Below are 288,358 nucleotides of genomic sequence, written 5' to 3'. Positions count from 1 at the left end.
CCACACCTGGCTGTTGCTGCTGTCGGGGGAGGGGAAAAGGGTAGACTGGAATTTTCCGCCCTGCGCCTGCGCAGGGAGAAGGAAGAAGAAGGGTGCCGCCCCACAAGGCATCTGGTGGCGCCATCTGGGAGGAGGGGCGGCCATGGAAGCATGGCTGCCGAGAAGGGGAGACCCGAGGGCACTCTGCACCCATGCCGCGCTTCCTTCAGGGGTGGCGGTGGGCCCGACCAACCACCCTATTATGGGGGCAGCGGAAGTAGGCCTACCGCGGCTGCTCCCCCACCAGGCCAGCAAACCACACTTCAGCCCGAGGGGTGACCGCAAGGTGATATTGGCTTCATAGGATAAGTTTGATTCCTGTTCAATTTTTGGAAGAATGTGAGTAAAACTGATTTTAAATCTTCATTGAATGTTTGGTAGAACTCATCTGTGAAACCATCTGGTCCTGGGCTTTTCATTTTGAGGAGTTGTTTGATGACTGTTTCAAACACCTTAGTTGTAATTGGTTTATTGAGGTCTTTTATTTCTTCTAGGGTCAGAGTAGGTTGTTTGTACATTCCTAGGAATTTTTCCATTTTGTCTATATTGTCTGCTTTGTTGATGTACAGCTGTTTATAGTATCCTCTTATGACCGCTTTTATTTTTGTGGTGTCAGAAGTAATGTCCCCATTTTTATTTATGATTTAATTTATTTGCATTTTCTCTTTTTTCTTTGTCAGTCTAGGTAAGTGTTTTTCAATTTTGTTAATCTTCTCAAAGAACCAACTGTTGGTTTCATTAATTCTGTTGCTGTTTTGTTCTCAATTTCAATGATATCTGCCCTGATCTTTGTTATTTCATTCCTTCTGCATGCTTTGGGAGTAGTTTGCTGTTCTTTTTCTAGTTCCTTTAGCTGTGTAGTTGGGTCATTGATTTTAGCTATTTCTTCTTTTTTTAATGTAAGCATCAAGAGTTATAAATTTCCCTCTCACCACTGCCTTTGCTGCCTCCCACAGATTCTGATATGTTGCATTCTTGCTTTCATTTGACTTGAGATATATACTGATTTCTCTCACAGTTTCTTCTTTGTCCCACTGAATATTTAAGAGTATGTTGTTTAATCTCCATATACTTGTGAATTTTCCCTTTTTCAACCTGTTATTGACTTCCATCTTTATTTCATTATGATCAGAGAAAGTGTTTTGTATAATTTCAATCCTGTTGAATTTATTGAGCTCTGCTTTGTGACCCAACATAGTCTGTCCTTGAGAAAGATTCATGAACAGAGAAGAATGCATATCCTGCTGTTTTGGGGTACAATGTCCTGTATGTTTATTAGGTTTAGCCAATTTATCACATTATTCAAACTCTCTGTTTCTTAATGAATCCTCTGCCTAGATATTCTGTCCAATGCTGATAGAGGTGTATTGAAGTCCCCAACTATTAATGTAGATATATCTATTTCTCCTTTCAGTTTTGCCAGTGCTTTGTCATGTAATTTGGTGCACCCTGGTTAGATGCACATACATTATGATTGTTATTTCTTCTTGGGGAATTGTCCCTTCTATTAATATATGATATTCTTCCTTGTTTCTAATAACAGTTTTGTTGTTACAGTATATTTTCTCTGATATAAGCATAGCTACTCCAGCTTTTTGTTGTTGTGGTTGCTGCATGTGTGTGTATCTTTTTTCAGACTTTCACTTTCAAAACTATTGGTATCCTTGGGTCTAAGCTGAGTCTCTTGTAGACAGCATATAGATGGCTCATATTTTCTTATCCATTCTGCAAGTCTTTGTCTTTTGATTGGGGAGCTTAATCCATTAACATTGAGTGTTATTACTGTGAAAACATTTCTTATTCCACCCATTTTGACCTTTGGGTTTTATCTGTCATATTTTATTTTCATCACTCTTTTGACACTTTATTTACTTTTACTGATATAAGCTTCATTTCTAGACTCTTCAAAGCCTCTCTTTCCTATATTTTCTTTTCAGGCTGTAGCACTCCCTTTAATATTTCCTGCAAAGTTGGTCTCTTGATTACAAGCTCTCTCCAGTTCTGTTTATCTGTGGATATTCTAAAGCCACCCTCATTTTTTGAAAGACAACCTTGTTGGATATAAGATTCTTAACTGGTCGTTTTTCTCATGCATTATCTTTAATATATCATACCACTGTCATCTTGCCTCCTTGGTTTCTGATGAGAAATCAGCACTTATTCTTATTGGGTATTGCTTCTTTGCCATGCATCACTTTTCCCTTGCTGCTCTCAGAATTCTCTTTTTGTCTTTGGTATTTGACATTCTAATGAATATGTGTCTCAGAGTTGGTCTATTTGGATTTATTTGAATGGGAGTACATTGTGCTTCTTGGTATGAATATCTAAATCTTTGTCTATGTCTTTCAATAGGGTTGGAAATTTGTACTATTGTTTTCTGAAATAGACCTTGTAGCAGTTTGATATGTTATGAATTCCAAAAATTGATATTGGATTATGTTTGTAATCTGATCTATACCTGGGCATGATTATGATTAGGGCACTCTTGGTGGGTGGGAACTCACAGATAAAAGTCATGGCAAAGAACAGAGTTGAGGGTTTCTGATGTTGGAGTATTGAGGTTGGCGTTTGATGCTGAAGACTTAAGCTGGAGCTTGGGGAAGTAAGCTCAAAGAGGAAAGAGAAGTCAGCCCCAGGAAGAAAGGAACCTTGAACCTAGAAAGAAGCAAGACCCTGGAAGGGAGGAATCCAGGAAGCCTGAACCCTCACAGCTGTCAGCAGCCATCTTGCTCCAATAAATGGAAGTAGACTTTGGTGAGGGAAGTAACTTATGCTTTATGGCCAGGTATCTGTAGGCTCCTTCCTCAAATAAATATCCTTTATAAAAACCAACCAAATTCTGGTATTTTGCATCAGCACCCCTTTGGCTGATTAATACAATCCTTCTGCCCCTTTCCCTTCATCTTCTCTTCCTGGGGCATCCATAACATGTATGTTTGCATGTCTCATGCCATCATTTATTTTCCTGAGACCCTGTTCAATTTTTTCCATTCTTTTCTTTATCCATTCTTTCATATGTTTGCTTTCAGAGGCCAGGTCCTTAAGCTTACTGATTCTTCCTTCTGCCCTCTCAATCTGCTCTTACATGCCTCCAGTGTATTTTTCATTTCATTTATTGTGCCTCTCATTCCCATAAGATCTGCATTTTTTATGTATGCATTCAAATTCTTCTTTGTGCTCACCCTGTGTCTTCTTAATATCTTTAACCTTATTAGCCATCTCACTGGATTTATTAAGATTTGTTTGAACATTTATGATTAGGTTTTTCAATTCCTTTATGTCATCTGGAGGCCTGTCTTGTTCCTTTGACTGGGCCATATCTTCCTGTTTCTTGGTATGGATTATAATTTTTTGTTTGTGTCTTGGCATCTGACTTACAACATGGATTTATTCTTGGCACAGTTTATCTCTTTAATTTGGGGATTTCTTGCCCTTTCTCCCTTGCTGGTTGTGTAGTAGGAGCTGAAGATATAGTTGGTGCTATAAGCTGTGGAGGCTAAAGCTGCTCAAGTTGTCCCAGGAACCTATGAAGCTTCTCCCACCTTTGTCCTCTGTCAGGAGTAGGGACAGACCTGCAACCATGTGTAATAATCCAAGTTGTGCAGGTCAAGACCATCTATAGTTGTCTGGAGAGACTGATGAATCATTATGCTCCTTCCTCCTCTGCCTATAGTGGGGATGGTTGCAGGTGTGGGCAGCAATCTATGTCATGAAGGACCAAAATGGCCACAGTTGCACAGGTAGACTGACATAGCAACAGCCCCTTCCTCTCTTGTCTTGGGTGGAAATGGATCCTCTGGAGTGCCCAACAATCTAATCCATGTGGGTCAAATGTGCTTGCAGTTGCCCTGAGAGGCTGAGGGAGTACTGTCCTCTCTGCCCTTTAGGGAGTGGGGGTGGATCCACAGGCACCCAACAGTCCAGTTCATGCAGACCAAAAGTGTCTGCTGTTGCCTGGAATAGCTGAGGAAACACCAGTACCCTCTTATCCTACTTGGGGTGCAGGCATGGAACCCCATGTCCAACTATCTAGTCTGTGTGGGCTGAAAGTGCCTGCAGTTGCCCAGAAAGACTAGTGCAGGTCCCCACCCCACCCCTGCCCTCCAGTTTCTTTCCTACTGGAGGTGGGCCTGGGGCCTAGGCAAGGTTTGCAATCAAATCTTGATGGAAAGAAGCCAGGCCTCTACCAGCACTGTGACTTTCAGTCAGTCCCACTTCCCCTCATGCTGGGGGCAGAGTTAAAAGGGAGGCTATCAGCCCCTTTCTAACTTGGACAGGTTCAAACTTTAGCTGTTCTCAGGATTATACTTTAGTCAGTTGAAATTACTAATCAGTAGCTGAAGTCAGTGGCCAACCATCTCTTCCTTCCCCATTTTTGGAATGAAGTTTCCAACTCCAGCCATGGAATAGCTCTTGAGGTGGCTTGTGCTGCCAGTAGAGGATGGGCACTGGCCTCCATGGCATGGAGTGTTCTACTCATGAATCTTCCCTGTAGATTAGCAACCTCCTCCTTCCATTCTTTCAAGGGTGTTGCAAGATGCTCTTCTGACCTCCTGGGCCTACCAAACAAGTGCTTTAGATAGCCCTGGGTGATTCTTAAGTGCCCTATAGGAAGAGCTGACTCATGGAATGCCTTACTCAGTCTCCATCTTGCCCCCCTTCCTTATTTATTTTTAAATATTGTTCAATATATTTGTAGAAATTTCTGAAATAAGATGATTTTAATTTAATATATAAGTAAAATAATTTCAATTCCATATTTTTCTTAAATTTGAAAAATAAATTAATATGAGTCATGCATATAAAGTAGTCATCAATATTCTATTTTTTAGATTTCACCACCAAACATAAAAACAAAATAATAGGCATTTAGTTTCTTAGAAACAGACCAATAATTTGCAACCAGAGACATTAGCCACCCCACAGAATATTGTTCATGCTTAATGTAAAACATGTGATTTTGCCTCAATTGCCTTAAAACTTTGGGGATTTTCCACTTCTAAGCAGACAGACTCTGTAGATGGGAAAGTGGTAAGGAATGTTTGCAAAGAAACCAAGTAGAGAAGATATAAGGCACTGGTTGGACAAAGGATCCTAACTCAACTGATTACAAATGCAGGGGCCCACAGCATGGCTGGCTTAGCAGGGGAGTCCAGGAATAATCTCACCCTTAGGCACCATTTGCCCTGGGCTCAAGTCCTGTTTTCAGAGCTTGTCACAACACCATCTTCTCCCATGTTCTGACTTTGCCCTCTAGCTGACCTCCCCCATGGCTATGAAATGATGGCAGTAGTTCCATGAAATGCTTTCCTGTCAAGACCAGCAGGGACAGCACATTTTCTACCCACTTAGTAAAGCACTGGGCTTTAGGACCATGGATCTAAGGTGCCCATCTAGGAACAGACCTCTGTGGCCAAGGCCACAAGCCATCAGGTTGCTGCAGGCCCTGAGAACCTGCAATGGTGCACAGGCCAGCCCCATCAGACATCCCAGCTACTCCCCAGGGCCTCCAATCCCCAGTGGGTTTCAAGGACCCAGAGCAAACAGAAATGACACCCTGTATTTCAAGAACTTGTAAGTCATTGGTCATTCAGTGGAAAGTGAGCCAACATGGTGCCAGGGCAGATGACCAGTGGACTGAGTGCTGTTCCTGGAGAACATGGAATTAGCAGAAGTTTAATACTCAGGAAGAACCTAAAGAAACCTTGGCTTGGCTTGCCTATATAGAAAAAGAAACTTCCAGTAACAGCAAAAATAAATAAAATAAAATACAGTAGACTAGAAGCTATGAATCTAAAACTAACCACTTACTTTACTGTGAAAATTCAGCCACACCTCCATTCCCTGCAGTCCTCCCTGAAAATGGCACATAGGCATTCATTCTCAAGAGGAGGAAATGGAGCTGTGTTTGCTGAGCCCGTCACCCTGGTGGTGGGGCTGTGAGCAGTCATGATTTGCCTCAGCTACGACTTAAGCTCGTAGCCATGTCACGTCAGCTGCTTAAAGCCAAAGCCCATCGTGGTATTAGCATACACAGCATTGGGTTAAAAAATGAATGAGGCACCATCATCTAACAGGTTTTATAGATGCAATGGGTTATTATTAGTTCAAGTCACACGAAATGCTTGTGTTCAAATATCAAACGAATTTTTTAAAAAAAAAACACAAACTTTTTTTTCCAACCGAAAATTCACCTCAAGGTAGAATTTCCTACATCTAAGGATATAGGAGTATTGCTCTGTGTAAAGATAAGTACCCATGCTACCATATGATAGTTTAGCACTTTTTAGATTAGAATGCCATTTGTAAAATTACTTCTATGTAATTAAATGCTACTTATTTGCACAGACTGTGGATAAAATTTGAATGATCCTACAGGCTTACAATGAAATTAAATCTGTTTTTTAAACAGTTGGCAAATGATTAGTTATTATAAAGTGTTTCTTACTCTTAACATTAGCCTTTATAAAATGCATAAAGCATCTTTAAACAATTCCTTAGTTTTAAAAAAGAAAAAAGCATGATTTGTTGTTATTTTATTTCTAATTGAAGAATTGTTGGGAAATTCTTCTGTCATCCTTAAGAGTTGTAACTGCTGTATTGTGACACTGAGACTTGTGTAGGCTCATTACCTTCAGGAGAATTCATGAAATTCTCTATAAGGGCACCCAAACACAGCTCTGTCCATAAGTGTCAGGCTTCAAGCAGCTCTGCAGCCCTTGGGTGTGATGGGGAGGGTGAGAGCTGCTCCCTCCACTCCCTCTTCCATGAGTGCATCCCCTCACCTCACATTAAGTGGAGAGGGAGCCAGCACAATGCCAGGGCAGACAACCAGTGGACTGAGCTGTTCCTGGAGAACGTGAAATAAGCAGAAGTTTAAAAGTCAAGTAGAACCTAAAGGAACGTTGATGCATACTTTTCTCATTTGCAAAATAATAGCAGACACTAATATTTTATTGAAAGACAAATCTTAGCAAAAAAACATGTAAATCAAGTTTTTGAAATACTGAATTAAAAGCATTTGGTATTTCACATATTTTTATAGGGCTTATTTGAATTTGCATTTGATAAATGTTATTTACTAAAATTTGAGGTGAATTAACCAGAAGTAGTTTAAACCACTGAGGTTTGATGAGTGATATTAGAACACAGCAGAATTTTTATAATACAAAGTAATTCCATTGGAAATTTCCATAACATGTAAGCTTCTGTAAAACCTGGCTGAGAGTCTAAATACTCCCAAATTTCAGGAAATGGCTGATGTCTGAAAGTGGTGGATCAAGGACCAGTTGTAGTTATTAGAATTAAGAAAAAACAAAACATGTAGGACTTTATAACACAAACAGTGAACCCTAATGTAAACCATGGACTATAGTTAATAGTGCAATTACAATAGTATTCTTCCATCAATTGTAACAACACTAGTGCAAGGTGTTAATACTAAGTGTGGGATACATGGGAACTCTGGTTTCTGCATGATTTTGCTGTAAATCTACAGTTTCTCTAATTGAAAAACAGTGGACAGGCAGTAGCAGCTTGGAAGTCTTCCATGAGGGGCTGGAGCAGACTGGAGGTGGATGCAATTCTCCTCCTTGCAGTTGTAGGCTCTCTCAGTTCTCTGGTGTGGTGGTTGAACTGTGCAAGTCCAACACACTGGAGAGTAGGAGCTGCAACTCTGCTGAGGCTCAGGGCCCAGCTGGCACATGGACAGCCCAAGCAGGAGAATCACATCCATCAACCATGTGGGATCTAAGCCCCTTCTCGATGTAGAGGTGGAGTGGAAAACACCTTTCTCTTATCAAGCCTTCCATTCAGGAAATGCCCTCCCGAGGCCCTGGCTTTCTTTCTCTGGATTCTTAAGCAGCATCTCCAGGGAGAGCAGAGCTCATTGTACTAAAGACACCATCTGCCCAATCATCCTTTTTAATTGAACACTACATGCTCCAATATACTGAGAACTGATTTTAAATTAAAACAAGAGCTGGCAAAACAAACAACAATGTAAAGTGGATTAGCTTTTTCACATTCTTCAACCCAGCCCCCTTCCAGAAAAGCCAATGTTAATTCCCTTTAAGAAAGTTTCTTCTTCATTTCTTGAAAGGAAAGCAGGAAAATACATACATGTAACCTCAAGTCTGATCCACATCTTAAGAGCCAAGAGGCTCAGCACTGGGTCAGGTGACAGAGGCAGCACCCAGAGGAGCTTCCTCCTCAGAAGTGCCCCAAAGCCTGCTGCACTTGCTGCACATCTCACCCTGCCCACTGCACGTCTCACCCTGTCCACCGCACGAGGTTAAAAGTACTCTTTTTTTCTTTATTTTTTTAATGTTACATTAAAAAAAATATGAGGTCCCCATATAGCCCCCTCACCCAACACCCCGCCCCTCCCACATCAACCTCTTTCATCATCATGGCTCCTTCATTGCATTTGGTGAGTACATTTTGGAGCACTGCTGCACCACATGGATAGTGGTTTACATTGTAGTTTACACTCTCCCCCAGTCCATCTAGTGGGCCATGGCAGGATACACAATGTCCAGCAACTGTCCTTGCAGTACCACCCAGGACAACCCCAAGTCCTGAAAATGTCCCCACATCATATCTCTTCTTCCCTCTTCCTACCCTCAGCAGCTACCATGGCCACTTTCTCCACATCAATGGTATATTTTCTTCCATTACTAATCACAGTAGTTCCAGAATAGAATATCAGTAAGTCCACTCTTACCCAAACTCTATTCCTCCATCCTGTGGATCCTGGGATGGTTATGTCCACTCCACCCCTATATTGAGAGGGGGCTTAGATTCCACATGGATGATAGATGCAATTCTCCTGCTTGCAGTTGTAGGTACTCTTGGCTCCCTGGTGTGGTGGTTGACCTTCATCACCTCTCTGTTAGCTGGCTGGGGTAAGTCCAAGAAACCAGAGGGTAGGCATTGTAGGTCTATTGAGGCTCAGGGCCTGGCTATCACATGGACAGTCCAGAGATTCAGGTCCCCTGAGCATACACCAAACTCCAGTGCCAACCACAGTTCCAGTAAAAGTAACAGAAGAGGCTTGTGAACAATGATTACATCTGAGTTCAACTCCATCACACTCAAGAACACAAACTCCAAAGTAGGGCCAACTGACATGGCACTGACCTCCATCTGCCATGACCTTAGAACATTTGGGTCTCTGTAATTCTCAGAAGAATCAATACCTGGGCTTGTATCTACTTTGGCTGTCTCTGGGACCCAGTTGAGGCATGCTTAAGAGGGACCCCTCTGATGGCCTCCCGACTCTTTTTTGGAGACTTATAGCCATAAAAGCTCATTTGTCCTTTCCATTTCCCCCTTTTATTCATAGTCAAAAAGCATTTTTAACACCTGATATTACATGTAGGTTGAGATATTCTGCTGGTCTGAGTTGACCCTTTTATTCAAGGTCTTTTTCTAGTTACATCATCAGTTGGTACTTGGTAGTAACCCCTCAGTGCCAGGGAGGCTCATCCCCGGGGGTCATGTCCCATGCTGGGGGAAAGGTAATGCATTTACATGCTGAGTTTGGCTTCGAAACTAGCCACACTCAAATGTACTCTTGAAAAGTATCCTTTGAGGTTTAGGGCAGAAGTGTGTACACTGGAAAAGAAGGCTATGGAGTCATTGCCAATATAAGCTGGAGTGGTGACAGCATGGCTTAGTAGGAAGGTGAAGTTTTAGTACAAAAAGGGCAGACAATATTCTACATAAAGATGCTTACTTGTTTTTTTTTTTAAATATTTATTATTATTATTTTTTAATTACATTAAAAAATATATATGAGGTCCCATTCAACCCCACCGCCCCCGCCCCCCACTCCCCCCACTCCCCCCACAGCAACACTCTCTCCCATCATCGTGATACATCCATTGCACCTGGTAAGTTCATCTCTGAGCAGCTTACTTGTTTTTATCTGCACCTACATCTATAGTTCTATATATTTCAGTGTGTAGAATCTCACCATTAAATGTGGTCCAGGGAAGCAGGAATGGCTCAACTGATAGAGAGTCTGCCTACCATATGGAGGGTCCAGGGTTCAATCCCCAGGGCCTCCTGGCCTGTGTGGTGAGCTGGCCCACATGCAGTGCTGCCACACACAAGAAATGCCGTGCTACACAGGGGCGTCCCCACACAGGGGTCCCCCACACACAAGGAGTGCACCCCGTAAGGAGAGCTATCCCGTGTGAAAAAAAAAAAAGTGCAACCCACCCAGGAGTGGTGCCACACACACAGAGAGCTGGCAAAGCAAGATGATGCAACAAAAAAGATGCAGTTTCCCAGTGCCACCGGATAATACAAGTGGACACAGAAATACACACAGTGAATGGACATAGAAAGTAGACAACAGGGGGAAAGGGAAGAAAAATAAATAAAAGACATCTTTAAAAAAATGTGATCCAATGGGACTGCAATCCTATATAAAATATGAGTTATTTTCTACTTCTGTGTGGAGTTATGTTTATAACAGACGTTTTTATACTTTTCTTGCAAAGGTTGTCCGTGATTTTAAAATGTACACTAATATTACTCAGTAATGTATGGAGTTAAATGTTTAATGGTTTACCACCAAATCTCCTCATATATCATTATAACCTTGGAAACCACAAAACAAGGAAAACCCCATAGCTTTAGCAGAGCAGACTCTCAGGTGTCCAAGCAAACCTGCCTCAGGGGTGGTTTTTCCTGTTTTTTCTGAGTGTTCCCATCACTGGCCTGGAGCCCACTGAGTGAGGCGGCATTCACCTGTCACAGAGCATTCACAGGACAAGGGTTGCTCAAAGGGAAACATCCAACACTTTTAAAATAAATAAGTTCTGTATAAATCAGCTTAGACATGTGCAAGTAGAAAAGGGAATGGACCCCAGTGCTGCAAAACAGATGTAGCGTCAAAAACAGCCACTCAGACTCAGGGCCCAGGGTCAAATGCCCATGACCCCTAAAATCAGGTTTTAAACTTGATTCAAGGAAGAAAGGAAGAGGGCAGAGAGTGAGGGAGGAAAGAAGGAAGGAAGGAGGGAAGGAAGGTGAGAGGGAGGGAAGAAGGAGGGAGGAGGAAGGAGGGAGGAAGTTGTGTGGGAAGAAGGGAGGGAGGATGTAGGGAGGGGGAGGTGAGAGGGAGGGAGTGAGTGAAAAAGGAAGGTAGGGTGGAAGGGACAGAGAAAGCGAAGGAGAGAGGAAGAGGGAGAGGGGAAGAGGATTTCTTTATTCAATTTAATGGAGGTGGAATAAAGGAAAAAATGAAATCAGAGAATTTTTCTCTCTTAGGCCATGGAAAAATATTATTTTTAAAGAAAATCATATAAATGTGTGTGTATATGTGTGTATATATGTGAGTGTGTGCATGTGTGGACGTTTATCTATCTATACCCATGTTCATAACTATCTGTATGTTAGTATGTATCCATGAAGTCTTTGACCAAAGCTTTCGATATTTACCACTGTCCTTACTTGCCATTCGACTTGCCTACTTCCCTATTAAGTGCACCTTTAGGAGAGTGGGGTCCTGGGCCCCCGCGAGGGGCGCATGGAGACGCGCCTGCCTGCACTGTTAGGAGGGTGGGGTCCTGGGCCCCCGCGAGGGGCGCCTGGAGACACACCTGCCCCGCACTGTTAGGAGGGCAGGGTCCTGGGTCCCACGACGGGCGCCTGGGCTCAGCAGAAGCAGCACGTTGAGGAGACCCTTGTCCACTGCGTCAGCCGCTACTGGCCGAAGCCCTCGTAAACCCTCTTCCGGTCACAGACACCCCTTCTCGGCAGGGAGCGGGCAGGGCAGCCCATTTCCAGGCTCCCATAGGGGCATGGACTGACGGAGAAGGAGCCCGGGCGGACGTGCCTGTTGTGGAAGGTGAAGATTAAATGCTGACTAAAAAGCATCCTGGGAAGGAGAGCAGCGGAAGCCGGGCCGGACCCGCGCGCCGCGCAGAGCTTTACCTGCCCAGGCTCCCCGACCTGCTCCTACCGCCTTTGAACCCTGGCCGCTCTCGCATCCCGCCTGGGACTTTGGAAGAAAACTGATGCTGAGTAGAAAACGAATCCACGGCTGTCATCGCTCCTGCGTTTCGCCTGTGAGTGGGTTGTAGTAAAGAGGACGTCGATTCCTCATACAGACATTTCATTTACAAAGCCCTTCTCTGTTGGGAGCGCGCATCTCAATGCGATGAAAACAAGTGGCGGGCTAGGGTTAGGGTTAGGGTTAGGGTTAGGGTTAGGGTTAGGGTTAGGGTTAGGGTTAGGGTTAGGGTTAGGGTTAGCGCAGAGGCTGGCACAGAGGCACAGCAGCTTCTCCTTTTAGACTGGGCTACTGGAGACTGGGCTCCTGGAGGTTTGCTTTCCTTGAGCAAATAATTTAAACATAAATGTAGAGAAATTCATGGCAGCCTCGGGCACGCGGGGGTGATGGTGGACTAACGCAGGCTCGACTTCTGGGATCCTCATAAGCAGAAGGAGCTGGGGTTGAGGGAGGTGGTGCTGGGGTGCCACGTGGGTGCATCCCCCGGGGGGCAGCCAGCCATGCACGGTCCAGCTCAGCCCCCCTCCGCCAGCCAGGGGCCTCCTGGAGGCCCAAGACCCTGCCCGCATTCCGTTCTCCACGTCCAGGCACCCTGACTTCCATCTTCCCAGAGTCGAAAGACAAATGGAGTTGAGTTTGCAGATTCAGGACCCCAAGGTTTCAGCAACGGAAGCCAGAACGACTGAAGCTTCAGGCTAAAGAGGATGGCAACGGAGTGATACAGACACAAAAAGGAAGTTCACCTGACACTTTTTGGTAGGATGAAGTCTTGTCCATGTGATAGAGGCAGGCTTTGGGCCGGGGACTTTATTCTGTTTTGGGTTAAAGGTAATGAACTAGGGCTTTGATTGGCTGTCTGGGTCAGTTCCCTGGTGGGGATTTCAAATGTCAGAAGATGAAGAGGGAACTCCAGAGGGCACTCAAAGAGGAAGCATGGCATCTTTGTTTTCTGTGTTTTTTTTTTTTTTGATTGGGGACTTCCCAGGGCTTCCTCTCTATAGGGCCTCTCGCCAACCCCCCTTCCCACCCCCACCCCCATGAGGGGCCCCTCCTTACCAGCCCTGGCACAGTAGCCCCTCCTCCCCTTACCAGCCCCTCAGCAGAGACCCCCTTTTCCATGCAGAGACTGAGCTGGTAGTGATGTGAGCCTTTACCATTCCCAAAGCTGAAGAGCTTTTGAAGGACCAGTAAGAAAGAAGCCAAAAGGAGGAGGACCAGGCGTGAAGGCGCTTTCCCTGGCCTGGCAGCCAGCAGGTGGCGAGCACTCACCTGTGCAGACTCTGCTTCTCAGTGTTCTGCTGCTGTTTTGCCCTTATGCAAGGGTTCCCTGTGCTCCCAGAACCAACCATGCAAGTGACTTTAAAGTAAGCAGCATTTGCCTTTTGGGGGCTTTCATAACTTATCACTAGACGTGTGTATTCAGTGAGCCACTTTCTACCTGTCTGGCTTAGAGGACAGTGAGCCTGAACTTCAGCTCCTGTGTCAGCTGTAATGGCCATTCCATGCTGGCACTTTGGCTGGGGCACCTAAAAAGCCATAATGAGCTTTAATGTTTTATGTCTGCACAGGTAATACTTTGCATTTTAGACTCTTTTCCTATTCAGAACATAAAAGTTATGTAGGAATAGTTTACAGAGCAACTGACTGTTGTTTCTTCTCTTGCATTTTGCTATGAGCCAGCTCACTTCACTCAGGAAACTGGCCTTGAGGCTCTCTGTGGCAGCCTGGGGAGGGGTCTTGGAGCAGAGGGGCCTGGACATGGGCTGGGACTTCTGCAGGACACTTGGGGAAGGACAAGCATGGCTGAGACAACCTCCCTCCTTGAGGCAAAATGAGAGAAGCATAGAAAATGCATAGCGCATGATTTTGGCTTTCCTGAGTCTGGGGCTAAGATGCCTGTGAGCCCCAAGTCCTTATTTTCTGAATGACCCACATGTGTGGCCCTCACGCCACCAGCTCCTTGGCTGACCCCCAGCCCCCTGGCCCTCACCCAGGGCAGTGCCTCCCCAGGTAGCTTCTCGGGCTCTCCAGCCTCTCTCTGGGCTGCCCAGGCCCCTTCTCATCGCCCCCTGCAAAGCACTCTGCACACACCTCACCGGGGGCTCCGTGACCTGCTCTCCTGTGAGTCCTCCCACCTGTGCCTTTGCAGTCCCCAGAGCTGAGCCGTAACCTCCCCTTCATCTCCCCAAATGCCTCCCGTGGAGAGCTCAGCGGCACCGACCTCCCTGAGCCCAGGGGCCCCTGATGTCTCAAACTTAGCATACCCAGAAAAACAACAGATTATGCTTCTGCCCAAACCTGGTCCTTCCTGAGCCACTGGAAACCTGGGGTCAGCCTGGGTGCCTCCTTCTCCGTCCTCCCCCTCCTCATGCATCCCCCAACAGTGGCCAGCACAAGACTTCAACAGCAGTGATGGATCGGAGGGCGCATGTCTGCCTAGAGGACTTGGGGCACACTTGTGTTCAAGAGTGGGCCCTGGCTGCTCGGACAGGCAGGTGAGTCCAGCCTCATTTGGGAGGCACATGGGTTGAGGATTGCCTTACAGAGTGCCTCGCACATGGGTGTGCAATATGTGTGCACGTGTGCATGTGTGTGCGTGTGGGTGCATGTGTGCATGCATGTATTTTGTGCATGTGTTTATGCACGTGCATGGGTGCATGAGTCCGTATGTGTGCACATATGCATGCATGCATTGTATGCATGTGTATATGCTTGTGCATGTGCACAGGTGCATTGTGCATGTGTTCATGTGGGTGCATGTGGGTGGTGCTACTCATATCGTCTTGTGTAACTTTGGATTTTACAAACAGGTCTGAAATCCTTCTGCAGCTCAAATCAATCTAGACAAAAATTTTTAAAAACTCCTCTCCACAAACACTAAAAGTTCCTGTTTAACTAGAAAGCAATCTTATACATACTTCATCCACTCACAATAGAATTCATTGGTATTTATGTAAAAATGATCAACTAAAATCCAGGTATTTGCTATTAAAATCCTATTGCCTTTTAACTTTATATGAATTATATAATTAGTCAGCCTAAAATATTAAAATATTACTTGTTTCTATTACTAGATAACCAAGAAGTTTCAGAATTTTGTCACACTTTTAAGAATAGGAAAAAGTAAAATTACAGCACACAAATGAATTTTATCTATTGTATTTACTATTTTCCAACAGACAGCCTCAAGTGTTCAAGATGCAAAAACTGCCTATAATTTTTACATTGTTTTGTCAACTAAATCAATGTTGTATAATAGTTTTGGCTGCTTAACTATTAATAACATAACATGCATTTCTAGAGCTTAGGAATTCTGAATGCCTCATCAGCTCAGAGCATGTCTATAAACAAGTAACTGACTTTGCTAGTTTTGAACAAATGCTTTGAGCTTCATAGCAGTCATTATGACAACAGAAAATTCCCTTGTAGGCATTTCTTTATTTTAAAGGACTTTGAATTCCCCAACCAACAAGTAAAACAGAACACTTAGTACACAATTCCATCCCCATGAGGCACCCCCAGCTCACAGTGCCCTGTCCCGGGAGGGGCCGTGGGGCGGGCAGTCACAGCCCTAGGGGTACATCCCTGCATCGTGAGCCCACTGCCCCTTCTGGATGGATGTTACATCGAGACTGAAGTGAGTTCTGCCCACAACTATATTCAGAGAACTAGTGTTCTGTGTCTTGGGAGATAATCCTGAGTATTTCTTTTCAATGCAATTTTTTGATGAAAGAAGCAAGAAGCAAGTCTTCCCCTGAAATGACTTCTATTTTTACATGCCCCATGAGGCCAAACTTTAAATATTACAAATGTCCACTAAATGCCTTTTGTAAAACTTTACATCATTAAGCTTAAAATCTCAATAATTAAGTTCATAATGTGCTAAAATCTCTTTAATATGTGGCTACAGTTGACACAATAATAGATTTTGCTTTGCTACCACATACTCAGCTAAAAATAAAAGATGCCCATCATCTGCCTTGCATCCCCATTTTGGGTGATGAAACCCTGGAAGTGAGCATGCCTGTGTAGAGGGTTTATCCAGCACTGTTTAGTCATGCCATGGGAATTCCACGCCAGTTCACTAAATTTCAATTTATATTGGCATAATCTTTTTATTGTGGTAAAATTCAGATAGCATAAAATTTGCTGTTTTACCCCTTTTAGTGTGAACAACTCAGTGGCATTTAGTACCTGACAACATTGTGTAACTGTTAGCACATCAAGTTCAAAATCATGCTCATCTCTCCTAAGGGAAACCCCTGCCCAATAGCAACTGCCTTCCTCCTTCCCTGACCCCAGCCCCTAAAGCCCCTCATCTACTTTCTTTCTCTGTAGGTTTACCTATTAAGGACATTTCATATCAATGGAATCAAACATTATGTGTCTGGTTCGGCACTACATCTCAAGTTATTTTAATGAGGAAAAGTAAATAATACAAAGCTCTCCTTTTCCCCCCAAGGACACGAGATGACTTTTCTTTGAAATGTCCTTCATCGTATTAGGAAAACACCTTTTCTGAAAACTCATGTAGTTGACTTCAGCGAACTTGTCACTCTTCGACCTGCATTGGGACGGTAAGGAAACAGTTTCCTCCCTCCCCTCCCGCTGGTTCTCTCAGCGCTCAGGAGACGTCAGAAGGCCCATCGCAGCCCTCCTGGGTGGGCTAGAAGACCCTTGCCCGGTGCACTGTCAGGGCCTCTTTACTGGATAGTCAGTTCCCAACTCCACTTGATGGTTAAGCCTCTATGAGCCTATCGAAGACAGAGCATTAGCACAGATGATGTGTGTCCATGTGAGCATGTGCAACACATATGTGTGTGTCCACGTGTGTGCTTGGATAATGTGTGTGTCCATGTGAGTGTGTGCAACACAGATGGTGTGTGTCCCTGTGAGTGTGTGCAACATGGATGATGTGTGTGTCCATGTGAGCATGTGCAATGCGGATGATGTGTGTCCATGTGAGCGTGTGTGACATGGATGGTGTGTGTCCATGTGAGTGTGTGCAACGTGGATGATGTGTGTCCACGTGAGCGTGTGCGACATGGATGATGTGTTATCCACGTGAGCATGTGCACATACAGATGTGCTGTCCGTGTGATCATGTGCACATGTTAATGTGACCGTGTGCAGTTAGTGTGTGTGTGCACAAGCCTGCGAAATAACCAGCAATGCTTCCTCGTACAGGTGAGGAAGGTGACAGGTGTGGCTCATCAAGCGTTAAGACTTGCTTGATTGTAGAAACCTCAAAGGGGAGGTCCATGGTTTCCCTAACAGGTTTTCATGGGTTCGATTGCCACCCTTGGTGTTAGAAGCCCAGGCTTGTGACAGCTAATCAGAGAGACCCTGCGCCTTAGTGCTAAGATGCAGATGGGCGTGTGCAGCTCGGAGCAGCTGGGTGGGACCTGCCCTCTGTCCCTGGATAACTGTTTCCTGGATTCACTGCCTGGCGCCTTAGAACAACTTAGATCTTCCCACATTCCCTGCATTTCATTAGCCACGGCTTCCCCTGTCAGTGCCATTTTCACTTTGGAAGTAAGAATCCAATGCATTCCAAATTTTAAGCAGAAAATGCTGAAAGAAAAATGAAAAGGGAACGAGTGACTGAGTGAAATCCTAAGAAGGGCAAGTTGTCCTGGGATGCAAGTAGAGCTTGGCCAGCGGTATTTTCCCAGAGCTGCTGAGCCAGGACAGAGGCTCTGTGAGCGGACAGCCAAGAGGCAGGTCCAAGGTGGAAGGCACTTTCGAGCCCTGTGCGCGGATACCTGGGGCTTTGCTATTTTCTGAGAGTGACGCCTGCTCAGTGTCCATTGGCATGTGCCCCATTCCATTCTCTGAATTTCCTTGGGAGACCGGTGAGGCCGCTGGCATCCCGCCCCCAACGCCAGTCACTAGAGATCGCAACCCTGGCCTTCCCTGGAGGGTCCCGGACTAGCAACCACAGGAGCTGTGCTGTGCCACAGGGTTCAGGAGGACCCTGCAGGCCTGTCCTTCGTGGTCTGGAGGCTGGGAAGAGTCTGTGGGATCCTGCTGTGCGCTGCAATGACGCATCACCTGCATTTCCCTGTGATGTCTGGGACCCCTGCAGTCATCTCATCAGCTCAGGGAGCGATGCCCTCCAGGACCCCAGACGGTCTCCCAGCAAGGCCGCGCCACCCACGGGCCCCTTGGAAGCCCCAACCTTCCTACAACCTACCTCATCCTCATGCTCAATATTCCTTCTGATTCCATTTTGATGGTGGTTGAGAAAAGGAACTCTTCGTCCAAAAATAACACTGAGCCAGGAAGCCCAGCTGCTTTTCATTCATTTTTGAGAGAAGTTGTGGGTTTACAGAACAGTCATGCACACACGCAGGGCTCCCTAGTACTAACTCCGGCACTGCTGTGGCTCATTTGGTAAACTGATGAGCCCCTTCCTCTGTTAAATGCGGGCCTCGGGCTGCTTTCAGAGGGTGCTGTGGTGTGCATCCCTTATGTTCGTCTCTGCGGTTATTCCCTGGGAGGCTGCCGCTGTCAGCTCTCTGGGACACCATTTACCCACCCTTGGTGAAGCCGATCCCGGTAGCTTTCCTCACCGACGCCCGCCCCTCTCCACCCGTGGAGCCTCAGTGCTCTGCCCTGGGCAGCTCTCCAGCTTCCTTTTTCTTGGGGCTTCTTCCTTTCCACTCTGTTTTTAGGGAGTTAATTTCTAGAGGGTCCCAGGACAGCAGGTAAAGCTCATTTGCAGGAGATACAGCTCATTTAAAACTTGGAATTTATCAAATTAAACACATTTGGTTCATTCATTTCCATAATCTCACTCATCCTCCCTAGAAATAGATAGATAGCCCTCCCAGGTACATTGACTGTGATTTTAACAACCTGGCGAGCAAGTCTCTCTCCAGTAATGGGAATTTACGGAGTAAAAATTCTCTAGCTGAAGACAATACCTTTTATACAAACAAAAAGACAAAGTCTTCTCCCAGGAACAGTTTTAGTTGTTTTACGATGTCACCTGATGCCCTTTTACCTGGTGTGCAGCCCCTCCCCCGCGCACACACCTGACCTGAAGTAACTCCCAGGTGTGCTGTGACTCCCCGCAAGGCCACTTCCCTGCTCAGCGCCGCTAGGGGGAGGGAAGGCTGGCGGTTTGTCGCGCAGAGACTGCGCGCGCCCTGCCCCACCGGCTCCTGCAGGGGGGCGCCGGTCCCGCATCCCGGGCGCACGGCGCTTCCACTGGCCACCGCAAGGCGTCCGCATCGCGGTAGGCCAGCAGCCGGGGCCGGGGCGGAGAGCGGAGCCGGCTCCGCGGTGGGGATGCTGCGCCCGGAGGGGAGTTAGGAGGGGTGGGCGCCAGCTGGAGGGAGCGGGGCTGGCTCTGGGGGTCAGGGTGTGGGCGTGCGGGAGAGGGGCGCCCCAGAAGGGGCCGACAGCAGGACAGGCTCCAGCCAAGAGCGGCGCCTGCCAGCTCCTCTCTGGGGGCCTCCGGACGTGGGCAGACCATGGGGCGCGCCCCCGGAGCCCTGGGCAGCGCACTGCTGCTGCTGTCTGCGCGGAGCTGGAGCGCGGCCTCGGCGGGGAACGCAAGCGAGTGACTGAGAACTTGCACCAGCCTTCCTGGAAACTTTACACTGCCTGATTTTTATTCCACTACTAATATTTAGCGCTGGAATTGCAGAATATGTTTTGGAAAATGGCCCATTTTAGGAAGAAAAAAGAATATGCCGAAATACAACCTCCGAACAGAACATATTTTGGATCTCTTGTCCTGGACTGGTCTGAAATGTTCACGGAAAGTTCTCGTTGTTTGTCCAGGAGCCACCAGCTCTCCGGCTGTCTCTGACTGTCCATTAAGAGAGTTCAAGCGTAGTAAAACCCAAAGCTGGCATGTTGGAACAGGATAGCTGGGGAGAGTTTCTGGACTCCCTTTTGGTGGCTGCGCTTCAGAAGCTGGTGCCTGGGAGGCTTTGTGTTCTGGTGCATCCTCCTGGGTGTTATGGCCTTTACTGGTCTGCAGAAGGGAGTGGACCACACCTTTAGAATTTGGAGAGGTGGGATGCCCCGCCGGGCTCCAGCACACACAGGGTTAACGCCGGGTGAAGCTCCAGCCCAGGGGAACTTCCTCTTGCGTCCCGGAAAGAAAAGGCTAAAGCTGTAAGACTTCCTTTCTAACTGAAATAGTTTACTTTCAGGTAAACAAGCAGTCTTCCTTGCCCCCACCTCCCCAAATAGCCAAACACTGCGTTATCGTGAAAGTCATTTTTCTTTGAGGTTTGGGACAAGACATTTTATCTCATTTTGGCTCATTCAGTTTTCTGTTTCTGTTGATTGTTTCCAGACTGGCATTGTGGCTCTCACCCAAACATGGTTTCCATAACAATTCAGCAGAACCCAATCCATCTATACTTTATATGAAACCAGTTTTGTGGTTGGAAATATCTGTCAGGAAACTTTGCCCCTTCCTGATAAATTTTAAGCACACTGAAGATGTAAGTGCGTTCAGCCCTTCTCCTTGAGCTGGACTTGGCTGCTGCTTCTCTTTCCCTAGGAGTGCTGGCTCCTCTCTGACAAACACCCTTCAGGAGTCCGCTGTGAGGAGCAGGGACAAGTGGGCATTTCCGGCAGGAGTTTAGGAGGCTGCAGGGAGGCAGCCCCCTGGACGTGGCCACAGGACGACATGGCCCACCCCGGGGGTCACAAAGGAGGGTCCTCTCCAGGGCAGTGACCTCTCCTAGGCGCTGCCTGGACCAGGGAACAGCTCCCATAAAACTCCAGTCCCGAGAGCATCTGATTTCTGCAGGCAGCTGCTGCACTGCTCTTCAGACTAGACTTTACTCGAGTTTCATGACACCTGCATCATTTAAAGACATGTAGCGTTTATATATAGGACCACAATGCTTAATCCCTATATTGACATTTTCCTTAAAAAGAAAGCCACAAGGGATTATTACTTCTAGAAATGGCAGGAAAGCAACCCCCAATCAGCAAGGTCACTTCCAGCATGTGGGAAACCACCCTCAAATCCACGTATTGGGAGAGGCTGATCAAAAGGTCAGGTCAGAGCAAAGCCTGGCCTTTCCAGTGTGTTTGCAAATAAGCAAAGCCACATTTGTAGGTCTTTACTTTGCATTTGTTCTATGTGAAATCTGGAAGAAAGTGTAAGATGCTGAGGTGCTTTTCAAAACAGCCTCTGCCGAGCCCTGCATTGCACGTGGCCCTTGTCAGCCTAGCTCTGGTGAGTCCCTGCTGAAAAGGAAGTACCTGTTTCCATATTCTCAACCTTCTTTTGTTCACAAAACATGTAATCTCCTGGTTAAAGAATTATAAATTCAAAACAACCATGAAATTAAAATTAAGAACATTTTAGATTCAAAAATTGGAGTCCTTGTTCCATATATTTGGTAGAAGTTACAGTCCTTCATAAATGAAAATGAAATGTAATGTATTATTTTATTTTTTGTATCATTTTTAATAGGAAAAATACCGATAAAAATCCCCATGTTGTTTAGACTCCAAGTGGGGTGGTATTGATTCTGTGTAGCAGAGCTCTGTGAATAAAGTCAAATACTTGTTCGAATACTACTTGGATTCACCCCTCCCATGTAGAGTGGTTTTGCAATTTCTTTGAATACGTTCAAGTAATTTATTTCTGTTTGATATGTGTCTGGGGTTTGTTTGCCTTTTCACTCACTTCATCATTTCTAGTTTATACTTTTTGCATTTCTTCTCACAAACTCAAGCAACTACATGCACTTTCCCCCACCTCGAGATGGCTCACTGGTCTGTTTGCTCAGTCTGTTTGTTTTTTCTTAGGAGGCACCAGGAACTGAACCAGGAACTGCCACATGGGAGGCGGGTGTTCAGATGCTTGAGTCACATCTGCTCCCTGCTCGTTTTTTGTTTGTTTGCTTGCTGTCTTGCTCACTGTTGCTGTTTTTTTTAGCTTGTAGTCTTATTCATTGTTTTTACTCATTTGTCTGCTTGTTGTTTTTTGCTTGCTGTCTGCTCGTTGTCTGCTCATTGCTTGTCTTCTTTAGGAGGCACCTGGAACTGAACCTGGGACCTCCAATGTGGGAGGCAGGAACCCAGCTGCCTGAGCCATATCTTCTCCCTACATGCACTTTTAAAGTTTCTCCTTTCCTACACAAAAGGCAGCATCTGTACATATTCCTTTGCTCTTTTTATTTAACAATGTAGCCTGAAAATTACTTTTTGTTAGTTCATGGAAATCTCCCTCTTCCTTTCTACCTCTGCACACCAGCCATGGGACATAGATACCTGTCTCGTACATTTACACAATTAAATCTTTTCCAATATTTTGCAACTAAAATGAGGATGCCATGGATAGCACTGTGCTAGTGTATTTTCAAATTATTGGTGGCTTGCTTCAGGGGGAATTCCTAGAAGTGAGACTGCTGGGTTGAAGGGTAAATGCATTTGCACTATTGTTGAGTGCTGCTAAACTCCTGTCCATGGGCATTTTACCATTTTCACACTCACCAGCAATGTCTGAGAATGCCTTTACCCCACAGCTGCATCAACAGAGCATAGTATCAAGCTTTTGAATTTTTACCAATATGACGATGGGAAATATAATTTCCACATTGTTTTAGTTCACTTTTTTCCTATTATGAATGAAGGTGTGCTTCTCACATAATCAAGTAATATTTTATATAGATTTTACTGTATTGTGCATTCAGGTACTTTGCTTAAACACCATAGGTATTTTGGGGTTTTTACTCAAGTTTTAGAAGTTCTTTATTTTTCAGGGCTATTAGCTCTTCATTTGTGATGTAAGTTACAAATATTTTCTCCCAAATTGTCATTTGTCTTTTTTTTTTTTTTGGTTCAAATAATAAACTTTATTCTTAGAAAAGTTTTAGATTATATAAAAGTTACATCAAAAGTATGGGAGATTCCCATAGACCCCATCCCTTCCCTCATTTTCCCCTATTGATAACACCTTACCTTATTGTGGTACATTTGTTACAATTGATGAACAATACTGAATCATTGCTGCTAATGAAGGTCTATAGTTTACATTATGGTTTACACCTTGCACTGTACAGTTTTACAATTTTTGACAAAATGTCTAATGGCCTTTATGTGTCATTGCAATATCGTGCAGAACAATTCCAGTGCCCCGTGATCCACCTACTCTTCCCTCCCTCCTCTCAGAACCTCTGCTGACCACTGTCTTTATATCAACGTTACAAATTCTTCCATTACTGCAATAACAATAAGTCTACTCTGGTCCATGGCTACACTCCCCCCGTATGTTTGTTTGTTCCTCAATTTTGAGGATTTTGTCTTTTGATATTGCTTATGCTGTTATTTTTGGGAGGGTGTGACAGATGCATACAAAACTTTAAAAAATATAGACAAACTTAGCAATCTTTCTTGGCACTTGGGTTTGGAGTCATGCACTCATATTATAGAGGAATCACCTGTATTTTTCTCATATACCATCATTTTCTATACATTTATCTCTGATTCATTTATAGTTTATTTCTGTGTATAGTGTGAAGAACATATCTAATTTGGAACTTTTTCTAAATGGCAACCCAGGCACCCGAGCACAATTTGTTACAAGGACTTTTGCATCAGTGACTTGGGCTTCTGCCCTATTGAAAATTAATTTTTCATGTATACACTGAGTCTATACTATTACATTTATCTGCTTATTTATGAGCAGCACGTTGCTGTTTTAGTCTGCTGGAGGATTTGTGGTCCACTCTAACATTTACACAGGTGAACAGGGGTTATGGCATATGGATTGCATTTATACCCTGCAACCTTACTGAATTATTTAATTTTTGAGATGTTTTTATTATCAATGCTCTAAAGTTTTCCAAGTATCCTATTTTCAGCTGAAAATAGAAATAGTTTACTTTTTCTTCTGTACATTTTTTCATGCTGTCTCTGATTGTTTTCTTTTTTCCCTATGGAGAGCCTCGGAATCTCGCCTTGTTGAAACCTGAGAGGGGTTTCCCTTAGTGTTTCCTGATTAATTAAGAAGGATTTAGGGTCAAGAGGCATAGATTTTATCAGGCTAATGAGGTATTTCTGTATTTCCACATTCTGCAGTCTTACTATCAGAAATGGATGTTAGATATTGTGAAGGCTTTTCAGCATCTATGGACATAATCATAGAATTTTCCTCCTTACACTGTCAATTTAGCCAATCACAAATTTCCTAATTTATAACCCTCCTGACTTTCCTGGAATAAGCCTCACTTGATGTACCAATTTCTTAATGTCATTTGTAGTCTACTCAATAATATTTTGGCAATTGTGAATAATGCCTCTATGAGCATTGGTGTGCAAATGTCTGTTCGGGTCACAGTTTTCACTTCTAGATGTAGTCCTAATGGAGGAATTGCTGGATCATATGGCAGTTCTATACTTAGCTTCATGACGAACTGCCAAACTGTCCTCCGCAGAGGCTGCATCATTCTAAGATCCCACCAAGAGTGAGGGAGTGTTCCTATTTCTCACATCCTCTCTAGCACCCATTGTTGTTTTTTTAATAATGGCCATTTTATGAGGTGTGAAATGGTATCTCCTTGTAGTTTGATTTACATTTCCCTAATAGCTAGTAATATGAACATTTTCATGTACTTTTTTACCACTAATATTTCCTCTTTAGAGAAATGTCTAAGTGCTTTACCAATTTTTAAGTTGAATTGCTTGCCATTTTATTGTTGAGTTGTATGATCTCTTCAGATAGAATGGAAATCAAAAACTTATTGGATATATAGTTTCCAAATATTTTCTCCCATTGAGCAGGCTGCCTTTTTACCTTCTTGACACAGGCCTTTGAAGCACAAAAGAATTTGTTAGAGGAGGAGGTCCCATTTAATCATTTTTTCTTACATTGTGCTTTTGGTATACAGTTTAAGAAACCACCACATACCACCAGGTCTTGAAGATGGTTGCCTATATTTTTTTCTACTTTTATGGTTCTAGCTTTTATATTTAGGTTTTTAATCCATTCTGAGTTATTTTTTGTATAAGGAGTAAGATAGGGGTCCTGAGTCTTTCTTTTGGATATGTATAGCCAGTTCTTCCAGAACTATTTGTTGAATAGACTGTTCTGTCACAGCTGGGTGGGCTTGACAGGCTTGTCAAAAATCACTTGACCATAGATGTGAGGGTCTGTTTCTGAACCATCGGTTTGGTTCCATTGTTCTAATAGTCTATCTTTATGCCAGTACCATGTTGTCTTTACCGCTGTAACTAGGTAATATAATTTAAAGTCCAGAAGTAAGAGACCTCATTCTTCCTTTTTAAGATGTTTCTGGCTATTTGGGGCCCCTTACCCTTGCAAAGAAATTTAATGTTTGAGTTTTCCATTCCTTTAAAAAAGGTTGTTGGAATTTTTTTCAGGATTGCATTGAATCTGTATGTTAATTTGGGTAGAATTGACATCTTAATTATATTTAGTCTTCTAATCCATGAACATGGAATTTTCTTTCATTTATTTAGGTGTTCTTTGATTTCTTTTAGCAATACCTTGCAGTTTTCTGAATACAGATCATTTACAACCTTGGTTAAGTTTATTTCTAAATATTTGATTCTTTTAGTTTCTATTAGAAATTGAATTTTTTTCCTGACATTTGTCCTTAGATTGCTGATTACTAGTGTATAGAAACACTAGTGATTTTTTGCATATTAATCTTGTATTCTGCAACTCTGCTGAACTTCTTTGTTAGCTCTAGTAACTTTGTTGTAGATTTTTCAGGAAATTCTACATATAGGATTATATCATCTGCAAATAGTGAAAAGTTTTACATCTTCCTTTACAATTTGGACACATTTTATTTACTTTTTTTTGCCTGATTGCTCTAGCTAGAACCACTAGCACTATATTGAACAACAGTAGTGACAGTGGGCATCCTTGTCTTGTTACTGATCTCAACAGGAAAGCTTTCAGTCTTTTACCATTGAGTAAAATGTTAGCTGTGGGATTTTTCACATATACCATTTATCACGTTGAGAAGGATTCCTTCAATGCCTATCTTTTGGAGTGATTTTATCAAGAAAGGTTGCTGGATTTTGTCAAATGCCTTTTCTGCATCAAACAGGAAGATCATGTGATTTTTATTCTTTGATTAATTAATTGATTTTCTTGAGTTGAACCTCCCTTGCATGCTGGGGTAAAACCCATTTGATCATGATGAATAATGCTTTCAATGTGTTGTTGGATTCGATTAGTGAGTATTTCATTGAGGATTTTTGCATTTTTGTTTATTAGGGAAATGGTTCTGTAATTTTCTTTTTTCATAATCTCTTTATCTGACTTTAGTATTAGGATGATGTTGGCTGCATAGAAAGAGTTTTTTAATGTTCCTTCCTGTTCAATTTTTTGGAGTTTGAGTATGAATGGTATTCAGTATTCTTTGAATGCTTGGTAGACTTCATATGTGAAGCCATCTAATCCAGGATTTTCATTTTGGAGAGGTTTTTATAACTATTTCAATCTTTTTTACTTGTGATTGGTTTGTTGAGGTCTTCTATTTCTTCTAGGGTCAGTGTAGGTTGTTAGTACGTTCTTGGAAATTTGTCCATTTCATCTACATTATACAGTTTGTTGACATTTTTGTTCACAGTATTCTCTTATAATCTCTTTTATTTCTGAGGGTCAGTAGTAATGCCTCTGTTTTCATCTCTGATTTAATTTCATTCCATCTTCTCTCTTTTTTCTTTGTCAGTCTAGCTAAAGTTCTGTCAATTTTTTTGATCTCAAAGAACCCTCTTTTGGTTTTGTTGATTGTCTCTATTGTTTTTTGCTCTCAATTTCATTTATTTCTGCTCTCATCTTTGTTATTTCTTCCCTTCTGCTTGTTTTGGGAATAGTTTGCTGTTCTTGTCCTAGTTCCTCCAGTTGTGTAGTTAGATCTTTGATTTTAGTTCTTTCTTTTTTTTAATGTAAGCATTGAGGGCTATAAATTTCCCTCTCAGAATTCCTCATTCACTATATCCCATAGATTTTGATATGTTGTGTTCTCATTTTCATTTGTCTTGAGATATTCACTGATTTCTCTTGCAATTTCTTCCTTGACATACTGATTATACAAGAATGTGTGTTTAACCTCCATATATCTGTAGATTTTCCCTTTTACTTCCTGTTATTGATTTCTACTTCATTCCATTTTGATCAGAGAAAGTACATTGTATAATTTCCATATTTTAAAATTTATTGAGATCTGTTTTGTGACCCAATATATGGTCTATCCTCAAGAAAGGTCCATGAGCACTTGAGAAGAATGTATATCCTGCTATTTTGGGGTGCAGTGTTCTGTATATGTCTGTTAGTTCTAGATCATTTATCGTATTATTCAAGCTCTGCATTTCTTTATTGATCCTCTGCCCAGATGTTCTAGTCAATGCTGAGAGTGATATAGTCAATTCAACTATTATTGTAGAGCATCTATTTCTCTCTTCAGTTTTTCCAGTATTTTCCCTCATGTAATTTGGAGCATCTTAGTTTGGTGCATATATATATATATATATTTTTAAATTTTTTATTCATTTTTAAAAAAAATATTACATTCAAAAAATATGAAGTCCCATTCAACTCCACCGCCTCCACCCCCCGCTCCCTCCACAGCAACACTCTCTCCCATCATCATGACACATCCATTGCACCGGTAAGTACATCTCTGGGCATCGCTGCACCCCATAGTCAATGGTCCACATCATAGCCCACACTCTCCCATGTTCCACCCAGTGGGCCCTGGGGGGATCTACAATGTCCTGTAGTTGTCCGTGAAGCACCACACAGGACAACTCCAATTCCCAAAAAGGCCTCCCCATCTCATCTCTTCCTCCCATTCCCTGCACCCAGCAGCCACCATGGCCACCCTTCCCACACCAATGCCACATTTTCTCTGTGGACATTGGATTGGTTGTGTCCATTGCACATCTATGTCAAGTGGGGGCTTAGATTCCACATGGATACTGGATGCAATCCTCCTGCTTTCAGTTGTAGGCATTCTAGGCTCCATGGTGTGGTGGTTGACCATCTTCAACTCGATGTTAGCTGAGTGGGGTAAGTCCAATAAATCAGAGTGTAGGAGCTGAGGTCTGTTGAGGCTCAGGGCCTGGCTATCATACTGTCAGTCCAGAGATTCAAATCCCCTAAATATATCTTAAACCCCAACACCAACTACAATTCCAGTAAAGTAGCATGAAAGTCTTGTGAAAAGAGATCCCATCTGAGTCCAGTTCCATCACGCAGAAACACCAGCTCCAAAGAAGGGCCATCTGACATGGCAGTGAACCCCATCTGCCATGACCATAGAACCCATGGGTCTTTTTATCCCTCAAAAGAACCAATACCTGGGATTGTATCTACTTTATCTGTCTCTGAGATTCTGCTCAGGTGTGCATAAGGGCAATCCTTCTGACAACCTCCAGAATCTTTTTTAGAGACTCATAGCCATAGAAACTCATTTCTCCTTTCCATTTCCCCCTTACATTAGGTCAAACAGCATTTTAAAGTCATGTTATTATATGTAGACAGGGATATTCTGCTGATCCGCATTGAACCTTTAATTCAAGGTCATTTTCTAGTTGCATCTTCAGCTGGTATTTGGTAGTGATCCCTCGGTGCCAGGGAGGCTCATCCCCGGGTGTCATGTCCCACACTGGGGGGAATGCACTGCATCTACATGCTGAGTTTGGCTTTGAGACTGGCCACATTTGAGTAATATGAAGGCTGTCAGGAGGAAACTCCCAGGCACAATGCTGCTCTAGGCCTTGTTCTTATTGCAGGCATATAAGCTCACAAGCATAGTCATTAGTATCAGGAGCCCACTGTTGGACCCTCATTCCTTCCTGGTTCTTACCGTTGCACCTTGGGGACTGCTGCTGCTCCCCTAGGGTTCATGACAGAGCACCCCCGATCAGGAATCCAGTAAACCCCCAGCTGTTGTTTTTAATTTTTTCCACTATGAGTATATCTAAACATTACCATGCACCCTGGATATATGCCCTGTAAAACTCCCTGTCAACCATATATAGCCTGTCAATAACATCCCATACCAGTATTCCTCTGCCGCCATTGTTGAACCACTCTGTGATCCAAAACTTCCCGTAAAGTGAATCCCAATATAACATCAGGTTCCCTTACTAGTAAAATAGAATATAGCGATGAGTTTAAAGGTTAGATCTAGAGTACATATTGATTTGGAAAAATTTATACATCCTATCTTTTTCTTTTCTTTTTTCCTAATTATTGAGCTTCTCTTCACAAGTCTTAGATCACAGTAATTCATATATACAATATACAGTACTCCCACACATCCACCATAAAACCTTTCCCTTCCACAGCGATAATCTTTTAACTTATTCATATCATATTTACTGAAACTGATGTACAGACTCAGAAACAATAGCTTTCAAACAAGGGGACATCTGTGCTTACAATGTGGTCCATACTTTAGGGTGTACAGTTTTCTAAATTTTTTAGTTATCTTATGTTTTACATTATGGTTTACATTATTAGTCTGTCATCCCCTATATGTTTTTGGTGTAATATTACATGTTTTATATTCATCCTCGTGTACTCTTGCGAAACTCCATATATATTTATGATTATTATTTCTTGCTGGTGAATTGCCTCTTTCATTAAAAAATAATGCCCTTCCTTGTATCTAATAGCAGCTTTGCTTTTAAAGTCTATTTCATCTGATGTAAGTATAGCTACTCCAACTTTTTTTGGTTACTGAATGCATGGAATATCTTTTTCCAGCCTCTCATTTTCAATCTATGCATATTCTTTGGTCTAAGGTGAGTCTCTTGTAGACAGCATGTAGATGGCTCGTATCTTCTTATCCATTCTGCCAGTCTGCCTCTTTTGATTGGGGAGTTTATTAACATTCAATGTTATTACTGTAAAGGCAGTTATTTCTTCACCCATTTAACCTTTGGGTTTTATCTATCATGTATTATTTCACCACTTTTTACACTTTGAGTTACTTTTACTGATATAATCTTTTATCTAGTCTCTCTTTAAAGCTTCTCTCTCTTGTCTTTCCTTTTCAGGCTGTATCACTTCCTTTAGTATTTTCCTGCAAAGCTCATCTCTTGTTTTCAAACTTCTAAGCTTCTGTTTATCTGTCACTATTGTAAATTCACCCTCATTTTTGAAAGAATCTTGCCAGATATGAGATTCTTAGCTGGCAGTTTTTCTCTTGCAGTATCTTAAATATAGCTTACCACTGCCTTCTTGCCTCCATGGTTTCTGATGAGAAATCAGCACTTAATCTTATTGGGCATCCCTTGAATGTGATGCATTGCTTTTCTCTTGCTGCTCTAAGGATTCTCACTTTATCTTTGGCATTTGACATTCTGATTAGTATGTGTCTTGAAGGAGGTATATTCAGATTTATTAGGATGGGAGTACTTTCTACTTATTGGACATGGATATTTATGTCCTTCAATAGGGCTGGGAAATTTACTACCATTATTCCCTCAAATATTTTTTTGTGCTCCTTTTCTCTTCTCCTTCTGAGACACCCATGACACCTATGTTTGCATGTATCCTGTCACCATATAGTTCCCTGTGGTCCTGTTCAATTTTTTCCATTCTTTTCTTTATTTGTTCTTTTGTATATTTTGCTTTTAGAAACCTTGTCATCAAGCTCACGTATCCTTTCTTCTGCCTCTTGAAACCTGTTCTTATATGCTTCCAGTCTATTTTTAAATTTCAGCCTTTCATTCCCATAAGGTCTACTGTTTTTCTGTGTGCTTTCTAATTCTTTATGCTCAGGAAGCAGATGTGGCTCAACTGGTAGAGCATCTGTCTACCATATAGGAGGTCCAGGGTTCAAACCCAGGGTGTTCTAGCCCATATGGTGAGCTGGCCCACACACAGTGCTACCACATGCAAGGAGTGCCATGCCCCACGGGGGTAACACCCACCTAGGGGGCCCCATGCACAAGGAGTGTGCCCTGCAAGTAGAACTGCCCTGCACAAAAAAAGTACAGCCTGCCTAAGAATGGCGCCACACACATGTAGAGCTGATGCGGCAAGATGACACAACAAAAAGAGACACAGATTCCCGGTGCCACTGAGTATGCAAGTGGACACAGAAAAATACACAGTGAATGGACACAAGAGATCAGACAATGGGGGGAAGGGGGGGAAGGGAAGAGAAATAAATCAAGTAAATCTTTTAAAAAATAATTATTTATGCTCACCCAGTATCATCTTAATATCCTCAATCTCTTTAACCATCTCATTTAAATTATTGAAGAGATTTCTTTGAGCATCTGGTGGCTTAGTTTGTTCCTTTGACTGGGCTATACCTTCCTGTTTCTTGGTATGGATTGTAATTTTTTGTTGATGTCTTCGCATCTGTTTTGCTAGATGTATTTATTCTGAGTTCATTTTCTCTCTTTAGTCAAGGACTTTCTATTTGCTTAGCTTTGTACTACAGTCCCTCTTAGATACTTGGTTTAACTTAATTTGGAACTTTATAGTGGTTTGTGTTTAGCTAATCTGATTTTTTTCAGTTCTCTTTAATCTGTTTCTTACCCTATCTCCCTCCTGGTTATAGAGTAGGAGTTCAGGATGTGGTTGGTACTGTAAATCATGTAAGCTGAAGCTGCCCATGTTGCCCCAGGAACTGATAAAGCTTCTCCTACCTTTCTCCCCTGCCAGGGGTAGGGCCGGAGCTGGAGCTGTGTACAGTAATTCAAGCTGTGCAGACCAAGACCTTCTGTAGCTGCCTGGTGAATCTGATAAAGTCCATATCCCTTCCTCTCCTGCCTGGGGCAGGGGTGGAACCACAGGTGTGGGCAGCAAACTAAGCCATGCAGTTGCCCAGATAGACTAATGAAGCACTGCCCCAGCCTCCCTTGCCAGAGCAGGGACAGAGCTACAAATGTGCCTAACAATCTAGCCTGTGTGGGCGGAAAGTGCCTGCAGTTGGCCAGAGAGCGTGAGGGGGCACTGTCCCTCCTCTTGCTCTCTCAGTGGTAGGGACAGAGCCGCAGCTGTGTCCAGAAGTCTAGTCTGTGTGCGCCAAAATGGCTGCAGTTGTCTGGAGAGGCTGAGGGGCGCCGTCCCTTGTACCCTGGAAGGGGTGGGGATGGAGCCACAGGTTTGCCCAACAATGTAGTCTGTGAGGCTGAAAACACTCCTGCAGATGTCCAGGGAGGCTGGGGAACACCACCTCTCCTACCCTATTGGGGGTAGAGATGCATCCACAGGCTTGCCCAGAGGGGTCGAAAGCCCCTGCAGATGTCTGGGGAGGCTGGGGCACATGGCCCCACTCCAATCCATACAGGGGTTGGGGATGGAGCCCCAGGTGCACAGCAGTTTAGACTGTGTGGGCCAAACGTGACTAGAGCAGGGCTCACCAGCTTCCTTCCTGCTGAGGTGGAGCTGGAGCTGGAGACTAGGCTAAGGCAACAATCCAACATGGGTGGGAGGAAGCCAGTCCCCACATCACTGTGATTTTCAATCAGCTCCACTTCCCCTCATGCCGGGGGCAGAGTTAAAATGGAGGCTACCAGCCTCTTTCCAGCTTGGACAGGTTCAAACTTTAGCTGTTCTTAGGACTGGACTTTAGCCAGCCAAATTGACTAATCAGTAACCGAAGTTGGTGCCTGACCGTCTTTTCCTCCCCCATTTTTGAGAAATGTAGCTTCCAAATCCAGCTAGGGAATAGCTCCCAAGATGTCTTGCGCTGCCTGCAGGGGATGGGCACCCAACTTGGCAGTGTGGGGCACTCTACTCATGGATCTTCTCTGCAGATGGGCTGTCTCCTCCTTCCGTTCTCCCAAGGATGTGGCAGGATGCTCTTCTGGTCTCCTGGCCCCCCACTCAGGGGCTTTAGGTAGCTCTGGCCCTATAGGACGAGCTGACTCTTGGAGCTCCTTTCTCTGATGCTTACTTGCCTCTCCTCCTGTCATGTTTTGAGGCTTGAATTCTGCCGTGTTATCATGCCCCTCACCTGCTTTCCTACATTTCAATTTGTCGGCACGTCTTTGTTCATTCTTAGCATTTGTGAATTGCTTTGGCTTAGATGTTCTGTTATGCTTGTAGTAGACTGGTATTTACTTTCTTAGCTAATGTCAAAATCTTTTTTTTTCCCCTTTAGGAAGTGTGTGAAATCCATTTTGTGTCATTACTGTCATATGATTTTGTGTTGTTCTCACTCTGTGTATTATGTTATAGTAAATGCAGTTTTACTCTCTGGATTTTGTCTTGCTTGTTTTCATTTATGTATGTATTTCTTTTGGATGCTTAAGAAGGACTCTCTATTAGTTACTCTTGGTCTAAGGTTGTTATACCTTTTCTGATACTCATACCACTCTTTACAATCTGGTTTGTAAATTTTATTTGGCTCTTGAATTCCACCTATTATTGATACAACAATTGATAATCTTCTTCTACTTTCCTGTCGCTCTCCCTTCTATTTCCATGTTTTCTTGCAGTCTTTCTACTTAGTGTTCAACATCAATACTTTTGTCAAAGTTTCCCCAGTCATTTGTTGGTTGGATAAAGTGCAAATTTTATAGAATGGCTCTCAAAATGTTTTTGTCTCAGGATACCTTTATCCTCTTACATATTATTAAGAACCCCAAAGAATTTTTGCTGATGTAGGCTAGGTCTTTTGACATTTGCCATATTAGAAATTAAAACTGAGAAGTAAAAAAACATAGTTAAACTCATCTAAGAATAAAAATAATAACTCAATTACATGCTAAATTAACATTTTATGAATGGTAATATTTTCAAATGTGCATAAAATAGTGGGAAGAGTAGCATGATTTTATACTTTTGCAAATTTCAGTGTCTGGTTTAATGGAAGACAACTGGATTCTCATTTTTTTTGTATTTAGTTTGTTGCAATATGCTATTTTGTTGGATGTATATAAAGAAAAGCTGGGCTTATGCAAATATGCTATTGGAAAAGGGGAGGGGCATTTTTATAGCTGTTTTAGATAATTTTGGATATGTCATGAAACTTGTGGAAGACTCTACTGTACACGTGGCAGAGAAATTCAGTAGACAGGGAAATGACACAACATTTTATAGAATGGCTTTGCCATCCCACATCCCCTGAAAGAGTCTCCAAGCCCCCGTGATTCTGCTGGAGCCCACGCTAAGTACTGCTCCTTCAGGAGATGCTTGAGTAAGGGTCCGTGCCTTGTGTTCTTTGAATCTAAGTGATTTCAAGATCGCCTTCCTACAGCCTTGACACTTGCCGGACAACTTGGCTGGGCATAAAATATTTGCTTGAGTTTCCTTTCCTTGTGTTTCTTGAATATGCTGTTCCATAGCCATCTTATTAGGCACATTGCTTGGGATAGCTTGATTTTCTTTGTAACTTATTTGGTCATTCTCCTAGAGTCCTTGATCTTTTTATTTTTTCCTTTCAGTTGGTATTTTAATTTAATAATTTTATTAGAATATGTCTTGAATCTGATTGTTCAGGACCAGTTCTCTCATAGATATGGCAGGCCTTTCAAAATGAAAATTTAGTTTTTCTCTTATTTCAGCAAGTTTACAGGGTTAAAATGTTAAACATTATATCTGTACTATTTTAAAATTATTTATCAGCAACTTCTTTATACATTTATGGTGGAGCTTCCTTTCCTTCCTTCCATTTTAACCACCTTTTTTCTGGCTAGTTTTATTTACTTTTTAAATGTTATTTTTATCCCCTGGATTGCTTTCCTGACTCTTCAATTCCCTTTAATATTTTTTTTTATTTTAATACATTCCCTTTTGGATACTTTGCAATTTACTCTTCATTCATGCATAGGTTTTCCCTTTCCCTTTACATACTTTTTTTAACACAATCAATTCATTTAATTTCTTCTCTTATGTTGTCCATTTCTATTTTTAGAAATTCTGAATCTGGACTTTTTGTATCTGCGTGTTTTCATTTGATTTAATTCAGTTTGGAATAATGTGCTTCAATCTTCTTGGGCTTTGTGGTTGGTTTTATTTGGGAGGTGGTGTTCATTAGCCAAAATGTTTTCCTTCTCATGTTAAATTTTCTTCTCATGTTTGCATGGAACTAGTGTGATTTTTCTTATGCCTAGACATTTTGTGGAGAGGGCTTCTTGTTGAAGTGGACCTGAGTCTGCATTTCCAATGCATGATGTTCTTGGTGATGAGAAGTAAGTAGAAACAGTCAGTCTGGCTGCCTCATGCTGTCCTTCTCTTCTACCACTGTCCCCATGGAGCCTTCCATGTCCACTCATCTCCTTCTTTCCCATGTTGCCTTCCCCTGCCTACTTACTGTCAAGCCTGTTCCCTGGAGCTTGCAATTGGAGTCACCAAACCCAAACCTGTGTGTGGGATTTCAGCACTCCATGCTGGAATTTCCTTCGCAGATGGTGGTTTCTCTGTGCTTCCTCCATGGTCTCCACTTTCCTTTGGTATAGCTTCACATTCCCTTCCCTCACCCTCTATGCCCACCTGCTTGCAGTGGTGGGAGCTTCCACACAGCTCTATTGGATCTGGTGCATACTTCTTTACTTAGCATTCTGGAAGCACAGACACACCCATCCCTAGTCTACACTGAAGGTAAAATAAGGAGCTGAAATCATTTTCCGATGATTTTTTTTTCCTTATTAGTACTTTATGCTGGGTGGAATTGGCTCAATTTCTGTTACAATTTTTTATATGGTTTGGAAATAGAATCTATTGCAGAGAATGTGCAAGTAGAATAGATATTTAGTGAATAAATGAAAGCTGGTTGAAATAGTCTCATAAAATTTAGGGACCACATTTGAGTAAATGTTATGTTATGAACTTCTACAATTATTCTTTAAGACATTGATTTGGTAACTAAAAATGGCCATTAATATCAGTATTCATGTCCTTTGAAGAGTTATGGGTAAAAATGCTAATTTTAGAAAGTTTTATTCAGTTAAGGCAAAATGAGAGGAATATAGACCATTTCCCCCATATTATATGTAGACAAAAAGTATGGAGCTTAAGAAGTGAGTGATGATCAGGTATAATATAACATTCATAAAACAATACAGTTAGTCCAGGAAAAAACATTTGCAATACTTCAAAAGGAAGAAAAGACCAAAGAGAAAAATATCACAAAAATGAGCTTAAATTGGCTCATTTTCCCTAAATATCAAGAATGAAGATTCATTATGAAATTGTTAAAAAGATGTTTCACCAATTCTTGAAAAAATAAGAACTAAATAACTTCCCCACATCTCTAGGTTACAGTGATGTGCATTTCAAAATAAAAAAGATAAGGTTTGACCTTTGGCCTGTCTCCTACTTCTGTTATGACCTAAAGGCTGTGAGGTCAACACCCAGTGGTCTTCAAGGTGGCACTGAAGCTGTCATTGACAGACTGAAGGATTCCCAGAGGGAGAAACTGAACATTCAATGTCTCTGCATCATTTTGGTTGAATAAAATCTAGAATAATGATAGTACATATGTGTGCATGCACAAATTTCCAGGAGGCACATGGTCTAGAATAATATAGAATGGTATTGCATATGTAAGGATATTTTTCCTATCCAGCTTCATTTTCTGAGCACAGGATTTCTTACTTTAAATGTCTCTATCTATAGTTTCCACCCATCAGGTAGATGAAATTCCAGTATTTTAACAAATTTGCATGCAAGTTTCACCACATATTTCCATACCCCCTGGAAGTCTGCAGTGAATTCAATTTTCTGAGGAGAGAGCATGCTTAGTTTGGTCATTTCTTTAGACAGTATTGCTCATGAGAAAATGGAACTATAATAAAGCAAGGAAGCGATATAACTGTTGAAAATGACCCTTTTCATGTTCCCATTAATGAGCACTTTCAGAGTAATAATTTGAAAAGCAACTGAAGCTGGAAACACTTGACATTTTAAATAATTTTAAATCAGTATCTTCAGCATAATTATTTAAATTCCATAGTTCTTTGAAAGAACAGTGTGAAAACTACCTCTGAAATTTAAATAACTATCTTATGAAAAAGAATGCATATGCAAATTTACAGGGATACCTTGTTTTATTGCAGTTCACTTTATTGTGTGTCCCAGATATTGCATTTTTTACAAATTGAAGGTCTGTGGCAACCCTTATTGAGCCATTTTTCTAACATGTGCTCACTTCGTGTATCTTGTCACATTTTAATTAAGGTATGCACATTGTTTTTGGACATAATTTGATTGCACACTTAATAGACTATAGCATAGTGTAAACATAACTTTTATATGAACTGTGAAACTTGAAATTTAGTGTGACTCACTTTCTTGTGATATTTGCTTTACTTTGATGGTCTGGAACTGAACCCCTAATATCTGTGAGGTGTATATGTGTGTGTGTGCATGCATGAGTGCAGGTATGTGTGTATGTATGTATACCTGTGTGCATGTGTGCATGCATATCTGTATGTATGCATGTTCTATGCCTGCGTATGGTTGGATATGTGTGCCTATCTTTGCATGTGTGAATGTATGTGTATATGTGATAATTTTTTGATAGCAGTTAGAGTAAGATATGGTTTCCAACACCCAAAAATTGCATTCCTGAAAATACAACATTTACAAATGGGATCTTGAGGGGAAATTAGATTAGATCACAACATGCTAAGTATTTAAATATGACTGCCTTCCCGAATTACATTTAAACTTGTAATTTCTTTACATAACTTATCCTGTGTAAAAGCAAATTGCATTTGCTTTTGGGACAAAGTTATTAGAGTAAAGGGCTTGTTGAGAAATATGCTGGCCTCTGTGGGAGCCTTAAGAATTGATAAATGTCTATCAGAAGTTTGACCTGAACAAACACTTCAATGTGGCTCTGAGATTGTTATCTCAATGCAAGCACACAGCAATCTTTCCTCATGTGGGAGATTCCTTCAGAAAATATGAGAAAGCAACTGAAATATTCTTTGAGCCAAAGCAAAAGTAGGATTTGGTTCAGAATATTATTTACACCTAAAGAATGATTAAATCAGATGATACTTGAAATACTCAAAAATAATCATCCAATTAAACTTGATTGAAGGCCAAGCACCAGGTAACCACAAGTGAAGGTCAACATGGTGCTTCAAGGAACACCAAGTGGATGAAATGATGATGCTGATGATGTGTGTGGACATGAGTGTCCTGGGAGACCCAACTGGGAGAGACAAGTGGAGAAAACTGGAAAACATTGTCCATTTCTGAATGTTTCATACTGGATCAGTCGGTATTAGAATCTGTCAGTTTTTGAAGAGTACTCTTCAGAATACTTTTTGCTTTAAAACAGTATGTGAAAGGAAGGATTGTGGGCAGATGGCATAAAAGCCAATTCCATGAATCAGTACCTCCTCCAAAACAATTATTGACCTGAAGGAGCTGTGTGAATCAATTATGCTAGGACTCCAAAGTTTATTGGAACCTGCAGCACCCAGAGAAGAGCTGAAGGAAGAAGCTGGTAAGTTATGTTGGCTATTGGTGAACTTTCCCTCCATGAAGGGGTACCACCCCTGTCCCCCAGCTGCATGGCAGGCAGCAGTGGGGGCTGCAGCCCAGCTCCAGGTGCAGTTTGCTGGTACCAGGGTGGGCTATAGGGACCCAGGTCTCCAAAATCCTGGGGTGTGGTCTGATTGCTGATCACTGTATTTGATAATCTACTTCAGATAACTAGGAGTGAGTGCAGCTCTGAGGGTGGCCACTGTTTCAACACCCCTCCTCTGGAGAAGCAGCAGAGGACTCTTAAAGAGACAGTACTTAAATTTACTCTTTTTTTCTTTCTACTACCCTTTGGGAACAAAAATAATTTGGAAAATTCACAAACCGTTGGCTCCAGACCTCGCAAAACAAACAAACAAACAAACAAACAGGACAACAGAAAACCTTAGCAACTGCAGAGGAGCAGAACTAGATATATTGAGTTATAACAACAACATAATAATAAGAATATCCAGCTCTCAACAAAAAATTACAAAACACACAAAGAAACAGGAAAGTATGGCCCATTCACAGGAAAAAAAAGTTAAACAGAAACTAACCCTGAGGAAGCTAATGCATTAGAACTGTTAATCAAAGATTTAAAAAGAACTATCAGAAATACATTCAATGAGCTAAAGGAATCCACATACAAAGAACTAAAGGAAATTAGGGAAATGTCTAAATGTAATAAAAATACAGAAATTATAAGAAGGAATGAAAAAATATTGGAGCTCAAAATATAGTAATTGAAATTTGTCAGAAGACACGTTTCAAAAAAAAGTCTTATCAGGATTAACAACCCCAACATTTCTTGTCTCACTCATTTTGAAGTTAATCATTTGAAATTTTGTTTGTTTTGTGTCAAACTCTTTGTTATTAGGAATGACTAAAATAATTTCAAAGGAGCATTGCTAGGGTAGCTTTAGGGAAATGCATTTGAATTAGTGTTATATAAACCTTAGAATAAAATGGAAATTTCATGTAGTTGTGAAAGTTTTGAGTTTGGAAAATTAATTTATTTGACATCAAATGCATATGTTGATAATAAAACAAGATGTTAGTACCCATTTAAAAATTTTTTTTCAAAAAAACAACAACAGATTTAAACAAGATCAGTGAACTTGAACATAAGACAACTGATATTATCCAGTGTGAAGAACAGAAAGAAAAAAATGAATAAAGATGAACAGAGCCTGACAAATCTGTGAGACACTATCAAGCATACCAGCACACACATCATTGGAGTCCCCAAGGGTCAAAAAGCAGAAAAAGTATTTGAAGAAATAATTGCCCAAACCTCCCCAACTCTGATGAAAGACATGACTATACATATCCAGTAATCTTAATGAACTCCAAGTAAAATAAACTCTAAGAAATCTGCACCAAGACATATTATAGTGCAATTGTCAAAGTTCAAGGACAAAGAGAGGATTTTAGAAACAATAACAGAGAAATGACTTGTCACATACAAGAGGTCTCCAAAAAGATTAACAGTGGATTATTCATCAGAAATCATGGCTCCAGAAGACAGGGGTATGAAGAAAAAAAAAAAAAACTGTCAATCAAGAATTCTGTATCTGGCAAAAATACCTTTCAATAATGAAGGAGAAATTAAGACATTTACAGTTCAACAAAAGCTGAAAGAGTTCATTAACAGAAGACTTGTCCAATAAGATATGCTAAAGGAAGTCCTTCAGGCTAAAATAAAAGAACTCTAGCCAGTAACTCAAAGCCATAAGAAGAAATTTTAAATATTGCTAAATGTAACCAGTTAGGTAAATATAAAATGCTGCATTATAGTACTTTCAGCTTGAAACTGCTCCATAGCCATGTGAATTAATAGGCAAATGTGCAAAATATTATTTCAACTCATGTTAATAGGCATGCTATGTATAAAGATGTAATCTGAGACAACAAATAAAGAGGAAGGAAAGGAAATACATAGGAATAGAGAGTGGTTGTGTTGCTGAAACTAGGCTGGTAAGAGTTGAACTAAGTTGTTATTAGTTTAAGATGTTCATTGTAGTCACAAAGGTAACTTCAACAACTAAGAAAATTACTAAATAGAGAAAAGGAAAGAAGGAGGAAATCAAATGTTACAGTACAAAAAGGCAACTCATTTTTCAAAAATGGCAGTAATGGAGTAATTGAGGACCAAAATTCATACAAGACATGCAGAAAACAAATAGCTAAATGGCAGAAGTAAATTCTTCCTTCTCAGTTTTCACCTTAACCATTAATGGATTAAACTCTACTATTAAGGTACTATTAAAATGCAGAGACTGATAGATTGGATGAAAAAGCATGACCCATCTATAGGCTTTATACAAGAGACTCAAAAGGTACAAAGACACAAAAAAGTTAAAAGTAAAAGGGTAGAAAAAGATATTCCATGCAAATAATACTCAAGAGAGCTGCAGTGGCTTATTATTGTCAGGCAAAATAGATTTTAAGTTAAAAAAGATTATAAGAGATAAAGTAGATTATTATATATTGTTAAAAGGTCCAGTCCAGCAAGAAGATACAATTCTACACATATCTGCACCTCACAACATAGCCTAAAATATATGCAACAAAAATTAAAAGAATTGAAGGAAGTACTCGTCATATAATAATAGATGGAGGGGAGCAGATATAGCTCAGTGGTTGAGCACATGCTTCCCATGTACCATGTCCTGGATTCAATCCCTGGTATCTCCTAAAAAATAATAATAAATGGAGAGGCCTATACACCACTTTCAATAACTGACAGAACATATAAACAAAAAGACAAACAATCCAATGGAAAAATGGGCCAAAGATTTGTATAGACATTTTTCCAAAGAAGATATTCAAATGGCCAATAATTATATGAAAACATATTCAACATCATTAGTCATTAAAAAATGCAAATTAAAACTACAATGAGATACCACATCATACACACTAGTATGGCTACTATTAAGAAATATCAAAAATACCAAGTATTAGAGAGGAGTGGAGAAATAGGAATCTTTATACATTATTGGTGAGAATGTAAAATGGTGCAGCCGATGTGGAAGAGAGTATGGTGATTTCTCAGAAATTTAAACATAGACTTACCATATGGCTCAGCAATCCCATACCTAGATATCTGCCCAAAAGAAATGTAATCAGGGACTTGGTCAGATATTTGTACACCAGTGTTCATCACAGCATTATGCAAAATAGGCAAAAGGTGGAAGTAACCCAAGTGTCCCAGAAGATGAATGGATACAACACATTGTGGTGTATTCATATAATGCAATACGATTCAACTCTAGAAAGAAGTGAAGTACTGGAACATGCTATCACATTGATGAACCTGGAAGACATTGTGTTGGGTGAAAAAAGCCAGACACAGAAGGACAAACATTGTATGATTTTTCTAAGCAAATTCATAGAGACAGGGGTGCAGGGAAGGGGGTTTCGGAAGCTATTGCTAAAGTGTAAGTTTTGGTTTGAGTTTGGGTATGATGGAAATAGATAGTGGTGAAAGTTACACAGTATTGCTGATGTACTTTGTCAAAGACTTGTCCACTGAAAATGGTGAAAATTATTTTATGTTATGTACAGTTTACCATGATTAAAAATAAATTATTTTAAAGAACAGTATGTGAGGTCAAAATAGCACAGTTTCTGTGATGAGTCAGTCAAAACTCTCCCACACTGGAGAGTGGCATTGTCTCTTCATACATCCAAGGTGTCTGAAGGGTACATTCTATACTTCTGGAGTTCTCAACATTTTCTCACACCTCACTGGTCCCTGCCTGCTAATGTTTCTGCTTTGAGTCAATTTGCTTATTTTTTGCAGCTATAAAGAGTAAGTCTTTTTAACCAAGACTTATGTTTTATTAGGTAACAGTTTAAGATTCATCCATTTTTGTCTCACAATTTTACCTGCTTAGGAATAAAAAGAATATATCATTACAACAGAAATCTAAATGATTGTGAAATTCTGAATTTTAAGACTTCAAAACATCACTTTATATTTGCTATGTAGTGGTTGTTTTAGACTTTTGAATAAAATAAACTTGATAGAATGAAAGTACTGCAACACAAAGTGGAGGCAGCGTCAGCCAAGCCTGTCCCTCAGCCAGGCCCCACGGCAGTCCCATGTATGTGCCTATTTAAACCACTGCTCTCATCAGGGAAACACGGCTCCAGGTTCACCAGCACAGAATATCACGCCTACAAAATGGCCTACAAAATGCCATTGTACAACTTGCTACGTAGTAAAAAGTTATTTCTCCAAGTTAAAAAATAATTTGTGCAATGGACAAAATTACATTTCAAAGGTCAAATACTGGAAGTGATACTTATTTTATAAAAGTATAACAGCAGGTAGGACAATTTTAGGAAATGCAACATTAAAGTGTTCCAATAAATTGAAAGGATATGTAACCAATTATTTGCAGAACCCAAATAATCTGATGTTAACTGATCATTTTCGTGTGGAAATGGATCCTTATCTACATGTAGTTTTTTCTACTATAGCCTATGCTGTGTTACAGTTAGATTTCACAGGCAAACACATAATAAAATGACATATTTTCAGGTAGTAAGCTAAATAATGTAATCTGATAATTGGGCTCCAGCCCCTGGAACCCCTCACCTTCCAATCCTGCCGTCGACCCTCATTCTCTCTTGCCCCGCCTTCCTGTCACTGTCCAGCACCGCATCCTTCCTGCTCAGCTGCTGCTTCCAGCTGCTCTTCCGGAAGCAGATGGGGTCCCCTTCCACTTCAGGTGCGCCCCACCCCCACCCCCACCCCACTGCTGCTGATGAGTCCAGAGCCAGCCCCTCGCCGTGGGGTCTGCTCGTTGCTCCCACCTCCTGCCCCAGCACCTTCTTGTCAAACGTGTGTTTCTGTTTAAAGACGACTCCTGTCTTTTGCTTCCTTAGATTTGCACGGGATTCCCAGGGAAGCGCTTTGTTTAACCAGCCTTTTTCTAGGGGCCTCTCATTCACCCCATCTAGAAGCGGGGGCGTGGCCTTCGGAATATTTCAGAGCAGCCTTGAAACCATTTACCATCGAGAGCAGAAGCCTTGAAACCATTCACCATCGAGAAGGCAGAGCCAGATAAAGGAGGACCGACCACTCCTATCAACAAATACGGCTCTAAAAAGTAAACACTTCGGGGGGTCCGCAGCGCGTGCTTGGCTGACCCTCCAGGGCCGGGGGGTTTGCTGGCGCTGCCCGCGTGGTAACCGGTGCCGGGTGGGCTTTTCTAAGGGCATTTGTCAGGTTGAAAGCTTTCAGCTCCGAGGGTCTGAAGTGCCCAAACCTGGCATCCTCAGAGGTGCCGCCCAAAGGCCGGGGCGCTGCGGACAGTCCGTGGTGGAGGCGGGGTCTGGACTCTCCTCCCCTCCGGGCTTCAGCGGCCACAGGCTCGCGCTCGTCCCCGCTGTCCTCCAGGCCTGTCTCCTGGAGCCCCCCGGGCCTCGCCCTGCTCCCCGATTCCAGCCTGCAGGGCATCGGCCTCCTGGGGCGTCGTCTCCGCGCCTTTCTCCATCCTGCTTTGAGTCTCCGTCTGTGGAGGACTCCACAGGAGCACAAGACCCCCGGCCACGCCGCCCCGAAGCTCCAGTCAGCGCTCCAGCCCCAATCCCACCCAAGCCGAGGGTCTCACACCGCAGGAATGGATTGGCTGCAAGATCGCGATCTCCACTGGGTCCACAAATCTCCAAACTCAGCTCTGGCAAGGCTCCTGGGCCTGGGCCTCTGGCAGAGGGTGGTCTAAAACTGCCCAGGGCTGGCAGCCCCTGGCCCAAAAGCAGCTCGCGCTGGGCACAGAGAAGCCTGGACCCCGAGCTGCCCGCCGCGCGCTCAGCCGCCCCCACCTCCGCGGGCCCAGATCTGCTTGGGAGCCCCACCTCCAGGGGGCCCCCTCTTCCTTCCAGAGAGCCCCTTCTCCAGGAAGCCCCTCCTCCAGGGAGCCCCCTCCTCCAGGGAGCCCCCTCCTCCAGGGAGCCCCTTCTCCAGGGAGCCCCTTCTCCAGGAAGCCCCTCCTCCAGGGAGCCCCCTCCTCCAGGGAGCCCCCTCCTCCTGGAAGCCCCTCCTCCAGGGAGCCACGCCTCCAGGAAGCCCCGCCTCCCTCCAGGGACGCTCACTTGCCACTGCGCATTCCGCATGAATTGGCCTTGCCCACCGCACCCTCCACCCCCCAAGTGCTATAATGTAAATCTCAATAAATTTAAAAAAGCAATAATGTAGAACCTGAAGAACATGAGGGTTTAGATTGAAAATTCCTAACTAGTGTTGGGAAATGACAAAGTTGAAGAGATAATTCTGAAATATTTTTCTAGAAATAAACGTTACCGGATTTTATCTAGGTTCTTGAAATTCAATTCATGCTGCAGAAATGAATCTCAAGAGCACGCTGGGTAGTAGGGCAGTAATTTATTCAGGTAGGGAGGGAAGAGAAATGGGAGAAAATAACAGAGCAGGGGTCCCAGGTAGAGAGGAAGGGGGTGAAAAGGGATAAAGAGGGATGATTTACAAGCTACAATTCCCCACTGTAGATTATAAATCCCCAGGTTTACTTGCGTGGCCACATGGCAGAGGAAAAATGGTGAGAGTGAGCACAGAGGGCAGCAATGGGTCCAGAGGCAGGAGAGCAGGGCAAGAGTGCTCAGGCCTCGTGGTTTGCTTTATAAACTGTTCATTATCCCACCCCTTTGCTAATGGCAGGGGTGGAGGTCCAGCTGTTTGCTGGTTTGATTGATTACCCCACCCATCAATCCCCTAGTGAGGACAGGATGATAAAGTCCCCAGGGAACATTCAGGGCTTTTCCTGGCTCCCAGAAGAAGTCTTTGTTTTGGATTGCAGAGTCCCAGGGGTGGGGGTCTTCCCGCAGCCATCTTGGGGTTACTATGTCCACGTGGACTCTCTGCCAGGTTCCAGGTCCATCTGTTAATTCCCTATCTTACTAGCCTTTGTCAAAAACAGGAATTACCTACAGTGGAAAAAGCATCAGAGTCCCATCAGACTTCTTATCAGAAGCAAAGCATGAAGCTAATAGAGCAATAACTTCAGAATTCTTACAGATAGTAATATTGGAATTAGAATTATAGACCCCAAAACTTTCACATAAATATGAGATTACAATACAGAAGCTGGGACACAAGCATGCAGTCCCTAGAAACTCCTGGAAAAAGAAAAATTCTAAAGGAAGCGCTTGAGAAAGACAAGAAAATAAACCTAAGGAAAAATGAGAAATGAGGGCCAATTTGCCAAAAAATAAATAGGAAAACCAAATATTATGTTCAAATTTGTGCTTAAAATTAAAATAACTTTATAATCATCTTGCATTAAAATCCCAGGAAGTGTTAAGGAGGTAGGTAGGGGAGGGTGGAATAAGGAGAAAGAAGAAAATCAAGGCAGACTTTCTAAGGAGGAATGCAGACAATATCTAACTCCAGACGTTGGTAATAAGACATGGCTAAGGGGATTAGCATGTTGAGGCAATCACCAGTACATAATGCAATGAATGTTTCCGTTAAAATCATGCAATGGGTTATTCCTCTTTGGAAAGAAGACTCTTATTCGCTATTTCATGCTTCCAATAGATGTAACACAGTTTGGAAATTTTATGCATTGTTCTTTTAATAAATGCTGAAAATAGTCACATTAAAACCACAGCAATGCCTCTCTATTTTAAAAATTCCCCAATGAGATAATTTAATTTTGGTGTATGGGATTTTTCTCCTGGTGTGTTTTTCTTTATATGATGATTATTTGCATGTGGAGTCTAAGCTATATGAAGTTAATACAAGAGAATAAGGTTGCTGGTTCTAGTTTAGTTGAAGGCATTTAATTCATATATTATTATCTGGAGGAGGCCACATTTTCCTTGAAAAGATTATTGCGGTAGTACCAGAAAATAGTTTTATTAAGAGGATAACTGGTGATTTCTTAGTAGAGATTCTTTTATGTTTGGAAGAAAAAGAGGAAACCTTATCAATTGGATAAATGATTCCTTCATTACAAAATGATTATAGTTAAAAAAGACAAATTATATATATGTGTGAGATTTTCTATCAGCAGCCGACAGAAAAAATTACATGATTTTATCTTTAAAATTCCTCCCAACATTTTATTATGAATTGCAACATTATGTAGGCTTCTTTATCTTCATCTGACACTTTAGAACATTATAATTCTGCCTTTTACTAACAAATGAAAAGGTGACTTCCAGATACTCTTAGTGTAGTTACAAAATTTTAGCAATAAATTATTGCCATTATACTTCTGTGAAAATTTCAATTCACAGGTTATTTTGCACATTCCTTTAAATTGATTAAATTAGATTATTTCAGGTATTGTAAATTTTGTTGTCCTTATTATTAGGTAAGTTAAATAAATTTTAGTAGTTGTATCTCTCTCTGTGAAAGACCTGAATGGAGAAGCATTGGGCTCCCGTCTACCATATGGGAGGCCCGGGTTCTATTCCCAGGATCTCCTGGTGAAGGCAAGCTGACCTGCGCCCATGGAGAGCCGACAGCCTGTGCCGCAGAGAGCTGATGGCCCACACCCATGGAGAGCTGGTGCAGCAAGCTGATGCAACAAAGGGAGACAAGCAGACAAAGGAGAAAGTGCAGTGAATGAACACAGAGAGCAGACAGCAAGCGCAAGTGGCAGGGGGGTGGGGAATAAATAAATAAAATGTCTTTAAAAAAAAAAGACCTGAATGTTCCTATAAATGAATTTAATTTTGGTAGCCCCAAATAATTATTACAATGTATAGATATGATTCAGAATTATAAAGGAAAATGCAAAGTTCACGCATTGCAGTTTTTCCACATCCAGAAGTCTATCGATTACTTCATGAAAACAGCATCTCAGCTTCTTGTTCCCCATCTTTCTGGGAAGAGCTGAGAGAAGATTTGTCTCCAGTAGGTTCTTAAGGTAAATCTTCACCTGAAGTGACCAGCTGCTTTCTCATGATACTGAGATCAAGCATGTAAATAGATGCACATATTCAGTTTATATAAATCTGTTTAATGAGGAATAAGAAATTTTGTTTGTCATATTTAGAGGAAATCTGATCCCCCCCAAACATGTACATGTGTGCACTCACCCACAGGCACACATCTCTGGTTACATAATTTCTGCTCTTTCAATGGGAATGGTATATAATTTTGAATAAACATTAGTAATTAGAGGCAATGATTATTTTGTAGAAATTACTTTGGTGATTACTCAATATTTGCGTTTGATTAGATAAATTTAAAGAACTTTCAGCTAAAATTTACACTAAAGAACAGCACAGAATACTGCCCTGAGATCAACATTTTGGTCTTGGGATTCTTTTACTCTCAAAACTTATTGTGGCCTTCAAAAGGCTTTTGTTTGTGCGCGTTATATCTGTTAGTATACTATTCATATTTATCTAGTTTAATTAGACATTGAAACTGAGAATGTCTTAGAATATTCCATTAACTCATTTAAATAACCACAGTGAACTCGCTGCAGGCTAACCATTTGTTCAAAATAGTGCCTTCCCGGCATGCCAGGGCGCGGCTGTGCAGCCTGCAGACCTCTGGGCTCGGGGCCCTGGCGGCCTCCACCAGGAGCCTCTGCCCCTGTTCAGCTGAGTGCGGCAGCAGGGGAGGTGGGCTCGCCTCTGCAGGAGCGCGGGCCCCTGAGGGCTTCCTGAGACAGCTGTGGGCATGTGAGGTACTTTCTGGAAAACTCTACCGTATACTTGGTTAGAGAATGAGTGAAAAGTCAGGCACTTTCTGAGCTCAGGGCTGCGCAGGGCACAGTGGGTGCCCGGCCAGGCTGGAGAGCTGCTGAAACGCCCGGGGGTAGACGCGGGCTCACTGCCGTCGTCGCCTGGAAAGGGGCTGTGCCCCACTGCGGTGGGCTTCTGGGTCTGCTCCTGGCAGGCAGGGCCGAGGCCTGGCTCTGCCTCCCCACACCTCCGAAGGGCCCTGTGTGGGGCCAGCGGGGCCTGCACGGAGGCCGCGTCCAGCTCGGCCCTGCCCTGCCCTTCCCTCCCTTCCCGGGGAGCAGGGGCAGCCGCTGTGCGCACCTGCCTGCAGGGCCCCTGCCCTCCCAGACACGCCCGCCGACCACGGCCTGCCCGGCGGATTACTAATTGACGCTCTCTCTTTCAACCAGATCAGAAGACTGGATTCTGCCAGTGGCCTCTGAAAGACATCCTTGTTCAGGATAAACTGATTTTACGTGCCAGATGGGGACGCAGCTTTCCTCTCCCCGGGGAAAACGAGTCTTGAAGAGATAACCTTCCTCCTTGCCACGTGCAAGCACTCCCGGGAGGGCCGGCCTGTGGGCCTGGATCCTTGGAGGCAGCCAGGCCAGCTCGGGAACCTTCAGTTTGTTGATTTGATAAAACAAACACACAATTCCAAAACTGACCTCTTATCCTATTCTCACAAAGGCAGGTCCTCAGATTAGGAACATTTTAGTCATTTTCTTTAACTCATTCTGCATCCCAATGAGAGTTCAAAGCATTACAGAGAGACAGATAAAGCAGATACAACCCCCAGATATTGGTTCCTTTGAGGGCTAAAGAGACCCATGGGAGTTATGGTCATGGCCGATGGGGTTAACTACCAGGGCAGATGGCCCCTCTTTGGAAATGGTGTTTATGTGTGATGAATCTGGACTCAGATGGGATCTCCCTTCATAAGACTTTCATGCCAATGTGCTGGAGGTGCAGTTAATGTTGGGGTTTAAGATATATTTAGGGGATTTGAATCTCTGGACTGACAATGTGATAGCCAGATCCTGAGCCTCAACAGACTCCAGCACCTACAATCTGATTTATTGGACTTACCACACTCAGCTAAGATGGAGTTGAAGAAGGACAACCACCACACCATGGAGCCTAGAGTGATTACAACTGAAAAATGGGAGGATTGCATCCAGCATCCAGGTGGAATCTGAGCCTCCTCTTGACATAGAGGAGCAATGGACACAACCAATCCAATGTCCACATAGAAGAGGTGGCATTGGAATGGGAAAAGTGGACATAGTGGACGAAGGGTATGGGGAAAGGCAGGAAGAGATGAGAGGTGGAGGCGTCTTTGGGACATGGAGCTGCCCTGGATGGTGCTTCAGAGGCAATCACCGGACATTGTAAATCCTCACAGGGCCCACTGGATGGAATGGAGGAGAGTATGGACTATGATGTGAACCAATGTATATGAGGTGCAGAGGTGCCCAAAGATGTACTTACCAAATCCAATGGATGTGTCATGATGATGGGAACGAGTGTTGTTGGGGGGGGGAGAGGGGGGGTGGGGGGATGGGGTTGAATGGGACCTCACATATATATTTTTAATGTAATATTATTACAAAGTCAATAAAAAATAAAAAAATTTAAAAAAAAAGCATTACAGTTGTCTTTCTAAACGGATGGAAAATAATTTTCCATGTAACCTAGGTTTTATCATAAAAATCTGAAAGTATAAGTAGAATTTTGCAAAAAGTCTGGTTGCTGAAAGGAATAACTGACATATGGGACAGAAAACCTTACTCTAATTTTATTATATAATTAAAACATGTCCAGAAAATCCAAAAGAAATTCCTACTTATATCAGAGTCCTCATGAGAAATTTTAATCTATTCCCCATCACAATACTATATTTACAGGACAGATAGCCTTGGTTTAAACCTCTCACAAATGTTAGGGAAAAATTATACCTCTAACTTTAAGTGGCCATATAAAAGCTATCAGAGACTGAAAGCATCAAAAATTCTACTTAAGGGAGTGAATGTAGTTTGATGCCTGCTTCCCATGTACAAGATCCTGGGTTCAATCCCCCGCACCTCCTAAAAACAAATGAAAAAAACAACTCATCAGGGAGTGAATGTAGCTCAGTGGTTGAGCACCTGCTTCCCATGTGCAAGGTCCTGGGTTCAATTCCCCACACCTCCAAAAAAAAATCTACTTATTTTCATTTTAAAATTCTCATATATTTTGTATCTACTCTTGATATACTTAAATGATTTCATTACCAAAACTCTCTTTTGATGACTTTTGTTCTCTTTCTTGACGATTGTGTATTTTTTTAATTAACCAGTTCACTATTATTTTGGCAGTACTTCAAAATGTGGTTATGACAACCTCCACAATAATCAAATAGTGAAGACTAGATATGTTGTCCTATGTTGTCCACAATTTCAGGGAAAGAAATTGATTGCACTCCTATACTAAAGTTACAGAACAAATTACGTGGTAGTTCAAGCTGTATTCATTAAGGGCTGGCTCCCATCAGGCACTAGTTTAGCTAATAATAGTGGGGCAAGCAAGCAAGGTTCGTTCTTGCTCTTATAAAATGCAAATTCCAGTGAATAGTGTTCCCACTATGTCTGCCAGGCAAATATCAGCCGACCTGGACTCAGGACAGCTACCTTTCTCTGGAAGGAAACCCGAACACACTTTTTTCTTCTGCAATTTTGAAGCTATTCTAGACAGTTGTTTTCCTGCCTTCTTTTGGACTTATTGGGTAGTTTTTATGCCTATGTTTTACCTCCACTGTAGCTTATTGCTTATAGCTCTCTGCACAATCTTTAGTGATTTGCTCTAAGGTTTACAATATACATGGTTGACTTTTCACGTTCTACCTACAAATAATAGCATACATTTCAGGTATGGTTATAAGAACTTAAACAGCCTGCTTCTGTTTTCTCCCTCCCATCTCTTCACCACCTTTGTCATACACCCTGTTTCCACACATGTTATAAAGCACACATTGCTATTACCTTTGCTTCACACAATTAGCTGTTAAAGCAATAAAAATATCTTTTATACTGACTCTCATTTTTACCATCTCTAGCACTCTTCATTTCTCTGTAGAGATAAATGTCCATCTAATAACACAGCCTGAGTAACTTCCTTTAATATTACTTGTAGTGAAGCTCTATTAGCAAAGAATTATTCAGCTTTTTATCTGAAATGGCTTTTATTCCACCTTGTTTTTGAAATATATTATTGCTACGAATAAAGTTCTGAGCTGACACAATTCCCCCCCCCCACCCCCCCACCCCCCGCTTGTAGACCTAGCAGGACAAGTCTCTAATTCTTCTCTTTGTTCCTTGGTATCTGAGCCATCTTTCTTTCCTCTGTCTTCAGAGTTTTCACTTTAACTTTAGTTTCCAGCAGTTTGACTATGATGTGTTCTAATATTGATGTTATTTGCTTTATTTATACTGCTTGGAGTTATCTGAGATTCTTGCATATATACTTTGTGTCTTTCATTAATTCTGAAAAATTTCTAACCATTACCTTTTCAAATATTTATTCTTTCCTGCTAATTGTCCCTTCCCCTTCTGATTCCACAATTTCACATATATTTGAATTTTTGACATTATCTGACAGCTCTGGAATGCTCTGTTCTTTTATAAAAATTTTTTTCATGTTGTATGTTTCAGTTTATATAGTTTCTCTGGATTTATCTTCAGGCTCACTGATTGTTTCCTCTGCTTGTAAGTGTCAATAGAATCCTATATATCTGATATCATGTTTTCATTCCTAGCATTATCATTTGCCACTCTTTTACATTTGATCTCTGTGATGAAATTCATCACTTGTTCATGTATTTCTCCACTTTTACTTCCAGATCTTTCATCATACAGCCTATATTTATTTGAAAAGCATTGGACAAATATTTAACATCTGGGTTTCCTCTCTACCTGGTAATGCTCACTGCTTTTCCTCTTGCTGACAGGTTATATAAATTGTCTTTCTTCTGTTTTGAGAATTTTGATTGAATACTAGAGATCATGTGAGATAAATAGTATTTTCACCCTGAAATGTCATGCATCTCCTCTCAGGCCTTTCATATGTGGCGTTTGGTTTGGGTTCTGTTGCTATGGTTACCTTCCATTTACCACAAACTTCACGTCCCTCCACTGGAAGCTGCAGGTGCCTCGGGCTTAGTGTGGTCCCTGGGGTGGCCAAGGTGCTCAGCGCTCGGTGCTCGTTTCCCGCCCTCAGCTCTCCCGTGTCCCTGTGCCTTCCACCATGTGGAGGTGTCTTTCCCTCCTGCCGTGCCCCCGCTGTGGGATGGGGCTGCTTGCTGCTGGGGCTGCACTGGGCTGGGGCCAGCGTGTCCTCGGTCCCTGACCCACCCCATCACAGGGGTTCCTGGAGAGGGGTGTCAGTGCTCCCCACAGGTCTCACCCAAATGCTGCTTGTACCTCGGGAAGCAAAGACTTTTCTCCCCAGGCCAGCAGCCCACAGCTTCCTGTCGGTCAGTCCTGCGTCCACTCCCCAGGGGCAGATGTTTGCCTGAGACACTGGGGCAGGAGGGTTTCCTGCCCTCCCCAGGAGACAATGGCCTTTGTGTCATATGAGGGAGGGGTCTGGGGAGCAGGAGGGTGTCGTGCTCGTCCTCCAGGGGCAACCAGTTGTCTTTGTCTTCCCACACCCCCAACAAGGCCATGGAAGGACCCACGGCTGGGCAGGTGCGGACACCGAGGCCCGGGCGTTCTACGCCATATGAGCCTCTCCCAGCCTTATAATCAGGGAGCACTGCCTGAGCTTCCTTCCACCCCCCTTTGCAGCAGCCACCTGCTCCTGTCTTCTGCCAGAGGAGGAGCAGTTCATGTGGCTCATCTTACAAGGGCCTGGCTGCTCTTTGGAATCCAGCTGGCTTGGTCAGCCTCTGACCTCGGGGCTCTGACAAACCAGAAGAGCTGGGACGCGTGGGAGTGAGCGGCCTTCCTCTGCAGCCATCCACATCCGAGGCGAAGAGTCCCTGAGGCGGTAGTAGATCCGTGCAATCGCTTTTCTCTGTCTACTTTGTATATGGATAGAACATTTCCAGCACCCCTATTCTGTTATTGTTTATTTTAATCAAAATTACACGCAAACACAAATATAATTTAAAATCAAATAGTAATAGCAGGTCTCCCAGGAGGCAGTGTCCGCGGTCCTCCTGGGTCTCTCGCTCTATTTCTAACTGGAGTGACTCCTTGTTGTCTGTTCACCAGTCGGTTCTAGACAGGGTCTCCGGCTTCTTGCCAGTTCCAGTCTTCTTGCCTGGGTAGCCCCAAAATCAGCCCCAGTCCCATGAGATCTCCACCTGGGTGGTCCCAGGTGAATTCCTGCACCTTGAGTGGGTGTCTGTCCAGTGCTGTCCCACGCCAGGGCGTGCTGGAGGCGCAGCTGTGTGCAGCCGCTGCCTGCGTGCCGTGGAGGCCCCTCGCTCACGGCCTGTGGCTCCTCATGCACTCTCCACTGGAGCTGTGGAATCAGAGTGGAGCCAACTCTCCACTGGAGCAGTGCTCGGTGTGGCTGCAGCCCGTTCCCAGAACCCTGAATGCAAGGGGCCTGGGCATCACATTGCTTGGGCCCCAGGCTTACATGGGGCAGGGGGCAGGGGGCAGCCCCTGCTGCAGGTGGTGCCCCCAAGCTGGGTTCAGGGCGTCTGTGGCCCTGTGTGACCTTGGGGGTCCCTGGGGGGTCTGGGTACCACCACTCTGAGAAAAGCATTTCTAGTCCCTTTCACATTTGAAATCATTGTAAAAGCATTAGCCTTGCTATTTCTCTTTCTAATTTTTACTGCAGAGTTGTGCAAATTTGGAAACTCTGTGACTTCACTCAATTTGTGAATTCCTTACAAAAACAACTCTTATGAAATACTTGTGGACTTTTCTTGAATTATCTTGCTTTAAGCAGGAAAAAGAATCTTCTGACACAAAAACTGCATGGAGGACCACGTCACCCTGACAACCCTGTTCCTTTGATGGCTGCTTCCTGCAGCCACTTATTTAAATCTCGAGCCCTTTCTTTGCTGACCCTGGCCAGGATAGTAGAGGTTAAATACGCCCCACTTTTGAAAATATGCTGCATTCCCAGAATTTTGCTCTTTATGTCCCACAGAGTCAGGACTAAAGTACCCGCGATGGGTAGGCATTAGGGGATGAGCAAGAAGGAAGTCTGTAACTAAACTACAAAGCGCTCGTGCACTCCAGTTCTACCAGCACTGGTCCAGCAGACGTGCTGGGAGCTGGGAACGCAGAATGCGGAGCTCCTGCTCCCACAGGCACTGCGGGCTTCCAGGCCTGGTTTTCAGAACAGAGTCTGGGTGTCACCCTGGCCGCCAGGGTTAGCCGCAGGGGCCAGGGACCTGTCTCCAGAGGCTCCAGCTGTGCCTCCTCCTGGTGCCGAGAGGGGCACTGGATGAGTAAGACGGGTTGGCTCAGCGCCGTGCTTCTGGCCGCTCTGCGTATTTGCTCCATCTTCAAGAATTAAACAGACCCACAAAGTCCACTCCCTTCTTCCAGGTGCAACGGAAATGAAACTCTAAACAAGCCCGGGCACATCCAGTTACGAAGACCAGCTTGCAAGGTCAACGTTTATCTGCTTCCTCAGCAAAGCTATAAATAAATCAACTCTGCCTTTTCATAAGTGATCTGGGGTGATTGCTGAAAGGAAAAGAGGAAGCACAATTTTTCTTGAAAATCACAGGTTTTCTTACAGCACAAACCAGCAACTGGTGACGGGGGAGGGGAGGCTTTGTTCAAGGACAAGCACTGGGCTGGCGACTCGCAAATGTTGGTTTTCAATACACCGTATACAATTCTGTTAATTTAATCTTGAATTCTCTATTATTTGAGTATACTTACAGAAATACCCAGGCATATTTTCAGAGTATTTTAAGCTATGATTAATGACATATGGTCATCCTGGACCCGTGTCCCTGGCAGGTGGGGCCCCTGCTCATCCCAGGTGCCTTGAGCCCATGCCAGTCCAAGGGTGAATCCTGAGAGTTACAGGCATTCACACTGCCTTGTTTCTACTCCCAGGTGCCCCTGCACAATTTCCAAATCGGTAAGATTAACAATTTATCCCCGTCAGGTGATCCAGACCTGAATCACCTTCCTCACAGATTTGATTTAAGTAAAGCAATGTGTTCTTCAGTTTTATTATTCTCTCAGCAAATATCTATAATGTCAATTGGCTATTCTATTCTGATCAACTTCTTACAACCACATCATATTTTTCTTTAAAACACCTAATTTAGACATCTGCCCCTAGCAAGCCCACTGATGTTTGGTGATTAAACCAGGGCCCAGATGAAGTAAGTTGGCTGGGCTGGCCGCCCATTGCACAGTCTTGCTTGACTTTCCACTGAGCTGCAGCTCCCACTCGGGAAAGAGCACATGTCACAAAAGGGGGTTTTGCAGACGGACATGCTCTGCACCCGCCACCCAGGACAGGAGCTCCTGCCAAGAGCTAAGGTCAATGCCCCAAAAGGGACTGCAACTCTGATTTCCGTCGCCCTGTTTGGGGGCCGCAAATCCAAGTGCCCTGTGATGTCTGGCTGATTTGCTCAGCCTTATGTCTGAGATGCGTCTTAGTTATTTTGTAGGGGGTTTCTTTTGTTTAGTTTTTATTTCTGCATGGTATTCCATTTTGTGACTGTACCAACATTTATTTACATGTTCTGATATTGATAGACATGTGAGTTGTTTCTGTATTTTGGTTATTATGAATAAAATTGTCATGAACTTTCTTATATGTCTTTTGGTGGACTGAAAACTTTCTTCTGCTGTGCCATTACCCCAAAGCAGACTCACTAGCTGAGAAGGCAAGAAGCTTTTGTGGTTGCAGCTCAAGGTGTCCCAGAGTGGGTACCCCGTTTTGCACCCCACCCCGTCAAATGGGAGAGTGTTGTTGTTCCACATCTTTTCTGATTCTTGGAACAGCAAGTACTTTGATTTTGGAATTATGGTGGGGGTGGAGTGTGGTCTTATTTTCAGGAAATGCCTTTAGGTTCTTATTCTCATTTGACTTGTTTTATGGCACATTTAAGAGTCAAGGAAATCTGTGTTTTGTTGTTTTTTACCATAATTTGAGTGTTGACTCCCTTTAAATTCACACAGACACACATAAACATACACTCGCAAATGTGGAGATTAAAGAATGTAGAGATTCAAAAAAGAAATTTTGTTTTACAATAAAATGCCTGTGGTGTTTTTGTTAGCCTTCAAAAAATTGTCTTGGATTTATTTGTCAGTGTAGTTTTCTGTGTTTTTCACATATCATCATCATATATATTCTAGAATGAATACGTCAGCAATGGAAGAACCCATTCAGACAGCATCCACTTAAAAACACTAACAATTAACCATTTTTTTTACAAATCAATTTTACTGATACATATTAAAAAGCATAAATCCTTCCAAAGTGTACAGTCAATGATATTCAGCATAATCACGTTGTTGTATATTCATCACTTCAATCATTTTAGAGCATTTTCATTATCCCAGTAATAATAATACTAAAATCAAAAACCAAACAAAACTCATCACCTCTCAATCTATGCTTCCCCTGCTATACAAAGCCACTACTCTTTCCCTTTTCTCTAGTTTATTTGTACTTATTTTGTAAAATCTGTCTTATATAGGCAATATCACCCTTATTCATATTTCACATGCAGTTTCACTATGCTCTACAGTCCCACATTAAATTTTTTCCCTTTCCTTCTAGTAATATTCATGTCCTTAGACTTTCAGTTTCAACCACTGTCATACCCACATAATAGCTCTGCTAGTCACAAACACCATGATGTGCTTTCACTATTTCCACTCATTTCCAAAGATTTGCAAGCAACTTTTTAACCAAATTCTTCAGTTTAGCCTTTCCATTCTCTACCCTTATTCTATTTTCTGGTGGCCTATATTCTAATTATTAACTCCATGAATTTACACAATATATTTATTTATGATAATGCAGTCATACAGTATTTGTCTTTTGTGCCTGGCTTGCTTCACTCAACATAATGTCCTCCAGCTTCATCCATGTTGTCATATGCTTCGCGACTTCACTTCTTACTGCTGCATAATATTTCATCATGTATATTCTCCACAATTCGTTTACCCATTCATCAGTTGATGGACACCTGAGTTGTTTCAACTTTTGGCAATTGTGGATAACACCGCTATGAATGTTGGTGTGCAGATGTCTATTCATGTCACTGCTCTCAGTTCTTCTGGGTATATACCTAGTAATGGTATTGCCAGGTCATGTGGCAAACTTATATTCAACTTCTTCAGGAACTGCCAAACAGTCTTCCACAGTGGCTGTATACCAGTCTACATTCTGACCAACAGTGAACAAGTGTTCCTGTCTCTCCACATCCTCTCGAACATTTACAGTTTTTGACTTTTTAATAGTGGCCAGTATATTAGGTGTGAAATGATATCTCATTTTAGTTTTGTTGTTTATTTCCCTAATCATTAGTGATGTTGAGTATTTTTTCATGTGTTTCTTCTTCAGACAATTGTCTTTGGAATTCTTTTGCGCACTTCAGAATCAGGTAGTTTCTCTTTTTTATTGCTGAGTTGTATGATCTCTTTATATATCATGGATATTAAACCCTTATCAGATATATCATTGCCAAATATTTTCTCCCAATGAATCGGTGGCCTTTTCACCCTTTTGACAAAGTCCTTTGAGTGCAAAAGTGTTTAATTTTAAGGAGATTCCATTTCTTTGTTTTTTCTTCTTTTGCTTGTGCTTTGGGTATAAGGTTTAAGAAACTATCACTTAGCACAAGATCTTGAAATTTGTTTCCTACATTTTCTTAAGGAGTTTTATGGTTGTCTTTTTTATATTTAGGTCCTTGATTCATTTTCAGTTAATTTTTGTATAACGTGTGAGATAGGGGTCTTCTTTCTTTCTTTTGGATATGATTATCCAGTTCTCCCAGCACCATCTGTTGAATAGACTGTTCTGGCCCAGCAGGGTGGGCTTGACTGCCTTGTTAAAAGTCACTTGACTTGTAGATGTGAGGGTCCAGTTCTGTGTTCTTGTTTCAGTTTCATTGGTTTATCTGTCTGTCTTTATGCCAGTACCATGCTGTTTTTACCACTGTAGCAAAGTAATATGCTTTAAAGTGAGGAAATGAAAGTCCTCCAACTTTATTCTTCTTTAAGACATTTTGGCTATACAGAGACCTTCACACTTCCAAATAAATTTGATTATTGGCTTTTCCATCTCTGCAAAAAGGCTGTTGGATATTTTTTGGGATTGCATTGAATCTGTAAATCAGTTTGGGTAGAACTGACATCTTAACAATATTTAGTTTTCTAGTCCATGAATATGGAATGTCCTTCAATTTATTTTTTTTCTTTGGTTTCTTTTAGCAATGTTTTATAGTTTTCTGAATACAGGTCCTTTATGTCCTTGGTAAAATTTATTCCTAAATATTTGATTTCTTACATCACTGTTATAAATGGAATTTTTTTTCTGATTTCTTCTTCAGATTGTACATCAATAGTATATAGAAAAGCTATTGATTTTTGCATATTAATCTTGTAACCTGCCACTACGTTGAGCTCATCTATTAATTCTAGTAGCTTTGCGGTAGATTTTTCAGGAGTTTCTAGAAAGAGAATCATATCATCGGTGAATAGTGAAAATTTTATTTCTTCCTTTCTTGTTTAGGTGTCTAGCTAGAACTTCTATCACAATATTGAGTGACAGTGGTGACAGTGGGCATCCTCGTCTTGTTCCTGATCTCAGCAGGAAAGCTTTCAGTCTTTCACGATTAAGTACAATGTTAACTGTAGGTTTTACCATGTTGAGAAAGCTTCCTTCTATTCCTCTTTTGGATTGTTTTTATCAAGAAAGGCTGCTGTATTTTGTCAAATATCTTTTCTGCATCAATTGAGAGGATCATGTAATTTTTCTTCTTCAATTTATCAATGTCGTTTATTACACTAATTGATTTTCTTGTATCAAAACACTCTTTCATACCCTAATAAAACCCACTGATCATGGTGTATAATGCTTTTAATGTGCTTTTGGATTCAGTTTTCATATATTTTGTTGAAGATCTTTACATCTATATTCATGAGAGATATTGGTTTGTAATTTTCTTTTTTCCTAGTATGGTGATGTTGGCTTCATAAAATGAGTTTGGTAGCATTCCTTTCTGTTCCATTTTGAAACAGCTTAAGATTTATATTAGATCATCTTTGAATGATTGGTAGAATTCATCTGTGAAGCCATCTTGTCTTGGGCTTTTTATATTTGGGAGGTAACCCCCCAAACACTTTGAGATGGTTCCCTCATCTGTTTGTTTGTTTGCTCATTGTTTGTGCTAATTTTCTCTCATTGCTTTTTTGCTTATTGCCTGCTCATTACTTTTTACTTGTTGTCTGTTTTTTTCTTAACGAGGCACCAGGAAATGAGTCTGGGATCTCCCAGTGGGAGGCAGGCACTCAACTGCTTGAGCCACATCCACTCCTTTGGGAGGATTTTGAAGACCATTTCAATCTCTTCACTTGTGATTGGTTTGTTGAGTTCTATTTTTTCTAGGGTCAGTATAGGTGATTTGTGTGTTTTTAGGAATTCGTCTCTCTCCTCTACATTGTCTAGTTTTTTGGCATACAGTTGTTCATAGTATCCTCTTATGATCTCTCTTATTTCCATGGTGCCAGCAGTAATGACCTCCCCTCCACCATTTCTGATTTTATTTATTTATGTCTTCTTTCTTTTTTTCTTTGTCAGTTTAGGTAAGATTTTTTTTTTTTTATTTTCTCAAAGAACCAAATTTTGGTTGTATTAATTCTCTCTTAATTTTTTATTCTCAATTTCATTTATTTTGCTATGATCATGTCGGTTTGGAATTAGTTTGCTGTTCTTTTACTAGTTCCTCTAGGTGTGCAGGTAGAGCTTCAATTTTAGTTCTTTCTTCTTTTTTAATGTAAGCATGAAGGGCTATAAATTTCCCTCTCAGCACTGCCTTTTTGGTCTCCCATAAGTTTTGGTATGTTCTCATTTTCATTCATCTCTAGATAGTTGCTGAATTCTATTGCAATTTCTTCTTTGACCCACTGATTATTTAAGAGTGTGTTGTTTAATTTTCATTTTATTTATGATTTTCCCTCCTCCCATCCGTTATTGACTTCCAGCTTCATTCCATTATGATCAGAAAAAGTGTTTTGTGTCATTTCAATTTTTTAAAAATTATTGAGAATTGTTGTGTCCCAACATATGGTCTATCTTGGAGAAGGATCCATGGGCACTTGAAAAGAATGTATATTCTCCTGCTTTCAGGTGCAATGCTATATAGATGTCTGTTAGGTCTAGTTCATTTATACTATTGTGTAAATATTATTATTTTACACATATTATTAAAACTCTCTCTTTCTTGATTTATTCTCTGGTCAGATGTTCCAACCAATTCTGAGATTAGTGTATAAATTCTCCAACTATTGTTGTAAAGAAGTCTATTTCTCTCTTCAGCTTTGCCAGTGTGTGCTTTATATATCTTAGGGCACTCAGGTTTCAGGTTAGGTGCATAAATATTTAGTATAGTTATTTCTTCTTGGTGGACTGCCCTCTTTATTAATATGTAATGACCTTTTTCATCCCATGTAACAGCTTTGAATTTAAAATCTATTTTGTCCTATATTAGTATTACTACTCCAGCTCCTTTTTGGTTATTATTTACATGAAATACCTTTTTCTAACATTTTACTGTTACCCTGGTTGTGTCCTTACATCTGAGATGAGTCTCTTACAGACAACTCAATATAGATAGCTCCTATTTTTTAATCCATTCTATCAGTCTATGTCTTTTGATTGGGCAACTCAAGTCATTAACATTCAATTTTATTATTATAAAGGCATTATTTCATCCATTTCGCCCTTTCACTTTCAATTGTTATCTCATACTGTCTGTCTTTTTACCCTTTAATTTACCCTTCCTAATAACCTTCATTTCTACCCTTTCCTCCAAGTTTCTCATGTAAGTTTTTCTCTTACATGCTGCAGCACTTCCTCTAGTATCTCTGGTAATCCTGGTCTTTTGGTAACATATTCTATCAGTTTTTGTGTGTGAAGATTTTGAACTCACCCTCATTTTTGAAGGACAGTTTTTCTGGATATAGAATTCTTGGCTGGCAGTTTTTCTCTTTCAGTACTTTAAATATATCATACCACTTTCTTCTCTCCTCCATGGTTTCTGATGAGAGGTCTGCACTTAATCTTATTGAGGTTCCCTTGTATATGATGCTTTGCTTTTCTCTTGCTGCTTTCAGAATCCTCCCTTTATCTCTGATACTTGTCATTCTAAATAGTAGATGTCTTGGGGTATGCCTTTTTGGATTTGTTCTGTTTGGGGTTTGTTGTCCTTCCTGGGTATTGTTATTTAAGTATTTCATAAGAGTTGGGAAGTTTTCAGTCATTATTTCCTCATATATTCTTTTTGCCCTTTTCTCATTCTCTTCTCCTTCTGGGACACTGATAATGCATACATTTCTGTTGTCATTCAATTCCCTGAGAACCTGTTACATTTTTTCCATTCTCTTCTCTTTCTGTTTGCCTGTCTTTTCCAGTTCAGATGTTCTGTCTTTGAAATCACTAATTCTACCTACAAGCAATTCAAATCTGCTACTATGTGCCTGTAATGTATATTTTTTTTATCTCACCCATTGTGTCTTTCACTCCATAACATCTGTTACTTTTCCTTGCAGGCTTTCAAATTAATTTGTTCTTTATGTTCACCCAATGTCTTCCTAATATCCTTTATATCTTTAGTCATATTTTCTTTCAATTCTTTTAATTGATTTAGGAGCACTGTATAATTACCTTTGAATAATTTTCTTAAATCCTGTATCTCTTTAGGATAGTTGGTTTATTCCTTTGACTAGGCCATCTCTTTCTGTTTTCTTTTATAGCTTTTCAATTTTTGTTGATGTCTTGGTCTACTTTTTTTCCCCACAGCTCTTCTTTGATTTTTGGTTCAACTTATTCTAAGTATTTGAAATTGCCCAGCTTAAGTTATCAAAACTGGGTCAGGGACTCACTAGTAGGATGCAGATTTTCTCCCAGAAGATAGGGTTCAGAGGGAACCAAAAGCAGTGTTTGTCCATGCAATTTCCAGATTGGCCAGCAGATGGTGCTCTTCAGTGCTCTTTTTCAGTGTTTTTTCCATCTCCATTTTCCTAGTTTTGGCATGGACAGAGATGAGATTCAGAGTGGACTTTGCTGGCTGAATTCACTGAAGAAAATCTCCCTCGACTCCTCCTCCCTTTTCCCTTGAAACAGCTGACAGGGAGAAAGATGTTTGTTCCCCTCTCAGTCAGCTGCAGTGAGCCAGGGGTTTTATACCCACTAATATCTTGGGGATGGGGTGGGGCAGGGGAGCTCTTACCACCTGACAGGGGCTTAGTAGCTCACATTTGTTGTTTTGGCTTCTTTGTCTCTGTGTCCCTCACTCTCCTGAGAGTTGTGAAGCACTGTCCTGGTCTGCTGACCCCTGAAAGCAGGTCCTTCAGGCAGCTTTTGGCTCTTTCTCCCTTGTTCATGTAAGAGAGCTGAGCCCTGCCAGTCTGGTCTGGTGCCATCTTCCCACAATTCATAACCATTTATTTTAGTACACATTTTCTTTAATTTAATTGAGAAATTCAGAAAATACCAGATTTTTTATTTTCTGTGATATATTTGCTCAGGTTGAATTTCATGTTTATGGATTCAGAGGGAAAAATCTCATTTTGAAAAAATATAATGTTCTATTTTCTCAAAACCAAAGCTTAAGTAATGTTCTAACACTATCAACTAGAAATTCTGAAGTTGGGATCTTTCAAAAAAATTAGAATCTTATACATCTTATACCACAAAATTCATTATTGGAATTTTTTGATAATGCTAATTTGATTCAATTGCTTATTTTTCACTCAAAGTCTTTTTCTCACTCAAGAAAGATGGGTTTGGTAAAAGGAACTGATTTCAGTTCAAATCAATGGAAACCTGCATTCGATTGTGTATCTACTTTGAGTACACACATGCAAATATTGATAGATCATCCACACATGCATACATTGATAGATCATGCACAAAAGCACACAGATAGATCATACACACACATGCACACAGATAGTACAGGCATCCACACATTGATAGACCATGCACACATCCATATATAGATTATACACACATGCACACATTGTTAGATCATACACACACATGCACACATAGATTGATCATACACACATGTGCACATTGATAGATTGTACACACATGCACACATTGATAGGCCATACACACGAGCATATATAGATCATACACACATGCACACATTGTTAGTTCGTACACACATATGCACACAGAGATTGATCATACACATACGCGCACATGGATAGATTGTACACACATGCACACATTGATATACCATACACACATGGATATAGAGATCACACAGATACATGCATAGATAGATCATACACAAAAGCTTACATAGATCATGCATACACATGTACACACAGATAGTACAGACCTGCACACACTGATGGACCATACACATGCATGTATAGATCATGTGTGAATACATGAATGCATGCACATATGCAGGGACCCGCATCTGCACATACATAGATCATGCATGCATGTGTGCAGTCACACAGACAGACATGGCGTGAGTATAGGAATCTGCTTTCTAGTCATTGATAGACCGTGTGTTAGGTCAGCACTGCTCAGATGTTAGTGTCAAAGTGCACTGCACTCTCAACCCTGACAGGCCCTATACAGTCAGCAGCCCCAACATCCTCTCCCATTGAGTATAAGCAGGCACCACCCCTGAAATCTCCAAGCATTGAATTTGTCCATTTCATTTTAAAAAAGCATATTACTGTCACTAATTTCTGATTCCTTCAATGTGTGTGATTCTTTATAAATAATCAGACATTATTTTATGGTGATTCCACTAATTGTTTTTTTAGAATTTAACACATCTAAACTGCTGAGGCCATCAAGCAGCAGTAGTTTTGCTTCCATTTATCCAAAATCTCTTTTGTGTCTCTGATGTTCTTGGTTTTCTTCACAAAAATCTTCTACATTTCTTATTTATTCCTATATCCCTAGGTTTAGGGTTAGGGTTAGGGTTAGGGACATGTTATATTTCCAGGTATTGCATGCCTAATAGAAAGCTACTTATTTTTACATTAATTTTGCTGTCTTCTAAATTGAACAATTTTATTGTTTATCATAACTTTTGAGTTTAGATGCTTGGATTTTCTTATCTGTCAGTATGGTTAATTCTGCCTTCCCCTTTTTAGTGCCCTGGATGCCATTAGAATAACAGTAAATAGCAATGGTGTTAACACTCCATATTTTAATCTTGCCTTTGTCCTTAATCATATTAGTTCTAGTGCTTTCTCACTAGTGAAATCATGCTAGTTTGTGCTTCAGATAAACATTTGAAATGACACTGATGCCAAAACATAAAATTACTTTAATCATATTGATAATGTATCCATATATTCCTAAATTGTTGATATTATTTTAAAAACCAGGAAAAGGTATTAAATGTAATCAAATGCCTTCTTATCTGCCTGAAAATTTCCCCTTTAATGTGTTACTGAAGTCAATAGATTGCCTAAACAAAACCACTCTTCCATCTATGAAGTTCTTGTGCAATGATATTTTTTATTTACAATTGGAATATTTTTGATATTTTATTTAGGGTTTGCATAATTATTTATGAATGGAAAACTATGCAGGTTTCTTTCTAATGAGCTATCTTTTTTGACTTTGGAATTAATAGTTTCAGCTTTTTAAAGATGTTGGAGATTTGGACCCAAAGGGTATCGGGAATGAAAGAAAGAGAAAAGGGAGAGTGAAAGAAAGAGAGAGAGAGAGAGAATGAGAGAGCTGGGATCAGGGGGTCATCAGATGACTTCACTGTTCACAACGGGCTCTATATATACCCCAGTCCACATGGGTAGAAGCAGCAACATGCAGTTAACCATCAGCATTACTTATAGTCTAAGGAATTCAAAAAGTCTTATGTCAAGGTACAAAGTTTAAGTGTTCTATTTACTACATAAATGTTATCTGCTCTCCTTTTCTTTCATCCTTTCACAGCTTCATCCTGTTTGCCAGGAACTCTTAATTACCACATCACAAGTGTAGCCATGGAAACAGCAAATCTCTCCTTGGGAGACCACTGTGCCTCAGTAGCCAACATAAAGAGACCTTTGTAAACTTTCCTTCTCTCTCAGTGTTTTGGATTCATTAACAGCATTTTTGGTGGCATCATTTGCTTGTAATAATCATAATACCAATGGGAAGCACAGTGTGAGTGGCAAAAAGGAACTTGGAAATTCCTTAACATTTCACATTCATGTGAGAAAAATGCAAGTGATAAAGTAGATCACCCCAGTAGTTGCGTTGCACCCCAGGACCTTACCCAGGCCCTGGGGCCACCCTCCGCCTGTCCCCACACAGCCCCTAGGGTCTCACCCTAGTGGTGAGACCACCACTCCTGATCCATCACTGCAATCATCTGCAGATGCATGCAAGGTGGACACGGAGTCCAGGGTTTTGAGACCAGGGCATGGAGGGGCCCCAGGTGGGAGCTAGCTGGCTGCACAGCCCTGGACCTCAGCACCTGAGCTGACTGGAGCTCCCACTAAATGCCCTGAGGTCGCTGACCACATGAGCAGCTGATGTGATAATACCAGAATCTCGCCTGTAGAATGTGCACCCCCCCCAGCAGAGCCAGGTGCCCTCCCCACAGGGCTGAGCTGGAGCAGGGCACGTTGTGTCTGATGATTAACATCCACTTTGCAATCCCTCTGCTGACTCTCCACACAGATTCCCCAACTGCACTGTCACCATAACGCCCGTTTCAGTCACAGCAGTCTGAGGCTGGACCCTAATTCACCGCAGAGATGCCCATACTCGCCTCCTTCCATCACGAGGCCAAGTCGGTAGAGGCCCCCTTGAGTCTGGCTGGACTTGCAACTTGCATGGGTTGATGGGTTTCTAATCTGTAATGGGGAATTGTAGCCTCTAAATCAGCCCTTTTTTTTACTTTTCAGCTCCTTCCTCCCTACCTGGGACTGCTGATCTGTTATTTTCTCCCATTTCTCTTCCCTCCCTAACTTAAAAAATTACTGGCCTAACTCAAAAACAAACAACAACAACAACAAAAAAAAACTACTACGCCCTGGGCTTTGGGGTGGCTTGTTATGTAGTTGTGACCGTGTAACCCCGGCTGTGTGTTCTGACATCGTAGGAGAGCTTCCCTTTAAGGTCATGCTCAGGGACGTGCTTTTCCCCCAGATGTCTGTTCTTTTATTGTTATATTTGATACTGATTTCATGTTCTGAGCTTTCCTCCCACATTTCACTGAGGTCGCCATCATCAAAGACCCCCCACTGGGCTCTCGCTGATCTCGGGCTCTGAGGTCTTAGCAGCCTGTGTCCTGTACCAACTTTCTGCCAGTTCCAGGTCTATTTCTAGCCTGGATGTGCCCGTGCCCTGTACCAACTTTTGTTTGTGCCTTTACTTGGAGATAAGCATTTGTTAAGGATCTGTTGCATTGGCAGAAGGTACAAAGAATTTTCCTAGTGGATCCTAGGGGTAATAGTGAGTGGTGCCACTCCCATTTCTATCCCATGACTCCTGTATCTGTGAATCCTGGCTATGGGAGAAACAGCACCGTAGAGTGGATGCAGATTTAGAGTATATCCAGTCTCCTAGAGAAAATTGCCCCAGCCCTGCAAAGTATTGCCATCTAATTGGCACTAAAATTGAGTCTTCAAAAGGCCATTCCCCTGAGTTATCAGTCCAGCTGCTTCAGGATGATGGGGAACATGATAAAACCAGTGAATTCCATGAGCATGTGACCATTCCAGCACACGATTTACTGTGGTGTGGGCTCCTTGGTCAGAAGCAATGCTGTGTGGAATACCACAGCAGTGGATAAGACATTTGGTAAGTCCACGGATGGTAGTTTTAGAAGAAGCATTGAGTGGAGAGAACACAAACCCATATCTGGAGTATGTGTCTATTCCAGTTAAAACAAATCACTGCCCCTTCCATGATGGAAGTAGTTCAATGTAGTCAACCTTCCACCAGGTAGCAGGCTGGTCACCTCATATCAGGTGGTCATGCCATATCAGGGGCTGAGCGTGGGTCTCTGCTGCTGGCAGGTTGGGCGCTCAGCAGTGGCTGTAGCCAAGTCAGCCTTGGCAAGGGGAATTCTGTGTTGCTGAGCCCATGCATAACCTCCATCCCTACCCCCATGGCCACTTTGTTCATGAGCCCATTGGGCAATGATAGGAGTGACTGGGAAAAGAGTCTGAGCATTAGCCACAGAGCAGGTCATCTTATCCACTTGATCATTAAAATCTTCCTCTGCTGAGGTCACCCTCTGGTGAACATTCACATAGGACAAAAATATTTTCAAGTTTTTTGCCCATTCAAAAAGATCTTTCCACATACCTCTTCCTCAGACCTCTTTGTCACCAATTTTACAATTGTGTTCTTTCCAAGTCCCTGACCATCCAGCCAAATCATTGGTGACAGCCCACAAATCAGTGTACAAATGCACCTCTGGTCATTTCTCCTTCTAAGCAAAATGAGCAGCCAGGGACACTACTCAAAGTCCTGCCTCCTGGGAGGATTTGCCCTCACCACTGTCCTTCAGGGACATCCCAGAAAGGGGCTGCAGTGCTGCAGCTGTCCACTTTCAGTTAGTGCCTGCATATCACAAAGAACCATCTGTGAATGGGACCTGAGTTTTTTTCATCTTTAGACAACTGAATTTAAAACTCCCCAGGAGGCCATACCTGTGGGTTGAAAGAAAAGGTAATGTGGGAAACGGACTTTGGCCCAGTGGTTAGGGCGTCCGTCTACCATATGGGAGGTCCGCGGTTCAAACCCCAGGCCTCCTTGACCCGTGTGGAGCTGGCCCATGCACAGCGCTGATGTGCGCAAGGAGTGCCGTGCCACGCAAGGGTGTCCCCCGCGTGGGGGAGCCCCACGCGCAAGGAGTGCGCCTGTGAGGAAAGCCGCCCAGCGTGAAAAGAAAGAGCAGCCTGCCCAGGAATGGCACCGCCCACACTTCCCGTGCCGCTGACGACAACAGAAGCGGACAAAGAAACAAGACGCAGCAAATAGACACCAAGAACAGACAACCAGAGAAGGGGGGGAAATTAAAGAAATAATTTAATTAATTTAAAAAAAAAAAAGAAAAGGTAATGTGGCAGCGGTAAGACCATGGCCATTTGGACCATTCCTTATGTAAATTACTGGTGCCTTCGGGACCTGCTTGAGCCTGATCTCATGTGTCCCAATTCCATTTGGTGATGGGGTGCTGCTGTGTCCAGGTCCACAACATTAAAGTCACATTACAAAGACCATTATGCTATTCATGAATATACCATATTTCTCCACTTACTTGGGTCTTATGTAATGTCCATCATTAAGGGTTTTTGTTTGTTTGTTTTTTTAAACTTTTTTTTTAAAGATTTATTTTATTTCTCTCCCCTTGCCCCCCCCCACCCAGTTATCTGTTCTCTGTGTCTATTTGCTGCGTGTTTTTCTTTGTCCACTTCTGTTGTTGTCAGCGGCACGGGAATCTGTGTTTCTTTTTTTGTTTCATCATCTTGTTGTGTCAGCTCTCCATATGTATGGCGCCATTCCTGGGCAGGCTGCACTTTCTTTCATGCTGGGCAGCTTTCCTTATGGAGCACAATCCTCACACATGGGGGTCCCCTCTGCGGGGACACCCCTGCATGGCAGGGCACTCCTTGCACGCATCAGCACTGCGCATGGGCCAGCTCCATATGAGTCAAGGAGGCCTGGGGTTTGAACCGTGGACATCCCATGTGGTAGGCAGATGCCCTAACCACTGGGCCAAGCCCACTTCCCATCATTAAGTTTTATAATTTTCTGTCATATCTTAATTATCTTTTAAGAAATATTATCAGGTACCTTATATTTTTGTTGGCATTTTTATGTTTAATTAGGCTATTAATTAGGAAAGTGATTAATATTGATATATTGATTATAGTGCCAGCATCTTTTTAAAGCCTTATATATATATATATATATATATATATATATATATATATATATATATATATATATATTTTAGGGTAGGCAAAGTAATAAAGAGTTTATTAAGAAATGAGAAAAAAAAAAAGCACATAACTCCATTCACGTGCAGGCATGCTTCAGGGTGAGACGTGCACGTGGGGCCCCTCAGGTTAGGCCTTTTTAAGACCTTTCCTCCTTCCCTTTCCAAATATTGTGGAGGGGCCCAGCTGTTTGCTGGTCTGATTGGTTGCCCCATCTGTTAGCTCTCCGGGGACAGTGGTGAGGCCTTTTGTTTGGATGTATCTGGGACCAATAAGGAATTTTGGATTTTTCCAGGGCTTCTCCTTGATCCTGGAAAGAGTTCCAAATGGAACCTCATGGCCAGGTCTCAGTGGGGTCTTTCCAGCTTTGTTCTTAGTAGGAGCTTCCCTCAGGGGGGCTTCTGGGTGTGGTCTCATGACCATGTTCTCTGCTGGGTCTCAGCTATCTTCCCTCTTTCCCTATACTAACCTGCCTCAACTCCCCTGTCAGAGTTTACACCCTTCTTTTTAAAAAAATTTTTAAGAGTTACCAGGGGTTAAACCCAGGACCTTGTACACAGGAAGCAGGTGCTCAAGCACTGAGCTACATCCCACACCTTATTCTTACCAGGGAGTTGAAGGGTGATGGTCATTCTCCCGTAGCTGCTTCCTGCTGCTTAGGGCAGTAAAGCCTGCCTGACAGAATGTAAAACTCTCCAGCTATTCTATTGAGGTTCAGGGAAGATGGGTCCAGCACTGTGGTTGAAACTAGATGAAATCCCTGCATGACAAATACCTTGTTCTTGAAGGCATTAATTCTGGAAGAAGTGAACTCAGAATCTAACATACCTGGTCCTACTAAAAGGATAAGGAAGATGGTGGTGAGCAGGCCCCAAAAGGGGACCAGCCGTGATGCACTGGACCGTGAGAGTGAGCAAGGCCAGGTGCCGTCGGCCTGCTTCCTCCCGAAGTTGATGGGAAACAGCATTTTTCTTTTACTTCTTTTATGCTGCTGGTTAACTCCAGGGAGAGATGGTGGTAGACCTTGTAAGTTTGGTATAAACTGCAAACCCTAGTCCCACGGCAGTGGTTATGCCTAGGACAGCTAGAGAGTTAAGAAGAGAGGCACTGCCCTGGACATAAACACACAAAGACAGGACAGACAACAAGACAAACATATGGCAAGCAAAATAAAGGCCGTACTTACGAGAGTCATTCCTTTATCTTATAGGCATGTTCATTAACTACTTAGAAAATGAATTAAGTTTACCAGGACATTTAACATGTCCAATATCCCTCTGCCTATGCTCTAGAATAGGAGAGATATTACCATATTCATCAGGTAAATAGCTTCAGCACTTAATACTAGTTCATACACAAGTTCCTCTTTGAGCTGCAGTTAATAGATCTAAGCTTCAGGTTTGCAACACCATACTTGCTATCTTTCCATGGAGCACGCCATAAACCAATTGTGTTGGTTTAAGTTCTGCTTACATCACTCTGGCAATTATTGCTCCACTACCAAAGGATATTGGTATATCCTTTACACAATGAGCATGTCACAGCACAGTTGATCCTAGAGAAAAGTTAAGAAGGGAAGGCTCTAGTGTCTCACTGGACTGGTACATAGTAACCTTTGGCACTATGAAACAGCCAGTCTAGAGACAATGTCCATTGTACATCTGGCCATATCAAGCCATTGCCAGGTGCTGCACGAGTCTGAAACAGCAATGTACTTTTCACCTACTTCAAGACCATGTCCAGAGAAGTGATAGATACTTTTGTTTTAGGGATCACAGTGACTGATTTAGCCAATAACTCAAACAGAGAGGCACAATGCAAAGTATTTGAGCCTGGCTTGAATGCACAAGAGTTTGACAGCACTGAAGTGTATCTCTTTTAATTTTTATGCACTTTCTAAATACTTCCAGTGCAGTTTATCACATATTAAATGGACTTAATTATTTAGTACTTTACTTTTCACTTTTAATTTTTACCATGATTACATTAATTGATATTTCATTTTAACAGTATAGAAAAAACTACTTTCTCCATTGTTTTATGAAAACCTAAAATTCCCAATGGAATCAAGATGATCCCCACCACCACCACTTTAATGTGCAGATTGAGGAGGCCTCTGACATAAACCTTTATATTTCCTAATGATTTTGTTTGTAGGTTGATTTTGTGCTATATTTAATCTATGAATTATAACGGTTTTCCATCACCTTTCCATTCTTAGGAATGGAACTTGCTCCCTTTCTTTCCCTCCTGTGCTGTCTAGGACTTCCATCCAACGTGCATTCAACAGAAGAATTAGGTTTGGCCTCCTCGACTTACACCGTGCTTCTAGCCTTCCCCATTAAGGCTGACATTTGATCTGGGGTTTGTAAGGCCCTAAGTTTCTGGTTCTGAAAGGGCTCTAACAAGCACACTAACCTAAATGCAGCATTTCCACTGACAGACCATTGTGAGGAGCCACTGACCTCTGCCCTGCCACCATCATCCTTCAGCAGCTCCTCGGAGCTGTCCAGCAGCCACAGCCCTGGGTTTGCAAGACTTAATCGAAGAGACGGTGAGTCTACTTGTTAACACTTATCATGGTGAAACTGATTACTTTACAGCAATTTTGCATTTATGTTGATAAAATATTATATTATTTTCACTGCACAGAAAGTAAAATTGCAAATAAGTATTGACACAGATTTCCTGAAATGCTTGTTTGAAATTTATAGTACATAAATATTACCTCACTGTTGGTCACCATGTCTGGCAATACTAGTTTCTGATGCTGAACACTGTGGACATGGAGAAAACTGCACATTTAAACGTTTCATAAGATCATTTCAGCATGCAAATATTTTAAATGCCATTGGATATAACTAGTTCTTTACTGTATCTTGGAAAATACTTTTGATATCACAGTATTCAATTTTTATGGGTATGTTGGCTTTGATTAATCAATCTTTTATTTCAAGCAGAACAAAGAAGTTGAATGGTATATCAGATTGCTGTTGCTTCTGTTACCATGAACTTAGTGGCTTAAAACAACACAAATTCATTCTGTTACTGCTCCAGAGGTCAGAGATCAGCAGTGAGTCTCACTGGGCTGAGAACAGGGCATCACAGGGTTGCCTGCCTGGTGGAGGCTCCATGTCAGAGGCACCACATTTTAGGGCCCCATGTTCTTGGCTCAAGGTTCCTTTCTCCTCCCTCAAACCAGCTGTGGCTGGTGGGCTCTTTCTCAAGGTGCCATCTCTCTGCTACTTGACCCCCTGAATAACTCAGGAGAATCTTCCATCTCAAGGTCAGCTGATTAGCAACCTTAATTGCATCTTGACATGCAGCACAGCACATTCACGAGCTCCAGGATTCTGATGTGGACATCATTGGCCATTACTCTGCCCACCACAGAAGGTTAGAAAAGCACTTAAATTCCTCTTCTTATCCCATTAGGTAATGGAAACTCAGTGCTGAGTTCACCACCCATGAAGATTTTCCTGTTTATACCTTTGAACTCTTCTATCCTAGGGATGTCTGCCTGCAAGCCCACATTGAAAAGTAAGTGCAGAAAATGGATTCTTGCTCTAGAGAAATAAAAAAGCCATTGGACTTTATAAACTTTGGGAAGGGTAACACAGTAATCCTTGTCATGCAATACTAAGGCAAAAAGTCTGTGCACAAATTCCAGGGAAAGAGAACTAGAAATACTTATACAGAGAATATTTGTAGCAACTACAGCCACATAAAGAAGACCCTAGTAACATATATTATGTGCTTTGCCCCATTTTATGTCCTCTCCTTCTTTATAAACTTCTTGACTTCTTTAGTGCTGTTTCTCAGCATTTAACAACATTCACTGTAGTGTGCATTGGACAACAAGGAGAAGACACACTTTATTTCCAATTTTTCAGTTATTTTAAATTTTTGTTAGATAAATTAATAGATGGCTACCTCACACAAGTGCTTATAACAATATAGACATTTAAATGTTATCACACTCATTTTGGATTTATTTAAATTTTAATTTAAATTTAATTTCAGTATTTCAGTAGATAAGATTAGCTGATGAAGTGACATGAGCTATGTGGGTACACAACCCTCTAGCATCTGTGCTGGAGAGCATGTACCAAGAAGAACCCCTATGCCCCATGCAGGGAATATTTAGGTGCTTGTTAACAATAGCATAATGAGGTTTACATCCTGTTTGACTGGCTTTGTCATGTATATAACCACTTCTTCCCTTTGCACATGGTTCTCAGCAGCAAGCAGGAAACTTTGGTTATGTACAGGGCAGGAGCATAAGCCTGGCTTCTGTAGTCTCCTTCCAGGGCCCACCAGGCCTGCCTTCCTGAGACACTGTAACCCAAGGGCATCATAGGGAGGGCAGGTGACCCTGTGCACAACTGCCAAGGACCACTTGATTCTACCACTGCTTCCTCATCAGCAGCCACCCAGCAGCCTCTGCACCAGGCCACCTGATGCCTGAGTGATGGCTGAGTGCACCGGGATACAGGGCTCATGACCAAAGGAGAAAGATCCACGTGACTACAGGGCTCATGAGCACGTAAGGAAAATCCACCTGAATACAAAGCTCATGACCACAGGGAAAATTCACCATGTAACAGGGCACATGACAACATGGAAAATCCACTGATTACAAGATTCATGACCATGGCAGAAAACCTACCATATTACAGTGCTCAAGAGTACAAAAGGAAAATCCATCTGATTAAAGGTCTTATGACAACAGAAGGAATACTGACCTGATTACAGAGCTTGTGAAAATAAGGGGAAAGCAACCAAATTAAAGGGCTCGGACCACAGGGAAAATCCACCTGAAAACAGAGCTCATGACCACGGAGGAAAATCCATTTGATTAGAGGCTCATGACTAAAGGAAGAATATCCACATTACTACAGGGCTTATGACCACTAGAGAAAATCCACATGATACAAGGATCATGATCACAGTGGAAAATCCCCTTGATTACAGGGCTGATAACCACAGTGGAATATACACCTGTTTATAGGACTCATGAGCACCACGGAAAATCTACCTAATTACAGGTTCATGACCACAGGAAGAAAATCCATCTGATTATAAAGCTCATGACCAAGGAGGAAAATCCTCATGATTAAAGGACTCATGACCAAAAGAGGAAAAGCCATGTGATTAGAGTGCTCTTGACCACAGGGGAAAATCCACCTGATTACAGGGCTTATGAACACAGGGGAAATCTAACTCATAACAGGGCTCAAGACTTCATTGGAAAATCCATGTGATTTCACGTCTCATGATCTCAAGAAATGTCTACCAAGTTACAGGGTTCAAGAACACAGGGTAAAATTCACCAGAGTACAGGGCTCATGAGAACAGAAAGAAAATCCACCAGATTGCAAGACTCATGACCATGGTAGGAAACCCACCTGATTACAGGGCTCGTGACCACTGGGGAAAATCCACCAGACTACAGGGTTCATGTCCACAGGAAGAAAATCAACATCATTACAAGGCTCATGACCTAGGGGAAAGTCCCTGACAACAGAGCTCAAGACCTCATTGAAAAATCCACGTGATCACACCTGATTACAGAGGGCTTATGATCACAGGGAAAAATCCACTGAACTACAAGTCACATGAGTATGGAGGAAAATCCACCTGATTACCATCTATATGACCACAGGTTAAAATGCACTTCATTACAGGTCTCTTGACACATGAAAAAAATCAACCTGATTATATCACTAATGACCACTAGGGAAAATCCACCAGATTACAGGTCTCAAGACCATTTGGGAAAATCCATCTGACTCCAGGGCACAGGACCACAAAGCAATTTCCTCCTCATTACAGAGGGAAATCTACCTGATTTCAGGGCTCAAGACCACAGGGAAAATCTACCTGATTGCAGGGCTCGTGACCACCAGGGAAAATCCACCTGGTTACAGGGCCATGAACACAGACTAAAATCCAACTGATAATAGGGCTCAGGACTTTAGGAGAAACTTCAGCTGATTACAGGGCTCATGACCATAGGAGGAAAATCCACTTGATTACTGGGTTTATGACAACAGAAGGAAAATTCACCTGATTAAGTGCTCATGAACATGGTGGAAAACCCAACTGATTGTAGGATTCATGACTCCAGGGGAAAATCTCCTCATTCCTGAACTCATGAACACCATAGAAAACTTAATAGATTACACAGTTCATGGCCACAGGGAAATCCCACGGGAATAAGGGCTCATGACCACAGGGGGAAATCCACGTGATTGCAGGTCTCATGACCCCAGTCAAAAACCCATCTGATTTCAGGGTTCATCACCACAGGGGGAAAATCACTTTATTACAGGGCTCAGTAGCATAGGGAAAATTCCACCTGATCACAGGACTCATGACCATAGCTGAAAATCCACCAGAATACACATCTCATGAGCATAATTGGCAAATCTACCTGATTACAGAACTCATGACCACAGGAGGAAAATTCATCTCATTACAGGGCTCATGAGTGCAGGAAAAAATCCACCTGATACAGGGATCCTGACTGTAGGGAAGAATCTACCTGATTACAGGATCATGGTCACAGAGGAAAATCTGTTTATAAAACTCATATGCACAGGAAGAAAATCCACCTGATTATAGGGATCATGTACACTGGGAAATCCACTTGATTACAAGGCTCAGGAGCACAAGAGGAAAATCTACTTGACAGGGCTCATGACCATGGTCAAACAACCATCTGATTTCAAACTTCATGACTTCAGAGGGGAAATCCACCTTTTGAAAGGGCTCAGAAGCCCAGGAGAAAATTCGACTTTTTACTGGGCTCATGACAATGGGGGAGAATTCACCTGATTATAAGAATCACGTGCACAGAGGGATAACCCACCTGATTATAAAGATCATGACTGCTGGGGAATATTCACCTGATTATAAGGCTCAAGACCACAGGAAGAAAACGTACCTGATTACACAGTTCATGGCCTCAGGGGGAATAGCCACCTGATTGTAGGGTTCATGAGCACAGAGAAAATTCCACCACTTTACAGGGCTCATGAGTACAGGAAGAAATCCACACAATTACAGGGCTTATTACCACTTGGAAAAATCCACTTGATTACAGGGCTTATGACCACAGGGGTATATCAATCTGAAACAGGAATTGTGACCTCAGGGAGAATCTACCAGATTGCAGAACTCATGACCACATGGTCAAAATCCACCTCATTACAAGGCTCATGAGAATAAGAGGAAAATCCACCTGATTATAAGACTAATGGCCACAGGGGGAAATCTACCATATTACAGAGTATATGATGACAGGTGAGGACTGTCGCAGGAACTTCAGAGAAGACAGAGAATTTGGAATAATTCATCAAAGAAGTTCAAACAAATCTCCTAATTCATTTCAAGATGATGAAGGAAAATATGGGTATAGAGATAAAGGATATAAAGAAGACAATATGTGAGAATAAAGAAGAATTTGAAAGTTTAAAAAGAAACAAATTATTGGGATGAAAGGCCCAATAATAAAGATTAAAAATACATGATAGGCATATAACAGCAGATTTGAACAGGCAGAACAAATCAATAAACTAGAAGACAGGACAATTGAAATCACATGGTCAGAAGAATAGGTAGAGAAAAGAACAGAAAAAATTGAGCAGTGTTTCAGTGATTTCAGTGATAGCATTAAGCACCCAAACATATGCATAATGGGTATACCAGATGGAGAAGAGAAGGGAAAAGGGAGCAGAAGGAATATTTCAGGTAATAATGTCCCAAAATTTCCCAACTTTTATGAAAGATATAAATGTCCATGTAGCATGATATACTCTCATCAAAATAAATCTGAATAGACCTACACCAAGAACATACTAATTAGAATGCCAAAGACAAAGAGTGAATTCTGAAAGCAGCAATAAAAAAGTGATCTGTCACATAAACAGAATGGTCAAAAAGACTTAGTGCAGATTTCTCATCAGAAATCATGGAAGTGAGAAAGCAGTCATATGATATATTTAAGATACTGAAAGAGAAAACCTGTCAGCCAAGAATTCTTTATCCAGCAAAACTGTCCTTCATAAATGAGGGTGAATATAAAATATTAACAGAAAAGCACAAACTGAGAAAATTCATCAACAAAAGACCTGTCCTACAAGAATTACTATAGGGGGATCTTCAGGTTGAAAAGAAAAGTCAAGGGAGAGCAGCTTGGAGTAGTGTGAAGAAATGGAGAGCTTCAGTAAGAGTAAATAAAAGGATAAATGCAAAATCCTATAGTGCTGTATCCTTGAAATACAACTCTACTCTTCAATTCCTGTAAGAGTCAATACATTTGAACAAGAAAAAGGCATATTTCTGGAGAAGAGACATACAAAATATAAAGAGGTAATGGGGCGCAAAAACAACATAAAGAAGAAACAGGGATATAGTAGCAGAGAATATGTATCCTATTGAAGTTAGCTGGTATCTTGTCAAATTAGTAAGTTATAGGTGTAGATTTCATAATACAACCAACAAGGAAATCACAAAGAATGTATTTAAAATATGTAAGGAAACAAAAATGAGACAGTGATCATTTCGGTGCATCCCAAAAATATCAACTATACAGAAAAGGAAGTTGCAATAAAGGAAAAGGAGACAAAAAATATATGGCACATAAAAAGCAAAGGATAAAATTGCTGAAGCAGGTATTGCCTTTAAAGTAATATGACTGAATGTTAATGGATTAAAATCACCAATCAAAAGAGACCAATTGGCAGAATGGATTAAAATAATATCAGCCATCTACATGCTGTTTCCACAATACTCACCTTAGACCCAAGGATACAAAAAGACTGAAAAAGAAAGGTTGAAAAAGATATTCCACAAAACCAGTAACCAAAAATGAGCTGGAAGAGCTATGCTAATATTGGATTAAATAGATTTTAAATGCCAAACTGTTAAAAGAGACAAAGAAGCACATCATATATTAATAAAAGGGGCAATACACTGGAGAAATAACAATCACACATACTGATGCATCAAACCAGAGTTCCCAGAATACATGAGGCAAACTTTGGCAAAACTAAAGCAAGTAATAGACATCTCTAAAAAATAGTTGGAGACCTCACTACAATACTCACATCAATAGAAAGAATGTCTAGAAGAGGATCAATGAGGGAACAGAGAACTTGAATAATATGATAAACAAACTAGACCTAACAGACATGTACAGAACATTGTACCCCACAAGACCAGGATATACATTCTTCTCATGTGCTCATGTTTTTTTTTCCAGGTTAGATGACATTTTGGGTTACAAAACAAGTCTCAATAAATTTAAAAAGATTGAAATTATAGAAAACACTTTCTCTGATATAATGGAATGAAGCTGGAAATCAGTAATTGGCAAAGAACTGGAAAACCTACAAATACATGGAAGTTAAATAACCCACTCTTAAACAATCAGTGGGTCAAAGAAAAAATTTCAAGAGAAATCAGTGCTTATCTCAAGATGAATGAGAACAAGAAAATGACATATCAAAACATATGGGAGGCAGTGAAGACAGTGGTGAGAAGGAAATTTATAGACTGAAATGCCACAATAAAAAGGAAGAGACGATCAGCAAGAAGATGGCAGAATAAGGAGCTCCTAGAGTCAGCCCCTACTACATGGTAGTTGTAAACACCCAGAGCTCTCTGGAGCAAGCTGAAGTACCTGTTTGGGGGAACCAGGAGGCCAGAAGATCATCCTGCAACATACTTGAAGGAATGGAAGGAGAAAACTGCCCATCTGCAGAGACAATTCCTAAGAAGAGTGCTTGATGCTATGGAGGCTGCTGCTCATCATCCACTGGAGGTGTAGGCTGCCTTGGGAGCTGTTCTGCAGCTGGAATTGAAAGCTCCACTTCCCAAAAGTGGAGGAGAAAGAGACAGTTGGGCACCAACTTCAGCTACTGATGAGTAAATTCAGTGAGCTAAAGTATAATCCTGAGAACAGCCAAAGTTTGAGCCTGTCCAAGTCCGAAAGAGACTGGTAGCTGCCAACTGCATGCCTGGCATAAGGGGAAGCAAAGCAGACTAAAAATGACAGTGTTGGTAGGGACCAGCTTCTTTCCATCCAGATCAGATTGCAGCTCTAGCCTAAGCCCCAGTCCCACCTCAAGCAGGGAGGAAGCTGGAGGACCTGCACCAGCCTCTCCAGGAAATTACCAGCCAAGCCACAGAGGCCAATGATTATCCTACTCTGGCAGAACAAGCCACCCCAGGAGCTATTCTGTGGCTGGAATTGGAAGCTCCATTTCCCAAAAACAAGAGAGGAGGAAACAGTTGGCTGTTGTCTTTGGCTACTGATTGGTAGATTCGGTTGGCTAAGATATAATCCTGGGAACAGCTGGGGTATGAATCTGCCCAAGTTAGAAAGAGGTTAGTAGCCAACATTTTGACTCCATCCCCAGCCTGAAGGGAAGCTGGGCTGACCAAAAAATCACAGTGATGGTAGGAACCAGTTTCTTTATCCCAGATTGGCCTGCAGCCCTAGACTAGGCTTCAGCCCCACCTCTGGCAGGGAAGAGGCTGGCAGGCCCTGCATCAGCCTATCCAGGTGACTGCAGGTGCCTTTGGCTGGCACAGACTGAAAATCAGAAGTCTACCGGGGCATCTGTGGTCATCTTGGACCCGCACTGCAGAGATTGCTGCCCATACCTGCAGCTCCATCCCACCCCAGGCAGGGGAGAAAAGGACGTGAAGCTTCATCAGTCTTTCTGTGCAACTACAGTCTAGGCCTGCACTACTTGGATTATGCCACACAGCTGTGACTCCGTCCCTACCCCTGGCTAAGGAGAAAGTTGGGAAAAGCTTCATTGGTCCCTGGCACAATGAGGGCAGTTTGAGCCTCCACAGTTTATAGCACCTCTTACAACCTTGGTTCCTACTGCACAACCAGCAAGGGAGAAAGGGCAATAAGCCCTAAATTAGAGAAAAACTGCACCCAGAATAAATACTCTAGTAAGCCAGATGCCAAGACACCAGCAAATAATTACAACCCACACCATAAAACAGGAAGCTATGGCCCAGTTAAAGGAACAAGATACGCCTCCAGATAATATAAAAGAGCTGAGACAACTAATCACAGATGTTCAAGCAAATCTCCTTAATAAATTCAATGAGATGGCTAAAGAGATTAAGTATATTAAGAAGACACTGGATGACCACAAAGAAGAATTTGAAAGTATATATAGAAAAATAGCATATCTTATGAGAATGAAAGGTGCAATAAATGAGCTTTTAAAAATTGGTATCATATAATAGCAGATATGAGGAGGCAGATGAAAGGATTGGTGAACTTGAAGAAATGGCCTCTGAAAGTGAACATACAAAAGAATGGATAAAGAAAAGAATGGAAAAAATTGAACAAGATCTCAGGGAACTAAACAACAGAAGACATATATAAACATACATGTCATGGGTGTCCCAGAAGAAGAAGAGGAGGGAAAGGGGCAGAAGGAATATTTGAAGAAATAATGGTAGAAAATTTCCCAACACTATTGAAGGACATAGATATAGCACAATGTACTCCCATCTGGAAAAATCCAAATAGACCAACACTGAGACACATACTCATCAGAATGTCAAATGTCAAAAACAAAGAATTCTGAGAACAGCAAAAGAAAAGCAATGCATAACATATAAGGGATACCGAATAAGATTCAGAGCTGATATCTCACCAGAAACCATGGAGCGAAGAAGACAGTGGTCTGATATATTTAAGATACTATAAGAGAAAAACTTCCTGCCAAGAATCTTATATCCAGCAAGGCTGTCTTTCAAACATGAGGGCAAGGTTAGAATATTCACAGATAAACAGAAACTGAGAGAATTTCTAATCAAGAGACCAGATTTTCAGGAAATACTAAAAGGTGTGATAGAGTCTGAAAAGAAAAGACAGGAGAGAGAAGCCTGGATGAGAGTGTAGAAATGAAGATTATTATCAATAAAAGTAACGAAAGTGTCAAAAGAGTGGTGAAAATAAAATGACAGGTAAAACTCAGATAGTCAGGAATAAACTTAACCAATGATGTAAAGCACTTGTATTGAGAAAACTGTAACTCACTGTTAAAAGAAATTTTAAAAGTCCTAAATAACTGGAAGAAAATTCCATGCTCATGGATTGGGAGACTAAATATCATTAAGATATCAATTCTACTCAAATTGATATACAGATTCAATTTGATCCTGATAAAAATTCCACCAGCATTAAAAAAAATTGAAAACACAATAATCAAATTTGTTTGGAAGGATAAGGGATCCTGAGTAGCCAGAAACATAAAAAGGAAAAGCAAACCCTCATATCCAGACTTTAAATCATATTACCTTGCTATAGTGGTAAAAACAGCATGGTACTGGCCTAAAGACAGACACATAGACCAATGGAACCAAATCAATGGTTCAGAAACAGAACCTTACATGTATGGTCAAGTGATTTTTGAGTAGCCTGTCAAACCCACACAGGCCAGGCAGAACAGTCCATTCAACAAATGGTGCTGAAAGAATTGAATATCCATAGCCAAAAGAAGGAAAGAAAACCCCTATCTCACAGCTTATTCAAAAATTAACTCAAAATGAATCAAAACACTAAAAATAAAAGCAAGAACCATAAACCTTCTAGAAGAAATTATAGAAAAATATCTTCAATCCTGCTGGTAGGTGGTAGGCTCTTAAAGGAGATAAGAAGGGGACTGAGATGGATTACTGATGTTACTGTATGCAGAAGTTTTAGTTAGCTTTACCATAAATGTGTGGAAATGTATAGAGTGGATGGTAACACACAATGAATAACAGCTAGTTTATAAAGGGGATGTGACTGATAATGGTAGCCTAGGTATATAAATGCCAGTTGACAGAATGCTAGAGAATAATCTAGGAACTGAATAGCACAGTAAACCAAGAGGTGGATGAGAATTGTGGTTGATGGTACAGATGCAAGAGTGACCTTTGTGAGCTAGAGTAAATGTATATCACTACTGCAGGGTGTTGGGAATGTGGAGAAGCATGGGGAAAATGCAACTAGAGTGACCTATGGACTGTGGTTAGCAATAATAATATAATATTATTTCATCTATGCAAAAGATGTATTGTGTTGATAATGAGGCAGTATGGAAAATGTGAGCCAAATGTACACTATGGACATGGTAGCAATCAGATGATATTATCTTATCTGTAACAAATGTTCCACAACACAGTGTGGTGTGTTGGTGGAGGTGTGTTGTTCAGGAATTCTGTACATGTACCTGGAATGTTTTATGAATTTACAACTTCTGTCATAAAAAACATATTTAAAAATAATAATAGGGTGGGTTGGGGGAAAAACACAGCAAGTGTAAGGTAAGGACTATGCTTAATAGTAAGATTTTGGCAATATTCTTTCATAATTTGTAAAAACATCTCATGACATTGCAAGGTGTTGGTGGAGGGTTGATGTATGGAACCCCTGTATGACGTTATGCATGTTTGCTTTGTACATTCACAGCTTTTACTATACACTTAATTGTTTATGTAAGTTCATATATAAATGATATAATGATAATAACAATAGGTTTGGTTGGGGGGAAAATACTTTGGTTAGTAGTAATATTTTGATAATGCTCTTTAATCGTTAGTTAAAAAAGTTTTAACAAAAATGCAGGTTATTGATGGTAGAGTAAGTTATGAGAGTCCTGTATGATGTTATATATGTTTTGTAAGTTCACAACTATTACTATACACTTATTATTTATGTATGTTTATGTATGAGTGATATACTTCAATAAATTAATTTTTAAAATAAAAATATTAAAAAGGAAGGAAGAGATTAAATCAAAAACCTAATTACACACCTGTATGAACTATAAAAAGAGCAGCAAACTAATCCCAAAGCAAGCAGAAGAAAAGACATCACCAAGATTAAAGTAAAAGTAAAGGAAATTGAGAACAAACAATATATAGTAGAAACACTCATCTTAAGCAAAAGCTGATTCTTTGAGAAGATCAACAAAACTGACAAAAACTTAGGCTGACAAAGAAAAAAAGAGAAGGTGCAAATAAATAAAATAAGATATGAGAGGGGGCACTATCACTGACTCCACAGAAATGCAAAGGATCATAAGAGTATATAATGAAAACATGTATGTCAACCAGTTAGAGAACCTAGATGAAATGGACAAATTCCTAGAAGCACATGAACAAACTACACTGACTCTAGAAGAAATACAAGGCCTCAGCAAACCAATCACAAGCAAAGAGAATTGCATCAGTCTTCAAAAAGTTCCCAACAAAGAAAAGTCCAGGACCAGATGGCTTCACAGGTGACTTCTCTCAATTATTTTAAGAAAAAGAAATTATTTTAAGAAAAATTCATCGAAAATACTGAAGAGGCAGACACTACTTATCTCATTTCTAAGAGGCCAGCATCATTCCCATACCAAAGCTAGATAAAGATATCATAAGAAAACAAAATTACAAACCAATCTCTCTAATGAACAGAGATCCCAAAATCCTAAATAAAATATTTGCAAATTTAATCCAATAGCACATTAAAAGAATGATACAACATGATCAATCAGGTCCTATCCCAGGTACGCAAGGGTGGATCAACACAAGAAAATAAACTAATTTAATACACAAAACACATGATAATCTCAGTTGATACAGAAAAGGCATTTGGCAAAATCCAGCATCCTTTTTTGATAAAAGCACTTCGAATGATAGGAATAGAAGGAAACTTCCTCACCATGATGAAGGGCATATATGAAAAACCCAGAGTCAATGTCATACCCAGTGGTGAAAGAGAGAAAGTAGTGCCTCTAAGGTTGGGAAGAAGACAAGGATGACCACTGTCACTACTGTGCTACAAGTTCTAGCTGTAGCAGCTAGGCAAGAAAAAGAAATAAAGGAATCCAAATTGGAAAGGAAAAAGTAAAACTTTACTGTTTGCAAATGACATGATCCTATATATAGGGAGTCCTGAAAAATCTTCAACAAAGCTGCTAGAGCTAATAAACAAGTTCAGCAAAGTGATGGGCTACAAGATCAATACCCCAAATGAGTAGCATTTCTATATACTAGTGATGCGCAATCTGGGGAGGAAATCAAGAAAAATTCCCTGTACCATAGCAACTAAAGGAATCAAATATCTAGGAATAAATTTAACCAAAGGTTAAAGGACCTGTACTCAGAAAACTATAACACGTTGGTAAAATAAATAAAAGAAGACCGAAAGAAATGGAATGGCATTCCATGTTCATGGATTGGAAGACTAAATATTGCTAAGATAGCAATTCTACCCAAATTGAATTACAGATTCAATGCAATCCCAATCAAAATCTCAACAGCCTACTTGGCAGAAATGGAAAAGTCATGAACAGTCAAAAACATCTTGAAAAAGAAGAATGACATTGAAGGACTCATATTACCTGACTTTAAAGTATAATACAAAGTTATAGTGGCCAGAACAGCATTGGCACAAGGATAGACACACTGATCAATGGAATCAAATTGAGAGTTCAGAAATAGACCCTCCTTCTAAGTTCAATTGATCTTTAACAAAGCTGTCAAGTCCACTCAGCTGGGACAGAACTGTTTTCAACAAATGGTGATGGGAGAAATGGATATCCATATCTAAAAGAATGAAGAAGAACCCCAATCTTGCATCCAAAACAAAAATTGACTCAAATGAATCAAAGACCTAAGCATAAAACCAGGACCATAAAACTCTTAGAAGAAGCTCAAAGCATGAACAACAGAAGAAAAAATAGATAAATGGGAACTCCTAATAACTGAATACCTTATGCATCAATACTTTGTCAAGAAGATGAAAAGGCAACCTACTCAATGACAGAAAATATTTGGACACTACATATCCAGTGAGGGTTTAATATGCATTTATAAAACAATCCTACATCTCAACAATAAAAACACAAACAACCCAATTAAAAATTTGGCAAAAGACTTGAATAGACATTTTTCCGAAGGGAAAAATACAAATGGCTAAAAAGCACATGAAAAGATGTTCATCATCACTAGCTATTAGGGAAATGCACATCAAAATGACAATGAGATATCATTTCAACCTACTAGAAAGCCCAGCATTAAAGATCAGAAAACTATCAGTGTTGGAGAGGACATGGAGAAATAGGAACACTTATACACTGTTGGTAGGAGTGTGAAATGGTAGAGTCACTGTGAAAGACTATTTGGTAGTTCCTAAGGAAGTTCAGTATAGATCTGCCACATGATCTGGCAATCCCACTCCTAGATCTATACTCAGAAGAACTGAAAACAAGGATGTGAACAGACATTTGCACACCAGTGTTCATAGCAGCATTATTCACACTTGCTGAAAGATGATAACAACCCAAGTGTCCATCAGTTAATGAATGGATAAACAAAATGTGGTATATACATACAATGGAATCCTATTCAGCTGTAATAAGAAATGAATTTGTAGTGCATATAAAAACATGAATAATCCTTGAGGACAAAATGTTGAGAGAAATAAGACAGACATGAAAGGATAAATATTGTATGATCTCACCAATATGAAATAAATGCAATAAACAAAGTTATGGAGTTGATAGCTGGGACACTGGTCACCAGAAGATAGAGTGAGGGTGGAGAATGGGGAGCTGATACTTAATTTGTGCAGAATTTGTAAGAAGGTTGATTGTAAATGTTAGGAAATGAATAGAGGTGTTGATAGCACATTATTGTGAGTGTAATTAGCAGTACAGATATACAGTGTGATTGTGGTTGGTGGAGAAAGTTAAGGGTCATGCATGTCACTAGAAGGAAAGCTAAAAAAGGAAACATGGGACTGTCTGCACAGTGAACCCTGTTGTGGACAATGAGTGTCATTGATAGTGAAAATACAAGAATGTCCTTCCATGAATGAGAACAAATGTACATTAATATTACAAGACATTAATAATAGGATGGTATATGGGCAAATGTACACCTAAAACAAACTCTGGACTGTAGTGAATAGTAATATATTAATATTTTCCATCAATTATAAAAAAGCAAAAGAAAAAATTGTGCTAAGTGAAAGAAAACAGACACAAACTACTACTATTATTTTACTCCATTTATATAAAATGCAAATGTAAATACATTTACAGACAGAATTAGATTAGTTGTTATGTATGTCAGGAGAAGAATTGAGGAATTGAGAGGTGATGGCTATATAGTAGTAGGATTTTCTTTTTGGAACAGTGAAAATGATCTAAAATTAATGTAGTGATGAAGGCACAACTCTGATTATTCCAAAATCCACTGAATGCATGCTTTACATGGATTGTATGTTATGTGAATATATCTAATAAAATTGCTTTAAAAAAAAGAAAATTAGCATGAATATGAAGGAGCGCAACTACACCATCATTTAACAGGATCTAATAGACATTTATAGAACGCTTCATCTAACCACAGAATATACATTCAAGTGCCTATGGACTATATACCAAGATGTACCATCTCCTAGGCTGGAAAACAATCTTCAACAAACAGAAAATAGATTAAATCATGCAAAGTGTGTTCTCCAACCAAAATGGAATCAAATTGGTAAAAAGAGAAAGAGAGCAGAAAACTTTCTAAGCTCTTGGAAACTAAACAACATGCTTTTTAAAACTCCATGTGTAAAAGAGGAAGTCTTAAGGGAAATTCTTTTAAAAAAAGACCATTCTTATTTAACATAGTGAAGTAAGTTCTAGCCATTGCAATAAAGCATGGGGGGGAAAAAGTAAAATGCATTTAAACTATCATTATTTACATTTTCCAAGATTGTGTATGTAGAAAATCCCCGGAATTCTAAATATTATCTTGCTTAGAGGGGGATTTATATCTGCAAATGCATATATGTAAAAAGAAGAAAGATCTAAAATCAATAGTACAACATTCCACCTTTAAAAACTAAAAAAAGAAGTGCAAACTCTAACAAAAACTAGCAGAAAAAAATAATAAATAATAAAGATTAGAGTGGGAATGAATGAAATAGAGAATAGAAAAGCCATAGAAAAAAATCAATAAAAGCCAAATTTGCTTTTTGAAAAGGCCAACCAAATTGCAAACTTTAGCTAGACTAAAATGAGACAATTCAGATTAAAAAAATAAAAAATGAAAGAAGTCATCACTTTCCACTTACAGAAATATAAAGGATTTTAAAGGGATGCTTTGAACAATTGCATGACAACAAATTAGATAACATAGATGATATGAACACATTTCTAGGGGAGAAAACTATCAAAATTCTCTTGGGAAAAAATAGAAAATCTGAATAGACCTGAAACAATTAAAGATACTGAATCAGTAATTATAAAACATTTACAACATAAAGATCAGGATCTGATTGCTTCACTGGAGAATTCTAGCAAACATTTAAAGAAAACTTAATTTCAATCCTTCATAAACTGCTCCAAAATTAGTAGGGGAAGGAACACTTCCAAACTCATTCAGTGAGGCCAGAATTGCCCTGATACCAAAAGCAAAGAAATTGCAAGGAACAGCAGGAGCCAAGGCCTGGGGAGTATAAGCCGTGAGCCGTGGTTTCCAAGGCTTTCCATGTGGCCATTTCCTAGAAAGTGGTCTCAAATATGGCATTTTCTAATGCCACGCGGCACTCTTTTGATTGTTTCTATTAAGGTGGTGAGGCACAATTAGCATTTCTATTTCCTTCAGAGTCAGTGATTTGAACTTAGGGTAAGTTCAGGGGTATAATATGCATACACATACACACACACATGCATATATACACATATATTCAAAGTAGAACACAATATTAAAGATTTAAGGAGAGAAACAATAGTTTGTGCAGACTTTTACAAGTCTTTTATATAAATAAAGAAATTTAAAGAAGTTATTAAATAGCATTTAAAGTGATTAAACATTATTTTTCCTAAAAAAAATACTTTTACAGCCCATTTGGCACACCAAATAAAATTTATTTCTCAAAGTATAATAGGTAATTATGAGTAGGGCCCAGAACATAAGAGTTGTCATAAATCTCTGTAAGAATATGTAAGAACTATTGTAGGAAGTCTGATCTGTATTTCACAAGTAAGATCATTTGTAGCTTCTCTGTTGTCTCCATGGGCAATAAGTGCTTCCAGAGAGCACTGATTTTAGAAAGATTGGAACAACTAGATAATGAGTTTTTTGAATGTATATGGTCATAGCTGATCAGCCATATCATATGTATTAAGCAATTTTTTCATTCAATAGCCTCAGCTATTAAACATATCTCTTCCCTCAGCCCCTTGAATGTTTATTCATGGAGGGGTCCTCTGTGGACCTTTTCCCTTATGCTAGAGAAACAGAATTATTTGTGCAATGAGTAACCCATTTATCTATGGATATGTTTCACTGGTTTGCTTCGTATACCACTGTTCTTTTTGTTAACATTTTAAAAAGCAGTCTCTATGGTGAATTTTTTCCTTTGAATCCTATGTTGACTTTATTTCAAGAGAAACTCCAAGCTATTGTAAATGTGATATAATTTTCAGCACCAAGAAAAATACAAGTTACCTGGAGATTTTCCTTTTCTTCCAGCTGTGTGGAACCATATTTATCCTGAAATCTGAGATCACTTTCACATTTATCAGAGTGAAAGGAACTGCCACACTAACAGCTAAGATTGCCACCATCCTGACATTTAACATTTCAGCTTTTAACAAAACTGGTCTTCCTGTAAATCTGAAATGCATTTAGTATTGAAGAAATAATCTCATTGTCAAGGTTTGAAGAAAAAGATCTCCAAATATGACATTATCAGGTTTAAAATGTTTATAATATTTTAGTCTATCCCTGTCACTATCATCTAAGTATTCTGACAATATATTTCTAGTGGTTATTAATAAAAGTAATGTGGATTTTCTCAGCTCCTGTAGACTAAATATTATGAATGATTTAAACACTCTTTTCTGGGGAGTGGATGTGGCTCAAGTGATTGAGTGCCTGCTTCAGTCCCCAGTGCCGACTAAGAACAAAACAAACAAGAAAAGCAACTCAGGGGCACAATGTGGCTCAGTGGTTGAGTGCCAGCTTCCCACATACGAGGGCCTGGGTTCAATCCCTGGCTCTAGTACCTCAAAAAAACAAGTGAAAAACACTCTTTTCTTTAAAGTAGGAGAACACAAGACTACAGCTGTAGAATTTCCATGCACCTAAGACTGACATTTTTACATTTATTTTTTTCCAATATTATGGTTTTAATTAACATTTTTAATTTGACAAATATGTGCATTTATGAATCCACCTAGCGAATAAAGCATTAAATAGGTTCAGCACCCTGTATTTGTCCTTCTCCTTTTCTCCCCCAAAACCCCCACTCCCAAGGCAACTATGGTTCTGATTTCCTTCACCTAGGGATAGTTTTAAGTTCTAGAATATAATGACATTTTATATTTTGCACTCTTTGAATCAGGCTTCTTTGGCTTAACATGATGCTTTTGAAATTTAGCCACATTGTTTGGTATTTCCATTGCTTATGCCTTTTAATTTCTGAGTATTATTCTATTGCATGCATACACCAAACTTTGTATGCCCATTCTTCAGGTGAAGGAAATTTGGGTGGTGTTGGTGATTGAATTATGCACCCCAGAAAATATGTTCTTAATCTTAATCCACCCCTACGGGTGTAAACCCATTGTAAATAGGACATTTGGATGAGGCTATTTTCAGATGATGCAGCCCACTGAATCAGGATGGGTCTTTTTTTGTTTTGGTTTGTTTTGTTTCGGTTTGGTTTGGGTTTATTGTTTTCTTTTTTTATTCATTTTTTTGAAAATATTACATTCAAAAAATATGAAGTCCCATTCAACCCCACTGCCTCCACCCCCCACTCCTCCCACAGCAACACTCTCTCCCATCATCATGACACATCCATTGCATTTGGTAAGTACATCTCTGGGCATCGCTGCACCTCATGGTCAATGGTCCACATCATAGCCCACACTCTCGCATGATCCATCCAGTGGACCCTGGGGGTATCTACAATGTCCCGTAATTGTCCATGAAGCCCCACCCAGGACAACTCCAAGTCCCAAAAACACCTCCACATCTCATCTCTTCCTCCCATTCTCCACTCCCAGCAGCCACCATGGCCACCCTTCCTACACCAATGCCACATTTTCTCTGTGGACATTGGATTGGTTGTGTCCATTGCATATCTATGTCAAGAGGGGGCTTAGATTTCACATGGATACTGGATGCAATCCTCCTGCTTTCAGTTGTAGGCACTCTAGGCTCCATGGTGTGGTGGTTGACATTCTTCAACTCCATGTTAGCTGAGTGGGGTAAGTCCAATAAATCAGAGTGTAGGCGTTGAACTCTGTTGAGGTTCAGGGCGTGGCTATCATATTGTCAGTCCAGAGATTCAAATCCCCTAGGTATATCTTAAACCCCAGCACCAACTACAATTCCAGTAAAATAGCATGAAAGGCTTGTGAAAAGAGATCCCATCTGAGTCCAGTTCCATCATGCAGAAACACCAGCTCGAAAGAAGGGCCAACTGACATGGCAGTGAACCCCATTTGTCATGACCCTAGAACCCGTGGGTCTCTTTAGCCCTGCTGAGGCCCTGTAGAGAAGGCCACAGAGAGAAACCCACAGAGAGCAGCCAGAACCTGGAGGAGAAAGAAGACACTGCCACATGCACTGATGTGTAACAGAAAAGCCCGGGCAAGGATCACCAGCAGCTAGTGCCAGAATACAAGAATCTTTGGGGAGAAAGCACTGCCTTGCTGGTGCTTCCATTTTGGACTTTTTCTAGCTTCAGAACCATGAGTCAGTAAATTCCTGCTGTTTAAGCCAATCCATTGTATCTATTTGTTTTAGCAGCTGGGAAATTAAACAGGTGGTTTTCAGTTTGAGGATATTAGAAATAAAACTGCTATGAACATTAGCAAATGTGCTGTGTGGCTATAAGTTCATTTCTTTTGGGTACATACTTAGAAAATGAACTTCTGGGTAATGTCATAGATGAATGTTTAATACTCTAAGGAACTGCCAACATGCTCTCCAAAGTGGTGTGCCATTTCCCACCAGCATTGTATGAAGGGTCTAGTTCTACATCTTCTCAAATATCTGGTTTGATTCATCTTCTTGAGACTTTTTTTTTGTATATATTGAAATGATCACATGGTTTATCTTATGGTATATTTCTATATTCAATTACATTGATTTTTCTCATGTTACATCAACTTTGCATTCATGGGATAAACCACACTTGATATGATGTATTACTCTTTTTATATATTGTTGGATTTAATATGCATGTTACCTTAGTGGCTGTGTCAAGTTTTGAATTATCACAGTCCATGTTAAAGTGGCATTATATCAACTCACATATTATAAGAGAAAACTTAAGTAACAGCACTGAAATTTATACATCTGAATATGATTAAAAGTGGGAACATTAAGTTGTATGTATGGTAATAGGATTAAAAGTTGTGGGTTTTTTTTAATCCATGGAACTGCAAAACACAAACACTGAATCCTACATTAAACCATGGACTATAATTACACAATTATAAAATATTCTTCTTCAATTGTAACAAATGTACCACAACAATGTAAACTGATAATAATAGGGTGTATATGGGAATACTGTATTTTATGCATGATTGTTCTGTAACCCACAACTTCTACAACTTAAAAAAGGCCAAAAAAAGAGAGAAAAGCCTTACAATTGTATTATGACTTGTCCCTTCCTAGTTTTTGAGCTATTGTCATCATATTTTGTACTTGTACATTTTGATAAACCCTAGATTTTGCTTTAAATGGATATCTTTCAGAGACATTTGAATTTTTAAAAAAATTTTCATGCAAGGTTAACCCTTCCAGCACATCCATTCCATTGTATAGATTCAGATTTCTTATTGTTGCATTTTTCTTCTGCTTGATAGACTTCATTTTTGTGTCTGGCTTGCTACACTTAATATAACATCTTCCAGATTCATTCATGTTGTCATATGCTTTATGACTTAATTTCTTCTTACAGCTACATAATACTCTATTATGTGTAAACACCACAGTTTGTTTTTCCATTCTTCAGTTGATGGACACCTGGGTTGTTTCCATCTTTTGGCTATCTTGAATAACACTGCTATGAACATTGGTTAGCAGATGTCTATGTCACTTCTCTCAGTTCTTCTGGTTATATACCTAGTAGAGATATTGCCAGGTCATGTAGCAAACATATGTTCAACTTCTTTAGAAACTGCCAAACAGTCCTCCACAGTGACTGTACCATTCTACATTCCCACCAACAGTGAATAAGTGTTCATCTCTCTACACATTCTCATTGTAGCTTTGATTTGCATTTCCCTAACAGCTAGTGATGTTGAACATTTTTATGTGTTCTTTGTGACATATGTATTTCTTCTTTTGACAAATGTTTGTTCAAGTCTGTTGCCCATTTTTTAATCAGGTTGTTTGTCTTTCTATTGTTGAGTTGAAGCATCTCTTTACATATTATGGATATTAAATCCTTATCAGATATGTGATTTCCAAATATTTTCTCCCATTGAGTCAGCTGCTGTTTTACCCTTTCAACAAAGTCCTTTGAGGTGCAAAAGTATTTAATTGTGAGGAGGTACCATTCATCTAAAAGCTCATGCTTTGGGTGTAAGGTCCAAGAAACTACCACCTGCCACAAGAGTTAAAAGATGTTTCCCTGTATTTTCTTCTAGTAGTTTTACGGTCCTGACTATTATATTTAAGTCTTTGATCCATTTTGTGTTGATTATTGTTTAAGGAGTGAGATAGGGGTCTGCTTTCATTCTTTTGGTTATGAATATCCAGTTCCCCCATAACAATTTGTTGAAGAGACTGTTTTGTCTTGTTAACATGGATTTGTTAGGTTTGTCAAAAACCAGTTGGCTGTAGAAGTAAGGGTTTATTTCTGGACTCTGAATTCGATCTTTATGCCAGTACCATGCTGTTTTGATCATTGTAGCTTGGTAATATGTTTCAGGGTGAGGCAGTGAAATTCCTCCCACATCACTCTTCTTTTTTAGAATGCTTTTGGCTATTCAAGTGCACTTTCCTTTCCAAATACACTTGGTAATTGCTTTTTCTATTTCTGTAAAGCAGGTTGTTAGAATTTTGATTGGTATTGTATTGAATCCATGAGTCAGTTTGGGAAGGATTACATATTCATAATATTTAGTCTTCCAGTCCATGAACACAGATGTCTTTCCATTTGTTTTGGTCTTCATTGATTTCTTTTAGCATTGTTTTTATAGTTTTCTGCGTTAAGTTTCTGTACTTCTTTGGTTAAATTGATTCCTAGGTATTTGAGTCTTTTTGCTGCTATTGTCAGTGGAATTTTTCCCTGATTTCCTCCTCAGATTGTTCAATCCTAGTGTGCAAAAACACTATTGCCTTTTGCATGTTGATGTTGTATCCTGCCACTTTGCAGAACTCATTTATTAGTTCAAGTAGCTTTGTCATAGACAATTCATAATTTTCTTAATATAGGATCATGTCACATGCAAATAGTGAGAGTTTTACTTCATTTTTTCCTATTTGGATGCCTTTTTTTTTTCTTGCCTAATTGCTCTAGCTATAACTTGTAGCACAATGTTGAATAACAATGGTGAAAGTGGGCATCCTTTTCTTGTTCCCAAACTTAGAGGGAAAGTTTCCAACTTTTCCCCACTGAATATGATGTTGGCTGTGGGTTTTCCAAATATACCCTTTATCATATTGAGGAATTTTCCTTCTATTCCTATATTTCAAAGTGTTTTTATCAAGAAAGAATACCAGATTTTGTCAAATGCCTTTTCTGCATCTATCAAGGTGATCATATGGTTTTTTTCCTTCAATTTTTTAATGTGGTATATTATGTTCATTGATTTTCTTACGTTGAACCATCCTTGCATACCAGGGGTAAATCCTACTTGGTTGTGGTGTATAAGTCTTTTGATATTCTGCTGGATTCTGTTTGCAAGTTTTGTTTTTTTTTTTTTTGAGAATTTTTGCATCTATGTTCATTAGAGAGATTGGTTTGTAATTTTTTTCTTGTAGTATGTTTATCTGGCTTGACTTTAGGGTGATGTTGGCTTCATAAAATATGTTGGGTAATTTCCCCACCTCTTCAAATTTTGGTAGTGTTTAAACAGGGTTGTTGTCAATTCTTCTCAAAGTACTTGGTAGAATTCACCTGTGAAGCCATCTGATCCTGGACCTTTCTTTTTTGGGAAATTTTTGATGACTGATTCAATCTCCTTAAATGTGATTGGTTTAAATTCTTGTATTTCTTGTAGTGTCATTATAGGTTGTTTGTGCATTTCCAGGAATTTGCCCATTTCATCTGTGCTGTCTACTTTGTTGGCATACAGTTTCTCATAATACCCTCTTATGATCCTTTTTGTTTCTGTGGGGTATGTTGTAACTTCCCGCCTTTCATTTCTGATTTTATTCACCTCTTCTCTCTTTTTTTCTTTTTTAGTCTAGCTAAGGGCTTGTCAATTTTATTGATCTTCTCAAAGAACCAGCTTTTGGTTTAGGTGAGCCTTTCTACTCTGTGTTTTTTTTTCTCAATTTCATTTATTTCTCCTCTAAACTTTATTATTTTTCTTTCCTTGGCTTGCTTTGGGAGTGACTTGCTGTTCCTCTGGTTTCTCCAGTAGTTCAGTTAGATCTTTGATTTTAGCTCTTTTCTCTTTTTGAATACAGGTGTTTAGGGCTATAAATCTCTCAGCACTGTCTTCACTGTATCCTATAAGTTTTGATAAGTTGTGTTCTTCTTTTCATTCATCTCAATATATTTAGTTATTTTGTATACAATTTATTCTTTGACCCACTGATTGATTAGGAATATGTTGTTCAGTCTCCACACATTTGTGAATTTTCTCTTTCCTGTTTATTACTGATTTCCAGTTTCAGTTCATTATTATCTGAGAAGGTGCTTTGTATAATTTCAATCTTTTTTTATTTATTAAGACATGCCTTTTGACGTAACATGTGGTCTATCCTGGAGAGAGATCCACAAACACTTGAAAAGGATATATAACCTACTGAATTTAGGTGCAACGTTCTGTATATATTTGTTAGTTCTAGCTTGTTTGTCATATAGTTTACGTTCTCTGTTTCCTTGTTGGTCTTCTGTCTAGTTGTTCTATCTAGTGATGGAAGTGGGGTGTTGAAGTCTGCAATGATTATTGTGGAGATTTCTATTTCTCTCAGTTTTCCCAGAGTTTTCCTCATGTATTTTGAGGCACCCTGGTTAAGTGCATAGATATTTATGACTTATCTCTTCCTGATGGATTTTCCCTTTTATTAACATATAATGGCCCTCTTTATCTCATAATTTTTTTACATTTAAAGTCTGTTTTGTCTGATATTGTCATAGCTACACTTACTTTTTTTTTGGTTACTGTTTGTGTGGAGTATCTTTTTCTAACCTTTCACTTTCAGCCAGTTTGTATCCTAAGATTAGCCTCTTGTGAGCAACATGTGGATGTCTCATTTTTTTATCCATTCTGACAGCCTTTATCTTTTGATTGGAGAGTTTAATTTCCTCACATTCAATGATATTACTGTAAATGCATTATTTATTTCCACCTTTTTATTCTTTGGATTTCATATGTCATATCTTATTTTTGTCTTTTTACTCTTTTTTTACTCTTTTGGTTTTCCTTTCTGCTATTCTTGTCTTCTATACTTTCCTCCAAGCCTCTCTCTCCTGTCTTTTTTTTTTTTTTTTTTTTGGATATAAGGCTCCCTTTAATTTTCCTGAAAATGTGAACTATTTTTCATGAACTCTCTTAGTTTCTGTTTGTTTGTGAATATTTTAAACTCACCTTTATATTTGAAGGACAATTTTATTGGATAAAGAATACTCGACTGGCAGTCTTTCAGTATCCTAATTGTATCATACCACTGTCTCCTTGCCTGCAGTGGTTTCTGAAGAGAAATCCACACTAAATCTTACTGGGTGGCCCCTTTATTTGATGGGTTGCATCTCCCTTGCTGCTTTCAGAACTTTATCTTTGACACTTGACATTTAGAGCATTATCTTGTATTGTTTACTCTGATTGGGGTATGCTGTGATTCTTAGACATGTAAATTCATTTCATGGGAATTGGGAAATTTTCAGCCATTATTTCCTCAAGTACTCTTTCTGTCCCTTTTCCCTTCTCTTCTCCTTCTGGAATTCCCATGACACATATGTCGTTGTGTTTCATGTTATGATTCAATTCCCTGAGGCCCTTCTCAATTTTTTTCCATTTTTTTTTCTCTCTTAAATTTCAGCTGTTCTGTCTTTTGTGTCACTTATTCTTTCTTCTATCATTTTGAGTCTGCTTTTATATGCATAGAATGTGTTTTATGATCTCACCTCTCATGACTCATTCCCATGAGCTCTGTTCCTTTTCTATTCAGATTTTCAAATTCCTCTTTGTGTTTGCTCAGTGTCTTTTTGCTGTTCTTTATCTCTTTAGCCATATTGTCTTTCAATTCATTAATTTGATTTTGGAAATTTATATGAATGTTGATTAGTTGTCTCAAATCCTCTGTCTCATCTGGTGCTTTGATATATTCCTTTGTTTGGGCCATTTCTTCCATTTCTTAGTATGACTTGCAATTTTTTTGCTGATTTCTACCATCTGATTATGATGGTGAGTTTGCTCAGATGCTCAATTTAGTGGCAGGAGGGTGTTTGTTACTACTGCTCTTTGATTCTTGGTTCAATTTGTTTTGGGCTTTTAGGATTGCTCCATTTCATTGCTCAAATATGGGTCCTGGACCCAGTAATGGGTTGCAGACTCACTTCCAAGGACCTTGGGGACAGAGGCTGTAAAGGCAAATAAAAGCTGCTCTTTCTTAAATACTTTTAATTTTCTCACATGTGCTTCCTTGATCCACCAGCAGATGGTGATCTTTGGCAGCCTCTCCATTCAGTGCATTATCAGAGTATGTTCACTGCTACATGGACTGGATCAGTGTGACCCAGGATCCTGCCTGGTGGCTAAGAACCTTGTAATTCAAACTTCCTCAGAGGCTGTTTTCCAACCTTTGCTGGCAGCCTCCTCCCTTTTCCCATGTAGGAAATAATTCCACTCCCCTCTGTCCTCAACAGCCCATCCCATTCAGTAAGGGCTGATTGAAAGCCTCAGATCTCTTTAGCCCCTTGCTGGCTCCCAGGACAAACAGTGGTGCAGCCCCACCCAGCCTGGAAGGGCTGGTGGACACAGCAGATCAAAGTTGTGGGTCAAAAGATGTGTCAACCTTAGGCTGCATCCTGCTCTCTCCAATTTCCTGGGGAGGTAGACCCCTATGGACCCCCTTGTCTACAGCTATTGGCCCTGAGGTCTGAGAATTCAAAATTGTCTATAGGGTGGGGAGGGTGCCAGCAGCTTCAGTTTTAACTCACAGCCATCAAAATTGCTTTCTTTTGTCCCTCTCTTCTGGGTGGTGTCCAGCCTTCCCCTGGTGTCCTAAACCCCAGATCGTTTTTCTCCAGGCTGTTTCTGCCTGTCCTCTAGCTATTTTTCTGGGAGAGAATAGATTCCTATGCTTTTCTTGAAGACCTCTTTTAATATATCTCGTAGTGAACATCAACTGGTGATTGACACATTCATATATTTTATTTCTGAAAATGCATTTATTTTGCATTTTTAAAAAGATGACATTTTCATTGGGTATAGAATTCTATGCTCAGGGTTTTTTTCATTCAGTATTTTAAAAATGCTTCTCTACCTTCTTATGGCTTTCATTGTTTCCAGTGAGAAATCTATCATTAGCCTTGTATTTTTACTCTGGACATATTGTGTCTTTTTCCTCTAGCTACCTTATAGGTTTTCTATCTTTCCTTGGTTTTTGATAAATTGAATTATGATGTGCCTCTTTGAAGCTTTCTTCATGTTTCTTTTGCTTGGGATAGGTGGAGCTCCTTATATTTCTGGTTTTGTAGTATTGCTTAAATTTGGAACATTGCTGGCCATTGTTTCTTCAAATACTTTTTGTCCCTCATGCCCATTCTCTCCTTTCCTTTGATAACTCCAATGCCACAAATACCACTCACTTTGAAGTTGCTTCCCAACTCACTAATGCTCTGTTCACTTTTTTTCAGTCTTTTAATCTCTAAGTTTCATTTTGGATAAATTTTATTGCTATGTATTAAAATGTACTAATCTTCTCTTCTTCAGTACCACATATAATCTCTTCACCCCATTCAGTGATATTTTAATCTTAAACATTTCAATTTTCATATGGAGTATTTAGATTTGAAATTTTTCTATTGTAGCAGTTTGATATAATAGATGAATTCCAAAAAGAAATATTGGATTATATTTGTAATCTGATCTGTACCTAGGCATGATTGACTTATCATTAGGGTATGGTGTCCCCACCCAGTCCCCACCCCTTGGTGAGTGGAGACTCACAGATAAAAGGCATGGGAAAGGAAAGAGTTGGAGCTTTTGATATGAAGATTGATTGTCACTGTGGGCCCTGAGGGGAATGGGAGGGAGGCATAGAATGGATGGAAGCAGGGCAACTGGGGGGCAATGGAAGTGCTCCACTAGATCATGCAATGATGGATATAGGACATGTTAACTTACACCAAAAGTGTATAAAAGTCTATAAACTAAAATGTAAACCATAATGTAAAACATAAGGAAGCTAAAAATTTCAAAATTTATACAGTCTAAAATATAAATCATAATGTAAACCAAAATGGAACCATGTTTGATAGCTGTGTTTCAAAATTTGTATGTCAGCTGCAGCAAATATAACATGAAAAAGATCATTGTTGGGAAAAGGGGAAAAGGGTTTGATGTTAGATATATAGGAGCCTCCTATATTGTTTAGGTGAATTACTGTGATCTAAAACTTTTTTGAAGACAAAATTAAAAATTAGAAAAAGATTAAAAGAAAGAAAGGATGTAGACACTGAGGAAAAATGAAGGAAAGTACCTTGCCACTGTACATACAGGGCAACACCTATTACAGTGATGAAAGGCAAAATGCTTGAAACAAAGCTTTATAATATTTTTCATTTCATTAATACACCAATTTATTTTTATTTTATTTGAGTATTGCTAAATTATTTTATATTCTATTTCTAAACTTTAAACCCATCACTATTTTTCAATTTCCTATTAATTGAATTTGGCAATATATTAGGTTTCATGTTGAAGAAGTTTTGGACCACAGAGAGGTTCAACCATGGCAGGGGAGCAACACTGGTGTGGGGTGTTATTGATTGGAGGTCACATGAGTGGGGGAGAGTTCTCCAGGGCATGTATAGTAGGGGACATAAAAATGTTCTGACATATGTTGGGTATTTTTATAGTAGTTACAGTTACAAATGTCAACTGAGGGAGTGCTGAGTTCCTACCCAGGGGAGTTCTGCTACATTCCCCAATGGAACAACAATAATCCCCCAAGTGCAATGGCAAAGACCAACAAGGAAGGATGGTCCAATAATGAGCCCTTGATCCTGATGACTATGCTTATGAACCTGTGAGCCTGAAATATGAACTAGGCCTAGAACTACAGGTGCATAAGAGTTACCTCCTGAAAGCCTCCATGTTGCTCACATGTGGCCACTCTTTAAGCCAAACTCAGTATGTAAATGCATTACCTTCCCACCACTATGGGACATGACTCCCAGGGATGAGCCTCCCTGGTGCCAAGGTATGACTACCAAGCACGAGCTGATGGTGTAACTAGAAAGATACCTTGAATAAATGGGTCAACTCAGAGCAGCAGAATATCTCAGCCTACATGTAGAATCATGTGTTAAAAACTGCTTTTTAAATTTGAGTGAAAGGGAGAATGGCAAAGACAAATGAGTTTGTATGGCTAAGAGTCTTCAAAAAGGAGTTGGGAGGTCATCAGTAGGGTCACACTTATGCAGGACCCCTGAGAGAGTCAAAGTAGATACAACCGTAGGTGCTGGTTCTCCTGAAGGCTATGGAGACCCATAGGGTATATAGTCACAGCAGATGGATTTGGAGTTCTGTGCCATGTCAGAGGGCCCTAATTTGGAATTTGTGCTCCTGAGTGTGATGGAGCTGGACTCAGGTGTGACCTCCCTATCCACACTTATTGTCACTTTTACTGAACCTGTGGTTGGTGCTAGGGATGGTGCATACTCAGGGGACTTGAATCTCTAGACTGTCCATGTGCCAGCTGGGCCCTGAGCCTCAGCAGAGTTGTGACTCCTATTTCTGGTTCATTGGACTTACCCAGGTCAGCTAACAGGGAGGTGATGATGGTCAAATGCCACACCAGGGAATCAAGAGTGCCAACAACTACAAGCAGAGGAATTGCATCCAACATCCGTGTGGAATTTAAGCCCCCTCTTGATCTAGAGGTGGAGAGGACAGCACCATCCCAGGGTCCACAGAATGGAGGAATGAAATATGGATTAGGGTGGACTTACTGATATTCTACTATAAAACTATTGTGACTAGTAATCGAAGAAATTGTAGCATTGAGGTGGAGAAAGTGATCACAGAATTTGCTGAAGGTGGGGAGAGGGAAGGAGAGATGTGATGTGAGGGCATTTTTGGGACTTGGAGTTGTCCTAAATGATACTGCAGGGTCAGATTATGGACTTTATATATCCTGCATTAACCTACTGAATGTACTGGGGTAGAATGTGAACTACAGGTAAACTATTATCCACGTGGTGCAGCGGTGCTCCAAAACGTGTTCACCGAGTGCGATGAATATGCCACAATGACGGAGGAGGTTGTTGATGTGGGAAAAGTGGGGTGGGGGAATAGGGCATATACAGGAATTCCATATTTTTTAATGTAACATTTTTTGTGTGATGTATATATCTTCAAAAAATACAATTTACAAAAATGATGGGTTGGGGAGAGGGGTATATGGGAACCTTTTATGTTTTTTATGTTTTTTTATGTTTTTTAATGTAACATTCTTTGTGATCTATTAATGTTAATTTAAAAAGTTTAAAAAATAAAATAAATTAAAATAAAATTTTTTTAAAAGTTTGATGCTGAAGACCCAGGAAGTCAGCACCCAGAGGAAAGAGAAGCCAGGACCAGGAAGGAAGGAACCTTGAACCCAGAGAAAAGCAAGCCCCAGGAACATAGGAACCCAAGAAGTCTGAACCCTCACAGATGTCAGCAGTCATCTTGCTTTAACAAACGAAATTAGACTTTGGTGAGGGAAGTAACTTATGCTTTATGGCCTGGTATCTGTAAGCTCCTTCCCCAAATAAATACCCTATATGAAAACAACCAGTTTCTGGTATTTTGCATCAGCACCCCTTTGGCTAAGTAATACATGTATCTTCCATGTCTCTAGTTCATATGTACAATCATTTTTTTAAACCTTTTGAACATACGATCATACAGTTATGATAATAGTTTTAGTGCCCTTGTCATTTGTGTCATTCCTGTGTTGATTTAATTGACTGATTATTTTTCTTTTCAGTGTGTATTTTATTTCCCTGATTCTTTGCCTTTGTATGCATAGTGACTTTTATTGGATGCTGTAGCAGTTTGATATTATCGATTAATCCCAAAAAGAAATACTGGGTTATGTTTGTAAACTGATCTTTTCTTCTGGGCGTATTAGAGTATATTAATTCAGGGGTTTTAGTTTTACTTGATTAATGATTGAAGCTTTGATTGGACCATGTCAGTAGGATGTTGAGTCCCTGTCCACCAAAGGGGCAGGGACTCACAGAGAAACCTCACTGCATAGAAGGGAGTTTTGAGCTGGAGCTTGAGATGTGAACACACAGGAGAAGAATAGAGGAATAGAGATGGCACCTTAGACATGGCAGAAACCCCAGGGAAAGAAACAGAGCTGTTTGCCTGATAGTCTACAGCTGGACTTGTGGAGAGAGCAAAGCAGCTGAGCCCAGAGAGAAATGGAGCCCCAGAAAGAGAGGAACCCAAGAAGCCTGAACTCTAGGCAGACATTGGCAGCCATCTTGCCCCAACACGTGGCTACAGACTTTGGTGAGGGAAGTAAATTTTGCTTTTGGCCTGGTAATGTAAAGCTTCTACCCCAAATAAACACCCTTTATGAAATCCAACAGATTTATGGCATTTTGCATCAGCACCCCTTTGGCTGACTAATACAGATGCCAGAGTATACTTCATTTTCATTTGGATTCTTTTGCATTCCCATAAGTATTCCTGCTCTTTGTTATGGAATACCATTAAGCTTCCTAGAAACAGCTTGGTCCCTTCTGGTCTTGCTTTAAGCTGTGTTAGGTGGAGTACAGCATTTCACCTAGGGCTATTTAGTCCTGCTGCTTTGACAAATCAATTAACATTGGTATCTTTACAATCCATGATTCCTCTTTTCACTCAGGTCTTTAGTTTTTCTCTTTAGTGTTTGATAGTCCAGACCTGAATTTCAATAGATTTTTATGTATTAATTTTGAGATTTTTCTTTCTTTAAAGATACTTCTTTTGAGGATAAAATGAATTTGGGTATGAGTCAGGATCTGGGAGGAAAAGCAAGCACAGGATTTTAACTGAATGTGGTGTCTATGAGCTCTACGCAGCTGAGATGGTCCCTGATGGAAAGCATCTAGAGGACAAGATCCACTGATTGGACCTGAGCTCTGTTAAGGACAGTTTGAACCTCTGTCGAGGACCAAACATGGAGCAGGAGCAGGAGCAGGGAGCTCAGGGGGGACCTGCTTGCTCATCTCCCCCTGGGTGTCCTGACCCAGGGATTCCTGCCCCTCAAACAGCACAGCGGGAAATGGCATCAGACGCCCCCCAGCCCAGAAGCCCTGGTGGAGCCTTCTAGAAAGGAGCTTCCTAGTATGATACGTGTTTTAACTTTAGCAGACAGTCTACTGATGGGATGTGACAAGAGAGGCTAACACCACTCTACTAAACAGAGAAAATGTCTGGAGGGGACAGTTACTGAGAAATGGCTTATTAGAATCTTTTGTGCTTACTGGAAATACTTACTTTTTACCACAATGCAATTCCCAAGAATGAAAAAAAGATATAAAATCAATGATTTTGTCTAAATAAATCAGGAAATGACATTGAAAATATGTTAAGAATGGAGAATCATTTAAAAATACCTAAAATATATCAATCTCTGATGTAATTAACATTGCCAACACTTCATTAAATGACTCACTGTAGTAAACTTTTTCTCCTTTTCCATAAATTATTACCTTGTGCATGTGGGAATTTCCTCACCAGGCCAGAGCCATGTGGAACTGGCCAGTGTCCTCAGACATGCCCGAGGACAAAACTCCTCTAAATCTGCACCCACCCCCAGCAGGTCTAGTACCTGCAAGGCCCTAGAAGCGCTTGATGCAGGCCTTTCCCCAGACCTTACCCAGTGACACTGGTGCTTCTTGAGAGTCGGCTCCATCGTGATGGATGTGACCTGACCGTGTACTCAGCTCTGGAGGAGCAGACCCCAGGCCAGCTCTGGAGGGCTCCTTTACTAAGGGGGGTTCCAGGAAGTGCCTGTGGGGGGGTGGTGAGGAGTGGAGTGAGGCAGAGAGAGACAGATGTCAGTCACTGGTGCCAGGCCTCAGGGGCCCACCGAGAGCCCCTAGGGACGTCCCACCAGAGGTGAGGTTGCCAGTCCCATCCCGTTGGGACACCTGCTGGCACAGCCAGAACCCCTGCTGCAAGCAACAGCGTGGATGAGGTCAAAGCCTTTAGGATTAGAAACATGGTCAATTCTGAATGACTCGGTCCAGCCAGCTACTATCTATTATCCGTCTATTTATCTATCTGTCTATCATCTATCTATATCTATCATCTATATATCTATCTGTTATCCATATCTGCCTATCAATCTACCTGCTTATCAATTTGTGATCTATTCCACCATCTATTATAGATCTGTCATATCTTCTATCATCTACTCTGTCTTCTACATGTCCTCTAACTTTACTTATCATATATCTATATTCTACTGTATCATCTATCTCTATCCATCATCTGTCTATCTATCTATCTATCTATCTATCTATCTATCTATCTATCTATCTATCTATCTATCTATCTATCTATCATCTCTCTAACATCTATCCAGGAGATTCCCTTACCTTGGGCTCACTCATGTAGCTTTTCACACATAATCCACCTTAAATATGAGTAAACATCCCTCAGGAGTATACACACTCAAACAATCAAAAGATTCAAGGTGCTTTGATTAGGAATTAATAACTAAACCATGGAGTTAGGCTGATTCACTCAGATTTCCAACCTTTGATTCTAAGATTTTCCAGTGTATAGCTATGTTAACAGATGAAGCACAGCAAAATAAACTGCTCATGATTTCCTATGCTTTCATCTAGCCTCACAGGCTGGGGCCATGTCTGAATGAGGCAAGGGCATGAGGTCCAGGACCTGGGAGAAAGGTGGGCTGCAGACAGCCATGCAGGGAATTAGGGAGACAGAAGGTGGGCACAGTCATGGGAGCTACGAGACACGAATAAGGGTCAGCGCCAGGTTTTGTTTTCAGATTTCTTCAGTGTCCTTCAGATTCCACATACCTCCTGGAAATTGCATGTTTTCTGTCCTAAGTTGTTTATAGATGAGGTTCTATTTTATAGTCTGGCCTTGTTGCTAAATGGAAAGTTAGGCTTTTGTGTTTTTTTGCTAAAAAACAGGTGTCTCTCTCTGTTACTCTTATGAACCCCCACCCCCCCGTCCTGCCACTCAGAAAGGTTTCTCAGCGCGTCCTCCTGGTGTGTCGGGGTCCAGTTTATTTGGGTGTGATGAGCTCCTTTCGGCACACGTGGCCTCCTGCCACTGCGTTGGTGCAAGCGTTTACTGCAGCAATGGGTCTGCTCAGGTTCAGAAGGAAAAGAAGGTTCAGTTGTTCCAGAGCTGAAACATCACAAGCCAGATGCTCAATCTGGGGCTGTCTGCCTTGCTCTGACTCTGTGTCTGCTCTGTCCATCCAGGCTCCCACACCAGGCTGACTGGCCAGCTCCGGGCCACAGCAGAAGACAGTGGTTCTTTCTCCAATGAACATTTTTGAGGTAAATTGACATTGCCATGAGCTACACCTGTGTTAGGAGGTACCAGGGATTAAACCCAGGACCTCGTACATGTGAAGCAGGCACTCAACCACTGAGCTACATCCGCTCCACACTTTTCAATAAGTTTTCATAAATACATGGACCTGTGTAGCCACCCTTACTGGTGACATATAGAACTTTCCCATCCTTCTGGAAAGTTCCCTGGCACCTCATCCAGTCAGTCCCCACCAGTTCTTCCTAGTGCTCCAGGTACGTGTCTGCTTTTAACTCAATGTATTGTCTTTGAGCTTCATCCATGTTGCTATGGGTATTAACGCCTGAGTCCTTTTCCTTGCTGCATCATAATCCCTTGTATAGATTAAACCACAAGTTGTTTATCTGCATCTGTTTGATAGACATTTAGATGATTTCCAATGTTTTCCTACCATTAATAAAGCTGCTGATGAGCATTTGCTTATAAGTTTTTGTGTGGGCATGTATTCATTTCTCTTGGGTGAGTTAGAAGACTGGGTCACCTGGTAGATGAGTGTTCAAACTTTGAAAGCTGTGAACAAGTTTTGCAAAATGGTTCTTCCATTTTAGATTCCTACCTGCAGTGACAAGAGCCCTAGCCTTCCTGCATCCCCCAGCACTTGCTGTGGGGAATCTTTTAAGTTTATAGACTCGAGAAGGCATGTGATGGTTTTCCATTTTAGTTTTAATTTTAATTTTCCTCGTGAATAAAGATGTTGAACATTTTTCAAGTACATGTTCACCATTTGTAGCAGTTTAGTATTGTTTATGAATTCCAAAACTAGACAATGGATTAAGTTTGTAAATTGGTCTGTTTCTCTGGGTACATTAGACTGTATTGAATTCAGAGGTTTCAATTTTATTTGATTAAATTATGATTAGGGCTTTGACTGGCCCATGTCAGCAGGATATTGAGTCCCTGCCCCCTTGGTGGGTGGAGACTCACAGAGAAAACAGCAGGCAGGAGTTGGTAGGAGTTTTGAGCTGGAGCCCTGAGAAGTAAACATGCAGAAGAACACAAGAATAGAGATGGCCCCAAAGACATGGCAGATGCGCTTGGAGAAAGAGAGCCTGATAGCTATAGCTGAACTTGCAAAGAGAACAAAGCAGCTGAGCCTGGAGATAAATGAGCCCTTAGAGAGAGATGAGACGTATCCCAGCCTACAGCTGATCCTGGAAAAACCTGGGACCACGAAGTCTTAAGGGGAAGAGGAAGAGGAAGACAAAGACTGAATTTCAGCAGCCAACTTGCTCCAACATGTGGAAATAGACTTTGGTGAGGGAAGAAACTTATGCTTTATGGCCTGGTATCTGTAAGCCCCTACCCCAAATAAATACCCTTTATAAAAGCCAACAGATTCCTGGTACTTTGCATCAGCACCATTTTGGCTAATACACCATTCATATATTTTCTTTTGTGAAGTATCTAGACAGGTGTTTTGACCATTAATTTATAGGGGTATCTTTTTTATGAGTTTTTTTATGAATTTTTTTTTCTGAATAAAGTCCAAAACATAAAAATAAAGTTTTCCTATGTCTAGAAGAAAGCATATGAAAGTATCCTTATGATCTTGGAGTAGACAATGAAATTTTCAATAGGATACAAAATTATAATGCATAACAGAGAAATAACAGCCTGGGTTTGATCAAAATTTTTTTAAAAAACTTCTCTTTGAGAATTGCCATTTACAAAAAATTTTCTCAAGACATAATCTTAGGAAAAAATACCCACTAAATATATATATACATAATATACATATGTCCACTACAGGGCTTGTTTGCAACATACATAAAAAGCAACTCTCCTTAGTATTTCCTACCAATGTCAGAAATCTTGGCAACATGGATGGACCCTTCGACCACTAACCTCGGTGCGTTGGGTGGGGAAATGATGGTGGTGGCCCCCAAAATGAAAGAAAATGAGAGTGGATTCTGAGTAGGCAAAAGTGCACTTTCTATTCCAGTGGGATGGTATAGGAACCCGCCGTTCCTTTGTCAGTTACTTAGGGGGAGTGGGGAGTGGAGAAATGTTGGTGTTTCTATCCTGTGGCAGGAGAAAGGATTTACTCAGAATGGATCAGTAACTTTAGGTAATGTATGCAGAATCACACATATTACTTAGGCTGTTTATAAAGGAGATTTTGCCACATTTCTGAATTGCCCATAGGTCTGCAGGAGAGTTTGTGTTTTATTTCTAATGCAAACAATTGGTGATATCATATTTTTTTGTGAATACATTGTTTCAAATAAAGAGCACACATTGAAATTGTGGAAAAGGACAGAAAGGAAACCTGGCAGAGTGGCTTTCACATGTGTAGATGATTGTATGTTGGTTTGGAAGTTCACTTACCATGAAAAGACGAGTGAGTGCCCCTGCCTGCTGGTCCTGCCGGCATCATAGCACAGAGGGAGCAGGCTGGTGGGGCCTGGGTTCTGGACACTCCTTTGGGGGCAGCCAAGTAGGGCTCTCTCTTTATTCCCAGGGTCATCTCCATGACCTTGTCAGTCTCCAATGACCCACATCCGCTGGGTCCCCTGGGAACTGCCAGGCAAGGGGTCCCTCTGCAGAGGGAATCTGTGTCAACAAGGGAGTGTGGTGCACTAATCAGAAACCAGTTCTGTGGCTTACTCTCCTGGGCATGGAAAGCCCTGACCTGGGGGTGTCTCTTTCTTAAGGGCATCCTCTTCGGAGGAGGAAAGCTGCACCTACAGGCCCAAAGCGTGGAATCCCGGATGAAGGAAAATGGTCCTACTGGTTTCTCTTCTCCCTCCCATCTCAAGAGTGGGAAACCCAAGGCTTGAAGTCTGGAGTCTCTTACCCCACTCAGCTAACATGGAGTTGAAGAATGTCAACCACCACACCATGGAGCCTAGAGTGCCTACAACTGAAAGCAGGAGGATTGCATCTAGTATCCATGTGGAATCTAAACCCCCTCTTGACATAGATGTGCAATGGACACAACCAGTCCAAGGTCCACAGAGAAAATGTGGCATTGGTGTGGGAAAAGTGGCCATGGTGGCTGCTGGGCGCGGGGAATGGGAGGAAGAGATGAGATGTGGAGGCATTTTTGGGTCTTGGAGTTGTCCTGGGTGGTGCTTCAGGGACAATTATCAGACATTATAGATCCTCCCAGGGCCCACTGGATGGAACATGGGAGAGTATGGGCTATGATATGGACCATTGACCATGAGGTGCAGCGATGTCCAGAGATGTACTTACCAAATGCAATGGATGTGTCATGATGATGGGAGAGAGTGTTGCTGTGGGGAGAGTGGTGGGGTGGGGGTGGTGGGGTTGAGTGGGACCTCATATTTTTTGAATGTAATATTTTTAAAAAATGAATAATAAAAAACATGAGTCATCCCCCCCCCAATAATAAAGAAATACTGTAAATTCTCAAAATATATGCTACATTCACTTGTAGTTGGCTTTTGTTGGTGGTGATGATGTGCTAATAGAAATGCTTACCAACCCTTCAGCACCAGGGCAGGGGTGGAATTTAAACAAAATTCCTCAGTGAGAAAGTCACCCGAGTGTCAGAAAGGGGTAAATCCAGATAGACTCTCACCCCAGAAACAACCGGACACCCCACCCCTTTCTCTCTCACCCTCACAGGGACTTTTCTGGAGCCTGTAAATTAGGAGCAATTATGTAAGGAGGAAAAAAGCACAAACGGATGATTTACATCTGAAACAGTGCAATTATCTCAGAGGGAAGCTTGGTGGCAATTTCAGTGAAGCCATTTGCTTGAGTGAAACATAGGCACCCCACCTAAGTGCTCTGCTGCTTTCTTGGCCTCTGCATCCTGAGCTCTCACTGCCCTGCACCCCTTAAATGCCAGAGACGGCCCCTCATGTGATGCTCCCTTGACTAAGTAGACCAGGGATGGGGATGGCTTCTCCTGCCAGGTGGTCCACCCAGAGGGAAGTCCGCACCTTTCCCTCTCTCTCCCTGCGGTGGTGGTGGTGATGGTGACCCTGAGGTGGCCTGCCTTGTGGAATGCACAGGCTTCCAGGCAGAAACTACCCTGCATGGGGACCTTGCAGCCACGTCGTTTACAGCCAGATGGCAGTGTGAATTTGATACTTTACTTCAGTACATTCTTGGAGTGAAATGTGCCTCTGTTGAATCATAATTTGGGGATCAGGTAAAAAAGTGAAAAGGCTGATTTCAAAAATAACATGCTCAAATAAATTTTAAAGTTTTTCTTTAAAAATAGCACCACCATAACCTGGAGGATACTGGACAAATTTATGGACAAATTTATGGACAAATTTATGGACAAATTTTACTCAGTCTTGGGATCTCCTTTTCCTCATCTGTACAGGGAGATAAGCACACTCTTCTAGACCAGATAGTCTAGCAGAATCCCCAGGTGCCTCCACTCCTTACCTAACTGAAATACTCAGGCCACCATTGTAGCAGCTTTTTCAGATCCTTGCAGATTAAAAATGGAGGCAACAGATAAAAGAGCATCTGCATTTGTGACCATTTAGGAAACTTTTAACTGAAAAACCCCCAGTGAACTCACCTCTTTTATAAGTCACTGCACTAATAATTCCTTCATCCAGGTAAAGGCCTGTGCCCCAAGTGTCTTGGTTGAAGAGCATTTGCTATTGACTTAAGCCACTCTCTTACCTAACTCTCCTTGTACAGTTTGTTACTAAGTAGACCTTATCTATTTGTACTATTTGTTTCTAAATTGAGCTTATCTATTTGTGCTATTAACATTCATTAATAAGGTCATCTATTTGTACTGTTTGTACCTAAGTTGATCTTATCTAAGTTAGTATTTGTTACTAAGTTGGTCTTATTGATCTGTACTATTTGTTACTAAGTTGAGCTAATGTATTTGTAGTATTTGCTACTAAGTTGAGCTTATCTATTTGTACTATTTGTTACTAAGTTGATCTTATCGATTTGTACTATTTGTTACTAATTTGGCTGTGGACCAGTCCTCAAACCTGTCTCCCTGAATTGGAAGTACTGTGGTTTTTTTGTGACACTGAACGAGGAGGTGGGTTATGTAGAAAATGATAGTGGGATATGGGAGTGGAAGTTGGGCATCACTCCCACTCATGCTGTGAGGCTAGAAAGAGAGGTCAGGTTAGAGGTTGTCTAATTCTGAGTCTGTGCAGCTTGATGACACACTCACATCACTGAAAGTTTAAGGTTTACACTCTTGCACGTGTCACGCAGACTAATTCATTAGAACTGGCTTGGTCCGTTCTGGACTGTCATGTTATTTTGTATAAACATTGAAGGCTACCTACAGGACAATCAGACTTCAGGGTTGCAAAACAAAACAAAGGGATATGAACAAGGGCCAGTTACTAATCATTTCCTTACGTTCAGTTATAAGGTAAAGATTATACAGTTTACAAAACAGCAGTGACATCAAAGAAACAAAACATCTGAATTACAGTTCAGTGAGTCACAATAGTTACAGATATTGCTTCTGGATATTTTTAAAGAGTAACATATATCAAAGCTATATTGTAATATATCAAGGGTTAATACGTGCCTAAAATACAATTCAGTGGGCTAAAATGTATTTGTTAATTTATGATCAGTTACAGTGCTTCATAACATAGGCCTTTGACATGGATCTGCCTTGAGGTCCACCTGGACCCCTTGTCCTTCTCCACTGGAAGTGACTCTCTTCCTGTGAGGGTGACTGTGTCTTGGGGGAGATGTGTTGAGATAGGCAAAGCTGTTTTCCTCATTTTTCACACTCCAACTTTAGCATTCATCAGGTCCCATCCAGGACACTCATTAATCTGGTGTTTGCCCAATGGTGCTGCCCTCTGATACTCCTCCCACATTTACTAATTGGGATTCCCCTCAGAGGAAGAGCTCCCCACCCCAAGCATGATTTTATGTGATTTTGTTTGTTTGTTTTGGTGTGGACTCCTTGCATTCTTTGAGAAGCCCCTCCTCTGAGCACTTACTTTCCTGCTCTGTAAGATGTTCTAGGCTCATCTTGTACTTTCCCTGCCTCAGCCCAGGACCAACCATTCTGCAAGGATCCCTGCTCAAGTTATTGGAGAATGGTGTTTAGAAATCATTCTCTGGAGGTGGGGTTACTCGGAGCTCCTGGATTTTGTGGCTCCCTGGCCTTGCAGGCAGACCTAGGAAATACGTGTGCACACAAACCACTGTGCACACATGCACACACTCATACACATCTCTTATATAAATTGAACACCATCCTGTAGCCAGTGTGCCTGGGTGTTTGTCTAAAACACAGGTTCATTTATTGGTGTCTCTAGTCCATCTCGGTTTTCCCATTTGCTTCGACTGCCTGCTTCTGGAGCAGGTGGAGACAGTATGGCACTTCACAGTGGTGCTCAGTCAGAGCTCTGCACAAGATGCTCAGGGATATCTGACCCCTGAGTAGCCCTGCCATCCCTTCCCATTGCTCTGTGCCTTCTCCTCCCACCCCTGTGGGTGGGCCACCTCTGCAGCTTCTGGTTTATACTCCATCACTTTTCCATAAATGAGCAGTTGTTAGCTATTTCCTTATTCCCCCTTCTTTCTCTTACAGGGTAGCAGACTCTAGATAGTCTTTGGAGCTTCACTACTTTCATTTAGTAATACATACTGGGAGTCAGCCCATATTGGTTCTTGGAGATCTTACTCTTTTTTTTTTTTTTATAGCTTCATAGTTCTCCATTATGTGGATGTCCTGCAGTTTATTCAACTATACTTCTACATATTTAGTGTTGTGTATGAGATATGTTACAGATATTTTCTCCAATAAAAAAGCTTTATCCTATATCAAGATTAAAAAAGGTTAGGGTTAGGGTTAGGGTTAGGTGAAGAAGGTCAACTACCACACCAGGGAGCCAAGAGTGCCTACAACTGCAAGCAGGAGAATTGCATCCATCATCCATGTGAGATATAAGCCCCCTCTCAATGTAGAGGTGGAGTGGACATAACCATCCTAGGGTCCACAGGATGGAGGAATAGAGTATGAATTAGAGTGGACCTATGATATTCTACTATGGAACTATTGTGATGAGTAATGGAAGAAATTGTAGCATTGATATGGAGAAAGTGGCCATGGTAGCTGCTGAAGGCAGGGAAAGGGAAAAAATGATATGATGTGGGAGTATTTTCAAGACTTGGAGTTGTCCTGGGTGGTACTGCAGGGACAGATGCTGGTCATTGTATGTCCTGCCATGGTCCACTGGGGGGACTGAGGGAGAGTGTAAACTACAATGTAAACCATGATCCATATAGTGCAGCAGTGCTCCAAAGTATATTCACCAAATGCAATGAATGTGCCATGATGAAAGAGGTTGATGATATGGGAGGAGTGGGGTGAGGGGGGGGTGGTATATGGGAACCTCTTATATTTTTTTAATGTAACATTTTTTCAAAAGTAGAGAGAGAGGAAAATAAAAATAAAACAAGATTAGAAAGGAATTCATGCAAGTTCTCTTCAAGTACTTGTGTGGTTTCATTTTTAAGTGTAGATCCTTGATCCATTGGGAGTTGATTCTTGTATATGTTGTGAAATATTGATCTACTTTTATTTTTTTTTCCCCAAAGGGCAACCTGGTTGTCCCAGCACCATTTATTTAAAAAAACACCTTTTCCTGGTTTTTGAGATGCACTTTTTTCACATGCAGAATTTCTACATATATTCGGATGTGATTCTGGAATCTTTGGCCTATTCCATTGAGCTATGTGTTTTACTGATGCTTGTACTTACCAAGGCTGTTGGATGCATCTTTTTTTTTAAATTTATGTATTTATTTATTTCTCTCCCCTTCCCCCCTCCCCCACCCTGGTTGTCTGTTCTTTGTGTCCATTTGCTGCATCTTCTTTGTCTGCTTTCTGCTGTTGTCAGTCGCACAGGAATCTGTGTTCTTTTTGTTGTGTCATCTTGTTGTGTCAGCTCTCCATGTCTCTGTGTGTGTGGCAGCATTCCTGGACAGGCTGCACTTTCTTTCACACTGGGCAGCTCTCCTTACAGGGTGCACTCCTTGCGCGCGGTGCTCCCCTACATGGGGGACACCCCTGCGTGGCATGGCACCCCTTGTGCGCATCTTAATGTCTGTGAGTTCTTTTTCTTTTTGTGGAAAGTTTCACTTGGATTATTGTCTTTAGTAATTTTCACCCCACCACTGTGTTTTTCTTCTCAAGGATTCCAGTAATATGTGTATCATTCCTTCTTGCCTATCTTCCATATCATTACTTTCTCTGTGACTTTTTACTTTTTCTCTTAATTTTATTCTCTTGTTTTCCTGCCTTTCTTTGGTGTCTCTTATTGTTTTTCCATTTGATTCTCTTCTCCCTCAGGCATCTTGCCATTTATGCCTTATTATTGAGGTAATTTGTGTTTTCCTTCCATTTCCTTCCTGAGGTAAATCAATTCACTTTTCATTTCTCCCTCTTTTTTGGTCCATGTTTGTTCTGAGATTTAGATTTCTGACTCAGGTGGATTTTCAGATCCTCAAAGCTCATATGTATAAAATTCTATTTTATTTTTTTATTTTTTAAACTATTTTTTAAAGATACATAGATCACAACAAATTTTACATTAAAAAATATAAGCGGTTTCCATATACCCCAAATCCCAATGCCCGCACTTCTCCCACATCATCAACCTCTTTCATCACTGTGGCACATTCATTGTATTTGTTGAATACATTTTGGAGCACTGCTACACTATATGGTTTGTGGTTTACATTGTCGTTTACACTCTCCCCCAGTGCATCCAGTGGGTCATGGCCCCAAAATGGCCCCACATCACATCTCTTCTTCCCTCTCCTTGCCCTCAGCAACTACTGTGGCCACTGTCTTTACATCAATGATACAATTTCTTCCACAGCTAGAGGCACAAAAGTTCTATAGTAGAATACCAGTATGTCCACTCTAATCCACATTTTTTTCCTCTATCCTGTGGACCCTGTGATAGTGATGTCCACTCCACCTCTAAATCAAGAGGGGGTTTAGATCCCACATGGCTGATGGATGTGTTTCTCCTGCTTGCAGTTGTAGGCACTGTCAGTTCCCTGGTGTGGTGGTTGACCATCTTCAACTCCCTGTTAGCTGACCTGGGAAGTCCAACAAACCAGTAGGAATTGCAACTCTGCTGAGACTTAGGGCCCAGTTGGCACATGGCCAGTCCAGAGATTCAAGTCTCCTGAGTATGCTCAAATGTGGCCACTCTCTAAGCCTAATTCAGCATATAAATGCATTACTTTCCCCCCAGAATGGGACATGACTCCTGGGGATGAACCTCCCTGGCATAGAGGGATTACTACCAATCACCGGCTGGTGATGCAACTAGAAAAATATCTTGAATAAAAGGGGGAAATGGTAAAGACAAATTAGTATATATGGGTAAGAGAATGAATTGGGAGGTCATCAGAGGGGTCATGCTTACACACATCTCAGCAGGACCCCAGAGACAGCCAAAGCAGATACAACCCTAGGTACTGGTACTCCTGAGGGCTACAGAGACACACAGGTTCTATGGTCATGGCAGATGACTCTGGAGTTCAGTGCCTTGCCAGTGAGCCCTACTTTGGAATTTGTGCTCCTGAGTGTGATAGAGTTGGACTCAGATGTGACCTCTCTATACAGGCCTCTTCTGTCACTTTTACTGAACTTGTGGTTGGTGCTGGGGTTAGTGTATACTCAAAGCTCATTTGAGTATATTTAATTTTGTGTGGAGTGTAGCATTAGTGTCTCCTTCTTCATGTTGGTTTAAGAGGGCAGGGATTTTCCTCAGTGGTTCATGAGTATTTGTTGCCTTGTGCTCTCAGTTCTCTGTGATTTCACTCACCTCCTTGCTGTTTTGGTGGTATTGATGCCACTTTCAGTCTCCCAACATCCTGTCCAGCAGCATTTTGTCTGTCTGACAACTTCTAGGCACATTGTTTTTTCTTTGTTTTGGTGGGGTGGGTGCTCCAAATCCTTAAATACTATGGTTCTCTTCACCTTGCAGGGCCTGGATTTTCCCTTTTTCTCTTACCCTTTCACCACCCATTGCCATTTTTCTTGCTCAAAAGTTCTGCATTTGGAAGCCTGGCCTTTAGATTGCACACCCCCTTAAAATGTGCCTGCCCTTACATGACCAGATCCCACTTTGGGGGTCACACCCTTGCCCCATCCCCCAGATATTGTTGCCCATCTCCCATGAATTTCTTCACTTGACAGGGAACAGAGGGTGCAGACAGTGTCTGCTGTGCTGGGTCCGTTTATTTTCTCTTTTTGCTCCCAGTTGTTTTGTAGTGTTGGCATTCTCTGTCTTGCAAAAATGTTGAGGTTGCAGTTTGTTCCTTGGGGCTCCCCCTCTTAGAAAGATTATCCCACAGTTCCTTTGTCATCAGTCCCCACCTGGGCACTGCCAGCAGTAGCCTGAGGTAGTAATTGTGCTTTGTATGTCAAGTTCTCCTCCAAGTCAGGAGTGCCCGTGCATTCCCAGCACTAAACATGGGTAGATGCTTGGCTCCACCATCGGTTAAATGCACCCCTGACATCCAGTGAAGGTGTGAGAAGGCTGGATGCTGATGCCCTGAGTTTGTGGGCCAGCAGCACACTGGCTCTGAGGGCAGGTGTCCTTCCTGGGGGAGCCCACCCACTCCCAGAGCGTGCCCTCCCCCCAGGACACCTGGACTCCACACACACTCTGAAGAGCCAGTGAGCAGTTCCGAGCTCATCCTTGTATAAGCCCTGCACGTTCTTCTTCATTTCTTATGATTATGAGCATATTTATTCCAGGTTTTACAAAAGCAGAGTCCTTTAAAATGGACTTTAATATTTCCTCCTTTCTCCTGTTTGTTTTTTGTTTTGTTTTGTTTTTCACATGAAAGGAGCTGGGGGCTGGACTCCGCTTGTGTCCAACAAGTACCAGTGGTTGCAGATTGACCTTGGAGAGAGGATGGAGGTCACTACCATGGCCACGCAGGGCGGGTATGGGAGCTCCAACTGGGTGACCAGCTATCTTCTGATGTCCAGCGACAGTGGCAGGAACTAGAAGCAGTACCGGCGGGAGGAGACCATCTCGGTATGTTCTTTGGTCCTGAGCCCATGTTGTTCTCATTTCTCCATCCAGCGGCCCCAGCCTCACGTTGAGTAGAGAAACAGAACCTCAGTTACCTTACAAAGGTTTTCATGTATGTTCAAATGATACACACTGCATTAGCTCTCTAGGTCTGCTGTGAAAACTTGCCACAAACCAGGTGGCTTAAAACAGCAGACATTTATTCTTACACTCACTGTGAGAGAATTTTGAAGCCCAGAATTCTGAAGTCGAGGTGGTGGCAGGTGGTTTCTTCTGCAGCTCTAAGCGGGAATCAGCTCCGCACCTCCCCTGGCCTCTGGTGGTTCCTTGCTTGTGGGTGCATCACCCGAGCCTCTTCTCTCCCCACAGGACCCTCTTCTCTACATTTGCCCTCAAGTTTGAGTCTCAAATCTCCAAGTCCTTTCTCTTATGAGGACACCAGTCATCAGCTTTAGGACCCAGCCTAAATCCAGGGTAATATCATCTCAAAATTCTTAAATTAAATATATCTGCAAAGTCCCTTATTCCAAGTGTCATAGATGGACATGAATTTTGGAGGTTCACTATTCAAGCCACAAATATGCATATTTAGTAAACACCTAAAAGTGAAATAATGCATAGAATACTGGAAAAATGTTTAAATCCTAGTACTTCTATTAAAAGTATGGACAGCATCGTGTGCAATCTGGTTTGGTTTTGCTCAACAGCATTGGTGTTTGGCATCACCTCCACATTGTTTTAAATGCACACAATGAAGTTGCTTTTTTTTTTTTTTTTTACTACTTCTTTAACCTGAGGTTTCTGTATTGGAACATCTCCCTGTCATGTCCAGAAATGGAGATACATTAAAGGGGAGCTGGGGTGCATCTCATTTACCTGTGGCCACATTTAGCAAGTCTTTGTGTCAGGAATACTTTGGGACTGAGTTATTTTACACCAATGATCTTTCATCAAACTGCTGCATGCCAACATTTTTTGAGGCAAATTATGTTCACTTGCTTAAATTTGCTGAATTTTTAAAAGTAATGTAATTTACCACATTGTTTTCATTATGTAATTTTTGAAGAAACCCTTATACCTTTGCTTAACCTTGCTTAGCTTTGACAAGTGTTTAGAATGATCCGATTTGTGGCTGAGGTGTGAGCCCAGTAAAAGACAGCCTGTAAGAGAGAGGCTATTTAAAAAGAAAGAGTGTAAGAGAGAGGCTATTTAAAAAGAAAGCTCCACCAACAAAACTAAAGGGAGTTCACTGTTGGCTGTTTGGAAATAAATGTTGTAAGGGGCAAGCTTGATGAAATATGGTCAGGTGGGAAAGAAAATATTATTTTTTTACTATAAAATAAAAATTTAGAAAGGTTAGTTTGGATTGACAGACCAGGGGCACCACACTGTAATCAGATACCTGTTTTCTCTCTGAGTTATCTTGACTAGGGGAAGGTTATTTGCACAAACTAAGCAGGAATCTCAGCTGTGACTTAATGCACTTCTCGCTGGACATTCAATGACCTCTTTGGGGCACCCCCTGGGAACCTAGATCTGTGTGATGCCTCACTGGGGCCATTGACTGGGTTGACCCACTTCTTTTGCAAGAATAAGTGCTGGAGACACTATGGCAAACTAGGGTCAGCAGACATGGGCTGGGAGCTGACACCAAAAATGATCTCATCTGGAATAGAGGAGAGTATGGGCCATGATGTGAACCAATGTATATGAGGTGCAGAGGTGCACAAAGATGTACTTACCAGGTCCAATGGATGTGTCATGATGATGGGAACGAGTGTTGTTGGGGGGGGGAGAGGGGGGGTGGGGGGTGGGGTTGAATGGGAACTCACATATATATTTTTAATGTAATATTATTACAAAGTCAATAAAAAATAAAAAAATTAAAAAAAATGATCTCATCTATGGCTGTGGTTTAAATCAGGTTTAGCTGTAAAAACTGATGGCTGCTGTGTGATGCTTGTTGATATCACTATGTTGATTAAGATTTATGCTGCTGGCCAAATTCAAAGGAGACATGGAGACACTTGGAGAATTCTTAATTTCCTGCTAAAGGTGAGCCATGGGTCCCTTGTTGTTTACTCTCAGAGAGAAATAGAGCTAGGATGATCCAAACAATAGGAAAGAGGTCAGATGTACCAGACAAGCTGATCAGTAGCAATAGAGTTTAGGTTACAACTTAATTTTGACTTACCCACCCATTCCCCATCAAAGTGTAAGCTCCCTTTAAAAATAGACTTTTGTTTATTACTTACTGATAACTGGTTAAATTGGAATAATTTACCCTTAGATAATATCAGTTGAGTTATCATTACCATTTATATTGTAATCTGTTTCCTCTTTTTAATATTTTTAACCAGAGCTAATTTTATTTTCACAGAAGTAAAATTTTACTTACCAATATGTAATAGTTCATTCTATTATACTCATTTAAAATAAACACAGGCTGATGCCTGTATCTCCAGCCCTGTCATTCATAGTTGGTTTCACAATAAATTTATTAGACCATCTGTCCTTTCCCTGGGCATTTGTTGTAGACATGAATTGTGAAGGTCCATGTTCATGAATTTGAATATTTATTTCCATTACCTAAAATATTATCACTCTTGATTAATGAAAATAATATGCGTTTTATTGTCCTCATCATGTATATAGATCTGATTTTTAAATTTTTTAAAAATGTTTTGTTTGGTATTTCTTCCTATCAAGTGGAGATTCCTAGTTAAATCCAGTGTTTCCTCATAGTCATGTGGGTACAGAGGTTTTCTGGTATGAGCAGTTTCCCCAGTGTCTGTGATTTTATCTTCAGGGCCGAGAAGGACTCACTTGTCTCCTTCTTTCTAAAATGTCCCACTTGTGAAAATGAATTTTTTATGGCCTTCCAGCCCCCAGTATCCATGCTTTGTGTTCACTATTAGTTCTGATCCCTGGCTTAATAAAAAAGGGACAAAAATCTGTACTTTGCATGAACTTCACGCTGAGAACACACGACCAGGGATTGCTCGAACGGACAGCTCACTCATTCTGAGGAGTGGGGAGAGAAAAGTCACGAAAGCGGAGGTCAGGGAAGGCCCGTGTTTACGCCCCTGGTGGATCATGGGCTCTTCCTAAACCCTGCAAAGGGCTCCCTGCTCTCGCCAGGTGGCAGGTGGAGTCCGTGGGGCTGGGTCTGAGGTGAGATGCACTTTAAAGGGCCCTCTGGAGGCATAGTGTGGACAGCCATGTTCAGGCAGTTCAGCAGAATGGACACGACACACCGTCGGGGCCGCTGGACCCTCTTTACTTAGTGCAAGTGGCCAGGACTTGCTCCCCAGCAGCCTTTGATGCTCATGGCACACGTGCATGCACACACGTGCCCGCATACCTATGCACACGCATGTATGTACACACATGCACGCACGTGCACACATGGAGTTTCAGCTCGATGCCGGGGGACAGTGGCAGGTGTCAAAAACAGAGGCAGACTTCCTCCTAGAGGACCGTTGTAAGGGGAGGGGCTGCTTCAGCAGGGGAAGGGGCTGTGGCAACCCGGAGCCGCTCTGACTGCAGGCTCAGCAAACGGCTCATTGGGCAAAGGGGTTTCTTCAGGGGGAAGGTGGGGAGGTGGGATGAGGGGGGGCGTTGATCAGACAGCAGTGTGCTTTCTGGAAGGTGCCCTTAGAGTCAGGCATCTGGACAACAGAGGAAAGCTTTGCACAATTTTGGTGGACAAACATTTTGTTCACATTGAAGGGATCAGCTGATCTCTGGGGCAAAGGCGGCGCCCAGCGGGTGGCCAAGCAGGCGGCCAAGCCTGGCCCGAAATGCGGGGAGGGCTGGTGCTTTTTATAAACCTTCTTTAAACACAAGCGGCCCAGGGGTTTCTTAACCCTCACTGTTCTCCAAGATCACAGGGCTTGGGTAAAACTTCAAGTCAACGGGGTAAATGTTGTTTCAAGGTCAGGTTTAACCCTTGAAAAGTGCACAGGAGTCATGGAAAAGCTCACAGCCATGGGCCGCTGGGGAGACAAGCCCAGCCGGGCAGGGGTCGGGGCCGTGGGCAGTCAGTCCCCGCCGCGTGGGCCTTTGCATCAGTTTCCGATGCTGCCTCTCAAATCATCCACCCGCGGGGCTCAGGCACCAGCCAGTGCGCCCCCAGCCCTGGCTGCGCAGGGGCCCAGGGGCACCTCCTCCCAAGCGCCTTCCTGTCCTGGGGCCTTGCCCGCGGGTGCAGGGCGGCGCTCCCCTCTCCCTGCTGGCGCCAGCTGGGCCCCCCCACCAGATCTAGCCGAGGCGCGGCAAGGAATCTCTGTTTCCTCCCCCACCCGAGCTCTGGATGGATTTAAAAGGCTCAGGTGAGCAGACCCGACCTGAGGGTGCAAGGCCGTTCCGAGGGCCCCTGTGTGTGTGGGGGGAGCTCAGCAGACCATGTCCCCTCTGCTCAGGTGTCCTGAGGGCGGAAGCTGGGGCTGCAGTGGGCGCTGCAGGGGAAAGCGCTTAGCCTGGGATGAAGCCCCGAGGGCGCACCCCCACGAAGCCTGCTGGGAAGCCAGGGCGCGGTAAGAAAGGGGTCCGCTGGGGGGTGGGGCGGGCGAGCAGGCAGCGGGCGCTCCCTGGCTCGGCCAGACCCCCAGAACTTCACCTGCGTCTTCATCGTGACCCCCACCCCAGGAAACCAGCTCTCCATTATCTAGTAAGTCGCTGAGCTGCTGGCTTCGGGAAGGCTTCCAGCCCGCGCTGACCCCCGGCCCGGGCCACTGTGGGGAGGGCGAGGCGAGCCCTCTCCAGTCGGAGCCCACCCTGGACCGCGCCAGTGCGGCTCGTTTTGAGAGACAGGTGGTTCTCCTGGATGTGTTGGCTGCGCGAAAACCACACGGAGAAGGACGTCTTGGAAAACAGGCCTAAGGGTTTTGCAGCCAGTGAGAAGATGCTCTCCTGGCTTCATGAGAAATGAGTGCCCACAGAACATGACAGCTGAGCAGGCCACTGCTTCCTTTCAAGTCGTTTTTGGTTTTTCTTGTTTTTTTTTTTTTCTATTTAAAAATTAAATCTTTAAGGAGTGGGTGCAGCTCAGTGGTTTGAGCACCTGCTTCCCATGTACAAGGTGCCAGGTTCAATCCGCCGTACCTCCTGAAAAATACACCTTTTAGTGGAAAGGGCTGTTCTAAGATTCCTTTGGATCTATCAGCCACACCTATTCTTGCATCTGCCCTAACGCTTAGCACTTAATTTCATCCTGAAAACCAATATCCAGCCAGAATGTAGCGGGCTTTGACAAGAGATGCAGCCTCATGTTCATCTCGGGTGAGGAAGCACAGACGGTGCTTCTGCTTTGATGGGCAAAAGGTGGATTAACTGCAACATTCTCTCCTACCGGCGACAGCTAGGCCAGGCAAACACATTTGCAGGTCTCAGAAGACCAGTAGCTGGAGCCTTCACTTCCAATGTCCAGGCCCTTCTGGAGGGTAGCCCGTGGCTGGCGTTGCAATCAGGCCGCTCAGGGAGGTGACCAATGGTGGACCTTGTCATCAAGCTGGTTGTGGGGAGACTGGGGACCAGCGTTAGGAAAGGGCACGTGAGAAGTTCTCTGAGTCAGCCCGGGAGGAAGGTAGGCTCAGGGTTGGCGCAGCACTGGGAGTGTGGCTGCCGGGTGAGAGCTTCCCAGGTGTGCCAGCCACTCCCCAGGTGAGCCAGCACGACCTGCCAAACCCAGAAGGGGCCGTCCATGGGGAGGGACAGCCGTCCTCCCCAAGGCCTGGCCGCAAAATCCAACACGTCGAACCTTCACCAAGGTGAAGCCCACTGCGTGCGAGAATTAGGCCAGCCGCCGAGGGGCCTTAGAGATGGAGAGAGCACCACGCCTCCACGCGTCAGGAGCACAGGGCGTGACAGCCCCACTGCTGGCCCAAGCGCCCAAGGAGCCGCGCCAGTCAGCTCAGAGCCTGTGCAGACGGCCAAGGCAGGAGCGCACTTGTTCTTGAGATTTTTACTGTTTACATAGATAAATGCTGGCGTCACTTCAAATCAATGTAAATATCTTAATGGAAATCTTCCTAAGCTATTCTAAATAGTTCTGTTTTATGATTACCTTCAATATAGGTAAAAGGCTAAGTGCCTGGAACTGCCCTCCTCCCTGTCAGCACTGTTAAGAAGAGCTGGCGTGATTTGTGGAATTGCGGGGGTCAGTTCCTGAAGTTCCTATTGTACTTGTAAAGTGTATACATTGAATATGTATATTGAAATGTTAATTTGTGTAACTCATTTAAATAGGATGATATGCTAAAACTAACCATGTAGAGGTAGCAATTATTCATGAAAGGTAGTACACAGTTATAATTATTCAATTAAATATGAGAGGTGTTCTGTGAAACTAACTTGCTGCTACATGGAAATCAAATTCCCAAAGTCATCAAATCAGAAGATTTATTTGAATCCATTAAGGTGAGCTATACTTCATTCCTTCCTTTTATAAATATTCTCCAATTCTGCTGAACAGGCTATTTGTGTAAATGGTTAACAGAACACGTTTGCCTTCTCTAAGGATACATTTGAACATGGGTTAACTCTCTAGCTGTTTTCCCTAATTTTCCCTTAGAAACCCGATAAGGGTGGACTCTCAGCTCTGAGCGGGCAACATTGCTCTGGTAAAAGGCCCCAGATGGAGGCCCTGATTCTCGATGGGCAGACTACGCATGTACCACGAGCCCTGACACCTGACGGGGAGGTGAAGCTCTCGGCCACGCTGAGTGCCGACCCTGTGGCACGTCCCTTGTGAGGACCGTGTTACAACAGATGCCGTCCCTTCTTCCCCGGGGCTTCAAAACCAGCACCTTCCAATGCCGTAGCCACAATCCATATACCACTCTAAATTCAAATCAATTAAAGTTAAATAGAGTTAAGAGTTCAGTTCCCTGATTGGACTCCCACATTTCCAGTGCTCAGTAGCCACGTGTGGCTGGTGGTTACTTAATTGCACAGTATAGATACAGAGCAATTTATTATTTCCAACATGTCCATTGGACAGCGCCAGGCAAAACCATGCAGTCTTCTCTCCTCTCACCTGGGAAGTCACCTGGGGGAGAAAGTCACTGATGTTGCAAAGGCTCTTCCTACTAAAGAGGAATGCCTCATGCCACCGTGGAAGCATGTAGCATCCCTGGATGTGTCACCTGGCTCATCACTTACTGTGTCACTTGCATCATCTGGAGAATATTTATAAAAGGAAGGAATGAAGTGTAGCTCACCTTAACGGCTTCTGTGTCACACAGCTGTGATACGTGGCTGCATCACCTGACTGGGTCACCTGTTATGTCACCTGCTGCATTACCTGCCTGCAGCTTTTAAATAAATTGGTGTCAAGAGAAGCTTATGGCAATCTTGTAAGTCTGAGTAATAGTGAGCAATATCTCTTAGTGAGTATCATAAGCTAATTATTAACTAAATAAATTTGAAGCATCCCTGCAGGGCTAAATATACACAAATATATTAACAATGTTTCCATTTACCATTTTAATAAGTGTATTTTTAAAATATGGTCTCCATGCTGCATATTTCTTACTGGTCTCTCCATTTTCAACTACCTTGCCTGTAACAAACCTGTAACATGAAACGTTCTCCCCATTAAGAATCTCTTGAGAATTCTGGGACGTGGATTTGTTCTGTTTCCACGTCTTGCTCCCATTCACCAAGTGAGCCTAGGTAAACACAACCTCAGCTGGCGCAATTGGAGAAACAGTCACCTCGGCCGTTATTCTGAGAGACGTGTAGCAGGCGCTAAGGCCTCCGACATGCATGAGGTGATATTCATTGTTTTTAGTGTCTCTTTCTCTGAGCAGTAAGAAAAAGTGCTCCTTGCTTAAGGGGTTTTGTCAGCACCTATTTGAATGACGACTTTCAGAAACTGATGACGATGTCTAACTAACACGGCTGTTTAGAGAATAATGAAGGTGGAGGCAGCAGACCAAGGCTTCTGAGGAGGCAGGAAGAGGAGAGCTCTCGAGGCACCTGCGGTGTCGCCCTCCCCTCTGCTGGGGGTTTCTGAGGTGTGCACGCTTCTGTGCCCCGCTCACCATCCTTTGTGAATGAACTGAAGAAGTTGGGCACTACAGGAGTGGCACAGAAAGTGTCTGCAGGGGCCTCTGCTCTGTCCCCAGTTAGACCCCCATGTCAGTGTCCTACTGATTTTTCCACAGCAGAACCTACTCGTTACGGAACTCAGTTTTTATTTAAATTACATCTGGTCTTCTGGACATGACCTGCTGGCAGTAACCAATGACTAAACTCAACGTCAAACCATGGAATAAAATCTCGGTATCTTGTGTGTGAAATAATGCTCTTTCCTGTTTCCTCAGGCTTCCATTTGGACGTGAGATTTGGTGAGGCCAGGCACTGACACTTTTACTCTCTGCTTCATAAACAAATGAATTTAGGTCATGTAAAGCATTTCATCAGTGTTTACCTGAAAAAAATCACTGCTAAAAAATGGTCAATTTACAGTAGGAAATTAGTTAAGAAATTAAAAAATTCATTTCAGCACATGAAACCTTTCAGAATGTCTTTAGATTTTTTCTCTTCAATAACTATACTTTGCTAAGTCATCGCTGAATCTCTCAATGCAGGCAACATATTCCTAAAATATACTTCTCAAGGGAATATTTTCAAAATACCTACTGGATTCCACTGTAATTAAACCTGTGTTCTCACTGAAAAAAACACTGACTGTAATGCAGTGGGTGACCGCTGTCTGAGAGCTGTCAAGTTCTTCTTTAGGAAATTACTCAGTATCCATTTACATGCATTTCAAGCCCGGCATCAGCTGCATCACTCACCTGTGGCCCCTTCAGGGCTCCCCTATGGAATCAGCTGTAATTGGGATTATAATTACACAGTTAGGATCTCCGCCCCCTCCCCTGGGAGAGGGGTAAGCGATGTCCAACAGAGGCTTTTATAAATGTAGAGAAACAACTTATCCTAAACTTTAAGGTGAGTAAAAAAACATCCAAGAACTTAGTAAAATGTTACAAATGCAGGTTTGCTGGCTTGGGCCATGGCCGAAGTAGGTCCTGATTGGGCCACAAAGCCCTGCTGTACAACAGTTCTAGAGAGATGGACCAGGGGTGGGCATGCGGGGGGCATGCAGGGAGTAGATGGGGTGGGGGTGGGCATGCGGGGTGGTGGACGGGATGGGGGTGAGTGTGCATGGGTGAGGGTACAATGGTGGGCAGGCCTGGGCCTGTGGGGTGATGGGCTGGCTGGGGGTGGGCATGTGGGGGTGGACTGCAGGTGGGCGTGTGGGATAGCCAGGCAGGGGTGGGTGTAGCGGGCTGTGGAGCTTGCAGACTTGGGGCCGTGGGACTTGGGCTCTAACCCTCAGTGGGCCACTCACAGCCTGGGTGGGCTTTGGTTACTTTTTCTTCTTCTGTAAACTCGGGAAATCCGAGAGCTTCCTGTGCCGTTAAAGCGTCCTGGACGGTGAACACCGTGGAAATTGCGAAGCTCTTATAGATGGAAGCTCTGCTGTCAGCTTGTTTCAGAAAGCTCAGAGCATATCGAAATGCGAAGCTGATTCTCCACACGCAAATACCATCTACAGATGGAGCTGTTTCAACTTAGGGACACCTCCCACCTCTTGGCTACTGTTCTTTGAAGTATTGGGGTTTCGAGTGTGGTCAGTCTCCCATCCAGGTTCTCTGTGTAGTGTCTGAAGACTAGCCTCTGCTCCCACCCTCTCCAGCGTGCCTCTGGGTGCTTTAGGGGAATCGCCTAATTTGAGATTTTTGTTGTTCACATCAAAACACCGATGGACCTAAAGGCAAACGAATCCACCCATCTGCCTTCTCTTTCTCCAGAGCTCTCTCTTCAGAGTCGAGGTCTTGGCTGGGCAGGGTGGACCGAGAAGGAAGTGGGTGGAAGCACTGGACTGCTCTCTGTCCCAGGGGTCTCTCTTTTCTGGCTTGTCACATAAATGGGAACACACAGCATGCTGTCTTCCGTGCTGGTTTCTGTAATGGCAATGTCAGAGTCCCTCCCAGGCTGTGGATGGGTCAGGAGCCCATTTCTTTTCATTGCTTTGTGGCTTCCATTGGTGGAGTTGCCTATTTTATTTATTCACCAGCCAGCAGGCTTTGGAATCATTTCCAGTCTTATAAATCTTGCCACTGTGGACACTGGGGTGCAGGTCTTTGTCTGGCTGTTTCCATACATCCTCAGTAAAAACCTCGAATGCGGTTGCTGAGTCATAGGAAATGTTTAGGTTTGGCTTTTTAAGAAACTGTCAAACTGCTAAGTGACTGTAACATTTTACAGATTCACTAGAAAGACGGGGGGCTTCCAGGTTCTCCACATCCTCACCAGCATGTTATTCTGACTTTTATTATAGCTTTTAGTCCGCATGTAATGGGATCTTACTATGGTTTTAGGTGGTATTTCCCTAATGATAAAAAATGTTGAAGGTCCTGCCAAGTGCTTTGTCTGTCTTCTTTGGTGAAATGTCCATTCATATATTTTGCTCATTTGTTCATTGGATTGTTGTTCTTCTGATTATTGAGTTATAAGTGTCATATCTTCTAGATACAAATCCTTTATCCAATATATAATTTGCAAATATTTCCTCCCAATCTATGGCTTTATTTTTCATTTTCTTAAAGGTGTCTCTGAAGGAAAACATATTTTATTTTTATGAAGTCTTGTTTTTTTCTTTGATCAATTGTGCTATTAGTGTCATTTCTTTTTATTTTTAGTTACATTAGTTGTAATTTTCCCATGTATCACCATCATATTCTTAACACTTTTAAAAGAAAAACATTCCTGTATTCATACTGTTAATCTTACTGTCATTTCTAACTCCTTACATTACTGAGGTGTGTATAGGTTACCTGCCATGTTTCCCTCAAGAAGTTTCAATGTTTTAGCAATTATATTGAGGCCTGTGATCCATTTTGATTAAGTTCTGTGTATAGTGAGATAAAAGTTTAAGTTCAGTTTTTGCATGTGGATTTTTCATTGTACCGGCACCATAAGCCTATCCTTTTCTCATTTCAATGTCTTGATACTTGTTGTAGATTCTTGTTTTAGTTGTTCTAAAAGTATCAGTTTAGCCAAGTTGGTTGATAGTATTGTTCAAACGTCAATGTCATTGCTGATTTTCTGTTTATTCTATTAATTATTGATAGTGATATAGTGAAGTCTGGCTATCACTGTTGAATTATTTCTGTTTTCAGTTCTGTCACATTTTACTTCATCTATTTTTGGGCTCTCAGGTTTTATTCATTTATAATGTTTAAATTTTTCTCAGGAATCAACTCTTTTATCATTAAGAGATGTCCCTATTTGTCTCTAGTAATAATCTTTGCTCACAAGTTTATTTTGCCTGACATTAATATATTTATTTGAGATCTTTCATAATTTTGTATTCCATAATGTACCTTTTTTGTGTGGTTTTACTTTCAATTTATTTGTACTTTCCAAGTAAAGTGATTTTCTTGTAGACAGCATATATTTGGATTTTTAAAAATCCAGTCTGACAATCTCTGCCTTTATATTGAGGTATTTATTTATTCAAATTTAACATAATTATTGATAGAGTTCGATATACATATATATTTTCTGAAATGCATATGTTTGAAATTTGTTATCTCATATTTGTGAAGGCTAAAAATCCATAATCAAGGTATTTCCATTTCTGGGAAAGGAAGATCCTTCCTGCCCCTTCCAGCTTCCAGCATTTGCTGTCATTCCCGGGCTGGAAGCGACATTTTCCCCATGTCTTCTAAGGGCAGCAGGCATATTGGGTCAAGGGGCCACCCCACTCCTCTATGACCTCATCTGTTTAAAAATTTTAAACTTTTCATTGTGGTAACAAATATGCAACTCAAAATTTCCCTTTTCCACTACATTTATATGCACAATTCTGTAGTATTAATTATATTCCCAATATTGTGTCACTATCACCAATATCCATTACCCCTACATTTTCATCACTTCACACAGAGACACTTCAGTTGTTAATCAGTAACTCTTCCCTTCCCTGTCCTGCCAAGAACCCACATGCTACCATTTGTCTCTGTGAAGTTTGCTCCTCCCAGGTGTTTCACATAAACAAGACCATGCAATACTTGTCATTATTTGTCTGGCTTATTTCATCAACATTATGTCTCTAGGGTTGATCCTTGTCACATGCATCTGAACTTCATTCCCTTTTATGGCTGAATAACATTCCTTTAAATGTATAGACCACATTTTGTTTAACCATTATTCTGTTGATACACACCTGGGTTGCTTCTACCTTTTGGCAATTGGGAATAATGCTGCAATGAACATTGGTGTACAAATTCCTGTTCAAGTCACTACTTTCAGTTCTTTTGGGTATATACCAAGAAATGGGATTTCCAGGTCTTACGCTAATTGTATTTTCAATTTTCTATGGAATTGCCAAACTGATTTCCACCTTGGCTACACCATCCTAGAGTGTCACCAGTAATGTGTAAAGGTTTCTAGTTCTCTGCATCCTCACCAACACTTACTATTTTCTGTTTTCTATCTTATGATAGACTTCCTAGTGGGCATGAAGCAGTATCTCATTGTGGTTTTAATTTGAATTTCCCTAATTACCAATGTTTTTTTTTTTCTTTTTTTTTTAAGATAACTCTATTTGTATGGTAAGCATTATTTTTTTTTTCTTTAAGGGTAAAATGGTAAATATTTTAGACTTTGGGCCATTGGGTCTTTGTCACAACTTTTCAACTCTGCCATGGTAATGTGAATGCAGTCATTGGCAGTGTGTAAACAAATGCTGTGTTTTAATATAATTTTTTAAAATATTTTTTATTTATTTTTAAAAGATACATAGATCACACAAAATGTTACTTTAAAAATTATGAGGTTTCCATATTCTCTACTCCCCACATCCCCTACCTTTCCCATATCAACAACATCCCCCACTTTTCCACATCAACAACAACCAGAATTTGTTGTTTTAATATAATTTCATCTATAAAAACCGGTGACTGAACTGCAGGTTATAGTTTACTAAAACTGCATTAAATAGTTATATTTAGTGTGACATTTTAATTCCTTTATTGTTGTTTTGTTACTTTTCTTTATTATTTTTGACATGGTCTTAGTGGTTCCTCTAGAGATAACACTATGCAACTTAACTCATCATTATTCTTCAGTGTAACATTAATTCTGGTAAAATAAAAAATGTAGCTTCAATATAGATCCATTTACTCTCCTTTCTTTATGCTATTACCATAAATAACTCACCCATATATGCATGTGCTGGCTTAGAGCTACGTACTACAAAAAAACGTGTTTTTAAGCATCATCCATTCCTGTGGATGTGGACCCATTATAAATAAGATTACTTCAGGATGTTCCTCACTTCAGGTTTAGCCCACATAAATCAGTTTAGGCTTTATTCTGAATTACTGGAGTCCCTTATAAGTAGAGTATTAGTCAGATGAGGAAAAAGCCACAGGGAAAAGCCAGAAGCTGCAAGTCAGAGGAACTGAGAAGCCAGAGCAGCCACTTGTGCAATGTCATGTGACAGGAAAGCCAAGTGCCAGGGATTGCTGGCAGCTTCCAGGACACTGCAGTCCTCTGGGAGAGAGCATCACCTTGAGGATGCCTTGACCTGGGACTTCTAGCCTCAAATCAGGTACCAGTAAATTCCCATTGTGCACATCACCTCATTGCATGGTATTTACTTTCACAGTCAGAAAACTGGATAGTTTTTGGTACCAGTAGAAGAATACTACAATTGCAAATGCCAAAAAATGTGGCAACAGATTTGGAATTGGATAATAGGTGGTAGTGGAAGAGTTGTGAGTTACTTGATAGAAAAAGCCTAGATGACTTTAAAGAGACTGTTGGTAGGAAGATGGATGTTAAAGGTACCTATGATGGGGCCTTAGAAGGAAATGATGCATGTCTTACTGGGATCTGGAAGAAAGGCTATCCTTGTTTTAAAGTGGTGGAGAACTTGACAAGATTGCATTCTGATGTCAGATGGAAGGCAGAACTTATAAGCAATAAACTTGGATATTTAGCTCAGGAGATTTCCAAGGTGTGTGGAGGGTGCAGTTTGGCCTCTCCTTACAGCTTATAGTAAAATGTGAGAGGAAGGGATAAGATAAGAAATGAACTCTTAAGCATAAGAAACCAGAAATTGATTGGAGAATTCTGAGCCTATCCAGATAGTATTCTGAGAATAGGCCCAGAAATGGCTGATCAAGGAGCTCCCTGAGCTTCCAGACAGTGAGTCCATGGACAGTGTACCGTGTGAAGGTTTTACTGAACATGCATCCAGCCATTTCTGTGCAAGCCAGCAGTGGAAATGCAGTTTTGCAGGAAGGATCTGTGGAAAGTTCATTTTCTGATGGTTTGGGCCCCTGAGAATTGCACACAAACAAAGGAGATTTTTAAGAAATTTGTATGAGTGGAGCCACTGCCAACCTAGATGGAAAGGGACAGGAAAGGATGAAGTGAAGGAAGAATGATGTCAAGGGCAGAAGCAGGGAAGCCAAAATGTGGACTGAAAAGATCTCCTCAGGTCTGTGAGTGGAAGGGGCAGGTCCACCCCTGCCCTTGAAGTCAGGCCATCTGCCCCAGTGCTTGGAGGGGGCAGGCCTTGGGCCTCTTACTCAGGGAGAGCCTGGCTGCCACCTGGATGCTTGGAGAAGGTGGGCCAGTGCCCCAGGGTTTGTGGAGAGCTTGGCCACAAACCTCACTCTTAGAGAGGGTGGAGTCTGTGTCCCAACGTTTATGGAGAGCCTGGCCACCATCCATCAATTGGAGAGGGGAACCTTCACCCCAGTGTTTGGGGAGAGCGTGGCCACTGTGCAAATGCTTGGAAGGAGTGAGGCTGCTGCTCCATCAGTCCCAGATGACAAAACATTGACTTACCAGTGACTCTCAGACCTTGAAATCTAATGGAGTTTTATCTGCTGGGTTTTGGAATTGATTGGGACCTGTGACTCCTGCTTTCCAATTTCTCCCTTCTGGAAAGGGAATGATTATCCTATGTCCATCCCTCCACTGTACATCAGAAGCAGATAACTTGTTTTCTAAGTTTAATGGGTCTAAGTTTAACAGGTCCACTGACAGAGAGGAACTGGCCTATAAATTCCATTGTTGAGACCAACACATTCCATGACATTTGCTTTAGCAGTCATGAAACTAAAATATGCTTTATACCCAACAATCCAGTGTTATGATTATTGCTTTATGCCATTTTATATTGTTAAAGGAAGTTGTTGTAGGCACTGCTGAGTCACAATGAAACAACATATATTTGCTTTGGCTGCCAAGACCAGCCCACATATGCCTCAAGGGCTGGAAAGGTCTGTTACTCACTTAGCGAGGATTGCTGGGAAGACCAGTATAGGATTCTCGAGCTGGTCCAAAAGAGGCTGAGAGAATAGAAACAGGAAAATGGCTTGGGTTTTTATGGTGGTTAGAGTGTCAGGCTGAGGGCCAGGGCTTGCATGGTTTGAATCTCCCACTGGCACCCAAGGAAGAGCCCATGGGTTTTCTTCTCAGCTTATCTGGATGTGGCATGGTGAGTAAAGGAGAGGAGTGGGGCTCAGCAGCTGTCAGCAGCCAACACAAGGTCCCAGCCCTCTCTCTTCCTCTTCTGCCCTCATCAGGGCAAGCTGCCATTGTCAGCCAGAGTTCTGGGGTGAAGTGAAATAGAGTGTGATTCTGTTTTTGATGTTTCCTCCTTGCTATTTGCTTCTTTCTTTGTCAAGCCTTTGCCACTGCACTTTCTTTTCATGCTTCAAGCTTGGTTTCCTTTAGATCTTTGGAGTTATCTGTAATAGTTGTGTGAAGTCTTCATCTACTAAGTCCAGCATCTGGGTCCAGAGGGAGACAATTTCTACTGACAATTTCCTTTTCCTCTGTGTTAATCACTTTTTGTTTCTTTGCTTGCCTTTAGCTCTTTCATATTATAACAACTCTGCAGTCTAATATTTTTTTTTTCTTCTGAGTATTGTTGTTATGCTATTTTTACTTGGTTCATTTACTTATTTGGGTGTGGAATCTGTTTTCCCCATGATATGTAGCCACAGATACTTCTGTTTGCTTTTGCTTAGCTTTTTAATTTTTGTTTCCATTCTAAGCTGTAGTTGTGAGCCAAAGATTGCTCACAGGTTGTGCTTGTGTACCTGAGCCAGAAAGGTGTGATGGGCCTGTGAGTGAGAAATGTCCAGGTAGCTTTCCCATCTTCCCAGGCTTTTTCTTTCCACCGGACCCTTCATATCCCTGGGGCAGCCGTGGATGTGAAGGGGCCGGGGCCCTCAGCTGGGTGCCGCAGAACAGACGGACACACGGACATAGGTTAGGAAGGAAAAATGGCTTTATTTGCCAGCAGCAACCCTTAACCAGCCTCCCTGATAAGGGTTTTTCTCACAGCTTTCATACCGGTTGAAACAAAGAAAGTTAATCATCAGAGTGACATTTTAAGAAGGGTCCAGTAGAATTAGTTTTCCTTTACCAGTTGATTTTAAAATATGCATTGTACCTGGGGTCCATCATCTTGGGGTGATAAGGATGGGGGTGGTGCGGATGTGAAGGCACAGATGAGGGCCCACCTGAGTAAAGGCAATGGCTGAGGGAGTGCACAGTTTCACCTCTGGTGGCGCTGAATCTGTTCAACGTTACATCTGTAGCTCTATGTGACTCCAGACACATGAAAGAGAGGCCGTTACGTTTTTCTGACACAGCCTTAATATCTATGCTGCACTGGGTTTTTTTAGCTCTAGACATGCGTACGTCGTCCTCTTCCTTCTCCCGTGTGCACAGACTTTCTGAGAGCTGAGAAGGTGGGCGCTCTTCGAGGGCCCTGAGGCCGTCCCATTCCCAGGCCTTCCTGTCAACCTCCCTGTCAGCTGCGGGCTCATGGCCCCAACAGTGCCAGCCTCTGCTCGCGGGCGCCTTCCTCTCTGCCTCTTAGGTTGTCACGGTTACTGAGAGTACTGCTGGTTGTGGAAAAGTTTCACTCCTCTGCAGTTCAAGAGAGCCCGCGTGGCTGCAAAGCTGCTGGTTTCGGGGACAACCTCCCACATCTATAAAACTGTGAATGACCAAGCAAGGGTGGACGGCCCCATGTGCAAATATCGTGGGCCTCAATTATGCTTACAAGAGGCTCAGTCGTTTTTCAGGGAAGGATGCTTCTCAACAATGCATGCCTTTGGCTGAGTTGCAGAGCCCTCAGAGTGGTTCTCTTTGCCAATTTTGTTTACTTTCATCACTGCTTCTGAGGAGTGGTCTTGCCAAGCTCCTTGCTGCAAGTCCCCCCAATGGTATTTTAATTGTGTTTATGTTTCTCTTCTCTAAATGACAAGGGCCACAACAGAAGAAAATCAAAGTAAGAGCAGGCCTTGGACCTCTTTGTCTGGGTGGTCCAGGGCGCAGGTGCTGAGTCTGAGCCTCTCAGCTTCCTGCCCTGTGAAAAGGCTCTACTGCGGAAGGGGAAGGCCCAAGAGGAGGAAGCTCCTCTTTTCAGCTCAGGTTACGAGTTGCCCTGCTCACTTCTGCTGCCAGTCACATTGCTAATCCACTTTAAGTAAATGTGCACTTATTAATTCAGCTACTACTAAGTCGTGTGATTGGATAGTTTATATTCTAGAAATAGCTGGAAACTAAGATGCAAGTGACTGTAATTTAGAAACGTGTTTTGATTTAGTCGAATGGAAGAAACTTTCTCTACATCATTATTTAAACTTGTAGGCACATAATTATTTTCATAGTGTTCCCCAAATCATTCATAATTAATTATGATAATTAATTCAGCAAAGTACTCACCTTTTTCAAAAAGGCAGGGGGTGGGTGGAGGGCTGGGGCCAAATTTATTTAATATTGCCCAGGGTCAATTTATTTGTCACAAAACCTCTAGTTTCTTGATTGCCAGCCAAATCAATAGCACTAGAAAATGCCTGATACCCTTTCCTTGTTTTATTGAATAAATGCTATAGTAAAAGTTAAAGAACATCTGCATTTGTTTTAATGTAATTAAGAGCAACTCTTCATAGGCCTTTATCATTAAATAGGAAGAATTTTCAGGAGCTAACCTTTAGTCTGTGGCCTCTGAAAACAGCAGTGACAATGCATTGTACTCACATCATAGTTTACCAGATTTGTTTTTTCCTTCTGGAACTTTAATTTCATTTTCAGATCAAAACCAGTAACACGATGAGAGTTGACAGTGTGAAAAGTTTGGATATTGTTATTGGAATGTGTTCAATGTATTTAATTGTAAGCTCCTTAGTTTCACAGAAGAATGAATGTTTTAAAGTAAAAAGAGCCAGATGTTGCTAAGCCTGAGAATTTCATGCATCAGTTTAATGACACCTGCCGTGTGCACACGTCTTTGACATTTATTAACTTGATCTTAGCTCTGGCTCACTGGTCTCCAGTGCATCTCTCCCACTGACTCCTTGGACTGGAGGTTGTGATGACATCATCAGGACTGCCTCTGGTGAAAGGAGGCAAGAGGGTTAGAGGGCATCGGGGCCACCTGCTTTTTTCGATTGTTCCTTTATTTTTTAACCTATTGGTTTTGGGCTAGAGTTGGCAGGTGGGAGTTCTGCAGCTCTTCATCACAGATTATTACCCACACACTGGTTTTAAATCAATTTTGTGCTGTTTTCTCTTTTTACTAAATTTAGGAGAACCTATGAGACACCCTCATAAGGCACAAAATATTAACATTTCCAAGCAACAATAGCTTTACTCTGTACTTTTGAGCATGAACTTGGCACTGTTGGATACTTGTGTTGAGAGTGTGCAGTGTTCTCCTGAATCTTCACAGGTTGGCATCCTTGTGAAGGTCTGGATGTTCACTGCCCAGTAAAGATCTTGGCCCTGTAGTGGGCTATGCCCACTGTCCCCTATGTGAGGCTAAACTTTGGCATCATCTGTATCAACTCACACTATGGACAAGGAGATTTGCTAACACAATCAGGTAAAGACAACTTGATTTAATGGTTTTATGAGCACAGGGCAGGAAAATATCTTTATTTCATTGAACTTTGTGTTCAGAAAAGCTGTCTTGAGGGCCAGTGCCTGATGGCAAATGATCTTGAGCCTCATTTCATATGCTTTCTGGCCATTTGTATATCTTTTTTGAAAGATGTCTATTCAAATCTTTGACCATTATTTGATTGGATTCTTTATTGTTTAGTTGTAGGATTTCTTTACAGATTCTAGGGATTAAACATTGATCAGATATTATGGTTTCCAATATTTTCTCCTATTCTCTAGGTTGTCTTTTTATTTCTTGATGAAGTCCTATGATGCAAAAAAGTTTTACATTTTGATGAGTTGCCATTTATCCATTGTTGTTGTTGTTGTTGCTTGTGCTATTAGTGTAAGGGGTCTAAGGAATCAAACCCTAACATGAAGACCTGACAATGCTTCCCTACATTTTCTTCTAGGAGTTTTATAGTCCTGGTAATTACAGTAAGGTCATTGATACATTTCGTAGTTAATTTTTGAATATGGTGTGAGATAGGACTACCCCTTCATTCTTTTGCATATAGATATCCCGTTCTCTGAGCACATTTGTCAAAGAAACAATTCTTTCCCAATTGAATGGCATTGGCACACTTATCAAAAACAATTGGTCATGGATGTTATAAATTGTTTTGGTTAGGATTGACATCTTAACAATATTTAGTCCACCAATCCATGAACACTGACTATCATTCCATTCATTTAGCTCTTATTTAATTTCTTTTAGCAATGCTTTGTAGTTTTCTGTGTATAGTCTTTACAACCTTGGTTAGTTTTTTCCCTAGATATTTGATTCTTTTAGTTGATATTGTGAATGGCTTTTTGTAATTTCTTCTTCCTATTGTTCATAACTTGGGTATATAAACACTACTGCCAACAAAACCCCACCAAAATGTGGGCAGTATTGTTTATATGCCCAAGTTACATGGGCTTGAGGGGGACTAGAGTTGGGAGGATGGGTCAGATAGCCCAAGGAATTGGGGGGATGGCTGGGGGAACAGGTAAATATGGGAGAATGTTAGGTATGTGTTTGAAGCTCTAATGTTGAGAAAACTCCTTAGAAAATGTAATAAAGAAGGATTACATGTTTAAGGTGCTTAAGTGGGGGGCATCTGTACAGGGGCAATCTTCTAGGGAGTGTGTGAGTGCTCATTTTTTCATTGTTTGTTATATCATTGGGTAGAGAGCCATACAATGAGCGTCAAGGTGTACCCACATCCTGGGGAGACCTGATGTTCCCAAATAGAGGGAATTGTGTCTATCGAGAGAATCAGTGGCTCCCAATTAGTTAGGGCAGTCTAGTATATGAAGCCCTCAGCATCATTACAGTTTCAGTAAATCAGGACCCTCAAGTAATGAAGCTTGGTTGCCACTGTGGGCCCTGAGGGGAGGGAGAAAGAGGTATGGAATAGATGGAAGAGGGCAACTGGGGGCAATGGAAGTGCTCCACAGTATCATGCAATGATGGATATAAGACATGTTAACTTACACCAAAAAATGTATAAAAGTCTATAAGCTAAAATGTAAACTATAATGTAAAACATAAGGAAGCTAAAAATATAGAAATTTGTACAGTCTAAAATATAAACCATAATGTAAATCAAAATGGAAAGATATTTGATAGCTATGTTTCAAAATCTGTACATCAGCTGCAACAAATATAACTTGAACATGTAAAGAGATCATTGCCGGGGAAAGGGAAAAGGGTTTGATGTTGGATATATGTGAGTCCCCTATATTGTGTATGTGAATTACTGTGATCTAAAAATTTTTGAAAACAAAATTTAAAAATTAGAGAAAAAAATAAAAGGATATAGACACTGGGGAAGAAATGATAGGAAGTGCCTTGCCACTCTACATATAGGGCAATACCTATTACAGTGAGGGAAGGCAAAATGTGTGAAGCAAAGCTTTATAATATTTTTCATTTCATTAATACACCAATTTATTTTTACTTTATTTCAAAATTATCATGTAGTCTATTTCTAACCTTTAAACCCATCACTATATTTTAATTTCCTATTATTTGAATTTAGCAATATATTAGGCTTCACTGTTGAAGAAGTTTTGGACTACAGACAGGTACAACTATGGCAGAGGAGAAACACTGCTGTGGGTGTTATTGATGGGGGCACATGAGTGGAGGGGGGAGTTCTACATTGCATGTATATAGGGGACATAAAAATGTTCTGATATATGTTGGGTATTTTTATAGTAGTTACAGTTACAAATGTCAGCTGAGGGAGTCCTGAGTTCCTATCCTGTGGAGCTCTGTCACATTCCCCAGTGGAACAACAATAATCCCCCAAGTGCAATGGCAAAGACCAACAAGGAAGGATGGTCTGATAATGAGCCCTTGATACTGATAACTATGCTTATGAGCCTGTGTGCCTGAAATATGAACTAGGCCTAGAGCTGCAGGGTGCCTACGAGTTACCTCCTGAGAGCCCCCATGTTGCTCACATGTGGCCACTCTCTAAGCCAAACTCAATATATAAACACATTACCTTCCCCCTAGCATGGGACATGACTCCTGGGGATGAGCCTCCCTGGCACCAAGGGATTACTACCAGTCACTAACTGGTGATGCAACTAGAAAGAGACTTTGCATAAAAGAGTCAACTCAGACCAGCAGTATATCTCAGCCTACATATTGGATCAAATGTTAAAAATTGCTTTTTGACCTTGAACAAAAGGGGGAAATTTCAAAGACAAATGAGTTTATATGGCTAAGAGCCTTCCAAAAAGAGTCAGGAGGTCATCAGAGGGTCACACTTACACACACCTTAGCAGGACCCCAGAGAGAGCCAAAGTAGATACAAACCTAGGTGCTGGTTCTCCTGAAGGCTACAGAGACCCACCGGGTATATGGTCATGGCAGATGGATTTGGAGTTCTGTGCCATGTCAGAGGGACCTCTTTTGAAATTTGTGCTCCTGAGTGTGATAGAGCTGGATTCAGATGTGACCTTCCTACACATGCCTCTTCTGTAACTTTTACTGAACTTGTGGTTGGCATTAGGGATGGTGCATACTCAGGGGACTTGAATCTCTGGATTGCCCATGTGCCAGCTGGGCCCTGAGCCTCATCAGAGTTGCAAATCCTATTCTCTGGTTCATTGGACTTACCCAGGTCAGCTAACAAGGAGGTGATGATGGTCAAACACCACACAAGGGAATCAAGGGTGCCAACAACAGCAAGCAGAGGAATTGTACCCATCATCCATGTGGAATCTAAGCCCCCTCTTGATCCAGAGGGGGATTGGACATCACCATCCCAGGGTCTACAGAATGGAGGAATAAAATATGGATTAGAGTGGACTTCCTGGTATTCTACTATAGAACTATTGTGACTAGTAATAGAAGAAATTGTAGCATTGAGGTAGAGAAAGTGGCCACAGAAGTTGATGAGGGCAGGGAGAGGGAAGAAGAGATGTGATGTGGGGGCACTTTTGGGACTTGGAGTTGTCCTAAATGATATTACAGGGTCAGATGCTGGACTTTACATATCCTGCCATAATCCACTGAATGTCCTGGGGGAGAGTGTGAACTACAGGTAAACTATTATCTATGTAGTGCAGCAGTGCTCCAAAATGTGTTCACTGAGTACAATGAGTATGCCATAATGATGGAGGAGGTTGTTGGTGTGGGAGGAGTGGGGTGGGGAGGTGAGGGGTATATGGGAACCTCATATTTTTTAATGTAACTTTTTTTGTGATGTATATATCTTCAAAAAAATACAATTTACAAAATGATGGGATGGGGGGTGGGGAGTGAGGTATATTGGGACCTCTTATGTTTTTTATGTTTTTTTTATGTTTTTTAATGTAACGTTCTTTGTGATCTATTAACTTTAATTTTAAAAATGTAAAAAAGAAAAACACTACTGACTTGGGGGTATTGATCTTGTATCCCGCCACTTTGCTGAATTCATTTATTAGCTAGGATCTTTGTTGTAGATTTTTCAGGATTCTGTGTATAAAGGGTCATGTCATCTGCAACTGTAAAAGTTTTATCTCTTCATTACCAGTTTGTATGACTTTTTTTCTTTTTCTTGACTAATTGCTGTAGCAAGAACTTCCAGTACAATTCTGAATAACAATGGTGACACTGAGTCTCCGTGTCTTTTTCCTGATTTTAAAGGGAAAGCCTTTAGTGTTTCACCCTCAAGTGGGACGTTATGTCCTTTATCATGTTGAGGAAGTTTCTTTCTATTCCTAGTGTTCTAAGTGTTTTTATGAAAAAGTGGTCCTGGATTTTGGAAAATGTCTTTATTGCATTAATAGGGATGATCATGTGGTTGTTCCCTGTTGAATTGTAAATGTGATGTATTACGTTAATTGATTTTCTTATTCTAAACCAACCATGCATGCCAAGGATAAATCCAAATTGATCATGGTGTATAACTCTTTTAATATTCAGTTGGATTTGGTATGCTAGTATTTTTTTTAGGAGTTTTGCATCTATATTCCTAAGAGATATTGGTCTGTAATTTTCTTTTCTAGTGGTATCTTTATCCAGATTTGGCACAAGGATGATCTTATACCATTTTTGTTCCTCAATTCTAGTTAATGCTTATTTTTTATTTTTATTTTTATTTTTTTTATTTTTATTTTTTTATTGACTTTGTAATAATATTACATTAAAAATATATATGTGAGGTCCCATTCAACCCCATCCCCCCACCCCACCTCTCCCCCCCCCCCCAGCAACACTCGTTCCCATCATCATGACACATCCATTGGATTTGGTAAGTACATCTTTGGGCACCTCTGCACCTCATAGTCAATGGTCCACCTCATGGCCCATACTCTCCTCCATTCCATCCAGTGGGCCCTGTGAGGATTTACAATGTCCGGTGATTGCCTCTGAAGCACCATCCAGGGCAGCTCCATGTCCCAAAGACGCCTCCACCTCTCATCTCTTCCTGCCTTTCCCCATACCCATCAGCCACCATGTCCACTTTTCCCAATCCAATGCCACCTCTTCTATGTGGACATTGGATTGGTTGTGTCCATTGCACCTCTATGTCAAGAGGAGGCTCAGATTCCACATGGATGCTGGATGCAATCCTCCCACTTTCAGTTGTAATCACTCTAGGCTCCATGGTGTGGTGGTTGTCCTTCTTCAACTCCATCTTAGCTGAGTGTGGTAAGTCCAATAAATCAGATTGTAGGTGCTGGAGTCTGTTGAGGCTCAGGATCTGGCTATCACATTGTCAGTCCAGAGATTCATGAATTTTTATATGTGGTACCTTTTTGACTGACTTCTATTTTCTACATGAGTATGTTTTTCATCTATTTCCTTTATGGTTATCATGAGGTTAAAATTTAACATCCTAAATATATGAGAATCACCTTTGGTTTGATACCACCTTAACTTCAACAGCATGCACACATACTTTTTCTATACCACTCTGACTCCCCACATTTTCTTGTACTTTTTTGTTTGTTTGTTTTAATTGATTTTGTAAAAATATTACATTAAAAAAATATGAGGTCCCATTCAACCCTACCACCCCCACCCCACCACTCCCCCCCCCCAGCAACCCTCACTCCCATCATCATGACTCATCCATTGCACCTGGTAAGTACATCTCTGGACATCTCTGCACCCCATGGTGTGGGAGTGTGAGCCACTGTTGCTAAGCCGATCGGGCAACAGGCGTGTGCACAGCCTGAAGCCGCAGTTCAGGGTGGCTGGAACGGGCGATCATGCCCTCAGCCTGGTACGGGCGAAGCGCCCTCAGCCTACCCGGGCAAGCAGGGTGGCTGGAATGGGTAACCACGCCCTCAGCCTGGTACGGGTGAAGCGCCCTCAGCCTACCTGGGCAAGATACATCAATAACGGTCGCCTCCCACTATCTCCCGCCTAGCCTAACATCTGGTCGGCTCTCATTTCCCTTTCCCTTCCCCCATTCCAAACCTCTCCACCTGCCCTCTGCCTAGCAACTGCCTATCAGAAAGCAGTACCCGCTTGCACCTATCAAATCTCTCCATGCAGTCCCCAACCAATCCCCGTCCCTATAGATAGCAGAGCTAACCTGATATCTGCCCCCATCCCTAGTAACTGCTTATGGCAACCAACCACAAGTCGCCTTTAGCTTAAGCCAATCAGAACCCTCTACACCACCCTAAGCCCTATAAAAGTGTGTACCCTTCCGGAATAAACCAGACTTGTGCCATCAGCCTGTCTCTGTGAGTTTCTTTCCGGAATCTCACGCACCCTCCACGCCTCGGAGCCACCGAGAGAAGTCGCAGAGGCCTCCAGCGGCTCCTCTCCCCCCGCCAGCACCATGGTCAATGGTCTACATCATGGCCCATATTCTCCCACATTCCATCCAGTGGGCCCTGTGAGGATTTACAATGTCCGGTGATTGCCCCTGAAGCACCATCCAGGGCAACTCTAAGTCCCAAAGGTGCCTCCACCTCTCATCTCTTCCTGCCATTCCCCATACCCATCAGCCACCATGTCCATTTTTCCAACTCCAATGTCACCTTTTCTCTGTGGACCTTGGATTGGTTGTGTCCTTTGCACATCTATGTCAAGAGGAGGCTCAGATTCCACATGGATACTGGATGCAATCCTCTTGCTTTCAGTTGTAGGCCCTCTAGACTCCACGGTGTGGTGGTTGTCCTTCTTCAGCTCCATCTTAGCTGAGTGAGGTGAGTCCAATAAATCAGATTGTAGGAGCTGAAGTCTGTTGGGGCTCAGGGCCTGGCTATCATATTGTCAGTCCAGAGATTCAAATCCCCAAATATATCTCAAACACCAACACCAACTATAATTCCAGTAAAGAAGCATGAAAGTCTTGTGCAAAGAGATCCCATCTGAGTCCAGCTCCATCATGCAGAAACACCGGCTCCAAAGAAGGGCCATCTGCCATGGCAGTAAACCCCATCTGCCATGACCATAGAACCCATGGGTCTCTTTAGCCCTCAAAGGAATGAATACCTGGGGTTGTATCTACTTTATCTGTCTCTTAGACTCTGCTCAGTTGTGCTTAAGGGCAATCCTTCTGAAAGCCTCCAGACTCTTTTTTAGAGACTCGTAGCCATATAAACTCATTTCTCCTTTCCATTTCCCTCTTACATTAGGTCAAACAGCAATTTAAAGTCATGTTATTATATGTAGACAGTGATATTCTGCTGATCCACATTGAACCTTCAATTCAAGGTCATTTTCCAGTTGCATCATCAGTTGGTACTTGGTAGTGATCCCTCTGTGCCAGGGAGGCTCATCCCCAGGTGTCATGTCCCATGCTGGGGGGAAGGTATTGCATTTACATACTGAGTTTGGCTTCGAGACTGGCCACATTTGAGTAACATGAAGGCTGTCAGGAGGAAATTCCCAGGCACAGTGCTGCTCTAGGCCTTGTTCTTATTTCAGGCATATAGGCTCACAAGCATAGTCATTAGTATCATGCTCTCACTGTTGGACCCTCATTCCTTCCTGGTCCTTACCGTTGCACCTGGGGGACTGCCGCTGCTCCCCTAGGGGCCATGACAGAGCACCCCCGGCCAGGAACCCAGTACCCCTCCAGCTTTACTTTTTAATTGTTGCCAATTAAATGGATATGAGTATATCCAAACATTACCATGCACCCTGGACATATGCCCTGTATAGCTCCCTGTCAGCCCTATATCACCTGTCAATAGTGTCCTATACCAGTATTCCTCTGCCGCCACTGCTGAACCACTCTGTGATCCAAAACGTCCCAAAAATTGAAGCCCAATATAATGTCGGGATCCCTTACTAGCAAAATGGGATAAGGCGATGGGTTTAAAGGTCAGGTACCACCCCCACCCCACGTGTTGACTTGGAAAATTCTACATCCTATCTTTTTCTTTTTCTTTTTTTTCCTAATTATTGAAATTCTCTTCACAAGAGCCCTAGACCACAGCAATTCATATATACAATATACAGTACTCCCACACATTCACCATAGAACCTTTTCCCTTCCACAGTGATATTCTTATAACTTATTCATATCATATTTACTTAAAGTGATGTACAGACTCTGAGACAATAGCTTTCAAACAAGGCGACATCCGCGCTTACATTGTGGTCCATACTTTAGGATATACAGTTTTCTAAATTTTTAGTTATCCTATGTTTTACATTATGGTTTACATTATTAGTCTGTCGTCCCCTATATGTTTATGGTGTAATATTACATGTTTTATATCCATCCCTGTGCACTCTTGTGAAACTCCTCTCTTACCCCACATTTACTTTGCTTTCACACATTTAACATCCATTTTCCCATCCCCTTGGTGCCCACAGTGACAGCCAACCTCCATTTCCCGAGGAGCCACATCCAGAGACACTTGCAACAGTGTTCAGGACCCAACTTGCTCAACTGCCCCAATGCCCTGGGAGCCACCCTTTCTCTCGAGAGATACGGTTCCCTCTATTTGATGGCATTAGTCCTCCCCAGGATGTGGGTCCACCCCCACTCTCACTACTTGGGTCTCTACCCAATGGTACCACCCACTCTGGCAAAATGAGCATTCAGACATTTACAGGAGCCCGTCCCACATCAGACCATCCCCTCCGAGCATCCTAAACAAGTAACCCTCTTAATTATATTTTGATATGATTTTCTCAGCATTTTACTCTCAACCAACACCTGACACTCTCCTATGTTCGTATGCTACCCCTCCCTCCCCCCACTTTTTGGGCAATATTACCCATCTGCCCATCCCCAGCCCCCCTCAAACCCGCATAGCCCCACCCAAAGGCAACCCCTTGCCCCCATTTTATCTCTTCTTTGTGTTCATACTTACTGCCAGCTCATCATAAATTCCACCCCTGCAGACGTCGGCTCACATCCTTCCTCCACCCCCCGATTTCCTGTAAGCCTATCGTTCAGTCTCTAGCTCTCTGAGGCAGCTTTCTTATTTCATATCATTGAGGTCATGTAGTATTTGTCCTTCAATGCCTGGGATGCTTCGCTCAACATAAGATTCTCAAGATTCATCCATGTTATCACGTGTGTTTGTAGTGTATTTGTTCTTACAACCGAGTAGTATTCCATTGTGTGTATATACCACATTTTATTGATCCACTCATCTGTTGATGGGCATTTGGGTTGATTCCAACTTTTGGCAATAGTGAACAATGCTGCTATGAACATTGGTGTACATATATCGGTTTGTGTTCTTGTTTTCTGTTCTGCTGGGTATATACCCAGCAGTGGTATTGCTGGGTCATATGGCAAATCTATGGTTAGTTTTTTGAGAAACCGCAAACTGTCCTCCAGAATGGTTGAATCCTTCTGCAGTCCCACCAGCAGTGGATGAGTGTTCCCCTTTCTTCACATCCTCTCCAGCATTTGTATTCTTCCGTTTTTCTCATAGCTGCCAATCTTATGGGAGTAAGATGGTATCTCATTGTAGTTTTGATTTGCATTTCCCTGATAGCTAGAGATTTGGAGCATTTTACATGTGCTTTTTAACCATTTGTATTTCTTCTTTAGAGAAGTGTCTATCTAAATCTTTTTCCCATTTTTTAAATGGGTTGTTTATCTTTTTATTTTCAAGAAATAGGAGTTCTTTATATATGCAAGTTATAAGTCTCTTATCAGATATATGGTTGCCAAATATTTTCTCCCACTGTGTGGGCTCCCTTTTTACTTTCTTGACAAACTCCTTTGAGGTGCAGAAGGCTTTAATTTTGAGGAAGTCCCATTTATCTACTAGTTCTTTTGCTGCTCGTGCTTTTGGTCTTATATTCATGAATCCATTTCCTATTACAAGGTCCTGTAGATGTTTCCCTACACTGCTTTCCAAGGTTTTTATGGTCTTGGCTCTTATATTTAGGTCTTTGATCCATCTTGAGTTGATTTTTGTATAAGGTGTGACATGGTAATCCTCTTTCATTCTTCTACATATGGCTATCCAGTTCTCCAGGCACCATTTGTTGAATAGGCCACTCTCTCCCAGTTGAGAGGGTTTGGTGGCTTTATTGAATATTATATGGCTATATATGTGAGGTTCTATATCAGAGCTTTCAATTTGATTCCATTGGTCTGTGTGTCTCTCCTTATGCTGTTTTCACTACTGTAGCTTTGTAGTATGTTTCAAAGTCCGGTAGTGTGATGCCTCCAATTTCGTTTTTCTTTTTCAATATGTCTTTGGCTATTCGGGGCCTCTTTCCTTTCCAAATAAATTTCATAGTTAGTTTTTCTAGTTCCTTAAAGAAGACTGTGTTGATTTTTATTGGGATTGCATTGAATGTGTAGATCAGTTTTGGTAGGATAGACATCTTAATAATATTCAGTCTTCCTATCCATGAACAAGGAATATTCTTCCATTTATTTAGGTCTTCTTTGATTTCCTTGAACAGTCTTGTATAGTTCTTGGTGTATAAGTTTTTTACCTCTTTAGTTAAATTTATTCCTAAGTATTTGATTTTTTTATTTACTATTGTGAATGGTATTTGTTTCTTGATTTCCTCCTGATCTTGCTCATTATTGGTGTACAGAAATGCTACTGATTTTTGCGCATTGCTCTTATAACCTGTGACTTTACTAAACTCATTTATGAGTTCTAGAAGCTTTGTTGTAGATCTCTCGGGGTTTTCTATGTATAGGATCATGTCATCTGCAAATAATGAAATTTTGACTTCTTCCTTTCCAATTTGAATGCCTTTTATATCTGGTTCTTGCCTCAGTGCTCGAGCAAGTACTTCTAAGACAATGTTAAATAGGAGCGGAGACAATGGGCATCCTTGTCTTGTTCCTGAGTTTAGAGGGAACCATTTTAGGATTTCTCCATTGTAAACAATGTTGGCTGTAGGTTTTTCATATATACTCTTTATCATGTTCAAAAAATTTCCTTGTATACCAATCTTTTGTAGTGTTTTTATCAAGAAAGGGTGCTGTATTTTGTCAAATGCTTTTTCTGCATCTATAGATATAATCATGTGATTTTTTCCTTCAATCTGTTTATATGGTGTATTACGTTGATTGATTTTCTTATGTTGAACCATCCTTGCATACCTGGAATAAATCCCACTTGGTCGTGGGGTATAATTTGTTTAATGTGTTGTTGAATACGATTAGCAAGTATTTTGTTAAGTATTTTTGCGTCTAGGTTCATTAGAGAAATTGGTCTGTAATTTTCCTTTCTTGTGGTGTCTTTGTTTGGATTTGGTACTAGGGTAGTGTTGGCATCATAGAAGGAGTTTGGCAATGTTCCTTCTGTTTCGATTTTTTAGAATAGATTCAGCAGGATTGGTGTCAGTTCTTTCCAGAATGTTTTGTAGAATTCACCTGTGAAGCCATCTGGCCCTGGGCTCTTCTTATTTGGAAGATTTTTAATGACTGATTCTATCTCTCTGCTTGTGATTGGTTTGTTAAGATCATCAATTTCTTCTTTCGTCAATATGGGTTGCTTATGTGTTTCTAGGAATTTGTCCATTTCCTCTAAATTGTCATTTTTGTTGTAATATAGTTTTTCAAAGTATCCTCTTATGATAATCTTTATTTCTGTGGGGCTGGTGGTGATATCGCCTTTCTCATTTCTTATTTTGTGTATCTGCATCTTCTCTCTTTTTTTCTTTGTTAGTCTCGCTAAAGGTTTGTCAATTTTGTCGATCTTCTTTAAGAACCAGCTCTTGGTCTTGTTTATCTTTTCAAATGCTTTCTTATTTTCTATTTCATTTAGTTCTGCTCTTATCTTTGTTATTTCCTTCCTTCTTCTTCCTGTTGGGTTACTTTGTGGTTGTTTTTCTAATTCCTTCAAATGTGCAGTTAGCTCTTCAATTTTTGGTCTTTCTTCTTTTTTGATATATGAATTTATGGCTATAAATTTCCCTCTCAGTACTGCTTTTGCTGCATCCCATAAATTTTGGTATGTTGTGTTATCATTTGTTTCAAGGTAGTCATTGATTTCTTTTGAGATTTCCTCTTTAACCCACTGTTTTTCTAAGAGTGTGCTGTTTAATTTCCAAATCGTAGTGTGACATCTGGGCCTCTGTCCCTTGCAAATTTCCAGCTTGACTCCTCTGTGGTCAGAGATATTGTTTTGTATGATTTTGATTTTCTGAATTCATTGAGCCTTTCTTTGTTGCCTAGCATATTGTCTATCTTGGAGAATGATCCATGTGCGCTTGAGAAAAATGTATGTCCTGCTGTGTTTGGGTGTAATGATCTATATATGTCTATTAGATCCAGCTCCTCTAATATACTGTTCAAATGTTTTGTTCCTTTAGTGATTCTCTTTTGAGATGTTCTGTCCAGAGTTGATAGTGGTGTATTAAAATCCCCCACTATAATTGTAGATGTATCTATTGTTTCACTTAGTTTTTCCAGCATTTGCCTCACGTATTTAGGGGCACCCTTGTTAGGAGCAAAAATATTTATGATTGTTTGATCTTCTTGACAGATTTTCCCTTTCACTAAAATGTAGTATCCTTCTTTGTCTCTCACAATTGTTTCACATTTAAAGTCTATTTTGTCTGATATTAATATAGCTACTCCTGCCTTTTTTTTGTTATTGTTTGCTTCTTTGTTTGTTTTCCAGCCATTCACTTTCAATCTCCACACGTCTCTGGGTCTAAGATGTGTCTCTTGCAGACAGCATACGGATGGGTCATATTTCCTTATCCAATGTCCCAGTCTGAATCTTTTGATAGGTAAGTTTAATCCGTTCACATTCAGTGTTATTACTTTCAAGGAATTATTTGTGTTAGCCATATTTTGATTGGATTTGTGTTTGTGATATTTTGTTTGTATTTTTTCCCCTTCTGTTTTTGTCTTTTTTTTTTTTGCTTTTATACTCTCCTCCAAATTTGCCTGTCCAGTTTTTTCCTTTCTTCCTGCAGAACTCCCTTTAGAATTTCTTGAAGGGGAGGTTTCTTGTTGGTATACTCTTTCAGTTTTTGTTTATCTGCGAATATTTTGAACTCTCCATCATGTTTGAATGTTAGTTTAGCTGGATAGAGTATTCTTAGTTGGAAATTTTTTTCCTTTAGTCCCTTGACTATATCATACCACTGCCTTCTTGCCTCCATGGTTTCAGATGAGAAATCAGCACTTAATCTTATGGAGTTTCCCTTGTATGTGATTGTTTTCTTTTCTCTTGCTGATTTTAGGATTTTCTCTTTGTCTTGATCATTGGATAATTTGACAAGTATTTGTCTTGGGGTGGGCCTATTGGGGTTTATGACTAGTGGAGTGCACTGTGCTTCTTGGATATGTACATCTGTCTCTTTCAGTAGATTTGGGAAGTTTTCAGCCATTATTTCCTGCAACACTCCTTCTGACCCCTTTCCCTTCTCTTCTCCTTCTGGAATGCCTATAATACGTATGTTTGAGCGTTTTGCATTGTCATTCAGGTGCCTAAGTCCTAGCTGAATTTTTTTTATCTTTTTATTGACCCCTTCTACTATCTGTTTGATTTCTGAGGTACTGTCTTCCATATCACTAATTCTCTGCTCTGCCTCTTCGAGTCTGCTGATATTTGCTGCAAGTGTATTTTTGGTTTCTTGAACTGTGGAGTTCATTCCAATCATATCTGTTATGTTTTTGCGTATGTCTGCAATTTCCCCTCCAAGTGTTGTCTTCATGTTGTTAACCTCTTTCATTACTTCATCAAATTTGTTGGTGATAAATGTTCTGAGATCTTTCATTGCTTGTGCAAAGTTCTGCTCCCCTTCCTGATTTTTAGTTTGTTGATTGGATTCAGCCATGTTTTCCTGAATACTGGTTTGGTTTGTAGATTTTTGTTGCTGTCTCATCATCATTTGATCTTGACAGGTTTAATCAGCTCCTTAGCTTCTTTGTCAAGTCTTGGAGATTAATTAGCTGTTGTTTTTGCATAAGTGTTATATCTTCTCTTTGTCCCTTTGTTCTTCTTATTCTAATTTCTTGTTGCTGGTCAAGTTCACTTTAACAGAAAGTATTAGTGCCGGGGAATGGCAACTGTGTAAGCAAGGGAAAAGTGTAAAGTAGTATTGGTGATATATGTTAGCAAAGCAAGAATATGAAATCTGGGAGGATGGAGGTTAAATTCATGTAAATTGTGTAGAGTTATAGCAGTAGGTAGAGTACCTATTATGAGGTAGATGAGTGAATATGGGAGGAATATGGTATGAGCTAGAAAGCTATTGTTTTCATGAGAGAGGGAAAGAGAAAAGAAAGGTAATAGTTTCAGGAGTGGATAACAGACAGAAGACAAAACAATGGTATTAGAAATTAAGAGTTAGACACTTTGTGGTTCAAAGAAAGGGAGGTGGAAGGTGGAATATAGGACAGACAGTAGATGATGGCAGATATCAAGATGTAGGGGAAAGGGGAGAGTGTAGGTAGTCTAAATCGGTTCACACAGAAATGAGGGAGTGGAGGATGAGAAAACCCAGCAACTGTGAGGTGTTCCCTGTAGCACCTATTATATAATTGAGTTAAAATAAAATAAGTAGAAAATGAGGGACAAGAGGGAGAGAGAAAACAGAAAAAGAGGAAAAAAAAAGAAAGAAGAGAAGAAAGGAAGAAAGAAAAAAGGGGGTGGGCAAAGGGTTGGGAACAAGTAGGAGAAAGACAAAAATAGATATACACAAACCACAATTACAAAAGGAACTACACCAACAAAAAACCCTAAATAATGGAATTTTTAAAAAAAAGAAGTTTGGGGTATACGCTGGGAGAAAAGACTAGGGGATAATGCAATATTAGCAATCAGGACATTAAAAAAAGTAAAAAATAAGATTAAATGAAAATAAAAACAAAACAAAATGAAACAATAAGGAAAAAATGCAAACATTGAAGGCTAGGGCATTCAAGGACCTCAGATGGACTTCAGGGCGTGATGGATTCAGGGGTGGAAAGTCTGAGATATTGAAGACTCAAGAGGTGTGAGTCTCTGGGGTGTGGGCCACCAGAGTTTAGGGGATTCAGACCTGACCAACTCAAATCTGGTCAACAGGAAGCCTAGGAGCCCCACAGTATAACACAGCCCTCAGGGATCCCTGCAGCTGGGTGCCAGCCCTATGGGGGAAGTCAGATTCGCAAATTCTATATTATGTCTGAACCCTACATTTTACTTACTCAGTTTATTATATTAGGATATATCGTCAGTTCAGCTTTTGGACAGCACCCACCCTGTGATTCTACACAACGGCTGCCTGAGGGTGCCTCTGCACCGCAGCCAATTTAATGGCACAGATCAGATGTCCGGCCGGTGGGTGGGGCTCCAGTTGGAAACTCAGTCAAAACTGGTGTTCCCAAGCTTCACAAAATATTCCCCAATCGGCTACCAGATGTGTCCCCCTCCCTCACCGCACCCTATAACAAGCTCCCAATTACGTCCCTTTATTGTCTACAATCTAATTCCATTGCAGATCGGCAGCCAGGCTTGTGGGGGCGGGGCTCCAGCCAGAAGCGCTATTACTTGTGTCTGCAATCAAAAATTCCCCTGCTTCACCACAAAACACGGTCTGTCTCCCCAAATCTATCTGCAAAAACGTCCCAGCCCATCTGCCCACCCAGGACTCGCGAATTCCCCAGCACTGCAGAGCCACCAAAAAATGCGGCAGCAGTGGCGATACTGCAGCTCCCCCCACCCCCAAGGAGGGGGTAGCCCATGTGCAGGTCTCACCTCCGGGCAATAGAACCCAAATTATATCTTATAGACCAATCCTCTCCATTACCTTCCCTCCAAATCGATGTCCAGACACTTCCTGCCCTGCAAAAATCCCAAAAAAGCCTGTTCTCAGAGAAACTCCAGTGGCACCCAGCTGCCTCTTCCCAGGAGAGACTGAAAGGCAAGCTCAGTCAGCCACCATCTTACTTCCTACCTCCCTTTTCTTGTACTTGTTACCACTTCTATCTTTGTACATTGTATGTACAAATCATAGATTTATATTTACATTTTATACATTTGCATTTTAGCACCTGTAGGAAGTAAAATTGGAGTTACATAACAAACAATACACTATAATAATACTGGCATTTATAATTACCCAAATGATTATCTTTACTGCAGGTCTTTATTTACTTATGCTGCTTTGAAGCACTGTCTAGTATCCTTTTGCTTCAGGTCTGAAGAACTCCCTTTAATATTCCTTGTAATGGAGATGAAATCCCTCAGCTTTTGTTTATCTGAGAATGTTTTCTTTTGGCACTTTAAGTATTTCAATCCATTGCCTTTGCCTCTGCAGCTTTTTTTTTTTTAATTTGACTTTTTTTTTTTTTAGTGTCACTGATTTATTTTTTTGTCTTTATTTTTTTAATGTTACATTAAAAAAATCTGAGGTTCCCATATACCCCCCACCCCCCTCATCCCACTCCTCCCTGCCTCTGCAGCTTTTGATGAGAAATCAGTACTCAATCTAATTGGGTCTCCCACGTACATAGTGCCTTGCTTTGCTCTTGCAGCTTTCAGAATTCTCTCACATTTAATAGTGTGGTCAATATATGATGAGGTGTATTTTTCTTCATATTTATCCTGTTTGATGTTCTCTCAGCTTCCTGAATGTGCATATTCACATCTTTTGCTAAGTTTGGGAAATTCTCTTTATTATTTCTTTGAAAACTCCTTCTGCCCCTTTTTTTTCTTCTTTATCTGGGACTCCCATAATGTGTATATGGGTATGCTTGATGGTGTCCCAGAGATGTCTTAGGCTATGTTAGCTTTCCATAATTCTTTTTTCTTTCTTCTCCTCAGCCTGACTCATTTCAAGTATCTTGCCTTCAGGTTCACTGATTCTTTCTTCTGCTAGCTCCACTATGTTCTTTTAACCCTCCTGGGAATTTTTCATTTCAGTTATTGTGGTATTCATCTCCAGTAGTTCTGTTTGCTCCCTTTTAAAATTTCTCTTTCTTTACTTAGATTCTTATATTGTTCTTTCATTGTTTTTCTGATATCCTTTACTTCTTTCTCTGTATCTTTGTTCATCTCTGTAGCTGTTTGATATTATTGATGAATTCCAAAAAGAAATATTGGATTATGTTTGTAAAATGATCTTTTCCTCTGGGCATATTAGAGTATACTGGATTCAGAGATTTACTTGACTAAGTAATCAGATAAACCTCTTATGCCAGTAGGGCATTGAGTCCCCACCCCTTGGTGGATGGGTACTCAAATATGAAAGACATAGCAAAGGACAGAGTTGGAGGGCTTTTGGTGTTGGAGTTTTGATGTTGGATTTGATGCTGAAGCCTTAAACCTGGAGCCCCAGGAAATAAGTTCACAGAAGAAACAGAAGCAAACCCCAGGAAGAGAGAAACCCTGAACCCAGGGAAGAGAAGCCTGAGGAAGGGTGGAACCCAGGAAACCTGAACCCTCACAGATTTTGGCAGCCATCTTGCTCCAAAACATGGAAATAGACTTTGGTGAGGGAAGCAACTTATGCTTCATGGCTTGGTATCAGTAAGCTCCTACCCCATATAAATACCATTTATGAAAACCAACCAATTTTTGGTATTTTGCATCAGTACCCCTTTGGCTGTCTAATACAATCTCCTTGAGCATTTTTAAGAACTTCATTTAGTTTGTCTTTTCTTCATTGGTGTTTTCTGCATTTTTATCCTTTTCCTTTGTATGTGCTATGATTTCCTGTTTTGTGCTTGTGTTGTACTCTTTTGTTGTATACTGTACATTTAAGTAGTTTTAACTGTTAACCCAGGGATTTATTCCCTTAGATGTCTGATTCTTGGTTTTGTAATCAGCTTGTTGTAAGACAGAGATTTTCTTGAACTTCAGCCCTCCTTTCAGGAAGGCTTGCCCAAGGTGAATGCAGTGTGTAAAGTTTTCCCTGTCTTTCTGGGCCTGTGTCTTGTCTTTGTCTTTTGCTTGTTAGGTGTTTTACAGTTCCTTTATTTACAGGAGTTTGGTTGTCCTCTCTGTTTCCTAGGAGACACAGCTGCCTCTCCGGGTGTTTGAAGCCACTAGTTTTTTCCCCAAAACCGTGTACCTTTATAGTTATAGTTTTTTACACTACTTTTGTTGTCTCATGCTGCTCTTGCCTGTAGGGAAAATTCTGGGAGAAGAGACACACAGGAGAGGAATTTCCCAAGTCAGTATTTCCCAATCAAAGAAGAGTCAGGGACCCACAAAGAGTGGTAGGCCAGGTCCAAAGTGCCCTGGGAATGGGAAAGGGAGGGGCACCAAGAGATTCTTCCACAGATCCCAAAAGCTGAGCCTTCCTGGCCTGCCCAGAAAATGTAATCCTTCAGTTAACTGTCCCCAAAGCAATGATCAGTTCCCACTTCTGGTCTTGGGATTTTATGATCTTTTCTATCTCCAGTGAACTAGCCAGCAGCTGGACCCCACAGAGGCCTGAAAAGAGAGTGGGGGGTGGGCACCAGGTACTTGCCAAGCAAAGAGAACAGTTAACTATAATTTATCAGACTTTTCCTCACCCTGTCTCCTGGATGCTGTACAATGTTCTACTGGCCCCTGGAGCTTCAAATAGTTGTTTCAGACAGATTGTGCCTTTTTAATAGCTGTTCTTCTGGAAGGACTGAGTTCTGAAGCTCCTTATTCCACCATCTTCCCAGAATCCTCTCCCCAATGTTTAACTTTTCACACACTTTTAATTATACTGTTCACGTATGATGCCTCACTCCTTTTTTTTTAAAAATTATTTATTTATTTACTTACTGATTTATTTATTTATTTCTCTCCCCTCCCCCCCACCCCCATCCCAGTTGTCTGTTCTCTGTATCTATTTGCAGCATCTTCTTTGTCTGCTTCTGTTGTTGTCAGAGGCACAGGAATCTGTGTTTCTTCTTGTTGCATCATCTTGTTGTTTCAGGTCTCTGTGTGTGCAGCACCATTGCTAGGCAGGCTGCACTTTCTTTCGTGCTGGGTGGCTCTCCTTATGGGGCACACTCCTTGCACGTGGGACTCCCCTATGCGAGGACACCCCTGTGTGGCAGGGCACTCCTTGTGCGCATCAGCACTGCACATGGGCCAGCTCCACACAGGTCAAGGAGGCCCGGGGTTTGAACTGCAGACCTCCCATGTGGTAGACAGATGCCCTAACCACTGGGCCAAGTCCGCCACCTGATGTCTCACTCTTAAGTGATAAAGATCACATGCTCATTTTTCAGTACTCTACAATAGCAGCATTTTAATCACTTCATAATATTCCTTTGAGTGCTTGTAATTTTAGAGTAATTTTATTTTGAATGTTCTGCATTCAGTTAACTTAATACCTTCAAATAAATGTTATTATGATACCAAGTTACCTTAATCAAATAAGACTGGTCTTCCTAGCAGGTGTAGGTCATGTGATTTAATAATGGCTTGTGCTCAATTACATGGCCCCTTAGGGGGAATGCAGGCACTGAACAGCGGGGTTGAAGGCTGGCCTTGCCTGCCTCCCTGTTGCAGGTACTCTGTGTTCTGGGGAGGCAGGTGGGAAAAAATCTGCAGGGAAAGGGACAGAAGAGTCAAAGTCCCAGCTTTTTTGTTTGTTTGTTTGTTTGTTTGTTTTGGTTTTTTAAAGATTTATTTATTTATTTCTCTCACCTTCCCCCCTGCCCCAGTTGTCTGCTCTCTGTGTCTATTTGCTGTGTATTCTTCTTTGTCTGCTTCTGTTGTTGTCAGAGCACAGGAATCTGTGTCTCTTTTTCTTGTGCCATCTTGCTGGCCTCAGCTCTCTGTGTGTGCGGTGCCATTCCTGGGTAGGCTGAACTTTCTTTTGCATTGGGCAGGTCTCCTTATGGGGTGCACTCCTTGCACATGGGGCTTCCCTACATGGGGGACACCCCTGTGTGGCACGGCACTCCTTGTGTGCATCAGCACTGTGCATGGGCCAGCTCCACATGGGTCAAGGAGGCCCAGGATTTGAACTGTGGAACTCCCATGTAAGGTCCCAGCTTTTAACCCTACCTCATTCTTTCCTGGTCACAAGTTGTGTCTGTGTTTCTCCCATGGACCCCGAACTCCTCCCGCCCTTTGAGTTTCCTCCCACCTGATGGCCCCTTGTTCCTCTTGTCAGGTGACCTGATTTCAAGTGCCTGTGGCTTTTGCTGAGATGCTGAGCCATGAACTAGACAAAGCAGTTGTCTTGGTTTGCCAAAGGCTGCCAATACAAAGCACCAGAAATGGGTTGGCTTTTATAATGAGAATTTTATTTAAGGCAAAACCTTCACTTCCAAGGCCATAAAATGTTCAAATCAAGGCATCAGCAGAGATGCCTTCTCAGGTCCAGCCATGTGGTGGAGCTGCTGCTGACCCTGCAGAGGCCTCTGCCTCCCATCTCCTGGAGCTCAGCTCTGGGCAACCAGGCACAGGGCTTGTCTCTTGCCGGCCTCCTCTCTCAGCCTCAGCTGCACCACCTTCTTCCTGGGTTCAGCTGTGGGCTCTCAGGCAGATGGCTCATCTTCTCAGCCTTGAGCTGCTCTGTGGGCCAAGCCTCTTGAGGGCTTCCTGCTTAAGTGATCCCTCATCTTCTCTCACACAGCTGGGTCGGATGTGGCAGAGTTCCCTTTTCTGTGTGTTTCTCTCTGTGCCTCCATTTTTATCAGACCCCGCAAGAGGGCAGAGACTCAACCTGAGTCACGCCTCACTGATGTAGTCCTGTCAAAGGGCCTCACACCCACAGGAATTAGTTCTCTTTTTGGGATTTGTAAAAGAACTTCAAACTGTCACAGCCATTCCTGCTCTTTTAGCTCTCAGGTAAGGAACCTGCACTCCTGAGTGAGCTGGGGGAGGACTGACTGTGAAGTGCTTCATGCCAGGGCACCCTTGATCTGAGTGACCTTCTGCTTTTTAGCTCTAGGTAGGGCCACTGGGTGGCTGTGAGGGAATCCCTCTCAGGAATTGTGAGTGACAATTCAGACACTGCAGAATGTTTATGAATCTAATTCAATCTTTCTCCAGCTTCCCTTAAATGAGACCACAATTTAAGTGGATCAGTACTTCAGTGACACAGGTAGAAACTTGGCCCATATTTGTTTACCAAAGCAAGCTTATGTAGATAGCCTGCGTTTTAATATTAAGCTTGATTCTTTACATTTTACCAGCAGGATTAGTAAACAAAGTGAAATAGAGATTTGACTAATTGATCATTAACTCCTACATATATTGTTTTGAAAACCATTTACAGGAAATAAGTAGACAATAAAGCCCTCTTTACATCACTTTTACGCATAGCTGAAGAATATAACTCACCAGAACTGATATTTTATCAAAGAAAAATCAATGTTTATTGTTGAGTTTAAAAAGTGATTGTGATGCTTGTAAAGCCGTTGGGTTAGGTATCCATTTTGCAGCAAATTGACTCTACATCTGATGACTTCATCAGGCTTCTACGTATCTAGTACTTGGCAGAGGATGTTGTAAAGATGTAAAGGTCAAGTGGGCTCAGGCCAATATGTTGCCTGTTGTCCCTCTAAGACATTTATTATGAAAACCTGCTTTTCAGATCTGAGGGGGGAAAGCAAGAGGAGGTCATTCTGTCTGTCCCGTGGTTCAGAATTGTGATGTTCTTGAGAACTCACATCCATTTCCAAAGATTCAGAGCCAAATTTGAAAATGTGGTAATCTAGAATCTATGCATTTCATTTATAAAGTTAAGCATTATTTTAGTGTAAGAGACAAGACATTATAAGTCCAAGGTACCATGTCAGCAGCATCCTCAGAACTCATTCAATTTGATTTATTATCTATAAATAATGATGAGGGAGGAGTGGGGTGAGAGGGGTGGGGATTATATGGGAACCTCATATTTTTTTAATGTAACATTAAAAAATATATAGAAGTCATAGGAAAAAAAATAGTTCTATCTGATAGCTTAAGGAATTAATTATAGTTAACTTATAAGACACAGTTTTTAAAAATTCAAATAAGTAGCATTTGTATTATAAGCCAGCATTTGAATATACTTAAAACATGTAAATACATTGGATATTGATTTTGTTAACAGATTTCAGAAGGTTTATAAAATAACATCTTTGTCTTCTATTCCTCATGAAATATCAAAATAGATGAAATAACATCCAGAATTTGGGTTCTAAAAGGCACGAGGTCTCCTTGAAAAAGTCAGTCGTGGAAGCTCATTGGAGCATCAACTGTCTGGAGTTTATTTGAGGTTACGTAGGCAGGATTGATGGAATCTGTGGAATCACAGACGTCCAATCACATGTTAAACTCAGTCTGCAAACCCCTCCCTTCCCAGAGGTCAGGGAAGAGGGCTGATACAGTGTGACTTGTTGCCCCCATCCCCTAATCACAGATGGTCTTTCTGGTGAGGCCCCTCCCTGCCATCTCATTAGCTCTTGCCTGGTGCAGGCCCACCACGAAGGAAAGCTGCTCCTGTAATGGGAAGTTCCAAAGACTCTGATTCCTGCTTCCCCAGGAACTGGGGACAAAGGCCAGCCAAGTTTTCCATTATGCTACAGGCTCCTCACCAGCAGCATTAGGATCCTTGTGGGGTCTCCCTCGTTCAGATTTGGAACTGTTTGAGCAAAAGAACACTGACTGCAGTGGATTTTATATGAATCATTCATCCACCAACATCTTATAAGAAAAGAGAAAGAGAGAGAAAAGGAGGAGAGGGAGCTTTCTAAACAGCAGAACATAATAAGGGACACCATCTAAAAGAAGGCAAATACTAGAAAATCCACATTTTTCTAAATGCAATGTGATCATTCAGGCAAGGATCATACATGGGTGCTAAAGTTACTGCATGAGTTATTCTTCTGAAGCAAGGGTATTACTGTGAGCTCAGGTAATCTGACCACAATTTACTAAATAGTTGCAAAAATAAATTAACCAAGGGGTCAAACCTCCTACCTGACAGGCAGAAGCTTAAACATGGGCTACATATGAGCTGTTATTACTGATTTTGCCCCAACAGTGCTATTCTCAGTATTCTGGAGTTCTGTATTTTTGGAAGAAGCACAATGAATTTAAGGTCAAGTTTCATGGCAGTACAACTTCTTTTCAAATTATTCAACAAGGACTACCAATGACATGTGCGCATGTGTGCACGTGAGTGTGCCTGTATCTGTATGTGAGTGTGGAGGTCTGAGTGTGCACATGTGTGATTTTTGGTAAATGCTGTACAGGTGTTTGTGGTCTATTTAGTCAGCTGTCAGTCTAGAAATAAACCAGGGTGCAAAGCAGAAAAAGTGTAAATTGCAACTTGGGGAGCATCGATTCAGGGGGGAACACAAATTTTATCCTGCTTTGGTCTTTCAGGCAAGGGTTTTTAAAGAAAAGGAAGACTTATTTGAAGTTGGTGGAGACCTGGTGTGCTCCAGGTGTCCTTCAGGTTGGCTGAGTCCTTTATCTAGGGTTTGCTTTTGGTGCCCGGATATTCTTAGGGTGTTGGGGAATGCAGGTGTTGAGGCTTTGCACACTTTCACAGTTTGTGATATCTGGCTGAGACCTGCTTAAGAGTAATCTTCCAATTCCATTTTAAGTCTCTTAGCCGTAATAAATTTTCTTTTTACAAACTCATATATCGATTAAATTTTTTTCTCAAAAATTATGGGGGAAGGAGATGAACAACTTACTCTCAGATAAACAAACCAACAGGAAGTACTCCCCATCTATGCTGCTTCCATTAAAGCCACAGTAAGGGGGGCAGACAAGAAGCTCATTGTACTGCTCAGTGCCCCCATCCCTCCAAACAGAAGCACAATTTCCAGAATGTGTCATCAACCTCTGTAGCAGTTTGATATAGTTATGAATTCCAAAAATAGAAATTGGAGTATGTTTGTAAACTGGTCTGTACCTGGGCATGATTCAATTATGATTAGGGCTTTGATTGGGTCACATCAGTAGGGTGTTGAGTTCCTGCCCCTTAGTGGGTGGGGACTCACATATAAGACACAGCAAAGGACAGAATTGAGGGGTTTTGATGTTGGAGTTTGATGCTGAAGCCTTAAGCTGGAACCCCAGGAAGTAAGCTCACAGAGGAAAGAGAAGCCAGCCCTGGGAAGAGAACCTGAGCCAGGAGAACACAGAGGAGTAGAGATGGCTCCTTAGACATGGCAGAAACCCAGGGAGAGAGATGGAGCTGTTCATCTGATAGTCTACAGCTGACCTTGTGGAGAGAGGCAAAGGCTAGAGACCCTCATAGTCTTCAGATGACCTTGTGGAAGAAACAGGACCTGAGCACAGAGAGAAGCAAGACCTGAGAAGAGAGGAACCCAGGAAGCCTGAACCCTGGCAGATATTGGCAGCCATCTTGCTCCAACTTGTGGCAAAAGACTTTGGTGGAGGAAGTAACTTATGCATTATGGCCTGGAACTGTAAGTTCCTACCCCAAATAAATACCCTTTATAAAAGCTAACAGACTTCCGGTGTTTTGCTTCAGCACCCCTTTGGCTGACTAGTACAGCCTCCCAGGACAGAGTTAATCCATCCTTCTTGTGAGGTTTAAAAGCTTCCTGGCTTCCGAGTAAAACCTGAGTGTGACAACAACTCTGAGTCTATGCCTCAGTCTTGGCAGCTGCTAACTGTACTGGAGCTCTTCCTGGATGCCTCGGATGCTACACCCAGTGCAGCCTGTCCATGACCATCTGCTGTGAGACCAGTGGCAGCAGCCCCCAGAGTGGCCCCAGAGCAGGTGGCTGGGTACCGGTGGCCCACGTCGACCCCCAGTTTCTGTGCCACCTCGGGAGGGATGTGCGCCCCTCCCCACTTACAGATGCGGAAGCAGAGGCTTGCGGCTGCACAATTCGTCATGCCCTCAGGGCCAAACGGCTCCTCGGTGGATCATTCTAGAAGATGAGCCCTTCCTCTCTTCACACATGTGCAGCCTTGTCCCCTTGGGGCTGTGGGGAAGGCTCTTTGCCCGTCCTCCTGCTTGCTGGCCCGTGGGCGCCCCGTGCCCCTGGGTGGCTGTGAAGTCCAGCTGGGCTGCTCCTGGGTGAAGGCAAGGAGGAGCGCCTCTCCGTGCACTCGCTGATCTCCTCGTTACCACACAGGTCTCTTTCTTCAACAGCCAGTGCGGCCAGACTGTACACATGGGACCAAAGCTAAACGCACTTGAAAGGGAAGCGGCCCCAAGAGTCACTTTTTGTCTCCAACATCTTTAGATGTTGAAGGTCGAGTTAAGTAGGAGAGTTATGGGGTCTTTGCTTTCTGTGCATAAACCACCTGCACTCGACTGGAAGGCTTTCCACTGAGGCACGTGGGTGGGTGGCAGCCAGCCCAGCCTTCCCAGCCACTCCCCCCGCCAGGGGGACACGGTGAGGATGGCAAGGCTTGGTGCTTCCTGGGCCAGCATATGGGCTTCTGACCAGCTGGAAAGGGCCAGAAGGGGACGAGTGGATTTCTCATCCAAGGTACTTAAAAAACTCCTTATTTCCAAAATAAGAAAGATGCTGTGAATATTGGAAAGATTTGTTGATTTAGGTTCTTTTATTAAAATGCAAACTTAAATTTCTTGGGGAAATTATTGGACCATTATTTGAGTTTTTGAAAAGGGCTTTGAGTGCTCTGAAAGAGTCTTTGTTCCATGAATGCAGGAATGGATGCAGTATCAATAGATGTGGCAGTAATTAGTGGAAAGCGCAGTCCCCAGTGCACAGGGAGAGGATTTGACCCAAGACAGGACAATTGTAGTGACAATCAGAATGGCATTTTGTTTGGAATTTTAATGTTAAATCAATGCTATTTTAATGGAGCTTCTTGTATTGCATCCTTGGGAAAATAAATGATAGCTAACATAAAGAGAAAACCACAGAGTAGCAGACACCAGAGCAGTATTCCTGTAGAATTCATTTTCCTGCTTTTGGCTGAACCTGAACAGAATTTAAATCTTCATTATCTTCACTGAACTATTTTCAAAATTAAGTTTAAAATGAATTATTTACACCAGAAATGACCTAGTTGAAAGTTGTCACCTCACATAGTCTTCTGCACCACGTGGAATCCCTCTAAGAATCTGAATTCAGGGCTTGTGGGGTCCCTGCCTCATGCACAGGCTCCTGGCTGGGGTGCGTGGAGGCCTGGCAGTGCCGATGAGCAGTGACGTGGTGGGGGGCACTTCCCTCGGCCAGGAAGTGGGCGCAGTGACATGGCAGGGGCTCCACAGAGAGCTCTCCATTCCCAGTGTGGTGGTCCCTGACACTTCATGGAAGACTCCCTGAACACAGTCTGGTGTGAAGATTCTGGCGGTACAGATCTTGTGGGGGCTGAGCTAACCAGCCCCAGTGAGGACTAGGGTGTGAAGAAATGGGGCGTGCATTGTGGACTTGGCTCAGGCGAGACCCCTTGTGGGAAGAGCTGGAGAGGAGCCCTCAGGGAGCAAGAGCGGCCTGGCGAGGGGGGTGGCCTGGGCCCAGAGCCCTGCAGGTGCCAGCCGGGTAGGAGTGGAGCGGCTGCGAGCTGGGCCGGGGCGGGCCTCCCAGAGGCCTGCAGGCTGGGGTTCAGTGTTGGCCTCCCAGAGGCCTGCGACCTGGGGCCGGGGCGGGCCTCCCAGAGGCCTGGGAGTTGGGGTTCAGTGTCGGCCTCCTACAGCCCTGTGAGTTTGGGTTCAGGGTGGTCCTCCTAGAGACCTGCAAGCTGGGGTTGAGGTCAGCCTCCTTTTGGGTTTCAGGGTCACCCTCCCACAGGCCTGTCAGTTGGAGCTGGGGTCGCCCTCCCAGAGGCCTGCAAACAGGGGTTAGGGTCGGCCTCCTTGTTGGGTTTCGGGGTCACCCTCCCAGTGGCCTGTGAACTGGGGTTGGGGTCAGCCTCCTTGTTGGGGTTGGGGTCAGCCTCCTTGGGGTTCAGGATCAGCCTCCTCACTGAGGGAGGAGGAGGCACCACAGCAGGGCCCGGTGGGGATGGGGGTGGGGATGGGCAGCCCAGGGGCCAGGCTGCCTCCAGCCTTCAGGCCACTCACTGGGGGGACCCAGGCAAACCGCCTGCTAGGGGTGAGTGCCCTGCAGAGAGAGGGGCTGGGTGGGGATGGGCTGCAGAGTGAGAGGGATGTGACCTTGAGCACTAATGCCCTGATGCACTCGCACACATGTACATACACGTATGCACACACTCACACACTCATACATGTGTGAACCCACTTCATACACGTGTACATGCACTCATTGATGTGTGCACTCACTTCACACACTCATGCACGTGTGTACACACTCAGACTCACACATGTGTGCACACTCATACATGTGTGTACATACTCCATACCCATACTCATACACGTGTACTCATGCCACACTCGTATGTGTGTACACGTGTGTGCACAAACTCACATGTGCACATTTGTGTTCTTATACACTAACACTCATATACATGTTCACAGGCCACACTAACTCACTCACACTTCCACATATACTCGTGCATTCTCACATTCATGCACATACTTCAAAATCACACACTCACACACATGCATACATTCACACACTTATGCAGAATTCATATAAGCACATGTTTAAGCATGCACACCCATACACACTTGCACACACACCCTAAAGCTCACGTTTAAAATGGAAACCGAGGTCAAGTCACAAAGCCTTTCCTTGCTCTTTTGGGGAACCTACCCACCTAGACTGTGGAGACCCCTGACCCATCTGCAGCAGTTAGTACATTACCCCATTCACATGTGCACACACACAGCATGGCCTCGGTAGCAGGCTCACACACACACAGCGTGGCCTCAGTAGCAGGCACACACACACGCACAGTATGGCCTCAGCAGCAGGTTCACACAAAGACACATATAGCATGGTCTCAGCAGCAGGCTGCCAGGCATTGTTCACATCACCTGGGGTCCAGCCAGACCTGAATCTCAGTGGACCTCAGAAAACATTATCATCAACCTGGGTTTAGTGCTCACATCAGCAAATCGAGGGTGTTCAATTCACATTTCCCAAGGGCCCTTATAGCAGTCATGTTCTAGAATCTTTCATTCTTTTTATTGATCCCTTTGACATTATCATTGCACTTGCCCTCTTTGTGGACCTTTAGGGTGATGTTATTACCTGGAGATTAGGTGTAAAGTTTATGTGGAGGGCACTTTATAAGAGCAAGCTTTGCAAAAGGCACTGCTGTTCACAGCAGTCAATGATGCTATAAAATTCAATCCTGCCTTGAGATAAGGAGAATTATGGCAAATACAGACAGATTCATGGAGGAGAGAGGTTATCAAAACAGCCCTCTTACAGTTCCATGGTTTTCTGATGGGGCCAGGCTTTTCATAGTTAGAAAGTGTATTAGGCAGCCAAATGGGATCTGATGCAAAGTACCAGAACTCCATTGGGTTTCATTTATTTGGGGTAGAAGCTTACAGTTACCAGGCCCTAAAGAGTCCAACTCAAGGTACCATAAGACATAATTTCTCACCTCATCAGTGGCCACATGTAGGAGCAAGATGGCGGGTGATGTCTGAGAGGGTTCAGCCTTCCTCTTTCCTCTTAAGGCACTATGGTCCCAGCTGCTTCTTTTCTTAGCTCTAGGCTGGCATAAGGCTTGTCTCTCTCCTGGGGCTTATTTCTCTCCTGGCTTAGCTGCTCTGCTCTCTCTACAAGGTCAACTATAAATTATCAGGCAAATGGCTCGTTTCTCTACCCGGCTCCTCTGCCATATGTAATAGAGCCTTCTCTCAAAGTCTTAATCATAATTTATTCAAGCAAAAGTGAAACCTCTGAAGTTAATACAATCTAATAGGTCCAGAAATCCAGTATCTCTTTTTGGAACTCATGAGTGATATCAAAGTGCTACAGAAAGTAAGGTTGACCTTGCTCATTGGCTTGGGAAATGCCAAGGAAGCTTGACTTCTTGAGATGGGGTAGGGGGAGAGGTGCATCCTGGGTTAGACCTTGCAGGGGAGCAGAGGAGAGGATGTAAGGAGAGGAGAAGGGTGGGCCAGGAGTGCAGGAGGTAGGAAAAAATGAAGGGGATGCATTAACCAGGGTTCTCTAGGGCAAACAGAGAATGTCTGCAAATAGTGTGAGATTTTATAAAATTGTCTTCTTTGACCAGGGGGATGCACAAGTCCAAATTCTGCAGGGCAGGCTGCAAACCAGGGGCCTGAGGAAGGTCCATGATGAGTTCCTAGGAGATGCTGGCTCTCTGAAATAAAGATGGGGATTCTCTTTCCCTGAATGCTGAAATCACTTCCCCTTTTAAGGCTTTCAGCTGATTGGATGAGACACCACTCATTGCTGACAACAGTCTTCTTAGTTGTTATAGATATAATAAGCCATTTATACAATCAACTCACTCATGACTAAAGTCCATAATTGTCCTTGAATTACAATTAGCCCAGTGTTTGCTTGAACAAACAACTGGGCACAATTACCAGGACAAGTTGACACATTAGCTTAACCAATACAGTTAAGCTTGTCAACTTGGCAGCCATACACATCACCTTAAACAATATTTAGCCTCGAAATAAAAATAATAACAGATATATATCTATATATCTTATATTTCTGCCTAACAATGTTCACCTTTCCTGTGCACAACCAGAAATGCACTAATTTCCTCCAGAATAGGGTGCAAGGCCTTGGATAACATTCACTCTTAAACTTGTAATCCTGAAATACTATGGCATGAAACTAATACAACTCATATCATAAGATAAGGGAAAATGTTAGGGAAAAAAAACAAATATTTTCATGTTATGTACATATACAAACACGTTCATAAGAAACCAAGGAAGAAATATTCATGACCATTACAGTCCTTGCTTCTGTAACTGGCCCCATGGTTGAAATTCATATTTATCACTTCCTTCTTCCACTCCCCATTCCATGTTCCCTTTACTCTTATCAAGCACCTCTGTTGGTTTTGGTTCTCTACCTGGTGGGGTGACCCAAACCTTCATTTCTCATGTTTCTGGGCCATTGGAAGTTGTGCCTGGACTGGGCTGTTGCAATTTTCCTTTGACTTTAATCACAGGTAATGGTAGTGCTGAGAGACATCATAGGAGATCTCCTCTATTGCAGGCAAACTCTTCTTTACCTCCATTGTGTAGATGTAGTCCTATTTCCCCTTGATAGTCAGGATCAATTACCCCAGCCTGAACAGTAATTCCATTCTTTGCCTGTTGATTTAGAGGCACAAGAGCCCAAAAAGGAGAGGTGACTGTCTTAGCTTCCAATTAAGTGGAATCATTGCTCTGTTCCCTGGTGGAAGCACTCCACCTTTTGGAACTGAAACCTGTACACCAGCAGAGTTTAAGGTTGCAGAGACAGGAAGCAAGAGTTTTCCTAGTGTGTCACTAGAGGCAATGGTGAGTGGTGCCCCTCCCATTCCACCCCTTGATTCCTGAATCCATGAATCCTGGCTATGGGAGAAACAGCACCATAGAGTGGATGCTGATTTAGAGCATACACAGCCTCCTGGAGAACATCGCCCCAGCCCTGCAAGGTATTGCCACCTAGATGGTGCCTTAATTGAGTCTTCAAAAAGGCATCCACTGTACTATCAAGACAGCTGCTTCAGGGTGATGGAGGACATGGTAAGACCAGTGAATTCCATGGGAATGTGCCCATTTCTGCATAGCATTTGCTCTGAAATGGGTTCCTTGATCAGAAGCAAGACTGTGTGGAATACCATGGTGGTGGATAAGATATTCTATGAGTTTGTGGATGGTAGTTTTAGAAGAAGCATTACATCCAAGGAGGACATCTGGAGTATGTGTCTCTTCCAGTTAGAACAAATTGCTGCCTCTTCCACAATTGAAGTGGCCCAATGTAATCAACCTGTCATCAAGTAGCAGGCTCATCACCTCAAGGAAGGGTCCCATATCGGGGGCTGAGTGTGGGTCTCTGCTGCTGGCAGATTGGGCACTCAGCAGTGGTGGTAGCCAGGTCTTTGTTGAGAGGAAGTCCATGTTGCTGAGCCAGTGCACAACCTCCATCTCTACCACATGGCCACTTTGTTCACAAGCCCATTGGGCAATGACAGGAGTGGCTGGGGAAAGAGACTGTTTTCCACAGGGCAGATCAATTTATCTACTTGATTATTAAAATCTTCTTCTGCTGAAGTCACTCTCCAGTGAGCATTCACATAGGACCCAAATATTGTCATGTTTTTGCCTATTCAGAAAGTTCTGTCCACATACCTTCCCCAGACCTCTTTTGTCACCAATTTTCCAATCATGTTCCTTCTAAGTCCTTGACCACCCAGCCAAAGCATTGGCAACAACCCATGAATCAGTTGGCAAACACACATTGTGCCATTTCTCCTTCCAAGCCAAATGTGCACTGCTTGAAGTCTGCCCACTGTGAGAATTTGCCCTCACCACTGTCCTTCAGGGATGCCCCAGAAAAAGGTTGTAGTCCCGCAGCTGACCACTTTCAGGTGGTTCCTGTGTATCATGCAGAACCATCTGTAAACCAGGCCTGAGTTTTCCCTTCCTCAGTCAACTGATTGTAAAAGACTCCCCAAGAGGACATAGCTGTGGGCTGGGAAAAAGAAGGTAACATGGCAGGGGTGGTGACCATGGGCATTTGGTGAAATAAAGGGTTTGGGGGAGACAATTTCTAAGTCTTGACTCTACATCTAATGTTTGATGGTGTGCTGCCTACTAAGACATCCACCGTCACCCTGCCACTTTTCCTCCTTAGAGATTACCCAGCCATTTGTGTCACTAGTAAAATCTTGTCTTCTTCCCGTTAAGTTATAAGGCCCTGCAAGTTGTTTAGGACAGCAACTACAGGTGGTGATTGGTATTTACAGAAATTAAAGCAAATTGAAGAAACTTTCCTTGTATTAGGTTGTGTTCTTAATGCTTGATAAATGTAGCTATCAATTCCTAATTTTTGTGGTAAAGTTGCCTTATATAGAATTAAATTGCTTTCTTTTATAGCACAGCAGCCTTAATCAGGATGAAATAAAAGATAACCACATCAAGGCTATCATAGTCAAACTACTGAAAGCCAAAGAGAAAGAGAAAATCTTAACAACAGACCGGAAATAAAGTTATAATAAAAGCAATAAGAATTATGGCTGATTTCTTATCAGAAACAATAGAAGCACAAAGACTATGGAATGGTATCTTAACAGTGCTGAAAAATGCTAATTTAGATCTCCATATATATGTCTCAAATAGATTGTTTTGGGTCAAATTTCCAGACAACTGTGAGCCCTGGGATTCAGATCTTAAGTATGGGGAGAAAAAAAACTTTTCTTGGATTAGAGTTTTAAATATTCTACTGTGTTGTTTTGTTTTTCTTCTTAAAGGAATCCAACAATATGCATACTGGATTTTACTTATTTGCCTACCATTCATTTTAACCCCTCCCCTTATTTTAATTTTATTGAATGTTTTTTCCATTCCTTCTTCAGTGCTTTTAATTACATTTTTATTCATTCTATTATTCTTTGGGCATCTTTAATTTAGTCTCAATTGCTGATGTGATATTGTCAACTTTACGTATTTGTTTCCTGAGTTCAATGAACTTTTGCTTCATTTCTCTCCTGTCTTCTGTCCATTTATGTTCTTAATTTTCATAATCCTGTTGAAGGTATTTTTCTCATACCCCCAAATGCTTTTTTGAGGAAATTTAATTTAGTTTGGAATGTGATTCAGTTTTCCTCTGCCTCATGGTTGTTTATGGCCGTTTTCACTTTCATTTTTTGTTTTCTTCCTATGGCAATGTAGTATAAATTGAGACTCCTTTTACTCATGGATTCCTTTGGTAGGCCTGGCTATTAGGGTTGTTTACACAATTCCCAGTTATAGAATGCTCTCCTCTGTAATGTAGCAAAGTGTGGTTTCTTTAATGGAGAAATCTTTCAGGTGTAGCAGGGTAAAGAATTATTTGCCCTTTGATTTTTTGGTTCTCTTTTGTTCTGCACATGTTCCTTTGTGCCTCCTTTACTACCACGTCCACCTCTAAATTTTGACACTATTCCAGAACTGCCAGTGCCTGTAGGGCACACATATTAGGCTTTTCCATCTGCATCTGTTTTTTTCCTGCATCTTGGCCATGTCATAATCATTTACTGACTCGTTAGCTCCTCAGTATCATCCAACAGATTTTTTTAACAGTCAATTTGATTGATATTTTACCCTCAAATTCCAAGCAAAAATAATAGGTCCATAATCATTAAAAGTCAGTAGTTTTTACCCTGGGTTTGCTTTTTGGCTTTTCTTTTCTAAAAAGTTATTAGGGTGACATACATAAAACAAATTTCCCAAGATAACTGCTTTCAGGTATAGGGTTCAGTGGTATTAAATACATTCTCAGTGTCGTGCTACCATCCCTACCATCCGTGACCAACACGTTTCCACACCCTAGAAACTCTGAACCCATTAAGCCCTAACTCCCCATTTCCCACAGCAGATATATAAGCGCAGTTTCTGCACCCTGCCTGGTGTTCTGAGCAGGACGGGTGGAGGGAAGGAGCTTGCTGTGTTGAGAGGCAGGACCCCCCCTCTGCAGATTCTCCTTCCAGCCCCCAGAGCAGAGCCAGATGATCATTAAATGAAACTAACTGAGGAGTCAGCAATTTTGGCCATTAAAGTCTTGCTGGGACTTGAGGAACAATTTGAGAATTGTCTTGCCAAGCTGGGTCCCTTTGAAGGCTGCATTTAGACAACACACTCTCGTAATTTCACTGAGATTCAATAAGGCCCCATCTTCACAAGGGGCTCCCTAAACCTGCAAACATCTGCACTTCTGCCTCCACAGTTTTTGGGAATCAGGTAGTTTTTATCCAGCCACTATAGGTTCTCTTGGCCACTTAATCTCCCCTCAGCCATGAATCCTGTTCTTTTTTTTTTTTTTAAATAAAGTGTTCTTCTGTGCTGCCGGCCATGAGCTCCTTCTGGACACACGCTCGTGTCCCCTCCCCTGCCAGGTGCCTTGTCCTGCTTCCACCATGGGAAAGACCAGATGCTTCTGCCATTGCTTCAGAGTGAATTATTATCAACGCCACCGCTAGATTACTAAGTGACTGATATCCCATACATATTTCAACTTCAATCCTGATTATGTGTTTTGGAATTAATGATGAAGAGCTCCTTTGAAATCACTTAACTTTCACAGGCTGTTTATTAAGTACCAGCCTCTTGTGATACAGGTGCTTCAAGAACTGCTTCCATTATCGATTGTGTGAAAAAACATTTTGATGTTGTAAAAATAAAGATGCCCCTATTTTCAATTTGATAATGGTGTAGCTGTATTTTGGGGGGTGGGGAGGGTAGAGTGTTTGGTAAAGAATATTTTCAGAGGCAAAAAATGTTTACTTTTAAAGAACTGGTGAAAAATGCAAATACATCTTATCTACCCCTTTTAACGTCTGCCCATGAATTGTGTCCACTACCTCTTCTCAGGCGTTGTACATCCCAGCCAGCAGATTCCAACAGCCCTCCCTGCATGTAAACACCCCAACTGCCTGTGCACATTGGTGCTACTTGAAATTCACTTGGCCATTTTAATGCTAACCTGAAGTATCGATCCTAAAATCCCTTGGCCACTTAGTCTACCAAAGAGAGTCCCAGAAGACAGAGACCTGCTGCGTACACACCGGGGGTCTTTTACGACTTGGCCAGCTGTGGGCAGAATGGGATGATGCAAAGTGCTGGCGGTGGTGGAGTTTTCTCTTGCTTCTCCCACCACCAGGCCACATATCACGTGGTGGATCACCAAGGCACATCAGACAGCACCTCCTGGGCTGGGAGGCTTTTGAGGAATTGGCTGTTACTATGGGACACTGGGGAACAGGCATTCTCTTAGCTACTGGCCTCATCCTGCCCTGACTTTAATTATGTCTCTTCACAAGCCACAGCAGAAAGGAAATGCCGCCTTACACTAGATGCTCTGATTCACACATAACGCAGGTCCCTTAAGGGGTACAATCAGGTAGTTAAACACAGGGCTGGAATACCATGAAACCCAGCCATTCCTGCATCTGGATGCTGAGTGCCCTAAACAGAGCTGCTCATCAGTGGCAAAGAATAGAGTCCATGGGGCCTGGCTGCCGGCCCACAGTCACGCGGTTTACTCATGAAATCCTCAGATCTGGTTTTCATCTGAAGCACACCCAGCTGGTGACTTATAACTGGTAAGAAAAAAGCCAGAGAGAAAACTAATTTCAGAAACCATCTGTAGAGCAAAACAGCCCTGGAGTCTGCTCCATTGAAGAGGAGGTCTCATGCACAGCTTGTGTGTGTGTGTGTGTGTGTGTCCGTGACCCGGGCTGGGCAGGGCTGTCTTTCTTGTGCCATAGGAGCAGAACAAAGGACCATGGCTGAGGACAGCAGCAGATGCCAAGCCCCAGTGGAGAGGCCTGAGAGTGCATTCTGACATGCTCCTGTTGGCTATTTTAATTTAGAACAAATTTATCTGTTACAACACTGATTCCAGCAGTGACCCAAGTAAGGCAGAAAGGAAGAGCTTGAACTGGAGTTGGTGTTGGTGAGGGAGAAGGGGTCAACTGAGCTGCCTGGGGCATGGGTCAGTGGCTGTGGCTGCTGCTGGGTGGCAGGCTGTCCTGCATCCTAAAGCTGTCTTGTGTCCCAAGTGATGGTTTCTCTTTGATTTCGGTAAGATTCTGGCACCCTTAACACATCCTATCATGGATCCAGTGCCTTGAAGTATTTCTAGAAGCCAAAGCACTCACTTGTGTGTTATTAAAAATAGTAGAAATCATAGCAAATTTGGTGCTATTCCATATAGAGTGCTGTGTTTTCAGTAGGGTCAGGTTCTAAAATCAGCAACCACCCTTTTTTGTTAAAAACTGGCTATCGATGAACCTACCCTTAACCATAACACTCAAAAAATCTGCCACTGGAAAGCACCACAATATCTTTGGTTGACCAGATGGTAGAGCAGGTTTGCACTGATGAGCCATGACATGTGAAAAGCCCATATTTTAACTCAGGGCAGCTGGGTGATCCCACTAGTAGGATTATTTTTAAGTGAGTGAGTTTTGCTAGGGACATATTGTTGTGATCTTAAAATTGGCATTTATAAAAACAGTATGATGAGAATATGAAATGTAAGCCATTTGGCTTCTGACAGCCTAAAAATTTGTTGGTATAACTTTTTAGCCTGTTGTATAACTTTTAGTTTCAAGTACATTCATTTGAATTTGCTTGTGAATTATCATCTGAAAATTCTTCTTAAAGGAAGAGTGGTCTCTTAGAACATATGGGAGATTTTAGGAAACATTTGCAACCAGAAATGAGCATCTTAAAGTGTTTCTAGAACTTTCCAAAAGTGCCTTTGAGAAGGTAAAGCATGAAGTATATTGGTACTCCTGCTGGTAACCATCAGACAATGCAACAAAATGTAATCATTATTTGAAGCTCTCAAAGAGCTGCTGAAGCAATACGATCCAGGAGGTCTATTATTCCAGAGAAGGAACCTCACAGTAAATCAGGGCTTATGGGCTGAGGAACACTTAGAGCTTTTGATGGAGACAGGGATATTCCTGAGCATGCTGCTGACTTTCCCTCAGTCTATTATTTGAATCAGAATGAGATGTTAAAAACTCAAAGGGAAAGCAGTATGGAGTTTTGTCATCTAGAAAAACAGAGATTGCTTTTGGATGTGCTTGGGGAAGGACATTGCAAAACAAAAGAGGATTTTAGTTGAAATCTGCTGGCTGGGATGTACAAAGCCTGAGAAGAGGTAGAGTGGATACAGTCCATGGCCACAGACTCTATAAAGATGAATAAAGTGTATTTGCTTTTCTATTTTTCAGTTGATCATGAAGACTGTCATGACCTTAGTTGAAAGTATGTTGGGTAAGTTGTAGGACCAGGAGTGGACTGAAGGTAGACCCAGGAGCACAAAGGCCAAGGTAACAGAATCTCTGGAACAAAGTGAACGGCCACTGCTCCATCTGCCTAGCAGAAGGAAGGGTGGATTCTCTCTGGATGAAGAAACATCATCTCAGCCCTCTACAGGTTTCATGCACAAGGATTAGTGGGCACACCAAAGACATAATCTAAAGAAAAATAAAGCAGACAATAGGAAAAGACCTACAGGAGATCAAGATATTTGAGTAAGTAGACAGAAATCTTAAAGTAATTGTGATTCAATATGTCCAAGGCATTAGAGGGAAAGTTGAAGTAAATAGTTAAAAAGGTAAAGAAATTATAAAATTAACAACTAAACATTAGAGAACAGAGAAACTATAATATCTAAACTTGATTTAGTTCAATTAATCATAATTATAGTTACTGGCTGAGAATTTTCAAAACTGATGCTAGAAGTCTGAAGCTCTGTAAGCCCCAAGGAGAAGAATAGAGAATATGATACCTATACATATTTGCTTTTAAAATGCCAAGAAGAAAGATAAAACTTAAAAGGGACGAGGAAATAGTTGTGCTGGGAGAGACACATCACTTTAAATAAGATGTACTATTGAATTGAATTTTTAACAACTATGGAAACCAAAAGACAATGGCATGGCATTCACTAACAATAAACAATCTAAGAGGAAGTTAAGACAACAATTCCATTTACATTAGCATAAAAAAACAATGTCTTAGAATAAATTTAACCAAAGGGGTGAAAGACTTGTACTCTGAAAACTACAAAAGATTCCTGAAAGAAATTGAAGAAAATCTCAATTCATGGCAAGACACCCCATGTTCATGGATTGGAAAACTTAATATTAAGATGTTGATACTACTCAAAGTGATCTACAGATTCAATGCAATCATTTTCACATTCCAGCAGCCTTTTTAGCAGAAATGGAACAGCTGGACCTTAAATTCATATGGAATTGCAAAGGGGCCTTGAATAGCCAAACAATTTTGACAAAAGACAGAGTTGGAGGCTCACACTCCCCAATTTCAAAATTTGCTATAAAACTACAGCAATCAGTTGATTACGGAGGGAATGCCAGAACTGCATGAAGCAATTAGGAAGAATAGAAATGCTAAATATATGTACACATATACATTAATATTAACTGAATACTGAAGGTACAGGACAATAATAGTAATGATTTTTGGAATTTTATGCACTACATGTAAAATACATAACAAAAATAATGAAAAAGCTAGGAGTAAGTGAAATCACACTGTTACCAAGTAAGTAGTAAAAGTAATATTTTGAATTACATAGTATTTGTCAAGGGTGCACATTGTAATCTGGGATAACCACTTAAATTTAAGTAAAGAAATTATAGTTAAGTAATTGTTACAAGGAAATGGATTAAAATTAGATTAACCAGAAAAGGAAAGGCGGCGGGGGGAGGGGGGGGAAGAACATAAAAATAGGGGAGTTCAAGTAGAAATTGCAGTGAGAATTGAGATAATAAATACAAACCAAACATAATTTTTAACTATATTAAATGTAAATGGACTAAACACTCAAAAGACTTAGCTTGTGAATGTGAACAGAAAAGCAAATATCAACTTAACTCTGCTTATAAGAGACAAATCACTGCATATAATGAACTGAAAAACTTGACAGTAACAGCATGAAAAGGACTTTAGCATGCAATATTAATCAAAAGAAAATTTGTGTAGTTGTACTAATACCATGCAGAGTTGGCTTTCAAATACGGAGCCTTTCTGGAGATAAAACAGTTTTTTTTTTTTCATTATCTTATTTATTATTTGTTTGTTTAAATTTTTTTTTCTAGTAATGTATATGTGACTTAAAATTTTCTCTTTCAGTAACATTCACAGATATAATTCAGTGCTTTTAGTTAACATTCACAATGTTGTGGTACCATTGCCACTATCCATTACCAAAATTTTATAATCAATTTAAATAGAAATTCTGTACAGTTTAAGCATTAACTCCCCATTCCCTATTCCCAACCCAGCCCCTGGTAACTTATATTCTTGATACTGACTCTATGATTTTCCTTATTCTAATTATTTCATGTCACTGAGATCATACCATATTTATCCTCTTGTGTCTGGCTTATTTCATGCAACACAATGTCTTCAGGGTTTATCCATGTTGTCACATGAATCAGAACTTCATTTCTTTTTTAGAACTGAATAATATTCTATTGTGTATATATACCACATTTTGTTTATTCATTCATTGGTTGATGAACACTTTTGATTGCTTCCATCAATTGTGAATAATGTCATGAACATCACTGTGCAAATATCTATTTATGTGCCTGCTTTCAATTCTTTTGGATAAATAATGAGTAGTGTGGATTGCCAGGTCATATAGTAATTCTGGACTTAATTTTCTGAGGAACTGACAAACTGTCCTCCACAGTAGCTATACCATTTTACAGTCCCAACAAGCAATGAATATTCCTATTTTTCTGTACACACTCTAACACCCATAATTTTCTGTTTTTTTCTACAGTAGCCATTCTAATTGGTGTGAAATGGTACCTCATTGTGGGTTTTTTGTTTGTTTGTTTGTATTTTGAGGTACTGGGGGCTGGGGATTGAAGCTGGGACCTTGTATATGAGAAGCTGTTCAACCACTGAGCCACATCAGCTCCCCACTGAGCAGGTCCCTTCATTTGTTTTGCTTGTTTAAAAGAGATATTTAATAATGAAAAAGGTGTTAAAACACTAGGAAGGTATTATATTCTAAGTTTGTATGCACTAGATAACATAACTTCAAAATGAACAAAGCATAAAATGAGCACATAAGTAGACAAATCCACAATCACAGTGGGAGATTTTAACACCCCATCTCAATATCTGATCATAAAGCAGGCAAAAAACAAAACAAAACAAAAAACAATAAACAAAGAATATCAAAGTAACAGAGTTAACATACTTGACCTGATTAATCTACACCAAGCACTTTTGTAGCTGCAGCAGCAATAATAAACAACAAATGGCAGAGTTTACTTTCTTTTTGAGTGTAAATTAGAACTTTTATGAAAAGTAACCATAGAACCTGAACAAAGAACAGGATTTAACTAATTCAGAGCACCTACTCTAAACACTGAAATTCACCTAGAAATTGATAGTTTACAATTGCTTGGGGATTAGTAATAGCCTTCCAAGTAGTCCATGGATCAATTAAGAAATCATGTTGGAAAGCAGATCATATTTTGAATGGACAAAAGTGATATATGACATGTCAAACTTGTGGGATGCAGCTACAGGAGTGCTTGGAGGGAAATTTTATACTTCAAATACATGCATTTGATTATAAGAAAGGCTAAAAAGCAGTTATACAAATTCCTGTTTCAATAATCTAGAAGAAGACCAGGACAGTAAATGGAACCAAAAAAAAAGTAGAAGGAACAAAAATAAATAGAACAACATAACCTATGTTTCTCTCCTTTTGCACATTAATTTTCTAGTTCCATTGTTTCTGCTCTCATCATAATTATCTTATGTCTACCAACACAATTGAGAAGCTAGAATAACATTGATAACAAAACCTGATGAGGACTTTTACAGAAAGGGAAAGAAAAGACCAATCTCTCTCATGATCATAATCAGAAAAATCCTAGACAAAATACTAGCAAAATTAATACAAGGATGAATATGTCATGACAAAGTCAGGTTTATTCCATAAATACAAGGGTGGCTTAACATAAAAAAAATAATGCAATCACCACATTATCAGAATGAAGGAGAAAAACTATCATCTCAATAGGTACAGAAAAAGCTTTCATAAAATTCAGACTTGCATTCATTATTTTAAAAGCTTTTCACATACTCTAGGAATAAAATAAAAGTTCCTTAATCTCTTCAGGGGTGTAGACAAAAGTCCTACAGCAAATATCATACTTTATGGTGAATTATTACCACCATGTCTATCTCATCATCCCAAAGGCAAGAAAAAATGCATAAGAATTCGAAAAGAAGAAATCAAACTGTCCTTTTTCATTGATGGCATGACTGTGTACAAAGGAAAAAAAATTCATTAAAATTCTTAAAATTGATAAGGATACAGATCAATATTCAAAAATCAGTAGTACTTCTAGACACTAGAAACCACAAATAGACACTGTTTCCACAAAATGACAATTTTTACAATAGCACCCCCCAAATTCCAGCAATGTGTATAAGTCTTCTCTGATAATTATACATCTTAACTGAAAGAAATAAAATCTAAACAAAAGGCCAAATATTTTTAAAATACCAATTTCCCCCTGACTACAAAGTCAATGCAATTCTAATCCCAGTAGGTTCTTTACAGGGACATCAATAAGCTTTTTAAAAAGGTGTATGTGTAGTAGCCTCTGAGATGACCACAATGGCCCTGCCTCCTGTAGCCATTCCCTTCTCTCATCTCTGCCCTTGAGTGTGGGGTGGACCCAGGGACTTCTTTCTAATGAATGGAATATGGCAAAGTAGCAAGATGTCACTGCTGAGGTGAGGGGACACAGAGCCTGTTGGTTTCCATCTTGAAGGCTCTCCGGCTTGCTCACTTGCTTGTCAGCTTCTCTGTCATGAGGACACTCAAGCAGCTATGGAGGGTCCCACATTGTGGGGTTGGAGACCCCAGCAGCCTGGAGTGAGCTTGGGAGGGATCCTCCTCCAGTCAAGCCCTGGCACATGGCTAAGCAGCCTCAACTTTGGGGCAATTTGTTACAGAGCAATAAACAGTTAATACGATGAGTAATGTAAATGACCAAGGACAGTTCAGGCAATTGTGAGAACAAAGCTGGAGAATTTATTTGAAAGCACAGAAATTAAAACAGTGTGTTGTTGATGCAAAAACAGACAAATTGAAACAGTTGAAAGACTGCCACAGAAATTGTCACCTGATTCATGACAAAGTGGGACCTTGTGCTGGGGAGAGGACATATAAAAAATAAAATTGGATATCCATGTGAAAAAAATGAATTTTGACTCTTTCCATAGTCCCTATCATAAATTCCCTATTTCACTTGCATTTTAGATCTACATAGGAATGGTAAGATAATCAAGGTTTTGGAAGTAAGCATGGGATTGTATTTAGTTCCTTGCTGAGGCAAAGATGTCTTAAGCAGGATGTGTACACTCAACAAATGTCACAAACAGACTGACTGAATTTGATCTGCATCATAATTAAGAACATCTGTTCACCAAGAGATTTATTTAAGAAAGTTAAAAATGCAGGTGTATTATTCTGGGTTCTCTAGGGAAACAGAATCAATAGGAGTAAATAGTGTAAGATTTTATAAAAATTCTCTCATGTACCCATGGGGATGCACAAGTCCAAATTCCAAGGGCAGATTGCAAACCAGGGGCACTGATGAAGGTCCTTGATGAGTTCCCAGGAACTGCTGGCTGTCTGAAGTCAGGCTGGAAAATTCTCTCTGAATGCTGAAGTCACTTCCCCTTTTAAGGCATTAAACTGATTGGATAAAATATCACTGATTGCTGGTGGCAATCTCATGGGTTTTAGATGTAATCAGTCATGCATGCAATAAACTCACTGGTGACTAAAGTCCATAAAAGTCCTTGTATTACAATAAGTTTGGTGCTTGCTTGACCAAACAACTGGGCACAATTACCTGGCTGAGTTGACACATTAGTCTAACTATTAGCCTACCACTTGTCAATTTGGCAACCATACACATCACCTTAAACCATAGTTAATCTCCAAATAAAAACAATAACAGACATACATATATTTATTTCTACCTAACAATATTCAACTGTCTTGTGTACAATCAGAAATCCATTAATTCCCTATAGAATAGGGAGCAAGTCTTTGGGTAATATTCACTCTTTTTTTAAATAGGATTTTTAAAGGTACATAGAACATACTAAATGTTACATTAAAAAATACGAGAGGATCTCATATGCCCCCCTCCCTACCCCTCACTCCTTTAACATCACCAAATTCTTTCATTAGTGTGGCACATTCATTGAATTTGATGAGTACATTTTGAAGCACTGCTACACATCATGGATTATAGATTACATGGAAGTTTACACTCTATCCAGGCCTTTCAGTGGGTTATGGTAGGATAAATAATGTCCTGTATTTTTCCCTGCAGTATCATTCAGGATGACTCCAAGTCCTGAAAATGTCCCCATATCACACCTCTTCTTCCCTCTCCCTACCCTCAGCCAACTCCCATGGCCACTGTCTCCACATCAATGATACAGTTTCTTCCATTGCCACAGTCACAATAATTCTATAGTAGAAAACCATTAAGTACACTCTAATCCATATTTTATTCCTCCATCCTGAGCGCCCTGGGATGGTGATGCCTACTTTGCCTCTAACTTTAGAGGGGGCTTAGATCCCATATGGCTGATGAATGGAATTCTCCTGCTTGCAGCTGTAGACTCTCGGTTCCCTGGTGTGTTGGTTGACTATCCCCACATCCCTGTTAGCTGACATGGGCAAGTTCAGTAAACCAGGGAGTAGGTGCTTCAACTCCACTGAAGCTTAGGGCCCAGCCAGCACATAGTCAGTCCAGAGATTCAAGTCTCCCGAGCATACACCAACCCCAGCGCCAACCACAGATTCAGTAAAAGTCACAGAAGAGACATGTGTAAAAAGGACATATCTGAGTCCAACTCCATCACACTCAGGGGCACAAATTCCAAAGAAGGGCCCACTGGCAAGGCACTGAATTCCACAGCCATCTGTCATGACCAGAGGACCTCGGTGTCTCTGTTGCCCTCAGGAATACCCCTACCTGGGGTTGTATCTACTTTGGCTGTCTCTGAGATCCTGCTGAGATGCACATGAGCGCAACACCTCTGATGACCTCCCGACTCATGTTGCAGTCTCTTAGTCATACAAACTCATTTGTATTTACCATTTTCCCCTTTTATTCAATGTCTTTTTCTATTTGCATCACCAGCTGGAGCTTGGGAGAAATCCCTTGGCACCAGGGAGGTTCATCCCTTGGGGTCATGTGTCATGCTAGGGGAAAGGTAATGCATTTACATGCTGAGTTTGAGCCACATGGACTCTCAGGAGGTAACTCTTAGGCACCCTGAAGCTCTAGACCTAGTTGAAATTTCCAGCACACAGGCTCCTAAGCATATTCATCAGTAAAAAGGGGCCATCATTGGACCATCCTTCTTCCCTTGCACTTGGGGGAAGGGAAGTTGCTGCTCCACTAGAGAATGTGACAGAACTCCCCAGAATGCAAACTCTGTACTTCATCAGTTGTGATGTGTAACTCTACCCACTATGACAATACCCAAAAAACATATCTATATACCTATATGCATGCCCTGGAGAACTCCCTCCCACCCATGCATCACCTATCAATGACATCCCACATCAGTGCTCCTCCCCTGCCATAATTGAATGCCTCTGTGATCAAAAACTTCTTCAAAAATGAAGCCTAAAGTATCGCCAAATTTAATTAGTAGGTAAAAGAAATAGTAATGATAGGTTTAAAGATTAGAAATAGAATACATAATAATTTAGAAAAACTAAAATGAAGTAAAAAATAAATTGGGATATTAAAAAATGAAAAATATCATAAAACTTTTTTTGACATTATGCCTTTCATCACTGTAATAGGTATTGCCCTGTGTGTACAGTGGCAAGGCAATCTTTTCCATTCTTTCCTCAGTGTCTAAACACTTTTTTTAAATTATGTTTTCAAAAAAGTTTTAGATCACAGTAAAGTCACATATACAATATGGGGGACTCCCATATATCCAACATCAAACCCTTTTCCCCCTTCCCCAGCAATGATCTTTTTACAAGTGGATGTTATGTTTGCTACAGCTGATGTGCAGGCATTGAACCATAGCTACCAACCATGATTCCATTATGGTTTACATTATAGTTTACACTTTAGACCATACACTTTTGTAAATTTTTGGTGAAATTTAACATGTCCTAAATCCATTGTTGCATGATCCCATGGAACACTTCCATTGCCCCCTAGTTACCCCAACCTCCATGTATTCTATTCCTCTCCCTCTCCCCTCAGAGTCCACAGAGACAACCGAGCTTCACTGCTTGAAGGACAAGATTTATAGATATTTACAACATTGCTGAGGATTTGACACACTAGTCTGTCCTCCCCCAATAGGAGCCACCCATGCTCTCGAGAGACACTCTCCCCTCTGAGAATTTCAGGCCTCCCCAGGATGGGGGTACAATACATTCCCACTCATTGTTTGGGTCTCCACCCACTGATATAACACACTATGACAAGAGGAGCCCTCACACACTCCCTAGAAGGCTGCCCCAGGTGCACCCTCTGCCAGAATCCCCCTGTCAAACACCTTAAACAAGTAACCCTTCCATATTTTACTTTCTAAAGAGTTTTCTCAGTGTTATGGTTTCAGCCACATGCCTGGCACTTTCCTGTATTCACCTGCTCCCCCCAAACCATTCCCCCCAATTCCATGGGCCATCTGACCTGTTCTCCTCAAGCCTGCAAAACCCCTTCCAATAGTATCCCTATGCCCCCATCTTATCCCTTCACTGCACAACTACTTACCTCCACTTTGTCAGAGATTTCACTCTTGTAGGTGTCAGCTCACAACCTTCCTCTCCCCCCTAATTCCTGTAAGCCTATCTTCCAGTCTCTAGTTCTCTGAGACAGCTTGGTTTGCTTAATTGATATTAGAGAATTCATGTCGTATTTGTTCTTCAATGCCTGGCTTGCTTCACTCAACATAAGGTCCTCAAGATTCATCCTTGTCATCCCATGTGTTAGTACTGTATTCCTTCTTAGAGCTGAGTAGTATTCCATTATATGTATATGCCACATTTTGTTTATCCATTCATCTCTTGATGGGTATTTGGATTGATTGCATCTTTTGGCAACACTGAATAATGCTGCTATGAATGTTGGTGTGCATATATCAATTTGTGTCCAGGTTTTCAGTTCTTCTGGGTATATACCCAGCAGTGGAATTGCTGGGTGATTGGCAAATCTATAGTTAGTTTTTTGAGGAACCACCAAACTGTCCCCCAGAATTGTTGGATCCTTGTACATTCCCACCAGCAGTAGATGAGGGTTCCCATTCCTACACATCCTCTCCAACACTTGTAGCCCTCTGTTTTTTTTAATAGCCACCAGTCTAATGGGTGTAAGATGGTATCTCATTGTAGTTTTGATTTGCATTTCCCTAAGGTAGCTAGTGATGTTGAGCATCTTCTCATGTGCTTTTTAGCCATTTTATTTCTTATTTGGAGAAGCATCTGTTCAAATCTCTTGCCCATTTTTTGAATGGGTTGTTTGCCTTTTTATTTTTGAGATATAGGATTTCTTTATATATTTTGGATTTAAGACTTCTAATGGATATATAGTTACCAAATATTTTCTCCCATCAGGTAGGCTGTCTTTTCACTTTCTTGATAAACCCCTTTGAGGTGCATAAGGCTTTAATTTTGAGGAGGTCCCATTTTTCTATTTTTTCTTTGGCTGTTTATGATTTGGGTGTGAAATTCATGAAGCCATTTCCTATTATGGTGTCCTGTAGATGATTCCCTATATTGTTTTCCAAGGTTTTTTTGGTCTTGGCTCTTATATTTAGATCCTTGATCCATCTTGAGTTGATTTTGGTATAAGGTGTGACATGGTAATCCTCTCTCATTCTTTTGCACATGGATATCCAATTCTCCAAGCACCATTTGTTGAAGAGGCCATTCTCTCCCAGTTGAGGGTGCTTGGTGGCCTTGTTGAATACCAGATGACTGTATATGTGAGGGTCTATATCAGAACTCTCAATTCAGTTCCATTGGTCAGTATGTATATCCTTGTGTCAATACCATGCCTTTTTAACCACTATAGATTTGTAGTATGTTTTAAAGTCATGTAGTGTGATTCCTCTAATTTCATTTTTCTTTTTCTCTATGTCTTTGGGTATTCAGGTCCTCTTTCCCTTCCAAATAAATTTCATAGTTAGTTTTTCCAGTTCATTAAAAAATGCTGTGTTCATTTTTATTTGGATTGCATTAAATCTGTAGATCAGTTTGGTTAGGATAGACCTCTTAATGATATTTAGTCTTCCTATCCATGAACAGGGAATATTCTTCCATTTATTTAAGTCTTCTTTGATTTCCTTTAAGAGTGTTGTGTAGTTTTCTGTGTATCAGTCTTTTATATCTTTAGTTAAATTTATTCCTAGGTATTTGATTTTTATTTACTATTGTAAATGGTTTTTTTTTTCTTGATTTCCTCCTCAGATTGCTCATTATTGCTATGCAGAAATGCTACTGATTTTTGCACATTGATCTTACAACCTGCAACTTAATGAACTCATAACTTCCAGAAGCTTTACTATAGATTTTTCAGGGCTTTCTACATACAGGATCATGTCATCTGCAAATAGTGAAATTTTGACTTCTTCATTTCCAATCTGAATGCTCTTTATATCTGGTTCTTTCTTCAGTGCTCAAGCAAGAGCACTTCTTTACATTTTTTACATTTCTTTACATTTAACTTCTAATACATTGTTAAATAGGAGGGGTGATAGTGGGCATCCTTGTTCCTGATCTTAGAAGGAAAGATTTTAGGATTTCACCATTGTACATGATATTAGCTGTGGGTTTTTCATATATACCCTTTATCAAGTTAAGAAAGTTTCCTTCTATTCCTATCTTTTGCAGTGTTTTTATCAGGAAAGGGTGCTGTATTTTGTCAAAAGCTTTTTCTGTGTCAATAAATATGATCAAGTGATTTTTTTCCTTTGATCTGTTTATGGTGTGTATTACATTGATTTTCTTATGTTGAACCATCCTTGCATACCAGGGACGAAACCCACTTGGTCATGGTGTATAATTAGTTTGATGTGTTGTTGAATATGATTAACAAGTATTTTATTGAGGATTTTAGCATCTAGGTTCATTAGAGAGGTGGGTCTGTAACTTTCCTTTCTTGTGTTGTCTTTGTTTGGCTTTGGTATTAAGGTAATGTTGGCATCATAGAATGAGTTAGACAATGTTCCTTCTATTTGAACTTTTTGAAAAGGTTTAAGCAAGATTGGTGTTAGTTCTTTCTGGAAGGTTTGGTAGAATTCACCTGTGAAGCCATCTGGCCCTGGGCTCTTCTTATTTGAGAGGTTTTTAATGACTGATTCTCTCTTGAGATTTGTTTGTTGAGATTCTTTCATCAGTGTGGCACATTCATTGCATTTGATGAATACATTTTGGAGCACTGCTGCACCACACGGATTATAGTTTACATTGTAGTTTACACTCTCTTCCAGTCCATTCAGTGGGTTATGGCAGGATACATAATGCCCTGCATTCAGGACAACTCCAAGGCCCAAAAATGCCTCATATCACATCTCTTCTTCCTTCTCCCTGCCCTTAGCAACTCCCATGGCCACTGTCCACATCAATGATACAGTTTCTTCCATTGCTAGAGTCACAATAATTACATAGTTGAATACCAGTAAGTCTTCTCTACTCCTTATATACCACTTCCACTTTATTGTGAAGTGCTCTTGTGCATACCCAATGTTATGGTTCATTGGGTCAGACAATGCTTAGCTCATGATAGGCAACTCAAGTCTCATGGTAACTTGGTAGTACATGGTTAAACATTCAGCTTTTACTAAGGTTCACTAACAGGCCAAAAGCTGTTTTTCAAAAGAAGAGTAGTTATCTGCACAGGATGACTGGGCTTTACTTCAAAATCCTAAGGGTTTGTGTTGCAGTTCTCCTATAGGGGACTGCTAAATGCTCTAGACAGCATCTCTATTTGCCACTGACATTTTCAACACAGTAGGAACTGCTGGATCATATGGCCCAAGTGGCAGTGCAGTTTCCACAGCACTCTGAACCTGTCACAGAACTTCCTCTTGCTCTGTTCCCCAGTCAAAACTTGCAGCTTTTCTGGTCACTTGGTAAATGGACTGGAGTAGCACACGCAAAAGAGGAATATGTTGCCTCCAAAATCTGAAGATACTCACTAAGTGCTGTGCCTCTTTTTCGGTCACAGGAGGGGCCAGATGCAACAGCTTATCCTCTATTTAGAAGGGATATCTCGACATGCCCATACCCCTGAACACCTAGAAATTTCACCAAGGTAGAAGGCATCTGTATTTTTGTTTGCTTTTTCTCCCATCCTCTTTCACACAAAGGCCTTACCAATAAGTCTAGAGTAATTGCTATTTCTTGCTCACTAGACCCAATTAGCATGATTATCATCAATATAATGGACCAGTGTGATGTCTTATATGTAGGAGAGATGATCAAGCTTCCTACAGGCAATATTATGACATAACATAGAGCTGGAGATTTGATATACCCCTGAGGCAGGACAGTGAATGTATATTGCTATACTTGCCAGCTGAAAGCAAACTGTTTGTGGTGGCCCTACTGATAGCAATTGAGAAAAAAAGCATTTGCCAGATCAAGTTGCAAATCAAGTATGAGGGGACATGTTGATTGCTCAAGCAATGATACCACACCTGGGACAACAGATGCAATTGGAGTCACCACCTATTTAAGTTTATGATAATCTACTATCATCCTCCAAGAGCCATCTCTTTTCTGCACCGGCTGAACAGGAGAGTTGAGTGGGGATGTAGTGGGAATTACCACCCCTGCATTCTTAAAATCTTTGATGGTGGCAGTGATCCTGCAATTCCTCCAGGAATCCAGCATTGCTTTTGATTTACTATTTTGCTTGATAGGGGCATGCTAGTAGCTTACACTTCACCTTTCCTACCATAATAGCCCTTTCTCTGTAAGTCAGAGTTCCAATGTGGGGATTCTCCAGTTCCTGAGTATGTCTATTCTATTTATGCATTATGGAACTGGGGAAATAACCACAGAATTGGTCCGGGGACCCACAGGACCCACTGTGAGATGGACCTGAGATAAAACTTCATCAATCACCTGACCTCCATAAGCCCCCGCTCTGACTGGTATACCATAGTGATGTTTTGGGTCTCCTGGAACCAATGTCTCTTCTGAGCCAGAATCTGTTAATCCCCCAAATGTCTGATCATCTCCTTTCCCCAGTGCACAGTTTCCCTCATAAAAGGCCATAGGTCTCTTTGGAGAAAGCTGGGAGGAAATTTTACAGTATAAGTTTTTGGCAGTATAACAGGATCCTTCCCCAGGAGGACCTGGCCTTCTTGTCATTCAAGGGCCTCTGGGTCTATAAACTGTCTCAAGTCTTAGAATTGATTAAGGGGCCACGGCTCTCTGTTTCTGTAATTTAAGTTAGACTTTTGTTCACTTGACCTAGAAGTCTTCTGAGTATACAGATCAAGTAAGAATTTAGTAGACTGCCCATCTATTTCATTTCTAAGTACCCCATGATCTGTTGGTGATGGCCATAGCTCTATGGGACTCAGACTCTAGATTGCTGCTTTGACATTACCTTTCATTGTGATACCCACACTCACCTTGTCTTTGGCAATTAGGTGCTGCTACTTGTTGTCTGCCAGCCTGAGAGCTGATCATCCCCATAGTGTTTAAATATTACATTTTCATGACAGCAGTTCTTACACAGTAATATCTGGCCTACAGAGAGGAACAACCACAGAGCTTCAGGGAAGATGAAGTTAGTCTCACAAATTTGTTTCTCACAGTCCTGGTTAAAGGTATGTCCTCTGAACATTTCTGGGGTGGATGGGCAAGTCTTAAATGGTGAATCCATTCTAGCATTCCAATCTCTCTAAGCCTTTGGATCCCCTCATCTGCAGAATACCAGGATAAATTGGGCATCTCAGCCTCAGGCATGCTAGGCCATCTTTTGGTTCAGCCAGGCACACAGACAGACTGTTAAAGCCCTTCCTAACCCTTCAATCTATGGCATTGAATCCAGACTCTCCTTAGTGGGCCCATATCAGTAAATTCAGCCTGATCTAACTTCATATTCCTTTCACCATTACCCCATTCCTTTAATGTCCATTCCCACACGTATTCCCCTGATTTCTGACTACATAAGTTGGAAAACTCACACAGTTCTTTTAGACTATAATGTACTTCCTCATGGGTCACACTTTATACTTTGCCTTTGATGACCTGTTGTGATTTTAGTCTAGTTATGGGTCTGGAAGAGAAGAGGGGTGGTGGGGGTGGGTAAGGAGAAGGATTAGAACTACCTTGCAAGCTACTGACCTCAGGGCATTCCTTTGCATTTTCTTCAGGTGAGACAGGATTAATCTCTACAGGTGGAGTTTGAATGGTAGACTCCTCAGGGCAGGGTAGAGGTTGGGTGATGGTTTCTTCAGAGCAGGGAAAAGGTATGGACTCCCTGGGGCAGGCTGGAGGTTGGGCGGTACAAGCTTGATATTGGGTGGTCTCCATGGGCAGACCATTACATTTGGCATGTCTAAGCCAAATTAAGGGTTTCAATGTCCCCACCGATATCATCATCATATGTCTCCTTCCCAATCCTCAGGGTTCTACTCCTTTCCAACCACTGCTCTCACTTTAATAGCACGCACCCTGCAAAGTTGAGATTTTAGTTTCCATTGTAACTCTGGTACTCATACAGTGAGTCTCTGGGTCTGGTTTTCAGAAATGTCAAGTTTGCAGCTGCACAAGACAAGATTTTACTTCATAGCACACATACAAATTTTCACATCATTCATGCAATGCTTAAGTTACAAATTTGAGGCCTTCAAGCTCATCCCTTTCTTTTTAACTGTATCCACCACATTTAGGAAGAGTCAGCCAACATTATTATATCTTTAAACTCCACAAAACTCTGTTAAGGTGTTAAAAACACTCTCGCCCAGATCCTTGTCTCTTGTAAGCATAGAAGTAGTCATATCCACTGGTGATATTTTGTATATCTCTTGCCAAATCACACCATAGACTCTCAGCAGACTCTTGATTATTGGAAACAAAGTCATTAGTGTCCTGGGATGTAATCAGAGTAGAGAACCAACTGCAAAAATCCCACAACCAATTCAGAAATCCCATTGTTAAGATTCTGATACTCAAGAACCACTCCTGTTACTGAGCTGTATTAGTCAGAGTTGTGTAGGGATCAAACCCAGCAGGAGATAATTGTAAATAGTATGGGATTTTATCAAACTCTTTCAAATGACCATAGGGATGCACAAGTCCAAATTCCACAGGACAGGCTGCAAACCACGGCTCTGATGAAGGTCTTGATGAGTCCCCAGGAGATATTGTCAGTCTGAAATAGAGATGGGGATTCTCTCCCTGATTGCAGAAATCACTTCTCCTTTTAAGGACTTCAACTGATTGGATGAGACATCACTTAGTCACTCATTGCTGACAGTGATATCCTCAGTTGATTGTAGATATGATCAGTCATTACGCAATCAACTCATTGATGATTAAAGTCCATGAAATGCCATTGTATTAGTGCTTGCTCAACAAATAACTGGGCACCATTACCTGGCTAATTAACACATTAGTCTAACCATCACAGGGCAGAAGAGAAGAAAATAAGAGGGAAAGGGTCAAGAGTCAAGGTACAGGAAGTGAAATTCTCTCATGAGTGAAGAGGCACCCCACAGGTGCACTGATACCTTTCTCACTCTCTTCCAGGGATTTCCAGGAAACTCTAATGCAGACAGCGTCCTGCACTACCAGCTGCAGCCACCCTTGGAGACACGGCACCTGCGCTTCCTGCCCTTGTCCTGGAACCCTGATGGTCATATTGGGATGTGCATGGAGGTGTACGGATGTGGCTACAGTGAGTGCCCCAGGGGGTGCACTTGGATGCAGGTAAAGTGAGTGCCCTGGAGGCTCATGCTCAAAGGTAGAGTGAGTGCCCTGAGGTGAACCTGGATGCAGGTACAGTGAGTGCCCTGAGGTGAGGGAGATGCAGGCGGAGTGAGTGCCTTGAGGTGAGTGTAGATGCAGGTGAAGTGAGTGCCTTGATGTGATCATGGACACAGGTACAGTGAGTTTCCTGAGGTTAGTGTGGATACAGGTGGAGTGAGTGCCCTCAGGTGAGTGTAGAAGCTAGTGGAGTGAGTGCCCTGAAGTGAGCATAGATGCAGGTACAGTGAGTGTCCTGAGGGGAGTGTGGATACAGGTGGAGTGAGTGCCCTGAGGTGAGGGAGATGCAGGTGGAGTGCCCTCAGGTGAATGTAGATGCAGGTGGAGTGAGTGCCCTGAGGTGAGGGAGATGCAGGGGAGTGAGTGCCTTGAGGTGAGGGAGATGCAGGTGGAGTGCCCTCAGGTGAGTGCAGAAGCAGGTGGAGTGAGTGCCCTGAGGTGAGGGAGATGCAGGTGGAGAGCCCTCAGGTGAGTGCAGAAGCAGGTGGAGTGAGTGCCCTGAGGTGAGGGAGATGCAGGTGGAGAGCCCTCAGGTGAGTGCAGAAGCAGGTGGAGTGAGTGCCCAGGGGTGCACATGAATGTGAATGTGGGTGGAGTGCATGCCCTGGAACTGGACTGAGTTTTACTAACATGCAGATTCCAGGGGCATGTCCGGTGCTTGCATCCAGGCCTGTACTGAGTCTACTCAAGTGTAAATTCACACCGTGGAGGAGCTGAGGTCCCATCTTGCCTTCAGGAGGTGGATGAGCAGAGAGCAGGGAGCTCAGGGCACAGCAAGGCCCAGGGGCACAGGGGGCACATGTGCCCAGAGCTCAGGAGGTGCAGGGTCATAGGGTGCAGGCAGTAGAGGTCTAGGGATGCAGAGCACTTGGGTGTGCCCCAATGCTGCCCCCACGCCCCCAACCTTCTGCCATCACCAATCTTGCTCCTGGCACGTTGGAGACCCCAGGGGGCCTCTGCTCAGTGGCCAGGCATCCAGCATGTGCGCCTTCCTCCTCCATTCTCAAGACCATGGATGTGGCACAGCTCGGAGTCCCTCAACTCAAAGGCACGACCTCCCCAGGGTCAGCCGTACCTCAGGGTTCTGTTGACCAGGTGTCCGAGGATTCTTTATAAGAGCGTCAAAATGGAAAATAGACCTTTAAAGTCCCTGTTCAACAGACTATTTTATTATTCACCTGGGGGAAGCACGTGAATCTCCCCATTTCCTAAGGGGGAGTCTGGGCCTGGAAAGCTTGAGGCAGCTAAGAGCTCTCCCAGAGCACCAGCTGGAGGAGTCACCGCCAGGTGCCTGTTCTGAATTCAGCTCTGTGGCTCATGCTTTCATTTATTCATGCATCATGTAAACCTTCATGGGAAACTTGTTACCTAGAGGGAGTTGTATTAGGCGTTTGTGTGGGGCGAGTCCAAAGCATTGTGTGTGTTTTCTTCCTAGCGAACAACTCGGCACAAGAACTGTTTAGCCCAGGGTGAACCTGTAGACTTGAGGTTGGAGGGGCTCTCCCAGATGTGGGCAGGGCCCAGCTGGGTGGGGTATGCAGAGCAGAGGCCAGGCTGAGGGTAGTGGGCTGCACTGGTGCATGGAGCAGACCCCATGGAGGCTCAGCTGCCCGGACTCCCCCACAAGGCCTTCCTGCCCTGCATGGCAGTCAGCACATTGCCCACTCAGAGTGTTCTCTTCCCCTTGCCTGTCTCCTGACACCCCTTCAGCCTGTCCAGGGGCTCGCTTTGGAGATGGCGGAGACTGGCACTGAGCTCTGGGATCCCCTGCAGCTCAACTGCTGCCTATCCTGCTGCTCAGGAAGCACCTTCAAGTCCAGCATCCTTGGAGATGAACCTGCCCTTGATGAGGATGTGCCTTCAGGAACATGCTGCTTTTTAACCATGTTACTCTTGTGGCAGCACCCATGTCACCCTGTGTGCCCTTCAGGGGACCAGCTGGCACCCCGAGTTTAGCATAATCAGCATGTGAGGGAGAAATGGCACCTTGATAAGGAGAGCATTGAGGAGAGTTCTTCCAAGTCTGAAATGATGCTGATCTGTAGGAACTCCCGGGGGCTCCCTGGAGCTTGAAAACAAAGGAAGCAGCACATGACCTTCTGGAGCACCTAACGGTGTTCTACGACCAGCCTCACATGGAGGAGTGCTATTGCTAACAGCCCCCAGAAGTTGGGACAATACCAACTTTGCACCAACTGACCGGTGGTTAGCATGTCGAGGGCAGAGCAAGTGTGGACCTTGTCTGAAGGGCTTATTGATGTGCCTCTACTACCCTGATGCCCAGTGCAAATGGCTCAAGCAGAAGACTTCAGGCTAGTTCTCAAGCAGTTCACCCTGGAGGAAACCTTGAAATAATTGTCAGCTTTCAGGAAACCCTGCATGGAAATGATTATATCTATAACATGCATGAGCTTTCTCAATGAATGCAAATTTTTACAAGAGCTTTACATTATTGGTTTTGATAATCTAATAGCCACTTGAAGTAATCAGCACCTTTATCAACAGGAAGGATAATTTATAGTCATGGTTCTTTTCAATTCGCTGGTCTGTGACTGGTTTTTAAGTTTACCACAGACAGCCCATGATGCAATCGACCTTTCAATGCGGTGCAGGCAGAATCCACTCACACCTGGCTGCAAGGTCGGGGTCCAACCTCAGGTAAAGAATTCACCAAAGGACTCAGAGCTCAGCAGCGCCATCAGTTATTTAGGTTGAGGGCTAAAGCCAGCAACAGAGCAAGGCCCCGAGGGCAGGTGCAGGCAGGCCAGCGTGGGTTTGTGCTCTGCCCTCCTGAGGGTCCCTCGAAGGCGGGTGATAGTTCCTCCCTGGAGCCTATCTGACAACAGGCCTTCAAGCCCTGTCAGCAGGGCCCCCCCAAGCCTGGGGCTGAGTGCTCACTGGGGCCCATCATGGCTTATCTCGCTTTCCAGACCCTCCCGTGGCTGAGCAGATAGTGCGTGGCCAAGACCCCAAGAGTCACATGCTAGCACAGGCTCTCGAGTGTGCCACAGGCCCCCTCCCAGCCGTGTCCCTGCTGAGGGGCCACTGCCCCCCCAGCTCTCCCTCCCAGGTCCTGGCCCACCCCCTCCCACTTCCTCACCATCACCTGGGGTTCCCTATAAACAGCTCTGCACCTCCTGGGTCTCCTGCCCTGAGAACCCTGGAGGTTCCCTGTCACCCTGAGTGAGTGTACAGGTGAACTTTCCAAGAATAATTTCCTTTTTGCCCTCATTTAAATGTGCACAATGAAGACTGAGGGGCCTTCTGATAATAGGGCAGTTGTTCCTTTTATAAGGGGGATGGCCCTCAGATAGAAACAAATGCCAGAGACCTGGGCAGGGCCAGGGAAGTGCTGAAGCTGAGTGATGGGGCCTGGCACCTCAGGTGGTGCCTCAGGTGGCGCCTCAGGTCTGTGGTGCAGGTGACACCTGAGGTCTGGTTCCTCAGGCCTTGCCTCAGGTCTGGTTCCTCAGGTGGTGCCTCAGGTGCTGCCTCAGGTCTGGTGCCTCAGGTGACACCTCAGGTGACACCTCAGGTGATGCCTCATGTGGAGCAACAGGTCTGGCTCCTCAGGTGGTGCCTCAGGTCTGTGGTGCAGGTGGCACCTCAGTGCTAAGGCATCTCTCCAGGCCTTTGGCAGGGCAGCCCCGAGCTGCTGAGTAAACCCGGGCCACCTGCCCTCCCTGCTACTGCTCAGCCAGTGGAGAAAATGGAGCCATTCCCTGGAGGGCCTTGAGGTCCGCCTGGACTGCCCCTGAGGGCTGAGGGTGTCCCTGGATGATGACAGGCAGGCTAAACAGTTCTTCCAAGGGGGCGGACCTGTGGGCCTTGGGGGGGTCTGGTCCAGGAGCGACGGACCTGTTTCCACGAGAGAGTCTAGTCTTCAGCAGGGGATGCAAACCCCAGAAACGCCCAAGGATGCAGCTGAGAGCGAGTGGTGTGGCAGCGAGCTGCGCAGGTGACACGGACCACGACAGACAGAAACCACCTGCTCAGGAGACCCCAGCCTCCTAGTCTTTAGGAGACCCTAGAGACTCAAATGGAGTCTTTAGAGTATTTCTATACAGGAATTTTGCCCCCCAAAAATGAAGAGGAAAGGCTAATGAGGAACTGAGGAAAATTGACACCTCCTGAAAGAAACAATATCAGCAGATGACAGGGCCGGAATTGAGCATGTGGGCATGTGTGTTTGTGAGCTGGTGTGTGTTTATGAGCCTGGGTGTGTTTGAGACCCTCTGTGTGTTTTTATGAGCCTGTTATAAGCCTGTGCATGTGTTTATGAGCCTATGTGTGTTTATGAGCCTGTGTGTGCATTTGTGAGCCTCTGTATGTGTGTGTTTGTGTGTGTGTTTATAAGCCTGTGCATGTGTTTACGAGCCTGTGTGTGTCTATGAGCCTGTGTAAGTGTGCAGTATGCAAGACGCCACACATTTAAAAGCTTTCATGAGGCGCATGCTAATATTTAGAATAACTTCTGTTATATTTTTTGTAGGATCGGAGGTGGTTGATTTTGATGGAAAAAGCTCCCTGCTTTACAGATTTGTTCAAAATACTAGGACTCCAGTAAAAGACATCGTTTCTTTTAAATTTAAAACAATGCACAGTGATGGGATTCTATTCCACAGAGAAGAGAGAAATGGAGATTGTATCACCCTCGAGTTAGTAAAAGGACAGCTCTTTTTATTCGTCAATTCAGGTAAAATTATCAGGAAAGGAGCGCAGTACTCTGATTTCTTAGATGTAATTTACATAAAAGCACCTTTTACCTAGTCGTTTTAACAGTCTTTACAGGTGCACTTACACACCCCAACTGTTTTCATGTGAAAATCATTTGCAATGTAAGGATCGTACAGGAAGGCTCTCGGAGCTTCTTGCATCATCCAAATACGACTACTTAACTCTGCGCCAGGATCTCTCCACCTCGGTGCTTTTGGCACTTGGGGCCATTTAATTCCTTACTGTGGGGCATGCCTGGCCCCCACAGGGTACTGTGGTGCCCCCTGGACGATGTGGCACCTCCAATTATGACCACCCAGCACATCTCCAGATGCCCGCGCCCCCGGGGACAGAGCTGCCTTCGTGGACAGCCCCCGCTCACCAGGAACAAGGATGCAGGGGCACTAATTAGCATTCCCAGCAAAGACGACTCCACGGAAAATGGGTGCGCCACTGGTGGCCATAGTGCAAAAAGTGGTCGTGGGTGGAGTGGGGCAGGGCGGGTGGGATTGTGTTCCGGGGGCAGTGAAGCCATCAGCAGTGCGGAGAACGGCTCCGCGGCACCTGGAAGCGCTGGTTTTGAATGCACCTGACACTGCGCTCTCGCCTCTCTGCCCAGGTGATGCCGCGCCCACTCCAGCCCGCATCACACTGGGCAGCCTGCTGGATGACGAGCACTGGCACTCAGTGGTGTTTGAGCGCTCGCACCTGCATGTGAGACTCGTGGTGAACAGACACGCCCGACACTTCAGCCCCCGAGGAGACCTGGGCCAACTGGATCTCCACGCCGAGGTGGGACGCACCCCCTCCCATCACACAGATGAAAGTACAGTAACTAGAATACCAGCATAATATTTGCACGGATTCATTTTTGCACAGGTTGAAAAATGCACCACCAGCATAAAGATTAATAGTCTCTGTCAACAGATACTGGCCACTGTCACATCCGACAGGCCACCCTGGAAGAGCTGACTTAATCCAACAGTGGCTCTCCTGGGTCTGGTGCCCCAGATGTCAGCCTCTAACCTAGAGTTGTGCCCAGGGAGACCCACAAGGCAAAGGGGACTTGAAGCAGGGACAAGGAAGATGCTAATGAGACTCAGGGACTCCCTGCAAGGGCACCCCAGCCCAATCCACCCCAGTCCAATCCACCTGGAGCACAAGCTGCATCCCGAGTTTCCCACCTGAGGGGCCCTGGGCTGGGTGCCCTGCATGTGTCCCTGACTGGAGAAGGGCCACCCCAGGGATGCAGATTCCCTGGCCCTAAAGGAAGGGCATTAAGGGGAGACAAAGAAAGAGGCCACACAAATGCAGTAGCACCAGCACCAAGGGAGAGTGGGCACAGCCCAGCATCTTCTGCTCTGGGTTCCTGCTCCCCAGTCTGTGAACCTGAGACTCACGCCTGCCATCAAATCGTCACTATCAGCAACCCCCTTTCCTCCCCAAAGTGTCCCAGTTTGAGGGTGAATGGCAGGCTTCCCTATTACAGATGGAGACGCTCTAGCCTGAACTGGAAGCAGGTGCATGCAAAAGTATTTAAACTATGTCTTGTATTTTCCTTTCTTTTTAAAAAAAATATATTTTAATTACCTTTTTTAAAAAAAGATACATTGATCACAAAAAAAATATAACATTAAAAAATATAGGAGGTTCCCATATACCCCACATCCCACCCCACTCCTCCCACATCAATCTCTTTCCTCATTGTGGCACATTCATTGCATTTGGTGAACACATTTTGGAGGACTGCTGCACTGTACGAATTATAGTTTTCATTGTAGTTTACACTCTCCACCAGTACATTTAGTGGGTTATGGGAAGATATATAATATCCAGCATCTGTCCCAGCAATATCATAATTTCCTTTTAAATGAACAGACAGAGCAGATATAAAATGATGCAAAATTGGTATACCCATAACTATTACTGCTATACCTATGAATCATGAATATTTTAAGCAAATCATCAGGAAATCACTAAAGAATGTTATTGATATTTTTTCTTTCTAAGATCAGCTTTGGAGGGATTTTACCACCTGGAAAATCAGAGACATATCAAAGAAAAAATTTTCATGGATGTTTAGAAAATATTAATTTTAATGGAGATGATATCATTGATTTGGCCAAGCAGCACAGACTGGAGATCCTTGTTATGGTAAGAGAATCCAGGGGACTGAGGGAAAGGAGGGGTGCTGGCTGCACAGGGCTGACATGCTCCTATCTGATGCTATGTCACCAACACTTCTTATTGGGTAACTCACGTTCTTATTTAACAGCCTCCTCCGAGGGTCCGTGAGCCATAGGAAGTAAGGATAGGTATTAGCAAATGTAATGCATGTTATTTGAATTTAACATGAAGTGAAGAAAGCTGTTTTAGGTTGAAGTCTTAGTTTCCTGTTTCTGGAGTGAAGACTTTACTCTCTGGACAAGTACCCCTGGTGTTACTGTAAGAACAGCTATTTCCAACAGAAGGCCCCACCCAACCCAGCACCACGAAGGAGAAACACGTCTCAATGGGAAGGTGATTTATTGCGAGTGCACAAGCAAGGAACTGGGGGAATCTTCCCAAAACCAGTTCAACCTGATAATGGCAGTTAGGGTTTATTAGGCAAAGTAGAGGAGTAAGGAGGAAGAAAAACAAGTAAAAAACCAGGGGTATTGTGAGAAGTGTATGGGCAACTTCTCAGTCCTGTGTTGTCTCGAGCACACTCAACTTTGTGTTAGTTTTCAGAGGCTAATTCACATTTAGATGTTGTGCAGGGGCAAGGTCTCCGTGACTCCTTTCACAGCTGACCACTCAAGGATATAAGATTTTTGTCTCTGAGAAAAGTTTCAGACTTACTGGGTCATAAGGAGCTCCTGATACCACTCTGTCTGGTTTTGCTTTGAGATGTTATCTTGTTCCTGTGAGCAAAACTGAGAAGGGTTGGTTAATATCCTTCAGAGAACTAAGTGCAAAGAGTAAACTTCTAAAATTAGATTAATAGAAAACCAGCTCAATTAGTTTTAGAATTTTCAGATCTTCTTAAGTGAAGAAACTTCAGTAAGCACATTTTCCAGCAATTGCTGGCTCCCTCATGTAACTATCAAGCTACTTCTTGAGACATTTGGGAAAAGGCATCTTGCTGAGGAAGTTCCTAACATGCACCTGTGACTGATGGGGCACTCTGCTGAGCAGGTGTGTTCAAGGTGTTCTGATGGCCAGTTTTTAACCTCTCTACCCTTGTGTCATTAATATACACCAATTAAGACAGGATTCTGGTAAAACCCCCAATCTCATGAGCTTTGGCAATGTGATCATCTCCTGAAAGATGAGGCTTTTGTAACCCATTTTAAGTCCCTGCAGCAGCAGGTGGCTGCTCAAGGCCAGTGCATCTGGTGGGTGCTCCTGGAGGGGGCTGCCTGCCTCCTCGTGACACCTGGGCCTTGGCCAGCTGCTCCATCCACACCTGCACAAAGCAAGGTCCCAGTGCTCTGGTTTTGAGCACACTTGTGTGCTCTAGGGCTTGGTGAGCCTGGGAACAGGCAGCAGTGGCTCACAGGGCTTGGTTATACCAATTCTGTGTTCTGGTTACGGGTGTCTTAGTTCCTGGGTTCCTTAACCAAGGACCACAACTAGAGCAGCAAGCTAAAAGCCTGAAGGCAAGATGCCTGCAGGGCCAAGCTGCTCTGAAGAGTCTAGGAGAGCCCCTTGCCTCTGCTGCATCAGGCTTTTGCTGGCAACCCTTGGAGTTCCTTAGCATATGCCTAAATCATCCCAACACCTGCCCCCACTTTACAAGGTGTCCTCCCCTGTCTGTCTGTCTGGGTCCAATTCTCCTCTTCTCTGAAGACACCAGTCAGATTTGATTAAGGCCCTCCCTAGCCCAGGTTGGCTTCGCCTTATCTAATTGCCTCTTCAAAGACCCTATTTCCAAATGAGTCCGCATTCTGGGCCTGGGAGCTAGGGTGTGACATGTCTCCTGGGAGGCACAATTCAGAGCTGAACAGTGGGGAAGGCTCTTCCAGCTGGCCTCCGAGTCTGGGTGGGTGGTCTTGAGGTAGGTGTCAAATGGGGTCTTACAGAGAACACTCTTTAACAGCTCGGTGAAAGCTCCAGCAGAAGTACCGCCACTGGGATGGACGTGTCCTCCACAGCCATCTCCCTCTCCTTTTCTCTGTTCTCAGGGAGACATGTCCTTCTCCTGCTCAGAACTGCGCACTGTGCCTGTGACATTTCTGAGTGCCACGAGCTTCCTAGAGCTGCCAGTCACTCCCGGAGGAGATGGGGTTTCCATCAATTTCCAGTTTCAAACGTAGGACAGGGTGGGGCTTCTGCTGTCCAGCCGACCTCGCCATGGTTTAGGGGGTCTCTTCCTCACTCTCAATGATGGAAACTCCAGCCTGGCTCTGCACAAATCCCAGGGACAAGCCCAGACATATGTCACAGCAGGTAAGATGCCAGAACCACAGGACCCCACACCCAAGCGTGGGGTAACCCAACTCCACAGGACCCCACACCCCAGGGTGGGGTTAACCCAACCCCGCAGAGCCTCAGGCCCAGGGAGTGGGTTTAACCTGACCCCACAGGATCCCATACCCAAATAGTGGGGTTAGCCTGACCCCACAGGACCCCACACCCCAGAGTGGGGTTAACCCAGCCCCACAGAGCCTCGGGCCCAGGGAGTAGGATGTTAAAACCGACCCCTTGAGTCATGATTCTCAGGGTCCCTGATTCCAGGTGCCTGAGTCCTGTTGTCCTGGACACAAGACCCCTCCTCTTTAGACTCATGGTTACACCAATGCTCTGTGTTCCAAAGCAGCTGTGATGCTACCCCATGGACCAGCATACCTGTGGGACAGGGATTGCTTGGCACGGTGTCCTGGAGGTACGGTCCTGGAGGAGAAAGCCATCTCCTTAACCTTAACCCACCCTTGTGTGTGGGACCTTTGTAAACAGAGCCTCTGATGTGGCTGCTGCAGTTTAGTCCCAGCTGCTCCCTGTGGGTCCTCTTCCTGGAGGCCAGATAGGGAAGGCCACACACAGGGAGAGAACCAGAGGGATGGCCAGAAGCTGGAGTCAGGAACCAAGACAGGAGGGAAAGGTCAAGAGAGGCCGCCATGCTCATTGCCACGGGACAGAAAAGCCAAGGGCGAAGGATGGCTGGCAGCCCACCCAGAGTGCCACAGTCTTCTGAAGGAGCATTGCCTTGATGACGCCTTGATTTTGGACTTTTCCTGGCTTCAAAACTCTGAGTCAATAAATACCCATTGTTTAAGCCAACCCATTGCATGGCGTTTGTCTTGGTAGCCAGGAAACTAAAACAGTTTTTCATACTAGCAGTGAGGTGCTGCTATGGCAAATACCGAAAAAAAATGTGGAAACAACTGGAATTGGGTAGTGCATAGAGGCTGGATGAATTGTGATGTTCTTGATAGAAATAGCCTAGATTGCTTTAAAGAGACTGTTTGTAAAAATGTGGATACTAAAGGTACATCCAACAAGGCCTTAGAAGGAAATGATGAGTGTGTCACTGGAAACTGGAGGGAAGGCGATGCTTGTTTTAAAGTGGCAGCGAACTTGGTGAAATTGAGTTCTGAAGTCGGATGGGAGGCAGAACTTGAATGTGATGACCTTAGATATTTAGCTGAGGCAATTTCCAAGCTAAGTGTGGAAGGGGCAGCCTGGTTTCTTTGTGTAGCTTTTAGTAAAATGAGGAAAGAAAGGTTAAGAACTCTTCAGCACAAAGAAACCAGAAATTGATGATTTGGAAAATTCTGAGCCTATCTAGACTGTGCTTTGAGACTAGGGCAAGAGGAGGCTCTATCAGGGCCCCTGAGCTCCCAGGAAGCTAGCTCCTGGAGAGGTTTAGCCGAGCGTGGGTCCAGCCATTTGGGTGTAGGTCAGGATGGGAGATACAGCCACCCAGGAAGGACTGTGCAGTGTCCTTCTGTCCAACGGTTTGGACCTGTGCACTGTGCACAAAGCTGACAAGGCTTTTGTGAAATGTGCACGACTGGAACCATTGCCAGCCAGGACCGAAGGGACAGAAATGGGGCCAATTGAAGGAAGAATACAGCTAGGGTTAAATGAGGAAACCAAAAGCTGGACCAAAGAGATCTCCTGGGGTCAAGAGAGTGGGCCTGCCCACGTGTGTGGGAAGGGCAGGCTCCCCCCTGCACTTGGAGGGGCAGGCTCACCCCTGTGCTTGGAGGGGGCAGGTTCACCCCTGTACTTGGAGGGGCAGGTTCACCCCAGTCCCTGGAGGGGGCAGGCTCACCCCTGCACTTGGAGGGGCAGGTTCACCCCTGCACTTGGAGGGGCAGGTTCACCCCAGTGCTTGGAGGGGGCAGGCTCACCCCTGCACTTGGAGGGGCAGGTTCACCTCTGCACTTGGAGGGGCAGGTTCACCCCCGTGCTTGGAGGGGGCAGGCTCACCCCTTCACTTGGAGGGGCTGACTCACCTTTGTGCTTGGAGGAGCAGGCACTTGGTGGGGCAGGCTCACCCCTGTGCTTGGTGGGGCAGGCTCACCCCTGCTCTTGGGGGGGGAGGGGACAGGCCTGTGCCCTGCTGTTCAGGGAGCATGGTGCCATTTCCCGGCATTTTGGAGGGACCTGGAGGCCATGCCAATGTTGGGGCAGCGTGGGCCCTTCACCCCAGGGTTTGGGGGAGCGTGGCTGAAGCAAGCACTTGGAAGGGGAGGAGTTGCTCCATCAGGCCAAGAGAACAAGACACTAACCCCTAGATGACTCTTAGAACTTTAGGGTTATGGAATTTGCTCTGCTTGCTTTTGAAAATTTGGGGGGCCTGTGACCCCTCTTTTCCTTCCAATTTCTCCCAATTGGAATGGAAATGTTGACTCTCTGCCTGTCCTTCCATTGTAAATGAGAAGCAGACAACTTGTTCTCAAGGTGTCAGAAGTCCACAGACTGAGTGGAATGGAGCTCCAGGGCAGACCATGCCTGTAACTGATATTGATGAGGCTTTGTATGTAGCATTGTCACCAAAATGACTTAAGGCTCTTGGGATATTCTGATGCAATGAATGCATTTTTCATGTGGAAAGAACAGGTCTTTTTTGGGGTGCAGAGGGTGATTTTGGTGACATGGAGCTATGTACCCCACAAACCTGTGTTCTTAAACTTAATCCATCCCTGTGGGTGCAGCCCAATGTAACCAGGACCTTAGGATGAGGTCCTTCATGTATGGTGTGGCCCAGCTGAATCAGGATGGTCTCGATCCTACTATTGAACACCTTGTAGGGATGGTCACAGAGAGAGAAAAAGGCGGAGGGAGCAGCCAGAAGCCGAGTCAGTGGGGGAGCAGCCAGGGGAGCCCGCCCCGTGCACGGCCATGGGCAGTGCCCCGAGGTCTTCAGGGAGAAGCAGTCACCCGGGTGATGCCTTGGTTTTGGATTTCTGACCTCAAAACCTCGAGCCAGTACCTTCCCGTTGTGTAAGAAAGCCCATTGCCTGCTATCTGCTCTGGTTTCCAGGAAACCCAAGCACTCGTTAGCAGCCCCCCACACATGTGTGCACATGGGTACACACACACACCCATGTCCCAATACACATCTGCCTTTCCCCTTTCCCAGTGGACTCTTCACTTACTGAACATCTGTGAGTCTTGGAGATTCTGTGCACCCAGGAGGCACATCCTCCTTGCTGCTTGCCGTGTCTTCCTGTATGTTTGATTTCTAATGAATGGCAGTGGCAGTTCTCCATCTTCTGATGATGGCTGACATCAGTTTTGTGTGCCACAGTGGCATGACACCCTGCAAGGAGGACCGTGGATCTGTCAGCAGGGGAGCGGGGTTTGAATTGCAGCACCCACTCTGTGCTGACTCCAGAATGCCAATTGTCCACTTGCAAAATGGCCGTAGTGGTTGATCTCCAGTGTGGACATGACAATCTAGAAGGAATTCCCTCCCCTCCTATTATCCACTCTCACCCCAGGCACAGAATGACTTATGTTGGACAAAACCTTTGATGAGCCTTTAGAGGTGAGCGCTGACATTCCAAGTCTGCCTTCCTGATTAATAGTAAATAATAACTGATCCTTTTTGGATAGAAAAGAGGTGAGAGGAGAGAGAAGGACTGGCTTAGTGGCTAACTGTTGTGGTTTTTGTTTGCTCATTGGATTTGAAAGTTGGCATCAGAGCTGAGTGCCACAGGGCAAAAGGGGGCTTTGTATGCTGTGGGTGGAAGAGAGGAGGAGGGAAAGGTGCTGCCTGGACCGAGCTGTGGAATCACAGCTCCTTGGGCTTCTGTACATCCTCAGAAAGTGGCAAATTTGTCATGCAGAGCCCTGGCTGGCTGAGGAGGAGGCATGAAGCCTGACCGCGACCCATGAAGAGGTCACTGAGGGGGTCTTTGTGCCCAGCCAGCCCGGGTCTGCCCTCAGACCTGGGACCCAGCAGTCTCCAGGCCAGGTGCTCTGGGGATGGTGACAGTGCCCAGTAGCTCTCCTTCTCACCTGAATGCTGTTGTCATGCCAACGTGCTGCTCGGTGCTGGGTCTGACGTAAATGCCTTCCCTCAGGACGTAGCAGTGCTGACCGCTGGGTCGCCAGCTTCAAGTCACCCTGTCATGGGCATGATCAGCATCACGCCCTCATAGCTGGGCCAGAGTCCACCTGGGCACCGTGTGCGGGGACGTTCACATCTGCATGTGGAATCCAGAGTTCCCAACCAGAGAGCTGCTTCACCAGTTATTAGAGGAACCTCCAGGCGAAACTGGTGGAAGTGTACATTTAGCCTTCGAGCTTCAACATTTAACCAACATTGAATCTACTTTCTCTATGTAATAATCTGCACCAAAAATGATAAAATATGGCATAAGCAGAGAATCAGCAAAAACATATTTGAAAGCTAAAGATGAAGAAAAACAAGAATAGAAATTTCTACGCATGCCCCTATAGCTTATTTCTGTTCCTGCTTCATCCCTGAGAGGTGAAAGAGGGCACCCCAAGTTAGTGTTCCCTCTTGCGATGTAAGAGGGACTCCTTTGAACATTAGTGAGATGGACTTACAGGAATAGGTTTGTGAGAGAGAAAGAAATCACACTCAGTATCTCCACAACGAACAGGCTTCCAAGGTTAGCTTCAGAAAACGTTAATTTATAGTGAACACACCATCATCATGCAGTTTATTTTGATGAAGCTGACGCCCTCCAAAGAGGTTTCAATTGAGACCCTAATTTTATTTTATTTTATTTTATTATTTTTGTTTAATTGCCTTTTTTTTTTTTGAAGATACATAGATCACAAAAAAAAATGTTGCATTAAAAAATATCAGACCAGGGAGCCAAGAACACCTACAACTGCAAGCAGGAGAATTGCATCCATCAAACAAGTGGAATCTAAGCACCCTCTCAATACAGAGGTGAAGAGGACATCACCATGCCAAGGTCCACAGGATCGAGGAATAGAGTATGGATTAGAGTGGACTTACTGATATTCTCTTCTGGAACTTTTGGGAATAGTAATGGAAGTAAATGTAGCATTGATGTGGAGAAAGTAGCCATGGTAGCTGCTAAGGGTAGGGAGTGGGAAGAAGAGCCGTGATGTGGGGGCATTTTCAGGAATTAGAGTTGTCCTGGGTGGCACTACAGGGACAGTTACTGGACATTGTATGTCCTCCCATGGCCCACTGGGTGGACTGGGGGAGAATGTAAACTATAATGTGGACCACTGAACATGAGGTGCAGCAGTGCTCAGACATGTATACACCAAATGCAATGAATGTGCCACGATGATGAAAGAGGTTGTTGATGTGGGAGGAGCAGGGGGTATGGGGAGTGGGGTATATTGGGACCTCATATTTTTTTAATGTAACATTAAAAAATAAATAAAGACAAAGAAATTAAAAAATATATATATATATATATAAGAGGTTCCAATATACCCCACTCCCCATACCCCCTGCTCCTCCCACATCAACAACCTCTTTCATCATCGTGGCACATTCATTGCATTTGGTGAATACATTTTGGAGCACTGCTGCACCACATGGATTACAGTTTACATTGTAGTTTACACTCTCCCCCAGTCCATTCAGTGGAGAATCGCATCCATCTACCCTGTTGATGGGTATCTAGGCCCCCTCTTGATTTAGAGGTGGAGTCCCAGGATCCACAAGCCCTAATTTTAAGCATCTTGAGGAAATTGCTTCAGTAGAATGTTACTTTCACACACACCATAAAGCCGGTGTGCCAGCATGGACATTTGACAAAGTTCTTGGAATGAGATTATACGTACTGACAGGTGTTTTAATCTTTATGGTGCATTTATGTCCGGCCAAAGGAGCTTTTGGGGACATCTGTGATCAGCAGCCACAATACTTGAGTGCCCCTCCTGCCATGCAGGCTTCCGGAACCCTGTGCCCTGGGTGTGGGCTGGACTTGGTGGCTCGCTGCCGGCGAAAAGAACTTGGCAGCAGCAACAGGACGTCCCTGCTGAGCTTTGACTGCAAGGGCGGGAAGCCCCTCCTTGGGCACCTCATCTTCTCTCACTCTGTCGACTCCCGGCCGCCACGTCCCGAGCCAGGGTTGAAGGCGGCCTCCAGCCCACTTCCAACAAGCCCACGAAGAGCGGAGGCTGCCAGCAGCTGCCGGTGAGGTGGGCCCTGCCCCTCCAGTCTCCAGACGGGGCTGCAGCCCCCGATTACTTGAGGGGCCTTGGGCCAGAGCCTCCCGGATGAACTGCCCAGATTCCAGCCCCAAGAAAACAGGGGACATGTCATTTAAAGCCACTAAACTCAGGAGGAGTTTGCTATGCAGCAATAACACCTACTTATTTAATATGATTATCTTATATTTTATATTACTATATTAATATTAATTAAGCTATAAATATAAATATAGAGCAAAAGTGTTTACATAAAATACTCCTGATTCTTTTCTTAAGCAGACATTTTCCAACCAGTTCTTGTATTTTCTTTTGAAAATATTTTTATTTCTAGATTTAGTGAGGCAAGTAAATTTAACATTTGAAGATTAATTGATTAAACTACAGAAGAAATTTTGACATATGGTTCACATAATCAGCATATGCTAATTAAGGTATTACTTTACACATGGTTATGAGAATTCAATATAGTGGCTCTATTGAGAATAACTCATTTATTTATGAATTATTACATGATGAATTATATTCTTCCACTAGAGAAGGGTGTTTTATGTTAGTTACTATAGATTTAAATTACATATTATACATTAATATTCTTACATGGAATCAAACTCAAATTACATTGAACATGTGGGTAAATTGAGTTATAATTTTTAAATGTTTAAATTATAAGCCAAAATTTTCATCATAATGTCTAACTTGACAAACTGTAATTTTATATGATTAGCAAGTATTTTGTTGAGGATTTTAGTGTCTAGGCTGATTAGAAAGATTGTTCTATAGTTTTCCTTTCTTGTGGCATCTTTGTTTGGCTTTGATATCAGGTTATTAGGGTGATTGGCATCATAGAACGAATTAGGCAATGTTCCCTCCACTTCTCTTTTTTGGAAGAGTTTAAGCAGGATTGGTTTATTTCTTTCCAGAATGTTTGGTGAAATTCACCTGTGAAGCTGTCTGGTCCTAGGCTCTTCTTTGCTGGGAGGTGTTTGATGACTAATTCTATCCTGTTACTTGTGATTCTTCTGTTGAGTTATCATTTTCTTCTTCCACCTATGTAGCTGCTTGTGTGGTTCTAGGAATTTGCCCATTTCTTCTAAATTATCCTTCTTGTTGGCATATAATTTTTCAAAGTATCCTCTTATGATACTCTTTATTTCTGTGGGGTCAGTGGTGATATCCCCTTCCTCTTTCTTATTTTATATACTTACATCTTCATTCTTTTTTTCTTTATTAGTTTAGCTAAGAATTTGTCAATTTTATTAATCATCTCGAAGAACCAGCTTTTGATTTTATTTTTTCTAGTGCTTTCTTATTTCCAATTTCATTTAGCTCTGTTCTAATCTTTGTTACTTCCTTCTTTCTACTCATTTTGGGGCTAGTTTGTTGTTCTTTTTCTAATTTCTCCAGGTGTGCAATTAGGCCTTTGATTTTAGCTCTTTCTTCTTTTTTAATATAGGCAGTTAAGGGATATGAATTTCCCTCTCATGGCTTTTGCTGCATCCCATAGGTTTTCATACGTTGTGTTGTCCTTTCTGTTTGTTTCAAGGTACTCACTGGTTTCTTTTGCGATTTCCTCCTTGACCCACTGTTTGTCTAAGACTGTGTTTAACTTCCAAATATTTTTGCCTAATCTGGTTCTCTGCCCTTAATGATTCCAGCTTCATTCCACTCTACTCAGAGAAATTACTTTGTATAATTTCAATCTTTCTGAATTCGTTAGAGTTGCTCTGTGGCCTAGCATGTGGTCTATCTTGGAGAATGACCCATGTGCACTCAAGAAGAAAGTATATCTCACAGTATTTTGGTATATAGTATTCTGTATGTGACTAATAGGTCTAGATCCTTTAATGTATTATTAAAAGTCTTTGTTTCTTTATTGATTCTCCATTGAGATGTTCTGTCTAATGGTGATAATGGTATATTAAAGTCCCCACAATAATTGTAGAGGCATCTATGTCTCCACTTAGTTTTTCCAGTGTTTGCCTCATGTATTTTGAGGTGCCCTGGTTAGGGGCATAAATGTTTATTGATTGTTCTTTCTAATTGATAGAATATCCCTTTTATTATATATAGTGGTCTTTTTTGTCTCTTACAATGGTTTTGCATTTAAATTCTATTTTGTCCATTATTAGTATAGCTACTCCTGCCCTGTTTTGGTCATTGTTTGCAAGTATAATTGTTTTACAACCATTCACTTGCAACCTCTTTGCATCCCTGAGTCTAAGGTGAGTTTCTTGTAGACAGCATAGGGATGACCTTATTTCCTTATCCATTCTGCCAATCCATGTCTCTTGACTGGAGAGTTTAATCCATTAGCATTTAATGTTATTATTGTAAAGGTATTAATTACATGAATACCTGAAGATATAACCTGGAGGTGTAAGTGCCTTTAAGTCCAGACATGGAATCTGTCACCATTATCAGAAGATACATAGGACAGATGGGTTCGTTGGCCCTTTGCCAACCATATGCGTTTGCTAAAACACATTGTAACAGGCATTTTCCCCTCAGAGAGGTCAGCTACATGGTGGGTTAGCTGCCACAATACTCTACTATAGAAATTTTTGGGGTCTTAATCTGAACTAGATTGTGAACTAGAAGACAGATGATAGATAAGAGAGATATAGATTGATAACACATAGATGATAGATGATAGCAATAGATAGATGATAGACATGTGTGTGATAAACTAGAGATGGATGGTAGATAGGTAGATATAGATATATTGATGGAGTGATTAGATGATAGATGAGATAGATTGAAAGATAGGTAAATGAGACATGAATGATAAATGATATGTAGATAGATCGATAGATGATAGAAAGATGGATGGATGGATGAATGGATGGATAGAACAGGTGATGCATCCCTGAGCCCAGGGTTGATGTGAGGTGAACTTGTCCACACACACTGTCTCCTCCTTCACCACAGGAAGTGGAGGGGAGGGAGGCTGCAGTGTCACAAAGGAGGGGAGGAGCCCCCAAACCATGCTCCATCTCCTCCCCCTTGTGCTTCCTGCAACACAACAGCCAAAGAGACCTAGAAGAAAAGGAGCTGGCTGACAGCTGTCTCCTGTATTTTGAAGAGCTAACCTCGATGTAAACTATAATCCATGCTGTGCAGCAGTGCTCCAAAGTGTATTCATCAAATGCAGTGAATGTGCCACATAGATGAAAGAGGTTGTTGATGTGAAAGGAGTGGGGGGTGGAGTTGGGGAGTGGGGTATATGGGAGCCTCTTATTTTTTTAATGTAATATTTTGTGTAATCTATGTATCTTAAAAAAATAATAAAAAAAGGAAAAAAAAACTTTAAAAATCAAGGCAACAGAAAATAAGGCATTTTGCCATTGGTCTAATTATAAATTCCACATTTGTTTTGAAGACAAATGGCAGCTATTAAAAATAAGCCTTGGGAAGGCAATTCCAGTTTCTGCATTTCTGACTATATCATGGAATAGAAGAGATGAGTGATTTAACCATGTCCAATTAAACAGGCACCTTCACCTCCACCTTGGAATTGTCTTTAAAAGCGCTGCCCCCTGCAGGGACTTAACTGGACTCAGGTCTGACCAGACAGGGGCCTCACGGGGGCTTGTGGGAAAGCCAGGATTTGGGGGGCTGCAGCCCTGCGGAGGCAGGAAGTGCATTTTAGCCAGCGGGGAGGGGGGTCTGGGGAGTGCGGGCTGGGGCCAGAAGGAAGCCCGGGAAGGACCAGGGGCTGCGAAGCCTCCAGAGAGGCGCCCGGGATGGAGGAGCCCAGGGGCTGCTCCCTGGGGACAGGAGCGAGGGCTCCCGCAACGCCCCCAGCTGGGAGGGGAGTCTGGAGAAGCTTCAGTTCCCGGTACCACCAGGGGCCCCAGCTCCTTCCACAGCAGATGGGACCTGAGCGTCGGGGGACACCAGGACGTCTGCTCCCGCCTCTCTCCCTTCTCCCAGGAAGCAGACAGGGAGGCGGGCGCCTTCCTCCTCGTGTTGCCTGTAGTGGCCCGTTAGGAGAGAGCTGCAGCCATCCAAGGCGGCGCCCCTTGCGCTGCACACGAGCACGTGGCGACAAGGGAGCCCCAGGCGCCCCCCGCACCCGGGGTACCCGGGACGTTGTGGCTTCCGGCTCAGCGCAGACCCCGGCGTGTGCGCAGGCATGGGTCCCTGCCTTGGTGACTCCACCCCACCCCTGCTAGCCGCGGACACGCGCGCTCATGGGGTGGCGGCTGCTTCGCGAGGGAGCGTCACCACATTCCAAAATCATAACAGGGTTTGTGCTCTGCATACTGCGACAGCCCGTGGCCTTTGTAGCAAATTTGGAAAATACAGCAAAATGCAAATGTAAAATGAAATGAAAATGACCGCGCTCCCCTCGTCAGAAAATTACCCTTTGTATTAGGGCTCGTTTCCTGACAGGTACATTTTGTATATAGGCTTTGTGTTTTATTAACATTGTTTTTATATTTTATATTTTATTAAGTTTCTTTTTTATTGTAAGAAGTTTATACTTAATATTCGTCTAAGTAATATTTTATTAATATTGTTCTAAATATCAGGGAAGCTGTCTAGATAAAGAGCATATATTATTAATACCGGTTCATGAAAGAGCAAGACAACCACATAAAGCATTCTTCATTAAATCCCAGAATGTTGGAGAACAACTGCATCCCGTGTCTTCCCTCAAAAGTGAGGTCACGTGGGCGGACGCCGGCGGCGTCCTGGGCCCTGGGACCTCCGGACGGCCCAGGCTGGCCCTGCGGGGAAGGGTCCCGCGCTCCCAGGGCAGGGGGGCTGCGGCCCGCCGGGACTCGCCGAGCATTCGCGTCGCTGTCTACACCGCTGACCGGGCTTGTGGTTCGACCTCCAGGCGCTGCGGTCAATGACGGATGGCACTGTGTGTCCCTCGCGGCCACGGGCGGCCACCTGCGCGTGGTGGTGGACAGCGACGCGGCCGCTCCCACAGCGCTCCAGGGGGCCGCCTTCTGGGGCGATTCCTGTTATTTCGAAGGTGAGTGAGGGGCTTGGAGTAAGCCGGCCCCCGGGGGCTCAACTTCACTGCGCCTCTCCCGGAGGTGGTGAAGGTCTTTTAAAATGTCACTCGTAGCTGCTGCCCAAGAGGCCTGCAAATGTGGAGAGGTTTACTTCTTAACTGCAGCTTTATTGATGCATAACCTACACAAAATTTGCCCATTTTAAGTGCATGATTCAATTTTTTTTTAGTTTTTTAAAAAAATATTTTTAGCTCCAATCGCAACAATGCAAGTTTAAAACATTCCATCAACCACCAAAAGACTATCATACCCATTTTCAGTCAAGCCTTATACCATTCCCAGCTCAGGCAACCACTACCTGCTTTCTAACTCTATAAATAGGCCTTTTTAAGGTTTCATGTACATGAGCTAATTCCATAGGGCTTCTTTTGTGCCTGGCTTTTTCCACTTAGCATAATGGTTTTACATCCCCACGGTAACATGCACCTGCCATTTTTAAAATCTGCTTTTCTGTATTCTAAGCCCTTCTTTATTCTTCTCTTCTTTTGTTCCGTTGAATTCCCTTGCTGCTTTTATAAAATTATTTTCTTGGTGGTTGCTCTAAATATTGTAATATCAATCTACATTTATCACACTCTACTTTCTATTAATAACTCCAGTAAAGTACAGACATTTTTTTCACCATTAGAGCTCCATGTTCTCTCTTCTCTGGCTATTCTTGCTATATATATTGCATGTTTATATGTGATAAACCCAACAATACCATTTAAGAAATACATGTTATGCAATCTTATGCCATCTAAACCAGTGAAGAGAAGGGTAAAAAAAAGCTATTGGCACAGTCTTGAATATTTACCAATAAATTTGTATTTTCCAGTTCTCTTTATTTTATCCTGGGATTACATTTACCATTTGGCATCATTTCTTTCAGCCTGAAGGATTTCCTTTATTATTTCTTCTAAGAAAAACTAGCTAGCAATACTTTATTGCTATTTTCACTTTTCTGGGGAAGTCTTACTTATCATTCACTTTTTTGTACTTAATATGTTTAATTATGGTAGAATACACACAACATAAAATCATTTTAACCATTTTATGTGGACAGTTCTCTGGCATTAAATACATTGACAATGCTGTGTAGCTGTCACCACTAGTTCCAGACTTTTTCCATCACGCTTAGGTTGTAACTCCCCATTCCTCCCTCCCTTCACCCCTGGAACCACTATTCTGCTTCATGTCTCTATGAATTTCTTTATTCTAAATATTTTACGTGGAATATTTGTCCTTTTATATCTGGCTTATTCCACTCACCAGGATGACTTACACTTTCATCCATGATGTAGCATGTACCAGCACTTCACATCTTTTAACAACTGAAAAATATTCCAATCATATGCCACATTTGTTTATCCATTCACCTGCTGATAGATGCTTGGGTTGCTTCCACCTTTTGGCTGTTGTGAACAATTCTGCACAAACATTGATGTACTAATATAAGTTGAGTCCCTGCCTCAATCCTTTGATTTATATGTCTAGGAATGCAATTTCCGGTTCATATGATAATTCTGTTTTTAATTTTCTAAGGAACCGCTAAACTGTTTTCCACACTGGTTCTATTTTACATTGCCATCAACAATATATGAGGCTCCCTATTTCTCCACAATACCAACAACACCTATTATTTTCATATTTTTAAGATAATAGCCGTCTTAGGGGTTGGGAAGTAGAATCTCATTGTACCTTTAATATGAATTTCTTTAATGTCCAACAATGTTGAGCATCTTTTCATATACTTTTTGGACATTTGGACATCTTTAGAGATATTCAGATCCTTTCCCATTTTTAAATTGGGTTAGTGTCTGTTCACTGTTGAATTGTAGGAGTTATTTATATGTTCTACATACCAAAAACTTAACAGATAAATGGTTTCTAAACATTTTCTCTCATTCTATAAGTTGTCTTTTCACTTTGTTGATAATACACTTTAATGCACAGAAGTATTTAATTTTGGCGAAGTCCATTTTGTCTATGTTTGTCTTTTGCTACTTGTGCTTTTTGTGTAGAGTCTAAAATTCCATTTCCTACTATAAGGCCCTGAGTATATTTCCTTATGTTTTCTTATAAGAGTTTTATATAATATCTTTTATATTTAGGTCATTTGTCAATTTTGAATCAATTTTTTTGGGATATGGTGAGAAGAAGGGGACCAAGATTATTCTTTGAAGGGGATTTGTGGGTGTCCAGCATCAGTCATTGAAGAAACTGTTATTTCCCCCATTGAATAGACTTGGCAACCTTATTGAAAACCAGTTGGCCATAGATATGTGGATTTACCCCTGGATTCTTCATTCTATTCCATTGGTCCCTATGTCCATCCTTAAGTAACGCACTATTTCAATTACTATACTTTTGTAGTAAGTTTTGAGTCAGGATATATGCGTCTTCCAATTTTGTTCTTCAGGTTTGCCTGGTAATCCCTTATGCATTTGAGGATTAGCTTTTCCATTTTCTACAAAAAAAGACTACTGGAATTTTTATAGGAATTGCATTGAATTTACATATTGCTTTACACAGTATTGACATCTTAATAATATTGTCTTCCAATTCATGAACATGGGATGTCTTTCCATTGATTTAGGTCTTCGTTTTTATGACAAGATTACTTCTTCAATAACTGCATTAATTTGAGTGCATAACCACAGACTTACTGGTTAAAGTCTTATAATACACACATTCAATATTTTAACAGTTTGATCCATTTATGAATTATCATGGATGTGGCTAATGTTTAATTAATGACTTATAATGCCTCTGACAGCATAAGATAATGATGAATGAGACATAAAAGGAGTTGTCAAAGGTTGACTTACTCAACAGTCACCCCTGGTATCTTACAGATGTCACTTTCAAACTTCAGCCTTTAAATATTGACACTTACTTTTCCCTGGTAACTTATAACTAGCATATTAAAATGAAACTTTAAATGGGTTTACATAAATCCAGTTAGTCTGTGGGACTGTCAATAATAGAGTTCAGTATTCTTTGGCTAGTAATTACTTTTTTGTTGTTGTTATTGTTTAACTTTTTAATTGAAGTTTATCATTCATACATGACCATCCATAAACATTAAGTGTATATTAAAAGTTGTGAACTTCCAAAACAAACATGCATACTATCATACAAAGTTCCCATACATTACGCCACCACCAATACCTTGCATTGTTGTGAAACACTTGTTACAAACTATGAAACAAGTCAAAACCTTACTAACTATAGCCAATATCTTATATTTGGTGTATTTTCCCCAAAACCATGTGATTAGTGACATCCTGTACTAGTATTATATATTTATTACAGTTCATGAAAGAATATTCTCTCTCTTTTTTTTTTGGCTAACTAGAGTCCATTTTCTTTAAGTTCTTTCAGCACTGCTTTGTAGTTTTCAGGGTACAAGTTCTTTACCTCTTGATTAAATTTATTCTAGGGTGTTTTATTCTTTTAGAAGCTATTATAATGGAATTGTTTTCTTGATTTCCTTTTCAGATTGTTCATAACTGGTGTATAGAAATCCAACTGACTTTTGTGTGTTTACCCTGTATCCTGCCAATTTGCTGAATTTGTTTAGTAAAACTTAGTAGTAGCTTTCTTGTGGATTCTTTGGAGTTTTCTAAATAGAGGATCATATCATCTGAGAATAGGGATAATTTCACTTATTTCTTTCCAATCTGAATGCCTTTTATTATTATTTTTTTACCTGGTTGCTCTGGCTAGAATTTATAGTACAATATTGAATAATAGTGGTAACAGAAGGCACCTTGTGTTGGTTCTGATTTGGGGGCAAAAACTTTCAGTCTTCATCATTGGGTATAATACTTGATGTAGGTTTTTCATGCTGAGAAAGTTTCCTTTTATTCCTAGTTTTCTGTGTGCTTTTATCCTGAAAGGATGCTGAATTTTGTCAAATGCTTTTTCTGTGTCAATTGACATAATCATGTGATTTTTGTTCCTTCATTCTATTAATGTGGTATAGTACATTGATTGTCTTATGTTGAACCACCCTTGCATTCTGGGATAAATCTCACTTGGTCATAGTATATAACTGTTTTGATATACTCTTGGATTTGGTATGCCAGTATTTTGTTGAGGATTTTTGCCTCTGTATGTATGAGGGATATTGGTCTGTAATTTTCTTTTCTTGTGCTGTCTTTATTTGGCTTTGATATCAAGGTAAAGCTAACATCACAGAATGAATTAGAAATAAATTCCTCCTCTTCTATTTTTAGAAAGATTTTGGGAAGGATTGTTTTTAAGTCTTTTAAGATATTTGGTAGTGAATCTGCAGTGAATTCTGGTCCGAGACTTTTCCTTCAATCTCTTTACTTTGTATAGGTCTGTTGAACTTTTCTATTTCTTCTTGTAATGTTCATGTTTCAAAGAATTTGTCTGTTTCATTCAGGTTTTCTTATCTATTGGCATATAATTGTTATAAACACCTCTTATAATCTTTTTTTATTTGGGTAAGTTTGGCTATAATGTCCCCACTTTCATTCTTGATTTTAGTTATTTTGCCTTCTCTCTCTCTTTCTTTATCAGTCTGGCTAAAGTTTAGTTGCCTTATTCATCTTTTAGAGAAACCAAATTTTGATTTTGCTGATTCTCTCTATTGTTTTCTACTCTCTATTTCTTTCATCTCTCCTCTAAACTTTACTATTTCCTTCCTTTTATTACCTCTGGCCTTAGATTACTCTTCTTGTTCTAGTTTCTTTAGGGGTGAAGTCATGTTATCAATTTATGATCTTTATTCTTTATTAAGTTAGACATTTACAGGTATTCTTTTTCTGCTGAGCACTGCATTCACTGTAACCTATAAGTTTTGGTATGTTGTGTTTTAGTTTTCATTTATCTGAAGATATTCCCTAATTTCCCCTGTGATTTCTTCTTTGACCCATTGGTTATTCAATAAAATTTAATTTCCAAAAATTTGTACATTTTTCATTTTTTTCTGCTATTATTGAGACTAACTTTATTCTATTGTTGTCTTAGAAGATATTTGTATTATTTCAATATTTTTAAATTTATTAAGATTTGATCTGTGGCCTAATGCGGTCACCGCTCAGGCTGAAGTGTGGTTTGCTGGCCTGGCGAGGGGCGGCGGCCACGGTAGGCCTATTCCAAACCACTGCCCCCATAATAGGGTGGTTGGTCGGGCCCACCACCACCCCTGAAGGAAGCTCGGCATGGGCGCAGAGTGCCCTCGGGTCTCCCCTTCTCGGCAGCCATGCTTCCGCGGCCGCCCCTCCTCCCGGATGGCGCCACACGATGCCTTGTGGGGCGGCACCCTTCTTCTTCTTTCTCCCTGCGCAGGCGCAGGGCAGAAAATTCCAGTCTGCCCTTTTCCCCTCCCCCGACAGCAGCAACAGCCAGGCATGGGCGGAAAAATCCAGTCTGCCCTTTTCCCTCCCCCTGACAGCAGCAACAGCCAGGCGTGGGCGGGAAACTCAAGTCTGCCCTCTACCCCAGCAACAGCAGCCACCAATCACTAAACCCTGCCACTTCTCCCAGCAACAGCAACAGCCAATCCCTAATCACCACCCCTCCCCCATCCAGTACCGCCCACTGACCTTTCTCCGGCAACCAATCAGAACAGGGCATGGCTTCAACCAATCAGCCTTCCCCAGCCCCTATAAAACTGTTGCCTCTCCCTCAATAAAGTGGACTTGCATGTTTACCTTGTCTCCGCGGTAGTTCTTCTGCCATGCGCCCTCCAGTCCTGAGAGCCCCCGACAAGGGCCTGGCCTCCCTTGTCCCCAGTTCGTTGCCTGCTTCTCCGGGCGACCCCTTCGTCGCCGGCTTTGCCGGGCGACCCCGTCAGCCGAACCGCGCAACCCCTGTGAGACCGACCCCTCGTCTGCTGCCAGACTGACCGCTCGTCCCAAGTGGGACCGACCCCTCATCCCAAGTGGGACCGACCCCTCGTCCTAAGCTGGACCGACCCCTCGTCCACAGCCAGACCCCACCTCTACCGACCGAGCAAACCGTCACAGCCTAACATGAAATATATCCTGGAATATGCTCCACTTGCACTTGAGAAGACTTGTCTTGTGCTGCTGTTGGGTAGAGTGTTCTATAGATGTCCATTAGGTCCAACTGGTTAATATTGCATTCATATACTCCACTTTCTTATTGTTTTTCTATTTTTCTGATCTGTCAATTATTGAAAAACATGTATTAAACTCTACAACCATTTTTGCAAAACTATTTCTTCCTTCAAGTCTGTCATTTTTTGTGTCATATATTTTGGGGTTTTGTTGTGACATACATATATGTCTATAATTGGTACATATTCTTGCTAGATTGAACCTTTTATCATTATGTAATATCTTCTTTGTCTCTTGTAATCTTTTTGAGTGACGATAATATAGCCACTCCATCTCTCTTTGGATTGCTGCTTGCATGGAATATCTTTTTTCACCCTTTCACTTTTACCTCTTTATGACCTTGTACCTACACTGAATGTCTACTAGCACATAGATGGATCATGTTTATTATCCAAACTGCAAATATCTGCCTTTTAATGGGGGAGTTTAATCCACTGATGACCAAGAAGACAGAATTTATGTCCACCATTTAGCTATTTGTTTTCTGTATTTTATGTATGTTTTCTGTTCTTCAATTTCTGCATTACTGTCCTTTTTGTATTTGCTTTCTTTTGTATTGTATCCTTTTGATTCCCTTCTTTCATTTTCTCTCTATTTTTCAGATATTTTCTTAGTGGTTACCTTGGTAATTACCATTAATGTCTTAAACTAAACACAACCTAGCATGACTAGCACCAAAGTAGTTTCAGTAATACACAAACTCTCTACTCCCATAAATCTCCATCCCTCTCCCTTTACTTTGTTATTGTCTCAGATTACATCATTATATGCCATTGTATTACTTATCCAAAGGGGTGCTGATGCAAAGTACCAGAAATTTTTTGTCTTTTATTGTTTGGGGTAAAAGCTTACAGTTACAAGGCCTTAAAGAGTCCAACTCAAGGTTACTTCCTTACCAAACTGTTGGCATGTGTTGAAGCAAGATGGCTGACAATGTCTGTGAGATTCAGCCTTCCTCTTCCCTCTTAAGACTCTGTGGGTCCAGCTTCTTCTGATCTCAGCTGTCAGCTGGCATAAGGCTCATATCTCTTCCTGGGGCTCATTTCTTTCAGGACTCAGCTGTTCTGTTCTCTCCACAAGGTCAGCTGTAAACTATCAGGCAAATGGTTCACCTCTCTTCCTGGGAATTCTGCCATGTCCGTGGAGCTGTCTCTCTTCCTCTGTGTTCTTCTGTGTTTCTCCTTCTGTGTTCTTGATTAAACATCCATTTATATAGCTCACCAAGGGGGTACTCAACCCTGCACACCCTAATGACATGGTTAAATTAAAGCCCTAATCTTGATTTAATAAAGTAAATGTAAGCCTTGTATTTAAATCAAAGGGTATCCCAGAGGAATAGACCAGTTTACAAACATAATATCTCTTTTTGAAATTCATAAATAATATCAAACTGTCAAACCCATATGTTTTAAATGTTTTTTAAATATTTTCCTGTTCCATTATAGGGGGAAGGGTGCAGTTACAAACCAAAAGTAAAATAATATAGGATTTTATACATACCTATGTAGTTTTCTTTACTAAAAATTCTTTATTTCTTTCATGTATTCAAGTTACCCATAGTGTCCTTCCATTTCAGTTGAAGGACTCGCTTTAGTATTTCCTGTAGTATTTCTGGTAATGATCTCATTCAGCTTTTGTTTATCTGTAAATATCTTAATTTCATTTTACTTTTTGAAGGATAATTTTGCTAGTTTTATTCCTGTTGACAATTTTTGCTTTAAGGACTTTAAATATGCCATCCCACTGTCTTCTGGTCTCCATGGTTTCTGATGAGAGATCCACTTTTAATCTTATTACAGAATCTGGTATGTGACAAGTCACTTCTCTCTTGCTGCTTTCAAGTCCTCTCTTTGTCTTTTTTATTTTGACAATTTCACTATAATCATTCTTGGTGAAGATCTCTAAGAGTCTATCCCGCTTAGAGTTTGTTAAGTTCCTGGATGTGTATGTCTTTCATCAGAATTGAGAAGATTTTGGCTATTATTTCTTTAAATACTTTTTTCTGCCCCTATCTCTCTTGTCCTTCTGGGTCTCCAATGATGCATATATTGGTATACTTTATGCTATCCCACAGCTACCTCAGGCTCTATTCATTTTTATTCATTATATTTTCCTTTTCTTCCTCACACTGGATAATTTCAATTGTCTTTTCTTCAAGGTCACTGATCCTTTCTTCTGCCTGCAAATCTGCTGTTGAATCCATCTAATTCATTTCATTTATACACTTTGCAGCTCCAAAATTTGTTTGTTCCCTTGTTTATAATCTATCTTTCCATATTGTTCAGGCAACATTTTCCTAATCTCCTTTAATTATTTCTTTAGCTCATTAACATGTTTAAGACAGTTAATTTCAAGTCATTGATTAATTGTTCCAATGGATGAGCTTCCTCAGGGATGGTTTCTGGCAAGGTCTTTTATTTGTCCCTATGAATGAGTCATACTTTCCTGTTTCTTTGTGGGTTTTCTAATTCTGCGACTGCTGGAAAATACGAGTGTTATGTTATACTCTACCTCTGGAAATCTAGTTCTGTCATACCTCTGAGATGGCTAGGTTTTGATTTTTCTGTTTTTTTTTTTTTTTAATTGAAGTCTGGAGCCATCAATTTGTGACTTTTCCAGACTATTTTTCCCTTTAATCAAGAAATGGAAAGAGAAAAGAGAAAAACAAAAGGTACTGCTTCTTTAAGAATCTTCTACTGGTTTGCCAGAGGGGGTTGAAACAATTGCGACCCCGAGAGCTGACCCCACCAATGATCCGAAGGAGCTAATCAAATGCTGTGATCAGCAATTAGATGGCACATCCCCAGACTATGGTGTCCTGGTCCCTACAGCCCACTCATGCACCTGTAAGCTGTACCAGGAGCCCTGGCTGCAGTCCCCACTGCTGACCGCCATGTAGCTGGGGGTTATGGGATGGTGGCTACTGCATGGAGGGTGAAATATGCTGATATTTATCACAGTTTACCAGCATCTTCCTCTGGCTTTTCCCTAGAATCTACAGTGCTGCACTAGACTCCAGAGTTCCAAAATAGTTGATTTCACACAGTTCCTGCCAGCTCAATAGTTTGTCTGGGTGGAGAGACTGATTCCTGGAGCTTCTTCACACAATCCCATTTTTAAATGACAGTTTTCCTAGATAAAGAAACTTTTATTTTTTGACACTTTCCACTGATTTCTGGTCTCCATTGTTTCAGATAAAGTAAGTCATTAATTCTACCAAAGCTTCCCTGAATTAATTAGTCATGTTCTCTTGTTTCTTTGAAGATTTTCATTCTTTCTTTCTCTTTCAACTGTTTGACTATGAAGTGTCTCAGTGTAGATTTTTTATGATTATCATACTTGGAGTTTGCTAACCACAGGGCATGCTTTTCTGTGAAGGCACATTCTTTGTGACTGCTATCACCAATTCTGTCAAAGCTCTGAATTTATTTTGTTCTGGAAGTGTTAAAGAATATATTTTATGAGAAAGGGTGATTAGTAGAGCTGTTACTATTTTTAGTATGTAATCATTACTCAGAAGCTTTTATTAATATAATAGCCTCTCAATCTTAATGAATTTCATGTTATCTATAGGGGCAAACCCACCCTTCTGTAGATATTTTACCATCTGAAGTATGTGTATTACCTTTAACCTAAGAAAATGATAATTGAAAGTCTTCAGAATCTGATCGGATTTGTTGACATAAATTTTAATTTGAAACTTCACAGTTCCCGTGTGGCTAGTATCCAGCATTTTAATGTGCCATATAATGGCTTGGAAGATGGATATTTATTTTTATTTGCCATATTTATATAGATTATTGGGAAGAGAAAGCATCAAACAGTTATGTAATTCTTAAAACAAAAAAGGGAAACTAAACTTGCTATTATCAAAGAAACTTCCAGATGGAAAACCAGTATGGATTGAGAAAGAGTTAAGGTGCATGATTCTTATTCCCAATTCCTTGATGTTTATGAACTATTATTAGCACAGGCCCACAGGGAGTATATTTTAAAAAAGCATAAGTTCAATGGTTAAACTCTATATTTAACAAAATTTCTTAGTTGAGTTTTTTTGAGTCTAACTTAAAATATGATCACAAAACCTCAAGTCTAAGCTGAAAAATACTTAAATAATTGGACAATTTTCTAAATTTAAAAAGTTATCCAATAACTTTTATCCACAATTAGGGGGGAAAATGATGTTCTCAGAGTTGAGATATAGGAAGCATCATTTTATTCAGTGAAGAAATTGAAGTACAAAAGCCAAGGTTTCATAACATAAAATTAACAGAAGGTTGCTTTGGCATTGCAGGGTATGAGTGCTTACAGTGCATGCTGATGTGTGCACATACCTGCGTGCTGTGTGCATGTGCCTGCATGCTGATGTGTGCCCATGTGCATGCGCCTGCAAGCCTTTGTGTCTGTGTACCATGTGTGCATGCCTGCATGCTTATATGTGAATGCCTGCATGCTGATGTGCATGTGCCATCAAGCTGATGTTTGCATGTGCCTGCATGCTGTGTGCATGTGCCTTTGTGCTGTGTGTGTGTGCTTGCATGCTGATGTGTGAGTGCCTGTGTGCTGTGTGTGTGTGCCTACATAGTGATATGTTTGTATGCCTGCATGCTGCTCTGCCAGAACCTGCAGGAACCCAGTGTTAATGAGTGGGCACTTGCATCTGCCCCAGTGTGCTGTTAGCTATGGCCAGCCAGTGGTGCTGGTCTCTGTTTGCTGCACTGCCACGTGTGCTTGAATCTCCAATTGCAGGACTTAGTGCAGTGCAGGGCAGTGCAGTCAGTTTGTTTCATGTGATGCCAGAACTGATGGGGGTGCGATGGAAGCAGTGGTCCCAGGCATGACCGTACGATGGGCCCAGGAGGTGGCCAGGGAGGGCCAAGAGGCGTGTCTCAGGGACAAGCCCTGGTGGGGGGAGGTTTGGGTCAGTGAGCAGCGGTGGGCCTTGGAAATCATCAAACACCCATTCCATTTTTACAGCATATTCTCCAATGTGAATTTTTTGGACCATGGACTTGTTATGCCATTCATCATTACTCTTAGTAGTTCTCAGGTATAAACGCAGAAAGGTAACTGCTGATTATGCATTTGACTAGATCTCATAATACAAGTGATTGTTAGGAAGTGACTTGGTTCTTGGGCTGCACAGGCTGCATGTCTTAGGACGACAGAGGTTCACTCCACTGCTGTAGAGCCGAGGTAGAGCCTCTGCACCCCTCGTGGCTGCTGGTGGGTGCTGGCTGCCTTCTGGTGCCCCAGCCTCATTGCCACATGGCTTTCTCCCCGGGGCCTGTGCCCAGGCCCCTCCTTGAGGACAGCTCATGGGTGAGGCCCACCTACCACTTTCCTGGGGTGGGGATCAGATTGGGCATGTCCTTCTGGGGCATGTAACAAAAGCAAATACAAATGCCTCTGATTTCCCAAGGCCAGTCTTGAAGATGACCTGATCTGAACAAGCTTGCACACGCATGTGTCCTTGCACACTGGGGCACACGCTGAACGGTGTGTCTGGACAAAGGCCAGGTGTCCAGCCACCTTCTGGCTTCATAGCATTTCCAAACTTCATAATTTATGCAATTCGTATGTCTTATAATATGATCGGTTATTTCACTTACAATTTTAAATCCATGTGCATTTTACTTTTTTCACTAATAAGCTAAAAAGACTTAAATTTTTCTAGTGTGCTTTAAAAAGGATCATGACTGACTTCAGTTTTAGGAATTTAAAACCTTAGCTCACCTTCACCTTTTTTATATCCCTGACCCCAGTATCATTTATACTCTTTCAACTCAGCTTAACCCCCTCCCCCATGAAAAGCAGCACGACCTTCTCATGAAGGTAAAGGAGGTCTAACCTGTGGACACCTGTGCGCTGGTAATGATCATTCCTCCCTCTCCTCTGGATGCGCAGGCCTCCTCCCTGGGGTTCCACGGGGGGACTGGGAGCCGCCACCCGCTGGATTCCAGGGCTGCCTCTGAAGCATCTCTATCAATGCCTGGGAGGTGGATCTGATTTCTGTACAGCAGGGGGCGCTAGGGAACTTCAGCCACCTCCAGATCCACTCCTGTGGCCTCCTTGACAGGTACGGGCATCTGCTTTATTCCAGCGTCTTTGCTTGCAATGTCCGTGTGAGAGTATGAAAAAACCACACAGTTGGAAAGCGGTCCCTCTCTCTCTCTCTCTCTCTCTCCATCACCTCTCCTGCTTCAGCTCTCATGGAGGTGACCTTTTCCTTTGATGTGGGGAACGGGCCCTGTGAGGTCACAGTGCGGGCACCGACCTCCCTCAGCGACAGCTGCTGGCACCAGTTCCAGGCCCAGAGGAACACCAAGGAGGCTTCGCTGCAGGTGGACAAGTGCCCTGGCCACGCGCGGCCCATGCCCACTGATGGGCACCGGCTGCTGCAGCTCAACAGCCAGCTCTTTGTGGGTAAGCCGCCCCCTGCTCACAGGCCCTCAGTCCAGGGTCGTGGGAGGAAAGGGGTGAGGGGAGGCAGAGGACGTGCTCCACTGGGCGGTGCCTGGGGCTTCTCTCACTGACTCCAGAGCCTTCTCTGCCTTCGCATCTAACTGTCCATTGTCAGAGTCAACGGTCCCGAAGGGTTTTGGGAATGAAAGACAAAGAAGAGATTGGGATCAGGGGTTCTGAGAGCATTGATTTCTCAAGCTCATCAGACAAGTTTATTAATATCAGGGGCTTCTTTATACACCCCAAGCAACTGTGAGAACCAGCAACTATCCTAGCTAACTATTCCCATAACTTCCTTAATGAAAACACAGTGCACAGTGGATATGATAGTAACTAAAGCCCAAGATGTTCTATTATGTTATTGAAACAAGTATACTCATAAATCTTGTTGCCCAGGTTACTTGAGATATCAAGTCTGGGTTCTGCTGGAATGTTATGTTTCCCAGAGAGATTAGCCACCTGCATGTACATCTCCAGGGACAACATGACCCAGTGGTCAGAAAGTAACTTGCTACCATGGAAACAGCATGCCTTTGTTTCCCTCAGTCCAAGAGTCTCTCCTGCGTGGAGCTCACTGAGCTTCCTGGACCGGTGGCCATGTCTTTTATCAGCATGGAGAGTACAGGGCCATCATTCTCCAAATGCTTATTCTGCCACCTTCTCTCTCTCATCCTTCTGGGCTCCAGTGATGTGTGTGTCAGTTTGCTTGTTGGCCCACAGGTCCCTCCAGCTCCAAGCATTTTTCTTCATTGTTTTTTCTTTCCATTCCCTACACTGGATAATTTCAATTGTCTTGTCTTCAAGTTTGCTGATGATTCATTTTTCTGCCTTTTCAAATCTGCCGTCGAATCTGTCTAATGAGTTTTTCATTTCAATTACTGTACTTTGCAGCTTAAAAAATTTCTGTTTGTTTCCTTTTTATAATTTCTATCACTATACTTTGTTCAGATGTTTTCCTAATTTCCTTTAATTCTTTGTAAATGGATGCCTTTAGCCCATTTTACATATTTAAAATGGTTTATTTGAAGTCTGACTAATAGTTCCAATAAATGAGTTTCCTTAGGGATGGTTCCTGGAAAGCTCTTTTTTTTTCCTGTGAATGGGCCATACTTTTGATAGCGTCCATTTGCCTGATGTGCACAGAAGCCAATACCAAGCCACCAGAATTTCAAGAAAAGAGTTCATTGCATGGTTGGCCAGCAAGGAGGCTGGAGGAGAGCCTTGTCAGTCTCCCTGAGCAATGTTGGGGCTGGGGTTTTATACCGATAGGGAATGCAGCCTTAAGGGAGTGGCTAAGGTTGGGGTGAAGTGCCTCAGGCCACTCTGGTTTGGCAAAGGTGGGTGAGTGGCAGGCTTAAGGATGATGTGGGCCAATCCAACTTGAGAAAGGCAGGGTTAGACAAAGCATGCTCACTTGCAATTGTGCTTGGTCCTAACATGGAGGTCTAGCAAGCTTGGTGACTAGAACTGGTTAGAGCTGGCTTCAGAAACAGTAACTTTTCTTGCAAGGCGAGAACCCTCCTATGAATAAACATGAAGAGCTAGGCATTTGGATGAAAATTTCTAGAAACTTCTACAAACCAGTAAGTGAGAGACTAATCTGAAAAGTGGGTTAGTGAGTGGCAGTTTCAAGGGGGTTGGTCCATAGCAGTTTTAATCTCCCCTTCTCTGTTTTCACATTCTTCAATCTTGATGTATGGGACAATGATGGCTCTAGGTACTCCCTGCTGATTCAGGGTCTAGGTTGGGATTCAAGGAATGGAGAGGCATCCACAGGTTCTGGGCTGAGGAGGTGGCTTGGGCTGTCCATCTTCCCCACTTTGGCTGTTGAGGCACAGACTGGTACCCCTGTTCTCCAAGAGTAGAAGAGTCCAGCAGACCACAGTCTCTGGGATACAGATTTGACCATAGGGTTTAGAACCAAAGGTCTGAGCATAAGAGGCACAGCTGTTTCTGTTATTGAAGTTAAAATGGGTGAGAGCCAAGACACCTTGATTCCCAGAAGGTTTGTGTGGATGGGTTATTAACCACCTGTGGCCAGATAGCCTGACTGTATATTTAGCTCTTGCATATTTAACTCTATCTGGCTGGAGGTAGGTGCCCAAGTACAACATGAGGTGTTAGCTGCAGTGCATACTCTTGTTCAGCTAAAAGATAGTCTAAGGCCATCTGATTGTCCACAACAACATTGGACAAAGAGTCGATAGAGACGTGAATGGCCTCAAGTGCAGGAGCAGTGGAGGTGGCAAGTTCCTCAACCATTGTAATTAAATTGCATAGAGCAAACTGCCCCAAGGAACTAATAGTCCTATTTCTAATCCTAATCCACCTGCAATTATGCCTAGTGCCTGTTCATGCTGAAAATGGTTATTGAAATATCCAACTTCAAATACTGTAGAGTACACTTTTATCCATACATTATTTACACACTGGAGCATTCTAACCTGGGTGTCAAAGATGCCTTCTTCAAAACCTTTAAAAGGTAAATGGGGCTGTGGGTGTGTGGGGCTCAAACAGTTGAGCATCTGCTTCCTACTTGGGAGGTCCTGAGTTCAGTTCCCAGTGCTGCCTAAAAAAACAAAACAAAACAAAACAAAACAAAACAAAAAAACAGCAAATAAATGAAGAAGCCAAGTCAGGGAAGCTGATGTAGCTCTGTGGTTGAGCTGAGTGCCAGCTTCCCACATACAAGGTCCTAGGTTCAGTCATGGCCCTGATACCTTAAAAAGAAAAAGTAAATGGTTCATAGGGTTTCCAAAGATATTCAATGCTTGTGGTCATGGAGACTGTTATATTTTCTATGACCAGAGTGAGGTTACACATAGTTACTCTATGAAAGGCAATTTTCCCCCATGGGGTTGTGAATCCCAAGGTAAGAAATATACTGGCAAAAATTAAGCCAATGCATGTTTTTATCAGGGTCCAGGAGATTAGAAGAGGAGTAGTAAGATAGTAGATAACTAGTAAAATCCAGATAACTGCCGTGGCATGCCTATACTATATTTTCTCATTATCAACACATAGAAAAATGTACCCTGGTTGGGTACAAACTTGGGCCCATTGTTGATTCCACATAGCCATGTGGCTGGTTTTTAGTGTCTGGGTGTCCTCAGGCTTCTCAAGAGCTTTGGTGCTTGAGGATTTGCACAACTGTGGCAGCCTGTGACATCTGATTGAGACCCACATAAGATCAAACTTGAGAATCAGCATTCAACTCCATTTCAAATCTTTTAGCCAAAGGAACTCTACTTTGTTTTAACATTTTCCCTTTTGATCAAGATCCTTCTCTGAAAGCATTGCTGACCAAAATTTGATAGTGCCAGGGAGGCTCATCCCTGGGAGTCAAGTCCCATGTAGGGGGGAAGGTATGAATTTATTTGTAGAGATCAGCTTAGAGAGAGAAAGAATACAATTGAGCAACAAGGAGGTTTTTCTTCAGGGGGTGACTCTTAGGCATTAATTACAATTAAATTTAGTTTCATCATTATAGAAATGTTTCATAAATGCAATATTCAGGGTCAAGGGCCTGGCTTTTTAGCCAAGCTGCTTCTGTGAGGAGGGCTCATATATTCCAGAGTTTATTTTCATAGGTGTAGCAGTTTGATATAGTTCATGAATTCCAAAAATAGATATTAGGTTATGTTTGTAAATTGGTCTGTACCTGGGAGTGATTAAATTATGATTAGGGCTTTGATTGGGCCACATCAGTAATGTGTTGAGTCCCTGCCCCTTGGTGGGTGGGGACTCACAGATAAAAGGCATGGTAAAGGACAGAGTGGGAGATTTGATGTTAGAGTTTTGATTTTGGGGTTTGATGCTGGAGTCTTGAGCTGGAACCCTGGGAAATAAGCATACAGTGGAGCTTGGTTGTGAGAAAGAGAAGCAAGCCCTGGGAAGAGAGGATCCCAGGAAGCCTGAACCATGGCAGTTGGCAGCCATCTTGCTACAATACATGGCAAAAGACACTGGTGAGGAAAGTAACTTATGCTTTATGGCCTGGTAAATATAAGCTTCTATCCCAAATAAATACCCTTTATAAAAGCCAACTGATTTCTGGTATTTTGCATCAGCACTGCTTTGGCTGCAAGGAGACTGGAGGCAAGCCTCAGATCAGTCTCTGTGAGCAACATGGGGTCTGGGGTTTTATACCATCTGTGGAAGGCGGGCTTAAGGGAGTGGCTAAAATGGGGTGAGGTGCTGTGGGCCCATCCAGGTTGGGAAAGGTGGCTGAGTGGCAGGCTTAAGGATGACATGGGCCAATCCAGGTTGAGAAAGGCAGGGTTAAATGGAGCATGCTCAGTTGCAATTATGCTTTATCCTAAAATGAATATTTAGCATACTTTGTGACAAGAACTGGTTAAAGCTGGCCTCAGAAATAGTAACTTTTCTCAGGAGGCAGCAAGTTTCTTATGAATAAACATGAAGAGGTATGCATTTGAATTAAAGTTTCTAGAAACTTCTACAAATCAGTAAGACAGGGACTGAAAGGTAAGTGGCAGTTTCACTTTCCCATTTCTTTGGGTGCTTTGTAATATTTTGTTGTGAACTGGCTATTTGAGTATTATGTTATAACTCTGGAAATCTAGTTCCCCCACTCCTCTGGTACTGCCAGTTTTGTTTGTTTTTTTTTGTTGTTGTTGTTGCAGAGAGCTGGAGCCATCAATTTGTGACATTTCCAAACTAATTTGCTCCCAAATGAGGAATGGAAAGTTTCCAGAGGAGAAAACATGGCCAGACTCCTTGGCCACTTTGCCTGAGGGCACTGGAACAGTGGCCACCCTCAGAACTGACCCCCAGAGATCTAAAGCAGCTGACCCAGCACAGAGATCAGTTAGCAGACCACACACTCCTGGGGTTTGGAGGATGAGGTCCCTGTAGCCACCCTGCCCTGGCTTCCAAGCCACACCAGGAGCCAGGGCCCGCCCCACTGCTGCCTGCTGTGCTGTGGGGGCTGGGGCTGGGGCTGGGGCTGTGCAGAGGGGAAATTCACTGACACTCACTACAGTTTACCAGCCTCTGAGACTGGTCTTTCTCTTTTGTACCAATGTGTTTTGATGAAAAGATGTATTAGTACTGATTGAACTTTTGGGTTAAAAAATTATTTTTTTTTAATGAATAGTACCTCTTGTGTCTGGTATAAAAAACTATTGTCATCCCAGTCTGTGAAGATATTCTCTGATGCTTTCTTTAGAAAACAAAGCTTTTTAGACGTTTAATATTTTAGGATTTATTTCAAGTTCTAAGATCCATCTCGAAATAGTTTTTAGATGAGGTGTGAGGTAGGAGTTAAGGTTTATTTTTCAATAAAAATTTCTAATTTTTCAGCACCATTAAGTGAAAAGAGAGTTGTTTCTGTCAATAAACTGCTTTGGCAATTTGTTGAAAGTTGGGTGTAAAGTGTTTGTAGGTCTACCCTGTTTTGCTACATTGACCCATTTGTCTACCCTTATGCCAGTGCCATGCTGTTTCTGAGGTTTCATGGTATGTCTTGAAATCTGGTAGAGTATTTCTCTATTCTATGCTTTTTCAAGATTTTCATGGCCATCCTAATACCTCTGAGTTTCCATACAATTTTAGAATCAGTTTATCATTTTCTACCAAAAGCCTTCTGAAATTTTGATTGGGATCATATTGAATTTTCATTTTGAAAATATTGAACTTATATTCCATGAAGATTATATATCTCTTCTTTATTCATTTAGTTTTTCTTTAAGAGTTTTCAGGAATGGTGCGTAATTTTCAGAGTAAAGATTTGGTACGTTTGATTCAATTTATTTGTAGGTATTTAGTGCTTGATGTTATTGTTAAAGGTAGCTGTACATTTCCTAGTTGTTTACTGATAGTAACACAAAGAAAATGCATTTTATTATATTGATCTTAATTCTTTGGTCTTATTGAATTACTTGTAGATTTCTTTGGATGTTCCATACACAAGCACATCATCATTGACTCAAAAATTGTTTATTTCTCTCTTTTCAAACTTAATACATTTTATGTATTTAACTTATTACACAGGCTAGGATTTCCAGTACCATTTTGAATAAAAATATGAGCATTGACATCATAATTTTTCCCCTAACTTAGAATGTAGCTGTTCAATATATCATTTTGTGTCCTATGAATTTTCTTTTTCTTCAAAGATACTTTTTATCAGATTAGGGGAGGTTCATTATATCATGGGATTGCTGAGAGAAAAAAATGTATTGGTTTATTTTGCTTCAGTTGAGATCATCATATTTGGTTTTTTCTTCTTTATTGGGTTAACATGATAAATACATCAATTAAGGTTTTTTTTAAAAATCTATAATTTTTAACGCATATTTTTAATTATGCCACACTTTTCTATTGCACAGTTATACTTTTCCAGTTTCAATTACTTTTGGATTTTTTCATGACATAATCCTTATATTAAGGATATGTAAAACACATTGCATCTAATTCTATTATCCTCATATAATCACTGATTTCACTTTACATTTTTCCTAATTATCTATTTTCTTACTAAAAATTATAATTGTTATGAGCATATTTTTTTCTTTTTAATGTGTTTTTATTATAGAAGCTATGAACTTACAAAACTATCATGCACATGTATAGAATTCCCACACAACAACCCTTCACTAACACACCACACCCTTGTGGCACATTTGTTACACACTATGATATAATATCTTCAGACTATTAGCACTAATTATGGTCCATAGCATATATTCAGTATATTTTTCCACACCCCCCTATAATTAGCATAGTATATCTTTGGCATTGATGCAAGAATATTACAGTATTGCTGTTAACTATAGTCTGTAGGTTATACTAAGTGAATTTGTCCCATACTTCTCCAAATTCTCACCACCCTACAATTGGGAAATACATCTGTTCTAGCTCATAGAAGTACATTCTTGAATTTGTACTATTAGCCAAAATTCTCATCCACTTCTGGGTTTACTGTATTATTCAACCACTAGATCAGTCTCAAGCTTTCTTTCAGTTGACATTTATATTCCTAGACTATTCTTTTCAGCCACAATCCCATTTATAAACCAACTGCTTCTCACTATAATCACTATAATGTGTTACCATCAACTCTATCTTTTTCACATATTTCCAGTCAAGTTAATTAAAACTTGTATGTACATTAAGCATCAGTACTCCTTCACAGCCCTCCTCTTATCACCTAATAACCTATTCTCTAGGTCTAAACTCCATGCATTTATTTCATATTTACTTCATTATTAGTAAGACCATGCAATATTTGTCCTTTTGTGTCTGGCTTACTTCACTTAGCATAATGTCCTTAAGATTCATCCATGTTATCATATGTGTCCCAATTCCATTTCTTCTTACTGCAGCATGGTATTTGATCATATATATATACCACATTTTGTTTATCCATCCATCAGTTGATGACAGACACTTGACTTGTTTCCATCTTTTGGCAATTGGGAATAATGCCGCAATGAACATGGGTGTACAGATGTCTGTTCATATCACAGTTTTCAGTTCTTCTGGATATTTTCCTAGTAGAGGAATTACTGGATCATATGGCAGTCCTGTAGATAACTTCCTGAGGGACAGCCAAACTGTCTTCCCCAGAGGCTGCACCACACTACAGTCCCAACAATGGAGTATTCCTGTTTCTCCACATCCTCTCCATCACTTATTCTTTTCTGTTTTTTTAATAATGGCCATTCTATGTGTTATGAGATATTAGCTCATTGTCATTTTGATTTGCATATCCCTAATAGCTAGAGATATTTAAAATTTTTTCATGTGCTTTTTGGTCATTTGTATTTCCCCTTTCAAGAAATGTCTATATAAGTCTTTTGCCTATTTTTAATTGGATTACTTGATCTTTTATTGTTGAGTTGTATGATCTCTTTATATAGAATGGAAACTAAACCCTTATTGAATATATGGTTTCCAAATATTTTCTCCCATTGAGTGTGTTGCCATTTCATCTTCTTGATGAAGTCCTTTGAATCACAAAAGTGTTTAAGTTTGAGGAGGTCCCATTTATCCATGTTTCCTTTCATTGCTTGTGCTGTCAGTGTAAGGTTTAAGAATCCACCATTTACCACCAGGTTCTGAAGATGTTTTCCTACATTTTCTTCTAGGTGCTTTCTCATTCTAGCTTTTATATTTAGGTCTTTGATTCATTTTTAGTTAATTTTTATATAAGGTGTGAGATAGGGGTCATATTTCCTTTTTTTGACTATTTGTTGAATAGTCACTCAGTTTCTTTTATTTGTGAATTTTCTAATCTTGTCCTCATTTTTGAAAGGCAATCTTGCTGGATGTAAAATTCTTGGTTAGTAGTTTTGCTCTTGCATTATCTTAAATATATCATTCCACTGACTCCCTGCCTCCAGGTTTCTGATGAGAAATCAATATTTAATCTTATTTGGTATCTCTTATATGTTATGCATTGCTTTTCTTTCGCTACTCTTGGAATTCTCTTTGTTTTTGTCATTTGACATTCTGATGAGTATGTGTCTCAGAGTTGGTCTATTCAGATTTATTTGGATGGGAGTATGTTGTGCTTTTGGACATGGATATCTATATTCTTCAATAGGGTTGGGAAACTTTCTACCATTATTTCTTCAAATATTTCTTCTGTCCCCTATTCCTTCTCTTCTCCTTCTGGGACTCCCATGACATGTATGTTTCCATGTCTCTTGCTGTCATTTAGTTCCCTGAGACCCTGTTTAGGTTTTCCATTCTTTTCTTCATCTGTTCTTTTGTATGTTTTGGAGGCCATGTCTTCAAGCTCACTGATCCTTCCTTCTACCTCCTCAAATCTGCTGTTATATGCCTCCAGTGTATTTTTAATTTGATTTATTGCAACTTTTATTCCCATAAGATCTGCTATTTTTCTATGTCTGCTTTTAAATTCTTCTTAATGCTCACCCAGTGTCTTCTTAATATCCTTAATCACTTTAGCCATCTCACTGAATTTATTAAGGAGATTTGTTTGAACATCTGTGATTGGGGTTGTCTCAACTCCTTTGTGTCACCTGGAGCCTTATCTTGTTCCTTTAATTGGGCTGTAGCTTCCTGTTTCTTGGTATGGATTGTAATTTTTTGTTGGTGCCTTGGCATCTGGCTTACTAGATATATTTATTCTGGGTACAGTTTCTCTCTTTAGTTTAGGACTTGCTTGCCTTTTCCCTTGCTGGTTGTGTTAGGAGCCGAGGATGTAGTTGATGCTGTAAGCTGTGGAGACTGGAGCTGCTCACATTGCCCCAGAAAAAGTGAGATGAAGTTTCTCTCACTTTTCTCCTCTTCCTGGGGTAGGGAAAGAGCTGCAGCCATGTGTATTAATCAAAGCTTTGTAGGACAAGACTGCCTGTGGTTGCCCAGATAGACTCATGAAGCTTCATACTCCCTTCCTCCCCTACCTGGGATAGGGATGGAGCTGCAGGTGTGGACAGCAAACTAAGCTGTGTGGGGCTAAAATAGTTGCCCTGGTAAACTGATCTAGCACCTTCTCCTCCCCCTCCTGGGGGTGGGGATGGACCCTCTGGAATGGCCAACAATTGATTCCATGTGAACCAAATATGCCTGTAGTTGTCCTGAGTGGATGAGAGAGTACTGTTCCTTCTGCCCTTTAGGGGGTGGGGATGGAACCACAGGCACTCAGCAGATCAGTCCCTGTAGGCCAAAAGTACCTGCTCTTGTGGAGAGGCTCAGGTAACACCAGCCCCCTCCTATCCTATTAGGGGATGGGGGCAGATCCACAGGTGCCCAGCAGTTCAGTCTATGCAGGCCGAAGGTGCCTGCCATTCCCTGGAAAGGCTGAAGAAACCCAGCTCCCTGATGTCCTATTTGTGGGTGAAGATGGAGCTACAGGTATCTAACTATTTAATCTGTGTTGACTGAAAGCACTTGTGGTTATCCAGAGAAGCTGGGGAAACACAGTCCCTCTCTTGTCCTATCTGGGGTGGGGTAGAGCCACAGCTTCCAACTGTCAAGTTCATGCTGGCCAAGAGAACCTGAAGTTGCCCTGAGGGGCTGAGGAAGCATCAGCCCCCTCCTATCCTAGGGGATAAAGGGGTGGAGATGGAATTGAAGATGCTCAATAAACCAGTTTGTGCAGGGTCAAAGTACCTGCAGTTGCCCAGAGAGGAAGAGGAAACACAGCTCCTCTCCCATCCTACTGGGGTATGGGAAAGGATCTACAGTTGTCCAACTGTTCAGTCTGTGCTGGCCAAAAGATCCTTCAGTTACCTGGAGAGGCTGCAGGATGTACCCCACCCTTTGTCCTCCATGCAGGACATGGGCCTGGGACCTAGGCCAGAGCCATAGTCTGATCTCAGTGGAAAGAAGCTGGTCCCTACTGTCACTGTGATTTTCAATCAGCCCTTCTTCCCCTCATGGTAAGGGCAGAGTCAAAATGGCACCTACCAGCCTCTTTCTGACTTGGATAGGCTCAAACTTTAGCTGTTCCTAGGATTATACTTTAGCCCACTGAATTTACTAATCAGTAGTTGAAGTCAGTGCCCAGCCATCTCTTCCTGCCTCATTTTTTTAGAAATGGAGCTTCCAATTCTACCACAGAATATTTCTGAGGCATCTTGTGCCAGTGGAGGATGGTGTGGAGTGTTCTACTCATGAATCTTGACTGCAGATTCTTTTAAGGATCTTCCATTCTTTCAAGAATGTTGCAGGATGTTCTTCTGGACTCCTGGAGGCCCCAACAGGTGCTTCAGATAGCTCTGGGTGATTATTAACTGCTGTGTAGCATGAGGTGACTCCTGGAGCTCCTTACCCAGCTGCCATCTTACCCCTTCTTTGTTGGCAGTGTTTTTATCTTTCAACCTGATACAGCCCCTGCTCCACCTTTTGTGGCTGGCATTGTTTCTGACAAGAAATCTCCTCTCAGCCTTCTCTCTGTTCCTGTGTGTGTAATGTATCTTTTTTCTCTGGATGTTTTAAATATTTGTTATTTATTGATACTTTTAAGAAATTTTTAAATGACTTGCTTCAGTCTATTTTTTGTTTCTTGAGATAGGGCTTGTGATGGTTAGGCTATTGTGTCAACTCAGTCAGGTAATTGTGCCCAGTTGTTTGTTCAGGCAAACATTCAGCTAACTGTAATACAAGGGCATTTATGGACTTTAGTCACAATTGACTTTACTGCAGTGGTATATCCTAAATAGCTGGTTATAATTACATCAGTCAGGGAGATTACATCAGCAGTGAGTGACGCTTAGTCCAATCAGCTGAATCCCTTAAAAGGGGAAGTGATTCCAGCATTGAGAGAGAATTTCCCAGCTTGTCTTTGGACAGCCAGCATCTCCCAGGACTCATCACAAATCTTCTTTGGACTTTCATCAGAGCTCCTGGTTGCAGCCTGCCTGCGGAACCTGGACTTGTGCATCCCCACAGTCACGTGAGATACTCTGATAAATCTCTTACTATCAACAGATTTCCCTTGTTGATTCTGTTTCCTGAGAACCCTGACTAATACGGGGCTTAATATTGAGTTTCATAGATGGTAGGTCTATAATTTTAATCATATTTGGGAATTTTTCTGCTAAGATAACTTTTCTGTTCCCAGTCCTCCCCTTTCAGGAGCTCACATTAATGTATTTTGGGCTGTTAAAATTGTCCCATAGCTCATGGATACTCCATTCATGTTATTTTTCAATACTTTTCATCTGTGATACCTTTTGATTAGTTAACAAGTATTCAAGTTCACAAAGCTTTTCTTCTGTAATACCTAATCTTCTCCACATCCTATTTAGTGCATTTTCTTTATCAAAATTTTAATTTTTCTTCTCCAAGTTTGATTTGTACTTTGCAATTTTGTCTATGTGTCTACATAAAATGTTCAGTCTTTTCTCTAGCTTCTTGAAAAAATGAAATAGTCATAACTGCCTTAATATCCCCATCTGTGATAAGTTTCAGTTGATTGTATTCACTCCTCAAGATAGTCTATTCTCCTGCTTCTTTGTAGGCTTGGTAATTTTTTTGTTTGTTTGTTTTTAATTTCATTGGGTACTAAAACTTATCAATTTTCGCTTGTCTAATGCTGAATATTTTTGTATTCCTTTAAATATTCTTGAACATTCTATAGAATGAAACTAAGTTACTTTCAAACAGTTTAAGGGGGGGGCTTGTTTTTAAGCTTTTTCAGGTGAGAACTAAGAAGCAATTAATTTAGGATTGTAGCAGAACCTCTTTTTGTTCTATACCTGATGCCCCATGTATTATGTTTAGTCTTGCTGGCTTCCAGGGAGAGGCAGTTTCCCCCGGCCTGTGTGCGTCCAGAACTGTTCCCTCCGATCCTTGTCAGTGGTTCTGTCCTGGCCTCTGGATTTTCCTCCCGTGTATGTGCTGGTCAGTCCTGAGTGCAGGACTTGAGTGGGGCCCTGGGCAGGTCTCCTGGGCTCGTGGACTCAGCCCCCTCCCTATTCTCATCCCCTCTGTCCTCAGCCCCAGAGTTCTGTGCCTGGGCTCCTGCATCTTACCTGGAAGCATCTCCAGGAGGTAACTGGAGGGCAAACCAAGGCACCATCACAGCACATCAGAGTACAGTTATCACATTATTGGCATTTTATTAAATTGTTTACATCATTCTAATGTGACTAACTTAAAAATTAATTTCCTCAGTTGAGAAGAAATCTGTTTAGAATAAGCATTAACCAAACTCAACGTAAAAATACTCAACTGAATTAATGGTTAGAGTTCTTGAACATTTCCCGAAAATGTCCAGGTTTATGTGTCCAAAAGTGCCTGTCCCCGAGGCTTGTGCCCGTTTCCACAAGCCCCTCTGCTCGCTGACCTCCTTTGCCCTGCGCAGGTGGCTCGGCCAGCGGCCGGCGGGGCTTCCTGTGCTGCCTCCACTGCCTGCAGCTGAACGGGCGGGCGCTGGACCTTGAGGAGGGCACCCATCTCACCCTGGGGGTGGAGCCCGGCTGTCCAGGCCACTGCAGCACCTACGGACACTTGTGCCGCCACAGGGGGCGATGCTGCGAGAGGTGCCGCGGGTTTCTCTGTTGAGTGTGACCTCTTGGCCTATGTAGGCCCCTTCTGCGCAGATGGTGAGTGCAGGGGAGAGGAGAGGGGGGGCATGTGAGGGGATTGTGGGGGAAGGAAGTAGGGGAGGAGAGGGTGGGTGGAGGTGAGGGTAGGGAAGGGGAGTGGAGGGGGAGGGTGGGGGAGGGGAGAGGGAGAAGAGGGGGAGGGGAGTGGAGGGGAGGTGAGGGTGGGGGTGTGAGGGCAGGGGAGATAAGTGGAGGAGAGGGGAGTAGAGGGGAGGGGGGAGGGGAGCAGGGGGAGATGAGGGTGGGGGGAGGTGAGGGTGGGGAAGGTGAGTGGAGGGGAGGAAGGAGGAGAGGGGGGTGGGTGGGGGAGTGGAGGAGAGGTGAGGGTGGGGGTGTGAGGGCAGGGGAGATAAGTGGAGGAGAGGGGAGTAGAGGGGAGGGGGGAGGGGAGCAGGGGGATGTGAGGGCAAGAGAGGTGAGGGGAGGGAGGGGCAGGTGGGGGAGGGGAGTGTGGGGGCCTGAGTGCAGGGGAAAGTGAGGGCAGGGGAGGTGAGGGCGTGGGGCCTGGTGCAGGGATGCTGTAGCCACAGCTGGCCCAGACTGTCTGGAAACATGGAGTGTGACTCAGTGTCTCTTTGATGCAGCACTTCGGCTCCTAAATCCCCTTTAGGATGGATTTAATCTTATTAGGAAGTGCTGGAGTCTGTGCAAGCCAAAGCTGCCCCTCTGGTATCTGGAGGGACCTGGCCCCTTGCTCTGTGAAGCTGCCCTAAGGCCTTTGTCTCTTTTGATATTACATTAGTTGTCTTTATTATCTAAAGTAATAGCCTCTAGGAATAAAGAAGAATTTTCCAAAATGTGTTCTCAATGGTATAAAATTAATAAATTTTCCATTAAACATTGAGTCAGACTAAAACAGACCTTCAAAAACCTTTATATGCAGAATTGTCAGTGATCTTTGGTGAGAGTTAAATGGTAGAATATCTTTCATTCTCTCTCATTCTGAGAAGTCACAGCGATGCTTTGAAAAGGCAGAGGGGGCGACTGTAGGATCAGACTTCTAAGGATGTACTTATGAGCTTCATAGATGCTCACAGAAACAGCATCAACAAAGCAAACTTCAGCACCTGCATTTGGGAGTCTTTGGGCTGTACTATTTTGCCACTAAAGTCCGCTGCTCTTTGGAGTACAAAATTAGGTATGGATTGATCAGCACTTGACTTTCAAAACACTTAATGGGAATTAACTGCTGAGAAGTGGTAAGAATGTGATCATAAAAACTATACTTGATGGTAAGGCTGTGATGGTGAATGATGGTTTTCTGTCACCATTCCAAGATATTTTTCACCTGTACAGGTGAAATCCAACTGTGCCAAGGAAGGTTCTGATAATGGCAGAATGATGTGGCCATATAAACCCACCCTTTCCCCACAAATGACAATAAACAGAACTGGAACCCAAAGTAGAAACTGAGGAAAAGCAGTGAAAAGAGCCAGATCGCCATGTCCTCTTGGAACTGAGCTGCATGAGAGATCTGCAGAGCTAGGCGTTGGCGGACGTGACAGTGTGGTCGGAGGCTCGGCCACTGAGCCCTTGGGCTGGGGGTGCAGAGGGCGGTGCCGAGAGCCCAGACAGCTCTGTGTTCAGGTGTGGGCCCTTTAGCACCAGGAACCTCAGGGTGGACGTGCCGGTGGAGCGTGGTTTCTGCCCTAATCCTTTGCTGAACCCCGAGTTCTCCAAGCCCGGGAGGACACCGAGGGCCAGGCCCCAGCACAGAAACCAGCGTTTCCACTGCCCACTGGAGCAAACACGAGGACAAGGAGGAGAACCAACAGAATTAACTGCATTTGCAATGAGGTATCGACAATGTCCATTCCTCAATAGAAAGCACCACACGTGTGAAAAATCAGGGTATGTGGTCCTCATTCAGGAATAAAAATACCGTACAAGAGGAACTGACTCTGAGCAGATCCATTTGAGGTTTCAGCAAAGATATGGAGTCACGTTCAGATGCTCAATCAAAGGAAATAATGTTCAGAGAAATAGAATTCTAGGGCTGAAAAATACAACTAGGGAAATTTTAAATTATACCTATAACAACAAAAACTGAGAGTCAGTGTGCATGAAGACAGAGCAAATATAACTGACCCAGGGTGAAGCCTTGAAAAGACTGGAGAAAATGCGTGAGTTGAGAGGCTCAGAGTCTTATGGACAATATCAGTAGTTAGATAATTCACTTCTAAGCAATCCATGTGTTAAAGAAGAACTCATAAGTAAAACTAGAAAGAATTTTAATTGAATGATAATGAAAAACACACCATATCAAAACTGGAGTGGTAATGCTATTGCAGTATTTACAGGGAAATTAGGACTTTAAATTCCATTATTAGAAAAGGATAAAGGTGTAAAATCAATGATACAAGCTTCTAATTTTGAAACCAAGAAAAGAATAACAAAATAAAACTCAAAGAAAGTAAAATAAAATAAATTATAAAAGATAAGAGCAGAAGTAATTGAAATAGAAAACAAAGAAGAAAATCAATGTAATTAAAGTTGGTCAGGGAAGATACCAATAAAATTCATAAATTTAAAAACTCTCAAGTTAAAAACATGGAGGACGCAAATTACAAATATCAGGAATAAAAGATGTGACTCCAAAGCAGGTGCTACAAACATCAAAATAACAACAAAGTGCCTTTATGAACAGCATATGACAATAAAGTTTACAATTTATATGACATGGACATATCGCTTGAAAAATGCAATTTACAAAAACTGACAAAAATAAATGCAAATTTTGATAACTGTTAATTAAAAAGTTAAATTTCTAATTAAAACATTTCCACCATGAAAACTCCAGGTTCGAATGGCTTCACTGATGATTTCTATAACACATCTAAGAAAAAAAAAATTAGCCCTACACTAGCTACTTAAGAATAGAGATGAGGGGAACCTGCTTTCTAATGCATTATATGAATCCGCTTTTGCTCTGATGCTGAAATATAACAAAGACCTTACAAGAAACAAGCAAACAAAAAATCCCAGGACTATATCTCGTGACTACTGACCCCCAAATAGTTAACAAACTGTTAGCAAATTAAATTCAACAATTAGAAAAAAAGTAATAGATCATGAAAATGGAACTATAATATCAATCTAATTTTGTAAAATATTTCCATGAAATTCACTATATTAACAGAATAAAAGAGAAAAAAATAATCCTCTCAGTTTATCGGGAAAATGCATTTGACAATATTCAGCATGAAAACTGGGAATGTAAGGTGTTTTCTTCAACCCGGTAAAGCACATCGACCACTGTATTGATGGTGAGAGACTGGGGGCTTGGATGCTTTCCCTCTTAACTGGGAACAAGACCAATGCCCTGTCCCACCGTTTCTTTTCACCCTGCTAGCGATCTTATCCAGTGGAATAAGACAAGAGAGAGTTTACTTCCCTCATGCAAATGAAGAAAAAAAAAAAACTCTCTTAATCACAGAAGATGTGATCACCTATAGGGAAAATCCTTTTAATTTATAAAAACTTACTAGAAGTAATGAAAGAACTTAGTAGGGTCAATATACAAAAATCAATTGACTTTCTATATGCTAGTTACATATGAATAGAAAACAATTAAAATACAATTCTATTTACAACCTAATCTGAAAATGCAAACTATTCACAGATAAATTGAGAAAAATATATGTAAGATATCTAAATTAAATCTGAAAAAATTAACATCTAAGTAAATGTAGGAATATATCATATTCATGAACTGGAAGATTCTTACTGTTACTCTATCAATTCTTCCAATATTGATCTATAGATTCAATGAACGCCATTAAAATCTTAGTGATTTTTTAATTTTTAGTAGAAATTGGCAAGCTAATTCTAAATTTTATAGAGAAATGTATGAGGACCTTGTATTCCCAAAGCAAATTTTATATAAAAAGCAAGTTAGCAATGGAAAAGAGTAATGAGACATAGATGGACTCCTACATCTATGGTCAACTGGCTTTCTGCAAAGGTGCTAAGACCATTCAAGGGGGAAAAGAAAGTCTTTTCAGCAACTGGTTCTGGATTACCTGGACATCCAAGTGGAAAAAATGTTTATAACTTGACAATTTACTCATACCACGTACAAATATTACATTGAAATGGATAATAGGCATACATACTAAAACTAAAATGATAGAAATTCTAGTAGAAAATATAGGAGAAAAACCTCTGTTACCTTAGAAAGACAAACGTATTAGAACACAAAAATATAAATCATAAAATAATGAATTGAAATCCATCAAAATTAAGGAGTTTTATTTTTCTTATGTTAGAAGCCAAAATTGCACTGTGGGTGAAGAGGAAACAGCCCTCTGTCCTGAGAGTGGTTTGTAGGGTGCAGCGGCGTGCGAACCTTCTGTGCAACGGGGATATGTGGATCCAGGGATTACACAGCCCAGCAGCTCTCACTGCCCCCCGTGCACACACGTCTGCATACACACGAGAATTCCTCTTGTTTGGGCTACAAGGACACTCAAACTGTTTAGGGAAGCAGGGTCAGCCTCCTGGGCCCCTGCTGGGAGACGACCACCAGATTATGCAGCACAGTCAGCTCAGCATTCCATTTCCAGTGGGCAGTAAAATAAACAAGAAATGAGAGTACTGGGTGCTGCTCTGCCATGGGGAGGGAGACCCTTGACCTCTGACCATTCCTGCTCCTGGGGAGGACGGAAGATGCTCCCACCACAGGCTACAATGGAGGGATTTGAAGAACCGAAGTAGAAGACAAAGCCTTTGACAGCCAGGTCATTAGGTTATTGCCTCCAACCAATAAAGCACATATTGAGCTTGAAATTTTGACATTATACTGAAGAACAGACATTTATAGCTTTAAGATATTTTGAGAATTATCCTGGTGTTTCCATTTACTAACTGTGTTTTTCATTTTGAGAGGTATAGATATTGGTTATAATATTCTCTGCTCTTAGTGATTAAAATTTCCTGAAATTTAATCTAAATGTCTACAGACATACTTAATAGAGACCCCTAATCCTTTTAATATAAAAATATTATTTCAGAGATTTCTGCATATTTTGGAACTGGCTCCTCTGTGACTTACAATTTCCAAGAATATTATTCCTTAAATACCAACTCCAGTTCCCACGCCACCACACCCTATGGGGACACAACCCTAGCCAGGGAGAGGCTCGCGTTCAGCTTCCGTACCCTGCAAACCCCAAGCATGCTGCTTTATGTGGCCTCCTTCTACAAGGAATACCTCAGTCATCCTTGCCAAAAATGGTGAGTATCATTTTATGTCAGAAAAGTAAATTTTATCATTAGAATTGTAGTAAATATGAGGTTTTTAGTGTTTAAGCCTCTCAAACTACAAACAAGGAGAAAATGCATGCTCACTTAGTGTAATTTTGGTTGTATCTGTTTTATTTTTCCAGGATTATAAAAATATTATGACAAAATGTTTCATTTAAGTAATTATATGAAGATCCTTTCTGCTGTAATATTTTGATAAATTTGCATATTTCTTGTAAACAGAATTTTTGTTATCCCTGGAAGCTCTTCATTAGAAGTATAAGGTATCAGTTACATGTGGAAAACATTTCCTCCCCCTTCCAGGCAAGGGGGAGAAGAATTGAGGTGGATGCTAACACAGTAAAGTGAGGTAAAAATAGCTGTCCTTGCACACCAAATGAACTGTTTTACCTGCTGAACTAAATCATGCTGTATCCATCTCAAGAGGAAAAGTGAATTGCAGCTAACTGCACAGCCAGCTCCTCTTTCCATGGCAGTGGAATGAGGCCTTAAACCTTTAAATAGAAAGTCAAGACACCTATTTAGTATCTGGTAATAGGATTTGAGTACAGGCCATCAGACGATTGGGGGCTTGAGGCGAATGTTTGCCAAAGCCAAGTCAGGAGACGCTAACGTGCAGAACTCTTAAATCCTAGCCCAAAGGCTTCTTACTGTATCCCACCTCCCACTGCCTGGTGAGGGATGCAGATTCCAGCAATATGACCTCTGGAGTGTGAATGGACTGTTGATGTGTGGCCAGAATTCCAGATATGGCCTTGCCCATTCACATCAAAATCTACCTAGGAATTCTAACCTCTATAGGGATATTTAAGCTTAGGTGTAGATTTCGGGATGTAAACTGCTTAAGCAGTAGGAGAATTTCATTGATATATTGGAAGTTACTCTGGCAAGCACAGTACTTGGCCTCCTAGCTTGTGGATGAGCAAGGAGAATCCATTTTAGAGGTGCATTCGTTTCCCACTGGTCAGAGTTCAGGTCCAAGGCTTCACCAACAGGGAGTACCTGCCACAGGCCTTTGACAGCCACATAGCAGCTCCACTCTTCATAGGCATGCTGTGTGGAATTCCTCAATTATTCACCTTTCAAAATTTCAGAAGTACACTCAAGGAAAACAAGACTACAGGAACGGGAAGTAGCTTCAGTATTGCTCAAAGCTCCAGAATTTCTTAGTACAATGTTCTTTCAGCAGGAGTGGGTGGAATTTACAATTGACTATGTGCTTAATTTATGTATTTTCTTTTAGAAAATTAAGAGTTGTAGGAAAGAGGTGCTTATTTTCAATAACATTGGTCTTGACCCAAAAATAGCATGATTAGGCTTGGAGATTGGCAGGAGCAAAACTAAAGAACAATTAATTGCTTCAGGGAAGATAATGATTCAGGATATGATAGTGCACCCAAGTGAACAGTGTTGAATAGATGTAAACTGCAAAATGCCATCCTTAGAAACAAATAAATAACAATAAAATTGTAGTATGCAAAAGCAGTTTTAAATGCATTTTATTGAAAATTGTTATTTCTCTATTTTATGGAGTTTGCAGATTAGGTATAAGCTAAATACACATCAAGACCCTGATATTTTTAACTTTAATTTCAAAAACATGGCGATGGGCATCTTCATCATGTGAAGATCAGTAGAGAAGAAGGGCTAGTCTTTGTCGAGGTAATTTCATGTTTGACCAAATAATATTAAAATATAGTTCCCCAGGATGTATGATCTAAAGTAACATTTTTACCATGAAGCATAATAGAACAGGCTCCTTTCAGTGCTATTTTCTCTTGTGTCATGGACAGGAAATCAAATATAATCCAGATTCTTTGCTTGTTTCATAAAGGGAATCTGCCCCATATACTATAAATATTTGACTGCTAAACTTTTCTTCATCTGTTTCTATTTGTTAGGGAAATGTTGTCTAGTTTACCATGGGGTGTTACTGCTAGAATCTTTAAAAGGATTCTGCAACAGGAATCTAAATTAAAATTTGCATAACTAACCAAATACAGCTGAGGTATTGAAGGGTAAGTGAAATCACTGTCAGTGATTTTGAGGAAAAATATTGTCATACTTGCTCTCTATATGGGAAAAACAGTCCTTGGCTTCATGTTTCATGTATTATTTTTAGATAAACGTAAACACTTTGGACTTGAAAATCCTATTTACATCTTTGGGTGGGTTGTACCAATTATGGATAATTTATATCATCCAGGAAGTAATAGGGGCTATGAAAAAAAACATGTCAGAGTAAGGAAGCAGACGTGGGGTGAACTATCTAAGACAACCTAGGAGCGCCCATGAACTATGTTCCTGCTCTGGAAATATGAGCTCCTTAAAACGAGGTTCCTCGGTCCTGTGGTGGCACTGCCAGGTCTTCAGAATCTCTCTGCCTTGTCTGCCTTTGCTTCCTGCCACGTTGCTGGTGAACAGTGCCCGCATTGGCATCTGCTTCTTGCACGGCAGGTGGACCAGGAGCCAAGGAGACGAGCGAGTCTGCTGTCGGGCACAGAGTTCAAGGCCCTCAAGTCCCTGGTGCTGGGCGAGCTTTCAGGCAAGTAGGTGCAGAGCCTTGAACAACAGTAAGAAATCGAACAACTGCCCCTCCCCTCACCCCCTCAGGACCGCCACGGCACCCCACACGCACCAGAACACCTTCCTCATTTTACGTCCATCACACCGTTAGTGCCAATCCCATAAACTCATGAGAAAAGGCCTCCCACAGGCTGCACACGTGCACCCCCTTCCAGCAATTCCACACCCCTCCTTCAGCAGCCGAGCACAGTGAACCGCAGTGCTTGTGTCACCCCTCAATGCACACCTGAGCCACAGAGTGTGGATTAAACGCAGCTGGTCCACAGCCTTCCTGGAGGAAAGGGCAGTTTTAAAAGTGCACTGGCTGTCTTGCTGCCGTCGACTGCGCCCTGGGCCGTAGCAGGACCTGCTGAGCCGTGGTCGGGTCTGGACCATGTCCACGTGGGATGCCCTCTTCAGAGGCATGGCCTGGAGGTCTCAGCCCCAGGGCCCAGGACGCCTGAGCATAAGGGCACTCGTGCCACCCAAGGAGCAAACGTGCCTCATGCTGCTGGGTCGCCAGGTACTAACATGGAAAGGGGGCCACTTCTTACAGGGTTTGCTTTTTAGTTATGAGTGAACTATATACGTCATGTGTGTCTATAGGTCACTTTAGGGAGAATGCTTTTGAAGTTTTTTTCATAATAATCAGTATTTGACCTAATCTGACAATAATCAATTGGATTATAAAAGTTTTTCATTTACTTTTTGGTCCTTCATAGTGTTCCTCAGACTCAGAATTCTGTGCAAGTAGATGGATGGGTGGTTGGTCAAAAATGAACCATTGAATAGGATGGTAGTTATATTTTAAGTCTACTAATGTTAATGGATTTTCAAACACTGTGTTGGGCATTAAAATTACGCATTCCTAGTCTTTGATAGGAAAAAAAGTTATGAATTGTAATTATTTACCATGTTGCTTATTGGATAGAAAAAAATACATGAGAAGCAGTGCTTGTACATGGCAAGCTTCACTGAAAATCCAAAGTGGGCCAAATAGCGTTACACAGAGGCCTGCACATCTGCTTTGTGAAGGGAGCACCGTCATTGCTTGCCTTCAGGATAAATACATAAGCCACAACAACATTCATTTAAAATGATTCTCTTTGGAAAGATGCTTCTAGGATGATTAAAAGTCCAGGCCCTACAACTTAGCAACAGAGAATCAGTTTGCATTTATGCTTGTCCTGAGATTTTCAAGTTTTACTTATGGAAACAACAGCTGGAGCTTCCATCAAAGAAACGGCAATAGCAACGGCAGCCACAAGAGCAGCATATTTGTTGTGTTTCGTGTTCATAATTGAACAAGTATTGATCAATTGCCCAATATGTGCCAATGACCCAGGCAGGGCCCCTCGGGAAACAGCCCAGATGAAGCACCTGTGACCACGCAGCTTACACCCCAGTGGGGTCCCCTGGTGGACGTGCAGGTGAACATGAGAGTGTGCAGGCCACCACGCACGATGCAGGACGGGGTGGCCTCCCTGAGAAGGGAGAGGAGAGAAGACACCTGGGAGGCAGGCAGGGCCCTCCTCAGGCCAGCGCTTGGCCTGGACCCCAGTGTGGCTGGAGGGCAGCTGGGCACAGGTGGGGAGAGCGGGCACAGAGGTGGGAGAGGGTCACAGAGGAGGGAGAGGGGACACAGAAGAGAGAGAGGGACATGGAGGAGGGAGAGTGGATACAGAGGAGGGAGGGGGCATAGAGGAGGGGGAGACAGAGGAGGGGGTATGGAGGAGGGAAAGGGGACACAGAGGAGGGAGAGGGGCATAGAGGAGGGAGGGGGCACAGAGGAGGGAGAGTGGGCACAGGTGGGGAGAGCAGGCACAGAGGAGGGAGGGCACAGAGGAGGAAGAGGGGCACAGAGGAAGGAGGGGGGATACAGAGGAGGGAGGGGACACAGAGGAGGGAGAGTGGGCACTGAAGAGAGGGACATGGAGGAGGGAGGGGGCACAGAGAAGGGAGGGGGCATAGAGGAAGGAGGGGGCACAGAGGAGGGAGGGGGCACAGAGGAGGGGGGACAGAGGAGATGGGCACAGAGCAGGAAGGGGCACAGGGGGAGGGGGCATGGGGGGGCACAGGTCCCCTGGACCTGCAGGCACTGGAGACTGTCAAGGGTCAGCTTCTGCTCATGGGGACCGTGGGGCCCCAGAACGTCACAGTCTGACCGTCCCCATCAAGGAAGCCGAGCCTGGCTCAGTGTTGGGAAGTGGGGAACGGGGAGAAGGGGGTGCAGTCGGAGGCTGTCACTGTACCCAGGCGAGGGCCAGGGAGGCAGCAAGATCCGGGTGAATTTTATACGCTGAGAGGACGGGGTTTTCCTGCAGTGGGGGCAGGATGGAGACCACCTGGCCCTCCCTGAAGTAGAGGGAGGAAGCAGCTGCCTTGCCGGGGGACTGCAGATGCAGCTGGTTTCAGAGCCGATGGGCTGGGGGCAGGGGTGAGGTGGTGTCTGGGGGTGCTCTGGGTGGGGAGGGTTTGGAAGCTGGAGAATGCGCAGCTCCGGCTCTGGATGTGCTCCTCCAGTGCTGATGGAGAGCCAGCATGGCCCTACTGTTAGCATGTATTTTATTCCATTTTTAAAGCTATGGCATCATATAGGAGCCATGAGATTGTTCAAAAATCCTAAACCGACAAAACCACAAAATCCCTCCCAACGAGGGGCCATCAGGGACCTAGATTCCACGGGGGCAGCTCCGTTGTGGGGCAGACTCGGCCCCAGCTGGTGGTTATTCTCTGCTGCCCAAACAAGGAAGTAATGGACAGTTTTAGACCAGTCCATGTGCTCGGCCCTGGGCAAGGCTGCTGAAGGTTGAAGAGAAGAATTCTGTGAATGGAGCGAAGGAGGCCGTCTTCCATCACTGATTTAAAATCATTCATGGAGGGAAAGGGCTGATCAAGTGCCCTCTGTCCGGTCACTCACACCAGGTGTTACAGCGGGTGTGGTCCAGCAGCATGGTCCAGCAGGTGTGGTCCAGCGGGTGTGGTTCAGCAGGCATGGTCCGGCAGGTGTGGTCCGGCAGGTGTGGCCCAGCAGGTGTGGTGCAGTGAGTGTGGTCTGGCAGGCATGGTCCAGCAGGTGTGGTCTGCCAGTGCCAAACCCCAATCTAAAGATGCCGCATCTGACACCCTGAGGCTGGAAGATAAACTTTTTCACACAGGTAACAAGCAAGAAGAATTATTTAAAACTTTGACAAGAGATTATTTTAAAATACAATTTATGTTCAAATGCAATGTAAAAATTATTGATAAAAAGACTGGAACAAGGTCTGATATATTGTGTCTTGAACTAAGAAAATGGACTATATTACATAAAGAACAATGACTAAAAATGTATGTATAAAATTAATCATGTATTTCTCCTAAATTAAATGAGTAAAGTACAGGAGAATGGAATTGAATACACTGATATTTTAATTCAAAAATTAGATATACATTGGTATATTATTCAGACTCTCAAAAATAAGGTTGAAGTTCAATTTCAGCAATATATTTTAAAGCTTGAAGCAATGTGTTTCATGAAATTTTGAATAAAAATTCATTTGCCGTATGCCTGGGGTGTGTGGATTTTTCTAATGGCACTATCTGTATGTTGACAGTTTAAGACCTGCCCTGCCATAAACCTCATAAAATTTCCAAAGCATTTTGTAATCCTAAGAAAACTGAAACTCTATGTGCAGAGTAGAGTGGTGCCTGAGGGACCTCGTGGCCAAGGCCGGTGGGAAAGGGCTGTGGTTTTGCAGAGACGTTGGCCTGTGCTGAGTGGCTGTGCTTCTTGAGTGACCCCAGCTCCACGGTGCCCCCCCCCCCGGCAGATGGGGTGGGCATCTGCTGCAGATTCTGGACCCAGCGTCCACCTGTCAGGGAAAGCCTGCCCGCCGGCTCTCACAGCCGAGGCGCGCTTGAGATCAGATGATCCCAGTCGTCAGTGCCTGCTCTAGAGGGGGCCGGAATGACCCGGAACTATCTTCAGAACCAAAGTGCACACTTGAAAGCTCTTCAGAAGGGTAGAAGCTGCCCCTTGCATGCAACATGCAATTCTCACTAGTTGTCAAATAGGAGAGACGACCTCAGAACTGAGCCCGTTGAGAATGTCGACTTCCTGAGGCTCCTGGAATCTGATCGTGTTCTTAAGTTTTCCTTCGTAATGGTTTTAAAGTCTGTTTTTATGTAAAATGACCTGGGCAGCTCTATGAAAATCACAAGGCAGATGACATGTGTCCTCAGCCACACACTCTACCTGAAAACCACTTCTCCAGGGACCACAGCCACTCTCTTGCCCCCTGCCCTTAGCACTGAGCCTGATCTCACAGGAGAGCAGTTCCTAAGCACAGAAGGAAAGTGGACCGCAGAGGCAAGCTGGCCCACTTACCTGCCCCTGCATTTATACATCTTTGGGGAAAAAGGGTTTTAAGCTAAAGAAAGAAAGAGTGGCACATTTTATTTTCAGGAGTCAGACACAGGGAAGATAACAGTTTTCCCTGTTTCCTGGCACAATTGTCAGTTCAGCCCCGAAAGCAAGCCAAACACTGGGGTGGGGTAGGGGCGGTGAGAAGCTCCTGTGAACTTTCTTACCTGCCTGGCCCTGGAGGGAGCCTGGACCTGCAGGGGGAGCTGGGGTGAAGCCAGGTGTGTGGATGCCCCTGGATGCTGGAAGCATGAGGTGCCCAGCCTCATGTCTCCAAGGACTCAAGCACGACCAGGGGGTCTGGGCCACTTTTGCTACCCCAGGTGTGGAGGGGATGAAGTCCCTGTGGTCTTGGACACTGCTGACCAGCAGGGGTCATCTTGGTGCCACACTCACATTGCAAGAAAACAACTCAGTACAGAGAGAGACAGAGACAGAAGAGATGGGGAGGGGAGAGAGAAAAGAGAGAGGGAGAGACAGAGAGAAAGAGAGGGAGGGAGGGAAGGAGAGGGAGAGACAGGGAGAGAGGAAAGGGAGAGAGAAGAGAGAGGGAGAGATAGAGAGGGAGGGAGGGAGAGGGAGAGACAGGAAAGGGAGAGAAACAAGAGAGAGGGAGAGACAGACGGGGAGAGACAGAGAGAAAGAAGAAAGAAGAGACAGGAGAGAAAGAGGGAGGAAAGGAGGAGAGAAGACACAGGAGAGAGAGAGAGACAGGGAGGGATAGGGAGACAGAGACAGAGAGGAAGAGACAGAGAAGAGAGAAGAGGAGGGGGGAAGGAGGGAAGGAGAGGGAGAAAGAGAAAGAGGGAGGGAGAGAGGGAGAGAGGAGGTCCAGCAGTGACCCCAGAGAGCCCGGCTGTTGGAGGAGCCAGGCACACCTCGGGTAAAACTTGATGAAAGAACATGAGCTTTAGTGGAGCAATGAAACCACCTCTCAGAATTCAGAATGATTTTCCAAACTGAAGCCCAGTAGATGAACTGAAAGAGAGAAGAGACTCGCTGGTCACAGAGCTTCATGCAGAAACAAAGCGTTGCAAAGACAAAGCTTCCCCTGGCACCCAAGGTGTCCCCTGCAGTGGCGGAGGGCATGTGGTCACCTACTGAGGAGGACACAGAGGCGCCCGCCACCCACGGGTCGTCCCCCCAGGATTACCTGCAGGCCACGGTGTCGCCACAGCCCCCTTAGGAGGGACATGCTGGGGCAATTCCTCTGCAATTAGAAACAGAGTAGGAGAGACGTGGGAAGATGGGCAGGGGAGAGCACAGAGGTGCCAGGGGCCCACTGGGCGGGTGTTGGGTAAAGACGCACCCTGTCGTCTAGAGTTCAGCCTAAGCGGATACTGGAAAACCCAGAACATGAAGTATAGACACTCAGCCAGGGGCCTTCAAGTGCTTTTTGAGCTGAGTGGAGGCAGATTGAGAGAAAGCTCATTGAACAGGAGGTCGGATCTGACAGCTTGTTTCACGTGGAAACAATCAAGGTTCAAACCCGGAAAGCCCTGAGGTCGATGCAGGACCTCAAGGGCCAATGGGTGCGTGTGAGGCCATTTTACTTTTTCAGAACTTCATTAATGGAAATGAAAAGCACTAATCCCTGTTTCTTTTTCTTTTGAGTGCTTATTATTTAAATTTAAATATTATTTGCAGCGTAATTATAAAACTGAAAAGCAGTGTTTTTCTCTGACCTATTTCCTTCCTGCCACTGCTACAATCCTGTCATTCCAGGATTATTCCTCACATGATTTCAGGGTAGAGAAGCTCAAGTGGTGAAAGCCAGGCGTCCAGCTCCCACTGTCCCTGCGTCCAGAGCACCCCGCGCACCCCGCGCACCCCGTCCCCGCGCACCCCGCGCCCCTGCCCCGCGGCCCCGGACTGGCGCCCCGACCCCGCGCTCCTGCCCCGCGCGCGCCCCACCCTGCTAACCGGAGCTCTCTGTCGCCCTCAGAGCCCGGCGGCCACGTGCACCCCGAGACGGCGCGGGCCGGCGCGAGCGGCTTCGCGGGCTGCCTGTGGGCGCTGCTGTGCGAGCGCGCGGCCCGGCTGAAGGCAGCGCTGCCTCCCGGGAGCCCCGGGCGCACCAGGGTGCGGGGCCCGGTGGCAGCATCCAGCTGCGCGGCGCAGGCGGGAGACGGCGCGTCGCGGGAGCGCACCCACGCGCGGGCAGGTGGGCGCTGTGGCCTGGGCCGCGCAGGGGCCGTAGCTCCTGGAACCCGCCGACGAGCCGCCGGCCCTTGCCTCTAAACGGTCCCCAGCGCCGCACGTCCTGTATCTTAGGAGGTAGCTCTGCTCTGGCAGGCACTGGGGAACCCCTCGCGTTCCTCCTGTTTTTCTTTCTAGCTTTGTAGAGGATTCGGGACCCGGAGAGGAGGGGCAGCCTGTGGCTGATGTGACCAAGGGCGACTCGGCTGTGATCGGAGGTGACAGCGCGGCTGTGCCACCTTCGTGGACACGGAGGATGTCCACTGAGAGCGCCCACGGCGGGCAGTGTAGCCCCTGGACACGGAGCATTTGGGGCTTATTTTATGATGTAATCTCCCTGAATCCAGCTTATTTGGAGATTGTCAGTATAAGTGATGGTTTCATCAACACACTCGTTAAGGAATTATTGTAAAAAACGCCTAATAATGGAAAAGCCTTAAATTGCACAGCCCGGGGGCCTGGAGCATCTACTTAAGGAAATGGCTTCCGGCCTCCCTGGGATTAGCTCAGCGGCCCTATCTGCTTACAGATCCACCATGTGAGTGGTTTAGATATTGCGCAGGGCCCTTTTGTTTTTTAAAATAAAATGTTAGGCTTATAGACCAATGATGGCACCGAGGTTATTTTTCAACTGAAGAGGTAAAACCATCATTTTAAAATGAAAGAATTTTTAAAACATAATTTTTCAAAAAGCTGACATAAAAATCCAACATTCCTTCTCCCTTAGTAGGGTTTTTGAGAAAGCACAATTACATGCTTGGACGCTGGCTGGTCACTTAAACGTTATTCAGCTGCTCTGCTGACGAGACACGACACAACCCTCCTGTGGCTGCCAGCACCGCTGAAGCCCTGTCCTTGGCTGTAGCCCTGGACAGCCTCGGCCGTTCTCCCCACTCAGCCATCACCACCTTGCTGTGAACCCTGGGGACTGTTCAGTGTCACAGATGGGCCCACAGCATGACGACAGACGCCAGCCTCCTCTGCCTCCTCAGTCCCATAGGCGTGCTTTCCCACAAACAAGTCCAACAAAGGAGAGAGACTGCTCTCGGTCAACTGACTGAGGAGCTCAAGTCTGGAAAGACCAGCTACATATGTGTGCTGCCCGTGAAATCAGACATCCAAAGTCCAGATGGGCGATGCCCACAAAATTTGACGTGCAATGTCTGTGAAAACAGATGTGCAATGTCCATCAAAGGCCATTTAGTGTGAGGGGAGTTTTCACTGCTCTGCTGTGTCAAAAATAGGAGTCTCCTTATGACAGATTCTTTAAAAAATATCTAATACTTTCTCCTTCAGCACATCCAAACATGTGGATATGGCGCTGACTGGTGGGAAGAACCAGCATTTGTTCTGCAGAATTTTACACTCTCAGTGGCAATTGTTGCAGGATGTGCCGGGTGGGGCAGTGGTCCCGAGCTTGGTCACAGCTCGTTCTGGTGCCGTCCTCTCCCAGCAGGTCCTGCCAGGTGTCCAAGAATGAGAGAAGAGGTACCATCCAGCTCTGCACTCCCCTTCCACTGCCCCAGCCTTCTCATCTTCACACAATGCGTTTTGAAACAAGACGGGCTGCTCTGCCAAGACCCAGCTCAGAGAACGCCAGAATGCCACAGGGACGCTTGGCTTCCCTGTCGCTGGGTGGCTATGGGGGTGTACACGGCACCCATAGCCAGCTGGCCCTGGAGGGACACGGCCAGGCCGCCGTCCACATCTTAGGGTTCTTTCTCTGTGTCAAGCACATGATAGTGTAAGGCGGAGAATCGATGCAATGGGGTTTGGAATCCTGGTGAGCTAGAGGCAGGAGAGGGCTTCCTGTGGACGGGCAGGTGGAGGACGGGTGGTGGGGATGGAACGAGACGTGCCGACCAGCACAGTCCACTGCAGCCTCTGCCAAAGGGCACATTCCCCGTGACTGTGGCATGCGCTGGACTGCATGGGTGCCCCACACCCTAGCCACACCATCTCAACGTGATTAGTCAATGGGTGAAGTAGTTGTTCTCAACCACCACCATCCTGCCACGAGCAGCCACAAACTAGAAGAAAAACTGCTCCCCGTGGCTGCCGTTCTCCTGCCCCAGCCAATGTCAAGGTGACCGTGTTTTACATCCAAAGCCAGATAGTGCATTATTGCAAATGAGAACAGACCTTAACGTCAGGGCTGGGAGAGCACGCGCTCTCAAGCACACACCTCCAGTGAGAGGCTGAAATGATTACGACCACCCCATTGTTTGTTCCGAGGTGAAAGGCCAAGTTCAGTGCTCACTCCGACTAAAGCACAGGAGGCTGTAGCATGTTTGTGCTGGATGTACAGGAGCCAGTGAACCCCTGCCTGGCGGGAGTGCCGGCGGTGAACCCCTGCCTGGTGCGAACGCCGGTGGCCCAAATGCTTCTCTATCTGCTCAGTTTGCTGCAGCGCGCCCATCCCAGCAGGCTGGTCCTAACTAGCCCAGTCTGAGCTCTGAGTCTGCAGGACACCACAGCTTTGCAATCCTCCTCCACGTTGTTGGAAGAGACCTGACACTGCAGGACACGCCGTCTCCTCCGTGACTTGAGAAATCCCTGTGCTGTCTGACGTTCATGAATTGGAATATAAATCTACACCTGCATTAATCATCCTTAAATGTATAAAACTTGGAAACCACATTTTCAAGTGCATTTCTTAATATTCTGGAACTTATTTTTGATATTTTATTTTCTCTGGTGCAATAGCTTGAGTAAACATTTTGCTATAATATAACTCAGCATTTTTCAAACCTGGATATACACAGATATCACTGAATAGCTTTTTAAAGTTACTAGTCCTCCCATCCAGAGATTTTGGTTAAATTTATCTAATGTGCAGACAAAGTTGAGAACCACAGGTATTGGTTTCAATTATCAAAATATTTACAATTGGAGATTTCAAATAATCTGGATTCTGTAGAATTCCATGTTCCATATGTTCCTACAGTATGTTTAGCAATAGGAGCTAGTCATACATGTCTAGTTATTAATCACATATTAGTGTAATTTACTGTGCTGTACCCAAATTATTTTTAAAAATTCATGAAAATACATACATTTAGATTCCTTAAAATATATCAAAAGCTTAGTGGAAGCATGGTTCAATTTATCCTCTCATGACGATTTGGCCACATCTGCTTCTCCTTGCACACATGTGGTCTGGGGTTGTGTGTGTCTAGGGGCATTAAATGGAATCCTGTCGGCAAGATGGCGGCTGAGTGAACATCCCTGTTAGGGTCTTCTGCAGGGAATCGGCTGGGCGGCATTGGAGACTCTTTGGGACCGGATTGTTTTGGGATTTTTGCTGGTCCGGAGGTGTCTGGACATCGATTTGGAGGGAAGGTAACAGAGAGGATCCGTCTGTGAAATATACACAGAGATCCCAGCTACCTGTAGAGGATTCCCTCCTTGGGTAGGCGGAGAGGAGGCATCTAGCCCTGCTCGGTGGGGCTGAGCCAGGCCGGGCCGCAGCGGCGGATGCCGGAGCTGGACCGGGCTGCGCTGGTGGCGAGCGGGACTGGGCGGGGCCGGGCGTAGCCGGGCCGGGCCGCGGCGGCGTACGGAGCCGGGCGGGGCCGGTCCAGGACACGGCCTGTCGCCGGGCCGGGCCGCTGTAGCGAGCGGAGCCGGGCGGAGCCCGGCCGGGCCGCGGCGGCGTAAGGAACCGGGCAGAGCCAGTCCAGGCCTCCGTGGCGGGCAGCAGCGGGCGGAGCCGGGCCTGCGGAGGGGTTTCTGTTCTTTGTTTTTTTTTTTTAATTTATTTTACTTAATTTTTTTTTTTTTTTGGAGCATCTGCAGTACTGGGGAGTTCGTGGGCCCTGGGTGGCCTATTGGGGGTTTGTGGGAAGGGAGGTGCTTGCAGACCCATTTGGGCAGACAGACGGGGGGTTTTAGGGCAAAGCGGGGGGAAGTTGTTGTTTTAGATAGTGTTGCAATTGTGACACGTGTATACCTGTATCTCTCTTCCCCCTATCCGTTCCCCACCGTTTGCCCATCCGCTTTTTCTTTCTTCCTTTCTTCTTGTCTTTCTTTTTTTCTTTATTATAATTAGTTTTTTTTTTTGGTTTTCTCTTTCCCTCTTGTCCCTCATCTTCCACTTATTTTATTTTAATTCAAGTATACAATAGGTGCTACAGGGAACACCTCACATTTGCTGGGTTTTCCCATCCTCCACTGCCTCATTTCTGTGTGAACTGATTTAGGCTACCTACACTATCCCCCTTCCCCTGCATCTTGATATCCACTATCATCTACTGTCTCTTCTATATTCCACCCCCCACCTCCCGTTCTTTGATCCACAAAGTGTCTAACTCTTAATTTCTAATACCTTTGTTCTGTTTTCTGTCTGTTATCCACTCTTGAAACTATTACCTTTCTTTTCTTTTTCCCTCTCTCATGAAAACAATAGCTTTGTAGTTCATACCATATTCCTCCCATATTCAGTCATCTACTTCATAAAAGGTACTCTACCTACAGCTATAACTCTATACAATCTACATGAATCTAACCTCCATCCTCCCAGATCTCATATTCTTGCTTTGTTAACATAAATTACCAATACTACTTTACACTTTTCCCTTGCTTACACAATTGCCTTTCCCCAACACTAATACTTTCCTCTAAAGTGAACTTAACCAACAACAAGTAACTAGAATAATAAGAAAAAAGTGACAAAGAGAAGATATAACACCTATGCAAAAATAACAACTAATTAACCTCCAAGAGCAGACAAAGAAGCTAAGGAACTGATTAAATTCATCAAAATAAAGAGATGACCAGAAAGCAACAAAAATCTACAAACCAAACCAATAATCAGGAAAACATGGCTGAATCCAATCAACAAACCAATAATCACGAAGGGGAGCAAAACTTGGCACAAGCAATGAAAGATCTCAGAACATTGATCACCGACAAATTTGATGCAGTAATGAAAGAGGTTAACAACATGAAGACATCACTTGGAGGGGAAATTGCAGACATATGCAAGAACATAACAGATATGATGGGAATGAACACCACAGTTCAAGAAATCAAAAATACACTTGCAGCAAATATCAGCAGACTAGAAGAGACAGAGCAGAGAATTAGTGATGTGGAAGACACTACATCAGAAATCAAACAGATAGTAGAAGGGGTCAATAAGAAGATAGAAAAAATCCAATTAGGATTTAGGGACCTGAATGACAATGCAAAACACTCAAACATACGTATTATAGGCATTCCAGAAGGTGAAGAGAAGGGAAAGGGGTCAGAAGGAGTGTAGCAGGAAATAATGGCTGAAAACTTCCCAAATCTACTGAAAGAGACAGATGTACATATCCAAGAAGCACAGCGCACTCCACAAGTCATAAACCCCAACAGGCCCACACCAAGACATATACTTGTCAAATTATCCAATGCTCAAGACAAAGAGAAAATCCTAAAAGCAGCAAGAGAAAAGAAAACCATCACATACAAGGGAAGCTCAATTAGATTAAGTGCTGATTTCTCTTCTGAAACCATGGAGGCAAGAAGACAGTGGTATGATATAGTCAAGGTACTAAAGGAAAAAAATTTCCAACCAAGAATACTCTATCCAGCTAAACTAGCATTCAAACATGATGGAGAGTTCAAAATATTCGCAGACAAACAGAAACTGAAAGAGTATACCAACAAGAAACCTGCCCTTCAAGAAATTCTAAAGGGAGTTCTGCAGGAAGAAAGGAAAAAACAGGAAAGGCAAAGTTGGAGGAGAGTATAAGACCAACAACAACAACAAAAAAGACAAAAAAAAATATACAAACAAAATATGACAAACACAAATCCAATCAAAATATGGCTAACACAAATAATTCCTTGATAGTAATAACACTGAATGTCAACAGATTAAACTCACCTATCAAAAGATTCAGACTGGGACAATGGATAAGGAAATATGACCCATCCATATGCTGTCTACAAGAGACACATCTTAGACCCAGAGACGCATGGAGATTGAAAGTGAATGGCTGGAAAACAATCATACAAGCTAACAATAACCAAAAAAAGGCAGGAGTAGCTATATTAATATCAGACAAAATAGACTTTAAATGTGAAACAATTGTGAGAGACAAAGAAGGATACTACATTTTAGTGAAAGGGAAAATCTGTCAAGAAGATCGAACAATCATAAATATCTATGCCCCTAACAAGGGTGCCTCTAAATACGTCAGGCAAATGCTGGAAAAACTAAGAGAAAGAATAGATACATCTACAATTATAGTGGGGGATTTTAATACACCACTATCAACTCTGGACAGAACATCTCAAAAGAGAATCACCAAAGAAACAAAACATCTGAATAGTATATTAGAGGAGCTGGATCTAATAGACATATATAGATCGCTACACCCAAACACAGCAGGATATACATTTTTCTCAAGCGCACATGGATCATTCTCCAAGATAGATCATATGCTAGGCCACAAAGAAAGGCTGAACGAATTCAGAAAGATTGAAATCATGCAAAACATTATCTCTGACCACAGTGGAGTCAAGCTGGAGATTTGCAAGGGACAGAAGCCCAGATTTCACACCATGATTTGGAAATTAAACAGCACACTCTTAGAAAAACAGTGGGTCAAAGAGGAAATCTCAAAAGAAATCAATGACTACCTTGAAACAAATGATAATGATAACACAACATACCAAAATTTATGGGATGCAGCAAAAGCAGTACTGAGAGGGAAGTTTATAGCCATAAATTCATATATCAAAAAAGAAGAAAGAGCAAAAATTGAAGAACTAACTGCACATTTGAAGGAATTAGAAAAACAACAACAAAGTAACCCAACAGGAAGAAGAAGGAAGGAAATAACAAAGATAAGAGCAGAACTAAATAAAATAGAAAATAAGAAAGCCCTTGAACAGATAAACAAGACCAAGAGCTGGTTTTTTGAGAAGATTAACAAAATTGACAAACCTTTAGCAACACTAACAAAGAAAAAAAGAGAGAAGATGCAAATACACAAAATAAGAAATGAGAAAGGCGATATCACCACTGACCCCACAGAAATAAAGACTATCATAAGAGGATATTTTGAAAAACTATATTCCAACAAAAATGACAATCTAGAGGAAATGGACAAATTCCTAGAAACACATAAGCAGCCCATATTGACAAAAGAAGAAATTGATGATCTTAACAAACCAATCACAAGCAGAGAGATAGAATCAGTTATTAAAAATCTCCCAACTAAGAAGAGCCCAGGGCCAGACGGCTTCACAGGTGAATTCTACAAAACATTCCAGAAAGAACTGACACCAATCCTGCTGAAACTATTCCAAAACATCGAAACAGAAAGAACATTACCCAACTCCTTCTATGATGCCAACATTACCCTAGTACCAAAGCCAAACAAAGACATCACAAGAAAGGAAAATTACAGACCAATTTCTCTAATGAACCTAGATGCAAAAATACTTAACAAAATACTTGCTAATCGTATTCAACAACACATTAAACATATTATACACCACGACCAAGTGGGATTCATCCCAGGTATGCAAGGATGGTTCAACATAAGAAAATCAATCAACGTAATACACCATATAAACAGATTGAAGGAAAAAAATCACATGATTATATCTATTGATGCAGAAAAAGCATTTGACAAAATACAGCACCCTTTCTTGATAAAAACACTCCAAAAGATTGGAATACAAGGGAATTTTTTGAACATGATAAAGAGTATACATGAAAAACCTAAAGCCAATATTGTTTACAATGGAGAAATCCTAGACTCCTTCCCTCTAAACTCAGGAACAAGACAAGGATGCCCACTGTCTCCGCTCCTATTTAACATTGTCTTAGAAGTACTTGCTCGAGCACTGAGGCAAGAACCAGAAATAAAAGGCATTCAAATTGGAAAGGAAGAAGTCAAAATTTCATTATTTGCAGATGACATGATCCTATACATAGAAAACCCTGAGAGATCTACAACGAAGATTCTAGAACTCATAAATGAGTTTAGTAAAGTCGCAGGTTATAAGATCAATGCGCAAAAATCAGTAGCATTTCTGTACACCAATGCGGTCACCCCTCGGGCTGAAGTGTGGTTTGCTGGCCTGGCAGGGGAGTGGCCGCGGTAGGCCTAATTCCGCTGCCCCCATAATAGGGTGGTTGGTCGGGCCCACCGCCACCCCTGAAGGAAGCTCGGCATGGGCGCAGAGTGCCCTCGGGTCTCCCCTTCTCGGCAGCCATGCTTCCGCGGCCACCCCTCCTCCCAGATGGCGCCACCCGATGCCTTGTGGGGCGGCACCCTTCTTCTTCCTTCTCCCTGCACAGGCGCAGGGCAGAAAATTCCAGTCTGCCCTTTTCCCCTCCCCCGACAGCAGCAACAGCCAGGCGTGGGCGGAAAAATCCAGCCCGCCCTTTTCCCCTCCCCCGACAGCAGCAACAGCCAGGTGTGGGCGGAAAAATCCAGCCCGCCCTTTTCCCTTCCCCCGACAGCAGCAACAGCCAGGTGTGGGCGGGAAACTCAAGTCTGCCCTCCACCCCAGCAACAGCAGCCACCAATCCCTAAACCCTTCCCCTTCCCCCAGCAACAGCGACAGCCAATCCCTAACCACCACCCCTCCCCCATCCAGTACCGCCCACTGACCTTTCGCCGGCAACCAATCAGAACAGGGCGTGGCTTCGACCAATCAGCCTTCCCCAGCCCCTATAAAACTGTTGCCTCTCCCTCAGTAAAGTGGACTTGCGTGTTTACCTTGTCCCCGCGGTGGTTCTTCTGCCGTGCGCCCTCCAGTCCTGAGAGCCCCCGACAAGGGCCTGGCCTCCCTTGTCCCCAGTTCGTCGCCTGCTTCTCCGGGCGACCCCTTCGTCGCCGGCTTCGCCGGGCGACCCCGTCAGCCGAACCGCGCAACCCCTTGTGAGACCGATCCCTCGTCTGCTGCCGGACCGACCCCTCATCCCAAGTGGGACCGACCCCTCGTCCCAAGCGGGACCGACCCCTCGTCCAGAGCTGGAACGACCCCTCGTCCGCAGCCAGACCCCACCTCTACCGACCGAGCAAGCCGCCGCAGTTGGCGCCCAACGTGGGGCAGTGCAACCCCACCTCTACCGACCGAGCAAGCCGTCGCAGTTGGCGCCCAACGTGGGGCAAAGCAACCCCACCACAGCACAACGTGGGGCAAGGCAACCCCACCACAGCCTCACTCCATAACCTGGCGGCCCCCCCCTCCTCTCTTCTCACCTTGGGACTTCTCTCGTGCAACATTGCTGCTACCTGAGCCTTGGCTACCTCATATGATCCACGGCGGTCTGGGAGAATCGCTGGATGGCTTTCTCCTTCCATGTCGGGGGCTTATACCAACCCGCTATGATTAAGAGGAGCCTTGGATTTCTCGGGAGCGTGCGCTTGCACGTCTGAAGTAATCCACAGCCCTACGCCCTCCTCTCTTCTCACCTTGGGACTTCTCTCGTGCAACATTGCTGCTACCTGAGCCTTGGCTACCTCATACGATCCACGGCGGTCTGGGAGAATCGCTGGATGGCTTTCTCCTTCCATGTCAGGGGCTTATACCGACCCGCTATGATTAAGAGGAGCCTTGGATTTCTCGGGAGCACGCGCTTGCATGTCTGAAGTAACCCTACCATAGCCCTACGCTCTCCTCTCTTCTCACCCCTATCTTTTCGCTCTGCATTGCTGCTCCTGAACCTTGGTGACCTCATATGATCCACGGCGGTCTGGGAGAATCGCTGGATGGCTTTCTCCTTCCATGTCGGGGGCTTATACCGACCTGCTATGATTAAGAGGCGCCAATAAAACTCTCAGGAGTGCGTGCCTGAGCACCTCCACCCCTGCCTTCACCTCTGCCTCCTCCCCTCCGCGCTTGCTACCCTTTGCCTTGCTCCATTGCTCATCGTCCCGCCCTCCCCTCGTCGGGGCCTTCTCTTGGCCCGCGACCACCGTCAGAGCCCCACCGGCTCCAACCCCTCGTCTCACCGCGCACCTCAGCTCCCATCGCCGCGCTCTCAAGGTAAGGGCCCCTTTTCTTATCGGCTCCAAAAGGCCATTAGCAATAGGTAACATCCTATCTGCTAAGCAAGCCCCACAAGTTCGGGCCCTCGCCGGTCTCCTAGACACTCACCGGTGTAAGATCTCTTTCAAACAGCTTCTATATAAAAAAGGATTTAAAAGCAGCTATACCAAAAAAGTAAGAATTATGAGTCAACTGTAAATAAATTATATATTTCTGTTAATGTGTTGTAATTGTTCTGTGTTTGACTGTCTGTTCGTTCAATGTCAACGTATATTGTGATACCTCCGGATGGTAAATATAAATTACTAGAAATCTTTAAAAGAGCTCTATTCAAATGGCCAAAAATTAAATAAGTGCTTATATTAATACTTAAGTTTATTATATTAATACATAAGTTTAAATGTTAATAAGATACCTACAATTTAAAAAAAAATTGTAAGTCTTAATTAACAAAATTAACTGTATGTCTTCATAAAAAGTTGTTCTTGCCTAGATTAAAATGAATAACTTATTTTTCTTCACAGGATAATATAAAGAATGTAAAACTTATATGAATATTAAAAGGTTAAAAGTTTGTAAAAATGCTAACTGAAATGTAATAAGTTTTGCAAAAAGACGTATTTTGTCCTAAAGTAAGATGGCTAATTTTTCATAAACTCTTGATACTTAATTTGCATGCGGCAAGTGTAAAAGGTATTGTTTGTGATAACTTTACGTAAGGGAATGTGTTCTGTAAAGATAAAATTTATCTTCAATAGTTTACATTAAGGTATTAAATGGCTAATTCCAAAAGGTCATTCTTAAATATATATATATAAAATTGAATTGATGATAATAATAATAAAAGGTAATTTTATAACAGGAAAGATTAACAGCAACCAAGCTCCCCTGCCAACTTGCTTTTAGGAAACGGTTTCCAATATTGCATGCTACTAAGTATTTAAAGAAAAGTTATTCTTAAAGAAACAAGATGATTTTGTCTTTGCAGCCATTGTCTATTTAGCAACACCCCTCGCTATCGGCCTAGCCACTGTTGTGCCGGACGATTGGAACCTTAAACAAAGACTCCTCCTCACTGTCATCTTCCTATCTATCGTTACTATATTTACTGCCCTCATTCTCCTTCGTTTATAAAGCAGTCTCCTACAAACCACAAAGCTTCTGTCTTAAACATACCGTTCTCAACCCTATCCTCTAAATGATCTTCTCACTTCCCCCACAGCCTTTAATACTTTATTTCTTCCTCATAACCTTTGCTTTCTTGATAATATTTTCCGCCATCTGTCTAGCCGCTACCGCACCAGAAGATTGTAACCATGGCCCCCCATGCCGCCATCGCTCTCAAGCAGCTCCAGCCCCGCTAAACAGCCGGCAACCCGCTTTCCCCGGCCCGCGGCCTGCTTTCTAGCATCCAATAACGCTTCTGCTCTTGCCTCCCCATACTTCTGCGGAGCTTCCTCCTGTCTCAACCTCACTCCTCTTCTCAGCCATCCAAAGTGTCCTTTCTCTTCCCCCGCCACCCTCCTTTTTTTGCTTGAACCCCCATTGCGTTGCAGATTGGGCCGCCCCATGTCGGCCCGCCCCGTTAACATCGGCCTCTCTCGCGCTTGTGGAGACTTTGGCCTTCTTATTGTCCTCACCTACGTCTCCACCACTCCCGACGCTGCCGCCACCACCATCGCTGGTGCCCTGACGCGACTTGTCCTCACCGCTGCGATCCTCCAGACCATCACACAGTCTGCCTCTACCGCTCTTCGCCACCAAGAAGAGATCAACTACCTGTAACACGCTGTCATCCTGGACTTTTAACAAGCAGATGGATCTTATAGCCGCCGAGATCAACAAGAATTGGACATTGGCCACCCTTGCTTGCAACGGCAAGATACCGCCCCCCAAATTGTACATTTGTATCCCCATCATACTCACCTCCCTCTTCAGCCCTGCTTCCCTCATTGCTTACTGCCTCTTGGGCCTCGGCTACTTGTTGCTGCTGCCATCCTGGCCCTTATTTGAAAAGAAGGGGGAAATGCGGTCACCCCTCGGGCTGAAGTGTGGTTTGCTGGCCTGGCAGGGGAGCGGCCGCGGTAGGCCTAATTCCGCTGCCCCCATAATAGGGTGGTTGGTCGGGCCCACCGCCACCCCTGAAGGAAGCTCGGCATGGGCGCAGAGTGCCCTCGGGTCTCCCCTTCTCGGCAGCCATGCTTCCGCGGCCGCCCCTCCTCCCAGATGGCGCCACCCGATGCCTTGTGGGGCGGCACCCTTCTTCTTCCTTCTCCCTGCGCAGGCGCAGGGCAGAAAATTCCAGTCTGCCCTTTTCCCCTCCCCCGACAGCAGCAACAGCCAGGCGTGGGCGGAAAAATCCAGCCCGCCCTTTTCCCTTCCCCCGACAGCAGCAACAGCCAGGCGTGGGCGGGAAACTCAAGTCTGCCCTCCACCCCAGCAACAGCAGCCACCAATCCCTAAACCCTGCCCCTTCCCCCAGCAACAGCGACAGCCAATCCCTAACCACCACCCCTCCCCCGTCCAGTACCGCCCACTGACCTTTCGCCGGCAACCAATCAGAACAGGGCGTGGCTTCGACCAATCAGCCTTCCCCAGCCCCTATAAAACTGTTGCCTCTCCCTCAGTAAAGTGGACTTGCGTGTTTACCTTGTCTCCGCGGTGGTTCTTCTGCCATGCGCCCTCCAGTCCTGAGAGCCCCCGACAAGGGCCTGGCCTCCCTTGTCCCCAGTTCGTCGCCTGCTTCTCCAGGCGACCCCTTCGTCGCTGGCTTCGCCGGGCGACCCCGTCAGCCGAACCGCGCAACCCCTTGTGAGACCGATCCCTCGTCTGCTGCCGGACCGACCCCTCGTCCCAAGTGGGACCGACCCCTCATCCCAAGCGGGACCGACCCCTCATCCAGAGCTGGACCAACCCCTCGTCCGCAGCCAGACCCCACCTCTACCGACCGAGCAAGCCGCCGCACACCAATAATGAGCAAGATCAGGAGGAAATCAAGAAACAAATACCATTCACAATAGTAAATAAAAAAATCAAATACTTAGGAATAAATTTAACTAAAGAGGTAAAGAACTTATACACCAAGAACTTATACACCAATACAAGATTGTTCAAGGAAATCAAAGAAGACCTAAATAAATGGAATACTATTCCTTGTTCATGGATAGGAAGACTGAACATTATTAAGATGTCTATCCTACCAAAACTGATCTACACATTCAATGCAATCCCAATAAAAATCAACGCGGCCTTCTTTAAGGAACTAGAAAAACTAACTATGAAATTTATTTGGAAAGGAAAGAGACCCCGAATAGCCAAAGACATACTGAAAAAGAAAAACGAAATTGGAGGAATCACACTACCTGACTTCAAAACATACTATAAAGCTATAGTGGTGAAAACAGCATGGTATTGGCATAAGGAGAGACACATAGACCAATGGAATCGAATTGAAAGCTCTGATATAGAACCTCACATATACAGCCACATAATATTCGATAAAGCCACCAAACCCTCTCAACTGGGAGAGAGTGGCCTATTAAACAAATGGTGTCTGGAGAACTGGATAGCCATAGGTAGAAGAATGAAAGAGGATTACCATCTCACACCTTATACACAGATCAACTCAAGATGGATCAAAGACCTAAATATAAGAGCCAAGACCATAAAAACCTTAGAAAGCAGTGTAGGGAAACATCTACAGGACCTTGTAATAGGAAATGGATTTATGAATATCTCACCAAAAGCACGAGCAGCAAAAGAACTAATAGATAAATGGGACTTCCTCAAAATTAAAGCCTTCTGCACCTCAAAGGAGTTTGTCAAGAAAGTAAAAAGGGAGCCCACACAGTGGGAGAAAATATTTGGCAATCATATATCTGATAAGAAACTTATAACTTGCATATATAAAGAACTCCTATATCTTGAAAATAAAAAGATAAAAATCCCATTTAAAAAATGGGAAAAAGACTTAAACAGACACTTCTCCGAAGTAGAAATACAAATGGCAAGAAAGCACATGAAAAAATGTTCCAAATCTCTAGCTATCAGGGAAATGCAAATCAAAACTACAATGAGATACCATCTTACACCCATAAGATTGGCAGCTATGAAAAAAACAGAAGAATACAAGTGCTGGAGAGGATGTGAAGGAAGGGGAACACTCATCCACTGCTGGTGGGAATGCAGAAGGATCCAACCATTCTGGAGGACAGTATGGCAGTTTCTCAAAAAACTATCCATAGATTTGCCATATGACCCAGCAATACCACTGCTGGGTATATACCCAGCAGAACTGAAAACAAGGACACAAACCGATATATGTACACCAATGTTCATAGCAGCATTGTTCACTATTGCCAAAAGTTGGAATCAACCCAAATGCCCATCAACAGATGAGTGGATCAATAAAATGTGGTATATACACACAATGGAATACTACTCGGCTGTAAGAACAAACACACTACAAACACATGTGATAACATGGATGAATCTTGAGAACCTTATGTTGAGTGAAGCAACCCAGACATTGAAGGACAAATACTACATGACCTCAATGATATGAAATAAACAAGCTGCCCTAGATAGCAAGAGACTGAACGATAGGCTTACAGGAAATCGGAGGGTGGAGGAAGGATATGAGCCGATGTCTGCAGGGGTGGAATTTAAGACGAGATGGTGGTAAGTATGAGCACAAAGAAGAGATAAAAGGGGGGCAAGGGGTTGCCTTTAGTTGGGGCTTTGTGGGTTTGAGGGTGGCTGGGGAGGGACAGATGGGTAACATTGCACAAAAGTGGGGGGAGGGAGGGGTAGCATATGAACACAGGAGAGGGTCAGGTGTTGGTGGAGAGTAAAATGCCAAGAAAATCATATCAAAATATAATAAAGAGGGTTACCTGTTTAGAATGCTCGGAGGGGAGGGTCTGATGCAGGACGGGCTCCTGGGGAATGTCTAAATGATCATTCTGCCAGAGTGGGTGACACCATGGGGTAGAAACCCAAGTAGTGAGAGTGGGGGTGGACCCGCATCCTGGGGAGGACTAATGCCATCAAATAGAGGGAACTGTATCCCTAGAGAGAAAGGGTGGCTCCCAGGGCATTGGGGCAGTTGAGCAAGTTAGGCCCTGAACACTATTCCATCTATCTCTGGAAGTGGCTCCTCAGGAAACGGAGGTTGGCTGTCACTGTGGGCACCAAGGTGGAAGGGAAAATGGACATTAAATGTGTGGAACCAAAGTAAATGGGGGGTAAGAGAGGAGTTTCTTGAGAGTACACAAGGATGGATATAAAACATGTAATATTACACCATAACATATAGGAGATGACAGACTGATAATGTAAACCATAATGTAAAACATAGGATAACTAAAAATGTAAAGAACTGTGTATCCTAAAGTATGCACCATAATGTAAGCACAGATGTCACCTTGTTAGAAAGCTAATGTCTCAGACTCTGTACATCACTTTAAGTAAATATGATATGAATAGGGCGTAAGAGTATCACTGTGGAAGGGAAAAGGTTTTCTGGTGGATGTGTGGGAGTGCTGTATATTATATATATGCATTGCTGTGGTCTAGGACTCCTGTGAAGAAAAGCTGAATAATTAGGGGGGGAAAAAAAAAAAGAAAAAGATAGGATGTGGAGTTTTTTCAAGTCAACATTCTTTATCTAAGTTCTTTATCTAACTTTATCCAAGTTCTTTATCTATCCTTTAAACCCATCGCTATATGCCATTCCCTAGTAAGGGACCATGACATTATATTGGGCTTCAAATTTCGGGGAGTTCTGGATCACAGAGTGTTTCAACAATGGCAATGGAGGGATACTGGTATGGGATACCAATGACAGGTGATATATGGCTGACAGGGAGCTGTACAGAACATGTGTCCAGGGTGCATGGTAATGTTTGGATATACTTATAGTGGCAACAATTAAAAATCACAGTAGGGGGGGTACTGGGTTCCTGGCCAGTGGTGCTCTGTCGTGGTCCCTAGGGGAGCAGTGACAGTCTCCCAGGTACAGTGGCGGGGACCGGGAGGGAGTGAGGGTTCAACAGTGAGCCCCTGATGCTAATGACTATGCTTGTGAGCTGATAAACCTAAAATAAGAACAAGGCCTAGAGCAACATTGTGCCTGGGAATTTCCTCCTGTCAGCCTTCATGTTACTCAAATGTGGCCAGTCTCGAAGCCAAACTCAGCATGTAAATGCAATGCCTTCCCCCCAGCGTGGGACATGACACCCGGGGATGAGCCTCCCTGGGAACGTGGGACCACTATCAACTACCAACTGATGATGCAACTGGAAAATGACCTTATACGGAAGGTTCAATGCGGATCAGCAGAACATCCATGTCTACATAAAATACCATGACTTTAAAATGCTGTTTGACCTAAAGTAAGGGGGAAATGGAAAGGAGAAATGAGCTTATATGGCTACGAGTTTCTAAAAAAGAGTCTGGAGGCTGGCAGAAGGATTGCCCTCATGCACAACTGAGCAGAGTCAGAAAGACAGATAAAGCAGATACAACCCCCAGATATTGGTTCCTCTGAGGGCTAAAGAGACCCATGGGAGTTATGGTCATGGCCGATGGGGTTAACTACCAGGGCAGATGGCCCCTCTTTGGAAATGGTGTTTATGTGTGATGAATCTGGACTCAGATGGGATCTCCCTTCATAAGACTTTCATGCTAATGTGCTGGAGGTGCAGTTAATGTTGGAGTTTAAGATATATTTAGGGGATTTGAATCTCTGGACTGACAATGTGATAGCCAGGTCCTGAGCCTCAACAGACTCCAGCACCTACAATCTGATCTATTGGACTTACCACACTCAGCTAAGATGGAGTTGAAGAAGGACAACCACCACACCATGGAGCCTAGAGTGATTACAACTGAAAATGGGAGGATTGCATCCAGCATCCATGTGGAATCTGAGCCTCCTCTTGACATAGAGGTGCAATGGACACAACCAATCCAATGTCCACATAGAAGAGGTGGCATTGGATTGGGAAAAGTGAACATGGTGGACGATGGGTATGGGGAAAGGCAGGAAGAGATGAGAGGTGGAGGTGTCTTTGGGACATGGAGCTGCCCTGGATGATGCTTCAGAGGTAATCACCGGACATTGTAAATCCTCACAGGGCCCACTGGATGGAATGGAGGAGAGTATGGGCCATGATGTGAACCATTGTCTATGAGGTGCAGAGGTGCCCAAAGATGTACTTACCAAATCCAATGGATGTGTCATGATGATGGGAACGAGTGTTGTTGGCGGGGGGGAGAGGGGGGGTGGGGGGGTGGGGTTGAATGGGACCTCACATATATATTTTTAATGTAATATTATTACAAAGTCAATAAAAAAATAAATAAATAAATGGAATCCTGTCATGATTTGCCTTTGGAGAAAGGTGTGCAGGAGAGGTGAACGTGCTATGCCAATGGACTCAGGGGTAAACCAATGTCACAGCATCGCTGGACCTAGGCATTCCCGACGTTTTGTTGTTCCCAGTGTGGGGTAGGTAGAGACAATTTCATCTAGACTCTCTGGGCAGTGGCGCGGGCCACGCATCTGCCTGCACGTGCCACCACCTGTGTTCTGATGTCTCCCTTCTCTTCCCACCAGGTGCCATCGCCACGGTGGCGGTCATCTTGCTTTGCTTCACTGCCATAACCATTGGCCTCTATCAGCAGAAGAACTTGTACAAAAGCAAGGAGGCAAATAGGCCAGAGAACAAAGGCTGTGCCGAGGCCGTGCCAGAGTGCGAGCCCCACTTGCAGCGCCCAGTTGGCGAGAATCAGGAGTACTTCTTCTGATGGGTGTGGTTGCTTTGGGTCTTCTTTCTGCTTCTTGCCATGCCTGGCCCTCCACCACCACAAAGCACCCTTGGTACACGGCAGATGACGGCGCCATTGGGGGGCCCCACCGCACCATTCGTGCCGTGTGTATCTGAAACCACGATGCGTATCATCAGGGCCCTTGCTAGTTTCTGGCACGCCAACGCAGCTGTAAATGGAGTTGAACGACTTCACGACTGGGTTTTGAAAGGAAACATGCTACGAAGCTCTGAGTCAGAGTCAGGCATGAGCCTTCGCTGCACTCGCACACGCGGGCTGTGCTGTGGGACCTGTTTCCCTAGAACTGACCATACTTCTTGGTCATGTTTTTTGGACAGAACCTCTGCCACGAGCCGCAGCCGAGTGGCTGAAAACGAGCAGCCCTCTGCTTTCCTGCGCTGCGGAGGCCAACCCTAACTGGGAAGACTTTCATTTGTCGGTTGGTTGGCGTTTTATTTATTTACTCTTCCTGCTTGAATGCACATAATCATTTTGGATAGATCGAGTACTAAATGCCAGCTTTCAACTAGGAAACTAGAAATTCTTAGATAGCAGCGTTCTGCTGGTGCACAGCTCACAAGGATGTGATGTTTTGCCTTTTTCCTTCATCTCGTCATCAGGGTCTATTGCTGATGCTCAGTGCTCCCTCACAACATCACTCTCACAAAGATGTTTAAAGCTAGACTTGCAGTGCAGTTAGAACCATGAAATTTCTTACGACCAGTGTAGTTTTATTTGCATCTGCAGTGCCTGAATGATACATATCAGTACATTTATTTCCCTAAAAACCTTGGGTGATTATGTTTTCTTTTTAGTGATCAATTCTTTTGTTTGTTGTTGGTTGTGTATTTTCCCTAGTGGAACTGCCAAGGTTCCTCAATATCCCGAGTCTGTATTCCGTGCAGCTGCTTTCTCACGTGTTAGAAAACTCACTGTGCATTGAATCGCATTTCCTTTCTAAATGTTGAGCTGCTTCCCTTGTCTGTCAACTGCTCACAATGTTGAACTTTGACCTGCAACTGTATCCCCACCTGAAAACCAGAGCAGTCTCCAAATCCCTTATTCTAGCCCCAATTCCAGGATGTCGGTGTCAGGTTCTCAAGGAGCTCCCAAACCAATGTTTTTGGGTACAGACCGGGAGAGCAGAGGCTGACGGGAAACACTGGAGGTAGCCTGCAGCTCCTGCCAGAGCCTCCCTGGGTCCCAAGGTACCTGACCGAGCCCCCCTGTGCACCCCTCACCCTGGGCTGCTGCAGGGAGTTCCATAGAGAAATACAGGAATTCCACGTTGCTACTTCCGGTCAATTTCACATCCACTTTTCTGTGTTTCTTATGGATTGGAAACCACATTGCCTCTGTCTTTATTCACTGTTAAAATTGCTGTCAGAGTGGATGTGTCTCAAGCCATTGAGCACCCACCTCCCACATGGGAGGTCCCAGGTTTGGTTCCCGGTGCCTCCTGAAAAAGCAAAATCAAACAAGAAAAATAAATTTAAAAACCAACTCAGGGAAGCCAACATGGCTCAGTGGCTTCCTACATACAAGGTCCCAGGTTCAATTCCTGTTGCCTGGTACCACAAAAAAAGAAAGAAAAAAATGCTGTCAGTCTTGTAGTGCCTGGGCAATCTTGATTTTCTTTTTCCTGTAAATCTAATCCAGTAACTTAAGGAGGACAAGTCTTTTGAATCATTTGTATATTTTCTCCCAAAGACTTGTAATAGCTAGAGACGGATCCAAGAGAGCGATGGTAGGTTTCATTCACGGCACGTTGTGCAGTCACACTGGCTTCACAGCAGCTGTTCCAGGGCTCGCTTTGGCCCTGGAAGGGCTCCTGGAGCTGTTAGGGGGGTAGGCCAAGGGGGCCCAGTGCCTGCTGTCCGCCCTCCACAAGACGCCACAGTGGTGGTGTCATCGCACACCCACCGTCCTTTCTTGATTTGACAATTTTAGCTTCTTGTTCATAATAAAACAGAATTTGGGGGATGAAGTAAGAGAATTTATGTAACATTTAAAATTTATGAAATGAGCATTTCATATCAGTAAAAAAGACATGTAGACCTATGCGTTCTGTCCTGTTGTGTGTGTTACTTTATACCTCATGGACTAGCCTAGGATTTCTACTATTTGCAGACTAGTAACTGGTGCTGCAGTTACCAAGGTAAATAATGGCCCAAATTAACAGTGAAAGGGAAGTTATTAATACCTATGGATTGCACAAGTAAAGCAGCCTGTGATTGTAAATATTTTATAGAGTGGAGCCCTTTGAGCCTGAGAAATGTCCCTATGCCATCAGCAGTGGATAGAGCCATGCATGGGTGTCTTCCTCTTGTGAGTGCCCAGTGCTGCCTGGGGAGGCGCAGGTGCGCCCATCAGGGAGGGAAAAGCCAGGGACACACAAGGGCTGCCCTGACCAAATGCCAATGGCTGACAGATGCGGCGTAGGTGTGAAGCCTGAGCTTTCCTTTTCCTAACGCGAGCGGTGTGCTCTGGGTTCTCAGGCACAGCTGCCCCTTGAGCGGGTGTGGTCAGAGGCGTGGTCCTCCAGGCCATCTCAGAGGCCATCTCACCCATCCCCTGGCTGGGACTTGCCTCTGCATCTCTTGAGGGGAGGACCCCAGGGGCTGGCCCTTCTCACAGCCATGAAGGGAAGACGTCGTGATCTGGAGGGCGCTTAGACATTTTATAATCCAATACAATCTTAGGAATGAGAGACCAGTACACATACTTCCCCAAGCAGCCAGTACTAGTGGGTGGGAAAGCAGCACGGGCTCCAGCCACCCCTCCTGGCCCTGCCAGGCACCCAATGCACCAGCTGTGCACAGCTGGCCCTCCGTACATAACTGTGGAGGAGAGGAACCTGGGCCGGGCCTGTGGTCTGAGCTGACCCATGATGACGCATCTTCCCACGTCCTTCCCGCCAAGCCTCAGCCAAGGACCGCTGGCTTTCGTAAACAAGTATGTGTTACCACCCAGCTCTCCAATCGCTCCATCATCTACCATCTCTCTATCATCTAACTAACTTCAATATTTTTAGGTTATTCTAAGATGTAAACATGTCAGCTTTGATTACACAGCTTAGTCACCAAATATATTCGAGAGAAAGGAAGAACGAAATGGACTCTCCCTAAATAAAGTATGTTTCATTGTTTTGCTGCTTAAAGCTGTGTTCTCCAGCCCATGGACAAAAGCATGTGCCCAGTCCTGCCCAGCACCCTGGCTTTCTGCTTTCCTTAGGGATGTGGGGAGTGTGGAGACGGCACTGAGGCTGTTCGCGGCATGTTGGGGCATGGGTGGGTGTGAGCTCGCGCATGTGCAAGAGGAACAGGAGAGCACAAGGACCCAGAGAGTCTCCATGTTCTCAGTGACTGGCCCTCAGGCTGCAAAGGCACGCGTGGAAAGTCAGCACTTTAGGTAAGAACACGCATCTGCCTTGCTGCAGTGCCCCTGGCACCAACCCAGAGCTGCCAGCCCTCCCTCCCCTCGCCCACCCCTCCCTTTCCACCATCACCAGGAGTGGGTGACGACCCTCCTTCCTGGGGGCCCCTCGGTGTGCAGACAACATGTGAAGACCTGTGCAGGCCTTGGTATCGGCCCAGGGCTCCATGGACGAGGCCAGACCACACGGGCTTTTCCAGGCTTAAGGTGCCACTGAATCACCTGAAAATGGGTGGCAAAGACTGAACTATCATGTAATCTGCCATGGAATGATGTGTAGAAGAAAGGCTTTTAAAAGTATTTCAGAAGAACCAGCAAGATTATGACAGAGTAAGGAGCTCCTAGAGTCAGCTCCTACTACAGGGCAAGTAGGAAACACCCAGAGCTCTCTGGAGCTGCTGAAGCACCTATTTGGGGGCTCCAGGAGACCAGAAGAGTATCTTGCAGTGTCCTTGAAGGAGTAGAAGGAGGAGACTGCCCATCTACAGAGAAGACTCAAGAGTAGAGTGCTCCATGCCCCAGAGGCTGGTGCCCATCCTCCCCTGGAGGCACAAGCTGCCTCAAGAGCTGTTCCATGGCTGGAATTGGAAGCTCCACTTCCCCAAAACAGGGGCAGAAGAGATGGTTGGGCACCAACTTCTGCTACTGATGAGTAAACTTAGCAGGCTAAACTATAATCCTGAGGGATGCAGACTTACCCCAGTGGATAGGGTATCCGCCTACCACATGGGAGGTCTGTGGTTCAAACCCCAGGACTCCTTGACCCATGTGGAGCTGGCCCACATGCATGCTGATGCGCACAAGGAATGCCATGCCATGCAGGGGTGTCCCTGCATAGGGGAGCCCCATGCCAAGGAGTGCACCCCATAAGGAGAGCCACCCAGTGCGAAAGAAAGTTCAGCCTGTCCAGGAGGGGTGCTGCACAAACAGAGCTGACACATAAGATGACATAACCAAAAGAAACACAGATTCCCATGCCGCTGATAACAACAGAAGCAGACAAAGAACACGCAGCAAATGGACACAGAGAGTAAACAGGATTGTGGGGGAAGGGGAGAGAAATAAATAAAATAAACAAATAAATAAAAATAAAGCACAATCCTGAGAACAGCTGAAGTTTGAGCTGGTCCAAGCCAAAAGGAGGCCAGAAGCCACCATTTTAACTCAGTGCTCAGCACGAGGGGAAGCAGGTTAGACTGAGAATCCCAGTGCAGATGGGGACTGGCTTCTTTATCTAGATCAGACTGCAGCACCAGCCTAGGCCCCAGTGCCACTCCCAGGAGAATGAACTGCGGGGACCTGCGCCAGCATCTCCGGGAAATTACTGGCCAAGCCATGGAAGCCGGTGATTATTCTTCTTTGGTAGCATGAGCCACCCCAGGAATTATATTCTGTTGCTGAAATTGGAAGCTCCATTTCCCAGAAACAGGGAAGAAGGAGAAGGTTGACTGCTGATTTCTACTACTGATTGGTAGACTCAGCTGCCTGAGAAATAACCCTGGAAACAGCTGGAGTATGAATCAGACCAAGTCAGAAAGAGGCCAGTGGTTGACATTTTGACCCCATCCCCAGCCTGAGGGGAAGCCAGGCTGACCAAAAATCACAGTGATGGTAGGAACCGATTTCTTTCACCCAGATCAGCCTATAGCTTTTGACTAGTCTTCCACCCCACCTTTGGAAGGGAGGAGGCTGGTGGGCCCTGCACTAGCCTATCCAGGTAACTGCAGAGCCTTTGGCTGGCACAGACAAATTAAGAAGTCTATCAGGGCAACTGCAGTCATCTTGTACCTGCACTGCATAGATTGCTGCCCACACCTGCAGCAACATCCCTGCCCAGGCAGGGGAGAAAAGGATGTGAAGCTTCATCAGTCTCTCTGGGCAGCTACAGTCTAGGCCTACATGACTTGGATAATTCACACAGCTGTGACTCTGTCTCTAGTCCTGGCAAAGGAGAAAGTTGGAAGAAGCTTCATTTTCCTTGGTCAATGAGAGCAGCTTGAGCCTCCACAGCTTATAGCACCAACTACATGCTTGGCTCCTACTGCACAACCAGCAAGGGAGAAACAATAGGAAGCCCTAAACTAAAGAGAAAAACTACACCCAGAATAAATACTCTAGTAAGCCAGATGCCAAGACACCAACAAAAAAATTACAATCCACACCAAGAAACAGCAAGCTGTGGCCCATTTAAAGGAAAAAGATAAGCCTCCAGATGACATAAAGGAATTGAGACAACTAATCATAGATGTTCAAACAAATCTTAATACATTCAATGAGATGGCTAAAGAGATTAAGGATATTAACAAGACACTGGATGGGTACAAAGAAGAATTTGAAAGGAGACATAGAAAAACAGCAGATCTTATGGGAATGAAAGGTGCCATAAATGAAATTTTAAAAACATTGGAAACATATAATAGAAGATTTGAGGAGGCAAAAGAAAGGATTGGTGAACTTGAAGAAATGGCCTCTGAACTTGAAGAAATGGACATAAAAAAGAATAGAAGAAGAAAAGAATGGAAAAAACTGAGCAAGGTCTCAGGGGACTAAATGACAGCAAAATGTATGTAAATATGCATGTCATGGGTGTCCCAGAAGAAGAAGAGAAGGGAAAAGGGGCAGAAGGAATTTTTGAAGAAATAATGTTAGAAAATTTCCCAACCCTATTGAAGGACTTGAATATCCATGTCCAAGAAGCACAACATACTCCCACCTAAAAAAAATATGGAGACCAACTCCAAGACACATACTCATCAGAATATCAAATGACAAAGACAGAGAGAGAATTCTGAGAACAGCAAGAGAAAAGCAATGCATAACATATAAGGGATACCCAATAAGATTAAGTGCTGATTTCTCACGAGAAACCATGGAGGCAAGAAGACAGTGGTCTGATATATTTAAGATACTATAAGAGAAAAACTTCTGGCCAAGAATCTTATATCCAGCAAGGCTGTCTTTCAAAAATGAAAGCAAGACTAGAAAATTCACAGATAAACAGAAACTAAGAGAAATTCTAAGCAAGTGATGAGATTTTCAGGAAATGCTAAAGAGTATGCTAGAACCTGAAAAGAAAAGACAGGAGACAGAGGCCTGGACGAGAGTCTAGAAATGAAGATTAAATCAATGAAAGTAGCTAAAAGTGTCAAAAGAGTGGTGAAAATAAAATATGACAGATAAAGCTTAAATATGAATAAACTTAGCCAACAATGTGAAGCACTTATATTCAGAAAACTGCAACTCAATGTTAAAAGAAATTTTAAAAAGGCCTAAATAACTGGAAGTTATTATGGATTGGAAGACTAAAAATCATTAAGATGTCAATTCTACTCAAATTGATAATTAGATTTAATGCAATCCTGATAGAAATTCCACCATCATTAAAGAAAAAAATTGAAAATGAGATCATCAATTTTATTTGGAAGGGTAAGTAGTTCTGAATAGCCAGAAACATCACAAAAAGAAAAAGTGAACCCTCATCTCCAGACTTTAAATCATATTACCTAGATATAGTGCTAAAAACAGCATGGTACTGGCATAAAGACAGACACATAGACCAATGGAACCAAATTAATGGTTCAGAAACAGACCCTCATGTATGGTCGAGTGATTTTTGACCAACCTATCAAACCCACACAACTTAGGCAGAGCAATCCATTTAACAAATGGTGCTGAAAGAATTGGATATCCATAGCCAAAAGAAGGAAAGAGGACCCCTATCTCGTATCTTATCCAAAAATTAACTCAAAACGGATCAAAAACCTGAAAATTTCTTCAAGACTTGGTGGTAGGTGGTGGATTCTTAAAGGACATAAGAGGAGGACTGAGTGGGCTACTGATTATTTAATGTATGTAGAAGTTTTAATTAGCTTTACTGTAAAAGTGTGGAAATGTATAGACTATATGGTAACACAGTAAGTAACAGGTAGTTTATAAATGAGGATGTGACTGAAAATGGTAATCTAGGTATGTAAACGCCAGTTTACAGAATGCTAGAGAATTAGCTAAGAACTGGATAGCACAGTAAACCAACAGGTGGATGAGAAATGAGGTTGATGGTACAGACGCAAGGGTGTCCTTTTTGAGCTAGAGCAAATGTATATCACTACTGCAGGGTGTTGGGAATGTGGAGAAGCATGGGAAAAATACAGCTGGAGTGATCTATGGACTGTGGTTAGTAGTAATAATATAATGTTCTAACATTATCTATTCAAAAGATGTACTGTATTGATAATGCATCTATTCAAAAGATGTACTGTCTTGATAATGAGGCAGTATGGAAAATGTGTACCACATGTACACTGTGGACATGGACATGGTAACAATCGGAAGATATTATCTTTCCTGTAGCAAATGTTCCACCACAGTGTGGTGTGTGGATGAAGGGGTGTTGTTTGGGAATTCTGCACATGTGCATGATTGTTTTGTCATAAAAAATATATATTTAAAAAATAATAATAGGGTGAGTTGGGGGGAAAACAAACCAAATGTAAGATAAGGACTATGATTAGTAGTAAGATTTGACAATATTCTTTCATAATTTGTAACAAATGTCTCAGGACAATACAAGGTGTTGGTGGAGGGTTGATGTATGGGACCCCTGTATGATGTTATGCATGTTTGCTTTGTAAGTTCACAACTTTTACTATACACTTAATTGTTTATGTATGTTCATATATAAATGACATAAAGATAAAAACAGGGTTGGCTGGGGGAAAAACACATTGATTAGTAGTAATATTTTGACAATGCTCTTTAATCATTAGTTAAAAAGGTTTAACAACAATGCAAGTTACTGGTGGCAGGGTGAGTTATGAGAGTCCCAGATGTTATATATGTTTGTTTTGTAAGTTCACAACTATTATTATACACTTATTGTTTATGTATGTTTATGTATGAATGATATACTTCAATAAATCAATTTTATAAAAAGTATTATTTCAGAAAATTATATCTTTAAAAACATTCATGACAACCTATATGTTTAGTTCATGCGAAGTGGTTATTTAAAAACAATTAATGGGAAAGCGGACTTGGCTCAAAGGTTAGGGCATCCGCCTACAACTTGGGAGGTCCATGGTTCAAACCCTGGGCCTCCTTGACCCATGTGGAGCTGGCCCATGTGCAGTGCTGATGCATGCAAGGAGTGTCCCACTTGTAGGGGAGCCCCACGCACAAGGAGTGTGCCCCATAAGGAGAGCCACCCAGCGTGAAAGAAAGTGCAGCCTGCCCAGGAGTAGCGCTGCACACATGGAGAGCTGACACAAGATGACCCAACAAAAAGAAACACGGATTTCCGGTGCCACCGATAAGGAGAGAAGCCATCACAGAAGAGCACACAGCAAATGGACACAGAGAGCAGACAGCTGGGGCGGGGGCCGGGGGGTGGGAGGGGGCTAAATAAATCTTAAAAAAAAATAAAAACAATTAATGTCATTTTTCCTCCATGCAAAGACTGTTCAATTCCTGGTCTGCTTCAAAACTGCCTTGTGGAGCCGAGGGGAGTCCTTGTCCCCCCCCATCTTCAGGGGTCGATGGGGCTGCTGTGGCCGTTGGTTCCCCAGTTGCCAGAGAGAGGCTCCCGTGCAGCCCCTGCCCTCGCCCTCAGTTCTTGGCACCTGAGCTTCTCCCAGCCCCAGAGGCACGTGGAGAGCCCTGCACGCCCCCGTGAAGGCATGTCCACTGTACACACGTTTGAAGATGTGCCCACCTGCACTCACCCGTGAAGGCGTGTGAAGGCATGCCACCCACACGCATGTGTGAAGGCGTGCCCACCCAGCGGGCGCACCTAAGAGCGCTGGCGACACAAATAAGGCAATAATGGAAAGAAGCCGCCCTGCAGGAAGAGAGCCTGTGGTGCGCCTGGCGCCGCTTCTCCTTCCCTTCTTACATTTACCACACTAACGCCACGGAGGTCCCGCGTGCGCGTTTTAACCCTGTCACTGCACTCTCTCTCTCTGCTCAGGTCCTTCCATGTCGGCCTCCCCAGGCTCACGGGTCCTCCTCCTTCAGAGGGAAGCCAGGGACCAGTCTGAAACCACCGTTACAGCACAGGGGCCTGCACCTGGCGTCGTCAGGTGCACCCCTTCTCTGAAGGCACAGCCGGACCCCAGCCACCCCTTGGAACACATCTTTCTCTCCTCTAGACCAGCCTCCTCATGTCCAAAGTCAGACATACCTTTTTTTAAAGGCGGTACCAGGAATTGAACCCAGGACCTTGTACATGCAAAGTGGGCACTCAACCACTGAGCGACACCCACACCTCCAGACATCCCTTCAGCAATGCACATCCCCATCACCACCCACGCTGGTTATTAAGCCACTTTGCTCAGCCCATGCTGCCCTTCTGCCACCACACATTGTGCTCCACCCTCCTGGGCTATTTATAGAAGCCACACGGGCTAGTCTCGTGACTCAAACATGTCTGCCAAAAATGTGGTTTTGGGAAACTGATGTGGCTCAAGTGGTTGAGTGCCTGCCCCCCACATTGGAGGTCCTGGGTTTGGTTCCTGATGCATCCTAAAAACAAAGATAACAAGCAATCAAATGAGAAAACCAACTCAGGGAAGCTGATGTGGCTCAGTGGTTGAGCACCAGCTTCCCACTTACAAGGTCCCAGGTTCAATACCTGGCCCTGGTAACTTAAAAAAACAAACAAAAAAAAATGCAGTGTGTGTTGGCACATGTAACATATATAAAATTATTTTAAGTGTCAAAACTATCAAAGAAGGTAAATAGATACAATGCATTCACTTTGGCATAAGTAAATATAATCTGGCTCTTTAAAAATAATTTAGCACCAATAAAGTAAAATTTGGTTATTTTAGGGCTTTGTGTAATCAAGAGTTCTCTGAGCTTTCCTTAATTAGGTACTGGCTACACAGGTTAATTAAAAATCATAAATGAGCCCATGAAGGCAGCTTATAAAAATTTGAATTTAAATGTAATGTACACTCTGTCCACAGTTATTGCCTTCGAAAGCAGGTTGTTTGTGTGATAGGTGAGTTGCCCTTGGGAAGTCGATGTCTGCTTGTGCCTAATTATGCTTTATGGTTATTTGCCTGGTACCTGAGGTATAATTGGAACAGATATACTCAGAAACTTCCAGAAGCTCTGTCTTGCTTGTCCCCCAAATAGCAGAGAGGAACCTGATGGGGGCAGGCCCTTGTGATGCCCTCAGTTGGTAAATCTAAAGCAGACCCACCTCATCCCTGGCCGAGCCTTGGAAAGCTGAGCAGGACAGGAGGATGCCGCTTTGTGCCCATCTCTCCTGCATGCTGAGTGTGAGCATGTGGGGCCAAGGTGGGTGACTCCCAGAGAAGGAGGGGAATTACTGCAAACGTAACTATTTAACTCCCCTGCAATTCCAGTGATGGCACTGGGAGAAAATCAGCACAGCCCCTGACACTGGGGATGCACTTTTTTGCCCTAGATAATGTGATTTTTCTGAACTAATTTGTTAAGAAAATCAGAGGATGGGTTTGGGAATGGCAGAGTAAGGACCTCAGAAAACGTTCTCTGCAAAAGTAATGCAAACACAGTGAAAAAAAAATCATCAAAATTGATTTTGTCAGAACTCTGGAAATTAACCAAAGGCTGGCAACAATCCAGGGAGTGCTAATTCAAGAAAAATGACTGAATCTTGGTTTAAAAGTGAGCTTTCTGGTGTTTAAATTTGCTCTTTTGCATCTCCTATCCTCACCTCTGCAGCAGCCTTTAAAACAGCAGTCTGGGAGCAAGATGTTATGAAGGTATTCTAACTGATTTACAGTCACGTTACACAGAATAGCCTATCTTTTTAAGAGTTCCCCTCAGAGCTTTGAATTAATCTCATAACTGTGTGGGGAAGTTGTCATTTTAAATATCTAAAACATGTTCAATAAAGGAATAGTCCCAAAGACCTAAACGAATCCTCCCTTTGTCTCTCAGGATTGCCTGATAAATAAAAGCCCTTGTCTTTCCTCCTAGAAATGTTCTAGAATCTTTGGAGAGTTGGGCCCAAGGGGAAGGCAGGGCCATGGCGCAGTGAGTTCTTCCACATGCAGGTTGGGGTGTTTGCCTTCTGGCCACAGTAGTTGTAGGATTGCTCTTCTGAATCTGCTCATACTGAGCTTTAAATTAGGGCACCTTTAATCAAGGCTATTCATTATACCACGTATACCGTTTAGTTTTTAATTTAGCTCTTGTAAGTTAAATATTAACATTTCCTTTAACAGTATCTGTTCTTTGAAAGCAGATTTCCACCTCTAGTTCTTCTTAAACAGTGTTTCCTTTAGCTTACAGAGACGTCTGATATTACCAAGCTTCCAGCACTGTGTGTGAGTATGGGATACTGAACTCTTCCACAGTCATTTTAAGTTTTCACTGGGTTATTTTAGTAGCCTAAACTATCAAGCAGACCTTGAGAGACTGTTGAGGCATTACCTTGAGTGGCTGTGGAGGCATTTCCTGTTTTCCATCTGTCGGAGTTGCTTGTACCCAATTAGGCTTCTCACAGTGAGCCCTGGAGCCAGATCTGCTGTTCTCCTGGTTCCCTGCTTGTCATTTTAAACTGAGCTCATCACTTTGTATTGTGTTTTATGATCTTAACATGAAGAGAATCTGTAATGGATGGAAAACCTATCCCCCACTCCCCCCAAAAAAAAGTACGGCCTTGGGTCTGCATTAAATGGTATAATCCATGTCCATAAAAAAACAAAACAGCAATCTGCAATCATGGGGGAAGCTAGCATTCTAGCAGCTACTGGAGGGGCCAGCGCTTACTCAGAGTCCCATTGCCAGAGAAGTGCATTATTTGCATAGCCTGAAAAAGCCCATTCTCAAGGTTTGTCCTTATTGGATGTGACTCAGAGCTCACAAAGCAAACAGACTTTTCCCTGGGGCATGTTTGTCAAAAACAATTAATAACAATTGTTCAACATTGCAGATTCCTGAGGTGGCAATTGTGGTTGGAACAAACAAGTTAACCAACAAAATTAAAGGGAAAAGCTGTGAAATGTCATGTCCACAGTCCACAGCTCCAGCACATTCCTGGGAGTCTAGAGGCCTCCTGGTGCCAAGCGCCTGCCCTGGGCTGTGCCTCAGGAAAGACCTGGCAAGGCCCCGCATGCTCCTCTACATGTGGCCCCACGCAGCAGGGAGTGCAGACTAGTCAGCTACTGTCAGCGAAATGTGGAAGGCTCCTGGGCAGGACAGCTTCACATCTGAGGAACTCGCTGACCAAAATTGGCCAGCCACTAAGGCAGCTAAACACAGATTTGACTGAACAAACAACAAAGAATATACACTTTACATAATCAGTTCAGGCAAGTCATTATAAAGGAAACAATAACTGTCATGATAACAAAAAAAAAACACAACAAACCCTGTGGCAGGGGCGGATCTAATTTCAATAGAAGCCACATTATATTATTTTAAATGATGAATTTTAAACAACAAAAACAAGAAAACATATATAGAAGAAAGTATGGTCAGTACCCAGGGGGATAAAGCAATTGACAGAATCATCTGACAGGAAGCCAGATGTTGGACTTACTAGAACAGACTCAAACCAGCGTTCAAGTGTGTTGAAGAACTAGAGGAAACCCCATCTTATGAACTAAAGCTATCTTTGAGAATGAAGTCTCACCAGATAGAAAAGATCAATAAAGAGAAATTGTAAAAAACCTGAAAAAATATGAAATTAAAAAGTTCAATAACTGAAATGAAAAAATGTACTAGAGAGGTTGAGCAACTGATTTGAGAGGCAGAAGAAAGAACCGGATAACTTGAAGACAGGTCAATTCAGCCTCTGCAGTCTGAGGAACAGAAATAAAAATGAATGGATAAAAATCACCAGGGCCTCGGTACCGGTGAGCCCAGAGCCAACCAGTACACACCTCCCCGGAATCCCAGAAGGAGAAAAGAGAAAGGAAGAGTATTTGAAGAAAATATGGTGAACGTCTTCCCAAATCTGATAGAAATATTAATGTATATATGCAAGAAGCTCAAAACACTCAAAGCAGGATAGACTCCACATGTGCACATCACCATGAAATAATGAAGGAATCTTGAAAGCAGAAAGAGAGAAGTAACATAATGTTTAAGGGATCCTCAGTAAACTTAATGGCTGACTTCTCACCAGAAACCATGGATGCCAAAATGCAGTAGGATATCAGTGCTGCAAGAAAAGGAACATTAACAAAGAACACTGTATTAAGTAAAATTATTCTTCAAAATGAAGGAAAATTAGAAACTAAGAATCTGTTACTGCTCTACAAGAAACACTAGCAGGTGTACTTTGGGGAGAATTGAAGGGATGCTAGACAGAAACACAAAACCACATAAAGAAGTAAACAGTGCAGTAAAGGTAACAACAACAATACATAGAAAAGACAGTATAAACATTTTCTTTACTCTTCTGCTTCTATCAGATTTAAAAGATATTTACATAAAGTAGTAGTGATAAATCTGTGTTGATGGGCATACACTGTATGAAGATGCAATGGCATAATGATAGCTGAAAGGAGGAAAGCAGGAATGGAACTGTGTAGGAAAAGAAATGGTATATAATATTGGAATCAAGTTGTTATTAATCAAAGTTAGACCATTATTAATTAATATCATCATTGTAATCCACACGACAACCACTAAGAAAACAACTAAATCATAGCAAAAGAAATGGCAAGTAAGTTAAAATGGTACACTAGAAAATATTTAACACAAAATGAAGCCGCAATGGAGGTGTGGACATAAAACAAAAAGACGTAAGAAATAAAGAGAGCAGGTAGAATGGTAGACATAAGCCCAACCTTATTAGTACTTACTTTACATTTAAGTAGATTAAACTCTTCAATCAAAACTAGAGATTGGCAGAAAGGAGAAACATAAAACAGTACTCAACTATGTGCTGCCCACAAGATACACAGTTTAGAATTAAATACACAAGTAGGCCTGAAGAACGAAGAAAAATGCCATGCAAATAGCACCCAAAGAGGAGCTAAAGTGACGATACTAGAATCAAAAATAGACCTTAAGACAATTCTTACTAGACACAAAGAAGGAAACTTTTAATGACAAAAATGCCCTTCCATTAATAACCTAAAACAAATACAAACATAGATGCCCCTAGCAACAATGCCCTGAAAGACATGAAACAGAAACTGGTAGAACTGAAAGGAGAAATAGACGAGTAAAAAATAATAGTTGGAGACATCAGTGACCCACTTTACATAATGGATGACTAAAAAGAAAGAAAATTAACAAGGAAATAAAAGATGTTCACAACACTACCTACTGAAAAAATTTAACAGACATTTACAGGACCTGGGTAGAACTGGGTGGACCTGACTTAATCAGTTGGGAACCCAGGCCTTTTAAATTGAGGGACTCCAAACAGCTGCTGGGTCTATGGTTTCTCTCCTTGTGTTTTTCTAACTACACGAACATCTAGCATTCACCTGTGCCTGTGGGATCCAGCCTGCTAGTTATCTTCCTTCCTGACCACCCAGCCTTCAAAGTTGCATAAGCTAATTCTTTGTAATAAACACTCAATTAATATGTATTCCTGCTACTGGGCTTATTCTCTGGCTGAATGCTTACTGATACAACCTCACTTCAACTAATAATAACATCTTTAAAAAGTCAAATTTACAAGTGGGTTCAAATCCACAGCACTGAGGATTAAGACTAAGAGCCTGCCTTTTGTGAGGAACCTGATTCAATCCACCAGGACGGTTCTACCTTAGAAGGACCGGTCACCTTCAGTCGTCCTTTCCTTGTAGTGCGGACAGAGGTTGTGGCCTCGGAATATAAGGGGAAGGCTTGGAAAATCTTTTAGGGACTTCTGCTCCCATTTTTTTCACCATTTAACTATTTTTCCCCATGAAACTTTGTATTCAAAATAATGCAGCGATCATTTTCACCTCAGATTTTAACATCCCTTCTTGGTGGTATGAGGGCTGTATGTCTTCCTGGCTGGTTAGAGAGCTTTCAATTTGAGTGTTTCCTGAGTGGAAACATGGATTGCATTTTTCTAGAAGCCTGGGATTTAAGACCTCATGTACATGCAAATAAAGCTTTTTTTAATTTACCAGGGATCTGAAAACAATCCTCAAACTATAACGACAGATGCATAGAATTTAGTTATCCTGTAATCAAGGAGTCTGAGCTCATGTTCCAAGAATCGTTTCCAAAGTAATTTTTTAAAAACCATAAAAGTGAATTTAAAAACATATATATATATGTATTGCTTCTGGCTTTTAATCCAGCATCTGATCTACATGCTTGCTATAGTATTGCTCTGATAAATGATTATGCTATAGGTCAGATGATAAGGTAGGCAGACATTAAATATTCTAAAACTTCAGATTTAAAACACATTTATAAAGAAGTAAGATGAGGTTCATCATAAATAAAAATTGAGGCTGAGTTTACCTCGTCTCTGAAATGGGACATGAGTATTTAATACACATCTGGGAGACGGGTCACCTCACAGTGGGAGCTTTGGCACAAACGGGACATTCACCACCACCTGGTGTCCTCCTGATGCCCCATCTCCAGTGGCCTGTGCTGGTCCAGAGGTGCAGGTGGCTTTGGGAGTGCCTCTCGCCATCACTGGGTGCCGCAACCCCACGGGGTGCTTGGGAGACCCCGGTGTCGGGGCCAAGTCTGAGCAGGAGGCCCTGGAGAGGCACTGGGGGCCAGGGCCCAGCAGTGTGGGGACTCGGTGGGACCTGGCAGCTCGAGGTTCCTGCTGTGGCCCCGCCGTGACAGGGGGTGGCCGGGTCTTCAGAGCAGCACGTTGTCCTTTTCTGCAGGAGAATGCAGCAAGTGTCCTGAAGCACAGACTCAGCAACCGAGAACGCTGGAGAGGCTGAAGGGAAATGGTCTTTGAAGGCAGTGAACAGGTGGCATTTACTTGGCGACAGAGGGGTGGCCACAGCACAGAAGCCAGGGCCGGGGGCCTGCCTGAGGGGACCGAGCAGCAGAGGACCTGACCCTCAACCACCTTGAACCCTCGTCAGGGCCCGGCAGGTGGATGTGGGGCAGCCAGGCCTGGGGGCCACCCCTGGGGGCCGGGGAAGAGGAAGCAGCATTGGGGATCCAGTGGACAGGGGGGCTCTGGGACTGGCGGGGGGGGGGTGCCTGCAGAGGAAACAGCGTGAGGCCTGGAGGCTGTTTCTGAGACACTTCCCTGAGGGTGTTAGGCCTCAAAGCAAGGCCTTTATGGATAAGCAGAGAGGGCATGAAGACAACTTCAACATGAGGGTTAGGCCAACTCACATTGTGTCTGCAGAGGTAAGGAGCCAAGGCCAGTCCAAAGCGACTCAGACCTGACTCCCTCTGCTGCAGTTTCACTCTTGTTTAATACCCAAGTTACCACTTAGCATTTGCTTTGATTATGCATTAGTTTTTATACATATGGGTGAACACACATAGCTGGTTATATAATTCTATGATTAGTATGTTCAGGAAATGACGCTTGCACATACATTGCATGATCAAGAACGGGGTGGATAACTCCACCCCTGGGTGGGAATTTTACTATGTTAATTAAGCGAGTTGAAGTAAGGGCAGCAAGGGGCTGCTTCTGCGCATGTCCAGCCAACTGTTTGAAGCTGGTTTTCATACTTCATTGCTTCAACAGGATATTCTTGACTACAAAAAGTGGAATTTGGCCCAAAGAGAGAGTTGCATTTCATTACCTTCTGATTTACATACAATTCTTTTCTTTGTATCCTAGCAACAGGAAGAGAAACAAGTTACTTTCAGGTATTCAGTCATCCTACATCCATCAAGGGCATCGAGGGACACACTGGGACCCCCAAGGGGGCCGCTGTGGCATCCCCAGCAGGCAGGGATGGTTCCCAGATGGTGGCCTCAGCCTGCACTGCAGCTGCCCCCAGGTCTCAGGCGTGGGGCAGCAGGGAAGTCTTGGGGTCGCCGTTACACGCTGTCCTTGAGGGAGCTCCAGCCACACCATGCCGTGGGCCCTCCACGAAGTGGGGATAAAAGCCCCCCACACACACAGAGACCTGGGGGCCCAAAGCCTTAGGAAATGGCCTTGAGTTGGTGGTGCAGAGGTGGTTTCCACAGCCATGGGCGCATCAGCTCCTGGCAGCCTGATGTCCGCCGGGGCCTCTGACGGACACAGGGTCAGCTGGGGCCGCTAAGGAAGGGGAAGACGAGAGAGCGATGATGCTCACCATGCAGGTGGAATATGCTCTGTCCCAGGACAGGCTGGAGGACGAGGAGGGGAGGCTGGTCAGCTGAAGGACCTACGGTGAGAGCAGTCACCGGAGCAGAGCGTGGAAAGCAAGTCCCCCTCAGCTAAACTTCCACTGCAAACGGCACCTGCAGCCCTCCCAGCCCTTATGGACCCTCTGCAAAGTCCAACTGCCATCCCACCTTGCTGTAGCCTTCCACCTGGAGCCTGCTCCGAGCCACTCCTCCAAGCCCTCCCCCAGCCTCTGCGCAGCCTTGACAGTGACCAGGACACTCCCCAATCAAGAGGGGCTCAAGTGCAGAGTGGACAAGCGTCTCAGCCATGCCACGTCTTGTGCCTTGAGGAGGGGACAAGCTCAGCACCTCCCAGGTTACTGAGGCTTTCGAACTCTGCAGACTGCCAGCCCCCAATGCCTAGGCCCCTGCCCCTGAGGCTCTTCAGAGGGGGACAGTGTAGGTCACTTTGGGTAGAGAATGTCCCATCCTGTGTATGGCCATCCCAGGCAATGGGAAGACAAGGCTTGGGTATTGGAGGAGAAGATAAGTGTTTCCGTAAGTATTTACCTGCACCACCTTCATATTCCTCCTTTGCAAGATGCACCCAAATGATGCCAGCACATCGACCTGTAGTCCATGCATGTATGCATGTATAAGTGCATATACATGCAAATGTAATGCAGTCATTCATTTAGACAGATAGATGATAGAGAGATGATGGATAGATGAGAGAAAGATGGTGAGATACAAAAATGGTGGATAGTTGGATAGATAGATGATGGATGGATGGATGGATGGATGGATGGATGGATGGATGGATAAATAAATGATGGACAGATAGATGGTGGATAAATGACAGAAAGATAGATAGTAAAGAGATGAATAGATAATGGATGGATGGATGGATAAATAGATGATGGACAGATAGATGATGGATAGATGATGGAAAGATAGATGGATAGATGAATAGATATTGGATGGATGGATAGATAAATAGATGGACAGATAGATGATGGATAGATGATTGAACGATGATGGAAATATAGATGATGGATGGATAATGGATAGATGAATAGATAATGGTGGATCGATGGGTAGACAAATGGACAGATGGATGGATAGATGATGATCATAGATAGATATATAGATACTTAGATAGGTGATAGAAAGATGGATGGTTAGATGGACAGATTGATGATGGGCAGACAGATGGATAGATGACAGGAAGATGGATAGATGGTAGATATGGATAGAGATGATCAGAAGATGAATGAATAGATAGGTGATAGATTGATGGACATGATTTTGTCCTGTGGGCTTCCTGCCCATTCCACCATGTCAACGCACAGACATGAAGACAAACACACAGGAAGAGAGAGCTCTGTCTATTTTTATTTTTATTTTTTGATGTACCATGGTTGGGAATTGAACCAGGGACCTCGTATGTGGGAAGCTGGTGCTCAACCACTGAGCCACATCAGCTCCCCTGAGTTGGTTTTTTTTTTCCTTTGTTTTGCTTATTTTTTTTCTGTTTTTAAAAGGCATCAGGGTCTAAATCTAGGCCCTCACATGTGGAAAGCAGGTACTCAAATGCTTGAGCCACCACCAGTCCCTACTTGTTGGTTTTTGCTGATAGTCTGCTAATTGTTTTTGCTCGTTGTCTGCTCACTGTCTGCTCATTGTTTGTTTTCTTTAGGAGGCACCAGGAACCAAACCTAGTACCTCCCATGAGGGAGGCAGGAACCTAACTGCTTGAGCCAAGCTGCTCCCCCCATCATTATATTTTCTTTAGGAGGTACCAGGAACCAAACCCAGGTCCTCCCATGTGGGAGATGGGATTGAACCATACCTGCTTCCTGCTCATTTATTTTTGTTTTTTATTTTGCTCATTGTCCGGCTTGTTTTTTTTTTTTTTTCTCTCATTGTCTACTTGTTTTTGCTCATTGTCTGCTTGTTGTTTGTTTTTGTCTTCTTTAGGAGGCACTGGGAACCAAACATGGGACCTCCCACATGGGAGGCAGGCACCCAACTGCTTGAGCCACATCCTCTCTCCCCCTCTGTCATTGTTTTTTTTTTAATTTTATTTTATTTACTCATTTTTTAAAAAGTATTACATTAAAAAAATATGACGTCCCCATTCACCCCCACCACCCCCACCCTAACACTCCCCCCACAGTAACACTCTCCCCCATCATCATGACACATCCATTGCATCTGGTGAGTACATCTCTGAGCATCGCTGCACCCCATGGCCTGTGGTCCACATCATAGCCCACACTCTCCCACGTTCCATCCAGTGGGCCATGGGAGGACATACAATGTCTGGCAATTGTCCCTGCAGCACCACTCAGGACAACTCCAAGTCCCGAAAATGCCTCCACATCTCATCTCTTCCTCCCATTCCCCGCACCCAGCAGCCACCATGGCCACTTTTTCCACACCAATGCCACATTTCCTTGATTATTAACCACAATAGTTCATGAATAGAATATCATTAAGTCCACTCTAATCCTTACTGTATTCCTCCTTCCTGTGGACCTTGGCTTGGTTGTGTCCATTCCACATCTATGTCAAGAGGGGACTTAGATTCCACATGGATACTGGATGCAATCATCCTGCTTTCAGTTGTAGGCACTCTAGGCTCCACGGTGTGGTGGTTAACATTCTTCAACTCCTTGTTAGCTGAGTGGGGTAAGTCCAATAAATCAGAGTGTAGGAGCTGAAGTCTGTTGAGGCTCAGGGCCTGGCTATCACATTGTCAGTCCAGAGATTCAAATCCCCTAGATATATCTTAAACTCCAGCACCAACTACAATTCCAGTAAAGTAGCATGAAAGGCTTGTGAAAAGAGATCACATCTGAGTCCAGCTCCATCACGCAGAAATACCAGCTCCAAAGAAGGGTCAACTGACATGGCAGTGAACTCCATCTGCCATGACCATAGAACCTGTGGGTCTCTTTAGCCTTCAAAAGAACCAATAGCTGGGGTTGTATCTACTTTATCTGTCTCTGAGACTCTGCTCTGGTGTGCATAAGGGCAATCCTTCTGACAACCTCCAGACTCTTTTTTAGAGACTCATAGCCATATAAACTCATTTGTCCTTTCCATTTCCCCCTTACTTTAGGTCAAACAGCATTTTTAACTCCTGTTATTATATGTAGAGAGGGATATTCTGTTGATCCACGTTGAACCTTTAATTCGAGGTCATTTTCTAGTTACATCATAAGCTGGTACTTGGTAGTGATCCCTCGGTTACAGGGAGGCTAATCCCTGGATGTCATGTCCCACACTGGGGGGAAGGCATTGCATTTACATGCTGAGTTTGGCTTTGAGACTGGCCACATTTGAGTAACACAGAGGCTGTCAGGAGGGAACTCTTAGGCACAGTGCTGCTCTAGGCCTTGTTCTTATTTCAGGTGAACAGGATCACAAGCATAGTCATTAGTATCAGGGGCTCACTGTTGGACCCTCATTCCTTCCTGATCCTTGCCGTTGCACCTGGGGGACTGCTGCTGCTGCTCCCCTAGGGACCACGGTAGAGCCCTCCCCCCAGGCTGGGAACCCAGTAACATGCAGCTGTTGTTTTTAATTGTTTCCACTATGAGTATATCCAAACATTTCCATGCACCCTGGACACATGCCCTGTATAACTCCCTGTCAAACATATGTCCCCTGTCAATAATATCCCACACCAGTATTCCTCCGCTGCCATTGTTGAACCACTCTGTGATCCAAAACTTCCTGAAAAGTGAAGCCCAATAAAATGTCAGGTTCCCTTGAGAGTAAAATGGAACATAGTGATTAGTTTAAAGGTTACATATAGAATACATATTGATTTGGAAAAATTCTACATCCTATCATTTTCTTTTCTTTTTTTTCTAATTATTGAGCTTCTCTTCCCAAGAGCCTTAGATCACAGTAATTCATATATACAATATACAGTACTGAGGGGAGACGTCAGGCCAAGGTGTGGCTCATGGCAGTGGCAGGGCTCGGCACACGCCAGGCGCCGGCATGAGCCAGCCCGGGCAGCAGGCACGGGTGTATGGCCCTCTGCCGAGAGGGGAAACCAGGCGCTTTCCCACCCTCCCCTCGCTCCCCCACCACGATCCGGCTGCTGCCTGCACCTCGCTCTCAACCCCCCCCTCCAGGGGCCTCCGCGAGAGGCTGCCGCCATAGAGGAACCCCCGTGCCTCTTCCCCCCCTCCCACAACACGCAAGTGCAGACATAATCACCGCTTGCCACACCTCTCCCGGCAGGGCGCAGGCGTGCCTGGCAGTCACAGCCTGCCAGCCCCCAGCCCGCCCCTTGCTGGCCCCCCCTCTGCCCCATCTCCGCCCACTGGCCTGGATAGCGACATCTCCCAGCCATGTTAGGGCATAAAGTCCATTCCCACCAATCCACACTCACCCCAGGCCAGCCCCGCCTCTGTTCCCCCAGACTTATATTTGCAAGCACTTCCTCAATAAACAGACCTGTGCATAGTCCTCGTCTCCGTGGCGTTCTTCATCGCATCACGTGTCCCCACCAAACCTGAGCGGCGAGAAGGGGCCTTGAGGCTTCGTGCCCGCACCTCCTCCTTCACCCACGCGGTGGCCCCATCCGGAGAGCCCGCCCGACCAGCCTCGCTGGCTCTCCCGGAGGCCCGAAACCGCCCGCAGTTTGGCGCCCAACGTGGGGCCGTCCTCGACGCCAGGCCCCTCGTTCCGCTCAAGGTA

The 288,358-nt window shown here is 42.8% G+C and overlaps 1 protein-coding gene across 1 annotated transcript; it reads left to right on the top strand.

Annotated features, from left to right (window-relative positions):
- The first annotated feature begins 71,800 nt into the window (after positions 1–71,800).
- On the top strand, positions 71,801–265,981 carry LOC101437762 (contactin-associated protein-like 4). The gene is given in 19 exon segments (XM_058299594.1): positions 71,801–71,900; positions 116,163–116,356; positions 187,528–187,675; positions 192,257–192,460; positions 193,100–193,272; positions 194,491–194,634; positions 196,647–196,911; positions 207,935–208,075; positions 220,424–220,642; positions 233,487–233,683; positions 233,685–233,727; positions 238,743–238,941; positions 238,943–238,969; positions 240,529–240,596; positions 240,599–240,657; positions 241,453–241,540; positions 247,911–248,129; positions 248,311–248,382; positions 265,791–265,981. Coding segments are annotated over 18 exon segments (2,583 nt in total). The 5' UTR covers positions 71,801–71,900; positions 116,163–116,230.
- Positions 265,982–288,358: the final 22,377 nt, after the last annotated feature.

Source organism: Dasypus novemcinctus, chromosome 6 (assembly GCF_030445035.2).
Source record: "Dasypus novemcinctus isolate mDasNov1 chromosome 6, mDasNov1.1.hap2, whole genome shotgun sequence".
Classification (NCBI taxonomy): Eukaryota; Metazoa; Chordata; class Mammalia; order Cingulata; family Dasypodidae; genus Dasypus; species Dasypus novemcinctus.
This window is presented reverse-complemented; position numbering and strand designations above follow the sequence as displayed.